Below are 288,358 nucleotides of genomic sequence, written 5' to 3'. Positions count from 1 at the left end.
TGGAGACCTGTCTCGGTTATTTGCATTGTTTATTACTGGTGACCTGGCTGAGATATTTGCATTGTTCATTACTGGAGACCGTGCTGGGTTATTTGCATTGTTCATTACTGGAGACCTCACTGGGTTATTTGCATTCTTCATGACTGGAGACCTGCCTGAGATATTTGCATTGTTCATTACTGGAGACCTAGCTAAGATACTTGCATTGTTCATTACTGGAGACCAGGCTGGGTTATTTGCATTTTTCATTACTGGAGACCTGGCTGGGATATTTGCATTGTTCATAACTGGAGAACTGGCTGAGATTCTTGCATTGTTCAGTACTGGAGACCTGGCTGAGAGATTTCCATTTTTCATTACTGGAGACCTAGCTAAGATACTTGCATTGTTCATTACTGGAGACCAGGCTGGGTTATTTGCATTGTTCATTACTGGAGACTTGGCTGGGTTATTTGCATTGTTCATTACTGGAGACCTGCCTTGGTTATTTGTATTGTTTATTACTGGAGACCTGTCTGAGATATTTGCATTGTTCTTTACTGGAGACCATGCTGGGTTATTTGCATTGTTTATTACTGGAGTCCTGGCTGAGATACTTGCATTGTTCATTACTGGAGACCTTGCTGGGTTATTTGCATTGTTTATTACTGGAGACCTGGCTGAGATATTTGCGTTGTTCATTACTGGAGACCTGGCTGGGTTATTTGCATTGTTCTTTACTGGAGACCTCACTGGGTTATTTGCAATGTTCATTACTGGAGACCTGGCTGGGTTATTTGCATTGCTCATTACTAGAGATCTGGCTGAGATACTTGCATTGCTCATTACAGGAGGCCTGGCTGGGTTATTTGCATTGTTCATTACTGGAGTCCTGGCTGAGATACTTGCATTGTTCATTACTAGAGACTTGGCTGGGTTATTTGCATTGTTCATTACTGGAGACCTGGCTGCCTTATTTGCATTGTTTATTACTGGAGACCTGGCTGGGTTATTTGTATTGTTCATTACTGGAGACCTGGCTGGGTTATTTGCATTGCTCATTACTGGAGACCTGGCTGGGTTATTAGCATTGTTCATTACTGGAGACCTGGCTGGGTTATTTGCATTGTTCATTACTGGAGACCTGGCTGAGATATTTGCATTTTTCATTACTGGAGACCTGGCTGAGATATTTGCATTGCACATTACTGGAGACCTGGCTGAGATATTTGCATTTTTCACTACTGGAGACCTGGCTGGTTTATTTGCAATGCTCATTACTGGAGACCTGGCTGAGATATTTGCATGGCTCATTACTGGAGACCTGGCTGAGATATTTGCATTGCTCATTACTGTACACCTGGCTGAGATATTTGCATTGCTCATTACTGGAGACCTGTCTGAGATATTTGCATTGCTTATTACTGGAGACCTGGCTGAGATACTTGCATTGTTCATTACTGGAGACCTGGTTGAGATACTTGCATTGTTCATTACTGGAGACTTGGCTGAGATATTTGCATTGCTCATTACTGTACACCTGGCTGAGATATTTGCATTGCTCATTACTGGAGACCTGGCTGAGATATTTGCATTGATTATTACAGGAGACCTGGCTGAGATATTTGCATTGTTTATTACTGGAGACCTGGCTGGGTTATTTGCATTGTTCATTACTGGAGACCTGGCTGGGTTATTTGCATTCTTCATTACTGGAGACCTGGCTGCCTTATTTGCATTGTTTATTACTGGAGACCTGGCTGGGTTATTTGTATTGTTCATTACTGGAGACCTGGCTGGGCTATTTGCTTTGCTCATTACTGGAGACCTGGCTGGGTTATTTGCATTCTTCATTACTGGAGACCTGGCTGCCTTATTTGCATTGTTTATTACTGGAGACCTGGCTGGGTTATTTGTATTGTTCATTACTGGAGACCTGGCTGGGCTATTTGCTTTGCTCATTACTGGAGACCTGGCTGGGTTATTTGCATTGTTCATTATTGGAGACCTGGCTGGGCTATTTTCATTGCTCATTACTGGAGACCTGGCTGAGAGACTTGCATTGTTCATTACTGGAGACCTGGCTAAGATATTTGTATTGTTCATTACTGGAGATCTGTCTGAGATATTTGCATTTTTCATTACTGGAGAACTGTCTGGGTTATTTGCATTGTTCATTACTGGAGACCTGGCAGAGATACTTGCATTGTTCAATACTGGAGACCTGGCTGGGTTATTTGCATTGTTCATTACTGGAGACCTGGCTGAGATATTTGCATTGTTCATTACTGGAGACCTGTCTGAGATATTTGCATTGTTCATCACTGGAGACCTGGCTGAGATACTTGCATTGTTCATTACTGGAGACCGTGCTGGGTTATTTGCATTGTTCATTACTGGAGACCTCATTGGGGTATTTGCATTGTTCATTACTGGAGACCTGCCTGAGATATTTGCATTGTTCATTACTGGAGACCTTGCTGGGTTATTTGCATTGTTCATTACTGTAGACCTGTCTGGGTTATTTCCATTGTTTATTACTGGAGACTTGGCTGAGATATTTGCATTGTTCCTTACTGGAGACCTGCCTGGGGTATTTGCATTGTTCATTACTGGAGACCTGTCTGGGTTATTTGCATTGTTTATTACTGGAGACCTGGCTGAGATATTTGCATTGTTCATTACTGGAGATCGTGCTGGGTTATTTGCATTGTTCATTACTGGAGACCTCACTGGGTTATTTGCATTGTTCATTACTGGAGACCTGCCTGAGATATTTGCATTGTTCATTACTGGAGACCTAGCTAAGATACTTGCATTGTTCATTACTGGAGACCAGGCTGGGTTATTTGCATTTTTCATTACTGGAGACCTGGCTGGGATATTTGCATTGTTCATAACTGGAGAACTGGCTGAGATTCTTGCATTGTTCAGTACTGGAGACCTGGCTGAGAGATTTCCATTTTTCATTACTGGAGACCTAGCTAAGATACTTGCATTGCTCATTACAGGAGACTTGGCTGGGTTATTTGCATTGTTCATTACTGGAGACCTGGCTGCCTTATTTGCATTGTTTATTACTGGAGACCTGGCTGGGTTATTTGTATTGTTCATTACTGGAGACCTGGCTGGGTTATTTGCATTGCTCATTACTGGAGACCTGGCTGGGTTATTAGCATTGTTCATTACTGCAGACCTGGCTGGGTTATTTGCATTGTTCATTACTGGAGACCTGGCTGAGATATTTGCATTTTTCATTACTGGAGACCTGGCTGAGATATTTGCATTGCACATTACTGGAGACGTGGCTGAGATATTTGCATTTTTCACTACTGGAGACCTGGCTGGTTTATTTGCAATGCTCATTACTGGAGACCTGGCTGAGATATTTGCATGGCTCATTACTGGAGAGCTGGCTGAGATACTTGCATTGTTCATTACTGGAGACCAGGCTGAGAGACTTGCATTGTTCATAACTGGAGACCTCGCTGAGATACTTGCATTGTTCATTATTGGAGACCTGGATGGGTTATTTGCATTGTTCATTACGGGAAACCTGGCTGGGTTACTTGCATTGTTCATTACTGGGGACCTGGCTGGGTTATTTGCATTGCTCATTACTAGAGATCTGGCTGAGATACTTGCATTGCTCATTACAGGAGGCCTGGCTGGGTTCTTTGCATTGTTCATTACTGGAGTCCTGGCTGAGATACTTGCATTGTTCATTACTAGAGTCTTGGCGGAGATATTTGCATTGCTCATTACCGGACACCTGGCTGAGATATTTGCAGTGCTCATTACTGGAGACCTGGCTGAGATATTTGTATTGTTTATTACAGGAGACCTGGCTGAGATATTTGCATTGTTCATTACGGGAGACCTGGCTGAGATACTTGCATTGTTCGTTACTGGAGACCTGGCTGGGTCATTTGCATTGTTCATTACTGGAGACCTGGCTGAGTTCTTAGCATTGTTCATTACTGGAGACCTGGCTGGGTTATTTGCATTGTTCATTCCTGGAGACCTGGCTGCCTTATTTGCATTGTTTATTACTGGAGACCTGGCTGAGATATTTGCATTGTTCATCACTGGAGACCTGGCTGAGATACTTGCATTGTTCATTACTTGAGACATTTCTGAGATACTTTTATTGCTCATTACTGGAGACCTGTCTGAGATATTTGCATTGTTCATCACTGGAGACCTGGCTGAGATACTTGTATTGTTCATTACTGGAGACCTGGCTGGGTTATTTGCATTGTTCATTACTGGAGACCTCACTGGGTTATTTGCATTGTTCATTACTGTAGACCTGCCTGAGATATTTGCATTGTTCATTACTGGAGACCTTGCTGGGTTATTTGCATTGTTCATTACTGGAGACCTGCCTTGGTTATTTGCATTGTTTATTACTGGAGACCTGGCTGAGATATTTGCATTGTTCCTTACTGGAGACCTGGCTGAGACACCTGCATTGCTCATTACTGGAGACCTGTCTGAGATATTTGCATTGTTCATCACTGGAGACCTGGCTGAGATACTTGTATTGTTCATTACTGGAGACCTGGCTGGGTTATTTGCATTGTTCATTACTGGAGACCTCACTGGGTTATTTGCATTGTTCATTACTGGAGACCTGCCTGAGATATTTGCATTGTTCTTTACTGGAGACCTCACTGGGTTACTTGCATTGTTCATTACTGGAGACCTGGCTGGGTTATTTGCATTGTTCATTACTAGAGACTTGGCTGAGATATTTGCATTGCTCATTACTGGAGACCTGTCTGAGATATTTGCATTGCTTATTACTGGAGACCTGGCTAAGATACTTGCATTGTTCATTACTGGAGACCTGGTTGAGATACTTGCATTGTTCATTACTGGAGACTTGGCTGAGATATTTGCATTGCTCATTACTGTACACCTGGCTGAGATATTTGCATTGCTCATTACTGGAGACCTGGCTGAGATATTTGCATTGATTATTACAGGAGACCTGGCTGAGATATTTGCATTGTTTATTACTGGAGACCTGGCTGGGTTATTTGCATTGTTCATTCCTGGAGACCTGGCTGGGCTATTAGCATTGTTCATTACTGGAGACCTGGCTGGGTTATTTGCATTCTTCATTACTGGAGACCTGGCTGCCTTATTTGCATTGTTTATTACTGGAGACCTGGCTGGGTTATTTGTATTGTTCATTACTGGAGACCTGGCTGGGCTATTTGCTTTGCTCATTACTGGAGACCTGGCTGGGTTATTTGCATTGTTCATTATTGGAGACCTGGCTGGGCTATTTTCATTGCTGATTACTGGAGACCTGGCTGAGAGACTTGCATTGTTCATTACTGGAGACCTGGCTAAGTTATTTGTATTGTTCATTACTGGAGATCTGGCTGAGATATTTGCATTTTTCATTACTGGAGAACTGTCTGGGTTATTTGCATTGCTCATTACTGGAGACCTGGCTGAGATACTTGCATTGTTCAATACTGGAGACCTGGCTGGGTTATTTGCATTGTTCATTACTGGAGACCTGGCTGAGATATTTGCATTGTTCATTACTGGAGACCTGTCTGAGATATTTGCATTGTTCATCACTGTAGACCTGGCTGAGATACTTGCATTGTTCATTACTGGAGACCGTGCTGTGTTATTTGCATTGTTCATTACTGGAGACCTCACTGGGTTATTTGCATTGTTCATTACTGGAGACCTGCCTGAGATATTTGCATTGTTCATTACTGGAGACCTTGCTGGGTTATTTGCATTGTTCATTACTGGAGACCTGTCTGGGTTATTTGCATTGTTTATTACTGGAGACTTGGCTGAGATATTTGCATTGTTCCTTACTGGAGACCTGCCTGGGGTATTTGCATAGTTCATTACTGGAGACCTGTCTGGGTTATTTGCATTGTTCATTACTGGAGACCTGGCTGAGATATTTGCATTGTTCATTACTGGAGACCTGGCTGGGTTATTTGCATTGTTCTTTACTGGAGACCTCACTGGGTTTCTTGCATTGTTCATTCCTGGAAACCTGGATGGGTTATTTGCATTCTTCATTACTGGAGACCTGGCTGAGATTCTTGCATTGTTCAGTACTGGAGACCTGGCTGAGAGATTTCCATTTTTCATTACTGGAGACCAGGCTGAGAGACTTGCATTGTTCATAACTGGAGACCTCGCTGAGATACTTGCATTGTTCATTATTGGAGACCTGGATGGGTTATTTGCATTGTTCATTACGGGAAACCTGGCTGGGTTACTTGCATTGTTCATTACTGGAGACCTGGCTGGGTTATTTGCATTGCTCATTACTAGAGATCTGGCTGAGATACTTGCATTGCTCATTACTAGAGTCTTGGCGGAGATATTTGCATTGCTCATTACCGGACACCTGGCTGAGATATTTGCATTGCTCATTACTGGAGACCTGGCTGAGATATTTGTATTGTTCATTACGGGAGACCTGGCTGAGATACTTGCATTGTTCGTTACTGGAGACCTGGCTGGGTCATTTGCATTGTTCATTACTGGAGACCTGGCTGAGTTCTTAGCATTGTTCATTACTGGAGACCTGGCTGGGTTATTTGCATTGTTCATTACTGGAGACCTGGCTGCCTTATTTGCATTGTTTATTACTGGAGACCTGGCTGAGATACTTGCATTGTTCATTACTGGAGACCTGGCTGAGATATTTGCATTGTTCATTACTGGAGACCTGGTTGAGATATTTGCATTGTTCATCACTGGAGACCTGGCTGAGATACTTGCATTGTTCATTACTTGAGACATTTCTGAGATACTTGCATTGCTCATTACTGGAGACCTGTCTGAGATATTTGCATAGTTCATCACTGGAGACCTGGCTGAGATACTTGTATTGTTCATTACTGGAGAGCTGGCTGGGTTATTTGCATTGTTCATTACTGGAGACCTCACTGGGTTATTTGCATTGTTCATTACTGGACACCTGCCTGAGATATTTGCATTGTTCATTACTGGAGACCTTGCTGGGTTATTTGCATTGTTCATTACTGGAGACCTGCCTTGGTTATTTGCATTGTTTATTACTGGAGACCTGGCTGAGATATTTGCATTGCTCTTTACTGGAGACCTCACTGGGTTACTTGCATTGTTCATTACTGGAGACCTGGCTGGGTTATTTGCATTGTTCATTACTGGAGACCAGGCTGGGTTATTTGCATTTTTCTTTACTAGAGACTTGGCTGAGATATTTGCATTGCTCATTACTGGAGACCTGTCTGAGATATTTGCATTGCTTATTACTGGAGACCTGGCTGAGATACTTGCATTGTTCATTACTGGAGACCTGGTTGAGATACTTGCATTGTTCATTACTGGAGACTTGGCTGAGATATTTGCATTGCTCATTACTGTACACCTGGCTGAGATATTTGCATTGCTCATTACTGGAGACCTGGCTGAGATATTTGCATTGATTATTACAGGAGACCTGGCTGAGATATTTGCATTGTTTATTACTGGCGACCTGGCTGGGTTATTTGCATTGTTCATTCCTGGAGACCTGGCTGGGTTATTAGCATTGTTCATTACTGGAGACCTGGCTGGGTTATTTGCATTCTTCATTACTGGAGACCTGGCTGCCTTATTTGCATTGTTTATTACTGGAGACCTGGCTGGGTTATTTGTATTGTTCATTACTGGAGACCTGGCTGGGCTATTTGCTTTGCTCATTACTGGAGACCTGGCTGGGTTATTTGCATTGTTCATTATTGGAGACCTGGCTGTGCTATTTTCATTGCTCATTACTGGAGACCTGGCTGAGAGACTTGCATTGTTCATTACTGGAGACCTGGCTAAGATATTTGTATTGTTCATTACTGGAGATCTGGCTGAGATATTTGCATTTTTCATTACTGGAGAACTGTCTGGGTTATTTGCATTGTTCATTACTGGAGACCTGGCTGAGATACTTGCATTGTTCAATACTGGAGACCTGGCTGGGTTATTTGCATTGTTCATTACTGGAGACCTGGCTGAGATATTTGCATTGTTCATCACTGGAGACCTGGCTGAGATACTTGCATTGTTCATTACTGGAGACCGTGCTGGGTTATTTGCATTGTTCATTACTGGAGACCTCACTGGGTTATTTGCATTGTTCATTACTGGAGACCTGCCTGAGATATTTGCATTGTTCATTACTGGTGACCTTGCTGGGTTATTTGCATTGTTCATTACTGGAGACCTGTCTGGGTTATTTGCATTGTTTATTACTGGAGACTTGGCTGAGATATTTGCATTGTTCCTGACTGGAGACCTGCCTGGGGTATTTGCATTGTTCATTACAGGAGACCTGTCTGGGTTATTTGCATTGTTTATTACTGGAGACCTGGCTGAGATATTTGCATTGTTCATTACTGGAGACCTGGCTGGGTTATTTGCATTGTTCATTACTGGAGACCTGGCTGAGATTCTTGCATTGTTCAGTACTGGAGACCTGGCTGAGAGATTTCCATTTTTCATTACTGGAGACCTAGCTACGATACTTGCATTGTTCATTACTGGAGACCAGGCTGGGTTATTTGCATTTTTCTTTACTGGAGACCTGGCTGGGATATTTGCATTGTTCATAACTGGAGAACTGGCTGAAATACTTGCATTGTTCATTACTAGAGACTTGGCTGAGATATTTGCATTGCTCATTACTGGAGACCTGGCTGAGATACTTGCATTGTTCATTACTGGAGACCAGGCTGGGTTATTTGCATTTTTCATTACTGGAGACCTGGCTGGGATATTTGCATTGTTCATAACTGGAGAACTGGCTGAGATACTTGCATTGTTCATTACTAGAGACTTGGCTGAGATATTTGCATTGTTCATTACTGGAGACCTGGCTGCCTTATTTGCATTGTTTATTACTGGAGACCTGGCTGGGTTATTTACATTGTTCATTACTGGAGACCTGGCTGGTTTATTTGCATTGCTCATTACTGGAGACCTGGCTGGGTTATTTGCATTGTTCATTACTGGAGACCTGGCTGAGATACTTGCATTGTTCATTACTGGAGACCTGGCTGAGATATTTGCATTGTTCATTACTGGAGACCTGGCTGAGATATTTGCATTGTTCATCACTGGAGACCTGGCTGAGATACTTGCATTGTTCATTACTTGAGACATTTCTGAGATACTTGCATTGCTCATTACTGGAGACCTGGCTGAGATATTTGCATTGTTCATTACTGGAGACCTGTCTGAGATATTTGCATTGTTCATCACTGGAGACATGGCTGAGATACTTGTATTGTTCATTACTGGAGACCTGGCTGGGTTATTTGCATTGTTCATTACTGGAGACCTCACTGGGTTATTTGCATTGTTCATTACTGGAGACCTGCCTGAGATATTTGCATTGTTCATTACTGGAGACCTTGCTGGGTTACATGCATTGTTCATTACTGGAGACCTGGCTGGGTTATTTGCATTGTTCATTACTGGAGACCAGGCTGGGTTATTTGCATTTTTCTTTACTAGAGACTTGGCTGAGATATTTGCATTGCTCATTACTGGAGACCTGTCTGAGATATTTGCATTGCTTATTACTGGAGACCTGGCTGAGATACTTGCATTGTTCATTACTGGAGACCTGGTTGAGATACTTGCATTGTTCATTACTGGAGACTTGGCTGAGATATTTGCATTGCTCATTACTGTACACCTGGCTGAGATATTTGCATTGCTCATTACTGGAGACCTGGCTGAGATATTTGCATTGCTCATTACTGTACACCTGGCTGAGATATTTGCATTGTTCATTACGGGAGACCAGGCTGAGATACTTGCATTGTTTATTACTGGAGAACTGTCTGGGTTATTTGCATTGTTCATTACTGGAGACCTGGCAGAGATACTTGCATTGTTCATTACTGGAGACCTGGCCGGGTTATTTGCATTGTTCATTACTGGAGACCTGGCTGAGATATTTGCATTGTTCATTACTGGAGACCTGTCTGAGATATTTGCATTGTTCATCACTGGAGACCTGGCTGAGATACTTGCATTGTTCATTACTGGAGACCGTGCTGGGTTATTTGCATTGTTCATTACTGGAGACCTCACTGGGTTATTTGCATTGTTCATTACTGGAGACCTGCCTGAGATATTTGCATTGTTCATTACTGGAGACCTTGCTGGTTTATTTGCATTGTTCATTACTGGAGACCTGTCTGGGTTATTTGCATTGTTTATTACTGGAGACCTGGCTGAGATATTTGCATTGTTCCTTACTGGAGACCTGCCTGGGGTATTTGCATTTTTCATTACTGGAGACCTGTCTGGGTTATTTGCATTGTTTATTACTGGAGACCTGGCTGAGATATTTGCATTGTTCATTACTGGAGACCTGGCTGGGTTATTTGCATTGTTCATTACTGGAGACCTGGCTGGGTTATTTGCATTGTTCTTTACTGGAGACCTCACTGGGTTACTTGCATTGTTCATTACTGGACACCTGGATGGGTTATTTGCATTGTTCATTACTGGAGACCTGGCTGAGATACTTGCATTGTTCATTACTGGAGACCTGGCTGAGATTCTTGCATTGTTCAGTACTGGAGACCTGGCTGAGAGATTTCCATTTTTCATTACTGGAGACCTAGCTAAGATACTTGCATTGTTCATTACTGGAGACCAGGCTGGGTTATTTGCATTTTTCATTACTGGAGACCTGGCTGGGATATTTGCATTGTTCATAACTGGAGAACTGGCTGAGATACTTGCATTGTTCATTACTAGAGACTTGGCTGAGATATTTGCATTGCTCATTACTGGAGACCTGGCTGAGATATTTCCATGGCTTATTACTGGAGACCTGGCTGAGATACTTGCATTGTTCATTACTGGAGACCTGGCTGAGATACTTGTATTGTTCATTAATAGAGACTTGGCTGAGATATTTGCATTGCTCATTACTGTACACCTGGCTGAGATATTTGCATTGTTCATTACTGGAGACCTGGCTGCCTTATTTGCATTGTTTATTACTGGAGACCTGGCTGGGTTATTTGTATTGTTCATTACTGGAGACCTGGCTGGGTTATTTGCATTGCTCATTACTGGAGACCTGGCTGGGTTATTTGCATTGTTCATTACTGGAGACCTGGCTGGGCTATTTTCATTGCTCATTACTGGAGACCTGGCTGAGAGACTTGCATTGTTCATTACTGGGGACCTGGCTGAGATATTTGTATTGTTCATTACTGGAGATCTGGCTGCGATATTTGCATTGTTCATTACTGGAGACCTGTCTGGGTTATTTGCATTGTTCATTACTGGAGACCTGGCTGAGATACTTGCATTGTTCATTACTGGAGACCTGACTGGGTTATTTGCATTGTTCATTACTGGAGACCTGGCTGAGATATTTGCATTGTTCATTACTGGAGACCTGTCTGAGATATTTGCATTGTTCATCACTGGAGACCTGGCTGAGATATTTGCATTGTTCATTACTGGAGACCGGGCTGGGTTATTTGCATTGTTCATTACTGGAGACCTCACTGGGTTATTTGCATTGATCATTACTGGAGACCTGCCTGAGATATTTGCATTGTTCATTACTGGAGACCTGGCTGGGTTATTTGCATTGTTCATTACTGGAGACCTGGCTGGGTTATTAGCATTGTTCATTACTGGAAACCTGGCTGAGATATTTGTATTGCTTATTACTAGAGACCTTGCTGGGTTATTTGCATTGTTCATTACTGGAGACCTGCCTTGGTTATTTGCATTGTTTATTACTGGAGACCTGGCTGAGATATTTGCATTGTTCTTTACTGGAGACCTCACTGGGTTACTTGCATTGTTCATTACTGGAGACCTGGCTGGGTTATTTGCATTGTTCATTACTGGAGACCAGGCTGGGTTATTTGCATTTTTCTTTACTGGAGACCTGGCTGAGATATTTGCATTGTTCATAACTGGAGACCTGGCTGAGATACTTGCATTCTTCATTACTAGAGACTTGGCTGAGATATTTGCATTGCTCATTACTGGAGACCTGGCTGAGATATTTGCATTGCTTATTACTGGAGACCTGGCTGAGATACTTGCATTGTTCATTACTGGAGACCTGGTTGAGATACTTGCATTGTTCATTACTGGAGACTTGGCTGAGATATTTGCATTGCTCATTACTGTACACCTGGCTGAGATATTTGCATTGTTCATTACTGGAGACCTGGCTGGGTTATTTGCATTGTTCTTTACTGGAGACCTCACTGGGTTACTTGCATTGTTCATTACTGGACACCTGGTTGGGTTATTTGCATTGTTCATTACTGGAGAGCTGGCTGAGATACTTGCATTGTTCATTACTGGAGACCTGGCTGGGTTATTTGCATTGTTCATTACTGGAGACCTGGCTGGGTTATTTGCATTGTTCATTACTGGAGACCTCACTGGGTTATTTGCATTGTTCATTACTGGAGACCTGGCTGAGATACTTGCATTATTGATTACTGGAGACCTGACTGGGTTATTTGCATTGTTCATTACTGGAGACCTGGCTGAGATATTTGCATTGTTCATTATTGGAGACCTGTCTGAGATATTTGCATTGTTCATCACTGGAGACCAGGCTGAGATATTTACATTGTTCATTACAGGAGACCGGACTGGGTTATTTGCATTGTTCATTACTGGAGACCTCACTGGGTTATTTGCATTGATCATTACTGGAGACCTGCCTGAGATATTTGTATTGTTCATTACTGGAGACCTGGCTGGGTTATTTGCATTGTTCATTACTGGAGACCTGTCTGGGTTATTTGCATTGTTTATTACTGGACACCTGGCTGAGATATTTGCATTGTTCCTTACTGGAGACCTGGCTGGGTTATTTGCATTGTTCATTACTGGAGACCTGGCTGGGTTATTAGCATTGTTCATTACTGGAAACCTGGCTGAGATATTTGTATTGCTTATTACTAGAGTCCTGGCTGAGATACTTGCATCGCTCATTACTGGAGACCTGGCTGAGATACTTGCATTGTTCATTACTGGAGACCTGGCTGAGATATTTGCATTGTTCATCACTGGAGACCTGGCTGAGATATTTGCATTGTTCATCACTGGAGACCTGGCTGAGATACTTGCATTGTTCATTACTTGAGACATTTCTGAGATACTTGCATTGCTCATTACTGGAGACCTGGCTGAGATATTTGCATTGTTCCTTACTGGAGACCTGGCTGGGTTATTTGCATTGTTCATTACTGGAGACCTGGCTGGGGTTTTAGCATTGTTCATTACTGGAAACCTGGCTGAGATATTTGTATTGCTTATTACTAGAGTCCTGGCTGAGATACTTGCATTGCTCATTACTGGAGACCTGGCTGAGATACTTGCATTGTTCATTACTGGAGACCAGGCTGGGTTATTTGCATTTTTCTTTACTGGAGACCTGGCTGAGATATTTGCATTGTTCATAACTGGAGACCTGGCTGAGATACTTGCATTCTTCATTACTAGAGACTTGGCTGAGATATTTGCATTGCTCATTACTGGAGACCTGGCTGAGATATTTGCATTGCTTATTACTGGAGACCTGGCTGAGATACTTGCATTGTTCATTACTGGAGACCTGGTTGAGATACTTGCATTGTTCATTACTGGAGACCTGTCTGGGTTATTTGCATTGTTTATTACTGGACACGTGGCTGAGATATTTGCATTGTTCCTTATTGGAGACCTGGCTGGGTTATTTGCATTGTTCATTACTGGAGACCTGGCTGGGTTATTAGCATTGTTCATTACTGGAAACCTGGCTGAGATATTTGTATTGCTTATTACTAGAGTCCTGGCTGAGATACTTGCATTGCTCATTACTGGAGACCTGGCTGAGATACTTGCATTGTTCATTACTGGAGACCTGGCTGAGATATTTGCATTGTTCATCACTGGAGACCTGGCTGAGATATTTGCATTGTTCATCACTGGAGACCTGGCTGAGATACTTGCATTGTTCATTACTTGAGACATTTCTGAGATACTTGCATTGCTCATTACTGGAGACCTGGCTGAGATATTTGCATTGTTCCTTACTGGAGACCTGGCTGGGTTATTTGCATTGTTCATTACTGGAGACCTGGCTGGGGTTTTAGCATTGTTCATTACTGGAAAACTGGCTGAGATATTTTTATTGCTTATTACTAGAGTCCTGGCTGAGATACTTGCATTGCTCATTACTGGAGACCTGGCTGAGATACTTGCATTGTTCATTACTGGAGACCTGGCTGAGATATTTGCATTGTTCATCACTGGAGACCTGGCTGAGATATTTGCATTGTTCATCACTGGAGACCTGGCTGAGATACTTGCATTGCTCATTACTGGAGACCTGGCTGAGATATTTGCATTGTTCCTTACTGGAGACCTGGCTGGGTTATTTGCATTGTTCATTACTGGAGACCTGGCTGGGGTTTTAGCATTGTTCATTACTGGAAAACTGGCTGAGATATTTGTATTGCTTATTACTAGAGTCCTGGCTGAGATACTTGCATTGCTCATTACTGGAGACCTGGCTGAGATACTTGCATTGTTCATTACTGGAGACTTGTCTGAGATATTTGCATTGTTCAACACTGGAGACCTGGCTGAGATACTTGTATTGTTCATTACTGGAGACCTGGCTGGGTTATTTGCATTGTTCATTACTGGAGACCTCACTGGGTTATTTGCATTGTTCATTACTGGAGACCTGCCTGAGATATTTGCATTGTTCATTACTGGAGACCTGGCTGGGGTTTTAGCATTGTTCATTACAGGAAAACTGGCTGAGATATTTGTATTGCTTATTACTAGAGTCCTGGCTGAGATACTTGCATTGCTCATTACTGGAGACCTGGCTGAGATACTTGCATTGTTCATTACTGGAGACTTGTCTGAGATATTTGCATTGTTCAACACTGGAGACCTGGCTGAGATACTTGTATTGTTCATTACTGGAGACCTGGCTGGGTTATTTGCATTGTTCATTACTGGAGACCTCACTGGGTTATTTGCATTGTTCATTACTGGAGACCTGCCTGAGATATTTGCATTGTTCTTTACTGGAGACCTCACTGGGTTACTTGCATTGTTCATTACAGGAGACCTGGCTGGGTTATTTGCATTGTTCATTACTGGAGACCAGGCTGGGTTATTTGCATTTTTCTTTACTGGAGACCTGGCTGAGATATTTGCATTGTTCATAACTGGAGACCTGGCTGAGATACTTGCATTCTTCATTACTAGAGACTTGGCTGAGATATTTGCATTGCTCATTACTGGAGACCTGGCTGGGGTTTTAGCATTGTTCATTACTGGAAAACTGGCTGAGATATTTGTATTGCTTATTACTAGAGTCCTGGCTGAGATACTTGCATTGCTCATTACTGGAGACCTGGCTGAGATACTTGCATTGTTCATTACTGGAGACTTGTCTGAGATATTTGCATTGTTCAACACTGGAGACCTGGCTGAGATACTTGTATTGTTCATTACTGGAGACCTGGCTGGGTTATTTGCATTGTTCATTACTGGAGACCTCACTGGGTTATTTGCATTGTTCATTACTGGAGACCTGCCTGAGATATTTGCATTGTTCATTACTGGAGACCTGGCTGGGGTTTTAGCATTGTTCATTACAGGAAAACTGGCTGAGATATTTGTATTGCTTATTACTAGAGTCCTGGCTGAGATACTTGCATTGCTCATTACTGGAGACCTGGCTGAGATACTTGCATTGTTCATTACTGGAGACTTGTCTGAGATATTTGCATTGTTCAACACTGGAGACCTGGCTGAGATACTTGTATTGTTCATTACTGGAGACCTGGCTGGGTTATTTGCATTGTTCATTACTGGAGACCTCACTGGGTTATTTGCATTGTTCATTACTGGAGACCTGCCTGAGATATTTGCATTGTTCTTTACTGGAGACCTCACTGGGTTACTTGCATTGTTCATTACAGGAGACCTGGCTGGGTTATTTGCATTGTTCATTACTGGAGACCAGGCTGGGTTATTTGCATTTTTCTTTACTGGAGACCTGGCTGAGATATTTGCATTGTTCATAACTGGAGACCTGGCTGAGATACTTGCATTCTTCATTACTAGAGACTTGGCTGAGATATTTGCATTGCTCATTACTGGAGACCTGGCTGAGATATTTGCATTGCTTATTACTGGAGACCTGGCTGAGATACTTGCATTGTTCATTACTGGAGACCTGGTTGAGATACTTGCATTGTTCATTACTGGAGACCTGTCTGGGTTATTTGCATTGTTTATTACTGGACACCTGGCTGAGATATTTGCATTGTTCCTTACTGGAGACCTGGCTGGGTTATTTGCATTGTTCATTACTGGAGACCTGGCTGGGTTATTAGCATTGTTCATTACTGGAAACCTGGCTGAGATATTTGTATTGCTTATTACTAGAGTCCTGGCTGAGATACTTGCATTGCTCATTACTGGAGACCTGGCTGAGATACTTGCATTGTTCATTACTGGAGACCTGGCTGAGATATTTGCATTGTTCATCACTGGAGACCTGGCTGAGATATTTGCATTGTTCATCACTGGAGACCTGGCTGAGATACTTGCATTGTTCATTACTTGAGACATTTCTGAGATACTTGCATTGCTCATTACTGGAGACCTGGCTGAGATATTTGCATTGTTCCTTACTGGAGACCTGCCTGAGATATTTGCATTGTTCTTTACTGGAGACCTCACTGGATTACTTGCATTGTTCATTACAGGAGACCTGGCTGGGTTATTTGCATTGTTCATTACTGGAGACCAGGCTGGGTTATTTGCATTTTTCTTTACTGGAGACCTGGCTGAGATATTTGCATTGTTCATAACTGGAGACCTGGCTGAGATACTTGCATTCTTCATTACTAGAGACTTGGCTGAGATATTTGCATTGCTCATTACTGGAGACCTGGCTGAGATATTTGCATTGCTTATTACTGGAGACCTGGCTGAGATACTTGCATTGTTCATTACTGGAGACCTGGTTGAGATACTTGCATTGTTCATTACTGGAGACTTGGCTGAGATATTTGCATTGCTCATTACTGTACACCTGGCTGAGATATTTGCATTGCTTATTACTGGAGACATGGCTGAGATATTTGCATTGTTTATTACAGGAGACCTGGCTGAGATATTTGCATTGTTCATTACGGGAGACCTGGCTGAGATACTTGCATTGTTTATTACTGGAGACCTGGCTGGGTTATTTGCATTGTTCATTACTGGAGACCTGGCTGGGTTATTAGCATTGTTCATTACTGGAGACCTGGCTGGGTTATTTGCATTCTTCATTACTGGAGACCTGGCTGCCTTATTTGCATTGTTTATTAATGGAGACCTGGCTGGGTTATTTGCATTGTTCATTACTGGAGACCTGTCTGGGTTATTTGCATTGTTTATTACTGGACACCTGGCTGAGATATTTGCATTGTTCCTTACTGGAGACCTGGCTGGGTTATTTGCATTGTTCATTACTGGAGACCTGGCTGGGTTATTAGCATTGTTCATTACTGGAAACCTGGCTGAGATATTTGTATTGCTTATTACTAGAGTCCTGGCTGAGATACTTGCATTGCTCATTACTGGAGACCTGGCTGAGATACTTGCATTGTTCATTACTGGAGACCTGGCTGAGATATTTGCATTGTTCATCACTGGAGACCTGGCTGAGATATTTGCATTGTTCATCACTGGAGACCTGGCTGAGATACTTGCATTGTTCATTACTTGAGACATTTCTGAGATACTTGCATTGCTCATTACTGGAGACCTGGCTGAGATATTTGCATTGTTCCTTACTGGAGACCTGGCTGGGTTATTTGCATTGTTCATTACTGGAGACCTGGCTGGGGTTTTAGCATTGTTCATTACTGGAAACCTGGCTGAGATATTTGTATTGCTTATTACTAGAGTCCTGGCTGAGATACTTGCATTGCTCATTACTGGAGACCTGGCTGAGATACTTGCATTGTTCATTACTGGAGACCTGGCTGAGATATTTGCATTGTTCATCACTGGAGACCTGGCTGAGATATTTGCATTGTTCATCACTGGAGACCTGGCTGAGATACTTGCATTGTTCATTACTTGAGACATTTCTGAGATACTTGCATTGTTCATTACTGGAGACTTGTCTGAGATATTTGCATTGTTCATCACTGGAGACCTGGCTGAGATACTTGTATTGTTCATTACTGGAGACCTGGCTGGGTTATTTGCATTGTTCATTACTGGAGACCTCACTGGGTTATTTGCATTGTTCATTACTGGAGACCTGCCTGAGATATTTGCATTGTTCTTTACTGGAGATCTCACTGGGTTACTTGCATTGTTCATTACAGGAGACCTGGCTGGGTTATTTGCATTGTTCATTACTGGAGACCAGGCTGGGTTATTTGCATTTTTCTTTACTGGAGACCTGGCTGAGATATTTGCATTGTTCATAACTGGAGACCTGGCTGAGATACTTGCATTCTTCATTACTAGAGACTTGGCTGAGATATTTGCATTGCTCATTACTGGAGACCTGGCTGAGATATTTGCATTGCTTATTACTGGAGACCTGGCTGAGATACTTGCATTGTTCATTACTGGAGACCTGGTTGAGATACTTGCATTGTTCATTACTGGAGACTTGGCTGAGATATTTGCATTGCTCATTACTGTACACCTGGCTGAGATATTTGCATTGTTCATTACTGGACACCTGGTTGGGTTATTTGCATTGTTCATTACTGGAGAGCTGGCTGAGATACTTGCATTGTTCATTACTGGAGACCTGTCTGGGTTATTTGCATTGTTTATTACTGGACACCTGGCTGAGATATTTGCATTGTTCCTTACTGGAGACCTGGCTGGGTTATTTGTATTGCTTATTACTAGAGTCCTGGCTGAGATACTTGCATTGCTCATTACTGGAGACCTGGCTGAGATATTTGCATTGTTCATCACTGGAGACCTGGCTGAGATACTTGCATTGTTCATTACTTGAGACATTTCTGAGATACTTGCATTGTTCATTACTGGAGACTTGTCTGAGATATTTGCATTGTTCATCACTGGAGACCTGGCTGAGATACTTGTATTGTTCATTACTGGAGACCTGGCTGGGTTATTTGCATTGTTCATTACTGGAGACCTCACTGGGTTATTTGCATTGTTCATTACTGGAGACCTGCCTGAGATATTTGCATTGTTCTTTACTGGAGATCTCACTGGGTTACTTGCATTGTTCATTACAGGAGACCTGGCTGGGTTATTTGCATTGTTCATTACTGGAGACCAGGCTGGGTTATTTGCATTTTTCTTTACTGGAGACCTGGCTGAGATATTTGCATTGTTCATAACTGGAGACCTGGCTGAGATACTTGCATTCTTCATTACTAGAGACTTGGCTGAGATATTTGCATTGCTCATTACTGGAGACCTGGCTGAGATATTTGCATTGCTTATTACTGGAGACCTGGCTGAGATACTTGCATTGTTCATTACTGGAGACCTGGTTGAGATACTTGCATTGTTCATTACTGGAGACTTGGCTGAGATATTTGCATTGCTCATTACTGTACACCTGGCTGAGATATTTGCATTGTTCATTACTGGACACCTGGTTGGGTTATTTGCATTGTTCATTACTGGAGAGCTGGCTGAGATACTTGCATTGTTCATTACTGGAGACCTGTCTGGGTTATTTGCATTGTTTATTACTGGACACCTGGCTGAGATATTTGCATTGTTCCTTACTGGAGACCTGGCTGGGTTATTTGCATTGTTCATTACTGGAGACCTGGCTGGGTTATTAGCATTGTTCATTACTGGAAACCTGGCTGAGATATTTGTATTGCTTATTACTAGAGTCCTGGCTGAGATACTTGCATTGCTCATTACTGGAGACCTGGCTGAGATACTTGCATTGTTCATTACTGGAGACCTGGCTGAGATATTTGCATTGTTCATCACTGGAGACCTGGCTGAGATATTTGCATTGTTCATCACTGGAGACCTGGCTGAGATACTTGCATTGTTCATTACTTGAGACATTTCTGAGATACTTGCATTGTTCATTACTGGAGACTTGTCTGAGATATTTGCATTGTTCATCACTGGAGACCTGGCTGAGATACTTGTATTGTTCATTACTGGAGACCTGGCTGGGTTATTTGCATTGTTCATTACTGGAGACCTCACTGGGTTATTTGCATTGTTCATTACTGGAGACCTGCCTGAGATATTTGCATTGTTCTTTACTGGAGATCTCACTGGGTTACTTGCATTGTTCATTACAGGAGACCTGGCTGGGTTATTTGCATTGTTCATTACTGGAGACCAGGCTGGGTTATTTGCATTTTTCTTTACTGGAGACCTGGCTGAGATATTTGCATTGTTCATAACTGGAGACCTGGCTGAGATACTTGCATTCTTCATTACTAGAGACTTGGCTGAGATATTTGCATTGCTCATTACTGGAGACCTGGCTGAGATATTTGCATTGCTTATTACTGGAGACCTGGCTGAGATACTTGCATTGTTCATTACTGGAGACCTGGTTGAGATACTTGCATTGTTCATTACTGGAGACTTGGCTGAGATATTTGCATTGCTCATTACTGTACACCTGGCTGAGATATTTGCATTGTTCATTACTGGACACCTGGTTGGGTTATTTGCATTGTTCATTACTGGAGAGCTGGCTGAGATACTTGCATTGTTCATTACTGGAGACCTGTCTGGGTTATTTGCATTGTTTATTACTGGACACCTGGCTGAGATATTTGCATTGTTCCTTACTGGAGACCTGGCTGGGTTATTTGCATTGTTCATTACTGGAGACCTGGCTGGGTTATTAGCATTGTTCATTACTGGAAACCTGGCTGAGATATTTGTATTGCTTATTACTAGAGTCCTGGCTGAGATACTTGCATTGCTCATTACTGGAGACCTGGCTGAGATACTTGCATTGTTCATTACTGGAGACCTGGCTGAGATATTTGCATTGTTCATCACTGGAGACCTGGCTGAGATATTTGCATTGTTCATCACTGGAGACCTGGCTGAGATACTTGCATTGTTCATTACTTGAGACATTTCTGAGATACTTGCATTGCTCATTACTGGAGACCTGGCTGAGATATTTGCATTGTTCCTTACTGGAGACCTGGCTGGGTTATTTGCATTGTTCATTACTGGAGACCTGGCTGGGGTTTTAGCATTGTTCATTACTGGAAACCTGGCTGAGATATTTGTATTGCTTATTACTAGAGTCCTGGCTGAGATACTTGCATTGCTCATTACTGGAGACCTGGCTGAGATACTTGCATTGTTCATTACTGGAGACCTGGCTGAGATATTTGCATTGTTCATCACTGGAGACCTGGCTGAGATACTTGCATTGTTCATTACTTGAGACATTTCTGAGATACTTGCATTGTTCATTACTGGAGACTTGTCTGAGATATTTGCATTGTTCATCACTGGAGACCTGGCTGAGATACTTGTATTGTTCATTACTGGAGACCTGGCTGGGTTATTTGCATTGTTCATTACTGGAGACCTGCCTGAGATATTTGCATTGTTCTTTACTGGAGACCTCACTGGGTTACTTGCATTGTTCATTACAGGAGACCTGGCTGGGTTATTTGCATTGTTCATTACTGGAGACCAGGCTGGGTTATTTGCATTTTTCTTTACTGGAGACCTGGCTGAGATATTTGCATTGTTCATAACTGGAGACCTGGCTGAGATACTTGCATTCTTCATTACTAGAGACTTGGCTGAGATATTTGCATTGCTCATTACTGGAGACCTGGCTGAGATATTTGCATTGCTTATTACTGGAGACCTGGCTGAGATACTTGCATTGTTCATTACTGGAGACCTGGTTGAGATACTTGCATTGTTCATTACTGGAGACTTGGCTGAGATATTTGCATTGCTCATTACTGTACACCTGGCTGAGATATTTGCATTGCTCATTACTGGAGACCTGGCTGAGATATTTGCATTGTTTATTACAGGAGACCTGGCTGAGATATTTGCATTGTTCATTACGGGAGACCTGGCTGAGATACTTGCATTGTTTATTACTGGAGACCTGGCTGGGTTATTTGCATTGTTCATTACTGGAGACCAGGCTGGGTTATTAGCATTGTTCATTACTGGAGACCTGGCTGGGTTATTTGCATTCTTCATTACTGGAGACCTGGCTGCCTTATTTGCATTGTTTATTAATGGAGACCTGGCTGGGTTATTTGCATTGTTCATTACTGGAGACCTGTCTGGGTTATTTGCATTGTTTATTACTGGACACCTGGCTGAGATATTTGCATTGTTCCTTACTGGAGACCTGGCTGGGTTATTTGCATTGTTCATTACTGGAGACCTGGCTGGGTTATTAGCATTGTTCATTACTGGAAACCTGGCTGAGATATTTGTATTGCTTATTACTAGAGTCCTGGCTGAGATACTTGCATTGCTCATTACTGGAGACCTGGCTGAGATACTTGCATTGTTCATTACTGGAGACCTGGCTGAGATATTTGCATTGTTCATCACTGGAGACCTGGCTGAGATATTTGCATTGTTCATCACTGGAGACCTGGCTGAGATACTTGCATTGTTCATTACTGGAGACCTGGCTGGGTTATGTGCATTGTTCATTACTGGAGACCTGGCTGGGGTTATAGCATTGTTCATTACTGGAAACCTGGCTGAGATATTTGTATTGCTTATTACTAGAGTCCTGGCTGATATATTTGCATTGTTCATTACTGGAGACCTGGCTGAGATACTTGAATTGTTCATTACTTGAGACATTTCTGAGATACTTGCATTGTTCATTACTGGAGACTTGTCTGAGATATTTGCATTGTTCATCACTGGAGACCTGGCTGAGATACTTGTATTGTTCATTACTGGAGACCTGGCTGGGTTATTTGCATTGTTCATTACTGGAGACCTCACTGGGTTATTTGCATTGTTCATTACTGGAGACCTGCCTGAGATATTTGCATTGTTTATTTCTGGAGACCTTGCTGGGTTATTTGCATTGTTCATTACTGGAGACCTGCCTTGGTTATTTGCATTGTTTATTACTGGAGACCTGGCTGAGATATTTGCATTGTTCTTTACTGGAGACCTCACTGGGTTACTTGCATTGTTCATTACAGGAGACCTGGCTGGGTTATTTGCATTGTTCATTACTGGAGACCAGGCTGGGTTATTTGCATTTTTCTTTACTGGAGACCTGGCTGAGATATTTGCATTGTTCATAACTGGAGACCTGGCTGAGATACTTGCATTCTTCATTACTAGAGACATTTCTGAGATACTTGCATTGCTCATTACTGGAGACCTGGCTGAGATACTTGCATTGTTCATTACTGGAGACCTGGCTGAGATATTTGCATTGTTCATCACTGGAGACCTGGCTGAGATATTTGCATTGTTCATCACTGGAGACCTGGCTGAGATACTTGCATTGTTCATTACTTGAGACATTTCTGAGATACTTGCATTGTTCATTACTGGAGACTTGTCTGAGATATTTGCATTGTTCATCACTGGAGACCTGGCTGAGATACTTGTATTGTTCATTACTGGAGACCTGGCTGGGTTATTTGCATTGTTCATTACTGGAGACCTCACTGGGTTATTTGCATTGTTCATTACTGGAGACCTGCCTGAGATATTTGCATTGTTCTTTACTGGAGATCTCACTGGGTTACTTGCATTGTTCATTACAGGAGACCTGGCTGGGTTATTTGCATTGTTCATTACTGGAGACCAGGCTGGGTTATTTGCATTTTTCTTTACTGGAGACCTGGCTGAGATATTTGCATTGTTCATAACTGGAGACCTGGCTGAGATACTTGCATTCTTCATTACTAGAGACTTGGCTGAGATATTTGCATTGCTCATTACTGGAGACCTGGCTGAGATATTTGCATTGCTTATTACTGGAGACCTGGCTGAGATACTTGCATTGTTCATTACTGGAGACCTGTCTGGGTTATTTGCATTGTTTATTACTGGACACCTGGCTGAGATATTTGCATTGTTCCTTACTGGAGACCTGGCTGGGTTATTTGCATTGTTCATTACTGGAGACCTGGCTGGGTTATTAGCATTGTTCATTACTGGAAACCTGGCTGAGATATTTGTATTGCTTATTACTAGAGTCCTGGCTGAGATACTTGCATTGCTCATTACTGGAGACCTGGCTGAGATATTTGCATTGTTCATCACTGGAGACCTGGCTGAGATACTTGCATTGTTCATTACTTGAGACATTTCTGAGATACTTGCATTGCTCATTACTGGAGACCTGGCTGAGATATTTGCATTGTTCCTTACTGGAGACCTGGCTGGGTTATTTGCATTGTTCATTACTGGAGACCTGGCTGGGGTTTTAGCATTGTTCATTACTGGAAACCTGGCTGAGATATTTGTATTGCTTATTACTAGAGTCCTGGCTGAGATACTTGCATTGCTCATTACTGGAGACCTGGCTGAGATACTTGCATTGTTCATTACTGGAGACCTGGCTGAGATATTTGCATTGTTCATCACTGGAGACCTGGCTGAGATATTTGCATTGTTCATCACTGGAGACCTGGCTGAGATACTTGCATTGTTCATTACTTGAGACATTTCTGAGATACTTGCATTGTTCATTACTGGAGACTTGTCTGAGATATTTGCATTGTTCATCACTGGAGACCTGGCTGAGATACTTGTATTGTTCATTACTGGAGACCTGGCTGGGTTATTTGCATTGTTCATTACTGGAGACCTCACGGGGTTATTTGCATTGTTCATTACTGGAGACCTGCCTGAGATATTTGCATTGTTCTTTACTGGAGACCTCACTGGGTTACTTGCATTGTTCATTACAGGAGACCTGGCTGGGTTATTTGCATTGTTCATTACTGGAGACCAGGCTGGGTTATTTGCATTTTTCTTTACTGGAGACCTGGCTGAGATATTTGCATTGTTCATAACTGGAGACCTGGCTGAGATACTTGCATTCTTCATTACTAGAGACTTGGCTGAGATATTTGCATTGCTCATTACTGGAGACCTGGCTGAGATATTTGCATTGCTTATTACTGGAGACCTGGCTGAGATACTTGCATTGTTCATTACTGGAGACCTGGTTGAGATACTTGCATTGTTCATTACTGGAGACTTGGCTGAGATATTTGCATTGCTCATTACTGTACACCTGGCTGAGATATTTGCATTGCTCATTACTGGAGACCTGGCTGAGATATTTGCATTGTTTATTACAGGAGACCTGGCTGAGATATTTGCATTGTTCATTACGGGAGACCTGGCTGAGATACTTGCATTGTTTATTACTGGAGACCTGGCTGCCTTATTTGCATTGTTTATTAATGGAGACCTGGCTGGGTTATTTGCATTGTTCATTACTGGAGACCTGTCTGGGTTATTTGCATTGTTTATTACTGGACACCTGGCTGAGATATTTGCATTGTTCCTTACTGGAGACCTGGCTGGGTTATTTGCATTGTTCATTACTGGAGACCTGGCTGGGTTATTAGCATTGTTCATTACTGGAAACCTGGCTGAGATATTTGTATTGCTTATTACTAGAGTCCTGGCTGAGATACTTGCATTGCTCATTACTGGAGACCTGGCTGAGATACTTGCATTGTTCATTACTGGAGACCTGGCTGAGATATTTGCATTGTTCATCACTGGAGACCTGGCTGAGATATTTGCATTGTTCATCACTGGAGACCTGGCTGAGATACTTGCATTGTTCATTACTGGAGACCTGGCTGAGATATTTGCATTGTTCCTTACTGGAGACCTGGCTGGGTTATGTGCATTGTTCATTACTGGAGAACTGGCTGGGGTTTTAGCATTGTTCATTACTGGAAACCTGGCTGAGATATTTGTATTGCTTATTACTAGAGTCCTGGCTGATATATTTGCATTGTTCATTACTGGAGACCTGGCTGAGATACTTGCATTGTTCATTACTTGAGACATTTCTGAGATACTTGCATTGTTCATTACTGGAGACTTGTCTGAGATATTTGCATTGTTCATCACTGGAGACCTGGCTGAGATACTTGTATTGTTCATTACTGGAGACCTGGCTGGGTTATTTGCATTGTTCATTACTGGAGACCTCACTGGGTTATTTGCATTCTTCATTACTGGAGACCTGGCTGCCTTATTTGCATTGTTTATTAATGGAGACCTGGCTGGGTTATTTGCATTGTTCATTACTGGAGACCTGGCTGGGTTATTAGCATTGTTCATTAATGGAGACCTGGCTGGGTTATTTGCATTCTTCATTACTGGAGACCTGGCTGCCTTATTTGCATTGTTTATTAATGGAGACCTGGCTGGGTTATTTGCATTGTTCATTACTGGAGACCTGTCTGGGTTATTTGCATTGTTTATTACTGGACACCTGGCTGAGATATTTGCATTGTTCCTTACTGGAGACCTGGCTGGGTTATTTGCATTGTTCATTACTGGAGTCCTGGCTGGGTTATTAGCATTGTTCATTACTGGAAACCTGGCTGAGATATTTGTATTGCTTATTACTAGAGTCCTGGCTGATATATTTGTATTGCTTATTACTAGAGACCTGGCTGAGATACTTGCATTGCTCATTACTGGAGACCTGGCTGAGATACTTGCATTGTTCATTACTGGAGACCTGGCTGAGATATTTGCATTGTTCATTCCTGGAGACCTGGCTGGGTTATTAGCATTGTTCATAACTGGAGACCTGGCTGAGATACTTGCATTCTTCATTACTAGAGACTTGGCTGATATATTTGCATTGCTCATTACTGGAGACCTGGCTGAGATATTTGCATTGCTCATCACTGGAGACCTGGCTGAGATATTTGCATTGTTCATCACTGGAGACCTGGCTGAGATACTTGCATTGTTCATTACTGGAGACCTGGCTGAGATATTTGCATTTTTCCTTACTGGAGACCTGGCTGGGTTATGTGCATTGTTCATTACTGGAGAACTGGCTGGGGTTTTAGCATTGTTCATTACTGGAAACCTGGCTGAGATATTTGTATTGCTTATTACTAGAGTCCTGGCTGATATATTTGCATTGTTCATTACTGGAGACCTGGCTGAGATACTTGCATTGTTCATTACTTGAGACATTTCTGAGATACTTGCATTGTTCATTACTGGAGACTTGTCTGAGATATTTGCATTATTCATCACTGGAGACCTGGCTGAGATACTTGTATTGTTCATTACTGGAGACCTGGCTGGGTTATTTGCATTGTTCATTACTGGAGACCTCACTGGGTTATTTGCATTGTTCATTACTGGAGACCTGCCTGAGATATTTGCATTGTTTATTTCTGGAGACCTTGCTGGGTTATTTGCATTGTTCATTACTGGAGACCTGCCTTGGTTATTTGCATTGTTTATTACTGGAGACCTGGCTGAGATATTTGCATTGTTCTTTACTGGAGACCTCACTGGATTACTTGCATTGTTCATTACAGGAGACCTGGCTGGGTTATTTGCATTGTTCATTACTGGAGACCAGGCTGGGTTATTTGCATTTTTCTTTACTGGAGACCTGGCTGAGATATTTGCATTGTTCATAACTGGAGACCTGGCTGAGATACTTGCATTCTTCATTACTAGAGACTTGGCTGAGATATTTGCATTGCTCATTACTGGAGACCTGGCTGAGATATTTGCATTGCTTATTACTGGAGACCTGGCTGAGATACTTGCATTGTTCATTACTGGAGACCTGGTTGAGATACTTGCATTGTTCATTACTGGAGACTTGGCTGAGATATTTGCATTGCTCATTACTGTACACCTGGCTGAGATATTTGCATTGCTCATTACTGGAGACCTGGCTGAGATATTTGCATTGTTTATTACAGGAGACCTGGCTGAGATATTTGCATTGTTCATTACGGGAGACATGGCTGACATACTTGCATTGTTTATTACTGGAGACCTGGCTGGGTTATTTGCATTGTTCATTACTGGAGACCTGGCTGGGTTATTAGCATTGTTCATTACTGGAGACCTGGCTGGGTTATTTGCATTCTTCATTACTGGAGACCTGGCTGCCTTATTTGCATTGTTTATTACTGGAGACCTGGCTGGGTTATTTGTATTGTTCATTACTGGAGACCTGGCTGGGCTATTTGCATTGCTGATTACTGGAGACCTGGCTGGGTTATTTGCATTGTTCATTATTGGAGACCTGGCTGGGCTATTTTCATTGCTCATTACTGGAGACCTGGCTGAGAGACTTGCATTGTTCATTACTGGAGACCTGGCTAAGATATTTGTATTGTTCATTACTGGAGATCTGGCTGAGATATTTGCATTTTTCATTACTGGAGAACTGTCTGAGATATTTGCATTGTTCATCACTGGAGACCTGGCTGAGATACTTGCATTGTTCATTACTGGAGACCGTGCTGGGTTATTTGCATTGTTCATTACTGGAGACCTCACTGGGTTATTTGCATTGTTCATAACTGGAGAACTGGCTGAGATACTTGCATTGTTCATTACTAGAGACTTGGCTGAGATATTTGCATTGCTCATTACTGTACACCTGGCTGAGATATTTGCATTGTTCATTACTGGAGACCTGGCTGCCTTATTTGCATTGTTTATTACTGGAGACCTGGCTGGGTTATTTGTATTGTTCATTACTGGAGACCTGGCTGGGTTATTTGCATTGCTCATTACTGGAGACCTGGCTGGGTTATTTGCATTGTTCATTACTGGAGACCTGGCTGGGCTATTTGCATTGTTCATTACTGGAGACCTGGCTGAGATACTTGCATTGTTCATTACTGGAGACCTGACTGGGTTATTTGCATTGTTCATTACTGGAGACCTGGCTGAGATATTTGCATTGTTCATTACTGGAGACCTGTCTGAGATATTTGCATTGTTCATCACTGGACACCTGGCTGAGATATTTGCATTGTTCCTTACTGGAGACCTGGCTGGGTTATTTGCATTGTTCATTACTGGAGACCTGGCTGGGTTATTAGCATTGTTCATTACTGGAAACCTGGCTGAGATATTTGTATTGCTTATTACTAGAGTCCTGGCTGAGATACTTGCATTGCTCATTACTGGAGACCTGGCTGAGATACTTGCATTGTTCATTACTGGAGACCTGGCTGAGATATTTGCATTGTTCATCACTGGAGACCTGGCTGAGATATTTGCATTGTTCATCACTGGAGACCTGGCTGAGATACTTGCATTGTTCATTACTTGAGACATTTCTGAGATACTTGCATTGCTCATTACTGGAGACCTGGCTGGGTTATTTGCATTGTTCATTACTGGAGACCTCAGTGGGTTATTTGCATTGATCATTACTGGAGACCTGCCTTGGTTATTTGCATTGTTTATTACTGGAGACCTGGCTGAGATATTTGCATTGTTCTTTACTGGAGACCTCACTGGGTTACTTGCATTGTTCATTACAGGAGACCTGGCTGGGTTATTTGCATTGTTCATTACTGGAGACCAGGCTGGGTTATTTGCATTTTTCTTTACTGGAGACCTGGCTGAGATACTTGCATTCTTCATTACTAGAGACTTGGCTGAGATATTTGCATTGCTCATTACTGGAGACCTGGCTGAGATATTTGCATTGCTTATTACTGGAGACCTGGCTGAGATACTTGCATTGTTCATTACTGGAGACCTGGTTGAGATACTTGCATTGTTCATTACTGGAGACTTGGCTGAGATATTTGCATTGCTCATTACTGTACACCTGGCTGAGATATTTGCATTGCTCATTACTGGAGACCTGGCAGAGATATTTGCATTGTTTATTACAGGAGACCTGGCTGAGATATTTGCATTGTTCATTACGGGAGACCTGGCTGAGATACTTGCATTGTTTATTACTGGAGACCTGGCTGGGTTATTTGCATTCTTCATTACTGGAGACCTGGCTGCCTTATTTGCATTGTTTATTACTGGAGACCTGGCTGGGTTATTTGTATTGTTCATTACTGGAGACCTTGCTGGGCTATTTGCATTGCTCATTACTGGAGACCTGGCTGGGTTATTGCATTGTTCATTACTGGAGACCTGGCTAAGTTATTTGTATTGTTCATTACTGGAGATCTGGCTGAGATATTTGCATTTTTCATTACTGGAGAACTGTCTGGGTTATTTGCATTGTTCATTACTGTAGACCTGGCTGAGATACTTGCATTGTTCATTACTGGAGACCTGGCTGGGTTATTTGCATTGTTCATTACTGGAGACCTGGCTGAGATATTTGCATTGTTCATTACTGGAGACCTGTCTGAGATATTTGCATTGTTCATCACTGGAGACCTGGCTGAGATACTTGCATTGTTCATTACTGGAGACCGTGCTGGGTTATTTGCATTGTTCATTACTGGAGACCTCACTGGGTTATTTGCATTGTTCATAACTGGAGAACTGGCTGAGATATTTGCATTGTTCATTACTGGAGACCTGTCTGAGATATTTGCATTGCTCATTACTGTACACCTGGCTGAGATATTTGCCTTGTTCATTACTGGAGACCTGGCTGCCTTATTTGCATTGTTTATTACTGGAGACCTGGCTGGGTTATTTGTATTGTTCATTACTGGAGACCTGGCTGGGTTATTTGCATTGCTCATTACTGGAGACCTGGCTGGTTCATTTGCATTGTTCATTACTGGAGACCTGGCTGGGCTATTTTCATTGCTCATTACTGGAGACCTGGCTGAGATACTTGCATTGTTCATTCCTGGAGACCTGGCTGATATATTTGCATTGTTCATCACTGGAGACCTGGCTGAGATATTTGCATTGTTCATCACTAGAGAACTGGCTGGGGTTTTAGCATTGTTCATTACTGGAAACCTGGCTGAGATATTTGTATTGCTTATTACTAGAGTCCTGGCTGATATATTTGCATTGTTCATTACTGGAGACCTGGCTGAGATACTTGCATTGTTCATTACTTGAGACATTTCTGAGATACTTGCATTGTTCATTACTGGAGACTTGTCTGAGATATTTGCATTATTCATCACTGGAGACCTGGCTGAGATACTTGTATTGTTCATTACTGGAGACCTGGCTGGGTTATTTGCATTGTTCATTACTGGAGACCTCACTGGGTTATTTGCATTGTTCATTACTGGAGACCTGCCTGAGATATTTGCATTGTTTATTTCTGGAGACCTTGCTGGGTTATTTGCATTGTTCATTACTGGAGACCTGCCTTGGTTATTTGCATTGTTTATTACTGGAGACCTGGCTGAGATATTTGCATTGTTCTTTACTGGAGACCTCACTGGATTACTTGCATTGTTCATTACAGGAGACCTGGCTGGGTTATTTGCATTGTTCATTACTGGAGACCAGGCTGGGTTATTTGCATTTTTCTTTACTGGAGACCTGGCTGAGATATTTGCATTGTTCATAACTGGAGACCTGGCTGAGATACTTGCATTCTTCATTACTAGAGACTTGGCTGAGATATTTGCATTGCTCATTACTGGAGACCTGGCTGAGATATTTGCATTGCTTATTACTGGAGACCTGGCTGAGATACTTGCATTGTTCATTACTGGAGACCTGGTTGAGATACTTGCATTGTTCATTACTGGAGACTTGGCTGAGATATTTGCATTGCTCATTACTGTACACCTGGCTGAGATATTTGCATTGCTCATTACTGGAGACCTGGCTGAGATATTTGCATTGTTTATTACAGGAGACCTGGCTGAGATATTTGCATTGTTCATTACGGGAGACATGGCTGACATACTTGCATTGTTTATTACTGGAGACCTGGCTGGGTTATTTGCATTGTTCATTACTGGAGACCTGGCTGGGTTATTAGCATTGTTCATTACTGGAGACCTGGCTGGGTTATTTGCATTCTTCATTACTGGAGACCTGGCTGCCTTATTTGCATTGTTTATTACTGGAGACCTGGCTGGGTTATTTGTATTGTTCATTACTGGAGACCTGGCTGGGCTATTTGCATTGCTGATTACTGGAGACCTGGCTGGGTTATTTGCATTGTTCATTATTGGAGACCTGGCTGGGCTATTTTCATTGCTCATTACTGGAGACCTGGCTGAGAGACTTGCATTGTTCATTACTGGAGACCTGGCTAAGATATTTGTATTGTTCATTACTGGAGATCTGGCTGAGATATTTGCATTTTTCATTACTGGAGAACTGTCTGAGATATTTGCATTGTTCATCACTGGAGACCTGGCTGAGATACTTGCATTGTTCATTACTGGAGACCGTGCTGGGTTATTTGCATTGTTCATTACTGGAGACCTCACTGGGTTATTTGCATTGTTCATAACTGGAGAACTGGCTGAGATACTTGCATTGTTCATTACTAGAGACTTGGCTGAGATATTTGCATTGCTCATTACTGTACACCTGGCTGAGATATTTGCATTGTTCATTACTGGAGACCTGGCTGCCTTATTTGCATTGTTTATTACTGGAGACCTGGCTGGGTTATTTGTATTGTTCATTACTGGAGACCTGGCTGGGTTATTTGCATTGCTCATTACTGGAGACCTGGCTGGGTTATTTGCATTGTTCATTACTGGAGACCTGGCTGGGCTATTTGCATTGTTCATTACTGGAGACCTGGCTGAGATACTTGCATTGTTCATTACTGGAGACCTGACTGGGTTATTTGCATTGTTCATTACTGGAGACCTGGCTGAGATATTTGCATTGTTCATTACTGGAGACCTGTCTGAGATATTTGCATTGTTCATCACTGGACACCTGGCTGAGATATTTGCATTGTTCCTTACTGGAGACCTGGCTGGGTTATTTGCATTGTTCATTACTGGAGACCTGGCTGGGTTATTAGCATTGTTCATTACTGGAAACCTGGCTGAGATATTTGTATTGCTTATTACTAGAGTCCTGGCTGAGATACTTGCATTGCTCATTACTGGAGACCTGGCTGAGATACTTGCATTGTTCATTACTGGAGACCTGGCTGAGATATTTGCATTGTTCATCACTGGAGACCTGGCTGAGATATTTGCATTGTTCATCACTGGAGACCTGGCTGAGATACTTGCATTGTTCATTACTTGAGACATTTCTGAGATACTTGCATTGCTCATTACTGGAGACCTGGCTGGGTTATTTGCATTGTTCATTACTGGAGACCTCAGTGGGTTATTTGCATTGTTCATTACTGTAGACCTGGCTGAGATACTTGCATTGTTCATTACTGGAGACCTGGCTGGGTTATTTGCATTGTTCATTACTGGAGACCTGGCTGAGATATTTGCATTGTTCATTACTGGAGACCTGTCTGAGATATTTGCATTGTTCATCACTGGAGACCTGGCTGAGATACTTGCATTGTTCATTACTGGAGACCGTGCTGGGTTATTTGCATTGTTCATTACTGGAGACCTCACTGGGTTATTTGCATTGTTCATAACTGGAGAACTGGCTGAGATATTTGCATTGTTCATTACTGGAGACCTGTCTGAGATATTTGCATTGCTCATTACTGTACACCTGGCTGAGATATTTGCCTTGTTCATTACTGGAGACCTGGCTGCCTTATTTGCATTGTTTATTACTGGAGACCTGGCTGGGTTATTTGTATTGTTCATTACTGGAGACCTGGCTGGGTTATTTGCATTGCTCATTACTGGAGACCTGGCTGGTTCATTTGCATTGTTCATTACTGGAGACCTGGCTGGGCTATTTTCATTGCTCATTACTGGAGACCTGGCTGAGATACTTGCATTGTTCATTACTGGAGACCTGGCTGATATATTTGCATTGTTCATCACTGGAGACCTGGCTGAGATATTTGCATTGTTCATCACTGGAGACCTGGCTGAGATACTTGCATTGTTCATTACTTGAGACATTTCTGAGATACTTGCATTGTTCATTACTGGAGACTTGTCTGAGATATTTGCATTGTTCATCACTGGAGACCTGGCTGAGATACTTGTATTGTTCATTACTGGAGACCTGGCTGGGTTATTTGCATTGTTCATTACTGGAGACCTCACTGGGTTATTTGCATTGTTCATTACTGGAGACCTGCCTGAGATATTTGCATTGTTTATTTCTGAAGACCTTGCTGGGTTATTTGCATTGTTCATTACTGGAGACCTGCCTTGGTTATTTGCATTGTTTATTACTGGAGACCTGGCTGAGAGACTTGCGTTGTTTATTACTGGAGACCTGGCTGAGATATTTGCATTGCTCATTACTGGAGACCTGGCTGAGATATTTGCATTGTTCATTACTGGAGACCTGGCTGGGTTATTTACATTGTTTATCACTGGAGAACTGGCTGAGATATTTGCATTGTTCATTACTAGAGACTTGGCTGAGATATTTGCATTGCTCATTACTGTACACCTGGCTGAGATATTTGCCTTGTTCATTACTGGAGACCTGGCTGCCTTATTTGTATTGTTTATTACTGGAGACCTGGCTTGGTTATTTGTATTGTTCATTACTGGAGACCTGGCTGGGTTATTTGCATTGCTCATTACTGGAGACCTGGCTGGTTTATTTGCATTGTTCATTACTGGAGACCTGGCTGGGCTATTTTCATTGCTCATTACTGGAGACCTGGCTGAGATACTTGCATTGTTCATTACTGGAGACCTGGCTGATATATTTGCATTGTTCATCACTGGAGACCTGGCTGAGATATTTGCATTGTTCATCACTGGAGACCTGGCTGAGATACTTGCATTGTTCATTACTTGAGACATTTCTGAGATACTTGCATTGTTCATTACTGGAGACTTGTCTGAGATATTTGCATTGTTCATCACTGGAGACCTGGCTGAGATACTTGTATTGTTCATTACTGGAGACCTGGCTGGGTTATTTGCATTGTTCATTACTGGAGACCTCACTGGGTTATTTGCATTGTTCATTACTGGAGACCTGCCTGAGATATTTGCATTGTTTATTTCTGGAGACCTTGCTGGGTTATTTGCATTGTTCATTACTGGAGACCTGCCTTGGTTATTTGCATTGTTTATTACTGGAGACCTGGCTGAGATATTTGCTTTGTTCTTTACTGGAGACCTCACTGGGTTACTTGCATTGTTCATTACAGGAGACCTGGCTGGGTTATTTGCATTGTTCATTACTGGAGACCAGGCTGGGTTATTTGCATTTTTTTTTACTGGAGACCTGGCTGAGATATTTGCATTGTTCATAACTGGAGACCTGGCTGAGATACTTGCATTCTTCATTACTAGAGACTTGGCTGATATATTTGCATTGCTCATTACTGGAGACCTGGCTGAGATATTTGCATTGCTTATTACTGGAGACCTGGCTGAGATACTTGCATTGTTCATTACTGGAGACCTGGTTGAGATACTTGCATTGTTCATTACTGGAGACTTGGCTGAGATATTTGCATTGCTCATTACTGTACACCTGGCTGAGATATTTGCATTGCTCATTACTGGAGACCTGGCTGAGATATTTGCATTGTTTATTACAGGAGACCTGGCTGAGATATTTGCATTGTTCATTACGGGAGACCTGGCTGAGATACTTGCATTGTTTATTACTGGAGACCTGGCTGGGTTATTTGCATTGTTCATTACTGGAGACCTGGCTGGGTTATTAGCATTGTTCATTACTGGAGACCTGGCTGGGTTATTTGCATTCTTCATTACTGGAGACCTGGCTGCCTTATTTGCATTGTTTATTACTGGAGACCTGGCTGGGTTATTTGTATTGTTCATTACTGGAGACCTGGCTGGGCTATTTGCATTGCTGATTACTGGAGACCTGGCTGGGTTATTTGCATTGTTCATTATTGGAGACCTGGCTGGGCTATTTTCATTGCTGATTACTGGAGACCTGGCTGAGAGACTTGCATTGTTCATTACTGGAGACCTGGCTAAGATATTTGTATTGTTCATTACTGGAGATCTGGCTGAGATATTTGCATTTTTCATTACTGGAGAACTGTCTGAGATATTTGCATTGTTCATCACTGGAGACCTGGCTGAGATACTTGCATTGTTCATTACTGGAGACCGTGCTGGGTTATTTGCATTGTTCATTACTGGAGACCTCACTGGGTTATTTGCATTGTTCATAACTGGAGAACTGGCTGAGATACTTGCATTGTTCATTACTAGAGACTTGGCTGAGATATTTGCATTGCTCATTACTGTACACCTGGCTGAGATATTTGCATTGTTCATTACTGGAGACCTGGCTGCCTTATTTGCATTGTTTATTACTGGAGACCTGGCTGGGTTATTTGTATTGTTCATTACTGGAGACCTGGCTGGGTTATTTGCATTGCTCATTACTGGAGACCTGGCTGGGTTATTTGCATTGTTCATTACTGGAGACCTGGCTGGGCTATTTTCATTGCTCATTACTGGAGACCTGGCTGAGAGACTTGCATTGTTCATTACTGGGGACCTGGCTGAGATATTTGTATTGTTCATTACTGGAGATCTGGCTGCGATATTTGCATTGTTCATTACTGGAGACCTGTCTGGGTTATTTGCATTGTTCATTACTGGAGACCTGACTGGGTTATTTGCATTGTTCATTACTGGAGACCTGGCTGAGATATTTGCATTGTTCATTACTGGAGACCTGTCTGAGATATTTGCATTGTTCATCACTGGACACCTGGCTGAGATATTTGCATTGTTCCTTACTGGAGACCTGGCTGGGTTATTTGCATTGTTCATTACTGGAGACCTGGCTGGGTTATTAGCATTGTTCATTACTGGAAACCTGGCTGAGATATTTGTATTGCTTATTACTAGAGTCCTGGCTGAGATACTTGCATTGCTCATTACTGGAGACCTGGCTGAGATACTTGCATTGTTCATTACTGGAGACCTGGCTGAGATATTTGCATTGTTCATCACTGGAGACCTGGCTGAGATATTTGCATTGTTCATCACTGGAGACCTGGCTGAGATACTTGCATTGTTCATTACTTGAGACATTTCTGAGATACTTGCATTGCTCATTACTGGAGACCTGGCTGGGTTATTTGCATTGTTCATTACTGGAGACCTCAGTGGGTTATTTGCATTGATCATTACTGGAGACCTGCCTTGGTTATTTGCATTGTTTATTACTGGAGACCTGGCTGAGATATTTGCATTGTTCTTTACTGGAGACCTCACTGGGTTACTTGCATTGTTCATTACAGGAGACCTGGCTGGGTTATTTGCATTGTTCATTACTGGAGACCAGGCTGGGTTATTTGCATTTTTCTTTACTGGAGACCTGGCTGAGGTATTTGCATTGTTCATAACTGGAGACCTGGCTGAGATACTTGCATTCTTCATTACTAGAGACTTGGCTGAGATATTTGCATTGTTCATTACTGGAGACTTGGCTGAGATATTTGCATTGCTCATTACTGTACACCTGGCTGAGATATTTGCATTGCTCATTACTGGAGACCTGGCTGAGATACTTGCATTGTTTATTACTGGAGACCTGGCTGGGTTATTTGCATTCTTCATTACTGGAGACCTGGCTGCCTTATTTGCATTGTTTATTACTGGAGACCTGGCTGGGTTATTTGCATTCTTCATTACTGGAGACCTGGCTGCCTTATTTGCATTGTTTATTACTGGAGACCTGGCTGGGTTATTTGTATTGTTCATTACTGGAGACCTTGCTGGGCTATTTGCATTGCTCATTACTGGAGACCTGGCTGGGTTATTTGCATTGTTCATTATTGGAGACCTGGCTGGGCTATTTTCATTGCTCATTACTGGAGACCTGGCTGAGAGACTTGCATTGTTCATTACTGGAGACCTGGCTAAGATATTTGTATTGTTCATTACTGGAGATCTGGCTGAGATATTTGCATTTTTCATTACTGGAGAACTGTCTGGGTTATTTGCATTGTTCATTACTGGAGACCTGGCTGAGATACTTGCATTGTTCATTACTGGAGACCTGGCTGGGTTATTTGCATTGTTCATTACTGGAGACCTGGCTGAGATATTTGCATTGTTCATTACTGGAGACCTGTCTGAGATATTTGCATTGTTCATCACTGGAGACCTGGCTGAGATACTTGCATTGTTCATTACTGGAGACCGTGCTGGGTTATTTGCATTGTTTATTACTGGAGACCTGGCTGGGTTATTTGTATTGTTCATTACTGGAGACCTGGCTGGGTTATTTGCATTGCTCATTACTGGAGACCTGGCTGGTTTATTTGCATTGTTCATTACTGGAGACCTGGCTGGGCTATTTTCATTGCTCATTACTGGAGACCTGGCTGAGAGACTTGCATTGTTCATTACTGGGGACCTGGCTGAGATATTTGTATTGTTCATTACTGGAGATCTGGCTGCGATATTTGCATTGTTCATTACTGGAGACCTGTCTGGGTTATTTGCATTGTTCATTACTGGAGACCTGGCTGAGATACTTGCATTGTTCATTACTGGAGACCTGACTGGGTTATTTGCATTGTTCATTACTGGAGACCTGGCTGAGATATTTGCATTGTTCATTACTGGAGACATGTCTGAGATATTTGCATTGTTCATCACTGGAGACCTGGCTGAGATATTTGCATTGTTCATTACTGGAGACCGGGCTGGGTTATTTGCATTGTTCATTACTGGAGACCTCACTGGGTTATTTGCATTGATCATTACTGGAGACCTGCCTGAGATATTTGCATTGTTCATTACTGGAGACCTGGCTGGGTTATTTGCATTGTTCATCACTGGAGACCTGGCTGAGATATTTGCATTGTTCATCACTGGAGACCTGGCTGAGATACTTGCATTGTTCATTACTTGAGACATTTCTGAGATACTTGCATTGCTCATTACTGGAGACCTGGCTGGGTTATTAGCATTGTTCATTACTGGAAACCTGGCTGAGATATTTGTATTGCTTATTACTAGAGTCCTGGCTGAGATACTTGCATTGCTCATTACTGGAGACCTGGCTGAGATACTTGCATTGTTCATTACTGGAGACCTGGCTGAGATATTTGCATTGTTCATCACTGGAGACCTGGCTGAGATATTTGCATTGTTCATCACTGGAGACCTGGCTGAGATACTTGCATTGTTCATTACTGGAGACCGTGCTGGGTTATTTGCATTGTTCATTACTGGAGACCTCACTGGGTTATTTGCATTGTTCATAACTGGAGAACTGGCTGAGATACTTGCATTGTTCATTACTAGAGACTTGGCTGAGATATTTGCATTGCTCATTACTGTACACCTGGCTGAGATATTTGCATTGTTCATTACTGGAGACCTGGCTGCCTTATTTGCATTGTTTATTACTGGAGACCTGGCTGGGTTATTTGTATTGTTCATTACTGGAGACCTGGCTGGGTTATTTGCATTGCTCATTACTGGAGACCTGGCTGGGTTATTTGCATTGTTCATTACTGGAGACCTGGCTGGGCTATTTTCATTGCTCATTACTGGAGACCTGGCTGAGAGACTTGCATTGTTCATTACTGGGGACCTGGCTGAGATATTTGTATTGTTCATTACTGGAGATCTGGCTGCGATATTTGCATTGTTCATTACTGGAGACCTGTCTGGGTTATTTGCATTGTTCATTACTGGAGACCTGACTGGGTTATTTGCATTGTTCATTACTGGAGACCTGGCTGAGATATTTGCATTGTTCATTACTGGAGACCTGTCTGAGATATTTGCATTGTTCATCACTGGACACCTGGCTGAGATATTTGCATTGTTCCTTACTGGAGACCTGGCTGGGTTATTTGCATTGTTCATTACTGGAGACCTGGCTGGGTTATTAGCATTGTTCATTACTGGAAACCTGGCTGAGATATTTGTATTGCTTATTACTAGAGTCCTGGCTGAGATACTTGCATTGCTCATTACTGGAGACCTGGCTGAGATACTTGCATTGTTCATTACTGGAGACCTGGCTGAGATATTTGCATTGTTCATCACTGGAGACCTGGCTGAGATATTTGCATTGTTCATCACTGGAGACCTGGCTGAGATACTTGCATTGTTCATTACTTGAGACATTTCTGAGATACTTGCATTGCTCATTACTGGAGACCTGGCTGGGTTATTTGCATTGTTCATTACTGGAGACCTCAGTGGGTTATTTGCATTGATCATTACTGGAGACCTGCCTTGGTTATTTGCATTGTTTATTACTGGAGACCTGGCTGAGATATTTGCATTGTTCTTTACTGGAGACCTCACTGGGTTACTTGCATTGTTCATTACAGGAGACCTGGCTGGGTTATTTGCATTGTTCATTACTGGAGACCAGGCTGGGTTATTTGCATTTTTCTTTACTGGAGACCTGGCTGAGATATTTGCATTGTTCATAACTGGAGACCTGGCTGAGATACTTGCATTCTTCATTACTAGAGACTTGGCTGAGATATTTGCATTGCTCATTACTGGAGACCTGGCTGAGATATTTGCATTGCTTATTACTGGAGACCTGGCTGAGATACTTGCATTGTTCATTACTGGAGACCTGACTGGGTTATTTGCATTGTTCATTACTGGAGACCTGGCTGAGATATTTGCATTGTTCATTACTGGAGACATGTCTGAGATATTTGCATTGTTCATCACTGGAGACCTGGCTGAGATATTTGCATTGTTCATTACTGGAGACCGGGCTGGGTTATTTGCATTGTTCATTACTGGAGACCTCACTGGGTTATTTGCATTGATCATTACTGGAGACCTGCCTGAGATATTTGCATTGTTCATTACTGGAGACCTGGCTGGGTTATTTGCATTGTTCATCACTGGAGACCTGGCTGAGATATTTGCATTGTTCATCACTGGAGACCTGGCTGAGATACTTGCATTGTTCATTACTTGAGACATTTCTGAGATACTTGCATTGCTCATTACTGGAGACCTGGCTGGGTTATTAGCATTGTTCATTACTGGAAACCTGGCTGAGATATTTGTATTGCTTATTACTAGAGTCCTGGCTGAGATACTTGCATTGCTCATTACTGGAGACCTGGCTGAGATACTTGCATTGTTCATTACTGGAGACCTGGCTGAGATATTTGCATTGTTCATCACTGGAGACCTGGCTGAGATATTTGCATTGTTCATCACTGGAGACCTGGCTGAGATACTTGCATTGTTCATTACTGGAGACCGTGCTGGGTTATTTGCATTGTTCATTACTGGAGACCTCACTGGGTTATTTGCATTGTTCATAACTGGAGAACTGGCTGAGATACTTGCATTGTTCATTACTAGAGACTTGGCTGAGATATTTGCATTGCTCATTACTGTACACCTGGCTGAGATATTTGCATTGTTCATTACTGGAGACCTGGCTGCCTTATTTGCATTGTTTATTACTGGAGACCTGGCTGGGTTATTTGTATTGTTCATTACTGGAGACCTGGCTGGGTTATTTGCATTGCTCATTACTGGAGACCTGGCTGGGTTATTTGCATTGTTCATTACTGGAGACCTGGCTGGGCTATTTTCATTGCTCATTACTGGAGACCTGGCTGAGAGACTTGCATTGTTCATTACTGGGGACCTGGCTGAGATATTTGTATTGTTCATTACTGGAGATCTGGCTGCGATATTTGCATTGTTCATTACTGGAGACCTGTCTGGGTTATTTGCATTGTTCATTACTGGAGACCTGACTGGGTTATTTGCATTGTTCATTACTGGAGACCTGGCTGAGATATTTGCATTGTTCATTACTGGAGACCTGTCTGAGATATTTGCATTGTTCATCACTGGACACCTGGCTGAGATATTTGCATTGTTCCTTACTGGAGACCTGGCTGGGTTATTTGCATTGTTCATTACTGGAGACCTGGCTGGGTTATTAGCATTGTTCATTACTGGAAACCTGGCTGAGATATTTGTATTGCTTATTACTAGAGTCCTGGCTGAGATACTTGCATTGCTCATTACTGGAGACCTGGCTGAGATACTTGCATTGTTCATTACTGGAGACCTGGCTGAGATATTTGCATTGTTCATCACTGGAGACCTGGCTGAGATATTTGCATTGTTCATCACTGGAGACCTGGCTGAGATACTTGCATTGTTCATTACTTGAGACATTTCTGAGATACTTGCATTGCTCATTACTGGAGACCTGGCTGGGTTATTTGCATTGTTCATTACTGGAGACCTCAGTGGGTTATTTGCATTGATCATTACTGGAGACCTGCCTTGGTTATTTGCATTGTTTATTACTGGAGACCTGGCTGAGATATTTGCATTGTTCTTTACTGGAGACCTCACTGGGTTACTTGCATTGTTCATTACAGGAGACCTGGCTGGGTTATTTGCATTGTTCATTACTGGAGACCAGGCTGGGTTATTTGCATTTTTCTTTACTGGAGACCTGGCTGAGATATTTGCATTGTTCATAACTGGAGACCTGGCTGAGATACTTGCATTCTTCATTACTAGAGACTTGGCTGAGATATTTGCATTGCTCATTACTGGAGACCTGGCTGAGATATTTGCATTGCTTATTACTGGAGACCTGGCTGAGATACTTGCATTGTTCATTACTGGAGACTTGGCTGAGATATTTGCATTGCTCATTACTGTACACCTGGCTGAGATATTTGCATTGCTCATTACTGGAGACCTGACTGAGATATTTGCATTGTTTATTACAGGAGACCTGGCTGAGATATTTGCATTGTTCATTACGGGAGACCTGGCTGAGATACTTGCATTGTTTATTACTGGAGACCTGGCTGGGTTATTTGCATTCTTCATTACTGGAGACCTGGCTGCCTTATTTGCATTGTTTATTACTGGAGACCTGGCTGGGTTATTTGTATTGTTCATTACTGGAGACCTTGCTGGGCTATTTGCATTGCTCATTACTGGAGACCTGGCTGGGTTATTTGCATTGTTCATTATTGGAGACCTGGCTGGGCTATTTTCATTGCTCATTACTGGAGACCTGGCTGAGAGACTTGCATTGTTCATTACTGGAGACCTGGCTAAGATATTTGTATTGTTCATTACTGGAGATCTGGCTGAGATATTTGCATTTTTCATTACTGGAGAACTGTCTGGGTTATTTGCATTGTTCATTACTGGAGACCTGGCTGAGATACTTGCATTGTTCATTACTGGAGACCTGACTGGGTTATTTGCATTGTTCATTACTGGAGACCTGGCTGAGATATTTGCATTGTTCATTACTGGAGACCTGTCTGAGATATTTGCATTGTTCATCACTGGAGACCTGGCTGAGATATTTGCATTGTTCATTACTGGAGACCGGGCTGGGTTATTTGCATTGTTCATTACTGGAGACCTCACTGGGTTATTTGCATTGATCATTACTGGAGACCTGCCTGAGATATTTGCATTGTTCATTACTGGAGACCTGGCTGGGTTATTTGCATTGTTCATCACTGGAGACCTGGCTGAGATATTTGCATTGTTCATCACTGGAGACCTGGCTGAGATACTTGCATTGTTCATTACTTGAGACATTTCTGAGATACTTGCATTGCTCATTACTGGAGACCTGGCTGGGTTATTAGCATTGTTCATTACTGGAAACCTGGCTGAGATATTTGTATTGCTTATTACTAGAGTCCTGGCTGAGATACTTGCATTGCTCATTACTGGAGACCTGGCTGAGATACTTGCATTGTTCATTACTGGAGACCTGGCTGAGATATTTGCATTGTTCATCACTGGAGACCTGGCTGAGATATTTGCATTGTTCATCACTGGAGACCTGGCTGAGATACTTGCATTGTTCATTACTTGAGACATTTCTGAGATACTTGCATTGCTCATTACTGGAGACCTGGCTGGGTTATTTGCATTGTTCATTACTGGAGACCTCACTGGGTTATTTGCATTGATCATTACTGGAGACCTGCCTGAGATATTTGCATTGTTCATTACTGGAGACCTGGCTGGGTTATTTGCATTGTTCATTTCTGGAGACCTGTCTGGGTTATTTGCATTGTTTATTACTGGACACCTGGCTGAGATATTTGCATTGTTCCTTACTGGAGACCTGGCTGGGTTATTTGCATTGTTCATTACTGGAGACCTGGCTGGGTTATTAGCATTGTTCATTACTGGAAACCTGGCTGAGATATTTGTATTGCTTATTACTAGAGTCCTGGCTGAGATACTTGCATTGCTCATTACTGGAGACCTGGCTGAGATACTTGCATTGTTCATTACTGGAGACCTGGCTGAGATATTTGCATTGTTCATCACTGGAGACCTGGCTGAGATACTTGCATTGCTCATTACTGGAGACCTGGCTGAGATACTTGTATTGTTCATTACTGGAGACCTGGCTGGGTTATTTGCATTGTTCATTACTGGAGACCTTGCTGGCTTATTTGCATTGTTCTTTACTGGAGACCTCACTTGGTTACTTGCATTGTTCATTACTGGAGACCTGGCTGGGTTATTTGCATTGTTCTTTACTGGAGACCTCACTGGGTTACTTGCATTGCACCTTACTGGAGACCTGACTGGGTCATTTGCATTGCTCATTACTGGAGACCTGGCTGGGTTATTTGCATTGTTCATTACTGGAGACCTGGCTGGGTTATTTGCATTGTTCATTACTGGAGACCTGGCTGAGATATTTGCATTGTTCGGTACTGGAGACCTGGCTGGGTTATTTGCATTGTTGCTTACTGGCAACCTGGCTGAGATATTTGCATTGCTCATTACTGGAGTCCTGGCTGAGATATTTGCATTGTTCATTACTGGAGACCTGGCTGAGATACTTGCATTGTTCATTACTGGAGACCTGGCTGAGATACTTGCATTGTTCATTACTGGAGACCTGGCTGAGATACTTGCATTGTTCATTACAGGTGAGGTGCCCATTCACTGGATGGTAGTGAATGTTGTGCCTTTAGGGTGGTGAATCAAAACAGTTATGACTTTAAACACGTTCTTTTCATCCTCCTTAGTTAGATTTACTCTACTGAGTAAGTTGAAATCACTAAATTCTAAATCAGCTGCATATTTGCACTTTGGTTCATTCTGGAAATTTCACCTCTGTTCATTAAAGACATGATCTTTAATGAACTTACAAACTCAGAAACCAGTTATATGCTTTGCCTATCTATTTTCATTAGCTGTGCCCACATTTTACATCAGTAACTGGCATGTGTGTTTACTAATATTTTTAATCTCTCCCTCTCCCAGTGTATAGTACCTCCCTGCTTCAAATTATCCACCAGTGTCCCTGTACCGAAACAGAACAAGGTATCATGCCTGAACAACTGGCGTCCTGTCGCACTCACCTTAATAATAAGCAGATGCTTTGAGAAGTCTGGTGAAGGATTACATCTGCAGCTTGCTACCACGCAAACTGGACCCCCTACAATTCGCCTGCCAACACAACTGATCGACAGATGATGCAACAACCACTGCACTACGTACCGCCCTTACACATCTGGAGAAGGATACTGATGCACCATCAATAACTCAGTCTGAGACGTAAGGCGAGATATCGGCTTTTATTGACTGGAAGAAGGAACCAGGAGTGAGTGACCATCATACAATGTCCAGGAGACTGAGGCCGAGCGTCAGGCCTCAGATCGCCTTTATACAGGGGCCTGTGGGAGGAGCCACAGGAGCAGTCAGCAGGGGGCGTGTCCAGACAGGCACATAGTTCACCACAATCACCCCCACTTTGTTTAAAAGAGTCCCCATGTGGCGAAGTTTCTTACCAGTCAAGTCTATCAGGTGGTCGAATCTGTCGCTGCGATCTACATAGCACCAGTTGTGATTGCACGGATGCCGGCGACATTGGTGATTGCACAGGAGATGGAGGTTGTGCTTGTTCCAGCCCACTAGGCGCCAGTGATCCCTCACGCATGTGCGAGGTGCCTGGTATAAATGCATATGAAACGCCCGGTATATAAGTGTTGTGAGGAGTCTGTATAGGGCCTGGTGAGCTATAAGTGCCGTGAGGAGTCTGTGTAGGACCTGGTGAGCACGGTGTCACCTCTGGTGCAGGGTTCATAGTTACCGGAGAGCCTTCAGGGTAGTGGTCTGCTGCACCTGCGGGTGCCAGGTTGCGGTCGGAGACCGTGTCCTCCCGCCCATCAGGTAAGACCACGTAAGCATACTGGGGGTTCGCATATAGAAGGTGAACCCTCTCGACCAGCGGGGAGTATTTATTGCTCCTCACATGTTTCTGGAGCAGTACTGGCCCCGGGGACATCAGCCAAACTGGTAGGGTGGTCCCAGTGACAGACTTCCTGGGAAAAGAGAATAGGCGTTCATGAGGGGTGGCATTGGTGGAAGTACATAACAGGGAGCAGATAGAGTGGAGTGCCTCAGGGAGGACCTCCTGCCATCGAGAGACCGGCAACCCTTTTGACTTAAGGGCTAAAAGTGTGGCCTTCCACACTGTGGCATTCTCCCTCTCCACCTGTCCATTTCCCCGGGGATTATTACTCGTGGTCCGACTAGTAGCAATGCCCCTAGCCAGCAGGTACTGGTGCAGCTCCTCACTCATAAAGGAGGACCCTCTATCACTGTGGATATAGCAGGGATACCCGAACAGAGTGAAGAGCTGGCGCAGGGCTTTTATGACAGACGTGGAAGTGGTGTCGGAGCAGGGAATGGCAAAGGGGAACCGCGAGTACTCGTCGATAATGTTGAGAAAGTAGGCATTGCGGTCGGTGGAGGGAAGGGGGCCCTTAAAGTCAACACTCAGTTGCTCGAAAGGGCGGGTGGCCTTGACAAGTTGTGCCGTGTCAGGACGGTAGAAGTGCAGTTTGCACTCAGCGCAGACTTGGCAGTCCCTGGTCATCGTCCTGATGTCCTCCAGGGAGTACGGCAGGTTCCAAGCTTTCACAAAATGGTAAAATCGGGTGACCCCCGGATGGCAAAGTTGTGCATGAAGGGCGTACAGCTGGTCGAGCTGTGTGCTAGCACATGTTCCCCGGGATAGGGCATCAGGGGGCTCATTGAGTCTGCCAGGCCGGTACAGGATATCATAGTTATAGGTGGAGAGTTCTATTCTCCACCGCAAAATCTTATCATTTTTGATTTTGCCCCGCTGTTGGTTGCTGAACAGGAATGCAACCGAGCGCTGGTCGGTCAGCAAGGTGAACCTTTTGCCGGCGAGATAGTGCCTCCAGTGCCTAACAGCCTCCACTATGGCCTGGGCTTCTTTCTCCACCGCGGAGTGCCGAATTTCAGAGCCTTGGAGGTTGCGAGAAAAGAATGCTACTGGCCTGCCTTCCTGATTGAGGGTAGCAGCAAGCGCGAAATCGGAGGCATCACACTCCACTTGGAAGGGAACAGTCTCGTCCACCGCATGCATCGTAGCTTTAGCAATGTCCTCTTTAATGCAGCTGAAGGCCGCGCGGGCCTCAGCAGAGAGGGGAAACGAGGTAGACTTGACCAGGGGGCGAGCCTTGTCTGCGTAATGGGGGACCCATTGGGCGTAATAGGAAAAAAAACCCAGGCACCGTCTGAGGGCCTTGAGAGTGGTGGGAAGAGGGAGTTCTAACAGGGGGCGCATACGGTCGGGATCAGGGCCAATAAAACCGTTTTCCACGACATACCCAAGGATACCACGGCGGGTGGTTCCGAACACACACTTGTCCCTGTTATAAGTAAGGTTCAGAGCTGCGGCCACTTGGAGAAATCGTTGGAGATTGGCGTTGTGATCCAGCCAGTCGTGACAACAGATGGTGATGTTATCCAGATAGGGAAATGTGGCCTGCAGTTGGTACTGGTCCACTATCCAGTCCCTTTCCCTCTGGAAGATAGAGACACCATTCGTGACACCGAAGGGGACGCGCAGGAGGTGATAGAGCCTGCCGCCTGCCTCGAAGGCGGTGTAGGGGCGGTCCTCTGGGCAGATGGGGAGCTGGTGGTAAGTAGATTTCAGATCTATTGTCGAGTACACCTTGTACTGAGCCATCTGGTTGACCATATCCGTGATGCGGGGTAGGGGGTACGCGTCAAGCTGCGTGAACCTATTGATGGTTTGACTATAGTCCACGACCATCCTATTTTTCTGCCCGGTCCGATCAACAACCACCTGGGCCCTCCAAGGGCTTGAGCTTGGCTCAATGTTTCCCTCCCTGAGCAGCCGCTGCACCTCCGACTGAATGAAGGCCCTGTCCCCCGTGCTGTACCTCCTGCTTTTAGTTGCCACAGGCTTACAGTCAGGGGTCAGGGTGGTGAACAGCGGTGGGGGAGGGACCTTGAGGGTGGAGAGACTGCAAGTGGTGTCGGTGGCGCAGCTGTCGGCATGGTGCTGGATGGGATGTGTGGGCCCATGTGTGTGTGTGGTCAGTAGTGATGAAGTCCCACAAAACTGAGGATTCCAGACAGTGAGCGGTGGGAGGGGCCCGTCATATACCATAGTCACACATTCGAGATGGCTCTGGAAGTCCAGCCCCAATAGCACAGGTGCGCACAGATTAGGCATGACCAGTAGCGCAAAGTTCCGATATTCTGTGCCTTGAACCACCAAGGTCGCTACACAACCCGCCCGGATGTCTGCGGACTGCGACCCAGAAGCCAAATTGATCCTCCGACTTACCGGCCATGTTGCGAGTCCGCAGTGTTGCACTGTGTCCGGGTGAATAAGACTCTCAGTGCTGCCCGTGTCAAACAGGCATCTAGTCCTGTGCCCCTCCACCAGGATGTCCATCATGGACCTTGCAAGCTGGTGTGGGGCGCTTTGATCGAGGGTTACAGTGGCCAGAGTTGAATCGCCGTCGGGGTACCCGGTCAGCATCGGAGGGTCGGGGGCGGGGCATGCCGACGCCGACAAAGATGGCCGCCCACATCCGGGCATGCAAGATGGCGGCCTCCACGTCTCACCCGCAGCACTGCATTCCACTCGTAGTTTAGACTTACAGACCTTGGCGAAATGGCCCCGCTTTCCGCAGCTAGAGCAGGTCGCTTCTCGCACTGGACAGCATTGTCAGGAGTGCTTTTTGAGTCCACAGAAATAACAAAGCACTGGCTTCTGACGGGCCGCAGCCATGGTCAGGTTCGGGGAGCTCGTGGAATCGCGACTGGCAGTGGCGTTGGCGAATTCGCTCCCGGGAGCCGCCGGTGGCGGGGTCTGAGGTGTCCACGGAACCGGCAGGGAATTGCGCGATTGGACAGCGTCAACATCGTGCAAAGCAGCTTCCAGAGCGTTGGCTGTCTCGATCGCCGAGCGTAAGGTCAGATCGGCGTTTTCCAGCAGCCGCTGGCGCATGTACACTGACCTCAGTCCCATCACAAAGGCGTCTCGCACCAGCAGCTCCGCATGCTGTTCTGCCATGAGCGTCTTGCAGTCACAAGTTCGGACGAGTGTCTGTAGTGCTCGGAGAAACTCAGCGCACGATTCGCCAGGCCGCTGTCGCCGGGTAGCTAAACGATGTCTTGCGTAGATGGTGTTCACCGGCCGCAGGTACTGTCTCTTGAGGGTGTCCAGTGCCCCATCGTAGGTCGGCAGGTCCCGGATAATGGAGTAAACTTTTGGGGTGACCCTCGAGAGGAGAATTATGGCGGGTTCAGTTGCACGAACCTCCTCCAAGTATGATTGGAAGCATGCAAGCCAGTGTTCAAAAGCAAGAGCTGCTTCAGGGTCTTGAGGGTCCAAATCCAACCTTTCCGGACATAAAATGGTTTCCATGTTTTAAAACTTTCAGTCAATAAAATTGATGCACCATCAATAACTCACTCTGAGACGGAAGGCAAGATGTCGGCTTTTATTGACTGGAAGAAGGAACCAGAAGTGAATGACCATCATACTACGTCCTGGAGACTGAGGCCGAGCATCAGGCCTCAGATCGCCTTTATACAGGGGCCTGTGGGAGGAGCCACAGGAGCAGTCAGCAGGGGCGTGTCCAGACAGGCACACGTAGTTCACCACAGATACTTATGTGAGAATGCTGTTCTTGGACTACAGTTCAGCATTCAACACCTCCAGGCTCGACAAGAAGCTCAGAGACCTCGGCCTTGACCCTGCCTTGTGCAGCTGGATCCTGGACTTCCTGCCAGATCGCCAGCAGGTTGTAAAAGTGGGCTCCCTCGCCTCCAACCTTCTGATTCTCAATACAGGAGTCCCTCAGGGCTGTGTACTGAGTCCCCTCCTTTACTCCCTGTATACCCATGACTGTGTCACTACCCACTGCTCCAATCACCTCAGACATTTGAGCAAGTTTGGTATGGGTCCCCAAATCCTAAGACCTTCTACAGGGGCACAACTGAGAGCATCCTGACTGGCTGCATCACTGGAACTGTACTTCCCTCAATCACAGGACTCTGCAGAGAGTGGTGCGGATGGCCCAGTGCATCTGTAGATGTGAACTTCCCACTATTCAGGACATTCACAAGGATAAGTGTGTAAAAAGGGCCCGAGCGATCATTGGAGACCCAAGTCATCCCAACCACAAGCTATTCCAGCTGTTACCATCCGGGAAGTGATACCACAGCATAAAAGCCAGGACCAGCAGGCTCCAGGGCAGCTTCTTCCACCAGGCCATCAGACTGATGAACTCACGCTGACTTGAGTGTGCTCTATATTACATTGACTATAGATTATAATAAATTACTGTGATTGCACATTTAGATGGAGATTTTTACTCCTCATGTATGTGAAGGATGTAAGAAATAAAGTCAATTCAATTCAAACTTGATCAGCTTGCACTGGGTTTGCATCAGTCAAAGGTTCGAAGGGTTCATGTACAACTCCGATGTTTGTCTTCTCCAGATAGTCAGGAAATACAGGAAGACCATGGGTGTCATTGAATAAAAGACATGAACACCCTCTCTGCATGAAAAGGAAAAAGAAAAAACTCAGAAGCTCCAAATCCCTTCCTTGCACAAAAAAATTAACAGATCGTCCACATGGTAAACGGCAGCTGGAACACCAACACCCCTAACCCCTCCCTCGCACAGAAATCAATAGATCACTCAGACAGAATGTCAAAAACCCTCAAACTCCCAACCCCCTCCCCAACAAAAAAGCGACAATACCATCAAACCTCTACCTCCTCTCCCACCAAAAAAGTGCCAACAGAGCCAACCCCCCAACCCCCTCTGCAACAAACAAAAACCAACACATTGCCCATCCGGAATCCCAACCCACCAATTGGCACCAAGAAAGAAAACACAGAAAACTGAAGGAAAGCTGTATAAACTACAGTCCAATAATCACATAAATCTTAGAATTTTGGAAACATCCTTCCGCTAGAACCAAGGAGACCGACCGCTTGAGCTCAGTCCTTCTGTGAAGAGCAACCACTATGTTGCCGACCTGCGGTCTCCGAATGCCGCCAAACCGGCCTCCAAGGTGAGTGACTGCTAACCTCCTCCGCACTCGTCTCAATGCTTTAGTCTTCCTCGATGCTTCAAAATGGAGTCAATCATGGTCCTGCATCCCGACGCTGGTCTTCTGCACAAGGCAGCCCCTGCTCGCAGTCCTCTCCGGGGACAGCAGAGTGCCAGATCACTCGACTGAACTCCAAACTACATGACACAGCCTCCAACAGTCTCTGAAACACAGTCAAGACAATAAGAACAAACAGGTGTAGAAAAAGTGAAATAATTGAAAAGATTGGCTATCTGGAAGCTGTTGCTTGAGGAATCGTTGTTTGTTGGCTATTCACCTCTACATGCTCTGAAAAAGGGTCATGGCACTAATCCATTTCCTGGCTAAACTGAAGATCTGAAGCACAACCGATTTTCATAACTCCCTCAAAGGATAAATGATGGCCATTTGAATTTTCAATACCACACAAACAATCTTTTGTTTTGGTCTGAGCTTCAATGCTGAAATTAACTGGGTAAAAGAATGAAAAATTAAAAAAAGCAGATGCTGTAAATTTATAACAAAAAATGAAATTTCTGGACTCATTCAGCAGTTCAGACAGCATTGATGGAAAGAGAAACAAAGCTAACTTTTCTCATGAAGGGCCTCTGACCTGAAGCTATTTCTCTTTCACAGAAGTTGCCTGAGCTTTTGCGTTTCCAGCATTTCTCCCTTTAAATGTTAATCTGTTTGTTGAGCATCTTTAAAATAGAACTAATTGGATACCTTTAACTTTTATTAAGACTTCAACTTCCTCTCTGTATTCAGATCATGCCATCTGGAGCTGGTTGAAACAGCCAGCAATGAAGAATCAAACCTTATAAATCTCAGAAATCATTTCCATAATAAATTAAATAGTGCTCAAACAAAACTGGTGTTGTATGTCAGTTTCTCAGGTGAGATACATAATTAATTGAATTGAATTGACTTTATTTCTTATATCCTTCACATACATGAGGAGTAAAAATCTTTACACTAAGTCTCCATCTAAATGTGCAATCACAGTAATCACAGTAGCCTGAAATCAACATGAGTTCATCAGTCTGATGGCCTGGTGGAAGCAGCTGTCCCGGAGCCAGTTGGTCCTGGCTTTTGTGCTGCAGGATTGCTTCCCGGATGGTAACAGCTGGAATAGATTGTGGTTGGGATAGCTTGGTTCCCCAGTGATACTATGGGCCCTTTTCACATGCCTGTGGGAAGTTCACAACTACAGATGTGCTGGGCTGTCCACACCACTCTCTGCAGTGTCCTGGGATTGAGGGAAGTACAGTTCCCATACCAGGCAGTGATGTAGCCAGTCAGGATGCTCTCAATTGTGCCCCTGTAGAAAGATCTCAGGATTTGGGTGTCCATACCAAGCTTCCTTAACCGTCTGAGGTGAAAGAGGCAATGTTGTGCCTTTTTCACCACACAGCTGGTGTGTACAGACCACGTGAGGTCCTCGGTGATGTGGATGTCGAGGAACTTGAAGCTGTTCACCCTCTCAACCCCAGATCCATTGATGTCAATAGGGGTTAGCCGGTCTCCATTCCTCCTGTAGTCCACAACCAGCTCCTTTGTTTTTGCGACGTTGAGGGAGAGGTTGTTTTCTTGACACCACTGTGTCAGAGAGATGAATTCTTCCGTCGGCCACTTCGTTATTGTTTCAGATAAGGCCAATCAATGTATTTTTATATTGAATATATTTATAATCCCAAACCCCTGACGTTTGCAACCACATTCCCAGAGTGCTTGGTGTGCTATAAGCTTCTAGAACCTACTGTGCAGATGGAATGTCAGACTGTGTGTGGATACAAGATCAGTGAAATAACACCAAAGTTGAGAGCAGCCACCAGCCATTTGGCACCTCATGCCTGTTCCAAAATGATCGTGGATGATCATCATTATGCACTTCCCAGTTCCTGATTTCTCTTGATCCCTTTAGATTTTAGAGCCATATTTAACACCTTCTTTAATATACACTCAGTGGCCACATTATTAAGTACATCCTGTACCTAATAAAGTGGCCACTGAGGGCACGTTCATAGCTTTCCGCTGTTGCTGTAGCCCATCCACTTCAAGATTGGACGTGATGTGTGTTCAAAGATTCTTTTCCGCACACCACTGTTGTAACACGTAGCTATTTGAGTTACTGTGGTTAATGCTTAATATCCTTGCTGCCAACTTGAACCCACTCTGGCCATTCTCATTAACAAGAACTGCCACAGAACTGCCACTCTCTGGGTGATTAGTTGTTTGTTTTTTTTGCACCATTCTCAGTATAGAGCTTGTTTATGCATGGAAGTCCCAGGGAATTAGCTGTTTCGGAGAGGCTCAAACCACCCCGTCTGACCCCAATAATCATTACTTACTTGCCCATTCTGATGTTTGGTCTGAACTCTTGACCACATCTGCATGCTTTTATGCATTGAGTTGATGTCATGTGATTGGCTGATTAGATATTTGCGTTAACAAGGAGATGTACAGCTGTACCTAATAAAGTGGCCACTGACTGTATTGGGCTTCAATTGCCTCCTGTGGGAGAAGATGTCACAGATTTACTTCTTTCTGGATAAAGAAACTTCCCCTCATCTCGCTCCAAAATGACACGCCAAATTCCTGTTTCTGGACTTCTCCAGCATCAGGAATATTCTTCCTGCATCTTGTCCCTCAGGATTTTATAAGTTTCAATGAGGTTTCCTCATAGTTTTCTAAACTACAGCAAAAATAAAGCCAAATGTTTCAACCTCTCTTCATATGTCAGTCTTGCCATCTCCAAAATTGAACTTCTGCTGCACTCCTCCCATAGCAAACACATCCTTCCTCAGATACAGAGAGGAAAACTGTACTGGGCATGGACTCCTCAGGCCCTGTACAATTGCAGTCAGACATCATTTCCTTGTACCCAGTTCCTTTCACTATGAAAGCCAACGCATCAATTCATGGTTTAATTGTCATTCAACCATGGTTGAATACAGCTAAATGAGACAGTGTTACTGTGGGGTCAAGGTGCAAAACACAGTGCCAACAGTCACACACAGCACAAAGCACACATAGCACATATAAGATAGCAAGGTATAGCCACGCAATAAAAGAGTCCAAACTTGAGCCATCCAATGTTACAGAAATCTACAGACAACCACAACAGAGCTTGACTTCTGCTAAGCGAGCACCAACTCCAGCCCAGATGCTACGCCATGCTGTGCCTGGTGGACCAGCCTCTCTCCTGTGGCTGTAAACAGACGATGCTGTGGCTTGAGGCCCAGACTTCACTATGACCAAGGCCACACAGTTCCCCACCATCCACCCCTACTCTCTGGCAATAAATCAGTGGATCGAACTTGCGGCATACCACATTCACAATTTCCAAAAGGGTCTTGCAATCACAAGAAAAGTGACCAAGATGGTCACTCGCTATTGGACTGTATACCTCCTTTGATTCGGGCAGCGCACAAGTTTTTCAACAGCGAGCAACTCACTGATGTGGTAGACCTGCAGTACTTTTAGTTCTTAATGTATAGCAGGGTCTTGTGATCATAAAAAATGTTTAAGTACGACAGTTGCACCTTTTGTTGATCCCATAGAAACCGCTGCGACCAAATGCGCCACCATCTTACAGGAAGATTATTAACCTTGTTACCTGCCTGCTGTACCTTGCTGCACAAAGGTTGATCAGTGCTTTTGCAGGTGACACAAAATTAGGTGTTGTTGATAGTGAGGATTATCACAGATTACAGGGAGATACTGATCAGTTAGGGAAGTGGATAAATGAATTTCAACAGGTAAGTGTGAGGTGATGCACCAGGGAGTGTTGTGGAACAGAGGGATTTCAGAATACATTGGAAGTAGTGTCACATGCAGACAGGGTGGTGTTAAAGGTGTTGAACACACTGGCCGTCAGCACTCACGTCGCTAAGTACAGGAGTTGTTGCAGTTGTATGAATTATTGGTGAGGCCATGCTTGGAGAATTGTGTAAAGTTCTAATCACCTGTTTTAGGAAAGACTGAAGAAAAGATTGATGAAGATGTTGCCAGGGCCAGAAGACCTGAGTTGTAGAGAGGTTGGCCAGGCTGGGTCTCCGTTCCTTGGAATGTATGAGTATGTGAGGCATTTAAAATTACATAAGGTGGATGCTAACAGTCTTCTTCAATTAAGGGAGACAAAAACTAGGGACCTTAGAATTAGTGTGAGAAAGGAAAGATTTAAAAGGGATCTGAGGACAACTCTTCCTTGCAGAGGGTGCTGAGTATATGGAATGAGCTGCCAGAAGAAGTGGTTCAAAGAAGCACTTGGAGAGGTACGTGGAGGGGCAGGGCTTAGAGGGTTACAGGCTGAATACAGGGTCAGCACAGATTGACGGGGCTGAAGGGCCTATATCCATGCTGTATTGTTGTGACCTGTATGCTTACTTTCATTGACTGAAGTGTCAAGGCACCCAAGTCCCCTTTCCTAAACTCTCACCATTCAGATTATTAACCTGACTTCCTGCACATTACACTGCATCTGCCATATATTTGCCCACTCCCTCAACTGTAAAAAAATAATAGAACAATACAGCACAGTACAGGCTCTTTAGCCCATGATGTTGTGCCAATCTTTTAACCCATTCCAAGATCAATTTAATCCTTCCTTTACTACATAGACCTCCATTTTATTTAATCATCCATGAGACTCTGAGTCTATTAAACATCTCTAATGTATCATCAGTCCTGGCAGGGCGTTCCTCTGACACCTTCCTCATATCATCTGGTGTTATGTCCCCTCATGTTCGCTATTTCTGCCCTGGGAAATTGTCTTGATCTATGCCTCAAAATCACGCTGGGTCATATCTGCTTTCTTCTCACAACTCACACTTCCATTTGGCTTTGTGTCATTTTAGTTTACATTTATTTCCTCATTAGGTCCAGTACTGCTTCTTCCCTTTTCCACCACACTCATTACATCCACAAAAATTCCAGAGGTACATCAAGCTTGATTGTCCTTTGTAAATCCGGAGTTAAATGGGTCTATTTTTGCAAGGGTAGACATCACAAGGAGTAAAACAAAACAAAAACTATTTTCATTTTTTTTTATTAGACTTCACTCCAAGCTTTTAATACCTGACAGAATTAAACTTCTGATGATGTTAATCACCAGTGATCTGCCTTACACCAACAAACTGAGCTGTTATACCGTATATTTTATCTATCCAGGTACTTCTCTATCGCTACTTGGGGATTTGAGGCTCTGAAATCTGTTCCAGTTGTACAGATAAGGAATAAACAGGAAGAAAAACATTGACTTGTATTTTACTGGTTAGGTACCTTACACTGGAGTGTGGGAATAGTTTTCATGATGAGATACTAACTCAGTGATAAGGTTTGATGTTGAATCCTTGCTTGAAGATCTGCAGCTGGTATTTGTACTTCTTTTACATGATAAGTATTTGATAAAGTGAACTGTTTCCACTTGGTAGAACTTTACTCATTCACAACAAAATTAGTCATGAAACAGGTTTCTAGAGATAAGCATCCGCATCACTTCATTGGTACCTACAGAAAATAAAAAAAATGTTACTTATCCTCATCAAGATAACAAGAACTTCCTGCATCTGAGTTTACAACAGAAATGGATAAACAGTATCCAGTTATCAATGACCTGTCATAAATCAAAGCCTAATTGCAATGGTACACTGCATCTGTGGAACTAAGAATCTATGGATAAGCATATCTGGAAGAAACATATAAATCCCAAAGAAGTTGCATTCAACGAGTGAGCTTCAACCCCAAGTATATAAATCTCGGGTTCGGCAAATGATACCTGGACATTTTGATGTCGAAGGAGTCGGACTCCTTAGGCAGGGTTCCAGTTGGTAGTCAGATATTGGAGCGGGGGTTGGCCAGATAGATAAAGTAACTCCACGGTCACGGCATTAAAATTTTTCATTTGTTTATAGAACGAGTATTTATTATCCACCACTAGTTGCATTTGGGAAAAGGCAGTGATTTGCATTCTTAATCCATTACAGTGCCGGCTCAGAATCAGAATTATTATCACTTACCTATGACAAGACATTTACTGTTTATAGGCAACAACACAGTACAAGGACATTCAGTCTACAAATTACAAAAATAAATAGTGCGAAAATAGGAATAACAAGGTAGTGGGGTCATTGTCATTGTCCGTTCAGAAATCTGATGGCGGAGGGGAAGAAGCTGAACCTAAAATGTTGAGTGTGGGACTTCAGTCGCCTGTACCTCCTCCTGATGATTGTAACGAGGTCAAGTCCCAGAGGGTGAGGGTCCTTAACGATGGATGCTGCTATCTTCAGTTGCCAGCTTTTGAAGATGCCCGAGATGGTAGGGAGGGTTGTGCAGGTGATGGAGCAGGCTGAGTCTCCAAGCCTCTGCAGCCAATACCAAGCAACTAGGCAGATTGCTCTCCACTGTAAGAGTCTTTGGTGACGTACCAAATCTCTTCAAACACCTTTGTGATTGCTTTGTCATGCAACCGTTGAACACTGAATATGTTAGTAATTTAAAAACAGCAGTAACAAAGTAACTGATATATTTTCAATTCAGGATGGTCTGTCTTCTTGGATATTATTCAGGTGTTCCTGTGCACCTTCTGATGAACAGAGAACCTAGAGAGCGGGACAGGCTTGCAAAGAAACTTTGGTAATTTCCTATAATACACAGAACCATATAGCACAGAGACAGATCATTTTAGCCCATCCTGTCCATGGCGACAGTGCACTTTTTGCACTAATCCCATTTGCTGCAATAGGTCCATGTCCCTTATCCAAGTACCTGTCCACACGACTTTGAAATATCATAGTTACATCTGCATCCACCACTTTCTTCAGTAGCTTGTTCCAAATAGCTACAACTGTCTGTGAAAAACTTAACTCTTCAGATCTTCCTTAAGTATTTCTTCCTTAAGCTCTAGATTTTCCTGCCGTGGAAAAACAATTCTAAATATCTCTGTTCTAACTACATGCCCTGTTCGCATTATAATTTTATGAACCTGACATCCCACCTCTATTACTCAGTGCCTCAGATGATGAAAGCAAGCGTACTAACTGCCTTTCGCACCACTCCATCTTTCAGGGAGCTATAGACTTGGGTCTCTCTGTACACCAGCACTCCTAAGGTCCCTACCATTTATTCTGTATGTCCCACCAGGATTTGATTTCCCAAAGAGCATTACCTCACATGTGTCTGAATTAAATTCTGCCAAACTTTCCCTCTGATCTATACCCAGCAGTGTCCTTAGTCAACCTTATCTTATACACTACCAATCTTTTTTGTCATTTGCAATCTGACTAATCAGACCACCTACATTCTTTTCTAATTCATATATATATTACAAACAGTGCTCAGTTCTGGTCACCTCACTACAGGAAGGATGTGGATACTATAGAGAGAGTGCAGAGGAGATTTACAAGGATGTCGCCTGGACTGGGGGACGTACCTTATGAGAATAGATTGAGTGAACTCGGCCTTTTCTCCTTGGAGCGACGGAGGATGAGAGGTGACCTGATCGAGGTGTATAAGATGACGAGGGGCATTGATCGTGTGGATAGTCAGAGGCTTTTTCCCAGGGCTGAAATGGCTAACACGAGAGGGTGCAGTTTTAAGGTGCTTGGAAATAGGTAGAGAGGGGATGTCAGGGGTAAGTTTTTCACACAGAGAGTGGTGAGTGCGTGGAATGGGCTGCTGGCGACGGTGGTGGAGGCGGGAACAACAGGGTCTTTTAAGAGCCTTGTGGCAGTCCGCACACACGGGACTCGAACTGCCACCGGGAACTGCAGGCAAATGCGCGGCCCGCTCGGGGCGGACCTTCCAGGGACAGTCTGATGTCATGTCCCAGGGACCCATGGGAGGGGAGATTTCAGCACATGAGTTTGAATCAGTAAAGTCATTCCGAGTTGAGCTCTCTCTGCCTCCATGTGTTCCTTTTGTAGCGCTTTGCGTGCCGCTACACTGGTGACCCCGACGTTCCAGATGGCATCTGGAACCAGTAACTGCAACCAGCCACGAATCCAAGCAATTCGCACAGCGCAGTCTCTCTGAAGCTTCTGACTTTCGGGGCCACGGAGCCCCATGTTTGGTTCGAGCAGGCTGAGGCCCAGTTCAATATCAAAGACATTACAGCCGACACCACATGGTACTACTATGTGGTCAGCACGCTCGACCAGGGGACGGCAGGCCGGATTGTCGACTTCCTACGCCAGCCACCAACGGAGGACAGGTACACTAAGCTTAAGGCACTCCTGATCCGTACCTTTGGACTCTCCCGCCGCGCGGCTCCTACACATGGACGGCCTGGGTGACCGCTCGCCATCCAAGCTCATGAACGATTCGCTGACGCTCATGGACAGCCATAAGCCGTGCCTTTTATTTGAACAGTTGTTCCTCAAGCAAATGCCAGAGGACATCCGCCTCCTCTTCGCGAGTGAGGATTTCAGCGACCTACACAACGGTCGGACACTGACACACTGTCTCACCCCTGCCTCCACTCAGTAGGCATATCGTCCACAGGAATAGACAACGCAGCACTGGCGGAAGCACAACGGTCGGACACCGAGATCCCGGCTTACTGCACCGCCGTTTCAGGGCTCCAGTTGGAGGAAGTCTCCATCGGCCCGGCAGCGGATCGACTCCTGTGTGACGTGTCTACCGGCAAACCCCGACCCGTGGTTCCTGCGGCATGGAGACGCTGGGTGTTCGACACGCTGCACGACCTGGCCCACCCGTCCATCCGGGCGTCCATCAAACTGATAGCGGACAGATTTGTCTGGCACGGTTTACGCAAACAGGTCGGACACTGGGCCAGGACCTGCGTACACTGCCAGACTGCCAAAGTCCAGCAGCACGTGAAGGCTCCCCTCCAGCAGTTCCAGCCAACACACAGGAGGCTCCAACACATCCATGTGGACATCGTGGCCAGTCTCCCGGGGTGCCTGGTGTATCTTTACCATGGTAGACAGGTTCACCAGATGGCCAGAAGCAGGCCGGAGTCCTGCGCCAGGACGCTCATTGCAAACTGGATCGCCAGGTTCGGCCTCCCAACGAACATCACCTCCGACAGAGGGGCGCAGTTCACGTCTGGTTTGTGGACAGCACTGGCACAGCTCCTGGGCACCCAGATGCTTTACACCACAGTGTACCATCCCCAGTCCAACGGTTTGGTAGAGCGATTCCACCGGCATCTCAAGTCGGCCCTGACGGCGCGCCTCAGGGGCCCCAACTGGACAGACGAGCTTCCCTGGGTCCTACTGGGCATCCGCACAGACCCCAAGGAGGACCTGGGCACCTCCTTGGCAGGATTGGTCTCTGGTGCCCCCCGACCGTCCCGGACGAGTTTGTACCAGAGGCCCAAGGTTCTGAAGAAACTCCAGCAGCAGTGCTAACGAGGCTGCGGGACAGGGTAGGGACCCTGGCACCGGTCCCGACCTCCAGGCATGGTCCCATGCCATCCTTCCCTCCTAAAGACCTCCGAGACTGTGACTATGTTTTTATTCGCAGGGGCATGCACAGGTCACCTCTACAGTGGCTGTACGAGTGACCCTTCAAGGTGATCCAGCACAACAGGTCCACATGTGTCGTGGAGGTGGGTGGCCGGGAAGAGACTTTTACAGTGGACCGCCTCAAACCGGGGCACTTAGACGTTGAGCAACCAGTGAGGGTACACACACTGCGCTGGCAAGGCCGGCCACCCAGACTGGGGGCTCTACTCCAGACCGCCCTGCTGGTCACAGGGACCCACGGGAGGGGGGATTTAAGCGCGCGAGTTTGAATCAGTAAAGTCATTCCAAGTTCAGCTCTCTCTGCCTCTGTGTGTTCCTTTCGTAGCGTTTTGCGCCCGACTACAGCCTCTTAGATAGGTACTTGGAGCTTAGAAAAATAGAGAGCTATGCGCTAGGGAAATTCTAGGCAGTTTCTAGGGCAGGTTTTATGGTAGGCACAATATTGTGGGCCGAAGGGCCTGTAATGTGCTGCAGATTTCTATGTTCTATGTTAAACAACAAAGGCCCCGGCACTGGCTATATCACTTCTTACAGATTTCCAGTCAGAAAGCTCCTATGCACCACTACTGCCCACGACCTCTTATCACCAACCCAACTATGCAACACACTCCTCAGATTTCTTGCATCTTAAACTTCAAGACTAGCCTATCATCTGGAATCTTGCCTTAATGAAGTTCAGGTAAACCACATCTGCCACCAACTCATCATCATCAATTTATTCAGTATCCCCTCAAAATACTCAATTAGATAAGTGGATCATGAAAATTTGTGAGCCATGGATAGCAGACAGGACATATCAGCTGGAAAGTTGGGTAGAATAGTAGCAAATGAAATTTAATCCAGAAAAGTGGGAGGTAATGCACTTTGGGAAGTCAAATTCTGGTGGAACAAGTGGAGTAAATGGGATGGACCTTTGGAAGATTGATGTAAAGAGCAGGTCAGCAGCTTATACAGTATCCTTGGAGAAGGAATCATCGGAACTGGGAAAGTGAGAAAAACATTATGGAAGAAGTCAGGAATGATTCTGTTATCTGACCTCAGCAAAGGATCAATGTTTTCCTACTGTTTGCTTGATTTTGTGAGGATCAGGTTACCAAACTTCTCGCCTGGCATATCAAGCATGTCAAAAAATGTACAGACAGAAAAGCAATAGGGAGCAGAAATCCTCATGAGAGACTATTTCCAAAATATCTAAACTGCTTTTCATCAGTGACCTTTACAGTAAAGCTGAAGTAAAGCTGTGGGAAAGTAGCATCCAATCATTGGGACCCACACCACTGAAGTCATGCTCTCTTCTCTCTGCTGCCATCAGGTAGAAGGTACAGGAGCCTCAGGACTCACACCAACAGTTTTAGGAACAGTTATTACCCCTCTACCATCAGGCTCTTGAACGAAAGGGAATAACTTCATTCAACTTTACTTGCCCAATCTTTGAAATATTCCCAGAAGGCATTTTCAGGGACTCTTCATCTCATGTTCTTGATATTTATTGCTCATTTATTAATATTATTGCTGTTTTTTGCACACTGGTTGAATGCCAAAATTGGTGTGGTCTTTCATTGATTCTATTATCACTGTTATTTATGAATTATTGAGTATTGCAAGAAAACGAATCTCAGGGTTGTATATGGTGACATATATGTACTTTGATAATACAGTTACTTTGAACTTTGAAGTATTAAGAAGCATTAAATATTAAGAAGCCGGTAACTGTTTTGTTAGGTATCATTTGGGGGAGCTTGTGGTACAGCCAGATACCACTGTACAAAGCAGTGAGGTTCAACACTACATCAGTGACTTACACTCATCATCCTTTCCAAACAGCACATCGAGATAACTCCACAAAATCAAAAGTAAACAAAAAATCAGCAATAATACTTACCTTCCAGGATCTGATGCACCCTTATATCGCGGACAAACTGCTGAACAGCGTAGTCCTTTAGGTATCCATAGCCACCGTGCATCTGCAGTGCCTGATTACAGATCTGTTTCAGACAATTGGTTTATTTAACAGGTTTTCTGAAGATGCACTTTTGTAAATGCTGTGGTGTCTAGTCTTCAACACAGAGGAATTATTCCGTTTAGATACTTAAACAAAAGTTGTAAATATGTAATATAGAACTTGAGCAGAAATGACATGAAAACTTAAAAAGCACTTTGTAAGGTATTAAACAGTTGACAATATTGATTGTCATAATTATACAACTGAGTTTAAATGGTGCGAGAGGGAGGATAATCAGGTGATAGAGAAGGGACGCGACGTGCTCAGTCCGAAGGTTTGAGATGTGTCTATTTTAACGCAAAGAGTATTGTGAACAAAGTGAATGAGCTTAGAGCATGGATCAGTACTTGGAGATATGATGTGGTGGCCATTACAGAGACTTGGATGGCTCAGGGGTAGGAATGGTTACGTCAAATGCTGGGTTTTAGAAATTTCAGAAAGGACAGGGAGGGAGGCAGAAGAGGTGGGGGTGTGGCACTGTTGATCAGACACAGCGTGACGGCTGCAGAAAAGGTGGACGTCATGGAGGGATTGTCTACGGAGTCTCTGGGTGGAGGTTAGGAACAGGAAGGGGTCAATAACTTTACTGGGTGTTTTTTATAGGCTGCCCAATAGTAACAGGGATATCGAGGAGCAGATAGGGAGACAGATTCTGGAAAGGTGTAATAATAATAGAGTTGTCGTGATGGGAGATTTTAATTTCCCAAATATCGATTGGATCTCCCTAGAGCAAGGGCTTTAGATGGGGTGGAGTTTATTAGGTGTGTTCAGGAAGGTTTTTTGACACAATATGTAGATAAGCCTACAAGAAGAGAGGCAGTACTTGATCTAGTATTGGGAAATGAACCTGGTCAGGTGTCAGATCTCTCAGTGGGAGAGCATTTTGGAAATAGTGATCATAATTCTATCTCCTTTACAATAGCATTGGAGAGAGATAGGAACAGACAAGTTAGAAAAGCATTTAATTGGAGTAGAGGGAATTAAGAGGCTCTCAGGCAGGAAATTGGAAGCTTAAATTGTGAACAGATGTTCTCAGGGAAAGGTACGGAAGAAATGAGGCAAATGTTCAGGGGATATTTGTGTGGAGTTCTGCGTAGGTACATTCCAATGAGACATAGAAGTTATGATAGGGTACCGGAACCGTGGTGTACAAAGGCTGTAATAAATCTAGGCAAGAAGGAAAGAAAAGCTGACAAAAGGTTCAGAGAGCTAGATAATGTTAGAGATCTAGAAGATTATAAAGCTAATGGGAAGGAGCTTAAGAGGGGAATTAGGAGAGCCAGAAGGGGCCATGAGAAGGCCTTGGCGGGACGGATTAAGGAAAACCCCAAGGCATTCTACAAGTATGTGAAGAGCAAGAAGAATGTGAAGAGCAATAAGAATGTGAGAGAATAGGACCTATCAAGTGTGACAGTGGGGAAGTGTGCATGGAACCGGAGGAAATAGCAGAGGTACTTAATGAATACTTTACTTCAGTATTCACTATGGAAAAAGATCTTGGTGATTGTAGTGATGACTTACAGCAGACTGAAAAGCTTGAGCATGTAGATATTAAGAAAGAGGATGTGCTGGAGCTTTTGGAAAGCATCAAGTTGGATAAGCCGCCGGGACTGGATAAGATGTACCCCAGGTGACTGTGGGAGGCGAGGGAGGAGATTGCTAAGCCTCTGGCGATGATCTTTGCATCATCAATAGGGGCAGGATTGGGTGGTTGCAAATGTTGTTCCCTTGTTCAAGAAAGGGAGTAGAGATAGCCCAGGATATTATAGACCATTACTTCAGTGGTTGGTAAGTTGATGGAGAAGATCCTGAGAAGCAGGATTTATGAACATTTGGAGAGGTATAATATGATTAGGAATAGTCAGCATGGCTTTGTCAAAGGCAGGTCATGCCTTATGAGCCTGATTGAATTTTTTGAGGATGTGACTAAACACATTGATGAAGATAGGGTAGTAGATGTAGTGTATATGGATTTCAGTAAGGCATTTGATAAGGTAACCCATGCAAAGCTCCTTTAGAAAGTAAGGAGGCATGGGATCCAAGGAGACCTTGCTTTGTGGATCCAGAATTGGCTTGTCTACAGAAGGCAAAGAGTGGTTATAGACGGGTCATATTCTACATGGAGGTCAGTGACCAATGATGTTCCGCACGGATCTGTTCTGGGACCCCTCCTCTTTATGATTTGTATAAATGATCTGGATGAAGAAGTAGAAGGCTGGGTTATTACGTTTTCTGATGACACAAAGGTTGGAGGTGTTGTGGATAGTCTGGAGGGTTGTCACAGGCTCCAGCGGGACATCGATAGGATGCAGAACTGGGCTGAGAACTGGCAGATGGACTTCAACCCAGTTAAGTGTGAAGTGGTTCATTTTGATAGGTCAAATTTGAAGACAGAATATAATATTAATGGTAAAATTCTTGGCAGGGTGGAGGATCTGAGATATCTTGGGGTTTGTGTCCATAGGACGCAGGTTGACAGTTAAGAAGGCGTATGGTGTGTTGCAGGGGTCACCAACCTTTTTTGCACCGCATACTGGTTTAACATTGATGATATTCTTGCGGACTGGCCGACCGGGGGCGGGGGTTAATCACGACGGGAAAATAAGTGATTATAACTATAATCACGATAAGTCACTTATAAGTGGCTAATACACTCAATTTTGTTTATAAAAGGGTTAATCTAACAAATTTAGTATTAAACACACAGCGCATATTTTCCTCGCATGAATATAGTGATGTCAATTATAACTCACTTATAAGTCAATAGCATCATAACACTTTAAGTAACGTTTGGATATTAAATACACAGTGCATATTTTCCTCGTATGAACATATAAAACCATTGCAACACACCGGTGAGAGGGCAAGGTAAGGTGCCGGAGGTCCCCGTACTGGGGCCGCGTCGGTTGCAGTCCGGAGAAAGTGACTGACCGAGCGAGGAGTGCGACAGGGCGCGCCCCCCCACCCCCATAGATAGGATAGGATCTATCGGCTGACAAAAGTTTGGCTCGAGGGATGACCTCAGTAGATCTCAGCGAGGTAGCTGCTCTGCTACTTATGAAACCCTGAGCCTGAATTAGGTTGTCTGCGAATATTTTAGTACCGTGTTCCCCACGGACATTCGGTGTGCTAAACAGATTCAGAGGCGGCGCGCATCTGTCCGCGCTCCAGGCCAGTACCAACGGCACTTCCTGCCGGCTGCAAGAGGTGGCCGGTTACCCGAAGCCAACCAGTGAACCTAAATTGCGTTTAGGCGACTGATGACCTCGCGTGGGTAATGCGTTCAGGTTCAACAGTGGTTGTGACAGGGAATGAGGAAAGGTGCAGCTGACTCATATCATTTCATATTGACAAATCATATTGTTTCCTCGCAGCCCGGTAGCACATGCTTTGCGGCCCGGTGGTTGGGGACCACTGGTGTGTTGGAATTCATCAACAATGGGATTGAGTTTAAGAGCCGTGAAGTAATGTTACAGCTATATAAGGCCTTGGTCAGACCTCACTTGGAGTACTGTGCTCAGTTCTGATCACCTCACTACAGGAAGGATGTGGAAGCCATAGAAAGGGTGCAGAGGAGATTTACAAGGATGTTGCCTGGATTGGGGAGCATGCCTTATGAGAACAGGTTGAGTGAACTCGGCCTTTTCTCCTTGGAATGACAGAGGATGAGAGGTGACCTGATAGAAGTGTATAAGCTGATGAGAGGCACTGATCCTGGTGGATAGTCAGAGGCTTTTTCCAGAGCTAAAATGGCTAACACGAGGGGGCATAGTTTTAAGGTGCTTGGAAGCAGGTACAGAGATAGGAGTAAATTTTTCACACAGAGAGTGGTGAGTGTGTGGACTGCACTGCCAGTGATGGTGGTGGAGGCAGATACATTAGGGTCCTTTAACAGCCTCTTAGATAGGTACATGGAGCTTAGAAAAATAGAGGGCTATGCACTAGGGAAGTTCTAGGCAATTTCTAGAATAGGTTACATAGTCAGTACAACACTGTGGGCCGAAAGGCCTGAAAAATGCTGTAGATTTCTATGTTCTATGTACTCTAAAATCATGCAAACTGATAGATGCTGCTTGACCTGCTGAGTTCCTCCAGCATTCTGTGTGTGTTGCAGTTGACAATATTATCAATTTGCATGATTTTAAGAGTGTGATCTCCAAATGACAGAATTCCCCAGCATTGTGCACATTTACAGGATCACAATAGTGAGTCTGGGCTCAGTTTCTCATCACTTCGCGTATCAGCATTTGACCACTACACTCAAAGAAACAATAATTAGGGCAACACCACTTGTGGAAAATGAACATTACCCTACCATGTGAAGTGACACACACAGACAAAATGCTGGACGAACTCAACAAGTCAGTCAGCATCCACAGAGAGGGATAAACAGTCGATGTTTTGGTTCGAGACTCTTCATCAGGCCTCAGCCTGAAATGTTGACTGTTTATTCCCTTCCATAGATGATTCTGTTTTCTCTCATTGGATTATCCACATACTGGTTTGCTAAATCCTTATGGATGCACCTAACAAACTCTGCCCCATCTAAACCTCTTGCACTAAAGCGGCCCCAGTCTATATTACAGAAGTTGTAGCCACCTACGACAATGACTCTGTTGATTTTACACCTTTCCCTAATCTGCCAACATATCTGTTCCTCAATGTTTTAGTGGCTATTGTAGGACATGTGGTATAATCCCATCAGAGTAATTACACCTTTCTTGAGTTCTACCCATTTAAACTCAGTGAGTTCTACCCATTTAAACTCAGTGGATTAACTACGATACTGTCCTTGATTAACAGTGCAATTCATCACCCTCTTTTATCTCCCTCTCTATCCTTCCCAAAATATTGAAATCCTGAAACATTAAGCACCCATTTCTGTCCCTCTCTCAACGAAGACTCTGTAATGGCTACATCATCATAGTTCCATGAGGTGATTTATGCTCTAAATTCATCACCCTTACCCCTAATATTCCTTCAACCTATCTATTTTATTGTGCTATTACTTGCCTCCTGCCTGTTCTTCCATTCAGATTTATTGGTATCTTCTCTCTGTAAGACCATAAGACATATATAGGGACAGAATGTCGCTATTCTGCCCATTGAATCTGCTCTACCATTGAATTATGGCTGGAATTTATTTCAAACCCATTCACCTGCCTTACCAATCAAGAAGTTTTCAATCTCTGCATTAAATACACCCAATGACTTGACCTCCACTGCCTTCTGTGACTGCAAATTCCACAGAATTAGTATGCTCTTCTTGAAGAAATTCTTCCTCAACTCAGTTTTAAAGGATGTCACTTTATTCTGAGGTTGTGCCCTCAGATCTTTGATTAAACTACTAATGGAGACATCCTCTCCACATCAGTATCTGAAAGGTTTTCATTCCTGGGATCATTCAAGTGAACATCCTCTGAACTCTCTCCAGGGCCAACACGTCTTTCCTTGGATAAGCGGCCCAGAACTGCTCACAATATCCCAAATGAGGTCTGACCAATACCTTATAAAGCCTCAGCAGTACATTCTTGTTTTTATGATCTAGCCCTCTCAAAATGAATATTAACATTGTATTTGCCTTCCTTATTACTGACCATTGGCATTGAAGGAATTAAAATATGAAGAAAACAACTAACTCGAATGAGTCAAGGACAGTGGGAGCAGACAAACCAAATATGTTTGTTCTTGCCATGTGTTTGAAAGAATGGAGACTGTCATTTTGTTAAGCTGCTTTGTAACTCCATTTTGTAAGCTGTCTTGTGAATTGGTTTTGCTCAGAAGTAGCAGTATTGAAGTATTTTAAAGTGGACACAATGGTGCTCCAGATAATCTGCTGAACTACAGATAATTTCCAAATAAAAAGCTATTTGTGAGGTGTTCCTTTGTAAGATAGAATGTGCAGGTTTATGAATAAGGGAGTCTGTGTCTCACCTGAGTAACCAGAGCCTAGTAAATAAGACCATATAGGAGCAGGAGTAGGCCATTCAACCCATCGAGTCTGCCCTGTCAATCAATCATGGGCTGATCCACTTCATTTGGTCATCTCCACTCCCCTGCTTTCACCCCATACCCTTTAATGCTCTGGCTAATCAAGAACCTATCTATCTCTCCCTTAAATACACCCAATGACTTGGCCTCCACAGCTGCTCATGGCAACAAATTCCACAGATTTACCACCCTCTGACTGAAGTAATTTCTCCACATCTCTGTTCTAAATGGATGTTCTTCAATCCTGAAGAGTCGTGCCCTCTTGTCCTAGACTCCCCTACCATGGGAAATAAATTTGCCATATCTAAGGCAACACAAGTGAATCTGCAGATGCTGGAAATAAATAAAAACACAAAATGCTGACAGAACTCAGCAGGCCAGACAGCATCTATGGGAGGAGGTAGTGACAACGTTTCGGGCCGAAACCCTTCATCAGGAGTGAAGTAACATGGGATGGTGGAGGGGGGATAAGAAGTGGGGGAAAGGATGAAGTAGAGAGCTGGGAAGTGATAGGCTGGAGGGAAATTGGCTGGGGGGGAAGGTGGAGAATTATGGGAAATAAAAGAGAAAGAAAGGTAGGGTTGGGGGGGAGATTATAGTGAGGGGGGAAAAAGAGAGAGAAAGAGAACCAGACTAAAATTATAGTTAGGGATGGGGTAAGGGGTGGGGCAGGGGTATCAACGGAGGTCTGTGAGTTGAATGTTCATGCCGGCAGGTAGGAGGCTACCTAGGTGGGAGATAAGGTATTGCTCCATTGACCTGCGTGTGGCCTCATCTTGAGGGTAGAGGAGGCCATGGACAGACATGTCAGAGTGGGAGTGGTCTGTGGAATTGAAGTGTGTGGCCACAGGGAGATCCCGCCACTGCTGGAGGACTGAGCGCCGGTGTTCGGTGAAACAGTCTCCCAGTCTGCGGCGGGTCTCCCCAGTGTATAAATGGCCACATCGGGAGCACCGGATACAGTATATCACCTCAGTTGACTCGCAGGTGAAGTGGTGCCTCACCTGAAAGGACTGTCTGGGGCCTGGGATGGTGGTGAGGGAAGAAGTGTGGAGGCAGGTGTGGCACTTCTTCCATTTCCGTTGCCATATCTAATCTGTTCAGGCCTTTTAACATTCGGAATGTTCTATGAGATCTCCCCTCATTCTCCTGATCTCCAGGGAATACAGCCCAAGAGCTGCCAGACATTCCTCATACTGTAACCCTTTCATTTCTGGAATCATTCTCATGAATCTTCCCTGAACCCTCTCCAATGTCAGTATATCCCTTCTAAAATAAGGAGCCCAAAACTGCACACAATACTCCAAGTGTGGTCTCATGAGTGCCTTTTAGAGCCTCAACATCACATCCCTGCTCTTATATTCTATACCTCTAGAAATAAATGCCAACATTGCATTTCCCTTCTTCACCACCGACTCAACCTGGAGGTTAACTTTAGGGTTTCTTGCACAAGGACTCCCAAGTCCCTTTGCGTCTCTGCATTTTGAATTCTCTCCCCATCTAAATAATAGTCTGCCCATTTATTTCTTCCACCAAAGTGCATGACCATACACTTTCCAATATTGTATTTCATTTGCCACTTCTTTACCCATTCTCCTAAACTATCTAAGTCTCTCTGCAGGCTCTCTGCTTCCCCAACACTACCTGCTCCTCCACCTATCTCTGTATCATCCGCAAATTTAGCCACAAATCCACTGATACCGCAGTCCAAATCACTGATGTACATTGTGAAGAGCAACGGTCCCAACACCGACCCCTGTGGAACTTCAGCCAGCCAGAATAGGATCCCTTTATTCCCACTCTCTGCTTTCTGCCGACCAGCCAATGCTCCACCCATGCTAGTAACTCCCCTGTAATTCCATGGGCTCTTATCTTGCTAAGCAGCCTCATGTGTGGCACCTTGTCAAAGGCCTTTTGAAAATCCAAGCACATCACATCTACTGCATCTCATTTGTCTACCCTGCTTGTAATTTCCTCAAAGAATTGCAGTCGGTTTGTCAGGCAGGATTTTCCTTTCAGGAAACCATGCTGGCTTTGGCTTATCTTGTCATGTGCCACCAAGTACTCCGTAATCTCATCCCTAACAATTGAATCCAACAACTTCCCAACCACTGATGTCAGGCTAACAGGTCTACAGTTTCCTTTCTGCTGCCTCCCACCCTTCTTAAATAGCAGAGTAATATTTGCAATTTTCCAGTCATCCGGCACAATCAATTCTTGAAAGATCAGTGTTAATGCCTCTGCAATCTCTCCAGCTACTTCCTTCAGAACCCGAGGGTGCATTCCATTGGTCCAGGAGATTTTTCCACTCTCAGACCATTAAGCTTCCTGAGCACCTTCTCAGTCATAATTTTCACTGCACAACCTTCACTTCCCTGACACTCCTGAATGTTCCGTATACTGCAGACGTCTTCCACTGTGAAGACTGATGCAAAATACGCATTCAGTTCCTCTGCCATCTCTGCATCTCTGATTACAATATCTCCAGCGTCATTTTGTATTGGTCTGATATCTACCCTCGACTCTCGTTTACCCTTTATATACTTAAAAAAGCTTTTATTTTTTAAAAACAATTACTTTTTTCAACTGATAGTTGGTGAGAAATAAGTAATAAGACTTTTTGGAACTGTTTTGCTCATGTGGTTTCCATCATTCAGGCTTGGAAATGCCAGAAATAGCCAGGAGTGAAAATGAAACAATTTCACTGCTTCAAAAAGTTAGGAATTACAAAACATTTGAAGGTATGGACAATCTTCTTGAATGTTACAATGAAAACAAAGATTTGGAGAATATAATTGTCAAAAGCATTGTATGATGACAGTCTGTTATCTGCACTAGGTGTCTGCACTGATTTTGTTCATTTATAGTCAAACAAAAGAACATGGCAGCATACACTGGATGTATTCCTCAGTCAATAAATATTAGGAACTAATACAGTATTAGTAGAGGTATTGGTAGTTTTCTCATTCATTCTGTATTTCATTTAAATACATAAATTGTGACTCAATTGAATGATAGTTTGTCTTTTTTACCCTTTTTAATAAACTATTTCCATGAAACTTCGGCTAATTGGGACAATCACTTAATTCGGACAAAATGTACCGGTCCTGATGTGTCCTAATTAACTGGTATCCACTGTTCTTGTATTTATAAGATGCCATAGAATTCCCTTTACCAGTGCCAGTGATACTTCATGGCTTTTCTTTGCTTTCCTAACTTTTTTTTTGAGTTCTTTCTAACACACTCCACAAGTTTTCTCTGTTTTAGTTGCCTTTCCATAATTACTTTGAAATTTACATAATTATGATCACTATCTCCAACCTCTCCCCACCAGCACTTGCCTGGTTTCTTTTCCAGTGGAGCCACTTCCGCAGTATGACTTACTACGTACAAGCTCTAAAACTATCCTGGATGTACTCTACAGATTCCACCTAATCTAAGACCCTCACATAAAAGTGATCCCAGTCAATTCTGGGGAAGTTAAGCATTCTCACTTCTTTAACACGATTGTTCTTATAGTTACTTATGATTTGTCTACATATTTGCTCCTGTATCTCCCGCTGACTGTTAGGGATCTGTAGTACACCCCAGCAAATTGACTGCCTCTTCCTTATTTCTAATTTTTACCCATGGCACCTCATTTGAAGTGCTTTCCAGGATATTCTCCTCAAGATTAGCAGTGATGGTCTTCAAATCAATACTGTGATGCCCTCTACTCTATTACCACCCCTCTTTATCATGCTTGAAACTTCTCAAATCTGATGTGCTGATTAATGCCGTAAGCTCGTCAGCTGGGCTTCTTGCATTAAAACAGATGTAGTTTAGCCTACTTGTCTTTCCATGTTATCCTGTCTATACTATTGACCAAACTTGCTTAGTTGTCTTCTACATATGACTCATCTCCTCATGCACTGACTACTTCAGAATTCTTCCTTCTGTCATATTAGTTTAAACCTTCGCCATCACCAGAGCAGCCCTCCTAGAACCTAGTCACATTGATCCAAGCTTCTGAAGCCCTTTCTCCAACATCAATGCTGTAGTGGAGCATTAATCTAACTTACCCTCCTACTTATCTACTCCCTTACACATGGCATGGGAAATAATCCACAGATTACAGCCTTGAAGGTCCTGCTCTTTGAACTACTACCTAATTCCATAAATTGTTGTTGCTAGACCTCATGCTTCTTCCTCTCTACGTTGTTAATGTTGACATGTACCATGACTTCTATGCCTTGCAGTTTCTTGGGACATCTCTGAGCCTGGCACCAGGAAGACAACATATTGTTTGGCAGTCTCGACTGCAGTCACAAACAGCTGTATGTAACCCTTATTATCCAGGCCACTCACTAAGCTTTCTGACTCCTTCCTCCACTGTTGTTCAACAGAATCAACCATGGCTGTAGATGCTTCCCCTGAGAGGCCATAATACCCAACAGTAATTTTGTTTGAAAGCAGCTGACCGCTGAGGGCTCTTGCACTATCTCCCTACACCTCCTGTTCTTCCTGGTGGTTATCCATCACCTTTCTGCCTGTGGTTGAAGTAAGACCTGCTCACAACATGCGTAATTCTGCTGTCAATAGCCACTGGTCTTAACTGCACTGCCCTGAACAATGTTCACTCAGAATCCCATTCAGGTTATCCATAACCAATTAGTCTCAGCAAATCTTTCCTGCCGATTTAACCACACCCAAATGTTCTCTATTTTGATCATTCCTAGAAGCAGCTTCACCACCAGGGTTTAACTGACTGGGTTATAGTTACACGAATAACGTTTGTGTGCCTCGAGTCCTGTTCCTGTGGGAGCACGTATGAAATACAAGACTTTGGCTTGGAGTTGAATGTGTGATTGTTTTACTGAATTTTTCATTACCTTTGATTCAAGGTGGTAGGATACTCAATACTTACTGTGAAACATTCATCGGTTGCAAAGAGTTTGGCCATTGCACAAAGAGCCACAGCGTCCTGGCGACCCTCCTCGAGTGCTGCAGCGGCGTTGCGTACCATCAAACGAGCTGCCACTAGTCCGGTGGCCATTTCAGCCAGTTTAAACTGCAGGTACTGAAACAAGGAAAACTAAGCAATAGTGCAAAGAATTCTAAGGCAGCTCAATTCCAATGGGACACTGCTTCCCAATGGTCCTTCTGTTACACTTACCTAATTGTCCTTGCAAATTTATTATTGAACTTACATCAATTCAAATCACTTCTGGTTATTTTATGATCAAAAAGTTCATAACCACTCCTGCTGAAGGAAATGGTTTTCATTGCTTACTGTTAAAACCTTCCAAGACAGAACATTTATTATGTATCCTTGTAACTTAATTTGCTCAAGGTAAAGAAGACAGAGGGTGGTGGTGAAGTGGTGTTATTCTGGCTGGAAGCCCATAACTAGTGGTGTTCCGCAAAGATTGGTGCTGGGGCCTCAGTTGTTTTTTAGATGCCTTGGATGAAAATGCAGATAAGTGTGCTAGAAAATTTGCAAGTGATACAAAGATTGGTGGCATTGTGGATAGTGTAGAGGAGTGAGAAAGGATACAGTGGGATATAAATCAGTTAGATATGGGTGGAGAAACGACAGATGGGAGTTTAATCCAGGCAAATGTGAGGTGTTGCACAAAGGGAGTTCAAATAGTAAACGGGAGGATCCTTAACAGCATAGATGTACAGAGATTTTTTGCAATTGAAGTCCATAGATCTCTAAAAGTAGATGGAATGGTACAGAACGTGTAAGATGTGCTTGCCCTTATTGGTCAGGCCATGGCATTCAAGTGTCAGGAAGTCAAGATACAGCTATATAAAAGTTTAGTTATGTCTTGGCCTATTGTGTGCATTTCTGGTCACCCATTACAGAAGCTTTTGGAAAGGGCACAAAAGAGGCTTTCCAGGATGCTAGTTAAGCTTGGATTGTTTTCTCTGAATACGTTCAAGAACATGCAGTTAAGGTAAGACAGAGAAAGTGTAGTTACACATAGAGTGGTAGGAGCCTGGAATGGTATGCCAGCGGTAGGGTACAAGAGGCCGTTAGATAGGTACATGAGTATACAGGGAAAGGAGGGATATGCATTATGTACAGGCAGAATTGATTTAGTTTAATTCAACATTATGTTCAGCACAGATATGACGGCTGAAGGACCTGCAAAGAACCTGTGGACTGAAGAACATAAGGAAAAGAACAGTGCTGATTATTGACTACAGGAGGAAGCCGGAAGTCATTATGGCAGTCCTCATTAGGGGTATGGAGGTGGACAGGGTCAGTAGCTTGAAATTTCTTGGGGTTAACGTATCAGAGGAACTGTCCTGGGGCCAGCATGTAAATGCCATCACAAAGACAGTACGTCTTGTTTCGTAGGAGTTTGAGTAGATTTGGCACGTCATCAAAAACGTTGACAAGCTTCTATGGTTGCATAATGGAATAGTCTACAGAAAGTGATCACGGTCTATCACAGGCAAAGCCCTCCCCAACATTAAGTGCACCTACATGGAGTGCTGCCACAAGAAAGCAGCAGCCATATTTAACAACCCCTACCATCCAGGTCATGTCCTCTTCTTGGAACAAGAGGTAGAGGAGCCTCAGTTCCCATACCACCTGGTTCAGGAACGGTTATTACCCTACAACCTTCAAGCTCTTGAACCCTCTTCCTTTTCAGTCCTGATGATATGTCTCGGCTTGAAACATCAACTGTTTATGCCCTTCCATCGAGGCTGCCTGACTTGCTAAATTCTTCCAGCAATTTTGTGTGTTCCTTCAGCCCAGAGTCCCCACCAACCACCCAGTGCACATTTTTACACTAATCTAAATTTTTACCTAGATCATTTTATTCTCTTAACATTCTGATCAACACCCGTCCCGGCTGTACGTTATCCTCACCTGCACATGGTGATAAGATACAATGGTCAGTTACCTCCTCAGCTGCATGTCTTTGGAATGTGCAATTAAACTGGAGCACCTAGAGGAAACCCACAATCATGGAGTGAACATGAAAACTCCACACAGACAACACTTGAAATCAGTTTACATCTGGGTCACTGGACTGTAAGGCAACAGCTCTACCAGCCGAAACATTGTACTGTTCCAATTTTATCACTGATAAAACAAGTGACATAATTATCTGCTATCCCAGATGATATCCTAGCAAATTTCCATTTCCTTTTATAATTTACTCTATGTAAGGATCTTATTTATAATTCTAAAAACAGCCTTCTCAACTTGCTTTGACATCTTCAAATATTTATGTAACTTCAGGTCACTTGTTCCTGTGAAAAATTGAAATATTTGGATTATATTGCTGTTCCTGATTCTCCTTACCAACTCTCTACTATCCTGGTGAATGAGTGAGGACATAACAGTAGAATATAACGTGAAGTCATCCAATTTCACAGATAAAGAGAAAAGCATATTTCATTTTCCTGGTGAGAGATTTTAAAAGTGTTGTGGTTCAGAGAGACCTGGATGTACTTGTACATAACTCAGATACAGATGGCAATTAAGAAGGCTCACAGTATGTTGGTCTCTGTGCTCCAATTATAGATGGCAACTGGAATAGTGTGTATAAGCCTGGTCTCCCTATCCAAGGTAAGTTTTATGCATTTGGAGGGAGCACAGTGAACTGATGTGGGGCTGGGGAGGAGGGTGGGTGGTCGTCAGATAGTCCTGTGCACAGAGTTTAAACAAATTCTTTACAGTTTTAAAGATTAAGAGGTGGATATCTTTGAAATATATAATTTTTTTTCCAGAAATTCTCACAGGAATTGACAGGGTTAAGTGTTTTATTTCATTAGAACAAGGGAATTCCACCAGTGGTAGAGTCAGAAACAAGGGTACACAAATACAAAATAAAGGGCCAGTATGTAAAACTGAGATGAGTAAGATATTTCTTTTTTCAGGAGGCACTGAAGCTCAGAATTCTCACTCCCAAGGGTTTTGGAGGAAAGATGATTTGATATATTTAAAGTGGAGATAGATACAGTAAATATTTGAAAGATGGAGGAATTGAGGTTTATGGGAAAGTGGCACAGAAGAACTGGTAGTGTAGTGGTTAGCACAACGCTTTACAGTACAGACGACCCAGGTTAATTTCCCACTGCTGTCTACAAGGAGTTTGTACATTCTCCCTGTGACTGCATGGGTTTCCTCCGGATGCTCCAGTTTCCTCTCACAGTCCAAAGACACACTGGTTGGTAGGTTAGTAGGTCATTGTAAATTGTCATGTGATTAGGCTAGGGTTTAATCAGGGGTTGCTTAGCAGCATGGCTCAAAGGGCAAGAAAGACCTATTCTGCACTGTGTCTCAATAAATATATAAATAATAATAAAAAACAAAGGTTTGAGGCCAGCATATGTCATCCATGATCATTTTGAATGGCAGGAAGGGACAGAAGTAGCTTACTCCTGCTACTGTTTTCATGTGTTCTTGTCAAGGCTCAAAATGAAGTGACCGCTTTTCAGGATTTAGATGACCTTCATAACCAGACGGTTGTAAGTCGTTGGAATTCTACTTAACATATTCAAGTTTAATATAGTCAAGTCAGAAATCAGTAGAATTTTGAATATAAAGTGAATTGTTGATATATGGACCTAGTCCTGCATAGTAGTACTAAGATTAAAGATGGGCTGTAAGAGGGTAAATGGCCGACCATTTTATATTTAAAAAAAATAGTCTCCCTTGGTACCCTTTCCTTTCCTATTTTCTTCTTATAGAAGGCAGGTGTATGGGGTTGAGTAGGATCCGGGATCAGCCATCATGGAATGGTGGAGCAGACTCAACGGTCCGAATGGCCTAATTCTGCTCCTCTGTCTTATGGTCTCACTTACTGGTTTATAATATTAAGTTATGTCTCCTTTCTCTATTATTATATATCAGAAGCAGCAGTAAACCTGCCGGCCAGCTCTGGGAAAACACCACAACACTTCCATCCATTGGGAAGAGCAACTGTCCACCAACATCTCTCTTCCTTCCACTTGAAGCCAACTACGTACCCAGGCTGCCAGCAGACCTTTGACTGCATCAGCTTTAACTTGTCTGTCAATTCTTTGATTCTTTTGATCTGAGGAGGGCTAAGGCACCAGTGACCCCTGTTTCCATCCAAGGGGTCAATGTGGACATGGTGGAGGATTACAAATGCCTGGGGATACGAATTGATAATAAACTGGACTGAGACTGTCTACAGGAAGGGTCAGAGCCGTCTCTACTTCCTGACGAGACTGAGGTCCTTTAACATCTGCCGGACGATGCTCAGGATGTTCTACGAGTCTGTGGTGGCCAGTGCTATCATGTTTGCTGTTGTGTGCTGGGGCAGCAGGCTGAGGGTAGCAGATACCAACAGAATCAACAAACTCATTCGTAAGGCCAGTGATGTTGTGGGGGGTGGAACTGGACTCTCTGAAAAGAGGGTGCTGTCCAAGGTCTCCCATCCACTCCATAATGTACTGGTTAGGCACAGGAGTACATTCAGCCAGAGACTCATTCCACCGAGATGTAACACTAAGCATCGTAGGAAGTCGTTCCTGCCTGTGGCCATCAAACTTTACAACTCCTCCCTCAGAGTGTCAGACACCCTGAGCCAATAGGCTGGTCCTGGACTCATTTCCACTTGGAATAATTTACTTATTATTATTTAATTATTTATTGTTTTATATTGCTATATTTCTTCACTATTCTTGGTTGGTGCGACTGTAACGAAACCCAGTTTCCCTCAGGATCAATAAAGTATGTCTGTCTGTCTGTCTTTAACAAGGGCCTGAATTACACTCCTGTGGTTCTAGTACACAATGTCAGTATATCACAATCATTAACTTTCTCTGTATTTTTTGACTGAGGCTGGTAGTGTTTATAGGTTTTTGGGGTGCCACGGTAGCGTAGCAGTTAGCATGATACTATTACAGCTTGGGGCGTTCTGGAGTTCAGAGTTCAACTTCGACACCGTCTGCAAAGAGTTTGCATGTTCCTCCCCTGATATGCATGTGCTTCTTCTGGTAGTCCAGTTTCCTCACAGTCTAAAGACATACCAATTAGTCGATTCATTGGTCAATTGTCAATTATCCTGTGATACGCTTCGGTTAAATAGGTGGGTTGCTGGTCAGTGTGACTCGTTGTGCTGGAAGGGCCTGGTCCATGCAGTATCTCTCAATTTAAAAAAAATAAACTTGAATTTTTCCAAACAGCAATTTATGGTGCTGGTGAATGGCGATCTTTTGTGTGCAGCTCCCTAGGGAATCATCAAATATTCCCATTTGGAACTACTATAGATGAAATCTGCAGGCACCGAGAATGCAGTAAATAACATTGTTTCAAGCTCACTAAAGTAACTAATGATCTTTGGACCTGAGACTCATGGGTCTCTAGACCACCCAGGGAGCAAGGGCAGAATTGGAAACTTGGCGAATATCTCCATTATGTCAGGAAATGCGGCTGCTGGGGTGAACTCTGGGTGAAATTGAAAAGCAAGCCCGAAGATCCCTCACACTCTAACCCAAAGGATGATATACTGACATTGTGCACTGAACGCTTTCTGAAAATCCAAGTACACAACATCCACTGATTCTCCTTTGTCAATCATGCTTGTTATTTCCTCAAAGAATTCCAACAGATTTGTCAGGCATGATTTTCCCTTAAGGAAACTATGCTGATTTCAGTCTATTTTATCATGTGCCTCCAAGTACCCTGAAACCAGATCTTTAACAATTGACTCTGACATCTTCCCAACCACTGAGGTCAGACTAACTGGCCGATAATTTCCCTTCTTCTGCCTCTCTCCCTTCTTGAAGAGTGCAGTCACATTTACAATTTTCCAGTCCTCCAAAATCATTCCACAATATAGCGAATCTGGAAAAATCATTACTAATGCCTCTACAATCTCTTCAGCTACCTCTCTCAGAACCCTGGAGTGTACACCAACTGGTCCAGGTGACTTATCTATATTGAGACATTCTCCCTAGTAATGGCAACTTCACTCACTTCTACCCCCGACACTCTGGAACTTCTGGCACACTGCTAGTGTCTTCCACAGTGAAAACTGATGCAAAATAGTTATTTTGTTTGTCCGCCATTACTACCTCTGTAATTCATATATAGTCCTTGGGATTCTCCTTCACCTGCTGCCTCCTTCCTCATGTCTTCTCTTCCCCCTCCTGATTTCCTTCTTCAGTATTCTCTTTCATTTCTATCAAATCAAGTTTAATTATCATTCAAACATACAAGGATATAGTTGAACGAACCAGTGTTCCTCTGGGGCGAAGGTGCAAAAGATACACAGCGCATTCAAAATAGTGAGCAAGAAAAAACATATATAGTCCAAAACCCTGAGAGACATGTCCCGCAAATTGATGGTACAGTCTCCTGGCAGTGTGCAACAAAAAGGCGCACACAATCCAGCACGTCATTCCGCCAATTGACTATTGGACAGGCCATCTCCAACCAAGCACAGATACCATGCTACATGGTTTCCGGCATCCCCTCACCTGGACTGTAGCAGCAGGCAAGCCTGCAGTGTGAGGCCTAGCCCTCACTACAACTGAGGCTACGCAGCTTCCACACTGCCTGCCTTTCCACCAACCAAGGGCAACAGCCCTGTGGCATTTCACATTATCAAGGTCCAACAGTGTCTTGCGATTGCAAGAGAATCGGCCAAGAAAAACACTCATGGTTTCACTGCACCCCACCTTTGCGCACCAACTCCAAGGCCTTTGAGTAGGGGTAACAACATGGTCAGCTCCTCTGAACCCAAACCGGTTCCTCCAACACATTCGTTGGCTCCTTTGACAGCCCGGTCGGCTAATCCAATCAATGAGCAGCTCACTGATGTGGTAGACCTGCTGTACCCGAAGTCCTTGGAGTCCAGTATAGTCTTGTGTATCATAAAAAACATATTTGACAAAGAAAAAAACATCTATGGTTGGCCTTTTGAGAGGCCGCTGAACCTGAATGCGCTGCCTAAACCTGTTATCCTTGCCTTTTATTCTAATAGAAGCATACACTCCGAGGCCACTTTATTATGTACTCCTGCTGTAGCCCATTCAGTTCAAGGTTTGACATGTTGTACATTCAGAGGTGCTCTTCTGCACACTACTGTTGTAATGATGAGGTTATTTGAGTTGCTGTCGCTTTCCTGCCAGCTTGAACCACTCTACCCATTCTCCTCTGAACTCTCTCATTAACAAAGCACTTTCGCCCACAGAACTGGATGCTTTTAGTGTTATGCACCACTCTCAGTAAACTCTCATTCACCCAGTCCTGACACACAAAGAAAACAAGGACACTTAGGTCAGAATGCTCTTTCTGGATTTCAGTTTGCCATTCAACACTATTGTCCCGCAGGCCTTGGTGAACAAACTCCTACTCCTCGGTCTAAATACACCACTGTGTAACTGGGCTACCTAACCAACAGACCTCAGATAGTCAGGATGGACAACCACTTCCATCCTCCCCAATCATTCTCAACATGGGTGACCCCAGGGCCGTGTGCTGAGCCCATTGTTGTACACTCTGTTCACACATGACTGCATGGCCACACACATTGTTAACTTCACCGATGGTACGACAGTGGTGGGAGATGAGACAGCCTACAGAGAGGAGGTGGAGAACTCGAGGTCTGCTATCAGGCAAATAATCTCTTCCTCAATGTCAACAAGACAATAGAAATGGCTATCGAGTTCAGGAGAACTTGCACCACTCACACTCCTCTTTACATTAGCGGCACAACAGTGGAAACTGAGTACATCTCACACAACCTCTCATAGTCCCAGAATACACAATCAGGGAAGCTCACCAATGCCTCTACTTTCTGAGGAGGCTGAAGAGAGCTGGACTCACATCATTCCACAGTTACACAGTAGAGAGCGCCCTAACAAGCTGCATCTCTGCATGGTACAGAAACTGCACTGCGGCAGACAGGAGGGCTCTACAAGGGGTCGTCAAAGCTGCCCAATTCATCAATGGCATCAGCCTACCTGCCACCAAGGACATACTGTATATACAGACAGGTGCCAGAAAAGGACCACTAACATCATGAAGAATCCCACACGCCCTGCTCATGGACTATTTGTCCCAGTCCATCAGGGAGAAGGCTACATAGCATCTATCCCTGTGACCAAATTTTTAAGTGGAAGTAAACGTGAAGCTATTCTAAGGATAATAAACTATGAAGTCCAGTTTAAAAGATGTTTATTGGTCTTGCTGACATCAATGAATCTTATTTCTCATATACTATACAAGATAAAACATGAAAATCTACAGCACATTACAGGTCCTTTGGCCCACAATGTTGTGCCAATCATGTAACCTACTCTAGAAACTGCCTAGAGTTACCCTACCATTAGCCCTCTATTTTTCTAAGCTCGATGTACCTAAGAGTCTCTTAAAAGACTCTATCGTTTCTGCCTCCACCACCGTCACTGGCAGTACATTCCACACACTCACCACTCTCTGTGTGAAAATCTTGCCCTTGACATCCCCCTTGTATCTACTTCCAAGCACCTTAAAACTATGCTCCCTCGTGTTTGCTATTTCAACCCTGGGAAAAAGCCTCTGGCTATCCACACAATCAATGCTTCTCATCATCTGTCAGGTCACCTCATTCTCCATCGCTCCAACAGCATGTAATAATGTCTCTTTTCACATGTTATTAAAGCCCTTTGCTTCTTTGGAGTTTGGGATTGTGAATCAACAATTTCTTCAATAAAAACAGTATGAGTAAGCCTGTTCTAAAATCTGCAGACAAATCATTGCAAACTCCACATTGTCAACAACGTCCACATCAGAAGCCAGAAAAGGAAATAATCGTGTACGATCGTGAAATATACTTAATATGCCAACGAGGTAGAGGGTGATAACCTTCTGTGCACAAGTAGCAAAAGATGTGCGTGTGCGTACACCTTACAGGGAACACTGGCACTGAGTCAAATTCACTACTTTTTGCAGGATTTTCTATTCTGACACTGGTATTTCCTTACTAGACTGTGATGCAGCCAGTCAATATATTTTGCACTACACATCTATAGAAGCTTGTCGAAGTTTTAGAAGTCATGCTGAGTCTCCAAAAACTTCTAAGGAAGTAGAGATGCTGCTCTGCTTTCTTTGCGATTGCACTTGTGTGCTGGGTCTAGGACAGGTCCTGTGAAATATTAACATTCAGGAGTTTAAATTTGCTGACCCTCTCCATCTCTGATCCTCTGATGAGGACCTCTGGGTTCCCTCTCATGAAGTCAATAGTCAGTTCCTTGGTCTTGCTGACATTGAGTGAGAGATTGTTATAATGGCACCACTCAGCCTGATTTTCAATCTCCCTCCTGTGTGCTGATTCATCATCACCTTTGATACAGCCCACAACAGTGGTGTCATCAGCAAACCTGAATATGGCATCAGACCTGTGCTTGGCCACACAATCGTAGGTGTAAAGTGAGAAGAGTAAGGGGCTAAGCACACAGCCCTGTGGTACACCAGTGCTGATGGAGATCGTGGAGGAGATGTTGCTGTGAATCTGAACTAGCTGGGGTCCAGAAGTGAGGAAACCCAGGATCCAATAGCAGAAGGAGGTATTGAGACCAAAGTCTTGGAGTTTACTGATTAGTTTCCAGGGGACGATGGGATTAAATGCTGAGCTGTGATCGATAAAGAACATCCTGATGTATGCATCTTTGATGTCCAGATTTTCCATAATTGAATGAAGAGCCAGTGAGATGGCACCTGCTGTGGACCTGTTGCTCCAGTAGGCAAATTGGAGTGGATCCAATATAATTTTTTTGTGTTATTTATTTAATTGGGTTCTGTTTATCTAGTTTTAAGACTTACATGAAGATCTGATCATATTTTAGGTCATATTTATGCAGAAATACAGAAAATTCTAAAGGGTTCACAAACTTTCTAGCACCACTGTATACCTGCATTTTGATAATTGCCCCTTTAATTTTGATATCCTTTTGAGTGAAAAAGAAATACAACTTCTGCATCACTGTATAGTATGCTCATTGTTTTGTATTTACTGTCTTGATTACCCAAACCAATTCTCCATTTGCACCTTCACCATCCAAAGCCAAAAGATCTCTGGAAAGTTGAATCCTCAATATCTTATACCAACACATGTCACTGGCAGTTGAGAAAAGTAATGGTACTCCACACTCACTTAATCTTCATACCTGACTGTTGGCAAGAGGCTCCCCAAACTGCTTGCGAACTTTGAGGTGATCTCGAGCTAGAACAATAGAAGCATACGCGGCACCTAATGAGCATGAAGCTGGAAAGATAAAAAAAAAGTTAGAAATGTTTAAGATGTGAATAAAAATGTCAAATAAGGATATACAAATAGAGTAACTGAACTTGTGAAGTAGACATTTTTATACAGTTTTACAAGACATACAAGGGTATATCTTGCAGGCCACTGAGCCCACAGGACTACTTAATTGAATTACAGTTGTTCTATGACCAGTTCCATCTGTCCACCTTAGTTCTACAGCTTGCAACATGTCCGCCTAACAAATATCTACAATCAGTTTTGAAGTTTTCAACTCATCTCCAGCCTTAACACCTTTGAGTATTCCAGAAACTATTACTGTCACACACTGTATGAGGACAACCATCCATGTCCCACATGGAGAACCCAATTTTACATTTTATTTTCTGTGTCTAGTGCACAATATTTGTGGAAGCTCTACTTTTTTTCCATTTGAAGAAATATGTCCAGCTTGCACATAGATTTCCTTCCAGAAAATCCTCCACTACATTTCACTTCCACTTACTTTGTCAATCACAGAGAGACAGAAGGCTGATTTCACAAGCTTAAGGTAGAATCAGTAAAAGTAGACTAGGAGAAGCTAGAGTACTGTGCAAAACTCTTGGGCACATATCTATAGGTAGGGTGCCAAAGACTTTTGCACAGTACTGTATTTGTCAACATGGAATGGAGAGTGAGTTTGTAAATCTGGCAGGAGCAAAGGATATTAGGAATGGGGAGGGTGGAGTGCCATGGGAGGGGTGAGAGACAGGTGGCAGAGAAGGAGTGCTGGGGATAGGGGATGGCACAGGTGCAGACACACCCAGCCCTGAGACACCAGCCAAGATTATTTGATTCCAAACAATTGGTTTATTGATCATTACAGAACATCTCTCTGGTGCTTCTCACTCCCTCCCCTCACCCTGCCCCCTTCCCACTCTCAGTCCATAATAGAGACCTATATCAGTACCAATTTTATCATCACTCACATATATCATAAAGCTTGTTTTTTGTGGCAGCAGTACAGTGCAATACATAAAATTACTACCATACTGTACCGTGCAAAGGTCTTAGACACCTTAGCTATATATATGCGCCAAAGACTTTTGCACATTACTGTACATGCACCTAAATCTACAAACAGACATATTTAAAAGTGAAATAGTGTTATTTCAGAACCAGTATGTTTCTTTATAAATTCACAGGAAGTTCACTGAGGGCAAGAGAGCAACCTGGAAAACCGTAGAGCCCATTAAGGGACCAAACAAGTAATCTCTACAGAGATCTAGTGGACATCAATACTTTTCACGTGAATTCACCAAATATTTTAGTGGGACCATTTGGGGAAGTGGACGGAATAAGTTAACATTAACAAGGAGGAGGCATCAGTCCAGTTCAGCAGCAATTTGAACAGCAAAGATGCAAACATTAGGGACTTCCGGTATGGCGCAGATACAGCCAGTAGCATAATCAGTAAGGGCTCCCAGATGGTCTAAATAAAAAACGGTTATTTAAATAGAAAAGTGGGCCTTGTAGCATGAAAGGGGAAAACAAGAGGAAAACCGCAACAAAACCCAAAGACAAGCGATAAGATACTGACTGACAGTAAGGACGCTGATGTTGGCACCAGCAACCAAGCTGAGCACGAGGAATAGGAGGCTGTTCATGCAAACATCATGGCCAAAATACAGACGCTTCATTCGGACATGAAGAAAGAACTGAGTGATACCTTGTGTTTTCTAAAGAAGGAACTGGTGGATTTCAGAGAAGAAATTAACCAGAAGTTGAATGCTATTGTTGGTAATTTAAAAGAAATAACGGGCAGAGTTGAGGATATGGAGCAAAGGGTGGAGGAATGGAAGACCGAGGCCGGGGAGGTTCTTTCCTGCACACTGGAACTTCAGGAGATTATTCAAGCTCTAACGGACCTAGAGGCGTGTTCAGGCAGGAATAACATATGTATCCATGGAATTTCTGAGGGGGCAGAAGGAGACAACATAGAGAAATTTCTGGAAAAATTTATTAAAACAGAGTTGTCCCTTCCCGATGTCGCCCTCAGCCTACAACGCGGCCATCAATCCTTTGGATCCAAACCACCACAAGGTTCCAACCCAAGGTCCGTGGTCATCTACTTTCTGGAGTATAAAATTAAAGAGTTGGTGCTTCGCTCTGCTTGGAAAAAAACGAGAGATTTAATCAAGACTACCCAACCAAAATAATTATGAAAAGAAAGGCTTACTCCACCATCAGAAAAACGCTTAAAGAAAAGGGGCCAGACACTTTATCCAGCCAAACTTAGAGTGTTTTTTGGCACTGGACAAGTCATCTACAGTAACACATCAGAGGCGATGGAAGGCCTGAAGAACAGGTGATTTTTCCCGGACTGTCCCAGGATCGTGGCCCCCTCAGAAGGCACAGCCACGGCTTGTGAGTTGGCTTTCCTGAGAGACAGCGGGTGCAAAACCTCGCCGGGACCGAGAAACACATCTGAAACACATCCAGGACAAGCTAAAGGAATTTTGACGCAACAAAGATACTGCATGAGATCTCTCAAAAGTATAGTGATAAAATATCCTTCAGCTAGGTCGGTAAAATTACATGTACCTTAACACCAAACTAAACAGTTGGCTCTCCTTATCCGTGAGGGATTGGTTCCGGGACCCCTTGCGGATACCAAAAAACGTGGATGCTCAAGTCCCTTATTCAACTTGTCTCAATGCTGTGGATCTTAGGACCCAGCAGAACCCCAGACCTTATTTAACCTGTCTCAGTGCGGTGGACATTAGGACACAGTGGTAGAGCTCTGAATCCGCAGTGTTTCTGTTCACGAAAATAATCGCGATCACGATTGAAAATAAAGTGGAAATAATAAAGCGATCGGAAAGAGGTGAAACACCATCAGTCATTGTAAAAGTTTTAGGCTACAGCCAGTCAACGATCGGAACAATTTTAAAGGATAAAGTGAGAAAGGCCGTGCCCCAATGAAAGCTACAATTATTACTAAGCAACGCAGTGGTTTAATTATTGAATTTTGGGGTTTTGATCCTCCACGTCAACCCGGCACAGATGGAGAGCGCGCTCAGAAGTGGTCTGTCACCGGATCGAACTCGGGAACTTCCTGAGCCCGGCGCTGAAACATACGCTCTTAAGTGTTTTATATGCATAGAAAGGTAAAATATATACTAGATATTAAGACAAACGTTTGACTGACGCTAAATAATACCGGATGTACCTGTTTCGACTTACATAGTAAGAGAACTTCTGGGTTTTTTTCGATCCCGATCCATGGTAACCTATGCACATCCTCCCGTATACTTTAAATCATCTCTAGATTACTGATAATACCTAATACAATGTAAATGCTATGTAAAATAGCTGTTATGTGGCATTGTTTAGGGAATAATGACAAGGAAAAAAAGTCTGTACATGCTCGAACAACAAGTGCTGGAAGAGCACTTCCAGGTTTTCTTGATTCGCAGTTGGTTGTATTTGCGCATGCAGAACTTGCGGATAAGGAGCGCCGACTGTAATTGACTTTGTATTAAGAACTTAAAAACAGAACATAAACGATTTTTCCTCTGTAAGCTCTTATTACTATAGCTGACCACAATGTTCATGCCATCAGGTTGGAGGCTACCCAAATGGTATATAAGGTGTTGCTCCTCCAACCTGAGTGTGGATTCATCTTGACAGTAGAGGAGGCCATGGATAGACATATCAGATTGGGAATGGGATGTGGAATTAAAATGTGTGGCCACTGGGAGATCCTGCTTTCTCTGGCGGACCGAGCGTAGGTGTTCAGCGAAATGATCTCCCAGTCTGTGTTGGGTCTCACCAATATATAAAAGGCCACACCGGGAGCACCGGACGCAGTATACCACACCAGCCGACTCACAGGTGAAGTGTTGCCTCACCTGGAAGGACTGTCTGGGGCCCTGAATGGTGGTGAGGGAGGGAGTGTAAGGGCAGGTGTAGCACTTGTTCCGTTTACAAGGATAAGTGCCAGGAGGGAGATCGGTGGGACCTCTTCCACCCCTTTCCACTGCTGAAAAGGTGTTTGACTTGGTACGATGGGAATATCTCTACTTGGTACTTAAACGGTTTGGCTTTAATAATCAGGTAGTTGGATGTCTGAAATCTTTATATTCTTCCCCTACAGCCAGAATTAAAATAAATGGGAATTTATCTGAAACTGTACTTCTTGAAAGGGATGTCGACAAGGGTGCTCCCATGCTTCTCGCTCTTTTTATTGAGCAATTGGCCCAGGCAATCAGAGAAGACAAGATTCCAGCAGGTGTACTGATCAGAGATGCAGAATAAGATTTGTTTCTATGTGGATGACATTCCCGTGACTCTTACCAATCCCAGTGCAGGTTTGCCTAAATTATTATCCCTGCTGAAAGAATTCGGTTCCTACTCTGGCTATACATTAAATTAACATAAAACCCAAACTTTAAATTTTAATTACAAACCACAAGAAAACGTTTACAGAATGAGTAAATTCAAACGGAAAGGTAATGTTATTAAATACCTAGGAGAGCAAATACCTGAAGACTTGTCTACTATCTACGAACATAATTATATTCCCATAACAGCTGATATTAAGGCAGACTTAAATAGATGGTCATTGCTGCCAATGAATATGTATAATCGAATGGAAACCATAAAAGTGAATGTATTACCTAGATTGCTCTTTCTTTTTCAATCATTGCCTGTTGAAGTACCTTTTAAGCAATTTAGTGAATGGAAAAGAATGATTTCAACATTTATTTGGGGAAAACAGAAACCAAGAATTAGATTTCAGACATTGCAGCTGCCTAAGGATAAAGGAGAATTTGCTCTGAGGACTGTTATAGAGCAGCACAGCTGTGCCATCTGGTCTGTTGGTGTGACCCTAATTGTGAGGCAAAGTGGAAGGATTTAGAACAAAGTCTAATAAATATCCCTTTCCAATCTTTACTGGGGGATAAAACACTCCTGAAGAAGCATTTAAATAAACTGACTAGGTGGACAACAGTCCCTCTAAACTTCTGGTATAAAGAAGTTAAAGACCCAAAATATGAATGAAATGTAAGAATACTATGTTGCGTGGCACATGACACAGAATTCCTTCCAGCACAATTGGATGGTAGATTTACACATTGGACAAATAAGGGAATCACCTCATACTGTACAATATCCTCCATTAAGGGTTCGGAGTCCTTTCAACAACTCACACAAACATATCACTTAGAGAAACAACACTTCTTTGATATCTTCAACTAAGACAATATTTTAATAATAATATTAAAACTATTGGAGAGAAAGGTTTAAGTCTGATTAATATATTCATTGGTGTATATAAAGGTAATATTAAAAAGAAACTGATAACCAGGATTTACTCGATTTTACAATCGAACAGGGGTCTCTCCACAATGTATGTAAAATCAAAATGGGAGAAAGAATCCAACATAAAATTGACAGAAGATGATTGGTTAAACACATGCAGAATACATTTGACTACTTCAAGCTCAGGTCTGTGGAGGGAATTTAGCTGGAAGAATATCTTAAGATTTTTCATAACACCAAAAATAAAGAGGTTACAAAGTAACAGACCTGAACAAGATCAATATTGGAGAATGTGTGATATGTTGGCTGATCACTTACATATTTTCTGGGAATATCCAAAGATTTTGTCTTATTGGTTAGATGCATTAACAGAGATAAGGTCAATAATCAGCCTAGAGATTAATTTTGACTTTAACATTATTTATTTGGGTAATGTATCAAATGGGCTCAAAAAGCATGAAAGATATTTGTTATAAATACTACTAGCATCCAGTAAGAAAGTGATTACTAGGGAATGGTTGAGCAAAGAGTCTCCTACTGTCTTGGAATGGATAGAAATAGTTCAAGAAATTTATGTTATGGAATGATTGACTTTCTCTCTGAGACATGCCACTAAAAAATTTGAAAGATGCTGGGAAAATGGACATTCTATTTGAGCCTGAAATGACTTCTTCACTGTACATTTATCTGGTTTGAAGAACTTTGTTTTATTTCTTCCTATGAGGGAACCTGCAGAATGGACTTTAAAGTTATGGATCTTAAGGTCCCCTGAGACTTTGAAGGACAATTATGGACATAAGAGTTTGGTTAACCTTGATACAGCAATGTAACCCATTTCTCTATTCATTTTTCCTATTATAAGGTATGAATATTACTTCACCTATGACGATCCTGTCTGTCTGTTTGTTTTTATCCTGTTTGTTCTGTTATTGGCAAAACAATAAAAATAAAGTAAAAAAAAAAGATGCATACATCAGGATGTTCTTTATCGACTACAGCTTGGCATTTAATACCAGCATCCCCTCAAAACTAATCATTAAGCTTCAAGACCCTTGCATCAATACATCCTTGTGTAATTGGATCCTTGATTTCCTCACTTGTAGACTCCAGTCTCTTTGGATTGGCAACAACATCTCCTCCACAATCTCCATCAGCACAGGTGCATCACAAGGCTGTGTGCTTAGCCCCCTGCTCTACTCGCTTTACACTTATGACTGTGTGGCTAAGCACAGCTTCCAACCATATTTAAGTTTGTTGAGGACACAACTGTCAAAGGTGATGATGATCAGGACATAGGAGGGAAATTGAAAATCTGGCTGAGTGGCGCCATAACAACAACCTCTCACTCAATGTCAGCAAGACCAAGGAGTTGATTATTGATCAGAAGAAGGAAACCAGAGATCGATGAGCCAGTCCTCATTGGGGGATCAAAGGTGGAGAGGGTCAACAGCTTGGTGTTATTTTGGAGGACCTGTCCTGGGCCCAGCGCGTAACTTCCTTTACGAAGAAAGCATGGTAGCACCTCTACTTCTTTAGAAGTTTGTGAAGATTTGTATGTTATCTAAAACTTTGACAATCTTCTATAGATTTGTGGTGGAGACTATATTAGCTGGCTGTATCACAGCCTGGTATGGAAACACCAAAGTGCTTATATGGAAAATCCTACAAAAAGTAGTGGATACAGTCCAGTCCAGCATGGGTAAAGCCCTCCCCACCACTGAGTACATCAACATAGAGCGCTGTCGCAGGAAAGCAGCATCCATCATCAGGGACTCCCACCATCCAGGTCATACTCTCTTTTTACTACTGCCATCAGGAAGAAGGTACAGGAGCCTGAGGACTCACACCACCAGGTTCATGAACAGTTATTACTCCTCAACCATCAGGCTCTTGAACCAGATGGGATATCTTCACTTAGTTTCACTTGCCCCATCACTGAACTGTTCCCATAAACTATGCACTCACTTTCAAGGACTCTTCATCACATGTTCTTGATATTTATTGCTTATTTATTATTATTGTTGTATTTTTATTTTCCTCATCTCAAGCTGATAAAACCTGCGGTATGGGCATGGCCAAGCACACTCATTTCTCAATCGCGAGGGAATTTCAGACTTTTCTTGTGATGTTTCATACCGTAGCTTTCTGAGGATTTATTCCAAAGTCTTTTAATTCGGCATATTTCTGGTGTTTTTGACTTATTGATTTCTGTGAGTTATGTGTGTTTGGAATGACTTTATTTGTTATTTGTTAAGTAAGTTGTTCTTGCTTGTTTATCCTGTAATATTATATCCCAACAGTTATTATTGATTGTCCTATCTGCAATAATGGATCAGTTATAATATAAAACTGGATCATGCTTGTATTTATAGTAAAGTATGGTATCTTTTATGAGTTTGTATTTTAAAGCAAGATTTTGGTGAATGAAGTTTGCCATCTGATTGTACCTGTGTATGTAATCAGATTGAGTTAAACTGAGGTAATGGTCTTGTGATGGTGGAGTGATGTCATTTTCCCGCCAGTAGAGGTCATGTGACAGGTTTTTTTTACAGGGTATAAAAGGAGGACCCCTCCCTGTGAGGTGGGGCAGTTCGTGGCTGGATTTGCCATTTTGACTTCATGCCAATGCGTGGTCCAATATTATGACGCAGTTTGGTTGAAAGATGGAGTTTTATTTAATGCCTAAAGTTTAAAAGGTCATTGCCGGCAGTTTCTTTATAATACTGCTAGTTGAGAATCAGTGGATCGAGGAAAGATCGAGGAAAGTCGATTTCGACGGTGAAACAGGTTCGACTTTGTTTGATCCTCATTTGGAAGGAATTCATTGACTGTCCCTGCCTTTAAGCAGTTTAATTTCCATCTTCGTAAATTCTCCGTGGGAAAAGTATAGTTCGACTGGGAACCGTAGCGACATGATGTGAAAGAGAATTTAAACAGTCTAAAAAGTCTCTACTTTAATGAACTGTAAGCATTTTGAACTTTTGCAATACTACTTTGAAGAACTGCTTTTGCACCATTGCTTTAAGAACTGTTTAAGCTTCATTGCTTTAAGAACTGTTTAAGCTGCCGCACAGCAGCTGACTTCCGGTTACGTTAGTTGTTTGTTTACTTTTGGGGATTTGTTTTTCAGTGTTTAATAAATGTTTTATTTGTTATAAAAACCCTTGCCTCACTTATATATTTATTGTTGCTGAATCCGTAACTATATATACATATGTATATATTTACACAGTATGTACTTTGATAATAGACTTCCACGCTGACCAAGGTGCCTTCATGTGAGAGTCCCGATGGCCTGCGCAGGAGGTTGAGGATTGACTTGATAGAGGTACATAAAGTCATGAGGGGAACATACACGGTGAATGGTCAAGTCTTTTTCCCAAGATAAGGGAGTTTGGAACAAGTCAGCACAGACTTAAGGTAAAAGGGGAAAGATTTAAAAGGGACCTGAGGGACAACATTTTAATGCTGTGGCTAGTTGGTACAGTATATGGAACAAGCTGCCAGAGGAATTGGTGGAGGGAAGTACAGATACATTTCAAAGACATTTAAATAGGTTTATGGATAGAAAAGGCCCAGATGGATATGTGCCAAACACAGGCAAATGGGACTAGCTCAGATAGCCATCTTGGTCAGTATGAACAAATCAAGTCAAGTAACTTTTTAATGTCATTTCAACCATAACTGCTGGTACAGTACACAGTAAAAACAAGACAATGTTTTTCAGGACCATGGTGCTACATGAAACAATACAAAAACTACACTGAACTACATGAAAACAGCACAGAAAAAAACTACACTAGACTACAGACCTACCCAGGACTGCATAAAGTGCACAAAACAGTGCGGGCATCACTGTTTGGGCCAAAGGCCCATACTGTGGGCCTTTCCATACTGGGACTCTATGCATGTGGCTCAGATGGCAGAACCTGATGGCATAAATTCTCCAATCTCTGGTAATTTGCAATCCCCCTGTCCCTTTTCTTTCTCCTGATCTATCCAGTTATTTCTATACTTACCTCAGCCCTCAACACCATCCTTGTTTCCCCTCCTTCATCCTCTCCACCTGCCCATCACCAAAACACTTTCCCACTGGGTCCCCTCACTTGCCATTCCCAACTGCCTCACTCACTTGAACCCATGCTCTACCTTCCTTTCCTATCGGATTCCATCAGTTTCAGCCCTTTGTCCACTCCACCTATCACCCCACAGTCCCCGTCGCTATTCCTCTCTTTCTTCTTCCATCAACATGCTCGCCTGGATCCACCCAGCACCTCCCATCTCTGTCACGATTCCCCCTCTGTCCTCCCTCTGTGTATCGTTATCCTCACCTAGATCCACCTATCACCTCCCAGTCCCCATGGCTATTCCCCCATGGCCTTCTGCCACCCTCTCCCCCAACCCCCACCTGGGTCTACCTATCACCCGCCAGCTGTTGTTCCACTTCCCCCCCACCCTTTTATACTGGTCATCACCCCTCTATCTTCCAGTCCAGATGAAGGGTCATCCATATTGACTCTGTCCAGTCCTATTACTATTTTCAAAGTGCTTGATTACGTTGCCACTTCCAAAATAGGAGAGCAACAAACTATCTTCTGGAAAAACTTGCTGATCAAGTGGCATCTGTAGGAGGAAAGGATTTGTTGGCATTTTAGGTCAAAACCTTGCAGGATTCAAGACTCTTGTGTCTCCTAGATAACAGAGTCCAGCATTCTATTTATTGATTGATTGAGATACAGCACAGAATAGGCCCTTCCAGCCCTAAAGCCGCACTATCCCGCAGCCCTGATTTAACTCTAACCTAATCGCGAGACAATTTACAATGACCAATTAACCTCCACGGATCACATCTGGGCTGTGGGAGGAAACTGAAGGATCTGGAGAAAACCCATGCATTCCGTGGAAAGGATGTACAGACTCCCTATAGATGATGCAGGAATTGAACCCCGAACTCTGACTAACCACTATGTAACCGTCATCCTCTATTTTACTCGGTTTACTGCTACTGACATCAGGTTCTGATCTGTATTGTGGAATGGTGATAGAAGGACATTCAACAACAACTTTCAAAACAGAACTAGATAAATACCTACTGTATATGGGGTATATTTATAGTGTTCTGTGGAAAAAGCAAAGAGGTGAACTTTTTGGATAGCTCATCAAAACAGCACACTCATGACTGTCTGAGCGACTGCACACTCTGTGGTGTGAGTCTACAGCCGTAAATTGCTGTAATTGCACCAAAAGAGATATCTGTAGGCATACCAGTGATATTTAGAAGAAATCTTTGAACTGGTCAAATGCCCCAAAGTTTCTTACCAATATTAATCCTTCCTCCATTTAGTCCATTCATTGCAATGGAAAACCCATCGCCTTCACGTCCAACCAAGTTAGTTACAGGTACAACACAATCGTCAAAGATCACTGCTCGAGTTGGCTGCGAGTTCCATCCGACCTTAGAAAAAAGGTCAGCAGTAAGTGAGGTTATGGTCAGCATTCAATTTTATATTTTAAAACCCCTAAGTCACTGTGGATCCCATACATCTTAAAATTCTGGATCAGCCAATCATGAGAGACCTTGTCAAATGCCTTACTAAAATCTATGTCAACAACATCCACAGTTTTGCCCTCATCAATCAACTTCATCACCTTGTCAAAAATCCATTCAATTTGGTAAGACACAACTTGCTTGCATAAAGCCATGCTTGACCATCCCTAATAAGGCCATGTTTTCCAAATGCTCAGAAATCCTATCCGCAAGAATCCTTTCGAATAGATTACCAATCAGATGTGAGGCTCACCTATCTATAGGTTCCAGGATTCTAATATCCCTATTTCTCTCCCTATTTGCTGGAGAGAACACAAAGACCATGGTCAATGCCCCAGCAATCTTATCTTTTGCCTCCTTCAATAACCTGAAAGAGATCCCATCAGGCTCTGGGGGCTTATGCACCTTAATGTTCTTTAAGAGACCAACACTACCTCTTTCTTTATATAAAAACGTCCTAACATATTAGCATGATCCACACTGATCCTCCACATCCTTCTCCCTGGTACAAAGTCCTCATTTAGGACTTCACTCACATCCTCCACCTCTAAGCATATGTTCCCTCTTTTGTTCTTGAGTGGTGCTACCCTCTTCATAGTTATCCTCCTGTTTTTGATGTATGTATAGAATGTTTTGTGATTCTCTTTAATCCTACTTTTCATGACCACCACCGGCTCTCCAAATTCCCTTCAAGTTCTTTTTAGCTTCGCTATAATTGTCAAAGGCTCTGTTGGATTTTAGCTTCCTAAACCTTCAGTTTTGTTCATGAATAAGTGCACCACCCCTCTCATCATCATTACTTTGCCATACTGTGGAAGCTGCGGTCAGGCAAGGTTAACATAAAATGTCCAGGCAAGGATAGATTGCAGACAGCCCAGGCAAGAAAGATCTTTGAAGAGCATAACTTCCCTTCTGCACAGCAGAAGACAGAAGCACTTTGGCATACTGATATAACATAAGGAAGTAATTGAAGGATACAAGGAACACAACTAAAGGATAATTACTTTAATGGCTTCAAAGTATCACCAATTGTCAGTTTGTAGTTTCTATTGATTTTTAACTGGTGAATGGTGATTGATCTTGCAAGTAAGGAATTCAAACACACAGTGTACCAAATAGTTAATATATGGCTTTGTTCAGACTTCAGAACAGTGTTGTGACGGGGGCCAGACAGTTCTCCTTCTGCACAAGTAAAATAAAGTATGATTGGAAAATGAGTGTGAATTTTCAGAAGCTATTTAATCGGCGATGACAATACTTGTTTTTCCAAATTACTGGAACATTCCTGTCCTCGGTGGAGATGGCCTTTAAACAATTAATAGGGATCAGTCATTGAGTATTAATTATTATGAATATTAATTTTTGATCAATAGTGGAACTCCCTCCCCTTCATTTAGCTCCCTCACTATCTTTTCTAAAATATCAAAACCCAGGGACATTAAACATCCATTCCTGTTCCTTTCTCAACCAAATCTCTGTAATGGCCACATCATAGCTCCATGTACAATTAATCTAGTAACTAAATGATAAACTAAATTAAACCCTTTGCCTACACAATCCATATCCCTCCGTTCTCTACACATTCACATGCCTACCTAAGAGCTTCTTAAATGCCTCTATTGTATTTGCCTCCACTACTACCCTTGGCAGTTTTACCCCTTAGCTGAGTTATAATGTAGAAGGATAAGCACTTTTCTTGTTTGTGATTTTTGCTACAAATTTGATGAAGACAGAGAGCCTTCCTGTTTAGTATGGGTACTTACCTTTTTTTCTTTCTTGCCAAAGCTGAGTCCAGGTGTGCCTTTCTCCACTAGCAAGCAAGAAATGCCCTTAGGACCTCTGTCTCCTGTCCTGCACATCAACACGTATAGATCCGCATCCCCTCCACCACTGATAAAAGCCTGAATAATGAAGACATTTTGTGAATCAATTATCAGTCAGTCTTGGAAGTGTGGTCTACCTCGAACACTGGATTAACTGATCAGATAAGAGCCCATTACTACCGCCACCACCTGTGGTCCTTAGCAAACACATCCCCATCCCCATTACCTTTGAGCCATTGAGAATGTAGTGATCTCCTTCTCGCCTTGCTGTAGTAATAAGTGAAGCTGCATCACTGCCACTTCCTGTGGGTAGAATCAGACATTGATAGTAATCGTTTTTATACAGTCCTCCACAGCTGTCCAGCCTTTAATTGTTGATTATATAGGACTATTCAGATATCTTAAAAGAAAATGACGATGGGAGGAAATAAATTGGTACTGGTGGCTCCCCTAGCACTCACAGAAAGGACTAGATCAATTTCCAGGTACATGTGTGAGTGAATATTCCAGTTCGTCATTGTACTTTGTCAGTAGCAGTTCCCAAATGTTCCAGCTCTAATTAAAAATTATTTTCTCTACCATGGCAAATAGCCTTAATATATAATATCCAATGATTTCAAACACTTCAAATTGATTATCCAGATTTCCAAACCTAAGATAGTGCAGTTCTCCTCTTAAGAAAAAGTAAAGGATTTTCACAGTGAACAGTAGGGCTCTGGGAAGTGTTGTAGAACAGAAGCACCCACAATACAAGTACATGGTTCACTGAAAGTGGCATTGTAGATAGACAGTGTGGTGAAGAAGGTTTTTAGCACACTGGCCTTCACCAGTGAAGGTACTGAGTATAGCGTTAGGGAATTATGTTGCAGTTGTACAAGACATTGGTGAGGCTGCATTTGTAACACTATGTTTAGTTTTGATCTCTCTGAGTTATGGACAGAGGCTGAGCAAGTTGGGATTTTCACTGGAGCATAGGAGAATGAGAGGTGATCTTATAGAGGTGTATAAAATTATGTGGGGCATAGATAGAGGTGCAGTCTTTTTCCAGTGTTGTGATGTGAATCAATAACCAAGGGGCATAAGTTTAACGTGAGAGGGGAGAGATTTAATAGGGACCCAAGGTTCGTGCTGGATCTCAGGAGAAGGAATTTGTACAATGCCTACAAACTGGCTTTGTATAAATTCTAATGGGAGAGAGAAAAGACATGTAAAAAGGGCAAAGCTACTACAGTTATGGAGGACCTCAATATAGGTAGATCAGAAAAATTAAGTTGGTGATGGATCCCAAGAGGGGGAATTTATAGAATGCCTATAAGATGCCTTTTTAGAGCAGCTTGTGATTGAGCCCACTAGGGAAAAAGCAATCTGGATTGTGCATTGTGCAATGAACCAGATTTGATTAGCCAGCTTAAGATACAGGAACCCTTAGGAGACAGTGACCATAATATGATATAATCCACCCTGCAGTTTGAGAGAGAGAAGCTAAAATCTGCTGTATCAGTATTACAGTGAGAAAAAGGAACTACAGAGACTCTAGAGAGGAACTGGCCAAAGCTGATTAGAAGGGAATAATAGCAGGGATGATGACAGAACAGTAATGGCTGGAATTCTAGGGAGCAAATCGGAAAGTGCAGGATAGATACAAGAAGAAGTCATGTTCTAAAGACAGGATGAGGCAACTGTGGCTGATCAGGAAAATCAAAAACAGCATAAAAACAAAAGAGAGGGCATACAATTCAGTAAAAATTAATGTGAAGTTAGAGAATTGGGAAGCTTTTACAAGCCAACAGAAGGCAACTAAAAAACCAATAAGGAGAGAAAAGATTAAATATAAAGGTAAGTAAGCCAATAATATACAAGAAGATATTAGAAGGCTTTTTATATATTTGAGTACAAAGAATAAAACAGAGGAGAGTGTGGATATTAGACCGCTGGAAAACGCTGTTGAAGAGTTAGTAATGGTGAACAAACTCATTAAGCACTTTGTGTCAGTCTTCACTGTGGAAGACACTAGCAGAATACCAGAATTTCAAGAATGTCAAAAGGCAGAAGTGAATGTAGTTGCCATTACCAAGGAGAGGTGCTGGGGAAGCAGAAAGATCTGAAGGTCAATAAGTCACCTTGACCATATGAACTACACCCCAGGGTTCTGAAAGAGGTAGCTGAAGAGATTGTGGAAGCTTTAGTAATGAACTTACAAGAATCATTAGATTCTGGAAAGGTTCCAGAGGGTTGGAAAATTGCAAATGTCACTCCAGTCTTTAAGAAGGGAGGTAGACCAAAGAAAGGAAATTATCAGTCAGTTAGCCTGATTTCAATGGCTGGGAAGATGTTGATGATATTAAGACTATAAGACATAGGAGCAGAATTAGGCCATCTGGCTCATTGATTCTGCTCCACCATTCAATCATTGCTGATCCTTTTATTTTACTCTTCCTCAACCCCAGTTCCCGGCCTTCTCCTCGTAACCTTTGATGCTATGTCCAATCAAAAACTTTAAATACACCCAACGACCTGGTTTCTACAGCTGCATGTGGCAACAAATTCCACAAATTCACCACCATTTGGCTAAAGAAATTTCTTCACATCTCTGTTTTGAAAGGACGCCCCTCTACCCCGTGGCTGTGCCTTCTTGTCCTAGGCTCTCCCACCATGGGAAACATCCTTTACACATTCACTCTGTCTAGGCCTTTCAACATTCAAAAGGTTTCAATGAGATCCCCCCTCATCCTTCTGAATTCCAGCGAGTACAGACCAAGAGCCATTAAACGTTCCTCATATGATAACCCTTTCATTCCTGGAATCATCCTTGTGAACCTCTTCTGGACCCTCTCCAATGCCAGCACATCTTTTCTTAGATGAGGGGCCCAAAACTGTTCACAACACTCAAGGTGAGACCTCACCAGTGTCTTACAAAGCCTCAGCATCACATCCTTGCTCTTGTATTCTAGACCTCTTGAAATGAATGCTAACGTTGCATTTGCCTTCCTCAGCACTGACTCAACCTGCAAGTTAACCTTCAGGGTGTACTGCATCTCAGATTCCTGGATTCTCGCCCTGTTTAGAAAATAGTCCACTCATTTATTTCTACAACCAAAGTGCATGACCATGCATTTTTGAACATTGTATTTTATTTGCCACTTTCTTGCCCATTCTCCTAATCTGCCTAAGTCCTTCTGCAGCCCACCTGTTTTCTCAACACTACCTGCTCCTCCACCAATCTTCGTATCATCTGCAAACTTGGCAACAAAGCCATCCATTCCATCATCTAAATCATTGATATACAGCATAAAAAGAAGTGGTCCAAACATCAACTCCTGCAGAACACCACCAGTCACTGGCAGCCAATCAGAAAAGGATCCTTTTATTCCCACGTGCTGCCTCCTACCAATCAGCCAATGCTCTAACCATGTTAGTAACTTTCCTGTAATATCATGGGCTCTTAACTTGGTAAGCAGCCTTATGTGTGGCACCTTGTCAAAGGCCTTCTGAAAGTCCAAATAAACAACATCCACTACATCCCCTTTATCTATCCTACTTGTAATCTCCTCAAAGAATTCCAACAGGTTCATCAGGCAGGATTTTCCCTGAAGGAAGCCATTCTGACTTTGTACTATCTTGTCCTGTGTCACCAAGTACTCCATCACCTCGTCCTTAACAATTGACTCCAACATCTTCCCAGCCACTGAGGTCAGGCTAACTGGTCTATAATTTCCTTTCTGCTGCCTTCCTCCTTTCTTAAAGAGTGGAGTAACATCTGCAATTTTCCAGTCCTCTGGCACCATGCCAGACTCTAATGATGTTTGAAAGATCATTTCTAATGCCACCATAATTTCTAATGCTACCTCATTCAGAACACTAGGGTGCAGTTCATCTGGTCCGGGTGACTTGTGTACCCTTAGGTCTTTCAGCTTTTTGAGCCCCTTCTCCCTTGTAATAGTAACTGCACCCACTTCTCTTCCTTCACACACTACAACATCTGGCACACTGCTAGTGTCTTCCATAGTAAAGGCTGATGCAAAATACTCATTTAGTTCATCTGCCATCTCTTTCTCCCGTTATTATTTCTTCGGCCTCATTTTCTAGCGATCCTATATCCACTCTCATTTCTTTTATTTTTAACATACTTGAAAAAAAATTTACTATCCACTTTGATATTATTTGCTAGCTTGCTTTCATATTTCATCTTTTCCCTTCTAATGATTTTTTAGTTGCTCTCTGTAGGTTTTTAAAAAGTTACCAGTCCTCTGTCATTTCTGCTTTGTTGTATGCCCTTTCTTTTGCTTTTACAATTGCTTTGACTTCCCTTATCAGCCATGGTTGTACTATTTTACCATTTGAGTTTCTCTTCAGTTTTGGAATACACATGGCCTGCACCTTCCTCATTTTTTCCCAGAAATGCACGCCATTGCTACTCTGCTAACATATTTGCCATCATCTCCTTCCAATTTACTTTGGCTAACTCCTCTCTCATACCACTGTAATTTCCCTTACTCCACTGAAATACTGCTGCATCAGACTTTATTTTCCCCCCATCAAATTCCCTATTAAGGATGAAGTCCTGAAGTACTTGGAGGCACATGATAAAATAGGCCAAAGTCAGCATGCTTTCCTTAAGGGAAAATATTGCCTGACAAATCTGTTGGAATTCTTTGAAGAAATTACAAGCAGGACAGACAAAGGAGAAATGGTGGATGTTGTATATTTGGATTTTCAGAAGGCCATTGACAAGGTACCGCATATGAAGTTGCTTAACAAGAGTCCATGGTATTACTGGAAATATCCTAGCATGGATTGAGTATTGGCTATCTGGCAGGAGGTGAAGTGTGGGAATAAAGGGAGCCAGTGATTAGTTGTGTTTCATAGGGTCTGTGTTTTGCCCGATTCTTTTTACATTTAATGTCAATGATATGGATGACGGAATCAAAGGCTTTGTGGTTAAGTGGTGAGGAATCAGACAGGCTACAGATGGACTTGGACAGATTAAGAGAATGGGCAAAGAAATGGCAGGTGGAATGTAGCGTAAGTAAGTGTATGGTCCTGAACTTCAGTAAAAGGAATAAGGGTTTAGATTATTTTCTAAACAGGGAGAAAATTTAGAAATCAGAGGTGAAAGAGGACTTGTGATTTCTCGTGCAGGATTCTGTAAAGGTTAACTTGCAGGTTGAGTTGGTGGCAAGGAAGACAAATGCAATACAGTATCAGCATTCATTTTGAGAGGACTAGAACATACAAACAAGAGTGTAATGCTGAGGCTTGGCCAGCATTTGGAACATTGTGAGCAATTTTGGGCCCCTTTTCTAAGAAAGGTTATGCTGGCATTGGGGAAGTCCACAGGAGGCTGTGGAGGCCAGGTCACTGGGTACACTTAAAGAGAAATTTGATAGGTCCTCGATTGGTAAGGGCGTCAAAGGTTATGGGGAGAAGGCAGGAAAATGGGGTTGAAAAATAAATAAGCCATGATTGGGCTGTAAGGCCTAATTCTGCTCCTATGTTGTATGGTTCTTACGTATATATAATGAGCTGCTAGAGGAAGTGGTTGAGAGAGGTACATTAACAACTTTCAAAAAGAGCTTGGACAGGTGTAGAGTGATATGGACAAAACGTGGGCAAATGAACGGCACAGTAGCACAGTGTAACCCTTTACAGCACCAGCAATAAGGGTTCAAATCCTGCTGCTGTTTCTACATTCTCCCCGTGACCATGTAGGTTTCCTTCAGTTGCTCTGGTTTCCAAAGACACACAGGTTAGCGTTAGTAAGCTGTGGACATGTTGTGTTGGCACCAGAAGTGTGGCAACACTTGAGGGCTGTCACCCAGCACAATTCTCGGACTGTGTTGATCATTGATGCAAACAATGCATTTCACTATGTGTTTTGATGTACATGTGAAAGAAAAAGTGAATCTAATCTAATATTAGATGGCAACCTTGGTTGGTATGGACCATGATGAGCCAAAAGGCCTGTTTCTGTGCTTTCTGTTGGTATGAGACCACTGACTATTTGTTTATTGCAGTCATACCAGAAGTCAGAGAAGATAGGGTGTTATCATCAGGCTCAACCGAGATACAAGACCGTAAGATATAGGAGTGGAATTAGGCTATTTGGCCCATCGAGTCTGCTCTGCCATTTCAAACTGGTCGATCCATTTTCCCTCTGAGCCCCAATCTGCTACCTTCTCTCTATATCCCTTCATGCCCTGACCAAGCAAGAATCTATCAACCTCTGCTTTAAACACACCCAATGACTTGGCCTCCACAGCTGCTTGTGGCAATGAATTCCACAGAGTCACCACTCTCTGGCTAAAGAAATTCCTCCTCATCTCCTTCTAAAAGGACGCTCCTCTATTCTTATTTAATAGGTTTCAATGAGGTCACCCCTCATTCTTCAGAATTCTAGTGACTGCAAGCCCAGAGCCATCAAAAGCTCTTCATATGACAAGTCATTCAACCCTGGAATCATTTTTGTGAACCTTCTTTGAACCCTCTCCAGTTTCTGCACATTGTTTCAAAGATAAGGGGCCCAAAACTGCTCACAATACTCCAAGTGAGGCCTCACCAGTGCTTTATAACGTCTCAACTTTACATCCTTGCTTTTATATTCTAATCTTCTTGAAATGAATGCTAACATTGCATTTGCCTTCCTCACCACAGACTCAACCTGCAAATTAACCTTTAGGGAATCCTGCACAAGAACTCACAATTTTTTATACTTTCTCTCCATTTAGAAAATATTCAACCCTTTCATTTCTCTTACCAAAGTGCATGACCATACACTTCCTGACACTGTATTCCATCTGCCACTTCTTTGTCCATTCTCCTAATCTGTCTTAGTCCTTCTGTAGCCTTCCTAATTCCTCAAAACTACCTGATCCTCCACCTATCTTCATATTTGTTGCAAACTTTGCAACAAAGCCATCAATTCCATCATCAAAATAAATGACGTATAATGTAAAAAGAATCAGTCTAAACACAGACCCTTGTGTCACCATCGCTAGTCACCGGCAGCCAGCCAGAAAAAGACTCCCATTTATTCCCACTCTTTGCCTCCTGCCAATCAGCCACTGCTTTATCCATGCTAGGATCTTTACTGCAATACCATGGGCTTGTAGCTTGTTAAGCAGCCTTATATGTGGCACCTTACCAAAGGCCTTCTGAAAATCCAAGTACACAACATCAAACAATTCTCCTTTGTCTTTCCTGCCTATTATTTCTTCAAAGAATTCCAACAGATTTGTCAGCAAGATGTTCCCTTGAGGAAACCATGCTGACTACGGCCTATTTTATCAAGTGCCTCCAAGTACCCTGAGAACTTATCCTTAATAATTGACTCCAACAACTTCTCAAGCACTGGCGTCAGACTAACTGGCCTATAGTTTCCTTTCGTCTGCCTCTCTCCCTTCCTGAAGAGTGGAGTGACATCTGTAATTTTCCAGTCTTCCAGAACCATTCCAGAATCTAGTGATTCTTGAAAGATCATTACTAATGCTTCCACAATCTCTTCAGCCACCTCTTTCAGAACCCTGGTGTGCACACCATCTGGTCCAGATGACTTATCGACCTTCAGACCTTTTAGTTTCTCATTACAACCTCTCCAGCATCGTTTTCCAGTGGTCCGATATCCACTCTCACCTCTCTTCTACACTTTATGTATCTGGAGAAACTTTGGTATCCTCTTTAATATTTTTATCTAGCTTACTTTTGTATTCCATCTTTACCTTTTTAGTGAGTTCTTAGTTTCTTTCTGCCTCATTATCTTTGCTTGCATTAAGAAATGAGTTGAAAAAATTGCTGCTTCTTTTACATAAGACCATAATATACAGGGGCAGAATTAACCCACTTGGCCCATCGAGTCTGCTCTGCCATTTCATCATGGCTGATCCAATTTTCCTCTCAGCCCCAAACTCCTGCCTTCTCCCCATATCCCTTCATGCCCTGACCAATCAAGAATCTATCAATCTCTGCCTTAAATATACATAAAGCCTTGGCTTTCACAGCTGCCTGTGGCAAAGAATTCCACCGATTCACCACTCTCTGGCTAAAAAATTCCTCCTCGTCTCCGTTCTTAAAGGCCGCCCCTGTATTCTGAGGCTGTCCTCCGGTCTGAGATTCTCCCACCATAGGAAACATGCTGTCCACATCCACTCTATCAAGACCATTCACCATTCAATGGGTTTCAATTAGGTCACCCCTCATTTTTCTGAATTCTAATGAATACAGGCCCATAGCCATCAAGTGCTCTTCATATAACAACCCATTCTATCCTGGAATCATTTTTGTGAATCTCCTTTGAACTCTCTTCAGTTTCCCAAAATTGCTCACAATACCCAAGTGAGGCCTCATCATTGCTTTATAAAGCCTCAACATTACATCCTAGCTTTAATATTCTAGCCCTCTTAAAACGAATGCTAACACTGCATTGGCCTTTCTCACCACCAACTCAACCTGCAAGTTAACCTTTAGGGAACCATCCACAAGGACTTCCTAGTAGACCCTTTACACGTCAGATTTTTGAATTTTCTTTCCATTTAGAAAATACTGTACCCCAGTGAAACCTTTCACCATACCTGTCATTGACAGTGCCAAGATTTGCAGGGAAGAAGTGTAAATGGGAATGCAGAAAATAAATTTTTAGTGACATATTTCACTTCTTGGTTTTGTATAGTTGAAACATGTTGTCAACCAGCTGCACATAGTTTGGTGCTCTAGTTGCCAAGAAAATTTTCAACAATATCCTTGAATGCCTTCCATGTGATTTTCTCCGGTCCCATAAGAAGTTCTTTGAACAGCTTGTCATTGATTGCCTGTTTGATTTGTGGAACAACAAAAATGCCTTCCTTAATCTTGGCAGCAGTTATTCCAGGAAACATCTGTCTCAAATATTGAAGCCCTTCACCTTCCTTGTTCATCATTTTCACAAACCTTTTCATAAGCCCCAGTTTTATATGAAGAAGAGGCAAAAGTACCTTAGATGTGTCTACAAGTGGCTTATATGCCAGTTTTCTGCCCCAGGATCAACTGCTTATGGAGTGGCCAATCCTTTTTAATGTAATGTGATTCTTTAGCACGGCTGTCCCATTTGTAAATGAAACAACAGTACTTGAATATCCGAGCTGAATTCCAGTTGTAGTTGTACTGTATGTGTTTCAACAAGAGTTCCAAATTTTGGTAGTTGTTTTCATGTGTACTTCACAGCTTTCAGGTTTAACACTGAAGAATTAACAAAAAGATGCCATTGTTGTGGATCAGGCTGGCAACCCAAATCAATCAAAAGCCCATTAATATCAGTGCAGAAACACAGATTATCAACCTGACCAATTTTCTCGGCGGCTGCAAAAGATGGAAATTTTTGTGTCTGGTCACAGCACTGTCCTTGCAGCCTTGAACCCAGTAATTCTGCATTTGCCTTTGACAAACCCAAGTCTCTGACCAGGTCTCTTAACTCAGACTGAGTTATCAGACGAGGCTCACTCAACATAACTAGTTCAAAATCTGTATCAGTATCAGTGTTGTTTTCCATTCCTGGCTCGTGCATCATGGCACCTTCGCCTGCCTCCTCTAGACCCCATGTCTCCGGTGCATCGGTACTGGAAGACTATCGTCATGTGACACAGGTCTCATGGGGTATTCAATGGATTTCTTGTTTTAGCAGAGAAACCAGACACACTGGTCAGACAGCAGTAGCAGTCTATCACATGATCCTTTTGCTCTCACCATATCATTGCTTTCCGAGTAGCTCTGAGCCAAACTGTAAGATTGACAGCGCATGTGAGGAGCCCAGGCTTTGTCTTGGTCATCAATTTTACACCCAAAGTAGAGCTCCTGGGCTTCCTTAATAAGAGGATTCATGTTCCATCTTTGAGATTTAAGCGCATACTCAGCAAAAGTATAGCAAAAGGCATTGTGGCAATTGCAACATTGGCAAGAAAATTTTGCTATCACAGATACTCCTGAAAATACGATGACTTTATTGTAATGAGTACACACAATTTGCTATGCATGCAGAGAATGCACATCGAGGTGACTGCAAACCAATATACGTGTAGATGCAATGCATAGAATGTGTGAGTGATGCTTTTAAAGCCTTTTGAAAACCTGTCCTGACATGCAGCATCCACCCTGCCCAGGCACTCCTGGGCAAATTACAAAACTTTTCAGTTTACATTGTGGGTGATTTCAAAAACATGGTGTGCGATAGGGAAATTTCATGGTGATTTTCATGATCAGCAGCCCAAAATCAACAAGATACACCCAAAAGTATTCAGGAAGCAAAATCTTTGTTATCTACTGAAAACTTCAAAACCTAGGCCTCTGTACCTCCTTCTGCAGCCTGATCCTGGACTTCCTCAGTGGAAAACCACAGTCAGTGCAGATCAGAAAGAACATCTCCTCCTCACTAACAATCAAAACCAGTCCACCTCAAGGATGCATGCTTAGCCCACTGCTCTACTCTCTACACAACTATGTGGCTAGGCACAGTACAAATGGCATCTATAAATTCACTGATGTCACAACTGTTGTCGGCAAAATCTTGGATGGTGATGAAGGGGTATACAGGAGATAGATCTGCTGATTGAATGGTGTCATAACAACAATATTGCACTCAACATCAGTAAGGCCAAGGAATTGATGGTGAACTTCAGGAAGGAAAAGTCAAGAGAACGCAGACCAGTCCCTATCAAAAGGTCAGCAGTGGAAAAGGTGAGCAAGTTCAAGTTCCTGGGTGTCTGAAGATCTAACTTGTTCATGCAATTACGAAGTTTGAGGAGATTTGGTTTGCCACCAAAGACACTAGCAAATTTATACAGATGTACTGTGGAGAACGTTCTAATTGGTTGCATCATCATCTGGTATGCAGGGGCCACTTTACAGGATCAAAAACAGCTGCAGAGGGTTGTAAACTCAGCCTGCTCCATCATGGATGCTAGCTAGACTTTCCATTAGTGAGAACATATTGAAAACGTGATGCCTTAATAAAGTGGCATTAATCATTAAAGGAGGCGCACCATACCCTCTTCTCATTGCTACCATCAGAGAGGAGTACAGGAGCCTGAAAACACACACACAACATTTTTGGAACAACTTCTTTCCCTCCGTCATCAGAGTTCTGAAAGGACAATAAGACATTGAACAATAACCACCTCCCTATTTTTACTTTCTTTTTGTACTATTCATTTAATTATATATATAATTGAACACACATATATATATATATACCTTTCCCACTTATCACTTCCCAGCTTCTTACTTCATCCCCCCCTCCCCGCACACCTGGCTTCACCCATCATCTTCTAGCTTGTCCTGCTACCCCTCCCCCTACCTTCTTATTCTGACATCTTCTCCCTTCATTTACAGTCTTGGCCCAAAATGTTGCCTGGTTATTCATTTCCATGGATGGTGCCTGGCCTGCTGAGTTCCACCAGTATTTTGTTTGCTGCTCTGGATTTCTAGCATCTGCAGGATCTTGTGTTTATGACTTGTATGCACTCAAATTTTGTAAGTTTGAGGATGGCTGATGAGGCCAAGGAGGAACTAGGTACCAAAGGAAGTAAGTGATGGCCAGCTGAATGGGCAGGAAGGTTGCTGGTCTAGGGTGGAAGGGTGGCTTGTAACAAGATGGCGCCATCAAGTCACAACTGTGTGCAGCTCGATGGGAATCATCAACTATTCCCATTCAGGACTACTACATCTAAAATCCACAGTCACAGCCATGGGTACTTCAGTAAGGAGCTTTGTTTTACGATGATTGTAATATCTATTGATATGGAAAATCAACGAACCTCGGGCGGCAAACCCGTGTCATGAGTGTGCAGTTTCCCTTTAAGAAAATGGAAGTGGGGATACCACACAGGGCTACAAGTTTGATTGAAATGCTGAGACTTTAGACTTCAATTCCTGATTATCCTACTGGTGATTGTACAACTTTTGGAAAATAAAATTGAAGACCTCAGAGCAAGGTTGCTGTACCAGAGAGATATCAGGGACTGCTGTGTACTTTGCTTCACGGAAACGTGGCTCATACCTGTGATTTTGGACGCAGTGCTACAGCCTGATGTTTTCACCATTCTCTGCAAAGACAGGACAGCTCAGTCTATATATTGGATGGTGGGGGTCTTTGATGATGGATGCTGCTTTCTGCCACAGTAAGTTTCTTACTTGTAGAAATGCTCAATGGTGGGGCTGGGATTTAACTATAATGGACTGGGCTGTATCCATGGCATTTTGTAGGTTTTTCTGTTCAAGGGCGTTGGTGGTTCCATAACAGGCCGTAAAGCAACCGGTCAGTAAACTCTCCATTGTGCGGCTATAGAATTTTTGTCAAAGTTTTAGATGACATGGCAAATCTTTGCAAACTTCTAAGGAAGCAGAGCTGCAGCCATGCCTTTTTTTTAAATGGCACTTACGTAATGGACACAGGACAGATTCCCTGAAATTAAATTGCTGAGTAATTCAATCTTCCTCTTATATGTTGATTTGTCAGCGCCTTTGATTTGGCCTACAATAGTGATGCCATCAGCAAACTTAAATGTGGCTTTGGAGCTGTACTTAGGCTAACAGTCATAAGTATAAAGCAAGTAGAGCAGGGGCTAAGCACACAGCCTTGTGCTGATGGTGATTGTGAAGGAAATTTTGTTGCCAAATATACTTGTACACTTTTGCTTAGCTTTAGATTCTTAGTCTGTTAGATTCTATATGTTTCTTTTTATGGAACAAGGAGCTGTTACATTTCCTCTCAATTTTTATAAATCACCACTTGTCTTTTGGTTTCCAGTTCTGAAAACTAAAACTCATGTAAACATGCATCTTTCCCTAATTCCAATTACTTTATTTCCAAAGTTTAAAGTTTGCTGCCTCGTTTGTTGAGTGCTGTTCAGGCATCTTTGCAATTTATCACCAATGGGCGCCAACTGCAAATGAAACTCTTGCAAGTATTTTTCATGTAAAAGAAGCACAAATACCAGCTGCAGATCTTCAAGCAAGGATTCAACATCAAACCTTATCACTGAGTTAGTATCTCATCATGAAAACTATTCCCACACTCCAGTGTAAGGTATCTAACCAGTAAAATACAAGTCAATTTTTTTGTTCCTGTTTATTCCTTATCTGTACAACTAGAACAGATTTCAGAGCCTCAAATCCCCAAGTAGCGATAGAGAAGTACCTGGATAGATAAAATATACGGTATAACAGCTCAGTTTGTTGGTGTAAGGCAGATCACTGGTGATTAACATCATCAGAAGTTTAATTCTGTCAGGTATTAAAAGCTTGGAGTGAAGTCTAATAAAAAAAATGAAAATAGTTTTTGTTTTGTTTTACTCCTTGTGATGTCTACCCTTGCAAAAATAGACCCATTTAACTCCGGATTTACAAAGGACAATCAAGCTTGATGAACCTCTGGAATTTTTGTGGATGTAATGAGTGTGGTGGAAAAGGGAAGAAGCAGTACTGGACCTAATGAGGAAATAAATGTAAACTAAAATGACACAAAGCCAAATGGAAGTGTGAGTTGTGAGAAGAAAGCAGATATGACCCAGCGTGATTTTGAGGCATAGATCAACTGGACACCCAGAGAAATTTTCCCGGGTGGAAGGGGGCATAACGTTAATGTGCTGGAAGGAAAGGTGGTGGGTGGGTGGAATGTATTGCCTGTGGTGGTGGCACAAATACATTAAGGACATTTAAGAGACTCTTAGATAAGCACAGGGATGAAAGAAAAAAATGGAGGTTATGTGGAAGAGAAGGGTTAAATTGATCTTGGAGTAGGTTAAAGGATTGGCACAGTATTAATTTGCGAAGGGCCTGTGCTGTGCTATACTGTTCTACATTTTATGGCAAACACCATGGTAGCATAGCAGTTACCGCAACATTGTTACAACTCAGGACATTCGAGAGTCCAGAGTTCCATTCTGGTACCATTCTGTAAAGAATATCTGTATGTCCTCCCCGTGGAATGCATGCATTTTCCCTGGGTGCTCCTGGTTCTTCCCAGAGTCCAAAGACCTACCGGGTCAGTTAATTGAACATCGTAGCCTGTCCCGTTCGGTTAGGGTCATTTGGGGTTGTGGGGTGATGTAACTCGAAGGGCCAGAGGGTTGTACTGTATCGCTAAATAAAATAAATTTTAAAATAAATAAAGAACAAAAATAAAGCAAACAATTACAGTCGGTTTGTACTGAATGCGGAGACAGAGGTAAATCTCTGCTCTGCCATTCTTCAGTATTGTTAAAAGGAAATTTGCTCCCTGAGAACCGTGTGACATATTTTTGACTTGAATCAGACCTGGCTCAGTGAGACAGTAGGAAGCAAAGCTCTCCATTCTGCACAATGGGGGACAGTGCTTGTGACGCTGCTCCTCATTCCCAAACTTGTCAATCATCCATCCACACATGCTGTAAAAGGGAAAGGAGAAAAAACTTTTAATGTAAACTGGCACAATTTCACCAGCTCAAATGGAGTCTCAATAGATAGCACACCATCCCACACCCAAACCACAAAGTAGGCATTCCTTACATATTACATACAACACAGGAACAGGTCACTTGTCCAACCATGTTGTGCCAAAGTAATTAAACTAGTACTTAAATGCTTAACTAATCTTTTCTGCCTCCATGCGGTCCATATCCCCTACTCTCTGCACAATCATGTGCTTAAAAATCTCCATCATATCTATCTCCACTAAAACCCCTGGCAGCATAATTCAGACACCCACCACTCTGTGTAAAATAACTTACCCTGCACATCTTCTTTGAACTTACCCCTCTCACCTTAAATACATGCCCTTTAGTATTACACACAAAATGCTAGAGGAACTCAGCAGGCCAGGCAGCATGTATGAAAAAAGACCCTTCCTCTTTAGAATCAGACATTTTTCTGGGGAAAAGGCTGCAACTTTAAATTTGTCTCTCATAATCTTATAAACTACTATCAGGTCTCCCCTCAGCCTCCAGTACTACAAAGGAAACAAAACGTTTGTTCAGCCTCCCTACTTATCATGTGCCCTCTGATCTAGACAGCGTCCGGGTAACCTCTTCTGCACCCCCTCCAAAGCCTCCACATCCTTCCTATAGGTTCATGAGAATGGCCCTGGGAATGAAAAGGTCAACATATGAGGAGTGTTTGATGGCTCTGGTCCTGTACTTGCTGGAGTTCAGAAGAATGAGGGAAGGATCTTATTGAAATCTATTGAATATTGAAAGGCCGTGGAGAGGATGCTTCTGATTGTGGGGGAGTCTAGGGAAAGGGGTCACAGCCTCAGAATACAAGGACATCCCTTCAGAACTGAGATGAGGAGAAACTTCTTCAGCCAGAGGTGGTCAATCTGCAGAATTCATTGCTATAGATGGCTGTGGAGGCCAAGTCATTGGTAATATTTAAGCAAAGGTTGATAGGTTCTTGAAAAGGAAAATCGTCACAGGTTAAGGGAAGAAGACAGAAGAATGGGGTGAGCGGGATAATAAATATGATGGAATGGCAGAGCAGACTCCATGAATCAAATGGGCTAATTCTGTTCCTATATCTTATAAAGGGCAACCAGAATTGAATGCAATACTCCAGATATGCCCTAACCAGACTTTTATAAAGCTATAATGTAACATCCTAACTCTTGAAATCGGTGCCTTGACCAATAAAGTCAAGCACGCCATAGACTTACTTTACTATCCATCAAGCTGTTTAGATATTTTCAGGGAGCAATGGACTTGGGCACCAAAATCCCACTGTACATCAACCCTGTTACTTTATTACTTTATTGTCGCCAAACAATTGATACTAGAACGTACAATCATCACAGCGATATTTGATTCTGCGCTTCGCGCTCCCTGGAGTACAAATCTATAGCAAATATAATAAAAATTTAAATTATAAATCACTAATAGAAAATAGAAAAGGGAAAGTAAGGTAGTGCAAGTCAGGTCCGGATATTTGGAAGGAACGACCCAGATCCGGGTCAGGATCTGTTCAGCAGTCTTATCACAGTTGGAAAGAAGCTGTTCCCAAATCTGGCCGTACGAATCTTCAAGCTCCTGAACCTTCTCCCGGAGGGAAGAGGGATAAAAAGTGTGTTGGCTGGGTGGGTCTTGTCCTTGATTATCCTGGCAGCTCTGCTCCGACAGCGTGCGATGTAAAGTGAGTCCAAGGATGGAAGATTGGTTTGTGTGATGTGCTGGGCTGTGTTCACGATCTTCTGCAGCTTCTTCCAGTCTTGGACAGGACAACTTCCATACCAGGTTGTGATGCACCCTAGAAGAATGCTTTCTACAGTGCATCTATAAAAATTAGTGAGGGTTTTAGGGGACAGGCCAAATTTCTTCAGCTTTCTCAGGAAGTAAAGGTGCTGGTGGGCCTTCTTGGCAGTGGACTCTGCTTGGTTAGACCAAGTCAGGTCATTTGGGATATTCACCCCGAGGAACTTAAAGCTTTTGACCTGTTCCACCTGTGCACCATCGATGTAGATGGGGTCGTGCAGTCTGCTACTCCTTCTGAAGTCAACAACCAATTCCTTCGTTTTGCTGACGTTGAGGGATAGGTTATTGTCCTCGCACCATGCCACCAGGTTCTTAATTTCCTCTCTGTACTCAAACTCATCATTACCCAAGATACAGCCTACAATTGTGGTGTCATCTGCAAACTTATATATTGAGTTCGATGGAAACTTGGCTACACAATCATGGGTGTACAGTGAGTACAGCAGGGGGCTGAGTACACAGCCTTGTGGGGCACCAGTGCTCAGAGTGATTGTAGAGGAGAGCTTGTCCCCTATTTTTACAGCCTGGGTCCTGTCTGTGAGGAAGTTGAAGATCCAGCTGCAGATCTGAGTGCTAAGACCCACGTTTCGGAGCTTGTTAAGGGACATGCCCCACCCACCTACATTGCCCCTCACCTGTTCTCACCCTTCAGCTTCCAGCTTGTACTCCTTCTACCACCACCCCCCCCCCCCCCATGAGCTTCTAACTCTGGCTTCTTCCCCAGTCCTGAACCATTGGCTCTTTTTTCTCCTATCCACAGATACTGCCTGACCTGCAGAGTTCCTCTAGAACTTTTTGTGTGTTATTGAATCGGAAAGAGTGGAGGAAAGTTTTACAAAAACGTTGCCTAAGCTTAAGGGACTGAGTTATAGGGACAGCTTTTCAGGCTCGGACTGAGGAGTGATCTTATACAGGTGTATAAAATTGTGAGGGGCATGGGTAGGGTGAACGCACTCAAATCTTTTACACAGAAGGTGGTATGTACGTGGAATAAGCTGCCAGAGGAAGTGGATAAAGGATGTATAATAATAACTTTTAAAAACAGATAGATTGGAAAGGTTTAGAAGGTTATGGGTCAAACTCTAGAAAATGAGATTTGCTTGGTTCAGTACCTTGGTTGGCACGGACCAATAAGCCAAAGGGCTGCACGACTCCATGAAAGGAGCCATTTCTCTGTAACATGAGATATAGCAATCAAAGTTTGTAAATCTCTGATCTAACTCAATACAGTGCCTATGGGCTGCTCTGCCCAGAAATTCTCTGATTCAACCCTAGCCTAATCACGGGACAATTTCCAATGACCAATTAACCTACCAACCAGTATATACTTGGACTGTGGGAGGAAGCCCACATGGAGAACGTACTAACTCATTACAGGCAGCGGCAGGAATTGAACCTGGGCCGCCTGTACTGTAGGGTATTGTGCTTTCCCCCTCTCATCTTACTGCTATGTCCTCATGTTTAACACTTCTATCCTAGAAGGAAGATTCTGGCTGCCTGCCCTATCAACATCTTTTATACTGCTATATCACCTGTAAACTACTATCAGATTTCCCTGCACGATAAAGCTGTTACCCAGCTGTTTCCCAGGTCACATACGCAGCCTAGTGTGCTCAATATTTCCATCACTTTGTTCAATTACTTTTTTAATCGTGGAATTGAATTTAGGAGCCGAGAGATAATGTTGCAGCTATATTGGACCCTGTTCAGACCCCACTTGGAGTACTGTGCTCAGTTCTGGTCACTTCACTACAGGAAGGATGTGGAAACCATAGAAAGGGTGCAGAGGAGATTTACAAGGATGTGGCCTGGATTGGGGAGCATGCCTTAAGAAAATAGGTTGAGTGAACTCGGCCTTTTCTCCTCGGAGTGACGGAGGATGAGAGGTGACCTAATAGAGGTGTATAAGACGATGAGAGGCATTGATCATGTGGATAGTCAGAAGGTTTTTCCCAGGGCTGAAATGGCTAGCACGTGAGGGCAGAGTTTTAAGGTGTTGGGGAGTAGGTACAGAGGAGATGTCAGGGGTAAGTTTTTTACTCAGAGAGTGGTGAGTGCATGGAATGAGCTGCCGGCAACAGTGGTGAGGTGAATATGATAGGGTCTTTTAAGAGGCTTTTAGATAGTTACATGGAGCTTAGTAAGATAGAGGGCTATAGGGAACCCTAGTAACTTCTAAGATAGGGACATGTTTGGCACAACTTTGTGGGCCAAAGGGCCTGTATTGTGCTGTAGGTTTTCTATGTTTCTATTTGAGCAATACAATCTAAGTCAATGTACCCTGCTTACATATACAGTATAGCTGATAATGTTTGATAAAGTTTTGGTATATAAACTCCATTGATGTAACACACAAACTAAATCCGTGTTCATGTAATATTCCATAAGTACAAATGCATATACTGTACTGATGCAAAGCTAAATTGTATGCTCTAATGTTACAGCACTAGTGATTATATCCCACAGAAAAAGAGCTTGTCCTTGTACAGTTAATGGCAAGACCCTTAACCCTCTGAAAGTGACAAATAAGTAGACAGGGTGATAAAAAGGCATATGGCATGCTGGATCTTACCGCTACAGGCATAGAGAATAAAAGTCAGGAAGTCATGTTGCACTTGAATAAAACTTTGGTTAGGCTGCATTTGTGTGCAGTTCTGATCGCCCCAATACAGGGAGGGTTCAGAAGAGGCCTACATATGTATTAGCTCTAAGGAGAGGTTGAACAAACTTGGATTATTTCCTCTGGAACATCAGAGGCGCAGGAGACACTTGATATAAATTCGTAAGTTTACGACAGGCATGGGTAGGGTAGGCAGCCAGAATCTTTTTCACAGGGTAGAAATGTTAAATAGTAGAGGGTATAGCTTTAAGCTGAAGGTGGGAAGTTTAAGGGGCATATGCAGAGCAAGATTTTCCCCCCCCACACCAGTACATTAAAATAAGATGCACTTCAGGCTGTCAGTACCGAGTTCGGTTAAACTAATCCCTTCTGCTGCTGATCATCCATATCACTCCATTCCTTGCATATTCATGTGCTTATCTAAAAACCTCGAGCAGCATTATCAAATCTGCTTCTACTATAACTGGTCAGCCACAGAGTTTTTTCAGCCCATTTTTTCATCTGGTCCAGATTCCACTGCCAGCATGATGGTCTTCCTTGCTGTCCGCTACACCCTCAATCTTGATGTCATCTGCAAATTTGCTGATCCAGTTAACCACATTGCTGACAAACAACAATGAACACAGCACTGATCTCTGTGGTTCTCCACTAGTCACAAGGTTCCAGCCAGAGAGACAAACATCTACTACCACTCTCAGACTTCTCCCACAAAGCCAACGTCTAATCCAATTTACTACCTCATCCTGAATACTGAGCGATTGAACCTCCTTGACCAGTCTCCCATGCTGGACCTTCTCAAATGCCTTACCTTGTCCATGTGCACAACATCCACTGCCTTACCTTCTTCAACTTTCCTGGTAACTTCCTCTAAAAACTTTAGGGTAAGATTGGTTAGGCATGACCTATCACACATGAAGTCATGCTGACTACCCCTAATCAGTCCATGTCTGTCCAAATACTCATATATCTGGTCCCTTAGAATACCTTCCAATAACTTTCCCACTACTGATGTCAGAAGTCAGACTATAATTTCCTGGTTTATTTCTAGAGCTTTCCTTAAACAGAACAACAGAGGCTATCTGCCAATCTTCTGGTAGCTCACCTGTCCCTAAGGATGATTTAAATATCTCTGCTACTGCCCCAGCAATTTCTGCATCCCTCCTATAGGGTCCGAGGGAGCACCTCGTCAGGCCCTGGGGATTTATCCCACCCTTATTTGCCTCAGGGTAGAAAACATCTCCTCCTTTGTAATCTGTATAGTCCATGAAGTTGGTGCAGCTTTGCCTCACTTCTATAGACGTCCTATAGATGTCCACGTCCTGAGTAAATACAGAAGCAAAAAATTCATTTAAGATCTGCCCCATCTGTTTTGGCTCCACCCATGGATTACCATTCTGATCTCCCAGAGGACCAGTTTTGTCCCTTGCAATCCTAATGCTCTTAACATATCTGTAGAAGCCTTTAGGATTCTCCTTCACCTTGTCTACTAAGGCAACCTCATGCCTTCTTTTAGCCTTCTCGATTTCTTTCTTAAGTGTTCCTTTGCATTTCTTGTACTCCATAAGCACCTCATTTGTTCCCACTTGGCTGTACCTGCTTAACCAGGGCCTCTTGAAAACCAAGGGTTTCTATACCGGTTATCTTTACCTTGACAGGAACATACGGGGCTTATACACTCAAAATTTCACTTCTGAAGGCCTCCTACTTACCAAGTACATCTTTACCAGACAACACTTTACCAAACACACACTTGTTTACCAGACAACAGCCTGTCCCAAATCCACACTTGCCAGCTCCTTTCTGATACCATCAAAATTGGCCTTTCTCCAAGGTAGAATCTCAACCTGTGGACTAGACCTATCTTTTTCCATATTTACTCTGAAACTAATGGCAAGATACAAAGTGTTCCCCTATACAACCTCTGTCATCTGCCCTGTCTCATTCTCTTATAGGAGATCAAGTATCACACTCTCTTGTTGGGAATTCTATGTACCGATTAAGGAAACTTCGCTGAACACATTTGACAAACTCTATTCCATCTAGTCTTTTTGTAGTATGGAAGTCCCAGTCAATATGTGGAAAGTTAAAATCACCTACTATCACAACCTTGCAACAATATATGAAAAAAATTTAATACAAGCTACCTGATATGCAAGAGCAATTTCACTGATACATTGTAAATATTACACAAATACAGTGTTTGTATTCATACTACACCAATGCAATACAAAAAAGTTGCCTAAGGGACTGAGTTATAGGGAGAGCTATATATGATGTAATATGATGTAAAATGATGTAAAGTCAAGAGATTACACAGATGGTGGAAACCCAGAACCCTGAAACAGCAACTGTTTATTATCCTCCATGAACCCTATTGGGTTCATTCAGCACTTTGTATGTTATTCTAATGTTGTAATTCCTTTGTATAAACTCCACTGATACAACAGTAGGCCTCCGTTAGTCCTAGATAGATCATGGATTTGTGCCTTGGAAAGTTTCCAGGGCGCAGGCCTGGGGAGGGTTGTATGGGAGACCGGCAGTTGCTGAAGTCTCCCCTCTCCACGATGTTGTCCAAGGGAAGAGCAAGGGCCGATACAGCTCGGCACCAGTATCATCGCAGATCAATGTGTGGTTAAGTGCCTTGCTCAAGGACGCACACATAGCCTCAGCCAAGGCTCGAACTAGCGACCTTCAGACGAACGCCTTAACCACTTGGCCACACTGATACAACAGTATATAACTACTGATAGTGTGCTTGGGTATGTGTCCTAATACTGTGCTTATGTATAAATTCTATTGTAGATTTTATCCAATAATTGTTTTAGAAAATTAATACACTCACTTCCCTGCAATTGTTCAGTTCTAAGAGTCCGAGATTCAGGTGTGTAGCCTTCCACTTTGAACAGATTGTCAGCCATGTAACCTTGGCCAGCAATTAAAATCAGATACTTAACTACAAACAGAGAAAATATTTTTACACTGCAGTAAGTATGCCAGCAGGCAGGGCCTAGATGCTGGTGTAACTGCAAAGTTAAGATTAGAATGCTGTACAACATTCAGCCGGGCCATGCTGATCACATGACTCAAAGTATTGTCAGCACCCAAGACAGTAATGAGAAAGCTCTAGAAGCTGCATGATTGGCTAATTCATGGTGCATGCAGTTAGGAGGCTGTGTCGGCACTCACTCCCCACAGAGGCAGCAGTTGCTCTCTACAGAAGGACAGATTTCGACCTGTTGCTCTCCTCGATGCTGATAGAGGATGTTTTCAAAATTCTGAAATTTATGTGATTATTGGTGTGGACTGTAGTTTTTATTGGTCTCTGTCAGTCCTCTGTGCTTTCTTTCTTGTTGCTGAATGGCGAGTTAGGGGTTTGATGTCCTTGTGGGCGATGTGTTAGTTTTTGTGTGAGGGAGGGGTTGGAGATTTGGGGTCTGATGTTCTTGTTGGTGTTTTTCTTTGGGAGATCTGTTAGTTCTCTGTGCGCGAGGGGGGTGGGGGGTTATTGTTGCTGCTTTTTTCCTTGTGGGCGATATGTTAAGTTTTTTAGTGAGGGAGAGGGTTGGCGGTTTTGGGGTTTAGAGTTTGATGTTCGAGCTACTGTTTTCTGGGTAAGTGATCTGTTAGCATTTGTGCAAGGGAGCGGTTGGGGGGGGGGGGTTGGAGGGTTTGCATGTTTTTCTTTCTTTTTCATGCCGGGGGGGGGGGAAATGATGTCTTTTCTTTCAATGAATTCCATGGTTTTTCTGTATTTCATGACTATCTGGAGAAGATGAATCTCAGAGTTGTACTCTGCATACACACTTTGATAATAAAATGAACCTTTGATATAAATTACAAATCACTGTGCCAGTACTAAACCAAAGCATCTTAATTTGTCTCATTTTTCACAATTATGAGGCAAAACTCTGCACCAGAGCCAGACTTAAGTTCATTCAGGTGGGCATCTGGAAGAGATGCTCACCTGGTCAACTCCTACCAAAGAAATGGACCTTGTTTTGGAGAATGTAGTCCATCAAGTTTAGGGAGTGTCAGTGGGTAAACATTTTGGAGATATTAACCATAATGTCAAAGGTGAATATAGAAACAGATAGAGATGGACCAGGAATAAAGCTCTTAAGAAGGTGGAAGACAAGTTTCATTAAAGTTAGCAGACCCTGCCAATAACAGATTGGCAGAAACTACTTGCTGTGGAAAACATTCAAAAGCAAAACAGCAAGAGCACAAGACTAAGGTGATCCAGTATTGCCAAGGGTAGCAAGCTAAGGAAAATGAATGTCAATGACATTTTGGAGAAGGAAGTCAGAGGATCATTACAGGAGTGATCGGAGTTAAGAGAATCGGGACTGCGCAGGCGTGTGACGTTGGACAATGAAGTGGGGAAGAATTAAAAAGGATGCAGCCTTATACAGCGGGCAGCGGAGTGAGCCGGGAGCAGAGTGAAGGCTTAAGGGCTTGGGCTCAACGGGCTTAGGCAGAAGCAGGCGAGGCCAGGTAGGTTTAGGTTTCAGTTTTTTCCTGTTATTTGAGGAAAGGGTTAGTATGAGTGTGAGGGCAGCTTGTTGTTCTCGGTGTCGGATGTGGGAGATCCTGGAGTCTCCTAGCCTCCCGGACGTTCGTATCTGCGCCAGGTGCGCCGAGCTGCAACTCCTAAAGGACTGTGTTAGGGAACTGGAGCTGCAGCTCGATGACCTTCGTCTGGTCAGGGAGAGTGAGGAGCTGATAGAGAGGAGTTACAGGCAGGTGGTCACACCAGGGCCACGGGAGGCAGACAGGTGGGTCACAGTTGGGAGGATGAAAGGGAAGAGTCAGGTAATAGAGAGTACCCCAGTGGCTGTACCCCTTGACAATAAATACTCCTATTTGAGTATTGTTGGGGAGGACAGCCTACCTGGGGGAAGCAACAGTGGCCGTGCCTCCGGCACAGAGTCAGGCCCTATGGCTCAGAAGGGTAGGGAAAGGAAGAGGAAGGCAGTAGTAATAGGGGACTCGATAGTTAGAGGGTCAGATAGGTGATTCTGTGGATGCAATCAGGAGACCCGGATGGTAGTTTGCCTCCCTGGTGCCAGGGTCTGGGATGTTTCTGATCGCATCCAAGATAAGTGGGAGGGTGAGGAGCCGGAGGTCGTGGTACACATAGGTACCAATGACATAAGTAGGAAAAGGGAAGAGGTCCTGAAAGGAGAATATAGGGAGTTAGGAAGGCAGTTGAGAAGAAGAACCACAAAGGTAGTAATCTCAGGATTACTGCCTGTACCACGCGACAGTGAGAATAGGAATGGAATGAGGTGGAGGATAAATGTGTGGCTGAGGGATTGGATCAGGGGGCAGGGATTCAAGTTTCTGGATCATTGGGACCTCTTTTGGGGCAGGTGTGACTTGTACAAAAAGGATGGGTTGCACTTGAATCCTAGGGGAACCAATATCCTGGTGGGAAGGTTTAATAGAGTGGTTAGGGAGAGTTTAAACTAATTTGGCAGGGGGATGGGAACCAGAATGATGGAGCAGAGGAGAGGGAAAACAGAAATGGACCTAAGGTAGTGAGCAATAAGGATGTCAGGAAGATGTCAGGTGATGGAGCAAATTTGCAGCCATTGGGATGAGTTGCAGTGCAATCAATGCAAAAAATAACAAATACTGGACTTAAGGTGTTATACTTAAATGCACGCAGCATAAGGAATAAGGTGGATGATCTTGTTGTACAGTTACACATTGGCAGGTATGATATTGTGGCCATCACTGAGACGTGGCTAAAGGATGCACGTCTCTGAGAGCTGAACATCCACGATACACGGTGTATCGGAAGGATAGGCAGGTAGGCAGAGGGGGTGGAGTGGCTTTATTGGTAAGAAATTATATTAAATCATCAGAAAGAGTTGACAGAGGATCGGAAGGTACAGAATCTTTATGGGTTGAGCTAAGAAATTGCAGGGGTAAAAGGACCCTGATGGCAGTTATCTACAGGCCTCCAAACAGCTGCAGTGATGTGGACTACAAATTACAACAGGAAATAGAAAAGGCTTGCCAGAAGGGCAGTGTTATGATAATTGTAGGGGATTTTAATATGCGAGTGGATTGGGAAAATCAGGTCAGCACTGGATCTCAAGAGAGAGAATTTGTAGAATGTCTACAAGATGGCTTTTTAGAACAGTTTGTTGTTGAGCCCACTGGGGGATCGGCTGTACTGGGTTGGGTGTTGTGTAATGAACCAGAGGTGGTTAGGGAGATGGAAGTGAAGGTACCCTTAGGAGGCAGTGATCACAACATGATTGAGTTCACTGTGAAATTTGAGAAAGAGAAGCCGAAATCCGATGTGTCGGTATTTCAGTGGAGTAAAGGAAATTATAGTGGCATGAGAGAGGAACTGGCCAAGGTTGACTGGAAAGGGATACTAGCGGGGAGGACAGCAGTAGCAGTGGCTAGAGTTTATGCAAGAAGTGAGGAAGGTGCAAGACAGATATATTCCAAAGAAGAAGAAATTTTCGAATGGAAAAATGATGCTACCGTGGCTGACAAGAGAAGTCAAAGCCAAAGTAAAAGCAAAGTAGAGGGCATACAAGGAAGCAAAAATTAGAGGGAAGACAGAGGATTGGGAAGTTTTTAAAAGCTTACAAGAGGAAACTAAGGTCATTAAGAGGGAAAAGATGAACTATGAAAGGAAGCTAGCAAATAATATCAAAGAGGATACTAAAAGCTTTTTCAAGTATATAAAGAGTAAAGGACAGGTGAGAGTAGATAGAAAATGATGCTGGATAAATTGTAATGGGAGATACGGAGATGGCGGAGGAACTGAACGAGTATTTTGCATCAGTCTTCACTGAAGAAGACATCAGCAATATGCCAGACATTCAAGGGTGTCAGGGAAGAGAAATATGCACAGTCGCAATTACGACGGAGAAAGTACTCAGGAAGCTGAATAGTCTAAGGGTAGATACATCTCCTGGACCAGATGGAATGCACCCTCGTGTTCTGAAGGAAGTAGCAGTGGAGATTGTGGAGGCATTAGCAATGATCTTTCAAAAGTCGATAGATTCTGGCCTGGTTCCGGAGGACTGGAAGATTGCAAATGTCACTCTGCTATTTAAGAAGGGGGCAAGGAAGCAAAAAGGAAATTATAGACCAGTTAGCTTGACATTGGTGGTTGGGAAGTTGTTGGGAGTTGATCGTCAAGGATGAGGTTACGGAGTACTTGGAGGCATACGACAAGATAGGCAGAACTCAGCATAGTTTCCTTAAAGGAAAATCCTACTTGACAAACCTAGTGCAATTTTTTGAGGAAATTACAAGTAGGCTAGACAAGGGAGATGCAGTGGATGTTGTGTATTTGGATTTTCAGAAGGCCTTTGAAAAGGCGCCACACATGAGGCTGCTAAACAAGATAAGAGCTCATGGAATTACGGGAAAGTTACATACGTTGGTTGATTGGCAGAAAACAAAGAGTGGGAATAAAGGGATCCCATTCTGGTTGGCTGCTGGATACCAGTGGTGTTCCACAAGGGTCTGTGTTGGGGCCACTTCTTTTTACGTTGTATATCAACGATTTGGATTATGGAATAGATGGCTTTGTGGCTAAGTTTGCTGATGATACAAAGATAAGTGGAGGGGACGGTAGTGCTGAGGAAACAGAGAGTCTGCAGAGAGACTTGGATAGATTGGGGGAATGGGCAAAGAAGTGGCAAATGAATTACAATGTCCGTAAGTGTACGGTCATGCACTTTGGTAGAAGAAATAAACGGGCAGACTATTTTTTAAATAGGAAGAAAATTCAAAGTTCTGAGATGCAACAGGACTTGGGAGTCCTCGTGCAGGATACCCCTAAGGTTAACCTCCAGGTTGAGTCGGTGGTGAAGAAGGTGAAGGCAATGTTGGCATTCATTTCTAGAGGAGTAGAGTATAGGAGCAGGGATGTGATGTTGAGGCTGTATAAGGCACTGGTAAGACCTCACTTGGAATACTGTGTGCAGTTTTGGGTTCCTTATTTAAGAAAGGATGTGCTGACATTGGAGAGGGTTCAGAGAAGATTCCCTGGAATGATTCTGGGAATGAGAGGGTTAACATATGAGGAACGTTTGACCGCTCTTGGACTGTACTCCTTGGAGTTTAGAAGAATGAGGGGGGACCTCATAGAAACATTTCAAATGTTGAAAGACATGGATAGAGTGGATGTGACAAAGTTGTTTCCTATGGTGGGGGAGTCTAGAATGAGAGGACATGACTTGAGGATGGCAGGGCACCCATTCAGAACAAGGATGCGAAAAAATTTTTTTAGCCAGAGGTTGGTGAATCTATGGAATTTGTTGCCACGGGTGGCAGTGGAGGTCAAGTCATTGGGTGTATTTAAGGCAGAGATTGATCGGTATCTGAGTAGTCAGGTCATCAAAGGTTATGGTGAGAAGGCGAGGGAATGGGACTAAATTGGATCAGCTCATGATGAAATGGCGGAGCAGACTCAATGGGCTGAATGGCCGACTTCTGCTTCTTTGTCTTATGGTCTTATGGACATTGAGGGTTCGATAAAGGGAAACAAGGGGAAAAAAATGGAAGCACATGGCGGATACAGGTAATTAAAGACAGGGCAATGATTCACAGGTATAAAAAGTGTAAGATGCTTGAAAAGGCAACTGGAAAGGCAATGAATCGTCACAAAATAGCAGTAGCAGACAGGATTAGAGTAAATCTGAAGGCATTTTGTAAGTATACTGGCTTGGATCATTGAGTTGGCAATCATAATGTTTGCATTTATTTCCAACCAACAGATTTTTATAACAGTCCTTGTAAATGAAATGAAAGCTAGCTTAAACATTATTATTCCATGAAGAATATAATTATTGGAATTGGTTCATTATTGTCACATATACACAATGAAAAGCTTATCTTGAATACTGTTCGTACAGATCAGATCATTACATTTTGCAGAATAAAATGTGACAGTTACAGAGAAAATGCAGTGCAGGTAAATAAGGTCCAAGATCACGACGAGATACATTATGAGGTCAAGAGTCCATCTTACTACGGAAGCATTTAATAATCTTATAATGTGAGATAGAAACGGTACTTGACCTTGATGGTATGTGATTTAAGGCTGCCAAATGTAAGAGGGTAGAGGAGAGTATTTCCGACATAATCTTCGATGATGTTGGCTACTTTACTGAGGCAGCAAGAACTAACAGACTCCATGTAGGTAGGCCTGGTTTCTGTGATCTTCTAGGTTGTGTTCACAACTCTGCTGGCATCTGCAGAGCAGTTGCCATACCAAGCTTTGGTGCATTAATAAAAATTAGTAAGGGTCGACAGGGACATGCCAAGTTTCTTTAGCCTCCTGAGGAAGTAGAGGCATTAGTGAGCTTTCTGGGCTGTGGCATCAAATTGGTTGAGCCAGGACAGGCTCAACCTGTCCTGTTCACTCCTAGGAATTTGAAGCTTTTTTTTAAAAAAATTTTATTGAGTTTTCAATGATTACAGAGGAGAGAAAAAAAAATATCAACCCTTCCCCCCTCCCCCCAACATATCCCTATAGAAAGAAAGAAAAGAAAGAAAAAAAAAAGAAAAAAAATAAAGAAAGAATGCCTGGATATCGGAAGATCCCCACATGCTCCATGGAGTTCATAATAGCTTTAATATGTATATTTATTTCTTTCCCCAAATAACCAGTAATTTTATCTTCAGAGCACCTATATATTTAGTCCTATCTTTTGTAAATAAGGGTGCCAAATTTTCAGAAATGTTTCATATTTATTTAAATTGTAAGTAATTTTTTTTCAAGTGGAATACAGCTAAAGATTTCGTTCTTCCAACAATGTATACTTAAGTATGAATCCGATTTCCAAGTAACTGCAATAGCCTTTTTGGCTACTGTCAATGCAATTTTTATGAATTCTTTCTGATATTTATTCAATTTGGGTTTCGGTTTTATCCCTTCAATTCGCCTAGTAAAAATAATATTGGGAAGTTGTGTTCCAATAATTTGTTCCAGTAAAACTTTTTCCAAAGGGTTGAATTTTAAAACAAGACCAAGTAGAATGTAAAAAAGTAGCAATTTCTTGATTACATCGGAAGCATTGATCAGATAAATTTGGGTTTATCCCTCAATACTGTTGATATAATCAGGAGCATGTGCACCACCCACACAGGTTAAAGTTATGTAGTCTAACTGAAGTTAGCAATAAAAACATACAAGGTGAAATATATATATATATTAACATTTAATATAGTTCTCTTTAAGGGTATATACCATGCACAATGTATAAATGTACTTATTTTCAATGTTGAAGTGCTTCAGAATACACTTTTCTTTCTTTCGAATCCAATGTAAAAACATTCAAGTTATTTTTATCTCCACCTCTGGTACAACCAACATGTAGTTAACCATGGAAAAAGCAATGTGTTTACAACTTCCAAAGATTGTCCTTGCACATTGTTAATATGTGCAGCAAAACAAAACAGGAAACTGAAGTCACTTAAATTGAAAAGGAAAATCACATGAGATCATTGGTATCTAAGAGATGAAGGTACCTTCCCTCTGGCATTACCAGTAATTATGAAGTAATTATTGAACTGATAATCTTGTTGCATCATATTGATGGACCCAATTTCTTGAGTAGCATGATTAGAGCTTCTTTTAGTTCCAGACCATGTGATGGCAGCCCAGGTGATTGGAGTGAGTTTAAAAATTCAACAGGAAGACTGTCATAATGTTTCAAAGGTACATTTAATGTCAGAGAAATGTATACAATATACATCTTGAAATTCTTTTTCTTCGCAACCATCCACAAAAACGGAAAAGTGCCCCCAAAGAATGTATGACAGTTAGATGTTAGAACACCAAAGTCCCCCCCTGCTCCCCTCCTTCCCACGCGTAAGTGGCAGCAAGCAACAATCCCTCCCCCTCCCCACCTGCAAAAACAAAAGCATCGGCACCCGCCACCAAGCACTCAAGCGTGAGCAAAGCAACGGCAAAGACAGAGACTTGCGGTTACCCCAAAGACTACTCGTTCACCCGGTAATTCAACATACCACAGGCTCTCCCTCTCCCTAATGTCGATTTATTCATATTGTACCAGTTGTACCAGCTTTGAAAGGTCTTTATTCACAGCCTGCACAAAGTCATTCTTTAGTGATAAAACTGCTTTCATGGTAATTCAAAGGGTGTTGCATGACATTAGCTAGCAGCAGATGATGAACTGATGTAACAATTGGGCCCAAGTTTTTCATTGAAATCAAACCCGTTGAGTCTTTGTGTTTTATTATCCCCATTTCCAAAATTTGAGGAAACTTAAAGCAAACTCCCTTGCCGGTGGTGTAGTGGCATCCATACTCATCTTCGAGGTGAGTGGTCCTGGGTTTGAACCTGGCCGGCTCCTCGTACGCTTTCCATCCATGCTGGGTGAGTGCCGAGCTAGTAGCTCGGCCTTGTAAAAAAAAGTCAAATGCTAAAGAAATAGCGAGATTGGTGCCCAAAACTTTCTTGGAGATAAACTGCGTGCCAACAGTACTGTACATCACTTTTCAAGTGGAGTCATTTAACATTTCCCCCATGATGCTTTAATACAAGGTTTCAATTCATTTGTTTCGGAAACTCATGGAATTTCTGGTAACATTGGAAGCTGTCTCCAGCTCCAGCTGTCCTAAAGCAATACCTACCATTATTGCTTTCAAGATCTTACAACATTCAATCCAATGCTTCAGTGGCTCCTTTTTGAGCTACTTTACATTCACCCAAGAGAGTAAATGCACATTTCTCCACATCTTTAAAAACATAGAACAGTATATCAGATAACATCGCCTGCAGTGGCATGCAAAAGTTTGGGCACCCCGGTTAAAATTTCTGTTACTGTGAATAGAAGATGAACTGATCTCCAAAAGTCATAAAGTTAAAGATGAAACATTCTTCTCAACATTTCAGGGATCTCTATACCTGCTACGTCGAGGCATCAATACAGCACAGAAACTTGACTCTTCAGATTTCTAAGTCCCTACTGGCGATCAAACACCTATTTACAATAATCCCTTTAATCCAAATTTTTAAAATTCTTCCTAGACTTTCCACTCACTCGACTTATCGAGGCCAATTATCATACCAATCCACAAATCTTTAGGATGTAAGAGGAAGTTCACATCGTCACAGAGAGAATGTGCAAACTCCACACAGACAGAACCCGAGTTCAGGATTGAACCTAGGTCTCTGGCACAGTTTGTATAGCCACTGTACCTACTTGCTTTTTATTTGCATTTTTAAAATCCAGTCTTCAATAGCCATTAAAATCCTGAGCTCCTGTGACCTGGTATAACCTTTCACCCTTATGGGAGCAATGGTGCCCTGAATTATCACTGTTACACTTTTAAATGACTTGTGCTTGTGAGGTACAGACTTACCTCCAAGAAACCACTCCCAGTAGACCTTTGTCAGGACCGGTCTTAAAACATTGATATTGGCCTTTCCATAAATCAGCACCTTAATTTCTAGAATATCCATGCCACTTTCCATAACTATCTTGAAATTTAAGAGTTATGATCATTATTGCAGTACTGCCCCCTCACTGAGACTACGCACTGTATGTTTAAAAACCTCTCCTAGATACACTTTAAAATTTTCACCCTCTTTGACTCTCTCAGATGAAAGAGAGCCAGGAAGATGAAATACCCTACTTCTAAAATACTTATTATTCTTACACCTCCCTGATTGGTCTACATAATTCTCTATGAACTGCTGATTCTTGGGTCTGTTGTATACCCCTAGCAAAGTGATTGCCCCTTTTTTAGCTTCTAAGCTCCATCTACTGTTGCAAGAAATAGCTTGTGAACCCTTTGCAGTTGTCTGTTCTCTCCACCATGCTTCACAGTTGGGATGAGGTTTTGGTGTTGGTGTGCAGTGCCCTTTTCCCTCCAAACATAGCAGTGTGCATTTCTGCCAAAAAGTTCAACTTTTGTCTCATCTGTCCACAGAACATTGTCCCAGAAGCATTGTGGATCATCCAGGTGGTCTTTTGCAAACTTCAGACGTGCAGCAATGTTTTTTTGGAGAGCAGCGGTTTCCTCTGTGGTGTCCTTCCATGAACACCATTCTTGTTCAGTGTTTTTCTTATACTGAATACTTGAACAGTGATTTTAGCAAGTTCTAGAGATTTCTGCGGGTCTTTTGCTGTTACCCTTGGATTCTTTTTCACCTCCATCAGCATTGCACATTGTGCTCTCGGTGTGATCTTTGCAGGATGCCCTCTCTTAGGAAGAGTAGCAACAGTACTGAATTTCCTCCAGTTGTAAACAATTTCTCTTACTGTGGACTGATAAATACTCAGGTCCTTAGATATGCTTTTGTAACCTTTTCCAGCTTCATGCATCTCTACAATTCTTCTTCTAAAGGTCCTCTGAAAGTTGTTTTGATCGAGGCATGGTGCACATAAACAGATCTTTCTTGAGAAGAACAGGCTCTGGCAGTAACATGATTTTGTGTGTCTTTTTTTTAAAATATATAGCACAGGACACCTCTACAACCCACACTTCTGATCTCATCTCATTGATTGGAACACCTGACTCCAAATAGTTTTTGTAGAAAGCATTACCCCAGAGGTTCACATACTTTTTTGAATGTAGACTGTGATTGTTCAAATTATGAGAAGTAGTACAATTGTTTGTGTGTTATTAGCTTAGGTAGATTGTGTTTGTCTATTATTGTGACTTAGATGAAGATCAGACCACATTTTATGAGTAACTAATGCAGAAAAAGAGGTAACTGCAAAGGGTTCACAAACTTTTTCTTGCAACTGTACATGGTGTCACTGCAGAGCCTTCTAGGACATTCATAGCAGATCTTGCAACATCCCCTTCCATTTGTCATGTCTCTCTGTTGCACTGAAGACACTGCAGGCTGGAGTGTTGAGTTGCCTGTCTGGCCCTTCTTTTAACCACGTCTTACGCCCTTACTACAAACCTTAAACTCTGCTAAAAAACCCATCCTCGTGACCATTCCCAGACTTGCAGCCTCCCTCCCTCCCACTACACGTCATCCTTTCCATACAGACCTCTTAAGCTCAGCATGCTGCCAAAATCTTTATGTTGCCCTCCACCCAAATAACTGCAGCAAGTCCACTCCAATTTCCCCACATTTTATTCCCTACCTCTTCCCAACACCTGCGTGCTCCAACCTGTAAACACACCAAAGCCCTATTCTTTTTGTCTCTCTCCAAGTCACTTATTTTCAAGATCACCTTGGCAACCCATCTTGAGCCTTCTTCATGAAGCTGCTGCACTCGTAATAAGAGGTTGTTAAGAATCTGTTGCTGCTTACGTATCTTGTTGTCTAGATATCAATCCCACATCGACTTACTTATGAATACTCATGTAAGCGGTGGTACTTGCGCAGCCTGTTGACAATGCTTCAAATATGATGGAAGTGTCCACTCGTGACAGTCCTGATCCCCCGACATCTGGACGAACATAAATCCCACCAAACCCAAGTTCTGCAGCCTTTCTCATCGTCTCCACAGGAAAGATTTCCTATCAAATATTAAAATGCAAGTATAAGAATAATCATTCCACAAAAATATCAGATAAGTGACAAAGTATAGCTTGAATTGCTATTTTTTTCCTATATCTGATGTAGCGTGTGAAACCTATTAGAACAATTTACAGGCTTAGTTGCAGAGAGAATATATGGTGACTAATAGACAGTGTTATCAAAGGAACAGGCACTTTAACCACAAGGGCACAAAGCACATTGATACCAAAGGCATTGTTCAAAGGGAATAGTAAATTAGAATTAATTAACAAATATAGATCATTTTAAGGCCATAATTGCAATGGATTCCTGAAATGAATGATGAAAATGGTTATAGTCCCATCATACCTAAGTAAGCCTTGAGCTTGCTTAGTACACAAAGAATTAAACAAGTCAGGCACATTGGATGGCATGGTAGCTGACACAAATTTTTACAGTACCAGTGACTTGGGTTCAATTCCTGATGCTACCTGTAAGGAGTTTGAACGTTCTCCCCATGACCTATTGACAAAACTTCATGCTCACTAATACTTGCAGCATCCTGTAAACCTCTTCCACATCCTCGCCAAAGCCTCAAAGTCTTTTCGATCATGGGATGACCAGAATGGAATGCAATAATACTAGAGTTTTATAAAGCCTTACAGAACATCCTGCCTCAAATGCAATTCCTTGAGTAATAAAGGCACATATGCCATACATGCTTCTTTACTACCCTATCAACCTGCGTAGCCACTTTCAGGGAGCTATGAATATAGATCAAGATCCTTCTGCTCAACACCACAGTTAAGGGTCTTGTTATTAACAGCGTACCACACCCTTACATTTGATGTCCAAAAGTGCAACATCTCACATTCAGGTGGATAAACTCCATCTGTAATTTCTCCATCCTTATCGGCAACTACGTTCATTGATAAGCAGGGATAAGAAAGTAAAGGACTGTGAATCTAACATCAGTGGTAGGGAAACTGTAAGAAACTATTTCTTGAGACAAGGATAATCAGCATAGCTTTAATACAGGGTGATCCTGTCTGGACAACATAACCCGCTGTATCCTTTGCCAGTTTTCTACGTAAAGCACAACACTGCCAATCTTTGAATTATCTGCAAATTTATGTACCCATGTACATACATTTTTGTCCAGATCATTTCTATACATCACAAACAGCAGAGGTCCCAGCACAGATCCCTGTGGAACACCACTAATCACAGGTCTCCAACTAGAGAAAGTCCCTTCAACCACTGCACTTTGACTTCCATGGGCAACTCAATTCTGAATTCAAACAGACAATTCATAATGGATGGATGTCATGCATTTTAATCTTCAGGATGAGCCTCTCCTGAAGGACTTTGTCAAACACCTTACTAAAATCCATGTAGGCAACATCCACAGATTTATCATCATCAATTACCTCTGTCACTTCTTCAAAAATCGTAATCAAGTCAGTAAGATATGACTTTCCACAAACAAAGTCAGGCTGCTTATCCCTAATTAGGCCATAGTTTTCTAATTGCTTATAAAACCAATCCATAAAAATTCTTTCCAGTAACTTTCCAACATGAGACCCACTGGTTTATAGTTTCCAGGATTATTCCTGTTTCCCTTCTAAATAATGGAAGATTAGCTACTTGCCATTCTCTGAGACCTCACCGGTGCCTAGAAAGGCCATTAAGATCTTAGACATGACCCAAGCAATCTCATCTCTTGCCTCCCACAATAACCTGTAGTATATCCCATCAGGCCCTGGGGACTTAACTACCCTAATGTTCAACATACCCCTTTCTTTATTTCGAAATGCCTGCACATCAGATGTAGACTTGCCTTAAAACAGTTTTTCCCCCAATAAGCTCTTCCTAGTTCTTGCCTACTACTCTTGCAATTTGGCCTGGTCTAATTTAATAGTCACCCATAAGATCCATACTTATCCTCATCTATAGCTATCTTAAAACTTAAGGAGTTGTGATCACTGTTCCCTAACTGCTCATCTACTGAAAGGTCAGTCATCTGGCTAGGCTCATTACCCAACACCAGGTCCAGTAAGCCTCACCACTCCTTTTTCTTGGACCTTCTACATATTAATTTAAGAAACTCTCCTGGACGCACCTAACAGATTCTGCTCCTCTAAACCTTTTGCAGTAAGGAAGTGCCTGTCTACATTAGGGAAGCTTAAGTTGCCCATGACAATCACTGTAATCTGCCTGCATATTTGTTCTTCAACATCCTTGTGGATGCTGCAGGATCTGGACTAGAATTCCATCAGAGTGCTTGCACCTTTCTTATTCTTGAGTTCTTACTTATACTTCCTCCTCGATCTTTTCTAAAACATCAAACCCCTGGAACATTAAGTATCTAGTCCAACTCAGTTTGTTTTAAATATTCCTATTGTATCCAATTGTTTTTTCCACCCTTCAATTATAGACCAAGCTTATTCGGCTTGGAAGACTAAAGGATTACTACGATTTCCTGATTTATTTTTGGATAATTGTTTTATGTCTTTTGAGCAATTATCTAATAAATATAATTTGCCTAGATTTCATTTTTTTAAAGATATTTACAGATTAGGAATTTTTTAAATACTGTACTTCCTACTTTTCCAAATTTTGTGTCTTCAGGCATTTTGGAGAATTTGTTTAAACTAAACCCTTTTCAGAAAGGGCTTATATCAAAACTTTATAATATAATCATGAAGATACGTTCAGAGCCCCTTTATAAGACAAAAAATGATTGGGAAAGAGAGCTTAACCTTATTATTCCTATTGAGAATTGGGATAAAATTCTTTAATTAGTTAATACATCATCTATATGTGCCAAACATTCACTAATACAGTTTAAGGTTGTGCACAGGGCTCATATGTCCAAGGATAAATTGGCTCATTTTTATTCCTATATAAATCCTATTTGTGATAGATGTCAATCTGAAATAGCGTCTTTAACTCATATGTTTTGGTCATGTCCACTTTTGAAAAAATATTGGAAAGATATTTTTGATATTATCTCTGTGGTATTGAACATTGATTTACAACCCCATCCTATTACTGCAATTTTTGGTTTACCAATGATGGACTCACTTCATTTATCTTCTTCCGCTTGTCGAATGATTGCATTTCTTACACTAATGGCTAGAAGATCTATTTTGAATTGGAAGGAAATTAATCCTCCTATTGTATTTCATTGGTTTTCTCAAACTATGTTATGTTTGAATTTAGAAAAAATTAGAAGTGGTGTATTTGACACTTCTACTAAATTTGAAAAGATATGGAGACCATTTATTCAATATTTTCATATGATGTAAAATGACCCTGTTCCAAGCCTATTTGATTTTCCAGTTTTGATTTCATATACGTTGAGAGGATCGGAGTTGACGACACTGATGATTTTGTATTTTTGTGAGATATTATAAACAGCCCTTATTTTTTTCTCTTTTAATTTTTTCTTTGTTTTTTTTCCTCTATTAGTTATTAAATTTTTAGATTAGTTTTTTTTTGCATAATTTAATTTTTTTTCCTTTTTCTTTTTTTTAATTCTATATTATGATATACCTAAGTTTGCCTTGTTTATTTGTATATTGTATCATTTATGATGTGGGAATACTCATTTATACTGTAATCATTGTTTTTGTATTCTTTTATAGTTAGTTGAAATATGTACGTTTGTAATCCCATTATCTATGTACCAATTTTATTTTGTTGTTATTAATAATGATAATAAAAAGATGGAAAAAGAAAGAAATATCTAGTCCTGTTCCTCTCTCAACTAGGTTTCTATTATGGCCACAACATCATAGTTCCATGTACTGATCCATACTCTAACTTCATCAGCCTTACCTCTAAATACTCCCAGATTTAAAATGCACACTTTAACCCACCCGTCCCATTGTGTCTACTGCTTTGTTCCTGCCTGTTCTTGCTGGTCATAACATCTACCTTCCTCAATCCCTCCACTTTCTCATGCATATAGGAGGGAGATTGAAAATATGGTTGAATGGCGCCACAACCACCTATCACTGAACATCAGCAAAACCAAACAGTTGATTATTGATTACTGATTACAAGAGAAAGAAACCAGAGGTTCATGAGCCAGTCCTCATTAGGGGAACAGAGGTGGAGAGGGTTAGCAACTTCAAATTCCTTGGTGTTACCGTATCAGAGGCCCTATCTTAGAACCATCATGAAGTATCCTGCACAACATGCAGGAGGAACTCAGCAGGTCGGGCAGCATCCGTGAAAACAAGCAGTCAGCGTTTCGGGCTGAGATCCTCCGTCAGGACTGAAGAGGGAGGGGGCATGGGCCCTATAAAGAAGGTGGGGGGAGGGTGGGAAGATGCCAGGTGTAAAACCAATCAGAGGAAAGATCAAGGGGTGGGGGAGGGGAAGCAGGGAGGGGATAGGCAGGAACGGTGAAGAAGGAATGTAAGGGGAAAGCACTATGGGTAGTAGGAGGCAGAACCATGAGGAAGGTGATAGGCAGCTGGAGGAGGAGGCAGAGGGAAACTGGGATGGGGGAAGGGAGGGAGAGGGAATTACCAGAAGTTAGAGAATTCAATGTTCACCCATCCCAGTTTCACTGTATGTTCGTTTTTCATAAATTCATAGAGCATTACAACACAGTACAAGCCCTTCGGTCTATGATACTGTGCTGATCTTTTACGCTATTCTAAGATCAATCTAACCCTTCCTTCCTACATCACTCTGCACTTTCCTATCATCCATGTACTTATCTAAGAGTTTCTTATATACCCTAATGTATCTGCTTCTACTATCACACCTGGCAGGGTGTTATTTGCACTCACCACTGTGGGAAAAAACTTACTGTTGACATTCCCCCTTATACTTTCCTCCAATCACCTTAAAATTATGCTTCCTCATATTAGCCATGAAGAATTGCGAGTTTTATTTCTTTACTTTGATGCCTACATGGAAATGTACCTCTATGTAGTATATGGTGATATACACTCAATAGCCACTTCATAAGGCGGCCATTTGATTGGTTGATTAGATATTTGTATGAACAAGCATGTGTATGCAATAACATGACCACTGAGTGTATACATACTCTGATAATAAATTTACTTCTGACTTTCTAATTTGGTGCCCTGGCTGCCATCCCCCTGCCAAACTAGCTTATACCCTCCCACGTAGCACCAGTGAACTTCCGAGCTAGGATATTGGTTCCCCTCTAGTTAAGGTGCTCTTGTACAAGTCAGCCCTGACCCAGAAGAGGTTTCAACAAAGTGAAACCCTGCTCCTGCACCAGCTCATCAGTCACACATTCATCTGTTCTATCTTTCTATTCCTGCCCTGGCTAGTACACCGCACTGAAAGCAATTCAGAGATACACTATATTAAGATTATGCTTTTCAGTCTCTTTCCTAACTCCCTATATTCACTGCACAAGAATCCTTTCCCCCTTCTAGCCATGTCATTGGTGTCAATGTGCACCACAAATTCTGGCTGCTCAGCCTCCCCTTGAAAATGTTTTGCAGCCACTCGGAAAAGTCCTCAACTCTGGCATTGAGGAAACAGCACAGCACCACAGTCTCTTTCACAACCACCAAATCTTTACCTTATAACTATTGCTCTGTCTGATCTTACTGAGCCCCGGAGCTGGCTGCTGAAGGTACTGGCCAAAGGGGAACTCTGCACTGACTGCTTACTGTCTTCACTTCTCCTGGTGGTCTTCCATGACCTGAAACCTGTACCTTAGGTGTGATCACCTCAGTAAAAGTATCAATGAGATTTTCAGCCACACAGATGGTCCTGAGTACATCCAACTCCAGTTCCTTGACCCAGTATGTCAGGAGCCTCAGCTGGTTGTACATCCTGCAGGTATAGTCATCAGAGAGACTGAGAGGTTTCCTGACTTCGCTCATCTTGCAGGAAGAGCATTCTACTACCAAGAATAACAACTTCTGTGTTACTGCCTTCAGAGACCCTAGGACTTGAACAAAAAGCTTCCTTAGTACTCCAGCATAGTTAGATCAAGGCAGTGGAAGGTTCTAGAATCTTTTTTTGTTTTGCTTCCCCTCCTGCCCCCTCCCCTCCCCAAACCCCTTTAAACTATTCCTGGAATAGTTTAAGTGGAATTGGAATTTCCATAAGCACTTGCTTTATTACTTCAGCAGAAGACCAACTTCCAATATAGGATCAGAATATTCTGACAATGCTCCCTAGTTTTCATTGCCCAAATAATTGACGCAAGACCCCCAAAGCAAGCGTTCTTTATCGAGTGTGACACAGCAGAGTTCTTCAATGCTAATTTGGTTTAAAAGTTTTCCTAGGTTGGTGGGGGGTGCGCGATCTTCACCTTCTCTGTGGCTTCCACATGTTCACAACATGGAGACTCTAGACGCTGCCCTTCTGAGTAGCTCCTACACCATTTCAAGCAGTCACAATCCCGGAGTTCTCAGAAGAGCTAACTGCCTCATGAGAGGATCTTACTGTGCTGCAGCTTAATGCAGAGTGCTAATTTGGTCCCGAAAGAGTACTAGGTTTGCAGAATGATGTCTTTTACTCATTTATTTTTCTACATCCTGGCACCAATGGCAAAACCTGCATTACCACCCATCCTAACTGCCCTCGAGTGGGAGAAGATACAGCAGTAATTGGGGAAAAATTATCATTGAAAGGGAAATGGATTATTGCAATTAGGTCTGATCCTGTTAAAGAGGCAAGAAATCCCCATAGCTAAGGAAAAATCAAAAGTGAATAAAATCTATGGGTTTTTATAAAGTATGGACAAGGACACTGCTGTTAGGACAGCAACTTAAGATGCAGAATAAATGTGGTAGGAAATAGAAGAAATGTTAAAGGAATGATGCAGCAAAAGAAAGTCTGGTGAGAATTGTCAGGGGCAAGACAGGAAACAATGTGCAAGTACATAGAAAGCCGTAAACTACAATATCAATGCAGCAAATTATGAAGAGGGGGACAGTGAGGTGCAAGGAGATATTCCTTTCAGGAGTAGAGTGATGTAATGGATGCTGTCCGAGTACTGTGAGAGCAGTATGAAGAAACATGCAAGCAGAGATTGAAAAACTATGTCAGGGTGAAAAAAGCCAAAGAAAGAACAGAAGGTGATAGTGCAGAGCAGGGTACAACATGTTAGGTAAGAAACAGTTTATGATAATACCTCAAAATCCTTGAGGTTCAGGTTGTTAGCCCACTTCTTGAATCACTCTTGCCTTCCTGATGAAGGCACTGGCAGAATTTAGATCCAAAGAGCAAAGGGGAGCAGCAGTATGGAAACCTGCCTGCTGCCCTTGTCCTTCCAGTGCTAGATGTTCTATAGTAACCGGGACTAGTTACTGCAGTGGTGTAAGCTGAAGCTACTGTACACCCAGTGGTAGGGTTGTGAGGAGGTAACAACCCAAGCAGACTGCTTTGCCCATCATCGCAACACAACTTGACCAAACGTCACATTAGGAGCAACGTACAAAACGTTGGAGGAACTCTCAAGCTGGAATGTCAACTGTCCATTTCTCTCATTAGACGCTGCTTCAGCCGCTAAGTTCCTCCAGATTTTTGTGTGTTGCTCCCCCACTACCTTTTGTGTTTCTAATGTAGTATCAGGAGACCAGGCAAAAGTACGGTCAATCAGAGGCAATAGAAGTCAAGAGAAAAAAACAATTCCTCCATCATACAATGTTGTGCTAAACCAATTAAGCTCATGATGCTTCATAAAACTAATTCTTTCTGCCTGCACATAACCCACATCCCTATCTTTGCATATTCATACATCTATCTAATAGCACCTTAAACACCTATTGTATCTGCCTCCACCAGCACCCATTCTAGACACCCACCACTCCATGTAAAAGAACTTGTTTTGCACACTTCATTTGAACTTTCCCCTCTCAGTTTAAATGCATGCCATCTAGTACTTTGAATCTGGGATAACTACTCAAGCTGTCTACTGAATCTATATTTCCATAATCTTATAAACTTCTATCAGGTCACTCCTCAGGCCTTCATCGCCCCACAGAAAAGAACTACAGTTTGCCTACCTGAGGTACCTTATCGAATGCCTTACTAAAACTCGTGTAGATAACACGGCTTTACCTTCATTGACCCCCTTTGTCACATCTTCTATCCTGAAGAATCCATTCCAAAAGCTTCCCTGGCACTGACATGAGACACATCTAATTTCCTCAATTACTCCTATTTTGCTTCCTGAACGAAGTAATATTAGTTACTCACCAGTCCTCTGGGGCTTTGGCTAGGGTGGACACAAAGATGTTGGGCAATGCACAAAGTGCTGGAGGAACTCAACAGGGCAGGCAGCAATATGGAGGGGAATAAACAGTCGACATTTCGAGCTTCTTATTTCTTTCCACCTTCCCCCTCACCTGGTTTCACTTATCACCTGCCTGCTTGTATTCTTCTGGATGGACTTTCCCAAAGTTGTAAAAAAAAACACCACAAAAAACAAATCAGTTTACCTTCTGATCCCACTCTATCATGTGTGGCACCATTTCACTCGAAGCAAATCCAAAGGCAACCTTCTGAAACTCCTTCTGTTCATCTGAGAGGCCCACAGAGGCTGCCAAAGAAAAAAAGTACATAAAGCAACAGTCTTCGATACACAGTCCTACAGCACAGGAGAATATGCAGCTCATCACTCAGTTTTGAACATTTCTCTCATTCTTTCTTGCTCCAAGGACTCTCATGGCCTTATTCTGCCTTAAATAAGAAAGACAAATCAATTTTGTTTGAGTGAAATGTCCCAAGGTACATGCTGGGAGGAGAACTAGGCATATCGAACAGCGAGCACTCAACTGAGTAAAGTTACAACAGAAGACCAGGTTTGTGCTATCCAAGATAAATCCTACAATCAACAAATCAAATTGGAGTTCCACAGTCTTACAACATCTAGCTACAAATTGTTTTGCATCACTAAACAACTCCAAGAATATCCTTACTCTTAACAATGGTGAAGACCAGCATGGTGATGTTCAATCATTTTAACTAGAAGTGGCAAACAGTTGAAACAGTGGTTTCATGGATATTATTTAAGTGAATCAATTAGTCTGAAGTGCCCATCAGTGCCCAGTCTGACCAACCTGACTGTCGATCAGACCAGAGAGCTGGTGAATACTGTTTCTAGGTCAGAAAAAGAGGTGGCAGTGCCTCCCACTGCCAGTGCTGGTGACCCGCGGATGTACACAACAGCATTGTCAAGGGGTTGGCAATGCAATATGTTAGTGGACACAGGCATTGGTATCGATAACTGACCTACCCTTGCCAACAACTTGGATAGGCTATTTATATTACAGGAGCAGGAGGAAAAACAGTAAAAGCAGAAAGAAGTGAGTCGTAGATATCTGAAATTGGCGGGGTGCAGCTTCCAGTGTATTTCTGGGTACGTCCAAATAATGTCCTTGGAATAGACATCCTAAGGGAAGCAGGGGCCATTATAGATTCAGGAAAGGGAGAAATAATATGGACAAGTCAGGGGCAGTGAACACGGACAACTAATAGAATACACAACCTGGCTAGCATAGTTGCTGCTGCCCCAATCATCAGAGACTAGAGCCAGGATGGTGTCAGGGGGTTTCTTTGTCAGCAGTTCCCAGCAGTGTGGGCTAGAACGCAAGCAAGACTGTGGGTGAGTAAAGATGAACCCAGTTAAAATAGATGGTGAACACAAAGTATACTGCCGATGCTGAGGTCAAATCAACATGTACAAACAAGCTGGATGAACTCAGCAGGTCGGGCAGCATCCATTGAAATGAGCAGTCAACGTTTCGGGCTGAGACCCTTCGTCAGGACAGAAGTTGACTGCTCCTTTCAACGGATGCTGCCTGACCTGCTGAGTTCATCCAGCTTGCTTGTACGTGTCAAAATAGATGGTGACCTGCATAAACCTAATAAGCAGCATTCTATAAAAACTGACGCACTGTCCAGGGTATAGTGAAGGAACTAAAACACCAGGGATACTCAGAGAGACTGCGGCAACTACGAGCTCACCTATATGGCCAGGAAAGAAGCCCAATAGGTCATACTGGTTAACAAACAACCCTTAATAAGACCATGCCAAGATTGCATCCCATTGTGACAAGCCCTATAACAATTCTGAATGGCCTGTCTCCAGAACATAAAGTTTTTTCAGTTTTTTTGGATTTTGGGGGCTCCCTTTAGTACCTGAATCACCTCCATCTTAGGTGGGCAGCAATATACATGGGCCAGTCTCCCCCAGAGATTCCACAATAGTTCAGTCATTTTTCATAAAATCATGGGGTAGACTTTGGAAAAGTTCAATTTAACACCCAACCAGTCGACACGCTTATAATATGCAGATAATCTACTAATCTCTTTGGAAGATGTAGCAGGTCATTTTGCGTTCGATGTCGCTAACTCTGAGCCTCCGACGCAGAACACCTGGGCAGGTGCGGGCACGACCCATAGGGAGTAATGGGTTGAAAGGGTCAGGGTCCTCAGGGCGGGCCACATGGATCCCAGAGAAGTAGGAAAACAAGACAAACCAGGCAGAACAGGTAAAGAGCCAGTTGCAGAGCAAACAAACCAGGTACAGAGCAGGTTAAATCAGCTTCAGAGCAGGCAAGGAGCAAAACAACCACCCCAACTAGGCTCAGTCCCCGAGCACCTTATAAACACCTGCCCCCAATAGGTGACAGGTGTACCTCCTTAAGCCAAGATGATACAATGGCTCTGTGTGACAGGAGGGCTGGCTGCAAGGCCCGGAGTCCAGAGTACGCGAATCAGAGCAAGACCCGGAAAGCGGGCTTCGGACCGGGCCCTAACACCCTTATCTAAGAAAGGATGTCCTGATATTGGAAAAGGTTCAAAGGAGGTTCACAAAAATGATTTTGGGATTGAAAGACTTATCATATGAGGAACATTTTATGGCTCTTGACCTCTACTCACTGGAATGACAGGGGCTTCGTTAAAACCTTCAAATGTTGAAAGGCCTAGATAGAGTGGAGGTGGAGAGGATGAGGGAGTCAAAGACCAGAGGGCGCAACCTCAGAATGGAGATGAGCAAGAATTTCTTTAGTCAGAGGCTGGTGAATCTGTGGAATTCATTGCCACAAGTGGTGAATCTGTAGAATTTGTTGTCGTGAGGAAGGTAGGGCAAGTCATATAATTGAACCAATCAAATGAATTGAGTCGTGTTGTGTTACAAAGTTCAAAGTAAATTTTTATAGATGCACCGTAGAAAGCATTCTTCTGTGGTGCGTCACAACCTGGTATGGAAGTGGTCCTGTCCAAGACTGGAAGAAGCTGCAGAAGATCGTGAACACAGCCCAGCACATCAGACAAACCAATCTTCCGTCCTTGGACTCACTTTACACCGCACGCTGTCGGAGCAGTGCTGCCAGGATAATCAACGACACGACCCACCCAGCCAACACACTTTTTATCCCTCTTCCCTCCGGAAGAAGGTTCAAGAGCATGAAGATTCGTACGGCCAGATTTGGGAACAGCTTCTTTCCAACGGTGATAAGACTGCTGAACGGATCCTGACCCGGATCTGGGCCGTACCTTCCAAATATCTGGACCTATCTCTTGGTTTTATTATGATTTATAATTTAAATTTTTATTATATTTACTATTGATTTGTACTCCAGAGAGCGCGAAGCACAGAATCAAATATCGCTGTGATGATAGCATGCTGTAGTTTGTTTGGTGACAATAAAGTAATAATAATAATAATTTAACTTTGTTACGTGTTCAGGCAACAATAAATATATGAGTTTGGCAAGGGTTTCTTATAACAAACAACACGTTTATTAAACACAGAAAACAAACCCCCAAAAGTAAACAAACACTACCGTAACCGGAAACAGCTGCTGAGCGGCTGTTCAAACAGTTCTTTAAAGTGATATTCCAAAAACAGTTCTTCAAAGTGGTATTGCCAAAAGTTCGATATGCTCACAGTCCATAAAAAAAAAAGGAGAGACTTTATAGGACGATTTAGGTTCTCTTTCACGTCGCTTGCTTCGATCCCCGACGTCGAACTTCTCACGAAGAATTCACAAAACAGAACGGCTTAAAGGCACTGACCTTTCCTTCTCCACTACCTTCAATCCTTTCTAGTTAAACCTAGGGATTAACACGAAGATAGTCAACGAAATCCTTCCAAATAAGGATCAAACAAAGGTCACCCCCGTTTCACCGTAGAAAGCAATTCTCCTCGATCTTTAACTTCCAACTTCCAATCTTCACTCTCCACTGTCTCGAACTAACAGGATCGTGAAGAACCTGCTGGCAATGACGTCTTAAACTTTAGGCATTAAATAAAAACTTCATCCTTCAACTAAACTGCGTCATCACTTAAAACACACAGTGGCATGAAGTCAACCTGGCAAATCCAGCCACGAACTGCCCCTCCTCACAGGGTGGGGTCTACCTTTTATAACCTGTAAAAAAAACCCGTCACATGATCTCTACTGGCGCGAAAATGACGTCATTCCACCATCACAAGACCATCACCTCAAGACCAGTATAGCTTCAATCCCAGTCACATGACAAGGGCACCACTGTCATGTGTCACGAGTACGTAACAACTTAATTATTGTTTATTGCAATGTACTGCTGCCGCATAGCAACAAATTTCATGCCATGTGCTGGTGATATTAAACCTGCTTCTGATTCTGATTCTGTTTCTATGGTTATCAAGTTTGTTTGACATGTGAAATATCCCAATTTAAATCTTGGCAGAAACACTGTTGATTTATCTTTTTGGGTAATGTAGAAGTTAATGTAAGACTATTATATTGCAGATGGCACAGACTCACTTCCACTGCAGTCTGTAATGCCAAGAGTTTGTACATTCTCCCCATGATTGCATGGGTTTCAGATTCCTCCCACATTCCAAAAGCACGCGGGTTAGCAAGTTAATTGGCCACATGGGTGTAATTGGGTTTTGCAGGCTCATTGGGTCGGAAGGGCCTGTTACCGTGTTGTATCTCTAAAAAAAACGGCAGTGAAGAGAAAAAGTCACACAAATCCAGAGTAGGACAAAAAAAGTCCATAGTATTCTGTTGCTCCCTGCATACACAATATTCAATGCTGACACCATCTATTTATTGATTAGTTTGAAACAATTTTATTGAAATATTAATTTACTTGATGAAAAGGCACTTTCTATTTCAAGGGCTCAATGTCAACTTATCTTGGCAAAAAAGTGCATGCTGGTGGGTACCCCAGTGTTTGAGATAATAGTAGTAGTAGTGATCACTTGGGTCAAATATGATGTTCTCCTAAGGAGTAGTTCATTGGTGAGATCTCAAGAGGCTGATTGGGGAATCACATATTCTGGTGTAATGTGGGCAAGAGCAACTGGTGGCTGTCATTCGTAGTTGTCCTTTCACAGCTGCCACTTGTTCTCTGCAACACTGCCAAAGTTACTCTCATGTAGTGCAGCTCCCTCTTGAACAGATTTCCTCCAGATGAGACACTGTCAGAGAAAGGGGCATTTCTGGAAGGTGCCTGGCTTGAGGTATTATGAGCAGAACATCTCCCCCAGACTCTCTGCTCTTCTGTTTACCATTCAGTAGTAGGTGATCTTACTATTTTCAAGCCATGATGTCTGTTTCTTACTCCTCTCCATGATGAGGGTTTGCTAGTCTGTAAATGTCACACAAAAGCCAGGCTAGTAAGTGAGAGCTTAACCACATGCTCTTGCGGTCAGTGGTATTACTCAGTATCAACATCTCAGACTAGAAACTCAAACAAACTAGTCACAGAAGTGTTAATATGTGATTCAGTCAGCAATTTGTAAAGAATCCACACTGTGAATTTGTGCTCCTGCCATCAGGAAGGAAGTACAGAAGCACACCACCAGGCTCAGGAACTGTTATTACCCCTCAAGCATAAGGCTGTTGAACTAGAGGGGATAACTTCACTCACCCCAATACTGAACTGATTCCACGATCTATGAACTCACTCTTAGGGACTCTGGAACTCAACCAATCAATATTTATTGCTTATTTATTTAGTGATTTTATTTGTTTTGTATTTGCAGTTTGTTGTCTTTTGCATATTGGTTAACCATTTTTGTCTATTTTTTTTGATTCTATGGTGTTTCTTCATATCTACTGTGAATGCCCACAAAAAAGTGAATCTCAGAGTGGTATATGGTGATATAAATGTACCTTGATAATAACCATATATAGTCATATAACAATTATAGCATGGAAACAGGCTTTTTGTCCCTTCTAGTCCGTGCCGACGCTTACACTCACCTAGTCCCAGTGGCCCACACTCAGCCCATAACCCTCCATTCCTGTCCTGTCCATATACCTATCCAATTTTACTTTAAATGACAATACCGAACCTGCCTATACCACTTCTACTGGAAGCTCATTCCACACAGCTACCACTCTCTGAGTAAAGAAATTCCCCCTCGTGCTACCCTTAAACTTTTGCCCCCCTAACTCTGCTTGGTTAGACCAAGTCAGGTGATTTGTGATATTGACCCCAAGGAACTTAAAGTTTTTGACCTGATCCACCTGCACACCACTGATGTAGATGTGTGGTCTGCTACTCCTTCTGAAGTCAACACCCAATTCCTTCATCTTGCTGACGTTGAGGGATAGGTTATTGTCTTTGCACCATGCCACCAGGTTCTTAATTTCCTCTCTGTACTCAAACTCATCATTACCCAAGATACGTCCTACAATTATGGTGTTATCAGCAAACTTATATATTGAGTTTGATGGAAACTTGGCTACACAATCATGGGTGTACAGTGAGTACAGCAGGGGGCTGAGTACACAGCCTTGTGGGGCACCAGTGCTCAGACTGACTGTAGAGGAGAGCTTGTCCCCTATTTTTACAGCCTGGGTCCTGTCTGTGAGGAAGTTGAAAATCCAGCTGCAGATCTGAGTGCTGAGACCCAGGTTCTGGAGCTTAGGAATCAGTTTATTTGGAATGATGGTATTAAAGGCAGAGCTGTAGTCAATGAAAAGGAGCCTTACATATGCGTCTTTATTCTCCAGGTGTTCCAAGGAGGAACGTAGTGCTAGAGAGATGGCATCTGCCGTTGACCTGTTGCTCCGGTAGGCGAATTGCAAAGCGTTGAGGTTGACCGGTAGGTTACGGTTGATGTGTGCCATAACCAATCACTCAAAGCACTTCATAGCAATTGATGTTAGAGCCACAGGTCAATAGTCATTCAGGCATGCCACCTTACTCTTCTTCGGCACCGGGATTATCGTTGCCTTCTTAAAACACGAGGGGATCTTAGCCTGAAGCAAAGAGCAGTTGAAGATGTCAGCAAACACTCCAGCTAGCTCGCTTGCACAGGCCCAGAGAACCCGTCCTGGGACACCATCTGGGCCCATCACCTTCCTTGGATTTATCTTCAGGAACGTCCTCCTTGGTGACGATGTATCTCAATGCCACCAGGTCCGGTTCATCCGGAGCGGGTGGGACGCTCCTCTTCTGTTTGAATCTTGATTAGAATACCTTAAGTTCGTCAGGAAGAGAAGTGCTACAGTTATTGATATTCCCAGCCTTCTCTTTGCGCCCAGTGATCTCATTTAGACCCTACCATAGTCTACTGTCATCCCTCTGGTTAGCCTGGGCTTCCAACTTGGCTTGATATTGCCTCTTGGCGCCCTTAATGGCTTTCCGGAGTTCACACCTGGATTCCGTGTAGCGACTGATATCCCTGGACCTAAAAGCCACAGCTCTAGCCTTCAAAAGGGACTGGACATCATAATTTATCCAAGGTTTCCAGTTAGGGAATACCTGGATTGTGTTGTGAGACACACAGTCCTCTGTGCATTTCCAGATAAAGTCCATGATAGCTGAGGAATACTCACTGAGGTTAGCTGCCGAGTCCTTGAATACTAACCAGTCCACCGATTCAAAGCAGTCACAGAGGATCTCATCCGTTTCCTCTGTTCAACGCAACACTACTTTTGACACACTTTTTAAATTAAATCAGTAGTGCAAATAAATACTGAGGTAGTGTTCATGGGTTCACTGTCCATTCAGAAATCAGGTGGCAGAGGGGAAGAGCTGTTCCTGAATCGTTGAGTGTGTGCCTTCAGGCTCCTGTACCTCCTCCTTGATGGTAGCAAAGAGAAGAGGGCATGTCCTGGGTGATGGGGGTCCTGAATGATGGACGCCACATTTTTGAGACACTGCTCCTGGATGCTGGGAAGACTTGTGCCCATGATGGTGCTGACTGTGTTTACAACTCTCTGCAGCTTACTTTGATCCTGTGTAGTGCCCCCCCCCCCATACTAGACTGTGATGCAGCCAATTAGAATGCTTAGCACAGTACATCTGTAGAAATTTGAGAGTGTCTTTGGTGACATACTAAATCTCCATAAACTCTTAATGATGAATGCTGGCTTCATTGTAACTGCATCCATATGTTGGGCCCAGGATAGATCCTCAGAGATGCTAACACTCAGGAACTCTTTCCACTTCTGATCCCGCAATGGGGATTGGTGTGAGTTCCCTTGCCATACTCCTTCTGAAGTCCAAAATCATTTCTTTGGTCTTAGTGATTTTGACTGCAATGTTGTTGCTGTGACACCACTCAACCAGCTGATCTAGCTCACTCCTGTACGCCTTCTTGTCACCACCTGAAATTCTGCCAACAATAGTTGTGTTCTCAGCAAATTTAGAAATAGCACTTAGAAATGGAAGAAGTTATAGTAGAGGCTTTGGGTGCTAATTTACCAAAATTTGCTGAAATCTGGGCAAGTCCTGGCAAATTGGAAGATGGCAAAGGTCACGCCACTGTTCAAAGAAGGATGTAGGCAAAAGGCAGGTAACTATAGACCAGTTACTACATCTGTAGTTGGGAAAATACTTGAAGCAATCATTAAAGAAGTGGCTCCATTGGGCAGACACAGCATGGATTCAGCAAAGGCAGGTCCTGTTTGACAAACTCACTGGAGCTCTTTGAGGATATAATGAGGACAGTGGATAGAGAGGAACAGATGGACATTATTTACTTGGATTTCCAGAAGACATTCGATAAGGTGGCACATAAAAGACTTATCCATAAAATAAGGATGCACAGAGTTGGGGGTGACAGAAAGCAGAGAGTTGGGATACATGGGTGTTTATGCTGAGAACTGCATTGATGACGTTGACTGGAATGTCTTTCATGACGAGGATATCTCCGGGTTCCATTGGAGTATAAAAATATTATGGAGTATAAAACTTGTATTATTTGCTGTGTAACCAAAACTATGTAGTCAGTTTGCTATGCATGTACCCAAGATGAAATGCTAGGAATGTAGAAGACAATGGTGTGTTAATATATGTTAATGAGAGATAGCTAAGAGATGTAGTCAGCTTTGAAGTTTGCTATTTGCTATGCATGTATCCAATTGAATGTAGAAGACAATGGTGTGGTAATGAGAGGTAGCTAAGAGATGTTTTGCTTTGAACTTGTTTGCTGTGTAACCAAAACTATGCAGTCAGCCTTGATGTAGATTATGTAGTTTGAACTTGCTATTTGCTATGCATGTACCCAATTTAGTAGGAGAATGAAATCTTAAGAATGTAGAAGACAATGGTGTGTTGGTGAGAGACCGCTTGGAGATGTGGATTGGAACATGATTAAGTCAATGGGACGTACGTGTGAAACTGGACCAGGATTTTGCTATAAAAAATGCCGTGTCCGAGGATCGGTGGGCAATCAGCGACTAGCTCAATGACTGTCTCAGCTTTGATTTGCAAATTAAAGTTTAACCCTTCTTGAAGAATCTTCTGCGTCTCCTGGTCATTTGTGAGGCACGAAAACCACGACAGTTCACGGATGGAGTCATGTGCTTCATACAGAAGTGTATCGACGATGTTGACCCCCAAAAGTTGGTCAGGTACTTCCCGAACCAGAAACCCTGGATCAATAATTCCGTGCAAGCAGCACTTACTGCGCGACATAGAGCTTACATTGCCAGCAATCAGCAGGAGCTCAAGAAAAGCAGCTATGATCTGCACAAAGCTATCAAGGCTGTGAAACAACAATGTGGGGACAAGACTGAGTCAATATTCACAATGAATAGCAGGCATGATTTGTGGCGAGGGCTGCATGCCATCGTAGACTTCAAAGCCAAATGTTGTGGTGCCGCCAACATCGCGGCCTCTCTCAATCGCTTTTACGCTCAATTCAATGTCGCTAACTCTGAGCCTCCAAGGAAATCAAAGCCCTGACAGCTGTGTGTGAAATGATGGAAGGTGAGAAAGTAGACATCTATACTGATTCGGCATATGCCCATGGAGTATGCCATTTGTTTGGGGCAGTGTGGAAGCAGAGAGGTTTTAAAAAACTAATGGAGATCCCATACAACATTGTCAGCAAATTCTAGACTTAATAAAAGCCATAATTAAACCCAAAGCATTGGCTATAGTAAAATGCCAGGCACATAAAAAGGGAAATGATGTAATAACAAAGGGAAATCAAGCTGCGGACGAGGCAGCCAGAAAAGCGTCTGGGTGTACGTCAGCTGTCATTGCCCCCCAGGTAAGCCTAACTCCAGAACTGGAGGTAAAGGACCTAATTGAAATACAAGGTAAGGCAACTTTGGCAGAACAAACAATGTGGAGAAAAAGGGGGGGCAAGCAGAACCCGGAAGGCTTGTGGAGCACAGAAGACGGTTTGTTGGTAGTGCCCACCCCTCTACTGATGATTCTGATTTCAGAAGCGCATGGGATTAACCATTGTGCAAGGGGGGGGGAAGTAATAAAGAAAATAAAGAAGGATGGTTTTTGGTCACCTTATTTACAGGCTTCAGTGAACTTTGTCTTGTCACAGTGCGAGGTATGCGCACAGAATAATGTTCAGAAGGGAATTACAACCCCAATAGGTCACATTCCTGTACCTGAAGGACCATTTAAACATCTAGTGATCGATTACGTAGACATGATAAAGACAGTGAGAGGGAAAAGATACATGCTGGCAGTAACTGATCGATTTAGCAGATGGGTGGAGGCGGTACCTTCAAGAGATCAAGGGGCAAGGACAGTGGTAAAATTTCTGACAAATGAAGTGATCCCAAGGTTTGGAATACCTACAGAAGTTAGCTCAGACAATGGTTCAGCTTTTATCCAGAAAATGGTCAGATTGGTACTACAAGCGCTGAGGATACAGCAAAGATTTGGATGTGTATACCACCCTCTGTCGCAGGGCATGGTAGAGAGAATTAATGGAACCCTGAAAGCCAAACTAAACAAAATTTTTGCAGACACTAAGCTTAATTGGGTCGATGCTTTACCATTAGCATTGATGAGTTACTGCATGCAAACTAATCGAATGACATGCCTGACACCGCATGAGATGCTCACTGGGAGGCCCATGCCAGTGCCCCAGTGTAAAGGGCCGTATAAGGGACCTAGTTTGGAACAATTGGAAATAGAATTGAAACAATACATGCAGCAACTAACTATGATACACAGGTCTATTTATGCCCAGGAAAAACAGAAAGAGCCGGAGACCATACAAGGGGAAGGACCGATCAAACCAGGAGACCAGGTTTACGTGTGAATTTTTTGGAGAAAGTGGAACGAGCCAAGAAGGGAAGGACCCTTTACGGTGACCAAGGCATCACCCACCGCAGTTCAGGTAGAAGGACACTTCACCTGGTACCATCTGAACCATTGCACGAGGGCAGTCCTGCAAGGGCAATCAGGTGAGGTGTCCGAGGTAAGTGATGCGGAAGAGCAGTTAGCAGGAGACAGACGGGGGAAGAAGAAGCTGACACTGCACCGCAGGAGTTTGATCAATTAGTAAGGGAAATTTTTGATTCTGAGGACGGGCCTGAAGACCCTCAGGATGTGGTGGTGGATAGTAGGGCTTCTTCAGATAATGGGGATGAGCTGGGAATGAGAGTCGTGTCCCTGGGGACAGAGCACCCACATACTCCAGTGCAGACTTGGGAACCATTAGTGTGGCAGATAGGGAATGGGACTGGTAACCTACAGAAAAGAAGTAAGAGGAGCACGACACTTACCTCCTCACCATGGTTAAAGACATGTACTAATCAGTGGTATCAATGGCAGGAATGATGAAGAGACAGAATTGTTACCTGTGCTCAAGGGAAAGCCCCACTCAGCATGTAGTTCCCATGCCTTATAACTCCTCCACTTGCACGCGGTGGTGAAGGGAGCACAGGGAACAATGCGAACGATGGTGTTCAGGTCCGGTTAGGGCTTGTCACAGGAGGATTTGTGTTAACACAGATCCTTGTTATCGAAACTGTTTGAACAATGCACCCATGTACCCATATTGGTGTATGCTATATCAGGCGTCCTCGCAGTTTGACCAAAACAAGCTTGTCTATCACTGTACTTATAGCAGACCCTGGGCTATAAATAAAAGAAGCCAGACACCTACACTGCAACAGCTTATAAGGCAGGACCATCTGAATTATGAATGTTTCATGCGGGTGGGCACTCACCCGGTTGGCCACTTCCGAGGCAACTGCACTCAAACTTGGGATATAACCCCAGTTAAAAGACACTTGACGGGTTCCCCTCCTCTTGAGGGTGCAATGGACTCTCAGCCTATCCCATTAGCAGACACTTGGTGGCTGTGTGGACAGGAAGGAGGTCGGAGATCTACGCTCCCCCTCAGGTGGGAAGGAACATGTACGCGTGTCATGCTGCTTCAGGAAGTTATAATGTCCCCTGAAGTACAGTCCAACGCTAACTTCCCTGAGCAGCGGACTCTGCTACGGCAGAAGAGAAAATATGACCCGGACCCGACAATCCGGATTGACAGTATAGGGCAGCCGAAAGGTATACCTAACAAATTCAAGGCACGAAATGAGATTGCTGCAGGCTGGGAAGCTATCATACCTGTGATAGGGTAAGCAAAAATGTTGAATGGATAAACTATATATACTACAATCAACAGAGATTCATCAACTACACCGATGATGCACTGGAGGCCTTAGGGCAACAGCTGGATGCAACTAGCAGGATGGCGTGGCAAAACAGACAGGTACTGGATTGGCATTTGGCAGAAAAAGGGTGTGTGTGTATGTAATGTTTGGAGAACAATGCTGCACTTTCATACCAAACAATACTAGCCCAGAAGGGTCTTTCACCAGAGCAATGAATAAATTAAAGCATCTGCGGGCAGAGGTCAAACAGAATGCAGGATTTGAACATCAGTTTTTTGATTGGTTAGAAAGTAGACTCAGAGGATGGGGAGCATGGCTGACTAAAATAGCAATAACTGTCAGTATTGTATTGTTGAGCTGTGCGCTTGTGCTGTGCTGTTTTCTTCCTTGTCTCAAATCTCTTGTAGTGCGTGCTGCAACCAAACAATTTCCGATGCTCGTGGCAATTACTGAAGCAAGCTTAGTGGAGAAAGAAACACCGAAAATGTATCGTTACAGCCTACAACACCTACAGGATGAACAAGAGCAAAACGACAGTGTGGGAGTAGATTGTAAGGGCTTCTGAGTCTTTTTCCCGTCTCAGGTACAAAGGGACAGGTTTTTGGCTCAGCGGCCCAGGGTAACAGGGAGAGAATACTTTGAGGTCTTGGCACAGAAAATTATAGTTTAACCCGAGATTTGGGAATAAGTGCTTGAGTTTATTGGGGCTTTTGTGCACGGACTCTTAGTCTTCTTTCTCTGTGTGAAAGGGGGGATAAAAGTTGTATTATTTGCTGTGTAACCAAAACTATGTAGTCAGTTTGCTGTGCATGTATCCAAGATGAAATCTTAGGAATGTAGAAGACAATGGTGTGTTAATGAGAGGTAGCTAAGAGATGTAGATTAGAACTGTACGTGTAGTACGTTTGAAACTGGACCAGGAGATTGCTATAAAAAAATGCTGTGTCCATAGATCGGTGGGCAATCAGCGACTAGCTCAATGACTGTCTCAGCTTTGATTTGCAAATTAAAGTTTAACCCTTCTTGAAGTCTCTTATGCATCTCCTAATCGTTTGTGGGGCACGAGAAACCACGACACTCCGCCATTTCATCATGGCTGATTCATTTCCCTCTCAGCCTCAGTCTTCTGCCTTCTTCCCATAACCTTTGACACCCTGATTAATCAAGAGCCTATCATCCATTGCCTTAAATACATCTAATGACCTGGATTGTGGAGGCATTAGTAATGATCTTTTAAGAACCAGATTCTGGCATGGTTCTGAGGCACTGAAAAATTGCAAATGTCATTCCACTCTTCAAGAAGGGAGCGAGGCAAAAGAAAGGAAATTATAGGCCAGTTAGCCTGACCTCAGTGGTTGGCAAGATGTTGGAGTTGATTGTTAAGGATGTGGTTTTGCGGTACTTGGAGGCACATGATTAAAAAAAAAGCCAAATAAGCCAAATTACAAGCTGCTCTACAAAGCCATCTTGTAAGTAATCTACAGATTCTCTCTCTTGGGATACAGCACCAACCTGATTTTCCCAATCTCCCTGCATATTGGAATCTCCCATGGCTATTGCAACATTGCCTTTTTGGCATGGTTTTTCTTTGTCCCATTATAATTTGTTGACCATATCCTTACTACTGTTTGGGAGGGGGTTCTGTAAACAACTCCCATCAGGGTCTTTTTACACTTGCAGTTCCACAATGATTCAACATCTCTCACCCTATGTCACCCCCTTTGATTTTATTTTTTACCAGCAGTCACCCCATCCCCTGCCTACCTGCCTGTCCTTTTGATACGCTATACATCCTTGGACATTAAGCTTCCAGCTAAAATCTTCTTTCAGCTACAGTCCAGTAATGCTCATAACATCATACCTGCCAATCTGTAACTGTGCTACAAATACATCTATCTCATTCTGTATACAGCCCACATTCAAATGTAACACCTTCAGTCTTGTATTTGCTCTTTTCGACTTTGTCTACCTTTTACATTGCATACTATTAATTTACTCATCCTGTTGATTGCGATTTTGCCCTATCATCAGCCTTTCTTTGCTAGGAGTCTCACTACACACTGCCTCTGTTTGTAAACCAACTACCTCACCTTCCGCACTACCATTTTCGTTCCCATCCCCCTGCCCAATTAGATTAAATCCTCCAAAACAACTCTAGTCAACCTGTCCACAAAGATATTGTTCCTCTCAAGGTTAGGAGTAACCTGTCTCTTTTGGACAGGTCGTACAGTACCTTCCCCAGAAGAGATCCCAATGATCTATCTACCTGAACCCCTGCCCCCTGCACCAGTTCCTCAGCCACACATTCACCTGCCAAATCATCCTATTCTTACCCTCACTGGTGTGTGGCACAGGCAGCAACCCATTGATTACTACCCTGCAGCAAGTTCTCAGCTTTCTATCTAGCTCCCTAAAATCTCTCTTCAGGAACTCCTCACCTTGTCTACCGATGTCATTGGTGCCAATATGTATCAAGACTTCTGGCTGCTCAATCTCGCCCACCTGATCCAAGATATCCCTGACTCTGGCACCTGGTTGGCAAGATGGTTTCCCCATCTTCTCCTGACAGTCACCAGATACCCGTCTACCCGTCTCCTGCAATCTAGGGCTGACTACCTCCCTGTTATTGATGTTCCTGTTCGCACCAGGCAGCATTTTTGTCGTTTCTGCAGCATTTGTTAGGTTTTTTTTTTATATATAAACGAGGCCAAGTTGCTGCTTGACACTCAACTCAGCACGGATGGGAAACATGCAAGGAGCTGGCCGGATTTGAAGTCAGGACCATTTGCTTCGAAGTCCAATGCTGATGCCATTATACCTAACTATCTCTCCATAGCTAGGTGTGTCTGGTGCTGATTTGGTTATCTGGGAGGCTGGAGGTCTCCCACAATTGCAGTATCTCACCCACAGAAAAAAAAACACTGCCCCTGGAGTCATTCTCACTGCATTAACTGTACCCTAACAGACAAGGAATGAAAAACTAGAGCTAGAGTTTTATCAGATTAAACTCCATCTCCACCTTCAATCATCTTTGCCATCCAATTCAAACTTAACTTGCCCCCACAAAGTCATACTAACTGTCCATAATTAGACCATGTTTTCCTAAATGCTCAAAAATCTCATCCATAAGAACCTTCTCCAGTAGCTTCATTACCAGTCTATAGTTTCCAAGATTATCCCTATTGCCCTTCTGGAAGAAAGAAACAACATTAGCTACTTGTCAGTTCTCCAGGACTTTGCCTGTGGCTAGAGGTGACACAAAAATCTTGGTTAAGGTCTGAGCAATCTTGTTTCTTACCTCTCTCAATAATTGAGAAGATATCCATCAGGCCCTGGGACTTGGCTTAATTAATGTTCCTTAAGAGACCTAAAATAACCTTTATTTTGACATGGCTACTTGATTCATTGCATCTGTTCTAATTCAAAAAAAGTACTCAGTTCTTTGCTTTGCAGGTCACAGTTCAAGTACACATTCAAGAAATGTTTAAATGTGATGACAGTCTCCGCCTCTCCCATAATTTCAGTTCAGCACAAGTCGAACCCCTACCTCTCTGAGTGAAAATGTTTCTCGTCATTTCACCTAACCCTTCAACCAAGTCATAGTCACAGGTTAAGCAGGGAAAGAGTTTATTCAATGGAGTGTAGGAAAATGAATTTTATAGAGTGAATAAAATTATGAGCATTGTGTAACGTATTCAGGCAACAATAAATATATGAGTTAGGCAAGGGATTTTATAACAAACAACACATTTATTAAACACTGAAAACAAACCCCCCAAAAGTAAACAAACACTAACGTAACCGGAAACAGCTGCTGTGCGGCAGCTCAAACAGTTCTTAAAGCGATATTGTAAAAACAGTTCTTTAAAGTGGTATTGCCAAAAGTTCGATATGCTCACAGTCCATTTAAAAAGAAGAGACTTTATAAGACGATTTAAATTCTCTTTCACGTCACTTGGCTTCGATCCCTGACGTCGAACTTCCTACGGAGAATTTACGAAACGAAACGGCTTAAAGGCACTGACCTTTCCTTCCTCACACTGTGCTCAATCTTCTGCTATCCCGCAGAGATTAACATGAGAACAGTCAACGAATTCCTTCAAAATAAGGATTAAACACGGTCGAACCCGTCTCACCGTCGTAAATCGATTCTCCTCGATCTTTAACTCCCGAACTCTGATCTTCACTCTCCACTGATTCTTAGCAGTATTGTAAAGAAACTGCTGGCAATGACCTTTTAAACTTTAGGCATTAGATAAAACTTCATCTTTCAACTAAACTGCGTCATCACATTAAATCATGCAGTGGCATGAAGTCAACTTGGCAAATCCAGCCACGAACTGCCCCCCTCACAGGGTGGGGTCTTCCTTTTATAACCTGTAAAAAAAACCTGTCACATGATCTCTACTGGCTGGAAAATGACATCACTCCACCATCACAAGACCATTAACTCAAGTCCAGTATAGCTTCAACCCCAGTCACGTGACAAGGGTACCACTGTCATGTCACGAGTACGTAACAATTGGGAAAGTAAGAACTAGAGAGCATATGTTTAAGGTGAAAGGAGAGAGACTTAATCAAAACTTATTTTCATCCAGAGGGTGGTTGGTATGGAATGAGCTGCTAGAAGGAGTGATTGAGCCATGTACATTAAAAGGATTTAAGAGGCACTTGGACATATACATGGATAGAAAACATTCAGAGGGGACATGGACCAAATGCAGGTAATAAGACTAGAGTAGGTTGGCATCTCAGTCAGCATGGGCCAAAGGACCAATTTCCATGTTGAAAGACTAAAACTCTAAATCCAGGCTCCTAGTTTTTTTTTATTCTCCTCCTAATGGAGATGTACCTTTCCTATATAAACTATTAAATGATCAGATTAAGACCAACCCTCCCTCTCTTCCAGAGGAAACAACTGCACCTTATTCAATTTTTTCATACTTACAATTCTCGAGTTCTGCAAGTACCTTTGTAAATCATACTTCTAATTAAATCCTACAACACAATACCCTTAATACTCCTTCGGCAGCTATAATGCAGTGCGGGGAGTGGAATGCAGCAGTCAAAGCTATGCACAGTTGTGCAGAATTTCCAGGATGACTATCCTGTTCTTACAGTGGCATGCAAAAGTTTGGGCACCCCTGGTCAAAATGTCTGTTACTGTGAATAGTTAAGTGAGTAGAAGATGAACTGATCTCCAAAAGTCATAAAGTTAAAGATGAAACATTCTTTTCAACATAACCATATAACCATCACAGCATGGAAAAAGGCCCTCCTAGTCCGTGCCGAATTCTTAATCTCACCTAGTCTCACCTACCCGCACTGAGCCCATAACCCTCCACTCCTTTCCTGTCCATATACCTATCCAATTTTACCTTAAATGACACAACTGAACTGGCCTCTACTACTTCTACAGGAAGCTCATTCCACACAGCTATCACTCTCTGAGTAAAGAAATACCCCCTCTTGTTTCCCTTAAACTTCTGCCCCCTAACTCTCAAATCATGTCCTCTCGTTTGAATCTCCCTTACTCTCAATGGAAACAGCCTATTCACGTCAACTCTATCTATCCCTCTCAAAATTTTAATTACCTCGATCAAATCCCCCCTCAACCTTCTACGCTCCAATGAATAGAGACCTAACTTGTTCAACCTTTCTCTGTAACTTAAGTGCTGAAACCCAGGTAACATCCTAGTAAATCATCTCTGCACTCTCTCTAATTTATTGATATCTTTCCTATAATTCGGTGACCAGAACTGCACACAATATTCCAAATTTGGCCTTACCAATGCCTTGTACAATTTTAACATTACATCCTAACTTCTGTACTCAATGCTTTGATTTATAAAGGCCAGCGTTCCAAAAGCCTTCTTCACCACCCTATCTACATGAGACTCCACCTTCAGGGAACTATGCACTGTTATTCCTAGATCTCTCTGTTCCTCTGCATTCCTCAATGCCCTACCATTTACCCTGTATGTTCTATTTGGATTATTCCTGCCAAAATGTAGAAGCTCACACTTCTCAGCATTAAACTCCATCTGCCAACATTCAGCCCATTCTTCTAACCGGCATAAATCTCCCTGCAAGCTTTGAAAACCCACCTCATTATCCACAACACCTCCTACCTTAGTATCATCGGCATACTTACTAATCCAATTTACCACCCCATCATCCAGATCATTTATGTATATTACAAACAACATTGGGCCCAGTACAGATCCCTGAGGCACCCCGCTAGTCACCGGCCTCCATCCCGATAAACAATTATCCACCACTACTCTCTGGCATCTCCCATCTAGCCACTGTTGAATCCATTTTATTACTCCAGCATTAATACCTAACGACTGAACCTTCTTAACTAACCTTCCATGTGGAACTTTGTCAAAGGCTTTGCTGAAGTCCATATAGACTACATCCACTGCCTTATCCTCGTCAACATTCCTCGTAACTTCTTCAAAAAATTCAATAAGGTTTGTCAAACATGACCTTCCACACACAAATCCATGCTGGCTACTCCTAATCAGATCCTGTCTATCCAGATAATTATTAATACTATCTCTAAGAATACTTTCCATTAATTTACCCACCACTGATGTCAAACTGACAGGTCTATAATTGCTAGGCTTACTTCTAGAACCCTTTTTAAACAATGGAACCACATGAGCAATACGCCAATCCTCCGGCACAATCCCTGTTTCTAACGACATCTTAAAGATCTCCGTCAGAGCTCCTGCTATTTCTACACAAACTTCCCTCAAGGTCCTGGGGAATATCCTGTCAGGACCCGGAGATTTATCCACTTTTAAATTTCTTAAAAGCACCTCTTTAATTGTCATAGGTTCCATAACTTCTTTACTTGTTTCCCACACCTTACACAATTCAATATCCTTCTCCTTAGTGAATACCGAAGAGATCGTTCAAATCTCTCCCATCTCCATCGGCTCCACACGTAGCTGACCACTCTGATTCTCTAAGGGGCCAATTTTATCCCTCACTATCCTCTTGCTTTTAATATAACTGTAGAAACCTTTCGGATTTACTTTCACCTTATTTGCCAAACCAACCTCGTATCTTCTTTTAGCTTTTCTAATCTCTTTCTTAAGATTCCTTTTACATTCTTTATATTCCTCGAGCAATTCCTTTACTCCATGCTGCCTATATCTATTGTAATCATCCCTCTTATTCCGAACCAAATTTCTAATATCCCTTGAAAACCATGGTGCTTTCAAACCTTTAACCTTTCCTTTCAACCTAACAGGAACATAAAGATTCTGTACCCTCATAATTTCACCCTTAAATGACCTCCATTTCTCTATTACATCCTTCCCATAAAACAACTTGACCCAATCCACTCTCTCTAAATCCCTTCGCATCTCCTCAAAGTTAGCCTTTCTCCAATCAAAAATCTCAATTCTAGGTCCTGTCCTGTCCTTCTCCATAATTATATTGAAGCTAATGCTATTGTTATCACTGGACCCGAAATGCTCCCCAACACATACATCTGTCAGCTGACCTATCGCATTCCGTAACAGGAGATCCAACACTGCCCCATCCCTAGTCAGTACTTCTATGTATTGTTGCAAAAAACTATCCTGCACACATTTCACAAACTCTAAACCATCCAGCCCTTTTACAGAATGAGCTTCCCAGTCTACGTGTGGAAAATTAAAATCTCCCACAATCACCACCTTGTGTTTACTACAAATATCTGCTATCTCCTTACACATTTGCTCTTCCAACTCACGCTCCCCATTAGGTGGCCTATAATACACTCCTATCAGTGTTACTACACTTTCCCATTCCTCAATTCCACCCAAATAGCCTCCCTAGAGGAGCTCTCTAATCTATCCTTCCAAAGCACCGCCATAAGATTTTCTCGGACAAGCAATGCAACACCTCCTCCTCTGGCCCCTCCTACTCTATCACACCTGAAGCAACTAAATCCAGGAATATTTAGTTGCTAATCACACCCTTTCTGCAACCATGTTTCACTAATAGCTACAACATTATAATTCCAGGTATCAATCCACGCTTTAAGCTCATCCACCTTTCTTACAATGCTCCTAGCATTAAAATAGATACATTTAAGATACTCTCCACCTCCTCCTCTCTTTTCATCCCTAACAATGCATTCAAATTTATTATCCTTTTCTTTCTTCTCCCCTACATCTTCGGGCTGAGCGCAAACCTTCTCCATCACCTGCCTTTCCTCCCTCACACACTCATTTTGGGCAAAATTAGTGTATTATTTTTGTTTTGTACAATTTTAGAGTGGAAAAAAAAGGAAAGGAGCACCATATAAAAGTCTGGGCACCCCAAGAGATTTGAGCTCTCAGATAACTTTTACCAAGGTCTCAGACCTTAATTAGCTTGTTAGGGCTTGTTCACAGTCATCGTTAGGAAAGGCCAGGTGATGCAAACTTCAAAGCTTTATAAATACCCTGACTCCTCAAACCTTGTCCCAACAATCAGCAGCCATGGGCTCTTCTAAGCAGCTGCCTAGCACTCTGAAAATTAAAATAAATGATGTCCACAAAGCAGGAAAAGCCAATAAGAAGATAGCAAAGCGTTTTCAGGTAGCCATTTCCTCAGTTCGTAACATAATTAAGAAATGGCAGTTAACAGAAACGGTGGAAGTCAAGTTGAGATCTGGAAGACCAAGAAAACTTTCCGAGAGAACTACTTGTAGGATTGCTAGAAAGGCAAATCAAAACCCCCGTTTGACTGCAAAAGACCTTCAGGAAGATTAAGCAGACTCTTTAGCAGTGACCTGCACAAATATGACCCACATGGGAGAGTCATCAGAAGAAAACCTCTCCTGCGTCCTCACCACAAAATTCAGTGTCAGAAGTTTGCAAAGGAACATCTAAGCAAGCCTGATGCATTTTGGAAACAAGTCCTGTGGACTGATGAAGTTAAAATAGAACTTTTTGGCCGCAATGAGCAAAGGTATGTTTGGAGAAAAAAGGGTGCAGAATTTAATGAAAAGAACACCTCTCCAACTGTTAAGCATGGGAGTGGATTGATCATGCTTTGGGCTTGTGTTGCAGCCAGTGGCACAGGGAACATTTATTTCACTGGTAGAGGGAAGAATGAATTCAATTAAATACCAGCAAATTCTGGAAGCAGACATCACACCATCTGTAAAAAAGCTGAAGATGAAAAGAGGATGGCTTCTGCAACAGGATAATGATCCTAAACACAGCTCAAAATCCACAAAGGACTACCTCAAGAGGCTCAAGCTGAAGGTTTTGCCATGGCCCTCACAGTCCCCCGACCTAAACGTCATCGAAAATCTGTGAATAGACCTCAAAAGAGCAGTGCATGCAAAACAGCCCAAAATCTTACCGAACTGGAAGCCTTTTGCAAGGAAGAATGGGTAAAAAATCCCCCAAACAAGAATTGAATGACTTCTAGCTGGCTACGGAAAGCATTTACAAGCTGTGATACTTGCCAAAGGGGGTGTTACTAAGTAATGACCATGCAGGGTGCCCAAACTTTTGCTTTGGGCCCTTTACTTTTTTGTTATTTTGAAACTGTAAAAGATGGAAATAAAAAAGTAATCTTGCTTAAAATATTAAAGAAATGTGTCATATGCCTTTTGGAAATCAGGTCATCTTTTACTTGCTTAGCTATTCACAGTAACAGAAATTTTGACTGGGGTGCCCAAACTTTTGCATGCCACTGTATATTCTATCAGTTGGCTAATAAAGGGATACAACCTGTATTATTTTAAAATCACCTTATTGATCCGCTCTGCTTACTTTACAGATCTATGAATATTGATTGCATATCTGCCACTCCCTTGGGTCAGTTAGCCTTTTATATTTTAGACCAGGCTGGCATATAGGATCATGCAAGAAACTTTGTTAAAAATCATACTGATTACATTGACCTACAAAGGGTATGACCAATGTCATCAGATGTGACCTATCCAATTTCCCTCAGGATCAATAAAGTATGTCTGTCTGTCTTCCATAAGGATGAAAGGCAAGGCCAAAACATCCTGTGGTAGGATGAAAAGGCTGAGAGAACTGAAGACACCATCCCCACAAGCACACAATGCAGCGTTCATGCACGCATACTGAAAATGAAATTAAGGGAGAGTGGGCATGAAATAGTACTTGCAATGCAAGATCGAGGGCAATTCAAAAGATTACAAATGTACTTAAGTCAAGAATGGCAACAAGATAGGGAGGGTAGGGCTGATTAGAAACCAAAGTAATAACCGGTGATGGAGCTGGGGGTGCAAATTCTTCAATGAGTACTTCTAAGCTGTATTAACCAAGGAGAAAGCTGTGGTTGATGGAGAGTTTGGGGAGACATTCCAAATGATGTGAACATTAAAAATCAGGAACTATTGGATGTTTTGCAGCAAATAAAGGGGGATAAACCCCATGGGATTGTTGAGATGTACCCAAGGCTGCAATGGGAGGCAAGGGAGGAGATTGTTGGGGCCCTGGCAGACATTTTTGCATCCTCACTATGCACAGCTGACTAGAGGATAGCAATAGTTCCTTTATTCAGCAACAGTAGCAGTTATAAACCAGGTTTATCAATGAGCTTGATATCAGAGATAGGGAAATTATTTGAAGAAAAATTCTAATGGGAAGAATTTATCTATAAATGGAAAGGTAGTGCATCCACTGGGGACTATTGTTTGGAAAATGCATGGAAGGGGTGGAATTCTACAACAAATTACCGTTGAAAAGAAGGTATTTGGTGTTTTAGGAAGCTTGAAGGGAATAAATCCCCAAGGACCTGATATGTATAACAAGGTGTTATGGGAGATAACTGAATGATATATTGCATTATATTCAAGAAGGGCAGCAGGAATACGCCTCTACTGAAAGCAAATGGGACTAGCTCAGTTAAGTATATTCGTTGGCATGGACAAGTTGGGCTGAAGGGCCTATTTCTAGGCTGTACAACTATGACTCTAAGCCAGGTAAAACAAGCAGAAGTGTCTAATGCTTGTAGGGAAGTCATTGGAATTCGGAGGGGCAAGATTGATCTCCAAACAAGATGTCGAAAAAAAGCTGGATGAACTCAGCAGGTCGGGCAGCATCCGTTGACTGCTCATTTCAATGGAGGCTGCCCGACCTGCTGAGTTCATCCAGCTTTTTTGTATGTCTTGGTTTGACCACAGCATCTGCAGTGTACTTTGTGTTTATTAGTCCCCAAACAGGTAGTCAAGGAAGAAATCAAAATCACAAGCAGCAAATGCTGGAAATCTGAACTGTTTCCAAGAGATAGCAAAGCACATTGAATAGCATAATACAGTTCATTGTTGTCTACGTAGAATTCAGCAAGGACTTCAACCAGAACCCATGTGGGAAATAGGCCAAAAATGTAAAAGCCCATTGAGAGGCTACAGAAGGACTTAGATTAAAAGAATGGGCAAAGAAGTAGTAGATGGAATAGTGTTAGGAAATATATGGTGTTGCAATTTGATAGAAGAAATAAAAGGGTAGCCTATTTTCTAAATAGAGAGAAAATTCAAAAAAACAGGATCTCCCAGTGGTCACCCATTTTAATTCCACATCCCATTCCAATATGTCCATCCATGGCCTCCTCCACTATCCTGAAGAGACTACACAGGTTGGAGGAACAACACCTTACATGTTGTTTGGTCAGCCTCCAACCTGATGGCATGAACATTGATTTCTCAAACTTCCGATAATGCCTCCAACCCCCACTCCCTTCACCATTTTCTATCTCCTTTTTCTCTCTCACCTATCTCCTTTGCCTACCCATCGCTTCCCTATGGAGCTCCCCCACCCCCTTTCTTTCTTCCATGGCTTTCAGCCTTTTTCACCAATCAACTCTGCAGCTCGTTACTTCATCCCTCCCCCTTCCGGTTTCACCTATCACCTTGTGCTTCTCTCTCCCCTCACCCCACCTTTTAAATCTACTCCTCAGCTTTTTCACTGGTCCTGCTGAAGGCTTTCGGCCCAAAACGTTGACTGTACTCTTTTCCTAGAAGCCACCTGGCCTGCTGAGTTCCTCCAGCAGTTTGTGTGTGTTGCTCGGATTTCCAGCATCTGCAGAGAAAAATCAAAATCGCAGAGACTTGGAAGTCCTTGTGCAGGATTCCCTAAAAGTCTTATGGACTGCTATATTAAAAATTATAAACATAGAGGCAACACTTTCCCCTTAAACAGAGGTCTAGTAAGGAGTACGATTAAACAATCGAAGAGGTTGGTTGAAATCTAGGACATACTCTCGTACTTTCCAGATGGGTAATTGAAGGCATAGGATGCTACAGAGTGATTGCTGGTAATTATTTCAGTCAGAGTCATAGAGCACGGAAAAATGCCTTCCGCCCAACGCTGACAGTGTGTATTCTTGCTCGCTGCAATTGCTGCGTTTCGCCCATATCTATCCATGCAGCTGTTGGTCTTACAGATGTGGCGGGCTGAATGGCCTGTTTCCAGGTTGTATGACTAACTACACAAAGTGCTGAGCCAAAAAAGACTCGTTGGGTGGCTCACGGTGCCCGACTACAGGAGCCTTGAGCCAGCAACTCTCGCTAGGCCGACCCCCACCACAGCACGACCGAGTCTACAGAAGTCACGGCAAGGGCACGTTCGTTCTCTCGCAGCGCGGACTGGAAACAGCACAGCACAGCCCAGCCCGGCCCCGGCCCTAACCCTAACCCCACACCGGGTAAAGGCACTCACGATCGATGCAGCTGTGGACGGCCCTGCGGGCAACCGTGAACCGGTAGACAATTCTTCTCAGCAAACAGCCGGCACCTCCAACCATCCTTAAAGACCTTCTGCTTCCGGATGAACAGTCAGAGGAGTGATCTCCACTACTGCTTCCGCTGCTCGTGTTCCTCCTCCGTATCCCACAGCACTTTGAAACAGCTTCTTCCAGCCCTCTCCCCATCCCATCTTACCCATTCAATCACTTTCCCCTCCCCACTCTCCCTGTAGCGCTAATGTGACTCGGACACCGCAGTATTAAACACACACATTTATTCACCAGACTTCCATTTTACAAACCCCCGCGTTCTGACGTCATACGCACTCTGACCTACGAATACTCACATAATACATTACACCCCCTTCCCTCCACCTGGACCTCTGTCCCCCCCAATAACCACTGCACCCGCTCCCCTCCCTTGGCTCTCCTGACTTCCTATCGTTCCCCTCCCCTCCCCTCTCTGTGTGACAAGCTTACCCCTGACATCCCCCTTGTACTTACTTAGAAGCTCCTTGAAATTATTCCCCTTTGTGTCAGCCATTTCAGCCCTGGGAAAAAGCCTCTGGCTATCCACATGATGTGTTGCAGTGGGTTCCAGCAGCTGCAGAATCTCTTGCGTTTTAAATTTCTCCTGCTCTTGGTTCTTTCTGATCAGCATGTCCCCTCACCTGAGTCTGTGATGCTTGGTTCTGCATTTTCCAACCATTGGGAGCATTCTCCTTGCACTCTGAATGTTAGAATTAAATAAATAAATAGATAGATAAATAAATGTTTCTCTGAGATCTCTTATTCTTTTATATGTACTTCATAAAACACAGGGCTAAGTTAACAAATCTTCCATATAATACAGAATGTGGAAGCACTCAGCAAGTCATCACATCTGTGGAAAGAGAGAGACACAGTTAAAAATTAACTTAGAAAGATTTTGCAGTCTTTTTTTTGTTATATATTCAGTGTCTTGTATACATTGTACTCAGTGTGTTATCTGTATCTACCTGCTTGCAAGTCACATGACATTAAACTCAATCTAACTTGCTACCCTTGACTCCTCGTTCAGTTCTGTATTTCCCTCAACATTATGAGTTTCCAGGGGGCGGAGCAATGCGTTGAGTGACGGGTTGTATGAGTGGGTCCAGGCGCTGGATACTGGTCTATGTAGGCCGGGCGGGTGTTAAGGTCTCCGTACACTTGACGGAGGCGGCGGTGTTCTGGTGGCGATGTCGGATTTTCGATTCGTTGTGATTGCACTGTGGCTCCACGTCGGCTACTGTACAGGTAGGGATTGCGCTCGGGGCTGGTTTCTGGATGAGGCGGCGAGATTCGCTCGGGAGCGGGACCCACTTTTAGCAACTCGCTGTCCCGATGTGGGAGAGTGTTACATTGTCCACTGACAAATCAAAACTGAGGAATATTCTTTAAATGATGACAAATCGCCGAGCTCCGAGATACAGAGAGATCTGTGTGTCCCAATGATCCTTGAAGCCTAGTGTACATATATTGCAACTGATCGGGAAAGTATTTGGTTTTGCGAAATTGAAAACAGTGGAAGTTATGGTTCATTTGGTGAGACTGTAGATGGACTACTATGTACTATGATTTATTAATGAGGTATTAATACTGCATTAAAATTAGTGCAGATAAGATTTATTATACGAATAGCACAATAAAATACACTGCAGAAGCTGGAATCGAGCAACTCAACTGGTTGGGCAATAGATATGGAGGGAAGTAGACTAAACTTTGAGGGTCGAGATCTCGGCTGATAATGTTTTACTAGACAAATAGTTGCAATTTATGAGTTAAAACCACAAAATGCTGGCAGAACTCAGCAGGCCAGACAGCATCTATAGGAGGAGGTAGTGTCGCCGTTTCGGTCGAAACCCTCCATCAGGATTTATAAGTTTTATGAGTTGTCTTGCATATGGAAAAGTTGAAAATGCTGATGGAATTTTGAAATGAGAGAGGCAACTTGACTGAACTGTTAAAAAATCTGATAGGTATTAACAGAGTGGATGATCTTCCCTCCAATGGAAGAATCTAGATCTAAGGTCCACTTTCTTGGTCCCCTCTGTTCTAAAACACTCTCCTCAGAGCCCTACTGTGAAAGCCCTATTTTCATTTGTCCTCTCAAAATGCAACACCTCACACTTATCTGAATTAAACCTCGTTTGCCATTCTTTGACCCAGTTACTCAGCTGACCAAAACACCTCTGTAAATCCTGGTAACCCACCTTCGCTGTCAATGCCTCTACCTATTTTAGTGCCATGTGCAAACATGCCTTATACATTCTAATACAGCATATATTTATTCAAATGAGAACCAGCCTTTAGATCCTAATGTTAATTGCAAGAAAACATCGGTTTGAAGTTACAAGGATAGTTTTGCACCCTGGTTCCCATACCCTGAACTCTACCTGTCAGACCTCTTCCATTGCAATAAATGCAATATTGCTCTAACAGGCTTCCAGGAAAAGGTAGTCTCTTTATCCATACACTCCCTTCACAGTGGGATTGGTACCGGATTGGAATAAATTCTAACCAGATCCTTGTATGAATTTTCAGGCTAGCTGCTCCTAACATCTCTTTTATATCTTATTTATATTTTGCTAGGTTTATTGGTATCTTCAAACCAATGACGATTAAGGTCCTGGATTCTAGGGTGAACTATTAAGGAGGGGTTGTCGTGGTTTCTTGAAATGACCAGGAGACGCAGACAATTCTTCGAGAAGTTTAAACCTTTATTTGCAAACAAAGGCTGAGGCAATCAATGAACATGTCACCGAAAGCCCACCGAGCTCCGGTGTACAGCATTCTTTATAGTAATTACTTATCTCAGTTACATTTCGGTTTCATCAGCATACCCAATCAATTTATAATTGCATATCATCTATATATTAACTAATTAATCGCTGTTGCCTAGCTCTCGGTGAGTCACCATTATTTTTCACCCATTCGCATTGGGACCTTATTCGTGGCCAAGATTATGTTTTCCAGACAACCTCCCTCACATTACATTCCTGCTCGCAGCATCCTATCCGCCACCGTTATCTCGTACTAAACAAAGGCTGAGTGTAATACATGGGATACATCTCAGCTAATAGTGCTGCTAACCAAACCGGTGTTTTGTAAGTGCCATAATATGCAGCTAAAAGAGTACAAAGTATCTAGTGAAAACAACACATAGCAAAATGTGTCTAGTAAAATAAAACATACTAATATTCAGTACCTCGAAGTGATTACATAGTATAGTAAATAGCTAATACATAGTGATTATATTTCAGGTATATATAGTGGTTATGTCAGATATATTTCTCAATAGGGTTTCTTTTTTAATGATGTCGATGTCTTTTTTAGGGTCAGAATTTCGATTTGGATCTTACTATGCCAGTCACATGGTGTTACAGCAGCAGCCCTCTCGAGCTGTTCTCTGGGGATATGGTGTCGTGGGAGCAACAGTTAATGTGAATGTTTGGGCAGGTGATGGTAATTATAGTCAGCAGACTACTGCAGTGAATGAAGGTAAGAAATTCCCTTTTGTCATGTGAAATGTTCGTGAAACTGTTGATCAGTAAAAGGAGTGGTGGGAAGGATTAATGTTTAAAGGGGAAAAGAGCCACAAAGTAAATTAAATAATTGGAAAGAGAATTGAAAAGAGAAATAAGAGGCACAAAACAAATGTAGTTGAGAATAGAGAAATTTTACAGGAAACCCAAAAGTTTTCCTGAAATAGTGAAAAAAAAGGGTCCTACCTGTTATGCAGAGAGCAGACTGAATTAACAGTACTGTAGCACCAACTTAAGTGAACATAGCAATAATATCACAGTATAAAGGGATATTCATTCATGGTGGGGAACTTGCTGGGGGAGCAGGGTAACATCCTAACGTCTTTGATATATCCACAAGCCGACAGTTCTTAAGACCGACCAACAGTCCTTGGGCACACAGGAAATCTGCACCAAACAGAGGTCTAGCCACTTTAGCCAGGATGAAGTCCCATGTGTAATGTCGCTAATGAAGCACAGTGTCACCCATCGTGCCCCATAAGTCTGGATCCTGCTGCCATCGGTGGCTTCTGGTGAGGTTTCACCGCTCCTTGTCTTCTCATCAATCGGCGACGCTGGCAGCACACTCACTTGAGCACTGATGTCACCCAGGAAGTGTCACCCTGAAAGGGTGTCCGTAAAGAACAGTAGACGACACTACCAGCTGGAACCCATGGTGTTCACAGTCCTCTGACACCCTGATGCACAGACACTGTTGAAGCTGCAAGGCGGTCAGCACTTCCTAGTGTTCGTACCAAAGCGAGCTCAGCAAAAACACAGGCCTGGCGTTGTCTGTTTCACAGCGGCAGGTGTCCTTATGTTGGGGACCTTGCTGACCGGGCTTATTGAGGTAGGGAAAGGAGGAGGAATGATACACCACTGCCGAGCTGAGTGTAGACTATCAGCCATTTTACCAAGTTCCCTATAGTCCTTCACGGGTGCACTAACGATGGCAATGCGAACTTGATTGGGCATTTTCTGCATGAAGAGTTGTTTAAAAATAAACCAAGATGGTGATTTCCCCGGAGAGACAGCATGTGGTCCATTTGCTCCGAAGGCTTACCATTGCCGAGACCGGGCAAGGAGAGCAACTGTTTGGCGTGTTCAGACTCCGATAATCCAAAAGTCTGTAAAAGGTGAGTTTTCGCTGACCGTGTTTATGCGGGTGGTCAGGTAGACTCACCAGCCATGGAGTTGCCGAGCAACACTGCAACATGGTAGAATCTGATGTTGTCGCCGAAGATTTCTCGCAGAGCGAACTGCGTCTCAGCTCATACAAACCAAGCAACAGCATTTTGCTCCCAAAACCACAGCAGTTTCAAAGCGACTGCGTTGGCCGACATGTTCAATAACTCTGGAATCGTCCTAGAGCATCGGGATCACCAATGTAGGTTTTCACAAATAGAAATGGCAGAGGCGTTCTAGGTTTCAGAAAAACCCTAGCAACTCACTTACTGAACAAAAAACTGCACTTAAAGCATGCTGAAAATCCTTTACATAATTACGTCATCACGCCAGACCAGCCTCTTAAAGTGAAACCCCAGCTCAATGTCAGTGAATTATGTTCATTTCCACCAATTACGTTACCCTACAATAAAGGAAAAGGGAAGGAGAGTGCAGGAGATGTTACGGAAGGCTCCAGAGTAAAGAAATAGACTGGTTTAAAAAGAGATAAGCATTTCACTTCGGGTAAAATATAGACAAAATTGACAAAGTCATGAATACAGGACTGTATTTAACACCTGTATATACAGGTGTTAAAGTGCATGCAGTATATGACGTAAGATAGAGGATGTTGTAGTGAAGTTAGAAGTTGGTTGATATGACATTGTGGTCCTCACTGAGTTGTGGCTGAAAGATCACAGTTAGGAACTTAACATCCAATGATACACATTATATCGGAGAGACAGGCAGGTGGGTGGCTCTGTCAGTTAAAAAGAAATTAAATCTTTAGAAAGAAGTGACATAGGTTCTGATGATGCAGGATCCTAGTGGGTAGTGTTAAGAAGCTGCAAGGGTAAAGGCTTTCATGCTATTCTCAACAGCTGTGACTGTTATCACTTCCAACAAAGTGAAACCAAGCGACATAGGTGATAACAAGGCTTTCCTCCTAGATGAGGTCAATGCCTTTTATGCTCACTTTGACCATCAAAACATGGAGGCACATCACAAACTCCCACAGCCCCCAATGACCCTGTGATTTCAGTCTCTGGGGTCGACATGAGAGCACCCTTCAGGAGGGTGAACCACATGGAAACTATCTGCCTCAAGTGGGGTACCTGGTCAAGTACTACAGACCTGTACTGATCAACTAGCTGGAGTGTTCACTGATATCTTTAACCTCTTGCTTTGGCAATCTGAGGTACCCACCTGCTTCAAGGAGGCTTCAATAAACTGATGCCTAAAAAGAACATGGTTCAATTGACTATCGTCCAGAAGTGATTTGAGAGGCTGGTGATGAAACATGTCAGCTCCTCCCTGAGAAGCGACTTAGATCCATTCCAATTTGCCTTGGAAGTTGGAATGGATCTAAGTCTATTTGCAGGTCTTTGGCAGATATCATTCCATTGACTGTAGTTTGGCATTCAATCATATCATCCCTTCAAACTAATCAATGAGCTTGAAGTCCTTGGCATCAAAACCTCCTTGTGCAAATGGATCCTCAATTTCCTTACTTTCCTCACCCAGTCGGTTCAGATTGGCAACACCATCTCCTCCACAATCTCCATCAGCACAAGTGCACCACAAGGCTGTGTGCTCAGCCTCCTGCTCTGCTTGCTTTACACTCATGACTGTGGCTAAGCACAGCTCCAATGCCATATTTAAGATTGTTGATGACACACTGTCATTGGCCAAATCAAAGGTGGTGATGAATCAGCATATAGGAGGGAGATTGAAAATCTGGCTGAGTGGAGCCATAACAACAACCTCTCACTCAATGTCAGCAAGACCAAGGAGTTGATTATTGATTTCAGGAAGAGGAAACTAGAGGTCCATGAGCCAGTCCTCATCAGGGTGGAGAGGGTCAGCAACTTTAAATATTTTGCTGTTGCCATTCCAGGATCCATCACATAAGTGACATTACAAAGAAAGCACAGCAGTGTCACTACTTTCCTAGACATTTGCAAAGATACAGCATGACATCTAAAACTTTGATAGGATTCTATAGATGAGTGGTGGAGAGTATATTGACTGGCTGTATCACAGCCTGGTTTGGAAACATCAATGTCCTTGAACAGAAAAGCCAACGAAAAGTAGTTGTGGATGTGACCCAGTCCATCACAGGTTAAGTCCACACCCCCTCCCCTCCACCATTCAATACAGCTACAAGGTGCACTGTCACAGGAAAGCAGCATCCATCATCAAGGACCTCTACCATCCAGGCCATGCTCCCTTCCCGCTCCTGCCATCAGGAAGAAGGTACAGGAGCCTCAGGACTCACACCACCAGATTCAGGAACAGTTATTACCCCTCAATCATCAGGCCTTTGACTCGGAGGGAATAACTTCACTCAGCTCATCACTGAAATGTTCCTACTGAACTCACTTTCAAGGATTTTTTTGCATCTGTATTAACTGTATTTACATCTCTTGAGTTCCGGTCAAGATGGCACCTGCAGACAACACTCCTTCAATTGACATCTCTGGATAGATCATGAAACCATACGTTTCCCTTCTTTTATGTCTTTACATTTGCTTTTCATCCTGAACATGATTCTGGAGCTGCTGGAGCCTGTGATTTGCAGTTTAGAGATTGTTTGGATGTTTCTGCACACTGCAGTCTCCAAGAGGATTCCAGGAAGCAGAGGTAGCGGCGCGAACCTCATGAAAGGAAGGCTGCAGAATGGGCGCGAACTGATGTTTCACTCAGTTTTTGCCGATTAAAGCTTTCATTGGTCACCGATTAAAGCAATGAGGGAGATTGAAACATCGAGGTGAATGCGGGAGGTGAGCGCCGGCTGCTTGCCTTTTGATCACTGGGGGATCACTCTGCTACAGAGAGGGGAGACTGCCTTTTGATCACTGGGGGATCACTCTGCTACTGAGAGGGGAGACTGCCTTTTTATCAATGGTGGGATCACTCTGCTATTGGAGAGGGGAGACTGCCTTTTGATCACCGGGGGATCACTCTGCTACGGAGAGGGGAGACTGCCTTTTGATCACTGGGGGATCACTCTGCTATGGAGAGGGGAGACTGCCTTTTTATCAATGGTGGGATCACTCTGCTATTGGAGAGGGGAGACTGCCTTTTTATCACTGGGGGATCACTCTGCTACGGAGAGGGGAGACTGCCTTTTTATCAATGGTGGGATCACTCTGCTATTGGAGAGGGGAGACTGCCTTTTTATCAATGGTGGGATCACTCTGCTACGGACAGGGGAGACTGGTTTTTGATCACTGGTGGGATCACTCTGCTATGGAGAGGGGAGACTGCCTTGTGATCACTGGGGGATCACTCTGCTACGGAGAGGGGAGACTGCCTTTTGATCAATGGTGGGATCACTCTGCTACGGACAGGGGAGACTGCCTTTTGATCACTGGTGGGATCACTCTGCTATGGAGAGGGGAGACTGCCTTGTGATCACTGGGGGATCACTCTGCTACGGAGAGGGGAGAATGCCTTTTTATCAATGGTGGGATCACTCTGCTATGGACAGGGGAGACTGCCTTTTGATCACTGGTGGGATCACGCTGCTACGGAGAGGGGAGACTGCCTTTTGATCACTGGGGGATCACTCTGCTACGGAGAGGGGAGAATGCCTTTTGATCACCGGGGGATCACTCTGCTACGGAGAGGGGAGACTGCCTTTTTATCAATGGTGGGATCACTCTGCTACGGACAGGGGAGACTGCCTTTTGATCACTGGTGGGATCACGCTGCTACGGAGAGGGGAGACTGCCTTTTGATCACTGGGGGATCACTCTGCTACTGAGAGGGGAGACTGCCTTTTTATCAATGGTGGGATCACTCTGCTATTGGAGAGGGGAGACTGCCTTTTGATCACCGGGGGATCACTCTGCTACGGAGAGGGGAGACTGCCTTTTGATCACTGGGGGATCACTCTGCTATGGAGAGGGGAGACTGCCTTTTTATCAATGGTGGGATCACTCTGCTATTGGAGAGGGGAGACTGCCTTTTTATCACTGGGGGATCACTCTGCTACGGAGAGGGGAGACTGCCTTTTTATCAATGGTGGGATCACTCTGCTATTGGAGAGGGGAGACTGCCTTTTTATCAATGGTGGGATCACTCTGCTACGGACAGGGGAGACTGGTTTTTGATCACTGGTGGGATCACTCTGCTATGGAGAGGGGAGACTGCCTTGTGATCACTGGGGGATCACTCTGCTACGGAGAGGGGAGACTGCCTTTTGATCAATGGTGGGATCACTCTGCTACGGACAGGGGAGACTGCCTTTTGATCACTGGTGGGATCACGCTGCTACGGAGAGGGGAGACTGCCTTTTGATCACTGGGGGATCACTCTGCTACGGAGAGGGGAGAATGCCTTTTGATCACCGGGGGATCACTCTGCTACGGAGAGGGGAGACTGCCTTTTTATCAATGGTGGGATCACTCTGCTACGGACAGGGGAGACTGCCTTTTGATCACTGGTGGGATCACGCTGCTACGGAGAGGGGAGACTGCCTTTTGATCACTGGGGGATCACTCTGCTACAGAGAGGGGAGACTGCCTTTTGATCACCGGGGGATCACTCTGCTACGGAGAGGGGAGACTGCCTTTTGATCACTGGGGGATCACTCTGCTACGGAGAGGGGAGACTGCCTTTTTATCAATGGTGGGATCACTCTGCTATTGGAGAGGGGAGACTGCCTTTTGATCACCGGGGGATCACTCTGCTACGGAGAGGGGAGACTGCCTTTTGATCACTGGGGGATCACTCTGCTACGGAGAGGGGAGACTGCCTTTTTATCAATGGTGGGATCACTCTGCTATTGGAGAGGGGAGACTGCCTTTTTATCAATGGTGGGATCACTCTGCTACGGACAGGGGAGACTGGTTTTTGATCACTGGTGGGATCACTCTGCTATGGAGAGGGGAGACTGCCTTGTGATCACTGGGGGATCACTCTGCTACGGAGAGGGGAGACTGCCTTTTGATCAATGGTGGGATCACTCTGCTACGGACAGGGGAGACTGCCTTTTGATCACTGGTGGGATCACTCTGCTATGGAGAGGGGAGACTGCCTTGTGATCACTGGGGGATCACTCTGCTACGGAGAGGGGAGAATGCCTTTTTATCAATGGTGGGATCACTCTGCTACGGACAGGGGAGACTGCCTTTTGATCACTGGTGGGATCACGCTGCTACGGAGAGGGGAGACTGCCTTTTGATCACTGGGGGATCACTCTGCTACGGAGAGGGGAGAATGCCTTTTGATCACCGGGGGATCACTCTGCTACGGAGAGGGGAGACTGCCTTTTTATCAATGGTGGGATCACTCTGCTACGGACAGGGGAGACTGCCTTTTGATCACTGGTGGGATCACGCTGCTACGGAGAGGGGAGACTGCCTTTTGATCACTGGGGGATCACTCTGCTACGGAGAGGGGAGACTGCCTTTTGATCACCGGGGGATCACTCTGCTACGGAGAGGGGAGACTGCCTTTTTATCAATGGTGGGATCACTCTGCTACGGACAGGGGAGACTGCCTTTTGATCACTGGTGGGATCACGCTGCTACGGAGAGGGGAGACTGCCTTTTGATCACTGGGGGATCACTCTGCCACGGAGAGGGGAGACTGCCTGTTGATCACTGATGGGATCAATCTGCTATGGAGAGGGGAGACTGCCTTGTGATCACTGGGGGATCACTCTGCTACAGAGAGGGGAGACTGCCTTTTGATCACCGGGGGATCACTCTGCTACGAAGAGGGGAGACTGCCTTTTGATCCCTGGTGGGATCACTCTGCTACAGAGAGGGGAGACTGCCTTTTGATCACTGGGGGATCACTCTGCTACGGACAGGGGAGACTGCCTTTTGATCACTGGGGATCACTCTGCTATTGGAGAGGGGAGACTGCCTTTTGATCACTGGTGGGATCACGCTGCTACGGAGAGGGGAGACTGCCTTTTGATCACTGGGGGATCACTCTGCCACGGAGAGGGGAGACTGCCTGTTGATCACTGATGGGATCAATCTGCTATGGAGAGGGGAGACTGCCTGTTGATCACTGGGGATCACTCTTCTACGGAGAGGGGAGACTGCCTGTTGATCACTGATGGGATCAATCTGCTATGGAGAGGGGAGACTGCCTTTTGAGCACTGATGGGGTTGCTCGCTGCTAGAAAGTGAAAGGACTGCTTCTGTGCCTGGAGAATGGCACCCAGGTTTTCTGCATTCTAGATATGGACTTGGACTAGAGACTTCTTTCAATCCTATAGTTTTGTATATTCTATGTTTTTCACCTGATCTTTCTCATTTTTTTGTGTGCAGGGGTGGGGGATTTGGGGGTTGATCTGCCTGTTGCGTTTTTGTTTGTTTTTTTGTGAGGGGAGGAGGGATTTGGGGCTTGATGATCTTGATTTCGTGGCTATCTGGAGAAGAAGAATTTCAGAGTTGTAAACTTTGATAATAAATGAACTTTTAAACCTTTGAACCTTTCAGATAAACACAGAGTCTATAGAAGTGTGACAAAGTGAGGTCATGGACCCTATATTGATTACAGAGTCATAGAAAAGTACAACATAGAAACAGGCCCTTGTCAAACCAGGTTCGTTACACAACACTGAATCCAGAATTGCCTTTTCCCTTGTGGGTTGACACAAGCTGCTCTAAAAAGCTATCACATAGACATTCTACAAATTCCTCCTTCTGGGATCCAGCACTAATGTGATTTCCCCAATTGAAATTGAAATCCCCCATGACCATTGTAACATTGCCCTTCTTACATTCCTTTTCTCTCCCGTTGTAATTTGTACCCCACGTTCTTGCTACTGTTTGAGGCCTGTATGTAACTCCCATTATGGTCTTTTCATAGTTCAAAATAAATTTATTATCAAAGTACACCCCCGAAATTCATTTTCTTGCGGGCAATCACAGTACATACAAGAAACACAATAAAATCGATGGGACACTGCACCCAGCAGTGTGGACCACAATCAACATGCAAAAAAACCAAAATGTGCAAATACAAAAAAGGGGAAAAAAGTAATAATCAATAAATGAGCAATAAATATTGAGAACATGAGATGAAGAGTCAGCGTCAAAGAAAACTACAGCACAGAAGCATGCCCTTTGGCCCATTTAGTCTATGCCGAAACATTTAAACTGCTGAGTCACATCGACCTGCACCCAGACCATAGCCATCCATACTGCTCTCATCCATGAACCCATCCAGACTTCTCTGAAACGTTGAAATCGAAAGTGCGCCCACCACTTGCACTGGCAGCTCGTATCACACTCTCACCACCCCCTGAGTGAAAAAGTTTACCCTCGTGTTCCCCTTAAACATTTCATCTTTCATTCTTAACCCATGATGTCTAGTTTTAATCTCACCCAACCTCAGTGGAAAAAGTCTGCTTACGTTTACCCTATTTATTCTCTCATGATTTTGTATGTATCTATCAAATCTCCCCTCAATTTTCTACATTCGAGTGAATACAGTCCTAACCTATCTAATCTTTCTCTATAACTCAGGTCCTCCAGACCCAGCAACACCCTTGTAAATTTTCGCTGCACTCTCTCAACCATTTTTACATTGTCCAAACACAATACTCCAAATTAGACCTCTCCAATGTCTTATACAACTTCAGCATAGCATCCCATCTCCTGTACTCAATACGTTGATTTCTGAAGGCCAATGTGCTAAAAGCTTTCTTTACAACCCTATCTCCCTGTGATGCCACTTTTGGTGCTCCACTAGTCCAGATCTCCAGTCAGAGAGGCAACCATCTACTACCACTCTCTGGTTTCTTCGACACAGCCAATGTCTAATCCAATTTACTACCTCATCCTGAATGCCAAGCGACTGAACCTTCTTGACCAGCCTCACATGCGGGACCTTGTCAAATACCTTGCTGAAGTCCATATACACAACATCCACTGCCTTGCCTCCAGCTTTCCTGGTAATTTCCTCGAAAAACTATAAATTGTTTAGACTCAACATACCATGCACAAAGTCATGCTGCCTATCCCTAATCAATCCCTGTCTATCCAAATACTCATCTATCCGGTCCCTTCCAATACCTTCCAATAACATTCCCACTACTGATGTCAGGCTTACTGGCCTATAATTTCCTGATTTATTTCTTAAACAGCAGAACAACATTAGCTATCCTCCAATCCTCTGGTACCCCACCTATCACCAAGATGATATAAATATTTCTGCTAGGGCCCCTACAATTTCTTCACTTGCCTCTCACAGGATCAGAGGGCACACCTCGTTAGGCCCTGGGGATTTACTTGCCTTACTTCGCCTCAAGACAGCAAAAAGACAAAGTGAAAAGCAGTGGGTAGATTTTTTCCCTCATGGGTTTATTTATTGTTTTTCCTTCTTTATATTTGCTCAGTTAGAACAGTGAGAATGTCAGGCTAGATAGTGGAATGCTTAACACAGAGCACCCCTTTGGCCATTGCCCTCAAAAACAAGTCTACCACTTTGGATACTGTTGTGGGGGATGACTTCCCAGGGGAATGCCACAGAGACTGGGTTACTGGCACTGAACATAGGTCTGTGGTGCAGAAGGGAAAGGGGGAGAAGAGGGGAGCGGTAGTGATAGGGGACTCTATAGTGAGGGGAACAGACGGGAGATTCTGTGGACGTGAATGGGACACCCAGATAGTATGTTGCCTCCCAGGTGCCAGGGTCAGGGACATCTCAGATCACATCCAGAACAGTTTAGAGAAGGAGGGAAAGCAGCCAGAAGTCTTGGTACATATTGGTATCAATGACATAAGAAAAAACAAAGAGGTCCTGAAAAGAGAATTTAGAGAACTAGGTAGAAAGCAGTTAAATGCATGGTTGAGAAGCTGGTGCAGTCATCAAGGCATCAGGTTCTTGGATCATTGGGATATCTTTTGGGAGAGGTATGACCTGTTCAAAAGTGACGGGTTGCACCTGAACCCGAGGGGAACCAATATTCTCACAGGCAGGTTTGTTAGAGGTGTTGGAGGGGGTGTAAACTAATTTGACAGGGGTGTGGGAACCAGAGTGAAGAGACTCAGGATAGGATAGATGGTAAAAACCAAAAATAGTGTGCATTCAGACTGTCAGGAAGGTCAGGCAGATGATAGGACAAAATTGCAGCCAGCAGGGTGAGTATCCGCGCATTAGGGATGCAAAATCATAAAGGGTAGCAAATACAGTACTCAAAGTGTTATATCTTAATGCACAGAGTATAAGAAATAAGGTGGATTATTTTGTTGCATTATTAAAGATTGTCTTGTATGGTATGGCCATCAGTGAATCGTGGCTGAAGGATGGTTGTAGTTGGGAGCTGAATGTCCAAAGTTACATATTTTATCAGAGGGATAGGAAGGTAGGCAGAGGCGGTGGTGTGGCTCTGCTGGTAAAGAATGGCATCTAATCAGTAGAAAGATGTGACATAGGTTTGGAAGATGTTGAATCCTTGTGGGTTGAGTTAAGAAACTGCAAGGGTAAAAGGACCCTGATGACAGTAATATACAGTTCTCCCAACAGTAGCTGGGATGTGGACCACAGATTACAACAGAAAATAGAAAAGGCGTGTCAAAAGGGCACATCATATGATAGTCATGGGAGATTTCAACAGGCAGGTCAAAAGGGAAAATCAGGTTGGTTATTGAATATGTAAACTAGTATAACTGTGGCTGTCAGGGGAAGTCAAAGCTATTGTAAAAGCAAAAGAGAGGGCATACAACAACACAAAAATTAGTGGGAAAATAGGGAAGCTTTTAAAAGCCTACAGAAAGCAACTAGAAGAATCATTAGAAGGGAAAAGATGAAATATAAAAGCAAACTAGGAAACAGTATGTGTGGATAATAAAAGCTTTTTCAAGTATGTAAAGAATAAAAGAGAGATGAGAGTGGATATAGGATCGCTAGAAAATGAGGCCGAAGAAATAATAACGGGGGACAAAGAGATGGCAGATGAACTAAATGAGTATTTTGCATCAGCCTTTACTATGGAAGACACTAGCAGTGTGCCAGATGTTGTAGTGTGTGAGGGAAGAGAAGTGGGTGCAGTTACTATTACAAGGGAGAAGGGGCTCAAAAAGCTGAAAGACCTAAGGGTACACAAGTCACCCGGACCAGATGAACTGCACCCTAGTGTTCTGAATGAGGTAGCGTTAGAAATTATGGTGGCATTAGAAATGATCTTTCAAACATCATTAGAGTCTGGCATGGTGCCAGAGGACTGGAAAATTTCAAATGTCACTCCACTTTTTAAGAAAGGAGGAAGGCATCAGAAAGGAAATTATAGACCAGTTAGCCTGACCTCAGTGATTGGGAAGATGTTAGAGTCAATTGTTAAGGAGGAGGTGATGGAGTACTTGGTGACACAGGACAATTAGGACAAAGTCAGAATGGCTTCCTTCAGGGAAAATTTTGCCTGACGTATTTGTTGGAATTCCTTGAGGAGATTACAAGTAGGATAGATAAAGGGGATGTAGTGGATGTTGTTTATTTGGACTTTCAGAAGGCCCTTTGACAAGGTGCCACACATGAGGCTGCTTACGAATTTAAGAGCCCATGATATTACAGGAAAGTTACTAACATGGTTAGAGCATTGGCTGATTGGTAGGAGGCAGCGAGTAGGAATAAAAGGATCCTCTTCTTGTTGGCTGCCAGTGACTGGTGGTGTTCTGCAGGAGTTGATGTTTGGACCACTTCTTTTTATGCTGTATATCAATGATTTAGATGATGGAATAGATGGCTTTGTTGCCAAGTTTGCAGATGATACGAAGATTGGTGGAGGGGCAGGTAGTGTTGAGAAAACAGGTGGGCTGCAAAAGGACAGATTAGAAGAACGGGCATGAAAGTGGCCAATGAAATACAATGTTGGAAAATGCATGGTCATGCACTTTGGTAGTAGAAATAAATGTGCAGACTATTTTCTAAATGGGGGAAAATCCAAAAATCTGCAAAGGGACTTAGGAGTCCTTGTTCAGAACACCCTAAGCATTAACTTGCAGGTAGAGTCAGTGGTGAGGAAGGCAAATGCAATGTTAGCATTCATTTCAAGAGGTCTAGAATACAAGAGTAGGGATGTGATGCTGAGGCTTTATAAGGCACTGGTGAGGCCTCACCTTGATTATTGTAAATAGTTCTGGACTCATCTTAGAAAAGATGTGCTGGCATTGGAGAGGGTCCAGAGGAGGTTCACAAGGATGATTCTGGGAATTAAAGGGTTATCTTACGAGGAACATTTGATGGCTCTGGGTCTGTACTCGTTGGAATTTAGAAGGATGGGGGGGGGGGGGTCTCATTGAAACCTTTTGAACGTTGAAAGGCCTAGACAGAGTAGATGTGGAAAGGATGTTTCCCATTGTGGGGGAGTCTAGGACAAGAGGGCACAGCCTTAAGATAGAAGGGTGTCCATTTAAAATAGCGATATGGAAAAATTTCTTTAGTCTGATGGAGGTGAATTTGTGAGATTGATTACCACAGGCAGCTGTGAAGGCCAGGTTGTTGGGTATATTTAAGGCCAAGCTTGATAGGTTCTTGATTGAACATGACATTAAAGGTTACAGGAAGAAGGTCGGGGAGTGGGGAGGGAAAAAAAAGGATCAGCTATGATTAAATGGCAGCACAGACGCGATGGACCAAATGGCCTAATTCTACTATGTTATATGATCTTATGATCTTATAGAGAGGTAGTTACACCCAAGGTGCAGGACACAGGAGACTGGGTGACAGTCATGACAGGGAAGGGGGTTAAGGAGCCAGTGCAGAGAACCCCTGTGGCCATCCCACTCAAAAGCAGGTATACCACTTTGGATACTATTAGGGGGATGGGGGGGGGTGACTTAACAGAGGAAAGTCAGAGCAGTCAGATTTCTGGCATTGAGTCTGGCTCTGTGACTCAGAAGGGAAGTGGGGAGAAGTGGACACTGTGGTGATAAGGGATTCATTAGGGGAACAGAAAGGAGGTTCTGTGGATTGCAAATGTCACTTCACTATTCAATAAAAGACGGAGGCAGAAGAAAGGAAATTACAGGCCATTTAGCTGGACCTTAGTGGACTGGAAGGTGTTGGAGTCGATTGTTAAGGATGTGGTGTCTGGGTATTTGGAGGCACATGATAAAATAGATGAAATTCAGCATGGTTTCCTTTAGGGAAAATCTTGCCTAACAAATCTGTTGGGAGTTTTTTGAGAAAATAACAAGCAGGATAGACAAAGGAGAATCGGTGAATGTTGCGTATTTGGAATTTCAAAAACCCTTCAACTAGCTGCTGCACAGGAGGCTACTAAACAAAATAAGAGCCCAGTGTATCACAAGGAAGGTACTAGCACGGATAAAGCATTGGCTGATTGGCAGGAGACAAAGAATGTAAATAAAGGGAGCCTTTTTGGATTGGCTGCCAGTGACTAGTGGTGTTCCACAGGAGTCTCTGTTGGGACCGATTCTTTTTATGTTGCATGACATCGATTTGGCTAATGACATTGATGGCTTTGTTGCAAAGTTTGTGGATAATATTGTTATGAAGGATGAATAACTCTGATGGGCAGAAGGGTGCAGAGTGGCCCACGCCCCCCCTCTTTTTGGAGAATCGCAAATCGCTACTATTTCGATGCTGCTAACAAGAGAGACAAAAGGAAATCTGCCAGGACAGTTGTTATTGATAACAGCTCATGAAAGAGAATGAGAGAGAGACACAGCTAAGATGGAACGTCTCCTACTGACAAAAGAGGAGATTTACTGCTATTGTCTTGTGGAGAAGGATTGTTTACTTGGGACTGTTCTATTCATTGAAATCCCTCAGGGGACAGCCAGAGTGGGTTGGTTTGATGGGTTAAGTCATTCAAACCTGATTGACACCTGAGACCCTGTGAGTGGGGATAAAATTGAGGTCTGGGGTGTTACCCCTCAGACGCACCAGGAGAAACGCTAGTGAGCAGCAGAAACCCACGAGACAGTGTGGGACATTGGAGACCGAACAAAGGGTCAGTCAATTTTAACTCACAGTGTTTATAGCGAGACTGGTGGGGGCTTGTGTGTGTGTCCACCCTTGCCTGGGTGACGAGTCCACCAGGAAGAATGGTCTAGCTAAAGGACGGAGGGGTCATACGTGAATGGCCACAACGACAACACATCGACGGATCAAAATCGTAAAGGAAGGTTGGCAAAGACCATAGCTGTTACTGTTTGTTCACTCTCTTTCTCTTGTCTCGCTCTCTGTCTCCAACAATTGCAACACATCGACCGACAACTACCGCAGCCTGCATGAACTGAACTGAACTTTATATTTCCATCTGACAATTCATTATCCCCTAGACAATGATAGAGTTTATTTTATTATTGATTATTATTATACCTGCACTTTTAGGTTTAGTATTGCTAATGTATATTATCTGTATATTTGCATTGATATTGTTTTGTATATTTTTACAAATAAATACTGTTGAAAATAGCATCACCAGACTCCAACAGACACTTCTATCTTTGCTGGTAAGACACCCAGTTATGGGGTACGTAACAAATTGGGGGCCTCATCTCGAGATTTGAAACCAAATTGAGGGGCCAGTGAATCGGGCTATAAGTCCAAACTTGGATCTGGTTGTGTGGGTAACCAGACGGGAAACCAGCAAAGATGGACGTAGGCGAATTTACACAAAACCCGACTTTGAAGGCGCTAGAGGATGCCACAAAGACGGACTTGGTAAATATTGCGAAAGGATTAAATCTCACAGAGGTGAAGTCGTCAATGAAAAAGTGGGAGATGTAGAGGGCCATACCTCAGTATTGATAAGGATGTGTTTCCGGCTGAGGTATTGGAACTTATCCCTGAAAAGGTACCAGCTATTGGGACGGCTCAGGTAGAGTTGGAAAAATTGAGGCTGGATGCAGAACAGAAGAAAAGGGAGTATGAGCTCCAGCTAAAGGAGTTAGAGGCGAAAAGGGAGAAGGAAAGAGCTGAAAAACAGAGGGAGTATAAGGAGAAGGAGAAACAGAGGCAGCATGAGCTGGAAATGGAGAAGTTAAAGCAAGAGAGAAGAGTCCCAGGGGCAGACCGAGAGGTTTAATGTTAGTAGGGAGTTTAGGTTAGTACCTCCGTTCGAGGAGACGGATGTTGATAGTTATTTCTTGCTTTTTGAAAAGGTGACAGTGAATCAGAAGTGGCCCAGAGATCAGTGGGTGGCGTTGTTACAAAGTGTGTTAAAAGGGAAAGCACAACGGGCATATGCGGCATTGTCCATGGACGTGTCTGCGGATTATGAGGAAATAAAGTGGGCCATCCTTCGGACCTATGAGTTAATCCCTGAAGCATATGGACAAAAGTTCAGAGATTTAAAGAAAGTGTGGAATCAGACGTATGCAGAGTTTGCCTATGAGAAGGGTGTGCTCTTGGATCGTTGGTGTGCAGCAGAAAAGGTGGAGGAGGATTTCCGGCATTTCAGAGAGTTAATTCTGATTGAGGAATTTAAAGATTGTGTTTCGGATGATATCCGGATGTATTTGAATGAGAAGCCGAATAAGTCTATATCAGAATTTGCCAGGTTCGCAGATGAATATGCCCTAACCCACAAGACAAAGTTTTCCTCGAATAAGAGTTACCAGAAAGACCGTAGCGACGGTAGAGAAAGCCTGCCGGTAGAGAAAGGCAGGCTGGCAGGAGGGTTCCTGGCCTGACCTGTTTTAATTGTGGAAAGGTTGGTCATATTGCATCTAAGTGCTTTGCTCCGAGGAAGGAGACAGGAAAAGGGAAAGCAGTAGTCCCTACAGGGTGTATTGAGTCGATCAGCAAATCGACGAGAAAGGCCAAGGTAGATAAAATACGAGAGGGGCGTGAGAAATTTATTTCAGAAGGGACCGTGTCTGTGAAAGAGGGAGAAACCCCAGCTCCAGTGAGGATCTGGAGAGATACTGGGGCTGATCAGTCATTGATTCTAAGTAAGGTACTAGATTTTGGTCCTGAGACTGGAGAGGTAGTTTTGAGAGGCATAGGAAAAGGGACAGAAGCTGTACTTTTGCATGGGATCAGTATAAATTGTGATCTGGTATCTGGACCAGTTGAAATAGGGGTGCGGTCAGAATTACCGAGAGACGGTGTGGACGTCCTTCTTGGTAATGATTTAGCAGGGGGTAAGGTGTGTTCAGCCGTGAAGCTGACGAGTAAGCCTGTAAGTGTTGAGGACCCGTCCCTAGATTCCAAGATCTATCCCGTATGCGCGATCACTCGCGGCATGTCGAGAAAGGCAGCTGAGAAAGAGACCAGTTTAAATGAGTCCAGTGTCGATTTGGCTGAGACGTAGACGTTGGCTGGTCGGAGTGATGTCAAGGCGTGTTCCAGATGGAGTCGGAGTCAGAGAAGGAGTCAGGGTGTGTGAAATGTAGAAAAGTTGGAGCAGAGGAGTTTTGGAGCCTGCCCACCTAAACAAAGAGCGATGTTGGATTGATCTAAGTGCCAGGCCGACTTGGAAAGGCTGGGTAAGACCTGAATGTGACAGTGGGGTCCAGGTCTAAAGTGTGTCGACATGGCGGGGCCCAGGTCCCAGTTCAGAAGACAATTTAAATGCCAGGCCAGATGGACTGAAAAGGCAGGGTGTTGGGACTGGAGGTGAGGGTCGGGCCATTTCTGCTCCGTGACGTTTTCTCCGCTGTCCTCGTGCTGAGGCTGTGAGACTGCTCCGGCTGCTTTGGGCTTTGTGTCTGTGAGCTTCGTGACAATTTGTCCTGCTTGTGTATGAACTGACGATGAAACTATGGACCTGCTTACTTGCTGGTCGAAAGCCGCTTCCGCTGTGTTAGTCATTGATTGCCCTGTTAAAAATTTGTGGCCACTCTTTCCCTATGGTGGGAACTAATATCGATTCCCTTAGATTACCTACTCGCAAAGAAAGATAGCTCTTGGTCAAACATGCTGCAGCTACGTTCCTGACGAGTCAGGGAACATCACTTACCTGGCTGGTCACATCTGAAAGTCAGTGTATAAGATTAAGAGGGGGACCAACTCATTGGCTATGACACTCTGGGGGTAGGCTGGTGTCCTTTTGGGGAGCAGGGAAGCTGGTGGACTATTGTAGTAACTAGGTTGTGATTATTGGGTTTATAGTACCGGGTATTGTACTTTTGTGTTTGATATGTGATTTAGTGGGGTGTTTGCGAGGGTCATACCAGTCTGAGGTTCGAATTGTCTCGATGTTGTGACTTTTGAGGGGTGGCATGTCATGTGGAAGGTGGGGTTGGCTTATTTGCCAGTTGAAAGCTGCTACTGCCATGTCGGTCATTGATTGGCCCGTTTAAAAGCTGTGGCTGCTCTTTCCCATTGGTTGCCTTGTGCGCCACAGCACTGGCGTCTGGTTTCAGGTACCTCAGAGGTATAAGATTGGCACATGCAGGAGACTCGGTCTTTTTTCCTTGTCCCCAGGCCATGCTTCACAGAACCATTGGAAAGTTTGCTGCAGACACGCACACTTAGTTAAGTGTCTGTTGAATATTCAGCTTTGTAATCTCTGTAACTCATGGATTTAGAGGATTGGTCAAATCTTTTACTGTTTGTAAATAAGTTATTAACATGCTTATTCGTAACTAGTGTTCATAATCTGTCTCACTCACGAAAGCTGTGAACCTGCTTCCATGCGACATGTACATTCTTTGAACTTTGAATGTGATGTTAAAAGGACTAGAAAATAAAAGCAAGAATCTAGTGCTGAGGCCCTGTAAGACACTGGTGAGGCCTCACTTGAAGTATCGTGAGCAGTTTTGGGAAAAGATGTGCTAACATTGGAAAAGGTTCAGAGGAGTTTCATGAGAAAGATTCTACAATGAAAGAGTTATCATATGAACAGCGATGGAAGACTGGCCTGTACTCACTGGAATATAGAAGAATGGGGGGAGGGCAATCTCATTGAAACCCATCGAATGTTGAAAGGCTTTATAGAGTGGAAAACAAGAGTATGTTTCCTTTGGTTAGGGAGCCTAGGACCAAAGGCACAGCCTCAAAACAGCAGGACATCCCTTTGGAACAGAGATAAGGATGAATTTCTTTAGCCAGAGGGTGGTGAATCTGTGGAATTCAGTGCCACAGGTGGCTGTGGAGGCCAGTTCACTGGGTGCATTTAATGCAGAGGTTGATAGGTTCATGATTTATTAGAGCGTGAAAGGTTGCAGAGAGAAGGCAGGAGGATGGATCAGCTATGATGAAATAGTGGAGCAGACTTGATAAGCCAAATGGCCCAATTCTGCTCCTTTTTTTATGGCCTTTGTAGTCATCGCCTTAATGAAGTGCTTCAAAAGGTTGGTTATGGCTGGAATTAACTTCTGTCTGATAAAGGAGCTGGACCCACTGCAATTTACCTTCTGCCACAACAGGTCTATGGTGTATGCAATCTCACTGGCTCTCTACTCAGCTTTGTAGACAACAGTAAAGCATGTCAGATTGCTGTTTATCGATTACAGTTTGGTGTTCAACACCATCAGCCCGTCCGTGCTAATCAACAAGCTTGAAACCCTGGGCCTCCATACCTCCCTCCTCGACTTCCTTATTGGGAGACTACAGTTGGTGTGGATTAGTAATAACTTCTCCTCCTCGCTGACTCTCAACACAGACACACCTCAAAGATATGTGCTTGGCCTACTGCTGTACTCTCTATACATTCATGACTGTGTGGCAAAGCACAGCTCAAATGCCATCTATAAATTTGGAGTTGACACTATTGTTAGTAAAATCTCAGATGGTGATGAGGAGGCCTACAGGAGCGAGATAGATTGGCTGGTTGGCAGGGTGATTAGTTTTTAAGTTCCTGGGTGTCAACATCTTGGAGGATCTATCCTGGATCCAACACAACGATGCAATCATGAAGAAGGCACACTAGTGGCTCTACTTTGTTAGGACTTTGTGAAGATTTTGTACGCCACCAAAGATTCCTGTAAATTTCTGTAGATGTAAGGTGGAGGGCATTGCACCTCGGCCTGGGACAGTGGCTCCAATGCACAAGATCGAAAGAGGCTGCAGAGGGTCGTGGACATCACGGGCAACTCTCCCCATCAGTGAGGACATCTTTAACAGGCGGAGCTTCAAGAAAGTGGCTTCCATCATTAAAGCCCTGCAGCACCTGAGACATGACCTCTTTTCATTACTATCGTCAGGGTACAGGAGCCTTAAGACCCATACTCAATGATTCAGCAAAAGCTTCTTTCCCTCCGCCATCAGTTTTCTGACCAGTCCATAAACCCATAAACTCATTACTCTTTTTGTTTGCTCCACTTATTTTGTAATTTTATGTCTTTGCACTGCACTGCTGCTGTAAAACAACAAACTTCATGTCATAAAACAGCGATAATATACCTGATTCTGACTGAGAGATTGGATGGGCTGGGTTTATTCTCACTGAAATGTAGGAGAACCAAGAGTTGACCTTGTAGAGGTTTATAATATTATGAGGGGCATAGATAGGACAGATAATTAGTCCTTTTCTTAAGGATGGGGGGTGTCTGATGCCAGAGGGCACAGGTGGGAGAGGGTTATGTTTTTCAGAAGGTAGTGGTTATTTTGCTGCAAGAGGAGGAGGAGATTATTTATGTAAACTATTTGGAAGTACATGAAAAGGGCAAGGCTAGTAAATTTGCAGATGTTATTAAAAGTAGGTGGTATGGTAGACAGTGAAGAAGGTTATTAAAAATTACAGGGGAATCTTGATCATCTGGGTATGTGGGCTGAGAATTGGCAAGTGGGTTTCAATTCGAAGGTGTGAAGTGTTGCAGTTAGTGAAGTCGGTCTATGGTAGGATTTATACGGTGAATGAACGGGTCCTGGGGGGTGTTGTAGAATAGAGGGACAATAGAGATTGTTCACTGAAAGTAGTGTCAGAAGTACGCAGGGTGGTGAAAAGGCATTTAGCGTGCTGGCCCTCAGTCAGGACATTGAGTAGAAGCTTTGGCATGTTATGTCGCAGTTGTACAAGATGTTGGTGAGGCAGACTCGGAGTACTGTGTGCAGTTTTAGTCGCCCACTTAAATGAAAGACATCACTCAACTGAAAAGAGTGCAGAGATTTATGAGGATACTGCCAGGATTCAAGAGCCTGAGTTATAGGAAGATGTTGGACAGTCTAGGACTTTATTCCTTGGAACATAGGAGGTTGAGGGTGACTTTACGAAGGTATATAAAGTCATGAAGGATATGGATAGGGTGAATGTACATAGTATTTATCCCAGGGACGAGGAACCAAAAATTTGAGAGTGTAAGTTTCAGATGTAAGATTCAAAAGGGACAGCTTCTTCGTATATGGGACAATCTGCCAGAGAAAATAAGAACATAGGGTGAATGCATGCAGTCTGTTTCCCCTCACGTTGGATGAGATTAAAACTGGAGGTCATAGGTTTAGGGTGAAAGGTGAAATATTCTATGGAAATTTGAGGTGATTTTGTTTTCACTCCATGGTGTGAGTGTGAACTGAGCTGCTCGCTGAAATGGTAGATGCGGGATCAATTGTAACATTTAAGAGGTTTGTATCAGCATATGGATGAGAGGTCCAGGTGGGCAGATCAGGTTTGCATGGACTGAAGGGACTGTTTATGTGCTGTATTGCTGTATGACTACGTTTAAAAGACATTTGGATGAGTACATGAATAAAAGCAGTTCAGAGGGCAAATGGGACTCATTGGGTGGGCATCGTGGTTAGCATTGATGAGTTGGGCCAAAGAGCTTGTTTTCTTGTTGTCTGACTCTGTGACTTACTTAGAAGGTAGTAACCATGGTATTGTACTTGTGTTGGGCTCTGAATGAGGGGAGGAGGGTTTGTGGTGCCTATTATGCCATGAATGCACAGCTCCCACTACACTCTCGTGGGCTTTTCAGTAATATTTCTGCTTTTATTTTCAGTTGTATCTCCTGGTGGTGGTAATGTTGGTGTCTGGAAAGTTCTGCTCCATCCTTTTCGTTCAGGTGGTCCGTTTTCAATTACTGCAGAGCAGAAGATTGCTGAGGCTGTGGACAAGATTATTTTAGAAGATGTGTTTTTTGGAGATGTCTGGCTGTGTAGCGGGCAAAGCAATATGGAGATGACAGTGTTACAGGTAATGTTCCTTCTGTTTTATGAGTTCTGTGACAACCAATTTAAACTTGGTTTAAAACTAAAACTTGGTAGAGGATGGGAACCAAAACACCCTGTCAGAAAAAGGGAGGGATTGAGAGGAAGGTAGATGTCATGACCAGTAAATCTGTATTGAAGAACAAGCAGGAGCAAGGTCACAGACACAATAGAAAGGTTGAAGTTTGTTTATTTTAATGCTGGGATTATTAAGGGTAAGGGGAGATGAATTTAGAACATGATATTGTGGCCTTTATAGAGACTTGGTTGGGAGAGGGACAGGACTGGATACTTAATGTTCTGGACTTTCAATGTTTTAGAAAAGATAGAAAGGGAGATAAAGGGGGGGGGGGTAGGGAATTGTACTATTAATCAGGGGCAATGTCACAGCTGCACTCAGCGGGCCACAATGGAAGGCTCATCTACACAGTCTATATGGGTAGAACTCAAAAATAGAAAAGGTTCAATCACTCTAATGGGATTATACCACGGAACTACAAAAGCCAGTGTAATATTGTGGACAAATAGGCAGGCAGATTAGGGATGGGTGTAAAAACCACAGGGTTGTTGTCAATGGGTGACTTCAACTTCCCCAAAATAGGCTGGGACCTCCTTAGTGCAAGAGGTTTGATGGGGTAAAATCAAAGAAAGGATGTTCTGGCATTAGGAGGTTCAGAGAATAATCATGGGAATGACAAGTTTAACATATGATGAACTTTTGATGACTGGGTCTATACTCACTAAAGTTCAGAAGAATGGGAGCAGGGAATTATTGAAACCTTTCGAATATTGAAGTGCCCAGATAGTGGATGTGCAGAGGATGTTTCTAATAGTGGAAGAGTCTAGGATCAGAGAGCATGGCCTCACAATAGAAGAATGTCCTGTTAGAACAGAGATGAGGAGGAATTTCTGTAGCCAGAGGTTGGTGAATCTGAGGAATTAATTTCCACAGATGACTGGAGATGATAATATCAAGTATGTTCTTGATTGGTAACGGCATCAAAGAATATAGGGAGAAGGCAGGAGAATGGAGTGGAGGAAAATTAAATCCGCCGTAATCAAATGGCAGAGCAGACTTGATAGGTTAAATGACCAAATTCTACTCCAATGTCTTATGTTCTTAGGGAATTTGTTAGGTGTATTCAAGAGAATTTCTTAAATGAGTGTGTAGGTAGTCCAATAAGAGGAGAGGATCATACGGGACCTGGTGTTGGGAAGAGATCCTGACTAGGTGACTGACCTTTCTTTGGGAGAACATTTCATAGAACACTACAGCACAGAAACAGATCCTTCGGCCCATCTAGTCTATGCCGAACCATTAATCCGCCTAGTCCCATCAATCTGCACTTGGACCGTAGTCCTCCTACCCCTCCCATTCATGTACCTATCCAAATTTCTCTTAAATATTTAAATTGAACCTGTATCCATCACTTGCTCTAGCAGCTCGTTCCACACTCTCACCACCCTCTGAGTGAGAAGTTCCCCCTCATGTTCCCCTTAAACATTTCACCTTTCACCCTTAGCTCATGACCTTCAGTTGTAGCTCACGTCAACCTCAGTGGAAAAAGCCTGTTTGCATTTACCCTTTCTATACCACTCATAGTTTTGTATACCTCTATCAAATCTCCCCCAAATCTTCTACGTTCCAAAGAATAAAGTCATGACCTGTCAATCTTTCCTTATAACCCGGGTCCTCCAGTCCCTTGTAAATTTTCTCAGTATTTTTTCAACCTTATTTACATCTTTCCTGTAAGTAGGTGACCAAAACTCCACACAATATTCCAAATCAGGCCTCACCAATGTCTTGTACAATTTCAACATAACATCACATCTCCTGTACTCAGTAAATTGATTTATGAAGGTGAATGTGCCTAAAGGTTTCTTTACAACCCTACCTGCCTGTGATGCTACTTTCAAGAACTTATGGATCTTTACTTCCAGGTTCCTTTGTCTGACCGTAGTGAGTATCCTACCACTCACCATGTAAGACCTACTCTGGCAAGCTTCTTCGCTGTCCACTAAACTCCCAATCTCAGTGTTATCTGCAAATTTGCTGATCCAGTTAACCACATTATCATCCAGATCAGTGATATTAAATGCATACAACAATGGACCCAGCACTGATCCCTGCAGCACACCACTAGTCACAGGCCTCCATTCAGACATCTACTAATACTGTCTGTCCGCGAAGCCAATGTCTAATCTGATTTACTGCCTCATCCTGAATGCCAAGTAACGAAACCTTCTTCACCAATCTTCCATGTGGGACATTGTCAAAGGCCTTACTAAAGTTTATATCCACTGCCTTGTCTTCATCAATTTTCCTGGTAACTTCCTAGAAAAACTAGTGTAAAGAGGGTTTCTTCTTTTTGTTAACTAGCAGGAATGCTAATTTACTGATAACGAGAATGGTATTCCTTTGTAAACCAAATGGGGATTAATGTTCTTTCTTCTGAGTCTGTAAGCTTATGTTGACGGGCTTTTGGGGAGATCGGCACGAGGGGGTCGAGAGAGAGGACGCAATGCTCTAAGCTGGGCGAGGATCGGATCCCAAAGGGGGGGTCCGAGGCCGGGAGATTCTCCGAGGAGGGGGGGGATGAAGCTAGATGTGCTTGGTTGACCACTCGGAGGGTCCTGAGCTGTTTGGAGAGTCCGAGGAGTTCGGAGGGTCCTGAGCTGCGAGTCGAGGAGTTCGGAGGGGATCGAATGGTGGCCAGAAGACTTCAGAAATTGAGCTCCAACGGCTGTGCACGAAGTGGTTTGGACTTTGATAAGTTTGGCGCCTTTTCTTTAATTTTCTCTTCATATATACTGTATCGTTATTAATCACTTAGTTATAGTAACCTTTATAAATTGTACTCATTTAATCGCATATGGTGTACTGTCTGTTTTTGGGCGAGGCGGGGACATCACACAGCATCCACACCAGCTGATTACCCAGTTTGACGGGGCCGCAGGCTGCTCCCCCTGGACGAGAATGAGCTGAGCGAGCCTGAGGTGACCCAGGGGGTTACACTAAGATTGGTTAGGTATGACCTACCATGCACAAAGCCATGTTGACTATTCCTAATCAGTCCCTGTTTATCCAAATACTAACATATCTGGTCCCTTAGAATACCTTCTAATAACTTTCCCTCTACTGATGTCAAAGTCACCAGCCTGTGATTTCCTGACTTCTTAGCTTTAAAAAATTTTTTTTTTTATCTACAATGAAAAAAACAGTAAAAAAGAAGTTTGCACAGTGGAAAACAAACATATCGAATGTGCAGTTCACAACAGTTAAAGAAAAGCACCCATGGTAGAATCATATATAGTTACCACCCCACCCTCCCATTCCCCAACTCCAAGCCAACCTTACAATAGAGAGAAAAGTTAGAGTGTATTCATAAAAAGGTATATTGCCTGCTACCTGGGCTATTATACCATATGTTTACACATCAGATACCGTAAATCTTAACCGAAAGCAGCTGCAAGGGATTTATATGCTTAAGAGAAAAAAAGGGATGGACCTTTAATCTAAGCGGGAATTATGAAAACATTCAAGAAAAGGTCCCCTCACCCTTTGGAACTTTATGTCCTAATTAAGAAGTGAATAATGAATCTTTTCAAGGTCTGAACAGGACATAATGTCTCTGAGCCACTGAGCATGAGTGGGCCACTCATTCTTAGTTTTTCTTAAACAACAGAACAACATTAGTTATCCTCCAGTCCTCTAGCACCCCACCCGTGGCTGAGAATGTTGTAAGCTAGAGCTCTTGCAATGTCTGCACAGGGTCCCCTCGAGGGTACATCTTGTTCAGCCCTGTGGATTTGTCCACCCTAATTTGCCTCAAGACAGCAGACCCTGTAATCTGTATAGGGTCCATGACCTTGCTGCTGCTTTGCCTCACTTCTGTGGACTCTGTGTCCATATCCCAAGTAAATACAGATGCAAAAAATCAGTTTAAAATCTCTCCCATCTCTTCTGACTCCACACATAGATAACCTCTCTGATTTTGCAGAGGACCAATTTTGTCCCTTACTGTACTTTGGCACTTAACACATCTATAGAAGCCCTTAGGATGCTCCTTTACCTTGTCTGCTAGAGCAAACTCGTGCCTTCTTTTATCCCTCCTGATTTCCTCAAGTCTTCTCTTGCAATTCTTGTACTCCTCAAGTACCTCATTTGTTCCTGCTGGCCTATACCTGCTAGGAATCTCCTTTTTCTTAACTAGGGCCTCAATATCTGTGAAAAGCCTAGGTTCCCTAGGTTGTTATCCTTGCCTTTTATTCTGACAGGAATGTACAAACTTTGTACTCTGTAATTTTCACCTATCCTTTTCCATATTACCTTGAAACTAATGGCATTATGATCACTAGATGCATAGTATTCTCCAACACAAACTTCTGTCACCTGTTCTGTCTCATTCCCTAAAAGGAGATCAAGTATCACATACTGTCTTGTTGAGACTTCTACGTTCTGATTAAGGAAACTTTCCTGAACACATTTGACAAACTCTTTCCTTTTACAGTATGGAAGTCCCAGTCAGTCTGTGGAAGGTTAAAATCACGACTATCGAAGGATGAGGCAACTGTGGCTCACAAGAGAATTCAAATACAGCATAAAAGCAAATGAGAGGGACATAGATCAGTTGGAGTGTTGGGCAGAGCAAAGGTAGATGGAATTTAATTCGGAGAAATATGAGGTAATGCACCATCAGCAGTAAAATTTTGGTAGGATGCAGTAAATGGAGGTATCTTAGGAGCACTGATGTAGTACTTGGATAGAGAGGGACTGGTTAAGGATTTTCTGTATGGCTTTATGCATGATAGGTCATGCCTAACAAATCTTGGAGTTTTTCGAGGATGTTACCAAGAATGTTGATGAAGGCAAGGATATAGATGTTGTCTACATTGACTGCAGCAAGGCATGGTCCTGCATGGGAGGTTGGTCAGGGAGGTTCAGTTGCTTGGCACTCAAGATCAGGTAGCAAATTGGATTAGACACTGGCCTGTTTGTCATCAATATCAATGATCTGGATGATGATATGGTTAACTGGATTAGCAAATTTGTGGATGACACCAAGATTGGGGGTGTAGTGAACAGTGAGGAGGACTTAAAAAGTAGGCTTAAAAATAAGAGATGGAATTTAACACAGACAAGTGTGAGAGTGTTGCGCTATGGATGGACAAACGCCTGCAAGACTTACACAGTGAGTAGTAGGGTACTGAGGAGTGTGGTAGAATAGAGGGATCTGGAAATACAGATCCATGATTCCTTGAAAATGGTGTCACAGGTAGATAGGGCCATAAAGAAGGCTTTCGGCACTTTGGCCTTCATAAATCAATGCCCTGAGTACAGGAGATGTTATGTTGAAATTGCATAAGATGTTGGTGAAGCCTAATTTGGAGTATTGTGTGCAGTTTTGGTCACCTACCTACAGGAAAGATGTAAATAAGGTTGAAAAAGTGTAGAGAAAATTTACAAGGATGTTGCCAGGACTTGGGGACATTAGTTGTAGAGAAAGGTTGACTAGGTTAGGACTTTATTCCCGAGAACATAAAAGATTGAGGGGAGATTTGATAGAGGTATACAAAATTTTGAGGGGTAAAGACAGGGTCAATGCAAGCAGGCTTTTTTCCACTGAGGTTGGGTGAGACTAGAACTAGAGGTCATGGGTTAAGGGTGAAAGATGAAATGTTTAAGGGGAACATGAGGGGGGAATCTTCACTCAGCAGGTGGTGAAAACGTGGAACGAGCTGCCAGCACATGGTGGATGCAGATTCGATTTCAACATTTAAGAGAAATTTGGATAGGTATGTGTTTGGGAGGGGTATGGAGGGCTATGCTCCAGCTCCAGGTTGATGGGACTAGGCAGAATAATAGTTGGACATGAACTAGATGGGCTGAAGGGCCTGTTTCTGCGCTGTTGTGTCCTATGACACAACCTTATGTTTCTTGCAAGAGTCTGCAATCTCCCTACAAATTTGCTGCTTTAAATCCTGCGGGTGGTCTATAATATAATCCTATTAATGTGGTCATACCTTTCTTATTACTCAGTCCTACCCATAAAGCACTTGCTATCTTTACTGAGCACCCCAGTACTTGTGTTTTTGTGTGTACTTAGGTCTCCTGGCTTTGATTCCACTTCAAAGAAATGGCTTTTTGGCAGCAACTCTTCCATGAAGACAAGACTTCTCTGGATTGTAGAGGGGTGTATTTGGGTTTCAGTGGTTTCCGAGATTTCAGATCTGAATTCCTTCCGACTTAGAAGAGATGTCCATTTGGTATATCTCTTGTCTGCTGCACTCAGTTTCTATGGCTGATCACTACATTTCAAGTCCTAAATAAACCTTGCCCATTTCTTTGTGCTTCTTCAGAAGAGCTTGGACAGCACATCTTGGAACTCTTGTCTGCCATAACATTTCTGCTTGAGAGAGACTTCCTTGATGTAGGCAAACCACCTTGTGTCTTGTTGCAATGTTCACTCTTGCTGTGGTATAATAATCGATGATTTGAATGTTAAACTCACATTTGTCAAACCCTTTCCTTTTAGTTTGATTGTCCTTCACTCATTGATTCCTTCCACACCCATTTCTATTCTAGTTAATCAGTTTAGTTCATTCAACTCATTATGTCATTGATCATGAGCATCTGTTTGTTATCTTTGTTTAATCATGCACTGGATGAGATACTTTACTTGATTGTCACCAAACAATTGATACTAGAGCGTACAATCATCACAGCGGTATTTGATTCTGCGCTTTGCACTCTCTGAAGTACAAATCGAAGTAAATATAATAAAAATTTAAATTATAAATCATAATTAGAAAATAGAAAAGGGAAAGTAAGGTAGTGCAAGTCAGGTCTGGATATTTGGAAGGAACGACCCAGATCCGGATTAGGATCCATTCAGCAGTCTTGTTACAGTTTGAAAGAAGCTGTTCCCAAATCTGGCCGTACGAATCTTCAAGCTCCTGAACCTTCTCCCGGAGGGAAGAGGGACAAAAAGTCTGTTGTCTGGGTGGGTCGTGTCGTGGATTATCCTGGCAGCACTGCTTCGACAGCGTGCGGTGTAAAGTGAGTCCAAGGATGGAAGATTGGTTTGTGTGATGTGCTGGGCTGTGTTCACGATCTTCTGCAGCTTCTTTCGGTCTTGGACAGGACAACTTCCAGACCAGATTGTGATGCACCCTGGAAGAATGCTTTCTACAGTGCATCTATAAAAATTAGTGAGGGTTTTAGGGGACAGGCCAAATCTCTTCAGCTTTCTCAGGAAGTAAAGACACTGGTGGGCCTTCTTGGCAGTGGACTCTGCTTGGTTAGACCAAGTCAGGTCATTTGTGATATTCACCCCGAGGAACTTAAAGCTTTTGACCTGTTCCACCTGTGCACCATCGATGTAGATGGGGTCGTGCAGTCTGCTACTCCTTCTGAAGTCAACAAACAATTCCTTCGTCTTGCTGACGTTGAGGGATAGGTTATTGTCTTTGCACCATGCCACCAGGTTCTTAATTTCCTCTCTGTACTCAGACTCATCATTACCCAAGATACGTCCTACAATTGTGGTGTCATCTGCAAACTTATATATTGAGTTTGATGGAAACTTGGCTACCCAATCATGGGTGTACAGTGAGTACAGCAGGGGGCTGAGTACACAGCCTTGTGGGGCACCAGTGCTCAGAGTGATTGTAGAGGAGAGCTTGTCCCCTATTTTTACAGCCTGGGTCCTGTCTGTGAGGAAGTTGAAGATCCAGCTGCAGATCTGAATGCTAAGACCCAGGTTCTGGAGCTTAGGAATCAGTTTATTTGGAATGATGGTATTAAAGACAGAGCTGTAGTCAATGAAAAGGAGCCTTACATATGCGACTTTATTCTCCAGGTGTTCCAAGGAGGAATGTAGTGCCAGAGAGATGGCATCTGCCATTGACCTGTTGCCCCGGTAGGCGAATTGCAAAGCGTTGAGGTTGACCGGCAGGTTACGGTTGATGTGTGCCATAACCAATCACTCAAACCACTTCATAGCAATTGATGTTAGAGCCACAGGTCAATAGTCATTCAGGCATGCCACCTTACTCTTCTTCGGCACCGGGATTATCGTTGCCTTCTTAAAACACGAGGGGTTCTTAGACTGAAGCAGGGAGCAGTTGAAGATGCCAGCAAATACTCCAGCTAGCTCGCTTGCACAGGCCCGGAGAACCCGTCCTGGGACGCCATCTGGGCCCATCACCTTCCTTGGATTTATCTTCAGGAACGTCCTCCTTGGTGACGATGTATCTCGATGCCACCAGGTCCGGTTCATCCGGAGGGGGTGGGACTCTCCTCTTCTGTTCGAATCTTGCGTAGAATACGTTGAGTTCGTCAGGAAGAGAAGCGCTACAGTTATTGATATTCCCAGCCTTTTCTTTGCGCCCAGTGATCTCATTTAGACGCTGCCATAGCCTACTGGCATCCCTCTGGTTAGCCTGGGCTTCCAACTTGGCTAAGTATTGCCTCTTGGCACCCTTAATGGCTTTCCGGAGTTCACGCCTGGATTCCGTGTAGCGACTGGTATCCCCGGACCTAAAATCCACAGCTCTAGCCTTCAAAAGTGGCTGGACCTCATAATTCATCCAAGGTTCCGGTTAGGGAATACTTGGATCATCTTGCGAGACACACAGTCCTCTGTGCATTTCCAGATAAAGTCCATAACAGCTGAGGCTTACTCATCGAGGTTAGCTGCCGAGTCCTCGAATACTGACCAGTCCACCGATTCAAAGCAGTCACAGAGGACCTCATCCATTTCCTCTGTCCAACGCGACACCACTTTTGACACCATGACCTCCCGCTTCAGTTTCTGTTTGTAAGCCGGGAGGAGGAGTACAGCCTGATGGTCCGATTTTCCAAAGTGAGGTCGTGGGACGGAACGGTAGGCATCCTTGACTGCTGTGTAGCAGTGGTCAAGTATACTCAGGCCTCTAGTGGAGCAGGAGACATGTCGGTATAACTTTGACAGGGCTTTTCTGAGGTTGGCCTGGTTAAAGTCCCCGGCTGTAATGAGCAAAGCCTCCGGATACCTGGTCTCAAGTTCACTGATGTTGGCACACAGTGTATTCACAGCACACTCCACGTCTGCCTGGGGGGGAATGTAGACTGCTGTCAGTATGACCGAGGTGAATTCCAGTGGCAGATAGTAGGGACGACACTTCACCGACAGATGTTCCAGGTCCGGACTGCAGGAGCTTGTCAGTGCTTCTGTGTCCGAGCACCACGCAGTGTTGATCAGTAGGCAGACTCCACCTCCCTTCGTCTTGCCCGAAGATGCCGTGCGGTCCATCCGATGGTTCGAAAATCCCTCTGGTCAGATGGCGTAGTCGGGGGTGGCAGGGGAGAGCCAGGTCTCTGTGAAACAGAATACACAGCAGTTCTGCATCTCCCTGCAGTAGGTGAGTCTCCCTTTAAGATCATCCACCTTGTTCTCTATGGCTTGCACATTAGCTAGTAGAACGGTGGGCAGAGGGACCCTAAAGCCCCTCTGCTTCAATCTGACCAGCAGCACAGCTCTTTTCCCACGCTTCCTCGGTAAATAGCACATCTTTCCAGGTTTCCATCGATGCAATGTGTTGTTTGCAGCTCTTTGAGGTTGGTGGACAAGTCCCGCGGGGATCAGTCGGCGGGTCGCATGATCGGGCGCTCCAGGTCGGGCCAAGTGATGGGGGGAGGCTCCGCTGCCACTTCTAACTGCCGGGGGCCCAGGCTGTCGATCGGGTCGGGCCCTGAAGTCGACTCTTAATCCTGGAGGGCCGGGCTGCCGGCTGAAGCAAGTCCGTGAACTGAGTCACGATTGCGGAGGCCTCCACTCCAGCAGAGCTCCGGGCTTGATTTCCGAGGTCAGTGGGCGGAGGCCTCACTTCCGGCAGCTGTGGATGGCCACCAATGGGGCTCTACAGTGGTTGCTCCGGGGAAGTGTCTGGGGTATCTTGAGGTCTCCGACGTCACTTCTGTGTGGTCGTCTGCTTCAGAGAAGTGGTGGTCGGAATGGGCCATGTCTCCAGGCGCTCCGACATGGTAGCAAGCCGCGGATCTCTGGGAACATGGTGGACCTCGGACCAGGCCTCGCTGATCGGGTCCAGGTATGGTCTGGAATTGAAGTGTGTCACTAATGCAGAAGGCAAAATATAAACATCTGAAACAAAATGTAAATAAAAATAAAAATCTTGGGTGCCTAAGACTTTTGCACAGTACCGTATAAGATTATCATAGAAAGACAGACAGCTGGTATCTTTTTCCCAGAGTCAAAATGCCTAATACCAGAGGACATGCATCTAAGCTGGGATGGGGTGGAGGTGTAAATTTAAAGCACTTCCATGTTTCTCTCCACAGTAAATACAAATGAAAAATATTAGGACCTTGCCCACCTTTTGTTGCTCCACACTTAGATGATTACAGACTGCTGGTAAATGGGATGAGTATTGACTGGTACTTGACTGGACACAAAGGGCTGAAAGATTTATTTATGTGCTGCATAACTCTAATCTTAAGAATTTACCAGTAATTGTGTTGGCAGGAATGGAGGTGGCCATTTTGTGAGACTGACCTTGCTGCTGCCATTTTGTGAACTGTTTGGTGAATTGGTTCTTGCTCTGGGATAACTTAATCAGAGCAGTTGAATGTGGACACAATGAGTTTCTGCTAATGATCTGTTAAATTTGAGACCATTCTCAGATAAGAAGCTGCAAAAGGAACAGCCTGTGATCTGGTCTGCTGGCCCCAGTGTCTGGGTGACCTAGAAAGACCTACTCAGTGCTGTATTACTAAATAAATAAATAACTTCCCCATCACTGGTATCAGACTGAACAGCTTGTAGTTCACTGGCTTCTCCTTGCTACCTTTAAACAATGAAGCAACGTTAGCCATCTTTCAGTCTCGGGAACTAACAATGAAACAAATCTCAGCCTTCTAGCCTCCCACACGGTCCAAGGTGCACTTGATCAGGTACTGGGGATTTATCCACTTCATGTACTGTAAGGCTACAAATACCTCCTTCCCAGTAGTAAGAATTTGCTCTGAAACATCTCTATTTTTTCCTTACCTCTTGAGTGATCAAAATTTTCTCCTTAGTAAACACCAAAGAGAAATATTTGTTAAAAATCCCACCCATCTCCTGTAGGTCGCATCATAACCTGCTGGTCTCTAAGGGGACTTACTCTATATCCCTAGCCATCCTTTTTACTCATAACATGGTTATAGAACATCTAGGGATCTTCCTCAACCTTGCCTGCCAGATCCACACCGTTACCTTTTGCCTTCCTGATTTACCCTCTTGTGTACTTGTGATCTTTTTATAGTCATTAAGGGATTTACTCATCCCCAACTTCCTAAACCCAACCGTAATTCTTCCTTTCTCTCGACCAAAGTCTCAACATTTCTCGTCAGCCAGTTCCCTGAATTTCACAGGTTTAGCCTTCATCCTAACAGGAACATACAACCCTTAAACTCCTGGTATCACACTTGTAAGAGTCTCCCATTTGCCATTTAGAGTTCAGAAACAAGTTCTTCAGCCCAACTCATCCGTGCCAAACATAACATCTGCCCTGCAAGTCCCAGTTGCCCACATTCGGCCCATGCTCACCCAAGCTCCTCCCCTTCATGCACTCTTAAATGTGTAATCCTATCTGCCTCAACCACTTCCTCAGGCAGCTCGTTCTGTGTAACAAAGTTACCCCTCAAGTCTCTTTTAATTCTGTTCTCTTTTCATGTATTTGTGCTCTCTAGTTTTGGACTTCCCACCTTCGGAAAAGACTATCACTGTCCACTTTACCGTACCACTCATGATTTTCTAAACTTCTAGGAGGTCACCCCTCATTCTGCTACGCTCCCAGCATGCTAAACACCTCTTCACCACCCTGTCTATTTGCATGGCCACTTGTAATCCTAAGTTTCTCTGATCTACAGCACTCATCACTGTCCTGCCATTCATTATACAATTCCCACCCTCGTTTGACTGTCCAAAATGCAATTCCCTACACTTCTTTAAGTTGAGAACCATTTGCCATTCCTCAGCCCATCTCTCTTTGCAATTTATGGTAACCTGCTTCACTATCAACAGGAAAGAGCCCGCTAATTTACAGTCATCAGCAAACTTGCTAATTGATCCATGTACATTCACATTCAAATCACTTATAAGATAAGATGGCGCTACTGAAGATGTGCGACAGCTTACTGGTAAATCATAAAGCAAGAGAAGCGACGAAAAGCATTAGTTTTAACATCTTTCATGAAGCAAATTGTGGTGAACTGTCGCTGCAGACAGTGAGGAAGCAAGCGGAGGCGAGGCTGGTTTGGGGATGAGGCACAGTGTGTTCGAGCCACCAGGGAAGCAGTCAGGGTATTGCGACCGGAAATGCCGTGAGCAACTTTGGGAGGAGTCAATATGGAAAAGTTTCAATGCCCGTCCACCTAACCCAGGTGTGAGGTTGGATCACTTAAAGTGCTGAGCCGATTTGGTGAGCTTGAGAATGACTTCAGGCATATCGGGGCGCTGGGATCCAGGTCCTAGAACATAGCATTACTTGGTGATTGGACAATTTAACCGCTGGCACAAATAGACTGGAAGCCTGAGTGTCGGGTATGAAGGCGAGGGCCAGGTGATTTCACTCACTCCCCGCAAATGTTTATTCCTTTCTTTGCGGCTCTGATGCTGTGAACTGAGCTGGCTGCTATGCATTCCTGCCCTGCTGGTGTGAAAACTGGGGACTGAGGCTTGGCTTGGGCCTACTCTGGCTGCTCTGGGAGCGGTTCTGGGATTTAGTCTGCTTCAGAATGCTGTTGTTTGCACAATGTTTTTCTTTTCTCTCTTTCTCTGTGCAGTGGCTTTTGTTTATTTCTATAATTGGGTTATTTGAGTTTCTTGCTTTGTAGCTGCCTGTAAGCAGACAAATCTCAAGGTGTATAATTTATACATTCTTTGATAATATTAGTAGGCAGCTGTCAATCCCAGGGGAACATGGGCTTGTGCCTCTGGTGGACTGTGTCCTCTCCAGGGTGCAAGCCTGGGTGGGAAGATTTGAAGAACCGGCTGTTGCCCATGCAGTGGGGTCCCTCTCTCCACATTACTGATGTTGTCCAAGGGAAGGGCAAGTGTTGATACAGCCTGGTACCAGTGTCGTCACAGAGGCTGCCAGAGTGAAGTTGTAAACAACATCAAACTGCCTTAGGGACCCCAGCTCTGGGTTTCTTCCTCGGGGTTTACTCCTAGAGCCTTTCCCATGGATGAGTATGGCCGCAAGGCAGCGGAGGTTTTAACTCGGAGTTTCCCTTCTCCCAGGCAGGCTGCTGAGCAAGGCTGACGAGCCCCACCTGCCCAAAGCAACTGGTTTTGAGGGGCCAGTGGTCCGCCTTTGCCTCTTCTCTTGTCAGTTAAAAGAGTTCCACCGGGCCTAGTAGCTAAGCCACATGTGAAGGCCGAGAGTTGGACTTGGTTGGCAGAGGCTGCTAGAGTTGCACGCCATTTGGAGCACTTTATAGGTAGTGGGAGCTTATACCCACTACCACCCCTGGCTATGACAACATTAAGAATAAGAAATGTACTTTGAATCTTTGAATAACAGAGGCTCCAGCAGTGACCCCTACATAATGTAGCATTAACACATCCCCTGTCCTGTATTTTTGATTACTTACTTTGTTTGATGTTAATAAAATTTATTAAATTAAAATTTTGTTAAATTTAGTTTAAAATTTAACCAGCAATCACAACCATTTATACTTGCCTATACATTTACCTGCACATTTCTCTTGGTGCAGTTTCTAAACTAGTCACAGATTGTTCCAGTCTTTGCACTCGTGGCCACTCGATCTCCGCTCTTTAGAGCTCTTGCTCTTGGTGCCTCACTCTGCTCTCCTCAGTACCTTGTTGGTCTAAAGCAGGGTTCCCAACCTAGGGTCCATGGGCCCCTTGCCTAATAGTATTGGTTCATGGCATTAAAAAAAAGTTGGGAAACGCAGGACATTGCAGAACTGGTAGGATAGACTGTTGTAGAATAAGATAGATGCTTTCATTGAGGTCATAGATGCACTTGATGAAGTCTTTAAGGAGAGATTGAGTGGACTGGATATCTACTTTCCAGTGTTTGGAAGGGTGGGGATATTTTATTGAAACTTAGCAACTTCCTTCAGGATGACAGACTAGATGCAGGGAGAATATTTTACATGGCTAAGTACTCTAGGACCAAGTGTTGGAGCCTTAGAATAAGTGACTGGTCTTTTAATTTAAAAATACTTTCATGCAGAATTCTTAGTCATTGAGTTTGTTCAAAACAGCTGTCTGCATATGAAAGGAAATGAGGGACATGGAAATAGTACTGAGGCAGAAGCTCAGTCATGATCGATGAATACTGAAAGAACTGGATGCCCTGCTGTTCTGATCTACTGCTGATTCGATTCACTAATGTCCTTTTGCGAAAGAAATTGATTACTCATACTTGAGCTATTGACTCCAGTGCTCCTCAGCTGGTTAAGTGTTACGCATAATGTGATGGCGTACGCCACAGAAATGCTTCACCGCCACCTCCTCAAGAATACGTAGGGAATATTTAGGTTCTGCTGTGAATAATTGAATTAATGTGGACTTTACTCAAACACTTAAAATCTGTTCTGAGCTATGCTGAAAAATGGGTCATTGCAACACTTTTTCTTTCAGATTATTAATGCATCTGAAGAACTGTCTCTTGCTTCCCATTATCCATATATTCGTCTATTCCAAGCAGGATGGAAAATGTCAGATCACGAACTAGATGATCTAGCTGGCATCGCAGTGCAGTGGTCAGCTCCCACAGCAGGTAAGAGCAGCTTTCCCAGGACAGGAAGTTACCTGTATATCTACTTATCTCTAACTGCCTTACTGCATGAAAGTTACTTCGTAAAATACTTCTGCTTCATTAAAATATTTAATTTCTAGAGGAAATAGAACTTGACGCCCCAGGTTGTAATAGTGCTGTACTAACCGCTATGGTAGCATAATTCAGTCGCGCTGTCCTCTGTAAAGAGTTTGTATGTCCTCCCCGTGGAATGTGTGGATTTCCTCTGGGGGCTTCGGTTTCCTCCCACGGTCAAAAAAGAGGTCATGGTTAATTGGTCATGATAAATTGTCCTGAGATTAGACTAGGGTTAACTCAGTGTGTTGCTGGCAGCGTGACTCAAGGGCCAGAAGGGCCTGTTCCTCGTTGTATCGCCAAATTTAAAAATAAATAAATAACATGGGGCATCTTGTTGTTAAAGAGTGGGGAAGGACTCCAAGCAGGAAACCAAGTAGTAGAAAGGGACAGAGAACATTGGTGAGATGCTTTTCAGCACCTAAACAGTCATGATAATGTGGGACATAGTTATGAAAGTAGGGGTTCGAGTATTATGGGTGAACAATAGTCTCATTAATAATTGTAGAACACAGACGATCCTTGAAAGTGGAGTCACCAAAAGATAGGGTGGTGAAGAAGGCTTTAGTCTGGTGCTGTTTCCTTCACCCGTCATGATACAAGCATTCAACCTGAAGTGTCAACATGTAGCGGTGTGCTACACGCAGCGCTAAAATTACGACACGGAGTCGGTAACTGCAGTCGAAGGAAAAAACTTTATTCGAAAACTTCAGCCTCACTTTTAAGCCTCTGTCAACCGGCCCCCCATGGCGCAGAGGCTCCAAAGCTCTGTGCTCGCAAACCCCCGTAGGCTATCTAATTGTGAGTCGGTTCGGATACGCTAGGAAATGGGTCGCCACAAACAGTTACTTTCCTTCCACAGGTACTGTTTGATCCACTGAATTCCTCCAGCAGATTATTTCTTCCTCCAGATTCCAACATCTGTAATCTCTACAGTCTTTTTAAAATCTCTTGCAATAGTTTCTTAAAATTCCCCATTCCTGTGGTCTATCACTAGCTTTAAGCACCCTGTATGCTTTTTAATTTTTATATTTTTTCTTGAGCACAACTTTTCTTTCTAATCCCTCTTCATCAGAGTTCAGAAATAGCTGCTTAAGTACCTGTGACTGCTCATCCACTGATCTTTCCTTGAGTGTATTTTCCATCTTTTCTTTGGCGTTGTGTTGCTGAAGAAGATAGTTGCGATGGTTGACTAACATTTTCTTTACTTATTGAATCCCAGAAATTCTTGGCCGCGGCAACTTCACTTCATTCTCAGCTGTCTGCTGGTTGTTTGGCCGATACCTCTATGACAAGCTACGTTACCCTATTGGGTTGGTAGAGTCATGTTGGGGAGGCACACCTATCGAGGTTTGGTCTTCCAAAAGAGCCCTCAGCAAATGTAACCTTCCTGTCAAGTAAGTTTACAGTTTACCATTTTAATTTGCTCTTAGTTTGATATTTTTGTTGGAGAGTTACATGGTCTGAAACTTACTTTCACTTTAAGTAGAATGCTGTAAAGTACTGCATAACCTCTTGTATCCACTTACACATTTTACTGGGGCCGATGTCCCCTCACTGTCTGGTGTCTCCACAAGAATAAGAGAAACTGAAGTGGACATAGACAATTTGCTCCCTCAAGTCTACTTCAGTCTGAAGAAATTTCTCCTCATTTTAGGTTGCATTGGGGCATTGACAGGATACAGAGCTGGGCAGAGAAGTGACAGAGAGAGTTCAATCTGGAAAAGTGTGAAAGATCGAACTTGGAAGCGAAGTACAAGGTTAATGGCAGGAATCTTAGCAGTGTGGAAGAACAAAGGAATCATGGGGTCCCTCAAAGTTTCCAAATCGATTGATAGGGTAGTTAAGAAGGTGTATGGTGTCGGACTTCATTAGTCGAGGGATTGAGTTCAAGAGTAGTGAGGTAATGTTGCAGCTCTATAAAACTCTTGATGGACCACATGGATGTGGAAGTGTAGAGAGGGTGCAGAGAAGATTTATGAGGGCACTGCCTGGATTAGAGAAAAGCTTATGACAAAAATTTTACTGAGTGCCCCGCTCAGACTCTGCTAGGGACTGGCAGCACATGCCCCTAGTGTTGACAGACTGCCTAAACCCTACAGTCTCTTCAGATTAATGGAAGCTGCCATCACTCCCTCATTGTTTGGCTACAGAGCTGTCTTGAGCTCTTCTTTTCTATAATCATAATTGCAATAACATTTGCCACAGAGAAATCTCTAAGCTGGGAGGAGCTGTGCAGTTGCACAAGAAAAAGGGAGATTGCTTCACACCCAACAAGTGGTGATGAGGGAGACGGTATGATCTGAAGACAACAGTGTGAGCAACACATCTCAGCAATGTGTAGCCACAGCAGTCCCCACAGACAGCCTTCCCTCACCAAACCACAGGACCAAACGGACTGGTGGCTTTGCATCATGCTTCCAGTGCAATAACACATCTTTATGGTATGTTAATGATCAGGTTACAACTCTCATCCTCATGCCGCAGTATGTAGGATTCAAAATGGGTTTGATGTAGGTTGAGAGAATGTTTCTCTTCATCAGGATTTGATCCAAACGGATACCGGAGAGTGGCAATCATTTGCATGCAGCTCTGAAGGGAATTAATAAATATCCTCATTTAGGACTACTACAGTTGAAGTCTACAGTCACGGCCATTAGGTACAGTAAGCAACATTGTTTTAAGATGTTTAAAAAATTCTATTGACCCTCAAAATTGGCAGACTTGGGTCATGAGTGTAGTTTCCTTTTAAGAAAAAAGAAACCTGGAAAAGCAAGATCAAAACAGAGGGCCCTGAGGCCCCCATTCCCTACCATCCTGCTGGCTCGTACTGTCTCGGGAAAATAAAATTGAAGAGCAAGATTGCAGTACCAGATGTACAGAGAATGCTGTATAATTTGCTTCACAAAGACATGGCTTACCCCAGCACTCCACACACAGTGCAGCATCCTGAGGGTGTCACCTTCAATCACATGGACAAACAGCGGAAACAAGTTAAAGATAGCGGGGGCAGAGTTTGCTTCGTGATTAACTCATTGTGGTGCACAGACGTGGTGGTTCTGTCTCAGTCCTGCTCTCCCAACCCGGAACAGATGGCCGTCAAGTGTCACCCATTTTATCGGCCGAGGGAGTTTTCCACCATCATCCTGGTTGCAGTATACATTCCACCCCTGGCCAACAACAGGCTGGCACTGAAGGAGCTGAGCATCAAGATCAACATTCATGAGACAGCGCATCCTGATGCCTTTCCAATCTGAAGGTGAATCCCTGAATATTGACCAGATCTGAGTGAATATGCCACATGTGTCCCCGACTTTGCGAAAACCTGTTGGAGCAGGGTGTGCCTTCAAGAATATATCAGACATACCCAAACCAGAAGCCATGGATGAATCAGGTGATACAGTTTGCTGAGGGCTATATCTGTGGCTTTCAAGACCGGTGATCCAGAACTTTACAAGAAGCCCAGGTGTGACCCACGGAATGCTGTCTTAAGAGTGAAGAAGCAATTGCAGGTGAAGTTAAAGACATCAGCTTTGGCAGGGTTTGCAGGCAGACTATTACTTCCTACAAGGTGAAGCCTAACGTCATAAATAGCTGTGATGCTTCAATCCCAGATAAGCTCAGCGCCTTTTATGCATCTTTGAGAGCGAAAATAGAACTGAGCAAATTCCTGCATCATCCGGCTGTGATCTCTGTCTCAGAGGTGGATGTCAGAACATCTTTCAAGAGGGTGAATCCTTGCAAGGCATCAAGCTGCAACGGTGGTGTTGTGATGGAAAATAACTGGTTCTTTGAGTCTCAACAGTAGAGGCCTGGACACACACAGTTTTAATAATAAGGAATGTATTTACAAGGGGAAGTCGGGTCAACACAAGCAACTACAATACACAGGAAGCGGAGTGGGGACAGGGTATGGTTACACAAACAAAGAACAAGGGAAAAGCACTACAACAGCTATCCCCTTTGACCTTGGATAGCTGCGGCTCCCTTACCAGGACAAACGATAGACCTTCCCAAACATAAATCAATGCACTTACCTCCAATGAGGTGGTCTGTAAGAGAGACCGAGCCAGGGACAAGTCTCACCTTTTATAGCATGGGGCTGGGCGAGATAATCCAATTAAGGTGACCAATAATTTAGGTGTGCATTGATCAGTTGGGAGGGTCCAAATGTTGATTGGCATGTGGTGTGTCCTCCGACCAGCCAGGTGGCAGTGCGTCTGTCACGTGGCCGGTATCTCTGGATACACTCCACCCCTCGGAAGACGCACCACATAGCCAACACACATAAGAGGGTGGAACAATATCACATACCAGAAATAACCGATTTTGAGCAGCTAAGTAAATGCAGAGACACTCTAATCAGCTGGATCACCTCCCGGGACAGCCGGGCCGTACCATAACTGGGAAAGGCTATCACCCGGAACCTCTCTGCCTCTGTAATTGCCCTCTTGTCCCGGTGGCCACTGTACGCCAGATGCTCCCCAAGGTCATTCAGGGGGTGGATGAAGGGCACCACATATGCTGGAAAGCAGCAGCCGTACCAGCTCGTGGGGAGCCACGGGTAGGCGCAGTGGCCGCAGATCCAGTGGGTCCCGTTTAGAGTCCAGGGAGCTCCCAGCTTAGCGGCATCGTCGGCAGTGGTCACTGGGGCACCCGGGTACCAGTTTCGCTGACAGTTGCTGTGACCAACGGAAAAGTTAGAAGTGTGCGCATTGCGGAGTCTGCACCAGCATTCGTTAGGTATACTCACTGGCTGTGGAATAACTCTGAGGGTGGGGACTCGGGTGGAGGTCAGATTGTAGGAAGGGAAATACCAGTTCCTGAAGCACCCACCCCATTGGGGGTCAAGGGAAGAGATGTGTAGTGGGGAGGAGAGTGGTGGGGGACTGCCAGCAGGGCCCCCCCAAACAGATATACCAAAACCAGCAGGGGCAAACAGTCTGTGTAAACAGTTCATCTCGATGTCATCCAGCGGGATCAGCGCGAGTGGCAGCGCATCATCAGCGTGTGCTGGGGCCCGCAAACATCTGTTGGTGTTGCTGGCAAACTCGTAAGCGACCCTGAGGAAGGTGTTGGCAACTGTCACGGAGCCGAGCATCGCAGCGACCAGGAGGGATGACTGGAGTCGCACCATTGTCCTGTAGAGGGTGGGGGGAGGGGGGAGGTATAGGAGGAAACTCATTCCGGTCTGGTTAAATGCCGGGTATGTATACACGACAAATCAGATTTGCCCGGAATGGCAACCCAGCGGGTGTCCCCTGGACCGCACGCGACAATTTCTCCCTTTCTGGGGAGGCTATGCGGCTCTCTGATCCATACTCTGCCTGAGTTCTCGGTCTCGGGGGGTTTGGTGGTTTCCCAGTCGGGAGATGGGGACTGTGCCAGGTGGCGGGCCAGTGGGGATCCCCCTTGGCTAGTGGGCCGTGTGTTTAACTGGTCGACGGCCTGCTGGACACTTAGCCACCCCTGCAGCGTGCGAGAGGGTGTCAGAGTGCGGATTTTTTCCTTGAGCAGGCCGTTCATTCTTTCAATTAAGCCCAATGCCTGGGGGTGGTGGGGTATATGGAACAGCCACGAGATCCCCACCTCAGCCGCCCAGGTCTGGGCTTTGGTCCCAGCAAAGTGTGAGCCCTGATCGGATTGTATCTCCCATGGGACCCCATAGAGAGAGGAGAGGTGCTGTAATCCTCTGATGGTGCCATTCACAGGGGATAATGTTCTGAAATAAGGGGAATAAGCCAGTGCAGGCTCCCAGGATAAGATCCCCGGGTGGGCTGATGAAAGGGAGGGATTTGAGAGTCTGGCCAGCGTGCTGGCAGACCACGGGAAACCAGTGACTGGTCTGAGCAGTTAGAGCCCCGTGGAGAGAAGCTGGGCCATCATGTGGTCTCCCTCCTGAAGGAATCAGGATTCCCCAAAGCCAAGGGGAGTCCAAGGGGTGCCTTCTGGTTGTTTGCGTCCCTGCTGAGATGCCAGGTTGGAATCACTGATCACCTGCAGTACCTGTGTGGTCAGAAGGACAGGGAAATTGAAGACCCCAGTCAGCATTGTTGCACGCTGAAGGAAGCAGCGCAGGTTGCCCAGGTCCGAGCCAATTACCTTGAAGTTCGGGGAACTGAACTTGCCTGTCGCCTCATAAAACCTCAGCAGGCCAGGGCAGCCCGTCGGTCTGGCTGGCAGCCGGACCCGTTAAAGATTCGAGCCTCAGTCCAGTGCGGCGACAAGCTGGACGCATGGCTGGGGGATGGGGACATCTGGCTGGATAGTGACGATGAGGGGGTGCCCGAGGAACCAAGGTCCCACAACCACCCTTCCCCCTTCTCACCCGAGCTCCAACATGCCCGACCCGTCACCACGCGGTCCCAGGTTCACTGCAGGAGGAAGGGATCGAGGGGGAGACAGCCAGACCGTCCCCTAGTCACTCCGAGACCACGGAGACCCGGGACTTCTCCCCCGAGGAGCTGACCCAGTTGGCGGATCGGTACCGCCAACGACCAAGCAAGCACCAGGCGAGCACCTGGCTGCTCCGGCTGTGGGACGAAGGGGGGCCCAACCTCAGCCTCTCCTATCAGGAGGCAAACGCCCTGGGAAGCCTCTCTGACCAGCAGAGCATAAACAATGCGCTGCGGGAGCCACAAGCAGAAATCCGCAACGGCACAACCCTGTGGGATTGGGTAGTGACCATGGTACGAGCTCACTATCCCACACTTCTGGAGTGGGATCTGCACGGGCGCCCGCAATGGGGTACGGTCAGTGAGGGCACCCGGGTTATCAGGGAATGGGCACTGGTCAACGGCATCTATCAAGGTGGCTGTGACCATAACTTCCTTGAAAACACACGAGTGACCAGTGCCCTAGCGGGATACTTGGTCACTACTGCGCGCCCCGATCTGAAGTCGGTAATCCTGCCTCTCATGGCACCAGCCAGTGGTAGGACCGTACAGGATGTCATCACCCTCCTGGAGGGATTAGAATATATGCAGAGGGGGGCACCTACACAGGTCCGGAAGACCGAGACGAGGGCCCTAGACACTATCCCTCTCAGATATACACGCAGGCAGCTGTACACGGACCAGATAGATGGCATCCCCACCCCTAACCTATATGCCCTGTGGAAGGAGCACTGCAGGGGGAAGACTACTTACAAAAAGACCACCCACACCGAGCCACCCTCCACGCCTCCCCTGCCCGAAACTGTCTCAAAGGCCCTCAAAGCAGAACTTAGAGAGCTCGTCAGGCAGGAAATGTCCCACCTCCACCAGCAAAGTGCCTCACCCCCGGCGTGGCAGCCCTCTTCCCCCCTCCCATAGCATGAAGGCCAGGGCCCCCAGCGCATTTGCTCTCTCGCCCTGTCCCGCCCGGGGGACCTGAGGCCACATATACCCGTCACAGTACATTGGGGAAAGGGAAACACACAGAGGTGGATGGTGCTTGTCGACACAGGAGCCCAGCACACGATAATCCCAGGCAATCCTGCCTTATGGAGGGGTACGGACATGCAGATAGAGGGTTTGGGGGGGGGGGCTCCCTTTTACCCGCCAGGGAGGTCACACTTTGCCTAGCCATAGGCAGCCAATCCCCCAGACGTGTACAAGTCCTTATTGCCTCCTCCCCAGAATGTATCCTTGGGATCAATGTTTTAAAAGGACAATCACTTGAAACAAACAGGGGCAAGTTCACCTTCGGCATCGCGCGAGCCACTATTGTCGTCGGGGTGGCTAAGTGGGAGCCAATTGTTATTTCCCCCCCTCCAAGATCATCTGTAACAGTCAGTACAGAGTGCCGGGGGGGTGCCAAGAAATTGCAGACTCCATTCAAGCCCTGTTATGGGAGGGAATTATTAGAACCGCTGCCTTGCCTTTCAATAGCCCCATTTGGCCCGTCCGTAAGAGGAACGGTTCCTGGCGGATGACTGTTGATTATAAGCAATTGAGCAAGGCTGCAATCCCCCTCGCCACCGCTGTACCTGACATTGTCACCCTTATTGAAGACATCGCAGGCCATTCCCATAAACCCTGCTTGCAACGCCAAATGTTGTGATGGAAAATAACTGGTTCTTTGAGTCTCAACAGTAGAGGCCTGGACACACACAGTTTTAATAATAAGGAATTTATTTACAAGGGGAAGTCGGGTGAACACAAGCAACTACAAAACACAGTAAGCGGTGTGGGGACAGGGTACAGTTACACAAACAAAGAACAAGGGAAAAGCACTACAACAGCTATCCCCTTTGACCTTGGATAGCTGCGGCTCCCTTACCAGGACAAACGATAGACCTTCCCAAACATAAATCAATGCACTTACCTTCAATGTGGTGGTCTCTGAGAGAGAGCGAGCCTGGGGCAAGTCTCACCTTTTATAGCATGGGGCTGGGTGAGATAATCCAATTAAGGTGACCAATAATTTAGGTGTCCATTGATTAGTTGGGAGGGACCAAATGTTGATTGGCATGTGGTGTGTCCTCCGACCAGCCAGGTGGCAGTGCGTCTGTCATGTGGCCGGTATCTCTGGATACCTGTACCTGGTAGGGCACTGAAAACCACTGCCAACCATCTGGCGAGAGTGTTCAAGAACATCTTCAATCTCTTGCTGCTGCAGTTCGAGGTTCCCAAGTGCTTCAAAAGGGCGACACTCACACCAATGCTTAAGAAGAGCAAGGTGAGCTGCCTCAACTACTATTGCTCAATAGCACTCACATCTGCTGAGATAAACTGCTTTGGGAGGTTGGTCATAGCTAGAATGAATTCCTGCCTAAGCAAAGATCTGGGCCTACTGCAAGTCGCCTACCGCTGATGCAATCTTAATGGCTCTGCACTCACCCGTGTATCACCTGGACAATAGCAATACCTACGTCAGGCTGCTGTTTGTTGATGACAGCTCAGTGTTCAACACTATCATTCCCTCAGTATTAGTCAACAAATTTCAAAACCTGGGCCTCTGTACCTCCCTCTGCAACTGGATCTTTGACTTCCTCATTGGGAGATGGTAGTCAGTGCAGATCAGAAATAATATCCCCTCCTCGCTGACAATCAACATTGGTACACATCAGGGATGTGTGACTAGCCCACTGCACGACTCTCTCTCCACTCATGACTGTGTGGCTAGGCACAGCTCAAATGCCATCTATAAATTGGTTGATGTCACAACTGCTGTTGGCAGAATCTCAGATGGTGATGAGGAAGCATACAGGAATGAGATAGATCAGCTGGTTGAGTGGTGTTGCAAACAGTAATCTTACACTCAATATCAGTAACACCAAGGGAGTGATGTGGACTTCAGGAAGGGGAAGTTGGGAAAACACATACCAGTCCTCATTGATGAGTCAGCAGTGGGAAAAGGGTGAAGATCTATCTCGGGTCCAGCATATTGATGTAGTTATGAAGAAGGCACACCAGCGGCTATATTTCATTAGGAGTTTGAGGAGATTTGGTATGTCACCAAAGACACTCGCAAATTTCTACAGAAATTGGAGAGCATTCTGACTGGTTGCATCACTATCTGATAACGAGGCACCAATTACACGATTAATAAAAGCTGCAGAAGGTTGTAAAATCAGTCAACTCCATCATTGAGGACATCTTTAAAAGGTGGAGCCTCAAGAAGGCAGCATCCAACATTAAGGGCCCTCAGCACCCGGGACATACCCTCTTCTCATTACTACAGTCAGGGAGGAGGTACACGAGCCTGAAGATGCACATTCAACATTTTAGGAATAGCTTCTTCATCTCTGACATCAAATTTCTCAATGGACCACGAACACTACCTCACTATGTTGCTCTTGAAATACCTGTTTACTTTTAAAAATATATTTTATCTTGTAACTTTTTTATGTATAGCACTGTACCACTGCTGCAAAACAACAAATTTCACAACATGTATCAGTGACCTGATTCTGATTCTAGTAGTGTCATTTTTGGAAAATAAAGGGTCCCCCATTTAAGGAGTTGAGGAGGAATTTCATTCTTCATCAGGGGAATGTTTGGAATTCCCTACTCTGGAGAGCTGAGGAATCAGTCTCACTGAAGGCATTTGGGTAGTGATTGCTGATTGTTTAAGCTATAATGGAATTGAGAACTCTGGGACTGAGAGCAGAAGTGGGTGGTGGAGTAGGCTTGAAAGGTGCTCCAACCTATTCCTGCCCTTGTCTTTGTGCAAAACTATCCAATCCAACATCCTTCCTGTAATGTGATTAAAACAGTACAGTGCGCTAGCTATGCATTTTATATGTTTCTGGCATGACCTTCTTGTAATCTCTGCTTTAGATGATAAAAATACTTTATTAACCATGACTGTTCACGGACAGTATGACCCGGCTGATGACAAACATTGAAAAACTGATGAACTCTGTTGCATTTATAAAGCACCTAGTTAAATGTGTAAAGTATGTCTGTATCAGTGTTATCTTGTATTTCCATACAATGTTACGTTAGGCTGTTACACATCTATTGTCACAGAAGTACTTGCATAAATAGGTAAACCACCTTCATACAAACAAGGACAGAAAACAGGGCAAAGTGAGTATACTTATTTATTCAGTAAGTTATGGGTCAAAGTATTTGGTGAGTACATTTCTAACTCTTCTGGCTTCAGTCTCGTTGCCATCTGTTCTGAAATTGTTAGGTTGTGTCGGGGGGTTGTGTTAGGGAAAACAATGAAATGCCGTGCTGCTGCCACCATCTGTCATGTCATAACAGCGTTTTTAGAAATTTCTGGTTACCCCGTCTACACTACTCTGCCCATTCGGCGTTTTCAAACTTACACACTCTGGATGGTGTTTTAGAAAAGCTTTGTTTTCAGGGAAGGAAAACGCCATTTCGGTGTGGGCGGAGGGTCAAAATGAAGAGAAAAAGCTTCGGTTCCGGATTTATCCGGTCTAGTGTGGACGTAGCCTTAGAAGAGGCCTCCTGACCCATTATTACATGACATTTTTATATGCTCATGATCAAAGGTAACAACAGGACAATCCAATAGTTTTTCCTCTCTTTCTCTGTGCATTAGGTCTTTTAAAAAAAATTTTTTTGGGATTCTTGCTTTGTGGCTACCTGTAATTTATCCATACTTTGATAATAAATTTACCTTGAATCCTTTGACATCTCAGGTCAATGGGGTGTTTCTTGGTTTGCAATTGACTCCAGTCTGCAGCTCTAGGAAGACCATTGTTCTGCATTGTATTTCAAACTCAGTCTACATTTCACATTCAAATCTGAAGACTGGTTGCTGTTGAAATTAATATTTGCTGCATTCCATAACTCCAGAATATACTCTAACACTCAGTTTTTTTTTTCTTTATGAACTCTATTTTTTATTACTTATGTTACGTATTCAGGCAACAATGAATATATGAGTTAGGCAAGGGTTTATATAACAAACAACACGTTTATTAAACACTGAAAGCCCCCAAAAGTAAACAAACACTAACGTAACCGGAAACAGCTGCTGTGCAGCAGCTCAAACAGTTTTTAAAGCAATGTTGCAAAAACAGTTCTTTAAAGTAGTATTGCCAAAAGTTCGAAATGCTCACAGTTCATTTAAAAGGAGAGACTTTATAAGACGGTTTAAATTCTCTTTCACGTCATTTTGCTTCGATCCCCGACGTTGAACCTCCCACGAAGAATTTATGAAACGAAACGGCTTAAAGGCACTGACCTTTCCTTTATCTCACTGTCCTCAATCTTCTACTATCCCATAGAGATTAACACGAGAACAGTCAACGAATTCCTTTCCGAATAAGGATTAAATAAGGTCGAACCCGTTTCACCGTCGTAAATCGATTCTCCTCGATCTTTAACTCCCAAACTCCGATCTTCACTCTCCACTGATTTCTGAACTAGCAGTATTGTAGAGAAACTGCTGGCAATGACCTTTTAAACTTTAGGCATTAGATAAAACTTCATCTTTCAACTAAACTGCGTCATCACATTAAATCACGTAGTGGCATGAAGTCAACTTGGCAAATCCAGCCACGAACTGCCCCTCCTCACAGGGTGGGGTCTTCCTTTTATAACCTGTAAAAAAAAACCTGTCACATGATCTCTACTGGCGGGAAAATGACGTCACTCCACCATCACAAGACCATCACCTCAAGTCCAGTATAGCTTCAACCCCAGTCACATGACAAGGGTACCACTGTCATGTGTCACGAGTACGTAACACTTAAAACTGAAATAATTTGCAATCATATTACAGTATTGCCGCATTCTTCTTGAGATAGTTGATTGCTCTCGAGGTCAGCATTTATTTCCCAAAGGAGAAGTAACTCAGAATCAGGTGTTAGTCAGCTACTTTGTTGAACATCTGCGGTTCAGGTCGAGCCAGGTTGATGATTTATCTTTTACTTTTCAGCGTTAGCTTTGTCAATGAAGCCAGAGGACCTCATGAACCCAGTGTCCTGTGGAATGCAATGATACATCCATTGAAGAGGATGGCTATCAAAGGAGCCATTTGGTATCAAGGTAAGGTATCTTGGTAAGATATCAAGGTAAGAGAAATTACAGTTGGATGTCCAAAGCAACACATACAAAATGCTGGAGGAACTCAGCAATTCAGGCAGCATGTATGGAAAAAAAATAAACTGTTGATGTTTTGGGCCAAGGTGGTTTGCAGCAATAATACTGCAGATATTAGAATTCAGGAAAACAGGATAGAAAATGTTGAAAACACTCAGCAGGTCAGGGTATCACCTGAGAAGAGAGAGAAACTTTTATCAATGTTACAGGATGGTGATCTGTCATCAGGTTACTTGGGTCTCTTGCTTTCTAATGATCTGAAGCATTAAATTAATTTCATTTTTCAGAGATGCTGCCTGACCTGCTGAGTACAGTTTTCTTTTACGTTTTCATTGCATGTTTTTATGATCTCCAGCTGCATGATTTAAAGGGATGCTCATTTCTTTTTCACTTACTACTTCTGCATTTGTTTGACTACTGTGGAGGCAGATTCAGTATTTTTAGACTTGTTCTCAATCATCGCTTAGATTCCACTGAGCCCAGTGACATTTCAGAATGGAAACTTTGCAACAAGCACTTGGTGTGCAACTGCTTTTGATTTTGCTGGAAGGTAAAACAGGATCACAAGCTAATTTTGGAGGCATTAGGTGGGATCTTGCAAAGTTGATTGGGTGAGAACATTTACTGGTAAAGTGATGATTAGCAAGTAGGAGGTTTTTAATAGTGTGATATCAAGTGTCCAGGGCAATATGTTTCTGCTAGGTTGAATGGGCAAGTTTAGGAAATCCTGGTTGACAAGAGAAATTTTCCTAGTCAGGAGAAAGGAGACATAGGCAATAGGAGCAAGCAAATTCCTCAATGACTATAAATGTTGGAGTACACTTGAGAGAAATCGATAGAGCAAAAAGGTACGAGATTGATTTGGCAGGCAGAATTAAGGAAATTCACAGAAATTTTGTAGGTGTATTAACGGCAAAATGGCTAGGCACAGCTCAAATACCATCTATAATTTGCTGATGATACAACCACTGTTGGTAGAATCTCAGGTAGTGACAAGAGGGCATACAGGAGTGAGATATGCCAACTAGTGGAGTGGTGCCGCAGCAACAACCTGGCACTCAACATCAGTAAGACAAAAGAGCTGATTGTGGACTTCAGGAAGGGTAAGATGAAGGAACACATACCAATCTTCATAGAGGGATCAGAAGTGGAGAGAGTGAGCAGCTTCAAGTTCCTGGGTGTCAAGATCTCTGAAGGTCTAACCTGGTCCCAACATATCGATGTAGTTATAAAGAAGGCAAGATAGCTGCTATACTTCATTAGGAGTTTGAAGAGATTTGGCATGTCAACAAATACAGTCAAAAACTTCTATAGATGTACCGTGGAGAACATTCGGACAGGCTGCTAGAGGGTTGTAAATCTAGTCAGCTCCATCCTGGGCACTAGCCTACAAAGAACTCAGGACATCTTCAGGGAGAGGTGTCTCAGAAAGGCAGCGTCCATTATTAAAGACCTCCAGCACCCAGGGCATGCCCTTTTCTCACTGTTACCATCAGGGAGGAGGTACAGAAGCCTGAAGGCACACACTCTGCGATTCAGGAACAGCTCCTTCCCCTCCGCCATCAGGGAGGAGTTACAGGAGCCTGAAGGCACACACTCAACGATTCAGGAACAGCTTCTTCCCCTCCGCCATCAGGGAGGAGGTACAGGAGCCTGAAGGCACACACTCAGCGATTCAGGAACAGGTTCTTCCCCTCAGCCATCAGGGAGGAGGTACAGGAGCCTGAAGACACACACTCAGCGATTCAGGAACAGCTTCTTCCCCTCTGCCATCTGATTCCTAAATGGACATTGAACCCTTGGACACTACCTCACTTTTTTTTTGAATATACAGTATTTCTGTTTTTTTGCACATCTTTAATCAATATATGTATACTCTAATTGATTTACTTATTTTTTAAATGTTATTTATTTATTTTCTCTCTTCTGGATTATGTATATTGCATTGTTCTGCTGCTAAGTTAACAAATTTCACGTCACATGCTGGTGATAATAAACCTGATTCTGATTTGGGAAAAAATAAGTCCCCTTAAGGATCAGAATGGCTGTCTGTGTGTGGAGCCACAGGAAATGGGTGAGATTTTTAATGAATATTTTTCATAATTTTTTGTTGTGGAGAAGAGGGAAGCTAACGGAAAAAAGGGGAAATAAATGAACACCAATTACCAGGGACACGTATTTCAGGCCATAAAGTGCATTGAGATGGATATATCCCCATGGCCTGACAAAGTGCATCCTTAGACCTTGTGGGAAGCTAGGGAAAAATTTGCAGGGGTCCTTGCAGAGGTATTTGCTTCAATACCTCTGCAAGGTTTGGTAGCCACATGAAGTTCTGGAAGACTGGAGGGTTGTGACATTTTTTAACAAAGCCAACAAGGACAGTGGGGAACTATAGGCCAGTGAGTCTGTAATCAGTGCTGGCTAAGTTACTAGAGGGGATTGTGAGGCACAAGACCTATCAACATTTGGATTGACAAGGTTAGTTAGGGATAGTCAGCACGGCTTTGAAGAGGAACTAAGAGGACGGATGAGAGTAGGAGACAGAACATTGTCTATATGCACTTTAGCAAAACCCTTGACAAGGCCCTGCATGGCAGGCTGGACTGGAGGTTTAGATCGCATGGGATCAAAGGAAAGACTGGATTTATAATCGGCTCAATGGTAGGGAGCAGAGAGTGATCATCGAGGGTTGTTTCTCAGACTTGAAACATGTGTCGAATGGTGTGCCACAGGGGTCAAATGCTGGGGCCTTTGTTGTTCGTTATTTATATAAATGATTTGGATTTACACGTACAGGAGATGTTCAGTAAGTTGGCAATTTACACTAAAGTAGCTGGTATTATAGACGGTGAAGAAGGTTATCAAATATTACAGGCGGATCTTGTTCAGCTGGTGTATAGGCCGAGTTTGTGTGAAGATCTAGGTGTTTGAATTAAAGGAAGCATTATGAATGCATTGTAACTATCGAATTGTCCTGTTGTTATCTTTGATCTTTAGCATATAAAATTGTCATATTTGAGTCAGGAGGCCTCTTCTATGTCCAGCAGCTTCAGTGTCTCTCTGGTGACTTCAATCATAGTCACAACACTGAGCATAGCTAACGTCTTACTGTTGCTCTAATATATACACTTAGTGGCTACTTAATTAAGTAGACCTGGTTCAGTAAGTTTGTAGGTGACACTAAAATACATTCAGTGGCCACTTTATTAGGTATATCCTATGTTTGTGGTCTTCTGCCGCTGTAGCCTGTCCACTTCAAGGTTCAATGTGTTGCACCTTCAGAGATGCTCTTCTGCACACCACTGTTGTAACGTGTGGTTATTGAGTTGCTGTTGCCTTTCTGTCAGCATTGAATGAACCAGTTTGGCTGTTCTCCTCTGACCTCCCTCATTAACAAGGTGGAGTCACAGGTAGACAGGTTAGAGAAGAACACTGGCCTTCCTAAGTCAGGGCATTGAGTATAATAATGGGTCACATTGAGTCGTAAGGTTGTTGGTGAGACCGCACTTGGAGTATTGTGGTCGGTTTCAGTCACTCTGCACATAATTTCCCTTGTTTGCTCCAATTTCCTCTACGTGGCAAAAGTGTGCTGGTAGGTTAATAATATGCTGTATATATCTTAACAGGGGAGTAGGTGAGCATGATTTGACTACTCAGTTAGAAGGAACATATTCCCTGCATCTAACCTGACAAATCTTTTGTACATTTTGATGAGAATGTACTGGTTCTACATTTAACCTCTTAATCACATTCTTTAGTTTTCCTAACTTTTCCCATTGATTCTGCGTGTATCTAAAATATTAACTATTGAGGTTGTAGTGTTTCTCCCAGTTAATGCAACTGTTTACCAGTCCCCCTTCTGTCACTAGAGAGCTTTATTGCTCTCTAAACCTTGTTGCCTCAGCTTTTTTACTATTAACAGCCTTAGCTACTGACTTGTACATTCTCCAGGCACCGTCCTCGAATGTTTGTAAATTTGAGATGGCCTTGTGGTGTACATTATCTTACAACTGTTTGAATGATAGCTTGTACCATTCAACTCTGCAATGAGTTTTTGGGCAGAATTATCTCTGAAGTTGTGGTATTCTTCAGTGGAGGTACAGTGATTTAGTCTGTGGATCTCCTGTTATAGTGGCTGAGCACCTACACAGCCTGATAGAATTCAGTTACAACTTGCCCCTCTCTTTCTATAGACATTCATATCTGTGAGTGGGTACAGTCTTTTTCTAAGGGTAGGAGTATCTAAAACTAGAGGGTAAAAGTGAGAGAGCAAATATTTAAAGCGGGAAGGTTTTTCACATGTATAAGCTGCCAGAAAGTGGTAGAGGCTGTGTTACTCTTCAGACTCACATGAACCAATCTTCAATCCTCTTTTTCCTCTCCCCATCCTTTCTTAAATAATGGGATCATATTTGCTGCCCTCCAATGTACAACAGTCCCAAAACCTGTGGCACTTAGGAAGAAGACTGGAGCATCTAGTAATTCAAAACCACCTCGTTCAAAGTTACACAGTGGCTGATGGTGACCACCTGTACTTAGTCAGGCACCTTATTCATTGGGTCTGAGTGACACACACAAGTCAGTATTTATTTGCCTGCAAATAATTGTCCTTGAGAAGGTGGTATTGAGCAGCCAGTTTGAAATATGTGTGGGATGGTGCTGAGAGAAAGCGTGCTTGTGTTTTATGCATGGGCTTACTGTGGCCATGATTGGTTTTGTGGGGGACTGGTTTTGAAAGTAGTTTGTAAGCACTTCTCAGGAGCAGTTCAGAGCTGAGGCTGAGGTGATAGAATCAGAATAGGGTTTATTACTTTATTTTATTTTTTTTAATTTAGAGATACAATGTGGAGTAGGCCCTTCTGGCCCTTTGAACTACACTGCCCCAACAACCCCCCGATTCAACACTAGCCGAATTTACAATGACCAATTAATTTACCAAATGGCATGTCTTTAGACTGTGGGAGGAAACTGGAGCACCCGAAGAAAACCCACACATTCCACGGGGAGGACGTACAGACTCCTTACAGAGGATGCTGGAATTGAACTCTGACTTCGGGCGTCCCTCGCTGTAATGGCGTCATACTAACCTCTACACTACCGTGGCGCCCCTATCACTGACAAATGTCATGAAATTTGTTGTTTGGTGGCAGCAGCACAGTGCAAGACATGAAAATTACTATAAGTCACAAAAAGAAATAAATAGTGCAAAAGACAGCGATTGTGCTGGTGTTCATGGGTTCAGTGTCCATTCAGAAATCTGATGGTGGAGGGGAAGAAACTATTCATAAAATATTGAGTGTCTTCAAGCTCCTATACCAGTTTGATGGATACATTTCAAAACAATTCTAACATTATAACTTAGAGCTCTTTGAAATTGTTGAAATATTAATCAAAACAAGTTATTTGAATAAAGGAACATATTATAATCGACCCCATGGTAACAACCATTGCTGACAATTTTTTTGAAAGTTCGAGTAATTTTTAGTCACACACAGGTACTAACCAAGGTTTAAAGCAGGATATGCCAGCTATTCCTTTCAAAAATCTGGGCTGGTGGTTTGGGTGGTGAATAAGCTGTTCTTATTCTCAGAAGCGGTTCAGGTATGATGCTGTGGGTGGGAAGGAGAGCATTGCTTTTAGACATTATGTGGGTTGGGCACTATCTTCAGGAGAGGATATTTGGAAAGATGCTGAGACACTGTTTATGAAAGGCAAAGGGCCATGGCTTACATTTGCTCAGCCAGGCCAGTAGAGATTTTTCCTTGTTTAAATCCATTGGGAAATGGGAGCCTGTAATTTAAAAAAAAATGGATGTGCTGTAAATACTCAGCAGCATTTGTGGAGACAGAAACATTTCAAACAGGTGATCTTCCACAGAAATGGCACAAAGAGAAGCATTTGTTCCTCCATCACTGAACCCACTTCCACATCATCTGGGAATGTTCACCTTTCCTGACGTTTAGTTCCTTGGTGATGATCAGCTGTTGATGTATTAAATTAAGTACTTCAGTGAATTTTTTTTTGAATTCCACATCCGTAATTGCACCAAAAAAATACAAAGAATGTTGAAAGTGTGAGCTTGGTTGAATGGTAAAACCAAAATATACTTTACCCTGCTGAAGGGCCTCGGCCCAAAATGTTGAGTGTGCTCTTTTCTATAGATGCTGCCTGGCCTGCTGAGTTCCTCCAGCATCTTGTGTGTGTGTTGCTTGGATTTCCAAAATCTGCAGATTCTCTCTTGTTTGTGATTTGACATACTTTACCCATTACTGTGTTCCCTGGCTGAGCTCAGCTTCCTGTGGTCCTCTTGTAGGAGAAGCGAACGCAGCTTTGCATAACGCTGAATATAACTGCACCTTTCCTGCTATGATTGAGGATTGGAGGAAAACCTTTTATCAAGGGTCTGAAGGTTCTACAAAAATCGATTTTTCTTTTGGGTTCGTCCAGGTAACTTAAGATATTAATCTTGATTTACGCAATTCCGATTTTCAAATTTCGAGAGCTTAATATTACTGGCTGCATCTTCATCAGGTACATCTTTTTGGCTTGTAATGAATCATTGGATGTTGAGAGCATGGAAGGAGACCATTGTGTTCCTGTTGGCCCTCCTCCAACAACATAATTGCCTTCCAACAATGCAGGTCGTCATCACAGACACCCACCTACACAGTCCAATGTTGTAGGTCTGACCCTCTCAACACAGCAATCTGTCACTACTGCACCCCTATATAACACCTTCCCAGGACTGTCTCTTCCACTGGTATGCCTGTTGGATGTCACTGGACCAGTATCCAGTGCCTGGACTATCAATCTGGAGATCTGAGTTTAATTGTGGTTTAACAATTAATTAAGTAAATCAGGAATTAAAAGGCGAGAGTTGGTGGAGGTTACCAGTTGTTGCAGAAACCAGAATGGTGACTATCCAAGCTGATTAAGATCAGGATCTTGCTGCAGTTCTTGATACCCTCTTCGCTGTTTATGACACCACCTATTTCAATGTCATCTGCAAACTTACTATCTACTCCTTATATATTCTCATCCAAGTTGTTACCATCAGTTGTTACCGTGGGCCACACCACTAGTCACAGACTTCCAGTCTGAGAAAATCCTTTCACCATCCTACCATCCTGTTAATTTTGTATCTGGTTTACTTACTCGCCTTGGATATCATGTGCTCTAACCTTCCAGACCAGCCCTCATCAGAAGCCTCACTGAAATCCACATATACTCTGTTTGTCCTCCTCCCCTCATCGACCCTCTTCGTTGATTCATCAAGAAACTCAAAAAAGTCATAAGTCGAGATCTCCTATGCACATAGCCACGCTGGCTGTCCCAGTCGAACTCTGTCTTATTAGGTGTAAGTGTATTTTATCCTTCAGAATGCTCTCCAGCAACTTGGCTTCCACTAACAAAGTTGCTGGAAAGCACTCAGAGATAAAACAGACTTCGGCAAACAGGTTCGTGGCCTTCTGCTGGTGTAGCCCATCCACTTCAGGGTTCGACATGTGTGTTCAGAGATGCTCTTTTGCATACCACTGTTGCAATGCAGGGTCATTTAAGTTACTGTTGCCTTCCTATCAGTTTGAGCCAGCCTGACTATTGTCTTCTGACCTCTCTCATTAATAAGGTGTTTTTGCCCACAGAACTGCCACTTAGTGGATTTTTTTTGTTTGTTTTTCACACCATTCTCTATAAACTTTAGAGACTGTTGAGTGTGAGAATATTAGGAGATCAGCAGTTTCTGAGATACTCAAACAACTCCAACAATCAGAGTCAAAGTCACTTAGATCAAATTTCTTCCCCATTCTGATTGGTCTTAACAACAACTAAACCACTTGACCACGTCTGCATGCTTTTATGCATTGAGTTGCTGTCACATGATTGGCTGATTAGATATTTGCATTAATTAGCAGGTGTACCCAATAAAGTGGCCACTGAGTGTATAATTACCAGGTCTATCCTTATAGTCCTTCTTAAATATAGGCACAACATTTGCTCTCCTCCAGTCTTCTGGTACCTTGCTGAAGGATAGTAATGTTGTAAATATCACAGTGAGAATCCACAGTTTTTTCTCCAGTTTCCCATCATGTTCTTGGGTATACCCTGTCCTGACCTGAAGATTTTCCATCATCATACATCTAAACACATGCAACACCCCTTTTACTATAACATGGAATGATCTCAAAATGGCTTCATTAACTTTGGTGACTTCCAGCAGCTCTGCATATAGATTCCAGCTTGGTCTTTGACAGTATATTCCTTTTTTTGTAATATACTTAAAAAATAAAACTCTCTTGGGATTCTCCATAATTTTCTCTGGCAAGGCCATGTCATGCCCCCTGTTGGCCCTCCTAATCTCCTTTGTGAGTCTGCACGGGTATCCAGTGATTCACTTAAACCCAGCTGCCTGTATCTAACTTGAACCTCCTTTATCTTGACCAGATTTACAATATCTCTTGACATCCAGAGTTCCCAACATCTACAGCTTTGTCTTTTACTTTAATAGGAATGTGTGGTCTTTGAACTCATGTTATCCCACTTGGGGGAAAAAGAACTCCCACTTTCCTAAGCTCCTTTAGTCTGCAAATAGCCTAATCAACTTTCGCAAGCTCCTGACTGACGTCACCAAAATTTGCCTTGCCCCTATTCAGGAATCTTGCCCACAAATCTCCCTGACTCCAGTCTTTAACATTGATTTACTTTCTTTCTAGCTTTCTACCTATCACCACAAATTCCCAGATGATTCCTTCCCTTGGATTCGCTGGCATCAAACGGCTGATTTTGGTTTTGCTCCAAACCCTAAAATGAAAAGGACATTCATGGCAGTTGCAATGGACCTGGGTGATGAGAAATCTCCTTATGGCAGGTAAGTGACAAAGTTTAAAATGTATTTCAGGATGCCGCTGAATAACTTCTGTCGGTAACAGCTGAATGGGTTGCCAGATGTGAACAGTCCATCCCAGGATGTATTTTCACAGGAGATGGAATATCACAGCCAGGTGGGGATTATGGGCAAAAGGAATGACAACATCAATGAGGTGCAACCTTCAGCAGAGTTATAATTGTAGCAAAGGGGCCATTTTCAGAAGGCATTTGATAAGGTCCCACATAGGAGATTGGTGGGTAAAATCAAAGCTCAGGGCATTGGGGAGAAGACATTGACATGGATAGAAAACTGGTTGGCAGATAGAAAGCAAAGGGTAGCGGTGAATGGGTGTTTCTCGGAATGGCAGGTGGTGACTAGTGGGGTGCCACAGGGCTCGGTATTGGGACCACAGCTGTTTATGATTTACATCAACAACTTAGATGAAGGCATTGAGAATAACATTAGCAGGTTTGCTGATGATACTAAGCTGGGTGGCAGTGTGACATGTGATGAGGATGTTAGGAGAATTCAGGGTGGCTTGGATAGGCTGGGTGAGTGGGCAGATACTTGGCAGATGACGTTTAATGTGAATAAGTGTGAGGTTATCTACTTTGGGAGTAAGAACAGGAAGGCAGATTATTATCCGAACGGTGTAGAGTTAGGTAAGGGAGAAATACAAAGAGATCTAGGAGTCCTTGTTCATCAGTCACTGAAGGTGAATGAGCAAGTGCAGCAGGCATTGAAGAAGGCTAATGGAATGTTGGCCTTTATTACAAAGGGAATTGAGTACAAGAGCAAGGAAATCCTCTTGCATTTGTACAGGGCCCTGGTGAGACCACACCTGGAGTATTGTGTACAGTTTTGGTCTCCAGGGTTAAGGAAGGACATCCTGGCTGTACAGGAAGTGCAGCGTAGATTCACAAGGTTAATTTCTGGGATGTTGGGACTGACTTCCGCAGAGAGGTTAGAGAGACTGGGCTTGTACACGCTGTAATTAAGGAGATTGAGAGGGGATCTGATTGAAACATATAAGATTATTAAGGGATTGGACAAGATAGAGGCAGGAAATATGTTCCAGATGCTGGGAGAGTCCAGTACCAGAGGGCATGGTTTGAGAATAAGGGGTAGGTCATTTAGGACAGAGTTAAGGAAAAACTTCTTCTCCCAGAGAGTTGTGGGGGTCTGGAATGCACTGCCTCGGAAGGCAGTGGAGGCCAATTCTCTGGATGCTTTCAAGAAGGAGCTAGATAGGTATCTTATGGATATGGGAATCAAGGGATATGGGGACAAGGCAGGAACTGGGTATTGGTAGTAGATGATCAGCCATGATCTCAAAATGGCGGTGCAGGCTCGCAGGGCCGAATGGTCTACTTCTGCACCTATTGTCTATGTGAAGAATTATTAGCAGATGAAAGACCGGGCTTCATTTGTTATAATTATTATTGGAATTCACCACAAACTTGAACTTACCTTTGATGGAAATGTACTTGGGTAAACGTAGTAGGAAATTTGTGAATGGCAAGATCCCACAAAAATGATGGTTAGGTGGGAATATTAGGTGGAACCCTGAGAGAACCCACATTCATTTATTTGGTATGGAATCTTCAGCTTACCTGGGCTCTCAGGTTAACTTTGGGAGATGGTCTAGGATCCACAAAATTCAAACTCTAAAGAATCAGATTTGTATCAAGTGACAGCAAACACTTACTTTTATATTTTTCAGCATTCATCCGCGGTATAAACAAGAAGTAGCCTACAGATTATACCTTGGTGCTCTTGCCATAGCTTACGAAGAGACTGAAGTTGTTTTCCAAGGTCCTTTTCCAAAGCACTTCCAGCAAAAGAACACAGAATTGAGTATCACCTATTCACAGGAACTTGCTGTACTGGAACTCAGTAAAGATATATTTGAGGTATGGTACGGATACAGTCAGCTTCTGACAACTGGTTGAACAGCCACGCCTGATTACGGATGAGCAATAATATAAGTAAAAGAGACAAACTCAAGCTTCAGAGATGTGCTAATGCAGTACACACTTGAGCATAATAGGATTGAGCATGGTCATTGTGGATTTATTGAAGAAAAGTTATATTTAACACATCTCCTGGAATTGGTTCTGGTGAATCTAAGGCTAGGGGTATCAAGAATAAGAGAAGGTAGGTTTTAGGTAAGGGGTAGTGGATTTAAAGAAGATCTGAGGAGTAAGTTTTTTTTCTTACACAGAGTGTTTAATATCTGTAAAGTGCTGCCAGACGAGGTGGAGGAATCAGATATAGTTACTAAATTAATAAATTGGTTAATTATTGTCACTCGTAACCAGGTACAGTGGAAAACCTTTTGGTTAGCATACCATCATTACAACAATGCATTGAGGTAGTACAAGGCAAAACGATAATAGAATGCAGAATAAAATGTTACAGTTATAGCAATAGCAGTACAGGTAGACAATAATGGAGTACATTATGCGGTCAAGAGTTCAATAGTCTCAGTAGTGGTATAGAAACTGTCCTTGGGCCTGGTGGTACGTGCTTTAGGCATTTATATCGTCAGCTTAATGGGAGGTGGAGAAGAGAGTTTGTCTGGGGTGGGTGGGGTCTTTGAATGTGTTGGCTGCTTTTTCAGGCAACGAGAAGTGCAGACAGAGTCCGCAGAGGGGAAGCTGGTTCTTATGATTTGTCCGCAACACTCTGCATTTTCTTGTGGTCTCTATGCTTAAGAGGCAATTAGATAAGCTCTTAAATAAGCAAGGCATAGAAGGATATGGACCTAATGCAGGCAAATGGGATTAGTGTAGCAAAAAGGCTAAAGGGCCTGTTTTTCTGCTGTACCATGCCATATTTAGATATAGAGAATTCCAATAAACAGGTATGTGTTGGCAGATTTATTAACACATGTTTATTCAAAACTTTCTCTGAGTAAGAACCAATTATCGCTTGCTTCCTTTGTACCGTCAAAGCCTTTGAGTTATTAATTCAGTCAGATAAATAAATGCTGATCGGTGCTGTATGGAAGAAAAAAATTGTTCTCTCTCTGAAATCAATCCCTTGCATAGCCCCATGCTAGGAATTGAGCAGTCTCTCTACTACTCTTTTAATACTGTAATCGTTGCTCCTCCAAAATCATTGTGTACTGTAATGATTGTTGGACATACTCAACACTTTCCAATTACTTGCCCCTGAGAAATGCAATGAGGAGGAAGATGGTGCCATACCACTGTGATGTGTGGTACCCATAATCATTTTCTGTGTCTGTCACACTGATTGGCAGGTTTCTGTCAGGAGCAGGAAGCAATAAACTGGGCAGAGCTTTTCTTGGCAATTCAGGGCCAAATTAGTTTGTAGTTGTGGAATAAAATTGTCTGTGATCATTTTTACATGAACAAGTGTGTTGAGATTGGTGAGCTGTTGGTGGACTGAACCAGTATCAATGATTGGATGTTTTTATTCCCCATAGGTTCGATGCTGTTTAAAGTGGTATAATTCAAACTGTACGTGGGTTTCGGCCCCTATGGTTAACAGTTCTGTCAACGTAGTCATTTTGTCACTGGAAGAGTGCCAGCAGAAAGTGAGTGGAGTTCGTTACGCATGGAATGAATGGCCCTGTAAACTGAAGAAATGTCCTCTCTACAGCAGAACTTCTAAGTTGCCTGCCCCAACATTCATGACACCCAAAAATGATCATTAATATTAAAAAAAAACATTGTTTTTGTTGAATTAACAAAGTGAGCAGGTCAAGTTATAAAATGCATATTGAGCCTTCTATCAGCCCTTCAAAAATTGATTGTTCTTGTGACTCTTTCTTATATAAGATTAATTTTGATTCAGCTGTCTTTTAACTGACAGTGATACTGATTTTTGAAAAGTACAAAATCTGAGAGATCTTTGTAGGTGTATTATATTTAGGTATGGCCATATCACTCATGCTTAAGATTAATATATTTTCTAATGCATCTTTCCCAGGTGTTTCTGGGTAATATATTCTACATTTTGCTCTAGTAATGATTGTCTTAAGTTCCTGCATTCTTGGTAGATTGGAAGAAAGGTGTGTAATGCCCAAGGATTGGGAACCTGCAAAGTATGATTTAAAAATTAATACAAAGTTCTTGAAACATTGCAGGGTAAATATGGAGCATTCATTTTTCCTGGAATCAGTCTTATTGCTTTGCTTTCTAACACTAGGAGTGCCATATTGCTGCTCCTTTACTACTCCCTCCCTTGTTATTCAAGTGGATGTACAAAGATATTAAAGCCCAAGAAACAGAAGCTTCCTCATTTGCTCTGCTATTCACTAAAATTACAATTTGATGCCAGTTTCTTGCACTAACATAATGTTTCTTAAATCTGTTGATATCTAAAAATCTTACTAATCTGTATAAACTGTATTTCGTAGTGTAGTCTCTATAACCATCTTGGGTGGAGTTCCAAAGAGTCTTCTTTTCTTCTGGGTAAAGATGTTTCTTCTTGTCTTGTTCCTGAATGGATGTCCCCATATTTTGAGTTTGTGACACCTGATTCTATTGCTCCGCCTTGAGGGGAAATAATTTCTGCTGCATATGTCCTGTTACATTCCCCAAGACTGATACGGTGGCACAGCACCCAAGTCTAATCCTGACCTTGAATGCTTTTTGTATGGAGTTCCCCCTTTCTCCTAGTTCACCCAGTGGATTTTCTCCAGTTGGAGTGTTTCCAGCATTTTGTGTTTTATTTCAGTTTTCTAACATATTTTCATGAACTGTTAATTATTTGTTACAATAGGTTAATGAAAAGAGTTGGAATGTGTGAGAGTCCTTAATTTGCTGAGTACAAGGAAGTAAAGCAAGGAGGCCTGGGACTAGCTATTTCCCATTTCGTGCCAAATCAGCGAAATGGCTCATAAGCAAATCAATGCAAAATCAAATTATTATTACTTGCCAGCTTAATGGCTGACTAGATTCCCATATAGTGTTGCCTTTTTACTGAACATAACCATGTGGCTCAGTCATCGGGTGGAGGAGAGCATATTATATGTCACTGGCACCCACTCTGTGAGATGTGATATTGAAGCATGAGAGCCAATAATGTTTTTGCTTGGCCGCTGATAATTTTGTGAAGATTTGATACAGTCCATCCATCCAATTTAAATTGGAGGCAGTAAAAAAAGGATGAGCGTTTACACTCTCAGTAGTTTAGATTTGCACTATAAATACAACTGAAGTACAGAACATACAAAATAGAATGCATTCACCTAAATGAAGTCAAAGCTGAGAAGAGTGCAAAACAGTGGAATCTTTAGAAGTTGATGAGAAAGGGGTGAAATGACCAAATGTGCAAGCTACTTGCATTGAAATGTAACTGTTGCTCAGCCAATGAGGATGCAGTGATGTACATTGTGTTTACTAGTTGTTCACGTGTAGCAACAGCAGCTGGTTGGGAAGGGACTCCTGTTGCAGTATTCGAACCTCCGTTGTCTGAAGAAAGGTCAGTGTAGGTAACTGGTCTGGCAGAGCAGTGAAAGGAACTGTGGTTGATGGTCCTGCAACAGAGAAACACTCCCCAGTGGAAGAGTCGGACAAGGCATTTAACCTTGGATCTGCACCATAAGAATTTGCTCATTATCACTTCACTTCCTATCCTGCTGCAGCTCTGATGAAATGGAGTTCATTGTTGTCAGTTTGCACTATTCTTTTAATCAGTCAGAATCGGGTTTACTATCACCAGCATGTATTGGGAAATTTGTTAACTTTACAGCAGCAGTGCATGATAATAGAGAAAATAACTGTGAATTAGAGAAAATATATATATACCAATAAAATAGTTAAGTTAAATAAGTAGTGTAAAAATGGAAACAAAGAAGTAATGAGGTAGTGTTCAAGGGTTCAATGTCCATTTAGGAATCAGATAGCAGAGGGGAAGAAGCTGTTCCTTAATCACTGAGTGTCTGTTTTCAGGCTTCTGTACCTACTCCCTGATGGTAACAGTAAGAACAGGGCATGACCTGGGTGGTGGGGTCCTTAATGATGGACACTGCCTTTTTGAAGCATCCTTCCTTGATGTCCTGGATACTACAGAGTCAGTGCTCATGATGGAGCACTCATTTTTGTTCACTGAATAACAAATAATACTGTAATAACTGAGTTTCTTCTCCTTGAAGCCCTCACTTATTGTGCAACTGTTAATAAATAACAATGTCAATAACATCTCCTTGTTTGGAATGGTATCATGTCCCATTTTCGAGGTGATTCCATGAGCTCTCAAATATACTGAGTTTTTCACTTTGCAGGAGTTGGGACTTGGAGCGAAAGTGGGAGACTTTGAGGTAAGTTAGCAACTTACTAAGTTGCTAGTAGAGTTAATAAACCCTTGTTAGTTAATTGTTATTTAGCTAATTAGCTAATTAACAGCAGCTAATTAAAAGTAGGTAGGCTCAAGAAGAGCATTCATCTTGGAGTGGCTAATGTGAAGGTGAGGCTTCGGTGGACAGGCATGGGTGTGGAGCAGGTCCAAACACAGAAAGTTTTATTTTTCTGTTCAGCTTTAGTGTTTCTCTCTATGTCAGCAGGTTGACAGCTAGGGTGGTGGAATGCTCCTGCAATGTGTGGGTGGTTGAAGTTTGTTTCTCAGAATGAAGGCCTTTGGTGTGCTGCCAGGTTTGGTGTTGGGAGCCTTGTGTTTATTATTTATATAAATGATGCAATTGCAAAAGGCTTGATCAATAGGTTTGCGGATGACATTGTTGACTATGTAGAAGGTTGATCAGTTTGGGAAGTGGTAAAAAGATTTCAATATAGGTAAGTGAGGTGATGCATTGACAGTCATAGAGCAATACAGTACAGATACCTGCCCTTCAGCCAAAGCAATCCTTGATGACAATTTTTCCCATCCAAATTAGACCCAAATTCCTGCTTTCTTCCCATATCTCTGTAGGCCCCTCCACGTACCTGTCCAAGTGCTTCTTAAATGATACTATTGTATCTGTTTCAGCCACTTCCTCCATTATTGTTTTACCTTGTTCTACCTCAATGCATTGTGTAATTTGATTTATATGAACAGTATGCAAGACAAGCTTTTCACTGATCTCAGAATTTGTGACAAAATCAAAGAAACAATGCCAACTGTTGTGAATGGTAGGCCAGTGGAAGGCAGGATGGTAATGGAACAGAGGGTCCTGGGAGAACAAGTACATTGCTCATTTAAAGTGAAGCCATAGGTAGACAGGATGGTGAAAAAGCACTTAGCATGTGTAGGCTCATCGGTCTAGGGCTATGATTCAAGCTTGGGGTGCGAGAGATCCCGGGTTCAAATCCCTGGTTTTAGTGTTTAGCTAATCTAGGAAGATGCATGAGGTCCACAGCAAATTGGCTGTTTGGATTCAGAACTGGCTTGCATGTAGAAGACAGAGGGTAATGGTTGAAGGGTTGGTGGTCTGTAATTGGAGTTCTGCAGGAATCTCTGCTGTGTGTGATGTATATGTATGACCTGGATGAAAATTTAGATGGGTGTGTTAGTATTTGGAGATGATACCAAGATTGGTGAAGTTATGGATAGTGTAGAAGACTGCCAAAGAATACAGCGTGATAAAGATCAGTTGCAGAAATGGGCAGAGAAATGGCAGATAGAGTTTAACCCAGATAAGTGTGATGTGTTGCACTGCAGTAGGGCAAATGCAAGGAGATGGTAAACTGTCAAGGGCAAGACCCTTAACTGTGTTGCTCAGCAGAGAGATCTTGGGATCCAAGTTCTTAGCTTCTTGAAAGTGGCCACACAGGTTGATAAGGGGGTTGACTTGTAGAATGTTTTTATTAGTCGATGCATTGAGTTCAAAAATTGGGAGGTTATGTTGCAATTTTATAAAATCCTTGTTAGGGCACATCTGGACAGTTTGGGTTGCCTCACAATATGAAGGCTGTTGAGGCTTTGGAGAGGGTGCAGAAGAGTTTCACCAGGATGCTGCCTGGTTTAGAGGGCATGTGCTATCACAAGAGGCTGGATAAACGGGTTGTTTTCTCTGAAGTGTTGAGGCGGGAGGTGGGGGAGATCTGATAGAGGTTTACAAAATTATGAGAGGCATAGAGAGAGGGGACAGAGAGTATCTATTTCCAAGGGTTGAGATGCCTAATACCAGAGGACATGTATTGAAGGTGAGAGGGGGTGGGTTCAAGGGGGATATGAGAAGTAAGTTTTTTACTCAGTCGTGGATACCAGGAATGCATTACCTGGATTGGTGGTAGAAGCAAAAACCTTAGGTGTTTGGGTGGCTTTGATTTGCTTTTTAGCTGGTTTGGCACATCATTGTGGGTTGAAGGGCCTGTTCCTCTGCTGTACTAGTCTATGTTGTGTGCATATTGGCATTCAGTCAGTTATAGAAGTTGGGACAATGCAAGTAGTTGGTAACTACTACATACCTACTACACTACTACATATTCCCTCATGGCTGATGAGGGAAGTAAAGGACAGTATAAAAATAAAAGAGAAGAAGTATAACATAGCAAAGATGAGCGGGAAGCCGGAGGACTGGGAAGCTTTTAAAGAGCAACAGAAGATAACAAAAAAGGCAATACACCAAGAAAAAATGAGGTACGAAGGTAAACTAGCCAAGAATATAAAGGAGGATTGTAAAAGCTTCTTTAGGTATGTGAAAAGCAAAAAAATAGTTAAGATCAAAATTGGGCCATTGAAGACAGAAATGGGTGAATTTATTATGGGGAACAAGGAAATGGCAGATGAGTTGAATGGGTACTTTGGATCTGTCTTCACTAGGGAAGACACAAACAATCTCCCAGATGTAATAGTGACCAAAGGAACTAGGGTAACGGATGAACTAAAGGAAATTTATATTAGGCAAGAAACGGTGTTGGATAGACTGTTGAGTCCCCGGGACCTGATGGTCTGCATCCCAGGGTACTTACGGAGGTAGCTCTAGAAAACGTGGGATACATTGGTAATCATTTTCCAATGTTCTATAGATTCAGGATCAGTTCAGTTCCTGTGGATTGGAGGGTGGCTAATGTCCCACTTTTCAAGAAAGGAGGGAGAGAGAAAACAGGGAATTATAGACCGGTTAGCCTGACGTCAGTGGTGTGAAAGATGCTGGAGTCAATTATAAATGAGGAAATTACGACACATTTGGATAGCAGTAGAAGGATCAGTCCGAGTCAGCATGGATTTATGAAGGAAAAATCATGCTTGACTAATCTTCTGGAGTTTTTTTGAGGATGTAACTATGAAAATGGACAAGGAAGAGCCAGTGGATGTAGTGTACCTGGACTTCCAGAAAGCTTTTGATAAAGTCCCACATAGGAGATTAGTGGGCAAAATTAGGGCACATGGTATTGGGGGCAGAATACTGACATGGATTGAAAATTGGCTGGCTGACAGGAAACAAAGAGTAGCGATTAACGGATCCCTTTCGGAATGGCAGGCTGTGACCAGTGGGGATTGGACACGCTGGAGGCAGCCATGAGGAATATATAAATGACTGCAATGTGAAAATGGATATGTTTGCAGATGGCACAAAGATTGACAGCATTGTGGATAAATGTAGAAGATTGTCCAAGGATACAGTAGGATATAGACAGGCAAATGGCAGACAGTTTAAGCTGAACAAGTGATGTTTTGCATTTTGGCAGGGCCCTTAACAGCATAAATGTATAGGATTTTGAGCTTCAAAACCATAGCATGCTGAAAGCAGCTACACAACTTGATAAGTGGTAAAGAAGGTACAGCATCCTTGCCTTTCCTGGCCAAGGTATTGAGTTCAAGATTCAGGCAACTACTTTGAGACTTAAATTCTGGTTAGGCTGCATCTGGACTATTGCGTTCAGTTTTGGTTGTCCTATTATAGGACAAGTGTATACAAGAGGGGTTTACTATGATGCTGCATGGATTAGGAAGCAATTGGGCAAACTTGGGTTTTGTTTTCTCTGGAGCGGTGAAAACTGAAAAAGTTATGAGAGGCATAGAAGATGTTTGATTTCCATATCCCTGGGCTAGATCTACATGCAGAGTTCTGTCCCTGTATCCCTGGGTCAGACCTGAAGGCAGGCACTTAAGATAAGTGGGGAAAAAGTTCAAAGGAGATACATAAGCACCAGTCTTTGACACAGTACGGTGATCGCCTGGAATACGCTGCCTGTGGTTGTGAAGGCAGAGGTTTTTTTTAAGATCTTAGATAGGCACATGAATATGCATAGAATGGAGGGATATGGGCCACATGCAAGAAGGAGGATTCAATTTAATTTGATGTCATTAGCTAAATATGTTTGGCATAACATCACGGCCCAAGTGCCTGTTCCTGTGCTGCTCTGTTCCCTCTTCTCTGAGGATCATCACCTCTTTGTGTTATAGAGGCTTATGAGCTTCTGAGATGCCAAGAGTGAGGCTGTCTGGAGCTCAGCTCCTTGTAAGGTCAAGGGGTAGGTTTCAGACAAAGAGCAAGCCAGCCAGGAGTAGTGGAGCTGGCGAAAGGTAATTACACATCACAATGTGGAGGAACGCTGCAGCAATGAAGGGTCCCCAGTCACCTTGCATGCCATGCCACTGAACCCTGACTCTGAGCTGTCAAGGACTGTGTGGTGACTGTCCATGCATCAGTCTCCCCACATTAAATAGACATGCACAGGCATTCTCTGTTAAGGGAATAACCCCTTGGGAGAGCATCATACTTGACTCCAGTGATTACATTATTATTATTATTACCACCAGTACTGTTCTATGTTTATGGGTGGAGCTAAGTGATGATCACCTTGTTGGGATTGTACTACAGGGCCCAAATAGTTAGCCAGAATTAGAGGGAAAAATGTGCAAGGAGATTGTAAAATTTGCAAGAATAATAGGATTATTATTACAGGGGTTTTTCTATACTTTCATAACATAGACTGGGATTGCTATAGAGCTAACGGCTTGAATGGGGCGGAATTTAAATGTTCAGGGAAGTTTCCTCATACAATACTCTGACAAGGCAAGGGTAACACTCGACCTACTCTTGGGAACTGGGGCAGGACAAGTGACTGAGGTGTCAGTGGGGAAACTTTGAGATAGTCTGCATTACAGCAGAGGAGGTGCTGGACATCTTAAAAGGTTCAAAAGTTCATTTATTATCAAAATATGTGTCCATGTGCAACTCAGATTCATCTTCTCCAGATTACCATGAAACAAAGAACTTGAAAGTTGTTCAGAGGGAGACAGCAAACCACCCCTCCCCCTCTGCTGCACAAAAATAAAGGTATTCTGCTCTTCAACCCTCCTCCTCCCCCACAAAACAGAATAACATTGACCCCCAAACCCCCCCGCACAAACTTCAAGAACATCAAGCCCCAAGCAACTCCTCCCTGCACAAAAAACTGAAGCAAGAGCATCACTCCCCTCTCACAACAAAACAGAAAAGGAACAGGCAAAAAAACACAATATAAAAACCGTTATTCTGGAAAAAGTCTACTACATTTCATCTATAGAATAGTCAATCCATAAATGCAGAAACATCCTCTGACATTCATCGAAAGAGCGAGCCACCACACATAGCAGCGGCCTTCCCGCCTCCCACAGCAAGCCACACAGCGATAGGCTGTTCACAGACAAGGCTGGCAGTCAGTGCTGAACTCTCGCTTGCCTTCCACATTCGCTTCAATGTCTCCATCTTCCTAAATGCTTTAATCAGCGAAATGAAATCTAACATTGGCTCTCAGTTTCTTTCCATTGCAGCTGTCCGAGTACATGTTGGTGAGTGGATAAGGCATCGGTCTAGTGACCTGAAGGTCACTGGTTCAAGCCTCAGCTGAGGCAGCGTGTTGTGTCCTTGAGCAAGGCACTTAACAACACATCGCTCTGTGACAACACCAGTGCCAAGCTGCTTGGGTCCTATTGCTCTTCCCTTGGACAAACCGGTGGCGTGGAGAGGGGAAGGCTTGCAGCTTGGGCAACTGCCAGTCTCCCATACAACCCTGCCCAGGCCTGAGCCCTGGAAACCTTCCAAGGTGCAAATCCACGGTCTCACGAGACTAACGGATGCCTATTATATATTATATCCGAGTACATACTTGCTTCCCAGAACCTTCTCGGACAGCAAAGTGCTGGATCACTCGATCTCCAAACTGTAAATCGCAGTCCCAGAAATATGTTCATGATGAAAAACAGACATAAAAGTAGTAAAATAGACAATTTTGTGGGCTACACGATCTGCAGATGCTGGAAATAAATAAAAACACAAAATGCTGGCAGAACTCAGCAGGCCAGACAGCAGAGGTCAACTGAGGTAGTGTTGTACACTGGTGCCAACTAGGTCAAAAATATATGGAAATTCATAAATCTTTATGGTATATCCAAGAACATTGGGAGATTGGAGGAGAAATTGTGGGAGTTTTGGCTGATTGTGGGGTGAAGTGCCAAAGGACTAAAGGGTAGTGCATGTTTTGCCTTTATTTAAGAAGAGGTGTTTTTAAAAAAAAACACCTGGGAACTAAAGACCAGTTCAAACGAAAGAAAATCTGCAGATGCTGGAAATCTAAGCAACACATAAAATGCTGGAGGAACTCAGCAGGCCAGGCAGTGTCTAAGGAAAAGAGTACAGTCGGGAGGGGTGCAGTAAAGAGCTGGGAAGTTGATTGGTGAAAGAGATAAAGGGCTGGAGAAAGGAGAATCTAACAGGAGAGGACAGGATATCCTAAAGGTTAACCACCAGGTTGTATCGGCAGTAAGGAAAGCGAATGCTATGTTGGCATTCATTTCAAGAGGAATAGTGTATGAGTAAGGAGGTGTTGACGAGGCTCTATGGGGCACTGGTGAGACCTCATTTGGAATACTGTGCAGTTTTGGGCCCCCCATCTTAGAAAGGATGTGCTGATGTTGGAGAGAGTTCAGAGAAGATTCATGAGGATGATTCCTGGAATGCAAGGGCTAACACATGAGGAGCATTTGTCAGCTCTTGGGCTGTATTCATTGGAGTATAGAAGAATGAGAGGGGATCTCATAGAAACATTTCGAATGTTGAAAGGGTTGGACAGAGTAGATGTGGAAAGGCTGTTTCCCTTGGTGGGTGAGTCCAGGACAGGAGGCCACAGTCTTAGAATTAGAGGGCACCCATTTAAAACAGAGATGAGGAGAAATTTTTTTAGGCAGAGGGTCGTGGATTCATGGAATTCGTTGCCACATACAGCTGTGGAGGCCCAATCATTGAGGGTGTTTGAGGAGGAGATTGATAGGTATCTAATTAGTCAGGGTATCAAGGGATATAGGAAAAAAGACTGAAATTGGAACTAGACGGGAGAATAGTTTAGCTCATGGTGGAGTGGTGGAGCAGACTCAATGGGCTGAATGGCCTACTTCTGCTCCTTTGTCTTGTGACCTTGTGACAGAAGGCCATGGAAGAAAGAAAAAGGGGAGGAGCGTCAAAGGGAGATAAGGTGATAAAGGGAAATGGTGAGGGGGGCGGTGTATTACTGGAAGTTTGGGAAATCAATGTTCATGCAATCAGGTTGGAGGTGACCCAGATGGAATATAAGGGGTCTCGGCCCAAAATGTCGACTGTACTTTTTTTTTCATAGACGCTGCCTGGCCTGCCGAGTTCCTCCAGCATTTTATGTGTGTTGCTTGGATTTCCAACATCTGTGTTGAATTGCCTTTATTTCTTATATCCTTCACATACATGAGGAGTAAAAAATCTTTATGTTACTTTTCCTTCTAAATGTGCAATGTGCAACCACAGTAATTTATTATAATCTATAGTCAATGTAATATAAAGTACTTTCAAGTCAGCGTGAGTTCATCAGTCTGATGGCCTGGTGGAAGAAGCTGTCCTGGAGCCTGCTGGTCTTGGCTTTTATGCTGTGGTATCACTTCCCGGATGGTAACAGCTGGAATAGCTTGTGGTTGGGATGACTTGGGTCTCCAATGATCGCTCGGGCCCTTTTTACACACTTATCCTTGTGAATGTCCTGAATAGTGGGAAGTTCACATCTACAGATGCACTGGGCCATCCGCACCACTCTCTGCAGAGTCCTGTGATTGAGGGAGGTACAGTTCCCATACCACGCAGTGATACATCTGCAGATTTTCTCTTGTTTGTGATCGGGATAGAAGGTGTTGCTCCTCCAACTTGTGTGGCCTCATCATGACAATGGAGGAGGCCATGGATAGACATAACAGAATGGGAAGTGGAATTAAAGTGGGTGGCCACTGGGAGATCCTGCTTCTTCTAGTAGACTTGGTGAAGCGGTCTCCCTATCTACGTTGGGTCTCACTGATATACAAGAGGCCACACCAGGAGCACTGGATCACTGGATACAGTAGATGGCCCAAATAGACATGCAGGTGCAGTGTTGCCTCAACTGGAAGGACTGTTTGGAGAGCATTCTGATAGGCTGCATCACTGTCTGGTATGGCGGGGGGGGGGGGGGGGGGGCTACTGCACAGGACCAAAAGAAGCTGCAGAGGATTGTAAATCTAGTCAGCTCTATTTTGGGTACTAACCTAAAAAGTACCCAGGGAGCAGTGTCTCAGAAAGGCAGCGCCCATTATTAAGAACCTCCAGCACCCAGGGCTTGCCCTTTTCTCACTGTTACCATCAGGTAGGAGGTACAGAAACCTGAAGGCACACACTCAGCAATTCAGGAACAGCTTCTTCCCTCTGCCATCAGGGAGGAGGTACAGGAGCCTGAAGGCACACACTCAGCGATTCAGGAACAGCTTCTTCCCCTCTGCCATCAGGGAGGAGGTACAGGAGCCTGAAGACACACACTCAGCGATTCAGGAACAGCTTCTTCCCCTCCGCCATCAGGGAGGAGGTACAGGAGCCTGAAGACACACACTCAGCGATTCAGGAACAGCTTCTTCCCCTCTACCATCTGATTCTTGAATGGATATTGAATCCTTGGACACTTCCTCACCTTTTTTAATATACAGTATTTCTGTTTTTTGCATTTTTAAAAAATCTATTGAATATGTATACTGTAATTGATTTACTTATTGTCATTATTATTTGTTCTCTGTATTATGTATTGCATTGAACTGCTGCTACTAAGTTAACAAATTTCAAATCACATGCTGGTGATAATAAATCTGATTCTGATTCTGAATGGTAGTGAGGGAGGAGGTCTAGGGGCATGTGTAGCACTTGTTTCGCTTGCAAGGTTAAGTGCCAGGAGGGAGATCAGCTGGGGGGGGGGGGGGAACAAATGGACAAGTGCATCACATAGGGAGCAACCGCCGCGGAAAGCAGAAAGTTGGGGAGGGGGTTGGTGGAAGGGAAAGATGTGCTTGGTGGCGGGATCCTGCTGAAACTAAAGACCAGTGAACCTACCATCCATGGTAGGTAAGTTATTGCAGGGGATTTTGAGGGATAAGATATACGTGCACCTGAAATGATGGGTTGATTAGTAATAGTACAGTTTTGTGCATGGAAGATCAGGTCTTGCAAATTTGACTTGAGTGTTTTGAAGAAGTAACCAAGGTTGATGACAGCAGGGAGGTAGATGTGCTGTATATGGACTTCAGTCAGGGCTTTGAAGTTCCTGCGATGTAAAGTTAGGATGTATGGACTGCAGTTAATTGGATATATCATTGGCTCAATATTAGGAAGCAGTGGGTGGTGGTGGAAGGTTATTTCTTGGACTGGAGGAATTAGTCATTGGTGTTTAGCCCATTGTTATTTGTCATTTATTTTAACTACTTGGATGAGAATGTACAAGACATGGTTAGTAAGTTTGGAAATGAAACTAAAATAGGTCATATTGTGGATAATGAACAAAATGATCAAAAATTACAGGGGATCTTAATGAACTCAGTAAGTGGGCTGAGGAATGGCAAAAGAAGTTTAGTTTGGATGAGTATGAGGTGTTGCATTTTGGGAAGACAAATCAGGATAGGCCATTCCCAATGAGCAGTGGGGCCTTAGATTGTTGTAAAAACAGAGAGAACTAGGCACACTAGTATACATTTCCCTGAAATTTGAATCATGGGAACACAGGGTGATGAAAGTAGCTTTTGGTACACTGGCCTTCTTTAGTCTGGACACTGAGTATAAAAGTTGAGGTTGTAGTTGTACAAGACAATAGTGAGGCTGCACTTGGTGTAATGTGTTCAGCTTTTGGTCACCCTGCTACAGGAAAGACGCCATTAATCTGGAAAGAGTGCAGAGAGATTTACAAGTGTCTCCAAGGAACTGAGCTGTAAAGAGAAGTTTTATTTGTTGGAGCATAGGAGATTGAGAGGTGATCTTGTAGAGGTATATAAAAATCATGAGGGGTATAGATTGTGAATGGAGTCATTTACCCAGGGTTAAGGAATCAAGAGGGCATAATAAGAAACTGAATGGCAACATTTTTCATTCAGAGGGTGGCTTTTATATGGAATGTGCTGCAACAAGAAGTGGTTGAGCCATGTACATTAACAATATTTAAAAGGCACCTTGACAATGAATAAAGGCATGTGGGTCAACGTGGGCAAATGAGAATAGATTAGGTTGGCATTTTGGTGAGGGTGGACTGGTTGGGCTGAATTACTCTATGGCTCTAAATGGAGCCTTTCTTGTCTTCAGTTCTGATGAAGTGCCCTAACTTAAAATATCAACTGTTCATTTCTCTCCATAATGCTGCCTGACCTGCTGTGTTCCTCCTGCATTTTCATTTGTTTTTGTGTATTGCTCCACTCTGCCATCTGTCGTTCTTATCTCTCCAAACCATTTTTAAAAAATGTTTTTAATTCCATGGTGCCAGATATTCTGCAAATACTCAACACTTCTCTGCTATCAGGCTGCATCCCAAAAGCCCTGAAAACTGCAGCTATTAAGCCTCTTTTTGAAAAAGAACAACCTGGATGCCTCAGTAATTAATAACTACAGGCCTATATCAAACTTACCATGTTTAAGTAAAATCATTGGAAAGGTTGTTTATCGACAACTCAATAGTTTTTGGCTCTAAGCAACTGTATGGATGTTGACAACACCATAGCACTGAGACTGATCTGGTCAAGGTTTTAAATGACATCCGTTTAAACCATGATGGTAAAACTTCAGTTTTTTATAATTCCTTATATCAATCAGAATTTGCTGAGGATTCTTCTATAATAAATAAATTTTTAAGGAAATTGAATATTCCAAAATTAACAGTAGAGGATAATGTATTTTTAGATACACCTATCACGGAAACTGAAATAAAAAAGGCTATTTTTTCCAATGAGTAAAGCTTCTGGTCCAGATGGTTATTCTGCAGAATTTTTTAAACCTTTTTACTCTATACTTTCTCCTTGGCTTTGTAAAATTTTTAAAGATGCATTAATTACAGGCAAATTGCCACAATCTTTTTATGAAGCTTCTATTTCGTTAATTCTTAAAAAAGATAAAGACCCTATTGAGTGTACATCCTATCGGCCTATATCCTTGCTGAACACAGATTTTAAGATTTTTAGTAAAATTTTGGCTACTAGATTAGAAAATATATTACCTCGAATCATTTCTGAAGATTAGACTGGATTTATTAAAAATCGCTATTCATCTTTTAACATTAGAAAATTAATAAATATTATTTACACTTCCTCACCCAAAATACCAGAATGTGTCATTTCTCTAGATGCTGAAAAAGCATTTGATAGAGTTGAATGGCCATATTTATTTAATACAATGCAGCATTTTAATTTTAGTTCAAAATTTATATCATGGATTAAATTAATATACCATAAACCCTTGGCTTCGGTTTTTACCTACCAATAATCAAAGATCTCCTTTTTTTCAGTTATTCCGTGGTACAAGGCAAGGTTGTCCTTTAAGTCCTTTACTATTTGACGTTGCTCTAGAACCTTTGGCTATAGCTATTCGTGAATCACCTAATATTTTTGGTATTACTCGTGGGGAGGAGACGTATAAGTTATCATTATATGCTGATGATTTGTTACTATACATATCTGACCCTGAAAGATCTATTCCTGCTATTTTGTCTTTGCTTGCTCAATTTAGTAACTTTTCTGGTTATAAATTGAATTTTAACAAGAGTGAACTATTTCTATTAAATATGCAAGTTCCAATTTATAAACGTTTACCATTTAAGGTTATTACAGATTTATTTTACTTATTTAGGTATTAAAATTACTAAAAAGCACAAAGATTTATTTAAAGTTAACTTTTTACCTTTAATTGACCAGATTAAGCAACTTGCTACCAGGTGGTCTCCACTATCTTTGTCATTGGTTGGTAGAATTAATGCTATTAAGATGATGGTATTACCCAAATTCTTATATTTATTTCAAGCATTACCAATTTTTATTCCTAAATCTTTTTTTGATATTATTGACTCCAAAATATCTTCTTATCTTTGGCAGAATAAAAATCCTAGACTAGGTAAAAAATATTTACAGAAGCCTAAGAAGGAAGGTGGTTTGGCTTTGCCAAATTTGAGATTTTATTACTGGGCAGTTAATATACGATATTTAATATTTTGGACACAAGAATTGACTACAGCTGCCTGCCCACAATGGGTAAATTTGGAATGTAAATCTGTACAAGACTTTTCGTTGTTTTCAATCTTAGGATCTTCACTTCCTTTTTCTTTATCTAAATTGAATAAACAATTAACTAATCCTATTGTCAAATACACATTGCGAATCTGGTTTCAATTTTGTAAATTTTTTGGTTTGAATAAGTTTATTCTATCATGCCCTATAGTATCTAATTATTTTTTTTTCGGCCTTCCTTTATGGATCAAACTTTTTTTTATGGAAAACAAAAGGCATAACATGTTTTCATGATTTGTTTTTAGATGATAATGTTATGTCCTTTGAACAGTTATCTAATAAATATAATTTACCTAAAACTCATTTTTTTAGATATTTGCAAGTTAGAAAGTTTTTGTATAATGAGTTACAGTCTTTTCCGAAACTAGGTCCATTGGACATTACGGAAAGAATTTTGGCTCTGAGTCCTTCTCAAAAGGGTTTAGTAGCTGTCATTTATAATATGATTATGAATATACAGCCAGATGTATCAGAAAAAATTAAGAAGGAATGGGAAGAAGAACTTCATTGTCTTATATCCACTGAGCAATGGGAGAAAATGTTACTATTAGTTAATTTGTCCTCTATTTGTGCTAAACATGCCCTAATACAATTTAAGGTTGTACATAGAGCTCATATGTCTAAGGATAAACTTGCTCGATTTTATTCTTAAGTTAATTCAACCTGTGACAGATGTCATTTTGATGTTGCTTCATTAACCCATATGTTTTGGTCTTGCCCTTGTTTACAAAATTACTGGAAAGATATTTTCAGTATTATTTCAAGAGTTTTGAACATTAATATCCAACCGCATCCTTTTACTGCAATATTTGGTTTACCAATGGTGGATAATAGTTGTCTATCCTCTTCATCCCGATGAATGATTGCATTTGTTACACTAATGGCTAGAAGATCTATTCTATTGAATTGGAAAGAAATTAATCCTCCAACTATATTTCAGTGGTTTTCTCAAACCATTTCTTGTTTGAGCTTAGAAAAAATTAGAAGTGTTGTTTTTGACCCTTCAGTTAAATTTGAAGAAACTTGGAGACCATTTATTCAACATTTTCATATGAGTTGAATTGTCTTTTCCTAAACCTTACTTATATTATCCTTAATTGTTTGGATGGAGGTTCGGAGTTATTGGCACTACTGTATATGTACTTAACATTATTCAATGGCCCATGTTGGTTAGTGTTTTTTTTTTGTTTTTTTTCTCTTTTCTCTGGGGTCTTTTTCTTTTTATTTCTTTGTTCATCAATGTTATGAGTTTGGGAGGCTATATATTTTATTATTATATGAATGTCTATTTAAACTATTAATTATGTACTCTCAAATACTTTGTATTCATGTTTCATTTATGTTTGTTTAAAATTAATAAAAAGATTTAAAAAGAAAGAAAACTTCAGTTTTGGTTTTCTGGATCTCAGTGCTGCTTTTGACACAGTTGACCAAGGCACATTACTGGACAGACTGGAAAACTGGGTGGGACTTTCCAGTCCCAGAGTGAATTAAATCGTATCTACAAGACGGGGACTATTTTGTGTCGATTGGTAGCTGCATATCTGACCAAACCAAAACGACATGTGAAGTGCCTCAAGGGTTCATACTAGGGCCTCTTGTGTTTAACATATACAGGCTCCCTCTAGCTCAAATCATGGTAAGCAACAAAATATCTTACCTTAATTATGCAGTGACACTCAGATTTATATAACATCATCAAGTGACTGTGGTCCCATATAATCACTAAAAAACTGTATTGAACAAATCACGTGATTGGGTGAGCCAGAATTTCCTGCAGTTAAACAGAGAGAAAACTGAAGTAATTGTTTTTGATGCTCACTTCAAATCCCTGTTGTTACAGACCACAAACCTTGGTGTTGAGATGGACTCCAGCTTAAATTTTAACTGGCACATTAAGACAATTACACATAAAAAATATTTAAGGTATTCCATAGATTGAACGCTAATATTTTTGCACAGGAAACCCATATTAGGAGGGAGGATAATCAACGTTTTTTTAGGTTCTGGAAGGGTCAACAATTTCATTCGAATTGTACTGCTAAAATTAGGGGTGTGTCTATTTTTATAGACCCCTCAATTTTGTTTACACATCATGAAATTATTTCTGATCCACAGGGCAGATTTTTGTTGATAACTGGTTCACTTTTCAATCGGAAAGTGGTTCTAGTTAATATTTATGCTCCAAATTTTGACTGCCCTGAATTTTTTAAACGTTTATTTACTTCCCTTCCTAATCTGAATGAATATATGTTGATAATGGGTGGAGATTTTAATTGTTGTTTGAATCCTTTGATGGATAGATCTAAACCTATTCGAATTCTTCCGAATAGATCAGCTTTACTTATTAATTCTTTTATGGTTGATTCGGGAATTACAGAAATATGGCGGTTTTTGAACCCTAAAGATAAAGAATTTTCATTTTTTTCACATGTATATCATAGTTATTCTAGAATTGATTACTTTCTTATTGATCATCGGTTATTAACGGATGTTATTGATTGTAAATATGATTCTATTACTATTTCGGATCATGCACCTTTGAAGTTATCTATTAAGATTCCGGACTTGTCCAATAATGTTAGATCTTGGAGACTTAATGCTACTCTGCTTCAAGACCCAGAATTTGTCACGTAAATAAAACAGCAAATTGATTTGTTTTTCTCAACAAACTATACTGAAGAAATTGACAGAGGAATACTTTGGGACTCTTTCAAGGCTTTTATCCGTGGACAAATTATTTCGTATTCCGCTGGTAAAAGGAAACAAAGATATTTAGATATTGCTTTATTAGTGGATAAAATTAAGGAAATTGATAAGATTTATTCCGTGACTCCTACCATAGAACTTTATAAGAAGAGAGTTGAGCTTCAAATGGAACATAGCTTATTATTATCTTCTTCAATTGAAAATCAATTAATTAGGACCAGAGCTCAATTCTATATTCACAGTGATCAAACTGGTAAACTGTTAGCTAATCAATTAAAAGCTATTTCGACCAAGCGACAAATTATTAAAATTCGTAAACAAGACGGTAATTTAACTACTGATCATAAAGAAATCAATAATCCTTTTCAAGATTTTTATAAATCTTTATATCAATCAGAATTTGATGGTGACCTGTCCATGATGGATAATTTTTTTAACAATTTGAATATTCCTAAACTGATTGGTGAAGATCGTAGCTTGTTTGATGCTCCTATCTCTATGGCCGAAATAGGTGAGGCTGTCTCATCAATGAATTCAGGGAAAGCTCCTGGCCCTGATGGTTATATTGTAGAATTTTTCAAAACTTTTTCTTCTTTGCTTTCCCCTTGGTTATGTGAAATCTTTAACGATGCATTTGCTAAGAAGAGATTACCTCAATCTTTTTATGAAGCTACTATCTCTCTAATTCTTAAAAAAGATAAAGATCCTACTTTATGTACATCTTATCGCCCTATATCATTATTAAATGTAGATTCTAAGATTCTTACAAAAATTTTAGCCACTAGATTAGAAAAGATACTACCACAGATTATTTCAGAAGATCAAACTGGTTTCATTAAGAATTGGTATTCTTTTTTTAATGTTAGAAAATTGATTAATATAATTCATACTTCATCACCCACAGTCCCAGAATGTGTTATCTCATTAGATGCTGAAAAAGCCTTTGATAGAGTTGAATGGACATATTTATTTAATGCATTGAGAAATTTTAATTTTAGTCCTAATTTTATATCATGGATTAAACTAATATACTATAAACCTGTTGCTTCTGTTCTTACAAATAATTATAGATCCTCCTTTTTTCAATTATCTCGTGGTACGAGACAAGGTTGTCCTTTAAGTCCTTTATTATTTAATATTGCATTAGAACCTTTAGCCATTGCTATTCGTGAATCTCCTAATATTTTTGGTATTACCCGTAATGAGAAATCATATAAATTATCACTTTATGCTGATAATTTGCTGTTATATATTTCTGATCTTGATAGATCTATTCCCACTATTTTATCCTTGTTGGCTCAATTTGGTAGTTTTTCTGGTTATAAATTAAACTTAGATAAGAGTGAATTATTCCCTTTAAATGCGCAAACTTTATTGAATGACAGGATTCCATTTAAAGTTGTTACTGATAATTTTATCTATTTAGGTATAAAAATTACCAAGAAATATAAAGATTTATTTAGATTGAATTTTTTACCTATGCTTCTTCAAATACAACATCTTACTACAAGATGGTCTCCCTTATTCCTATCATTAGTTGGTCGGATTAATGCTATTAAAATGATGATTTTACCGAAATTTTTATATTTATTTCAAGCCTTACCAATTTTTATTCCTAAATCCTTTTTTGACAACATTGATTCAAAAATTTCCTCATTTGTGTGGCAAAATAAAAACCCCAGGTTAAGTAAAAGGCAATTACAAAAATCTAAAAAAGATGGTGGTTTAGCTTTGCCTAACTTTAGATTTTATTATTGGGCGAATAATATTCGTAACCTAACATATTGGAAATTAGATTTGGACTCATTATTGTGTCCGCAGTGGGTAAATTTGGAATGCAATGAGGTAAAGGGATATTCTTTATTCTCTGTTCTTGGTTCTTCTCTTCCTGCTGATTTAGTTAAATTCAATAAACAGATATCTAATCCTGTTATTAAATACACTTTACGAATTTGGTTTCAATTTCGGAAATTTTTTACTCTGAAAAACTTTGTGCTTGATAGCCCTATTTTATTTAATTTTTTCTTTAAACCTTCCTTGACAGATCAAGCCTTTAGCATATGGAAAAGGAAAGGTATAAAATGTTTTCGTGACCTTTTTTTTGAAGGTACTTTGATGTCTTTTGACCAACTTTCCAATAAATTTAAATTACCTAAATCTAATTTCTTCAGATATTTACAAATCAGAAATTTTTTACATAAAGTTTTACCATCTTTTCCCAACTCAACTTCAACAGATTTCTCAGATTTGATTTTTACCTTAAATCCTTGTCAGAAGGGATTAGTTGCTTTTATTTACAACATGATTATGAAGATACAACCAGAGATGTCTGATAGAATTAAACAACAATGGGAAAAAGAACTTCGATACAATATACCAACAGATAAATGGGAAAAAATTTTACAAATGGTTAATTCTTCTTCTATATGTGCTAAACATGCTTTAATACAATTTAAAATTGTACATAGAGCTTATATGTCTAAAGATAAACTTGCTCGATGTGACAGATGTCATTCAGAAGTGGCTTCACTGACCCACATGTTTTGGTCATGTCCCACTTTACATAACTATTGGAAGGACATATTCATTACCATTTCCTCAATTTGGAATATCTATTTACAACCTAACTTTATTACTGCAATCTTTGGTATACCAAATGAGGATGGTAATCAGTTTTCTCCTTCAATCAGACGAATGATTGCTTTTGTAACATTAATGGCCAGAAGGTCTATATTACAAAATTGGAAAGAAGTAAACCCTCCTACCACGTCTCAGTGGCTTTTTCAAACTATTTCTTATCTGAGTTTGGAAAAAATTAGAAGCACTATCTTTGACTCGTCAATTAAATTTGAAGAAACTTGGGGACCGTTCATTCGACATTTTCATATGAATTAATTTGGCCTTTCCCAGACCTTCTCTTTGTTTATTCTTGTTCAGGTATGGAGTTCCGGAGTTCTTTGACACTATCATATACTTATAAACTGTTATTATTGCCCATGTTAGTTTAGTTTAGTGTTTGTTTCATATATATATATATTCTTTCACACATCTCTAATTTTTTTTCCTTTTTCTTTTGATGATTATTTTTGTTTTTTTTCATATATAATTATATAGACTCGATTGATTAATGTACTTTTTTGTTGTTGATGTTTAATAGGATATTATTATCCTATTATCAATGTAATCTTAAGTCTATTGTATTCATAACCTATTCATTATGTTATGTTTTTTTATATTTATATGAAACTCAATAAAAAGATTGAAAAAGAAAAGAAAGACAATTACAAAGTCAGCCGACTACCATCTTAAAAATATAGCGAAAGTTAAAGGGCTTATGTATCAGCAACATCTAGAAAAATTCTGTCTATACTTTTAATTTTAGTAGGCTTGACTACTGTAATGGTGTTTTCACCGATCCCTGTAAAAAATCCCTCAGACAGCTGCAGCTCATTCAAAACGCTGCTGCTAGAGTCCTCACTAAGACCAAGAAAGTAGAACACATCACTCCATTTCTCAGATCACTACACTGGCTTCCTGTCCATCAGAGGATTGACTTTAAAATAATACTACTGGTTTATAAAGTACTGAATAGTCTAGCGGCAAAATACATCTCTGATCTCTCGCTGCATTATGAACCTTCCTGAGCTCTCCGGTCATCTGGGGCAGATCTGCTTACTGTCCCCAGGGTCAAAACTTAACATGGTGAAGCAGCTTTTAGCTCCTATGCTCCATGTATCTGGAATAACCTTCCAGAGGATATGAAGTCTGCCCCAACTTTAAGCTTTTAAATCAAGTCTTTATTCTTTTTGCTGTAGCTTTTCATTTGAATCTCCTGCACTGTAACTACTATTTCTTTATTTTTGTTATTGTTATTCTATTTATACTGTCTGAAATTTGATGTTTGATTCTTGTATCTTGTTTTTTATAAAACAATTTGAACTGACTTGTGTTTGAAAAGTGCTAGACAAATAAACTTGCTCTGCCTGAAGTGTTTCCTGCCTCCTCAAAGTTCACTGTTCACTGCATCTCCAAGGGAATAAACAGTCAATATTTCAGGCCAACTTGTCATCAGGACTGGAAAGGGGGGGGGGGGGAATTGAACAGAAGCCAGAATAGGAAGGTGGGGAAGGGGAATGAGTACAAGTTGCCAGGTGATAGGGGAGACGTGAGGGTGAAGGTGGTTGGTGGGGAGGGTGAATGAATTGAGGAGCTGGGAGGGGATAGGTGGGAGAGGACAGTGGGCCATAGAAGAAAGGGAAGGTGGAGGGCAACCCTATAGGGGAGATGGGCTGGTGAGGAGAAGAGATGAAATGGTAACCAGAATGGGGAATGGAGAAAGAGAGGAGTAAAAGGGAAGATAAATGACCAGGTTCTCACTTAACCCCCTTCACCTGATCTCACCTACCACCTGCTACCTTCTACTTCCTTCCTTTCCAGATCTGATGAAGGGTGTCAGCCTGAAACATTGACTGTTTATTCCTCTCCATAGATTCTGCCTGACTTGTTCAGTTCCTCCAGCATTTTGTGTGTTGCTTAAGATTTCCAACATCTGCAGAATCTTTTGTGACTGTTCTGTAATATGCCTTCAATAAACTCATACTTGAATTTCTGAAATCAATCTACAAGTTCACGTGAATGCTAGTTCTATCCCAAATTATTTTGAAATCTTGCCCCATTACTGAACTGGTCTGTAATTGCATTAAAACTCGCAGAATCCATTGAATGTTGGGAAATCGGGTGGTTCGGCAGCAGACTGACCGGGACTCCTGTCTCCATACTCTCTTTAAGTTTGACAAAGCAAGTCAAGACTCCCCATGCAACAGAGACGCGCCAAACGTCACAACATCACCAATTCTACAGTTGTAAACCTAAATTTGCACCGTCTTACCTTAGAGCGCCTCACTCCCTGAATGGCTCCATCACCGGGAATTGAGGACATCGCACAAAATGTTTTAGGAACTCAGCCAGTCAGGCAGCATCTATGGAGAGTAATAAACAATTGACCTTCCAGGACGAAGACCTAATGAAAAGTCTCGCCTGGAACATCAACTGTTTATTCCCCTCCTTAGATTCTGCCTCGTTTGCCGATTTTCTTAGGCATTTTGCTCTGGATCTGCAGAATCTCTCGTGTTTATGAATTCAAGTCATCACTCGGGCGGCACCGAGCACGATATAATGGCTGCTGTATTACCCAGAAGGCCACGCGTTACAGTAGGTAAACCACTGACTTTGAAGGATCTTAATGCGCAGGCGCACGGGTCAGGGCCGCCACCGTGAATCGGGAGTTAAGTGAAGTACTGTTGAGGGTGAGGGATCTGAGGGTCAAGTGGGAGGCGGGTGGTCGCTGGAGGAGAAGGTGGGAGCAGGTCTGTTTCCGCGGGACATGGCCAGGAGCCCGGATCCAGTCGGTAATTATGGGCCGGAGTCCCGAGCCCTTGGTTACCTGAGTAACCGCGCGTCCTCTGTGAAGACAGAACGGAATGGGAGCGAGCGGGGGGCAGAAGAGGGGAGGAGGAAGGTTTGGATGTGGGGAAGGGGCTGAATTGTGTTGCTGCGGGTGGAGTTGCCCATATCAGGGTTGGTGAAGGGACGTCTCTCTCCTTGTCCCTCCCCCCCCCCCCCCCCCCCACCGCTCTTGCCATTCACTCTGCTCTTGCCCCTCTCTGCATCAGTTGGAGGGTGAGGGAGCTCAGAGTGCCAGATGGGAGTAGAGGAGGACTTTCGCTGGGGTGCAGGGAATTAATTGATAGCCGGATAAGTTTTCCTGGCATTTTCCTCGGCTGAGACGGCCGATTTCTCACAACCCCAGAATTGGGGATTAGGCGGGGGCATCTTCCAGGATAAAGGGAATTCTGGATCAAGTAGGGAACTGTTCCTGGGCTCAAGAGAAAGGAAACGGAGATAATGCACAGAATTGTTCCCAGGATCAAACGAGTTGTGGGAGGAGAGGGGGATAACCCTGGAATTGAGGCGTTTGCAAGAATCTAGGGATTAGTGCACATAATTTTATGTTTTTTATTTTATGTATTTTATGTTTTTATTTTACTTCTCTCTAAAGTTAGCTGTAGAGCAATGCTGGTTTCCATCTTGGGGTAGACATGAGAGAATATTTGTCTTGTGTTTCAAAGATTCCTTTTTATTTCTGCAGGTAGATCTTGAGTGCAGAGCAGGAACTGGAGATGTTGATGCCCAGCAGCCTTATACCATCACGATTTCTGACCCTCGTGGCTCATTTTGTCATCGTAGTTAATATCTTCTGGTCCAGGGTAAGTACAGAGGAAAGATAATGGAAAAACATGAGGGACAGTTCTTGGCCCAGATCAGTTTCAACCTTCACTAAAGCTCAATATTTGGTGGGGCACATCTCAAAACAGAGGGGGTAGAGCAGAAATCTGAACTTGTATAGAGCTGTTATAGAGAGGAGTTAAGCATATTAGGACTATTTTCACTGGAGTATAGGGGATGAAAGGTGGTCTTATAGAGGTGTATAAAATCGTGAGGGGCATGGGATGAATGCACAGCCTTTCCAGAGCCGGGAATTCAAGAACTTGAGGGAATAAGTTTAAGGTGAGAGGGGAAAGATTTAATAGGAATCTTGGGGGTAAATTATTCCACCAAGAGGGTGATGATTATATGGAATGAACTGCTCATGGAAGTGGTTGAGACAGGTACATTAAATTATTTGGAAGGTTCTTGGGTAAGTACATGAATAGAAAGGTTTCAAAGTTCAAATTAAATTTATTATCGATGTATGTGTATGTCACCATATACAATCCTGAGATTCATTTTCTTGTGGACATTCTCAATAAATCCAATAACCATATCAATAATCAATGAAATAACCATAATCAATGAAATACCATACCAAATAGGACAGACAAACAACCAATGTACAAAAGACAACAAACTGTGCAAATACACAAGAGAAAATAATAAATAAATAAATAAATAAATTAGCAATAAACATTGAGAACATGAGATGAAGAGACCTTGAAAGTGAGTCCAGTTCAGTGATTGGGCAAGTGACGTTATCCCCTCTGGTTTAAGAGCCTGATGTTGAGGGGAAATAACTGTTCCTGAACTTGGTGGTCTGGGTCCTTGGGCTCCTGTACCGCCTTCCTGATGGCAGCAGTGAGAAAAGAGCATGGCCTGGGTGGTGGGAGCCCTTAATGATGGATGCTGCTTTCCTGCAACAGTTCTCCCTGTAGATGTGCTCAATGGTTGGAAGGGCTTTATCCGTGATGGATTGGGCTGCATTCACTTTCAGTTCAAGTGCATCAGTGTTTTCTTACCAGGCTGTGATGCAACCAGTCAATATACTCTCCACCACACATCTATAGGATTCCAATTGCAAACAAGAAAATCTGCAGTTGCTGGAAATCCAAGTAACACGCGCAAAATGTTGGAGGAACTCAGCAGGCCAAGCAGCATCAATAGGGGAAAAAAAAGGACAGTTGACATTTTAAGCCGAAACCCTTCAGCAGAACTGAGGGTTTCAGCCCAAAGCATCGACTATTTTATGGATGCTGCCTGGCCTGCTGCTTCCTCCAGCATTTTCTGTGTTGCTTGGATTAACAGCATCTGCAGACTTTCTCTTGTTTGTGATTTATAGAAGTTTGTCAGTTTTAGGTGTCATGCCGAATCTTTGCAAACTTCTAAGGAAGTAGAGGTGCTGCCGTGCTTGCTTCATAAAAACACTTGTAATGGCCCAGGACAGGTCCTCTGAAATGATAACACCAAGAAATGTAGTTTTTGACCCTCTCCACCTCTGATCCCCTGGTGAGGTCTGACTCATGAACCTGTGGTTTCCTCCTACGGAGATCAATAATCAGCTCCCTGGTCTTGTTGACGTTGAGTAGTTGTTCAATGGCATTATTCAGCCAGATATTCAGTCTTTCTCCTATATGCTGATTTGTCACCACCTTTGATTCAGCCAATGATAGTGGTGGTGTCAACAAACTTAAATATGGCATTGGAGTTGTGTTTAGCCTCACAGTCATAAGTGTAAAATGAGTAGAGCAGGGGGCTAAGCACACGACCTTGTGGTGCACCTGTGCTGATGGTAATTGTGGACTTGTTGCTGCCAAACCAAACTTACTGATGTCTGCAAAGTGAGGTAGAGCAAACCAGCAAAGATAGAGAGGTCGGTTGAAGTCTGATGGTACTATTTTTAACAGTATTTATTAGTAAAAATACACAAAAATAATATCAATGCAAATATACAGATAATATACGTCGTCAATACTAAATCTAAAAGTGAGGGTATAATAATAATAAGAAATAGCTCTATCATTGTCTAGGGGATAATGTATTGTCCGATGGAAATATAAAGTTCACTCAGTTCATGCAGGCTGCGGCTTTTGGGGACTGCTGGGTTGCAATGGTTGGAGAGGGAGAGAGAGATTTGGAGAAAAACTTGCCGATTTTCCTTTTATGATTTTGATCTGTCGGAGTCTCGTTGGTGTGGCCGTTCACTTGTGGCCTCTCCTTTAGCTAAGCCATTCTTCCGTGATGAGCCTGCCACCCTGGCAAGGGAGGACACACACAAGCCCTCACCGGTGTTCGCTATAAAACGCTGTCACTGGATTTCCAGCGTTTCTCCTGGTGCGTCGAAATGGGTTGTTCCCCAGACCCTCTTTTATCCTTACTCACGGGGTCTCAGATGTCAATCAGGTTGGGATGATGCAATCCCTCAACCAGCCCACTCTGGTCGACCCCTGAGGGGCCTCAATGAATAGTACAGTACTCAGTACACAATTCCGTCTCCAAGAGACAATAGCCGTTATCAATGGTTTTGTTTCGCTGAGGGCAGGACACATTCCAAACCTTGTGGATTCTCTCTCATTTCCTGGGTCCCAGACCCAAATTAATAGCGATCTTGCAATTCTCAAAAAGGAGGGGGCGACTTTGTACCCTTCGGCCCTTCAGAGTTGCGGCACATTCGTAGCAGAGGAAATCAAGGATCCAATTATATAAGGAGGTTTTGATGCCAAAGTCTTGAAGCCTATTGATTAGTTTTGAGGGTATGATAGTATTGAAAGCCAAGCTGCAGTCGATAAAGAGCATCCTGATGTATGCATCTTTACTGTCCAGATGATCCAGGATGAGTGAAGAGCCATTGAAATGGGATTTGCTGTGGACCTGTTGGGCCAGAGTGCAAATTGGAGCAGATCCATCTCACTTCTCAGGCAGGAGCTGATTTGTTTCATCATCAGCCTCACAAAGCACTTAATCACAGAGGATGAAAGTGCTACTGGATGATGGTCATTGAGGCAGGTGTCCACATTCTTCTTGGGCATCAATGTAATTGAAGCCTGCTTGAAGCAGGTGGGTACTTCAGACTGCCAAACCGAGAGGTTAAAGCACAGGCCCAGCCTGTCAGATTAGCACAGGTCGTTAGTACTCAGCCAGGTACCCTATCTGGACTGGATGCATTCCGTGGGTACACAAGATCATCGGGGGCTGTGGGAGTTTTGTGAAGGTTCCTTCATTTTTCGGTGGTCAAAGTAAGCATGGAAGGCATTGAGCTTGTCTGCACTTCGCACGTGAGGGCTTTCTGGAGATCATACCTGAACCTCTTGTATCTTGTACCTGGTCACTGGATCTGAATGATACTGATCTGGCCCTCAGCAGATTATGGATCTCATCGTTCATTCAGGGATATTGGTTGGGGAAGATTCTGAATTATTTTGTGGGGATACACTTGTCAATGACTGTATTTATTCAGATCCTCTGAGTCCTTGAACACGGCCCAGTCCACTGTCTTGAACCATTCCTATTGCTGCTCCTCTGGCCTCCTGCAACCACCTCTTCCTAATCTATGGAGGTTTGCTGTTTAGCCTCTGGTAGGAAAATAACAGCTAAGTGATCAGATGTAGGTTGGAGAATGACAGTTAAGTGATCAGATTTCCAGAATTGCGGTCTGAGTGTGGAACTGTAGGTATTTCTTATCATAAGTATAGCAGTGGTTGATTGTGCTGTAGCTGATATGCTCATGATAATTGGGCAGAGATTTCTTCAAACAAGCCTGATTGAAGTCCCTGGTTATGCTTGAAATGTGTTGGGTGGGCTGTTTCTTGTTTGGTGATGGCAGCATTCAATATCTCGAGTGCCTTATTGACATTGGCTTTTGGCAGTATGCATACTGCAGTCAGGGTCATGCAGGAGAACTCTTAGTGAGAAAACTTAGTGAGAACTCTTAGTGAGAAAAATGATCAGCACCTAATCATTAGCTGTTCCAGGTTGTGGGAATAAGAGTGTGACAAAACTGCCACACCCGATTACTACGAAACACAGACCCCTATCTTTTGCCTTCTCAGAATCAGCAGTCTGTTCCATCCTGTGTTTCGAAAAACCTTTGGGTCTTAACAACGTATCTGGCACGTCCAAAGTGAGCCATATCTCCATGAAACACAGAACACAGCAATTCCTCATTTCCCTCCAATAAAGCAGTCTTGCTTTTAGGTCCTCGTTCTCCGGCAACTGTACATTTGCTAGTAAGATGTTGGGTAGAGGAACTTTATTGCTTGGAGTTTCAGTCTGGCTTGGAGTTCTCCCCTCACCCCTCTCTTTCAGTCATGGTGATGTACCTTCGGCTGCTAAAGGTTGCTGTACCTACATGTTTGAGAGTTAGGTCCACCGAGTCCTTCAGAGGATCTTTTAATCACTAGCGCATTTAGATGGTTCAAAGGGAAATTGCAGACTGCAGATTGCAGTAAGAGTAATTCAGAAGAGGTATATTTAGAAGCTTTGTAAGCAGCCCGTGCTTACCGTGGTTCATCTTGGTATAAGGTTTTGAGGGATATGGGCCACACGCTGTCAAATAGAATTGGGTTAGTTTGAAATCTTGCTCAGCATGGACCAATTGGGCTGAAGAGCCTGTTTTCATGTTGCATAACTATGACCCTGTTATCGTGGATGACCATCCTAAAGTAACCTACTAAATTTTATTCAGATCAAAATGGAGCGAGATCCAAACATTTCCATTAGTGAAGGACGAATGCTGAAAGGGATGTAGAAAAGTTGAAGGACGTTGCACAGGTGGAAAGAGATGAGGTCATGATGTTATGTTTTTAGGCAAAGAATTTCAGATTTAATATCATGGTACTTCTCAGACTGGGATGACAAGAGCAAGATTTGATGTAAGGTGTTACATCATAAGCTCTGTTATGGAGATTATGCTGGAGGCTGTGAAGCTAGACGGAGCATGTGATGAGAGTAAATTAATGGAACAAAGCAATAGATGAAAATTTCGGTAGTGAATGCACTGAGATAGACAAAAGGCACAGAACAGCACCAGGATGTCACAAAGTCATCCTGAATATGACCAATAGCATTATGCAAATAATGGCTGTGGATCTTGTGGATAATGCCGTGACTATACTTAAAATGTACTTCAATAACTGGGGCATACTGAGTTTGTGGCATGCTCTATCGGGTGCCTGGTTTTGAAGGACTGAGTGATAGTGAGAGGTTGGATAGGCTAGGTCTTTCCTCCTTTGGGGGAGTCGGAGAGTAATCTCAGAGAGGTGTATAAAAGAGCCAGGTGGCATGGTAGTGTAGCAGATAACTCAGTGCTTTACAGTACCAGCAATAACTGATCGGGGTTCAATTCCACAGCTGTCTGTAAAGAGTTTGTACCTTCTCCCCGTGACTGTCTGGGTTTCCTTTCATTCCAGATTCCAATCACATCCTATGTAAAAGCAAGACTTACCTCCTTTCATTCTTAGTTTTGTTCCCTTTGTTTTAACTCATAACCTCTATTGTCCCTTCCAAAAAATGCATCAGCTTCCCATTATCCACTCTGTAGACACACATTATTTTTCATATTTCCATCAAATTTCTTCTTCAAAGTAAGTAGTCCCAGCCTTTTTTTTTAAATGTGTTTTTGTATTTTGGTTCCCCCATTTCAGGAACCATTATTTTAAATCTTTCTTGGGGCCCTCCATGTACCATCACATCCTTCCTATAATGCAGGCAACCTGTCAGCTTTTGGTTCCGATCGACTTGGGTCAGATCCACTCTCACCCTTTAGCTTTTCTCTGGTTAATTATTTGTACTTAGTGTGACTCCTTCTCTTCTGTAGCTGACATAAAACTAGTGATCACTGTGTCCTTAGTGTTTTACCTAAAACTTGGTGCACTTGACCTACCTCATTCCCCAGTATCTGATCAAGCAAAACCTATTTTCTTATTTGACCAGTAATAGATTTTTTAAGAAAATTATCCAGGACAGATTTTCCATATTTCCTTAGAGCAGAGAAGGAAGCTATTCAGCCCCTCAAGTCTATGCTAGCTCATAGCAGTCTCATCCCCCCCCCCCCAATTTCCCCTGTAACCTTTTCTCCGTACATTCCTATCAATTGCCTTCAGATCCTCCAGTTTCTTGCCTCTAGCCAAACAGATTTTCTTTGGGATTTTTTTTTGTTTTTGTCTGTGTCTTCCATCTTCTATCTCCAGCACATCTTAGTTCTGCTACTTCTCCTTTCCTTGACATTTCGTATCCAAGAATACTTAATGCCCAGACCTTTCAGCATCATCATATGATACTCCCTGATGCCTGTCCCTGCTTGTGAATAGCAGCATTATTCAATAAACTCTGCTCATTCATACATAGTGAACCAGATATGATTGTTGCTTCATTTTCATTTTAAGGCTATAGGAGCAGAATTAGGCCAATTGACTCATTGAAGTCCCTGTCGATATATAATCGCCTACTATCACAACCTTGGGTTTCTTGCAAGTTTGTAAGGTCTCTGCAGCTTTGCTCCTCTCAATCCTGTGGACTGTTCGATGGTCTATAATATCCTATTAATGTGGTCCTACCTATCTATTCCTCAGTAGCATAGAGCTGCCAGTCCTACCCCTCTTGCAACCAAGTCTCACTAGTAGCTGCAACATAATAATTCCTCATGCTGATCCATGTCCTAAGCTCATCTGCCTTTGCTTTGAAATATATGCAGCTTAAAAGGTTATTCCCACCATTTGCATGCTTTTGATTCCTGACATTGTAGGTAGGCTTAACAACATCTTTCTCCACAACCATTCCACTATCTGTTCTAGCACTCTGCTTTTTGTCCCCCTGCAACTTGAGCTTAAACCTCCTTCCATCCTCCCCCAACTGTGTCCATAGTTCATTAACAAACCTTCCTGCTAGGATATTAGTCCCCCTCCAGTTCAGGTGCAAGCTGTACTCTCTGTCCAGGTCCCACCTTCCATGAAAGAGAGCCCATCTCCTTAGCCACATGGCACAGGTAGACATCATGGTGTCACAAGCCTGGATGTCCTGTCCTTTACCTTGGAACCTAACTCCTTGAACTCACTTTGACCCCTCCTACTCCTGTCATTGTTACTTATTTGAACCAGGACCTCTGGCTGCTGACCTTCCCAGTTAAGAATTCTGTGGACTTGATCTGAGATGCTCATGACCCTGGCACCTGTGAGGGAACATATGATCCAGGAATCTTGTTCTCATCCACAGAACCTCCTTTCTGTTCCCCTAAGTAAGGAGGCACTTTTCACCACAGCACACCTCTTCTCCCTTCTGAGCTAAAGACTAGCTCTCTGCTAGGTCATCCACCCCCAGTGGTATATCTGTTGTTGAGGGGATGGCCACAGGGATACTCTGCAACGGCTGCCTATCCCCTTTCCGCCTCCTGACAGTCACCAAGTTAAGTGTGTCCTGCACCTTGGGTGAAACTTCCTTCCTGTATATACCCTTCAGCCTCGTGAATGATCCGGAGTTTATCCAGTTCTAGCTCCAGCTCCTTAACACGGTCTGTTAGAAGCAGCAGCTGGATGCACTTCTTGCAGGTGTAGTGGTCAGGGACAATGGAGGTCTCCGTGCCTTCCCACATCTCACAAGTGGAGCATTCCACTATCCTGCCTGCATCCCCACTGCTGTAAATTGGCAATAAGAAACAATAAATAATCAAAAAAATCTGCCTATGGTCTACACCTTTCCTCACTAAAGGCCTTAACTGCCCACTCTTACACTGTCCCACTCACACAATGGCCACTGTGCTTAAACCTAACTTTTTATTGGACCTTGCCAAGTGCCTAATTATGTGCAATCCAATGTCACTTTAGGAACTGTGTCGCATAAAATGTGCCAACTGCCCCTACTCGATTCTTTCATTCATTCATTCATTCATGACTGTTTTTCTTCTCAACTCTCACCTTCTCCCTGTAAGCATTAACTCCGTTACAAGTCAAGAATCTATCAATCTCTGCCTTAAGTACACCCAGTGACTTGGTCTAGACAGCTCTGCAGCTAAAAAGATTGCTTCTCATCTCCGTTTTAAAGGGATTTCCCTTTATTTTGAGTCTGTGCCCTCTGATCCTGAACTCTTCTAATGGAAGCATCTTCTCCCTGTCCATTTTTTCCATACCTTCTAGATTTTGTTAAGTTTCAATAAAATTCCTCCTCATCCTTCTAATCTCCACTGTGTATAGCCCCAGAGATCAAAGGCTTCTCCTGTATTCAGCTTTTCATTCCCAGGATTGCTTTTGTTGATGACCCTGCATTCCCCCCACCCACCTAAAAAAAAATATTTTCTTGCACTTACTTAATCAACTACTTTTCGTTTGCCTTTAATTGTGTTTTTTTTTTTCTTTACTCTGACTGTGTTTGCTGGTGCGGGCTTGTGTTTTATACTCTGCCCACTACTTGGAATCATCATTAATACCTTTGCTGCTCATTGAGAGTGATTTGGGAAATAATTGACTGGACTGAGTCTCTCTACTTTTCATGGGCAGGACCTAATTGGACAGTTTTCCATATTATCACATTGTCCATGCTGACCATTGTCTCATTTGTCCCCACTAGGACCAAATCCTTCTAAGCCTTGCCTATTTAAATGGCTTTTAAACAGGGTGATTCAACCTGAACTTGCATGTAAAATTCTACTTTGCTTTTATGAGTTTACATATGTTGTCCCTTTATTTGTTTTTTTTTTTACTAAGTTGTCCCTTCATTTGCCTGCTAATGTATATTCTTGGATGCCTGTTTTTTTTGTTAATAGGAAGATAATGTGCTGGCTTGCCTTCCCTCAAGTTACACCTTTCAGCAGTATCAAAGGCGCGACACAGAGTAAGTACATGTGCTAAGGAAAGTATCTGTTATTATAATAATAAACTTCTGAAGGGTCTCAACAGGTCTGGCAGCATCTGTGGAGGGAAATGTTTCAGGTTGAGACCCTTCATCTGGAAGATGTCCAGTTTATGGAGTTGAGGGGAAAGGGTGGAGTATATATTATCAGTGTTATTAATTAGATTGCTAACATGCTGGGCACTTTGATCCCATTCAGAACTGAGTTATCAGTTACAATGTGCCTCTACAACAGGGTTCCCAACCTTTTGTATGCCATGAACCCCTACCTGGATCATATGTTACCTCTCAGGTCTGTGGACCCCAGTTTTGGAACCCCTGCTCTGCAGTAAGTAAGTGTGTTTGCCACCCATTGTAGCATATTGTTCAACAAAACAGCACAAGCAACAACAAAACAGCAGCAACGAAGTAAAACAACAAAATAAGTCCATTGCCTCCCTGCCTTCTACTTGCACACTCAGACAGACCACCTCCAGAGTCCTTGGTCGCAGACTCTCAGACTTGCTGACATTGGACCTCCAACCTCGTTCGGGGGTTCCCACCGGGGGTCCATAAACCCTTTTCTTAATGGTATTGGTCTATGGTATTTAAAAAAAGGTTGAATGTGGACCATTGCCAGGACTTGCGGACATCGTAACTCCAACTTCCGGACACGCCAACCCAGGAGCTTCGACCATCAGGTCTCGACCTCTAGTGTCATCAGCTTTGGTCTTAAATATCCAGTATCAACCCCAGGACATGCCAATCATGGGACTTTGAACTCTAGATGCGCACAGACCTTGCTGACAATAGAGTCGCAGGGCCTTTCTCCATGCTGTACCTCTCTGACTCTATAACACTTCCTTAGTTCTTTCTTTTTTGCCTTTCCAAGCTCAGCTACAATGAAACATCATTGAGTTTGTGTAATAAGACCATAAGACAAAGGAACAAAAGCCAGCCATTCGGCCCATCAAGTCTGCTCTGCCATTTCACTATGAGCTGATCCAATCTCCCCTTTAGTCCCATTCCCTCGCCTTCTCACCATAACCTTTGATGACCTGACTACTCAGATACCTATCAATCTCTGCCTTAAATACACCCAATGACTTGGCCTCCACTGCCGCCCGTGGCAACAAATTCCATAGATTCACCACCCTCTGGCTAAATTTTTTTTTTTCGCATCTCTGTTCTGAATGGGTGCCCTGCCATTCTCAAGTCATGTCCTCTCGTACTAGACTCCCCCACCATGGGAAACAACTTTGCCACATCCACTCTGTCCATGCCTTTCAACATTTGAAATGTTTCTATGAGGTCTCCCCTCATTCTTCTAAACTCCAAGGAGTACAGTCCAAGAGCGGTCAAACATTCCGCATATGTTAACCCTCTCATTCCCAGAATCATTCTAGTGAATCTTCTCTGAACCCTCTCCAATGTCAGCACATCCTTTCTTAAATAAGGAGCCCAAAACTGCATACAGAATCCCAAGTAAGGTCTTACCAGTGCCTTATAGAGCCTCAACATCACATCCCTGCTCCTATACTCTATTCCTCTAGAAATAAATGCCAACATTGCATTCGCCTTCTTCACTACTGACTCAACCTGGAGGTTAACCTTAAGGGTATCCTGCACGAGGACTCCCAAGTCCCGTTGCATCTCAGAACTTTGAATTCTCTCCCTATTTAAATAACAGTCTGCCCGTTTATTTCTTCTACAAAAGTGCTTGACCGTATGCTTTCCGACATTGTAATTCATTTGCCACTTCTTTGTCCATTCCCCCAATCTATCCAAGTCTCTCTGCAGACTCTCTGTTTCCTCAGCACTACCGCCCCCCCCTCCACCTATCTTTGTATCATCAGCAAACTTAGCCACAAAGCCATCTATTCCATAATCCAAATCGTTGATATACAACGTAAAAAGAAGCGGCCCCAACACAGACCCTTGTGGAACACCACTGGTATCCGGCAGCCAACCAGAATGGGATCCATTTATTCCCACTCTCTGTTTCCTGCCAATCAACCAACGCTCTATCTACGTTTTGTAACTTTCCAGTAATTCCATGGGCTCTTATCTTGTTTAGCAGCCTCATGTGCGGCACCTTGCCAAAGGCCTTCTGAAAATCCAAATATACAACATCCACTGCATCTCTCTTGTCTAGCCTACTTGTAATTTCCTCAAAGAATTGCACTAGGTTTGTCAGGCAGGATTTTCCTTTAAGGAAACCATGCTGAGTTCTGCCTATCTTGTCATATGCCTCCAGGTACTCCGTAACCTCATCATTGACAATGGACTCCAACAACTTCCCAACCACCAATGTCAAGCTAACTGGTCTATAATTTCCTTTTTGCTTCCTTGCCCCCTTCTTAAATAGCAGAGTGACATTTGCAATCTTCCAGTCCTCCGGAACCAGGCCAGAATCTATCGACTTTTGAAAGATCATTGCTAATGCCTCCACAATCTCCACTGCTACTTCCTTCAGAACACGTCCAGGAGATGTATCTACCCTTAGACTATTCAGCTTCCTGAGTACTTTCTCCGTCGTAATTGCGACTGTGCATATTTCTCTTCCCTGACACCCTTGAATGTCTGGTATATTGCTGATGTCTTCTTCAGTGAAGACTGATGCAAAATACTCGTTCAGTTCCTCCGCCATCTCCGTATCTCCCATTACAATTTATCCAGCATCATTTTCTATCAGTCCTATATCTACTCTCACCTGTCCTTTACTCTTTATATACTTGAAAAAGCTTTTAGTATCCTCTTTGATATTATTTGCTAGCTTCCTTTCATAGTTCATCTTTTCCCTCTTAATGACCTTAGTTTCCTCTTGTAAGCTTTTAAAAACTTCCCAATCCTCTGTCTTCCCTCTAATTTTTGCTTCCTTGTATGCCCTCTACTTTGCTTTTACTTTGGCTTTGACTTCTCTTGTCAGCCACGGTAGCATCATTTTTCCATTCGAAAATTTCTTCTTCTTTGGAATATATCTGTCTTGCACCATCCTCACTTCTTGCATAAACTCCAGCCACTGCTACTGCTGTCCTCCCCGCTAGTATCCCTTTCCAGTCAACCTTGGCCAGTTCCTCTCTCATGCCACTATAATTTCCTTTACTCCACTGAAATACCGACACATCGGATTTTGGCTTCTCTTTCTCAAATTTCACGGTGAACTCAATCATGTTGTGATCACTGCCTCCTAAGGGTTCCTTCACTTCCATCTCCCTAACCACCTCTGGTTCATTACACAACACCCAACCCAGTACAGCCGATCCCCCAGTGGGCTCGACAACAAACTGTTCTAAAAAGCCATCTTGTAGACATTCTACAAATTCTCTCTCTTGAGATCCAGTGCTGACCTGATTTTCCCAATCCACTCGCATATTAAAATCCCCTATAATTATCATAACACTGCCCTTCTGGCAAGCCTTTTCTATTTCCTGTTGTAATTTGTAGTCCACATCACTGCAGCTTTTAGGAGGCCTGTAGATAACTGCCATCAGGGTCCTTTTACCCCTGCGATTTCTTAGCTCAACCCATAAAGATTCTGCACCTTCCGATCCTCTGTCAACTCTTTCTGATGATTTAATATAATTTCTTACCAATAAAGCCACGCCACCCCCTCTGCCTACCTGCCTATCCTTCCGATACACCGTGTATACTTGGACGTTCAGCTCCCAGAGACATGCATCCTTTAGCCACGTCTCAGTGATGGCCACAATATCATACCTGCCAATCTGTGACTGTACGACAAGATCATCCACCTTATTCCTTATGCTGCGTGCATTTAAGTATAACACCTTAAGTCCAGTATTTGGTACTTTTTGCTTTGATTGCACTGCAACTCATCCCAATGGCTGCAAATTTGCTCCATCACCTGACATCTTCCTGACATCCTTATTGCTCACTACCTTAGGTCCATTTCTGTTTTCCCTCTCCTCTGCTCCATCATTCTGGTTCCCATCCCCCTGCCAAATTAGTTTAAACCTTTCCCTAAAAGCTCTATTAAACCTTCCCACCAGGATATTGGTCCCTCTAGGATTCAAGTGTTACCCGTTCTTTTTGTACAAGTCACACCTGCCCCAAAAGAGGTCCCAATGATCCAGAAACTTGAATCTCTGCCCCCTGCTCCAATCCCTCAGCTACGCATTTATCCTCCACCTCATTCTATTCCTACTCTCACTGTCGCATGGCACAGGCAGTAATCCTGAGATTACTACCTTTGCGGTCCTTCTTCTCAACTGCCTTCCTAACTCCCTATATTCTCCTTTCAGGACCTCTTCCCTTTTTCTACCTATGTCATTGGTACCTATGTGTACCACGACCTTTGGCTCCTCACCCTCCCACTTCAGGATATCTTGGATGCGGTCAGAAACATCCCAGACCCTGGCACCAGGGAGGCAAACTACCATCCGGGTCTCCTGATTGCGTCCACAGAATCGCCAGTCTGACCCTCTAACTATCGAGTCCCCTATTACTACTGCCTTCCTCTTCCTTTCCCTACCCTTCTGAGCTACAGGGCCTGACTCTGTGCCGGAGGCACAGCCACTGTTGCTTCCCCCAGGTAGGCTGTCCTCCCAACAGTACTGGGGTACTCTCTAGTACCTGACTCTTCCCCTTCCCCCTGCTAACTGTGACCCACCTGTCTGCCTCCCGTGGCCCTGGTGTGACCACCTGCCTGTAACTCCTCTCTATCAGCTCCTCACTCTCCCTGACCAGACGAAGGTCATCGAGCTGCAGCTCCAGTTCCCTAACACAGTCCTTTAGGAGCTGCAGCTCAGCGCACCTGGCGCAGATATGGATGTCTGGGAGGCTAGGAGACTCCAGGACCTCCCACATCCGACACCGAGAACAACAAGCTGCCCTCACACTCATACTAACCCTTTCCTCAAATAACAGGAAAAACTGAAACCTAAACCTACCTTGCCTCGCCTGCTTCTGCCTAAGCCCGTTGAGCCAACGCCCTTAAGCCTACACTCTGCTCCCGCTGCTGCCTGCAAAATGATGCTGCCGCTAATAGCACAGGTTCTCAAACAGAATTTATCCAAACCAAGTGATGTTCATTCAGTATTTTGGAAGATAAAACAATTATTGCATCAACACTCCTTGAGTTCCTAATGAGCCTAATAATCTTTGCCATTCATTTTCCCTAAAATTAGTACATGTGGTGCAGTAGGAGAAAGCATTAAGTCTCCATGTCTGCTTCACAATTCAATAAGTCCATTTTTGTTACATCCTAATAGTCTTTGATTCTTCATATTCTCTTTTCTGCTAACTTTCATAAGCTCCAGCAAATAAAGGCAGAACTCATTTAACCTTTTCCTGTAACTCAAGTCCCTCGCCATAGGGAAGCTGAATATTTGGGTAAATTGCCTGGGAAGATGGGTAAAATAGAAAAGGAATTGGAATAGCACTGACAGTAGAAGTTGTGATTGGGACAAGAATGAGAAATAATCTTGGTACAGGGCTTGGGAAGAGAAAGCAGTCTGGGTGGAAATAAGAAACAGTGAAGAGAAGAAATGATTGGAGGAATGATCTGTGGCTCCGTGAAGAGTCGCTGCTCTGTTGATCATGAATTGTAACAGAAGTAAAGCAACAATTGTATTGAACTGAAATTGGCAAAAGGTGGCTTCCTGAAATACCTGAATGAGAGATAACTTGATAGAGATGTACAAAATAAAAAGAGGCATCGATAGAGTGCACAGCCAGAGATTTTTTCCCCCATGTGGAAATATGAGGGTGTATAACTTTAAGGTATTTGGAGGAAAGTATGGGTGGATTATCGGATAGTTTTTGTTTTTGCATAGTGGTGGGTATATGCCAGGGGTGGTGTAGAGGTAGATGCATTAGGGATATAGTGGATGCTGATTAATTGGGACACATTAGGCCCAGTACATTTTGGCCCAATTAAGTGGCTGTCTCAATTAGCTGAAGTTTCATGGAAATAGTTTTTTAAAAAAGTATTAAAGAAAGACAAACTACTGTTTACCTGAATAACATTTTATGTACGTTTGTATTTAAATGAAATAAAGAACAAATTAGAACACTGCCAATACCTCTAGTACTATAAAACTGTGTATTAGTGTTTCTGTAAGAATCTCTTGACTGCCTCTATTGTGTTTGTCTCTATAACCACCCCAGGCTGGATATTCCAGGCACCCAGCACTCACTGTGTATAAGTAAATTTGCCTCACATGTCTTTGAACTTGCCCCCCACCCCCCATCCTTAAATGGATGTCCTCTTGTATTAGACATTTCAGCTTTGGGAAAAGCTAGAACAAAACATTACAGCACAATACAGACCATTTGGTCCACAATTTTGTGCTGACCTTTTAACCAACTCTTGCACTCATTCTAGTTCATAAGTCCTATCCCTAAGAATCCTGTATTGGTCAACTCCCCAGTAATCTTGTCTTTTGCCTCTCTTCATTTCCTGGGGTATATCCCATCAGACTCTGGGGTCTTATCCAACTTACCTACTCTCTCTACACCCGTGACTATGTGACTAGGCACAGCTCACATGCCGTCTATCAATTGGCTGATGATACAACCATTGTTGGCAGAATCTCAGATGATGAGATATACCAGCTAGTTGAGGGGTGTCGCAGCAACAACCTTGCACTCAATGTCATTAAGACCAAGGAACTGATTCTGGACTTCAGAAAGAAAGACAAGGGATCAGAATGAGTGAGCAGTTTCAAGTTCCTGGGTTTTAGTGTCTTTGAAGATCTAACCTGGACCCAACATACTGATGCAGCTACAATGAAGGCACGACAGCGCCTATATTTCATTAGGAATTTGAGGAGATTTGGTATGTCACCAAAGACACTCGCAAATTTCTACAGATGTACTGTAGAGAGCATTCTGACTGGCTGTGTCACTGTCTAGTATTGGTGTTGGGAGACGGGGGGTGGGCAGGGTTACTGCACAGTATCAAAGTAAGTTGCAGAGAGTTGTAAAATTAATCAGCTCCATCTTGGCGCTAGCGTCTGTAGTATTCAGAAAGGTGGCGCCCATTATTAAAGACCCAGGACATGCCCTCTTTTTTAATTTATTTATATATATATTAGTTTTTTTTCTATTATATTTTGCATTCTGCTGCTGCCGCAAAGTTAACAAATGTCATGACAAGTGCTGGTGATATTAAACCTGATTCTGATTGATGTTCTTTAAGAGTCCCAACACTGCCTCCTTCTTTATCTCAAAATGCCCTAGCAAATTAGGAAGTTCCACTCTTATCTAGCTATCATGCACATTTTTCTTCTTGGTAAATACTGATGTAAAGTACTCATTTAGTTCTCCACCCATATCCTTCATCTCCAAGTACATGTTCTCTCCTGTATCCTTGAGTGGTCATAACATAGTTACCCTCTTGCTCTTGATGTATGTACAGAATGTCTTGGGATTCTCTTTAATCCTACTTGCCAAGGACTTTATGGCACAGAGGTTTTGACTATTAGGTGACATGGATAGAAAATTAATATTAAACTAATGGGAGCTGTCATTTAACAAAATAGCAGTGTCAAGGTAACTCATCACTAATAATAAAATAAATGCCTAAAATAACTGGGCCCAGAACAATAGACAATAGGTGCGGGAGTAGGCCATTTGGCCCTTCTAGCCAGCACCGCCATTCACTGTGATCATGGCTGATCATACACAATCAGTACCCCGTTCCTGCCCTCTCCCCATAACCCTTGACCCCACTGTCTATAAGAGCTCTATCTAACTCTCTCTTGAAAGCATCTAGAGACTTGGCCTCCACTGCCTTCTGGGGCAGAGCATTCCACATATCCACCACTCTCTGGGTGAAAAAGTTTTTCCGCATCTCTGTTCTAAATGGCCTCCCCCTTATTCTTAAACTGTGGCCTCTAGTTCTGGACTCACCCATCAGCGGGAACATGCTTCCTGCCTCCAGCGTGTCCAATCCCTTAATAATCTTATATGTTTCAATCAGATCCCCTCTCATCCTTCTAAATTCCAGTGTATACAAGACCAGTTGTTCCAATCTTTCAACACATGACAGTCCCGCCACTCAGGGAATTAACCTTGTGAATCTACGCTGCACTCCCTCAGTAGTAAGAATGTCCTTCCTCAAATTTGGAGACCGAAACTGCACACAATACTCCAGGTGGGGTCTCACCAGGGCCCTGTACAGCTGCAGAAGGACCTCTTTACTCCTATACTAATTCCTCTTGTTATAAAGGCCAGCATGCCATTAGCTTTCTTCACTGCCTGCTGTACCTGCATGCTTGCTTTCATTGACTGATGTACAAGAACACCTGGATCTCTTTGTACTTCCCCTTTTCCTAACTTGACTCCATTTAGATAGTAATCTGCCTTCCTGTTCTTGCCACCAAAGTGGATATCCTTACGTTTATCCACATTAAACTGCATCTGCCATACATTTGCCCACTCACCCAACCTGTCCAAGTCACCCTGCATTCTCATAACATCCTCCTGACATTTCACACTGCCACCCAGCTTTGTGTCATTGGCAAATTTGCTAATGTTACTTTTAATCCCTTCATCTGAATCATTAATGTATATTGTAAAGAGGTGTGATCGAACCTTGCGGTACCCCATTGGTCACAGCCTGCCATTCCGAAAGGGACCCGTTTATCGCTACTCTTGTTTCCTGTCAGCCAGGCAATTTTCAATCCATGTCAGTACTCTACCCCCAATACCATGTGCATGGTACAAGCACAAGCACATTCTTTTTATTTTGTGCACAAGAACAGCCCTGTCACCCACACTGTTGTGAAGCCTTGTCAGAAAACTGCTATTTTTATACAGAATTGGCTTATCAGTTACATATATTAACCATTTGTTAATTTGTACATGTTTGAATTCTTTACTTGCAAGATCCCCCCTCCTCCACTGTATAAAGGGAAGGTATGTTTTAGGAAGACCTTTCTGGAAAAGCCCCATTACAGAGGCCTCACTCTTTTGCCTTGAGTACACACTATCTCGTCTCTAGTAAGCTATCTAGCAGTCTCACTTCAAAGTTCTTGCTTGACTACAAATGCCTCAGGTTATCCTCTGACTTCCAAATTCCCTCCTCTTTGTCCTGTTTAGGACAACATAAATCTTACTTAATTTCAGTAGCACAGAGACACTGAAGCTCTGTGACAGTCTCATCAGGGGCGATTGGCAGTTGTATGATGATGAAGGCAACTGCTCTGTGGGCTAACATTCTACAATGTAATCTCAGGCAAGAGACTAAAAGGAATATGATACTAGCAAGAATATGGCTCCCATTGCTCACTGTATAATGGAGTTGTCCCAGCCCCTGAGTAAAGAGCCAATTAAAGAGTCCCCAAGGTGAGGACGGAGTCTTGTGCAGTTCTTTCTCAATCACCCTAACCTTATCACCTTCTACTCTCATGAGCACAGTTAAATTGGTGATATTCTCAGATGTATGTGCAACACTCCTGGCTAACAAAAGCACAAGTGCCTCCCTTTTTGGCCAACAAGAAGTCCAATGCTAATCTAATTTTGAAAGACCATAGTGTGGATTGCCCTTATTTCGGTGTTGATGGCCTGACTCATGTCATGTAGCGCTAAGGCTGTCTCAGTAGTCAGTTTCTCTAGCCTTGAGGCCATATTGATGCTCTCATGAGTGAGTCTGGTAGACCCCCAGAACAGGGATACTATTATCCAGCAACGCTCAGTTTATGTAATGCTCCTTTGGTGACCCTGTATTTTGTGTGTGTGTGTGTGTGTGTGTGTGTGTGTGTGTGTGTGTGTGTGTGTGTGTGTGTGTGTGTGTGTGTGTGTGTGTGTGTGTGTCTGTGTGTGTGTGTGTGTGTGTGTGTGTGTGTGTGTGTGTGTGTGTGTGTGTGTGTGTGTGTGTGTGTGTGTGTGTGTGTGTGTGTGTATATATATATATATAGATACATACACGCTCCCATCTATCCCTTGCTGGTTTTAGTTACACTTTTCATCCCTATCCTAATGAAGCAGCTTCAGCGCAGGGGGTGATGTACTCCATTTTAAGGAGGTTGACACCAGCCTTCAACGTTGCACTGCATTTCTCTGCTCCTTTCAGAGTTTTAGTTTGGTTCTCAAAATAAAACACAATCAAACTCACTTTGATTCACAGGTATAGGCTGCATTGACAATCGAACTTCCAAATGTACAAGCCCTCCAGAGCACATCCTACGGGTAGTACATGATGCATGTTCATAATAAGGTGAAGAAAAGTGTTCAGAGTATTAGTGTCATGGGAAACTGTATTTCTGCATTTAGGCAGAAAGTAGATTTCCAGATCACCCAAAACATATAATACATATTGGTTTTCTTAAGGTGGCAAATAGCAAAGATCAAGAGTTCAGTCCATCAGTCCTTATCATCAATGTTCTTCTGGCTACCTGTTCTCTGGTCAGGTGGCACCGCTGGCTTAATGTTCAAGGCATGTATCTACGTTGGTTTCCTTGGACCTTCAAAGCAGTGTATGTGGTCAGTAATTCTTGGAGTGGACCCTCCTGGTGAGGCTCCAGGCAGTTCTTTTATTGGTATTCTCTCAACAGTACCCATTCTCCTGGCTGGAAGGTATGGTACTCTGCAGTTGTAATGACTTCTTGCGCTTCTGATACATCCAAGGCTTTCATTAGTTCCTGTATCACCTTGCGTGTGAAGTGTGGGCCATTATCACTCAAGATCTTTTTGGGGATCCCAAACCATAATCAGGGAGTCCAAGGGCTGGTGCAGACATGAGCTGTAAAAGACCTGTTGGTTTCAGTTGACCACTTAAATTGTTCTGCATCTGACAATGAAGCGAGGCCCTGAAGGGGAGGTGGGGGTGGTGTGCGACTAAGTTCAACATAGTTAAGAATCCACTTTTGGCAATACCTGGTCACACCCAGGAAGAGGACAAGATCCTTCTTGAGGACTGGTTTAGGCACACTGACAATGGCCCTCACCCTTTTGTCAGAAAGTTGGCGATAGGCCCCACTCAGGATATGGCCCAAATAATGCATTTGGGTTGATGAAGCTGCAATTTTTCTCTTGACACCTTGTGGCCCTTGTCAGCAAGGGCGCACAAAAGGCTGAAAGAGTCCTGTTTAGAGGCTTTGCAATCTATTGCTTTGCAATAAAAGCAGGCCATCTACATATGGCAGGTGTAGTTTTCCCATCTGAATTCACAATGCTGCAAAGTCCTGGAGTGTTTGAGAAAAGACCGTTGGATCTCTCAGTATATCCCTGTAGGAGGCAGGTCCAGTTATGCTGTTTGCCTTGGTTTCTGAGGGTGATCCAGAATATTTTTGAAATCCATCACATACACGTTCCATGTATTCATCAACATTTTTGTCTATTCTCTGCATGAAGCTGTGTATCTTATGCCAATCTACATGCGAGGGAAATATTTCCTCAATGCTTCCAGTAAGTTAGTGCTCTGTGCATTCAGATCAACATCTTGGGCCTGTCTTGCCCATTCAATATGCCCTCTAGCTTGTTTCCACTTAAACACCCCCAAACAGGCATCCACTACTGTATATACAGTACTGTGCAAAAGTCTTAGGCGCATATATATAGCTCGGAAGCCCAAGATTTTTGCACAGTACTGTATATTGTTTAAAATAGGAAGGTGGTTTGGAAACAAAAATAAGAGTATTTAGCATTGTATTAGCTCAGTAGTATTAAATGTTATTTGGCAATTGGAAAGGTCTAAGGCACCCTTGCTACATTTACTGTATGTGTGCTTAAGACAATTGCACAGTACTGTATATTATCAATATTTGGAGTATGCCATTTACTGAGGTATTCATCTTATGAATAAATCTTTCTATATCCTCCTTAGGATCTGGAGTCGACTCTACTATAGCCCATAATTCAGAGCTAGATCAAGGTTTAAACTTAACCGGGGTCCGCCTCGTTCTGGAAATGCCTACATAGAATACAGGCTCACACTAGAGTCATGAGATCTAGTACATTCTGCCACTGGACCTTTATATAGTGAACCAGTACCACCTCCTGTATCCCACTGTTGTTCTCTATCTTTCAAAGTGGTAGTCAAAATGTCAGACATTGGCTGGTGCTGCTGGTGCCAACGGTCCCAGATAATCGGGAAGCAGCACTTTGTGTGGGCTCTGTGGTAATAGTAATTTGGGATGCATAGGTTTATGCTCATCTAATTTGTCTTCAGATTCTGGTACTGTTTATTTAAGTTGTTTGTTTTCCCCCTTTAAAGCAGACACAATTATCTTTGCCTATTCTTTTTGTATCTTTTCTGTCTCTAGCTTTTATTCATTCTTTTTTTTAAAACCGGTTTCATCTAACTGTTTCTGTGTATTGCCTTTCCATTGAACAAATGCAGACCACCCTACATTCTTCCCACCTTGTCCTTTCTCTAGTAACACCTCCCAAGTATTCCAAGCAGTCTATATTAAACCTACTGTTAGAAGGAGTCCCTTTTGAACTCAAAGTCCATTCCACGCACTTCCCAATGCACTTGATGCTTTCTGGTCCATAATTTACAAACATATACCATGCAGAGTCCCCTTTAAGGGGATCTGGAACAGTCTTCAATATCAGAGTTCCAATCTCAGTCATTATTTGCCACTTGCGCACAAAGGCATGCGCAGACACACACGTGTGCGCATACCCTCATACACACAGAATTCCTCCTGTTTTTAAAACATGCTCACCAAATCGTCCTGTGCTTCGTGTGGGCTCCAACCCAGACTACGGTAACCACATACTTTTTCAGTGCTGCAGCTTTCCTATGTCAGCAACTAAGGTGGTGTGCCTTGACTACTGTGCACAGGAGGAAGTTGGATTCCAGCAGCAGACTCAGTCCCTTGCTCAAATGTGAGCAGTCTAGAATTTAGGACTAATCGGCAGTTGGGGCTAAATTCTTTACTACCATACAACAAAGTGAAGGGTTAGCTACCTTGGCGGAACCTCCAAGTAACTGTCGTCGTCGATAATAAAATAACTAAAAAACTGGGCCCAGAGCAAGCACACTCTTATGACTCAAAGCATTACTTTTATTTTACTTGTGCAAAAGAACAGTGTGGTCCCTGTCATCCATACCGTTCTTAAGTCTGAACAGAAAAATGCTCTTTTTTTTTACACAGAATTGGCTTATCAGTTCCTGATGTTGATTATTGTAAGTTGCATATATTTGAATTCTTTGTTCACAAGATCGAACACCGTTCACAATGGAGGTGTTCAAGGTCAATCGAAACTTCAAGCAGACAGTCGATATTTTGAAATTAATAAAGCCAATAGAGCAGTGGTTCCCAACCTTTTTATGGCCATGCTCCACCTAATCACCTCTAAAATCCTGATGCCCCCTGTGGTGATATATAATTCTTATTATTCAAAAAATGAACTCCTATTCACCTGGAGGAAGCCTAAAAGACCATTAACTTGGTTTAAACAAGCTTCCAAAGAACATGGCATTCATGAAAGAGAAAAATAAAAGAACCAAAGGACTGTTAAAGTTCTGAGGAAGAAATTACTAAGAAATTGTAAAAAAAAAGAACATTAAGTGATATTAAAATAATAATAATAATTAATAAATAAAACAATGCTGATTCGTTTCTACAGCATACAAAGACAGATACACCGTTTAAAAGAGATGACGCAATGTACACACCTTCACACCACCAAGAACCGAAAGCTACTGCAAAAAGCAGCATTGGCGCGACCTCGTACGAGTTTCTTACGCGTTTGGACTTGTTCATTCGTTCCTTCCTACATCAGTCAATACATTAATTTAATTATGAAAGCCATTTGATGGTTGTAATGATGGTGATACACTATATATACAGTACATACGCAATTACACGTACATAAACACAAGTATTTTTATGTATGCATACTATAAATACACATATGTATTAACTCGCACATACACTCATACTCACACAGACTTACTAGAAAAAATTCACTGTTAATAACTCATTCTCGAATTGCCACCTTTAAAATCAAATTACCCCCCTGTGGGGCATACGCCCCACATTGGGAACCACTGCAATAGAGCATTAGTTGTTGGGCATGTTCCACATCCTTCTGTTGTCTTGTCTGTTTCCGCACCCCCCACTCCCTATTGTATAAAGGGAAGATATGTTTTAGGAAGACCTTTCTGGAAAAGTCTCACGATAGAGGCCTCGCTTGTTTGCCTTGAGTACACACTATCTCATCTCTAGTAAGCAGAGGTGTCTCTGGCAGTCTACTTCAAAGTTCTCGCTTGACTACAAATGCTCTGGGCTATCTTGCCTTACTGTGACTTCCACAGCAGTGCTGCCTTGCTCTTGTTTTCTAGTGTTTCCACATTATTTGTTTGGTTCCAGTCTTTCCTGTGCATCTGCGCACCAGAAACCGATAGTTTCTTTTGAATGTCTGTTGATCATTCTCCTTTGTTTACTTCCAGATTAATAATTGCATTGTCGGTGACTTTGGGAATGTTTCTAATCGAGCTGCTAGGCTTCTTCTCTGGCGTCTCCATGTTCAACAGCACCCAGAGCCTCATTTGTATCCTTCGGACAATAATACAGCATGCAGTGTTGATGAAATATTTTGCTGTTAAGAACCAAATTGTTGCCAAATGTTTTAGGCGAAAAGACTGAGTAAAACATAACTATATTCAAAGGTGTTTAACTACCCACAGGGGTCAGAAAATTGATGGGGTAGATGTTGTGAACCTGTTCCTCCAGATGGGGCAGCCTTGAGCTAGACAAATGGTCTCAGGATAATGAGTGTGTCACTGTAAGGCTTAAATAATTAAAAATCATGTGCCTTAACAGTCGTTAATCCTTGGAATTCTCTCACCCAGCATGATCTGAATGCAGAGGCGTGAGATTCGTTTCAAGGATGAGATCGTTTTTTGGACGAAAGGCTAATGGTAGCTTCAGGAATTGAGCAGGAAAGCTGGCTGAAGGCCGAAGATTGGCTTAGCCAGAATCTGGTTGGATGAAGGAGCAGGTTGTTGTTTCCTTTGGCATTCGTTTGTCTGTAACCATGAGCTATCTTATCACTTGCTAGTGTTTGCTGGCTGTAGAATATGATAAAATTCTGCCATAGACAGTACAGCACAGAAACAAGCTTATTGGCACATCCAGTCCATGCTAGACTGTTATTTTGCCAAGTTCTATTAACCTGCACCTGTATCATGGTCTTAGGAACATGGCTTTAGTTGAGGGGCCTTCTTGAATAGCCAGCGTCCCTCTTTACTGTAGTAATGAATCCTATTTATTGAAATGCTAACTCCTTCTTGCCATCCCTTTCCCACACCTAATGTATGGAAGATTCTCTACCCAAGCATAATGACTTGCCAGTTCTACCCTTTTAACTGTTTCTCTGTGATCAGGGCAATATCATATTCACATGTGCTAATAAACAAACTAAATTCATCTATTTGACACCAAACCCTTTTAGTTTAGTCATGCATTTTGCCCCCAAGGCTTATTGCACCCATGTCTGCTCTAATTATGGGATTGACTTAGTTTTCCTTTTATGTTGAGTTTAGCTGTCCCCTAACAGCAAAGCTACTATGTTCCATTCCCTTGCCAAATTAGTCTGGACTTTCCAACACTACCAGCCAATACAGAGTACAAGAAGGTATATATTATAAGTCAAAAGAAAAAAATAAAATAGTACCAAATACATTGTATTAAAAATACAGTTACAATCACAAAACCCTGTATTCATAAAATTAAATTAAATTGTAATATTGAAATATAATTTTTGTTATACAGAAAAAAATCTAAATCCACTACCAAAGTCAGAGCTGTTAGGGAAAGCAAGAAAAAAGGGGAGAAAACCCTTATCATATAATAAAACATATTATTGGCCACCATCTGTACTTTTACAACAAATAAGAGGTTTTGAAAATACTCAAAAATGGTCCCCACAATGTATAAAAGTTGTGGCTAGATTCAAAACCTGAGCATTGCATCTTCTCTAAATTTAAGCATGACATAACATCCCTTAACCATTGAGCATGAGTAGGTGGAACAGCATCCTTCCATTTAAGCAAGAACGCTCCCTAGCTATAAGAGAAGTAAAAGCCAAAATATGCAAATCAGGTGTCTCCAAAATAAAGTCTTTTCCTCCAATAATACCAAATAATGTAGTCAAAGGGTTAGGCTTGAAATTTACCTTGAAAAGTGCCGAGGAAGTTTGGAATACTTCCTTCCAGTATCTTTCAAGGCTCGGACATGTCCAAAACATGTGAATTCATGAAGCTTCTCCATTATTACATCTATCACAGAAAGGAGATAAACGAATAAAAACGAGATAGCTTGTCTTTAGACGTGTGAGCCCTATGAACCACTTTAAATTGTAAAAGGGAATGACAGGCACATGACGAAGTGTTAACCCAATTTAAAAATTTCATTCCAAGTTTCCTCAGAAATTGAAGTCTGTAGATCTTGTTCCCAAAGACTTTTAATTTTGTCTATAGGAAAGTTTCTCATTCCTAGCAACATACCATAAATATTGGATATTGAACCATTTTAAAAAGGTTTCAAATTTTAAAATTATATCTAATAAGTCCTTATTGGAACTTATGGGAAATGTTGAGAACACAGAAAGTCTCTAATTTGTAAATAATGAAAAAAATGAGTTTTGGGTAAACTATATTTAGCTGACATTTGCTCAAACGAAAGAAGATTTCCTTCAACAAATCCTGGAAACATTTAATACCTAATCTATCCCATTCTTTGAAAACTGAATTGGTCATCGGTTTAAAAAAATAGTTAAAACAAATGGGACTAGACAAAGAAAATCTCAATAGACCAAAGAATTTCTTAAATTGTACCCAGATCCTCAAAGTATGTTTAACTACCAAGTTTTCAGTTAGTTTACTAAAAGATAAAAGTAGTGAGGATCGGAGAAGAGAGATAATAGAAAATTAATTAACAGAGCTAGCTTCTAAAGAAACCCATATCATACAGTTGTCACGGTTAATATAATATGTCCAAAACATAAGATTTCATATATTGACTGCCCAATAATAAAAACTAAACTTTGGTAAAGCTAAACCTCCACTCCTCTTAGATTTTTGAAGATTAACTTTATTTAGTCGAGAATGTTTGTTTTTCCATATATAAGAAGATATAATAGAATCGAGAGAATCAAAAAAAGATTTAGGAATAAAAACAGGTAATGCCTGAAAAAGGTATATAAAACTGTCCCATTATCCAAAAGTCAAAAGACACCTGTCACAGTCTCCTTTCAACAACACATTCAACTGAGCTATCCTTGTGTTGTTCCCCTCCAAGCTAAGGATGCCTGACATTAAGTACAAAAGAAGGTATGAGAGAGCAGTGACTTGGATTTGGCGGCTGCTACAGGACTGTAGGTATATTCTGCTGTGTGGGGAAATTGATTCACGGCAATGGCTGTCTCAGAGCGAAAGCTTCTAATGTCAGGAGGCATGATTTTCAAGTGAGGGGTGAGTTCAGAGATGTGGAGGGCAAATTTTTTTTACATAGAGAGTGGTGGATGTCTGGAATGTGCTGCATGGCAAGATAGTGAAAGCATGTACAATAGAGGTGTTTAAAAGGCTCTTAGGTAGGCACTTGAATGTTTGGAGAATGGAGGGATATGGACATTCGCAGGCACAACCAATTAGTTTTGTAAGTATTTAATTGCTAGTTTAATTAGTTTAGCACAACATGGTAGGCTGAAGGGCCAGCTTTTGTGCTGTACTGTTCTGTGTTCTATGTAATATGTGAGTGGTTGAATTAAATGCTCTGGTTTAACCACACGTTGCCCATGTTTTTGTCATCCACATTTCCAACTTGCGAACTGAGTATGAATGATTCTCAGGAACAGGAGGACCCTGTTGTAATTGGAAGTAATCCACAGATTGTGGCCACGGAGGTGCTGCTAGTTAATCTGTAACCTAGCTCCCAAAATTCATAATGCAGGACCCAATCCTCCTTTTTACCTTTGTGATTAGTACCAATGTGACCTTCCTCTGTTAGAATGCTTTGCAACTGCCTGTGACATCATCACCCTAGCACCAGGAAGGCAACACATTGTCCTGGATTCAACTTTGCAGCCACAAAATCTGTCATTCCCTCACTATTGAGTCTCCCATCACTCACCCTTGGACCTCTGCTCCTCTCCCCTTGTTCAGCTGAGTTTCCTGTGGTGTTGGAGACTTGCTAGACTCATTTTGCAGTACAGTACAGGAGGCCACTATGCCCAGCATTGCTTTGCTTGCATTTTTGGTAAACTGTTCAAATGGATCAATTCCCCAGCATTTGTAATTTCTTAATTTTTGGGAAATGATTGATGTTATTCTTTATGATTATCAAGTTTTCTCCAACTGATGAAAGGTTGATGTTTAAGGTACAGATAACGTGCTACAAGGATGCTTTTCTAGCAGCAGTTATTGGGTGGGAGTTGGGATGATGAGAGGGGCTGGGGACCACCATAGGGAGAGGTGGTCACCAGACTGGCAGATTTAAATATCTATCAATGTATGCATATCTAGGACCTTTGGAGACTGGATTTTACAAGGGAAGTGGGATTATGTCTTGAGGTAGAACTATTTCCCAGAAAGAAAGTATATTCAGAGTAACAGACACAAAGTGCTAAGTTAATAAATTTCACGTCACATGCCAGTGATAATAAACCTGGTTCTGAGGAACTCAGCAGGTCAGGCAGCATCTATGGAGGGGAATAAGGAGATAATATTTCAGGCCAAGACCCTTCATCAGGACCCATCATCTTCATCAGGAATCAGAAAAAAAGTGTAATTTTTAAAGCACTTTTTGAGCAGAAAATTGGGAGAATATTTGAAAGAGAAACAAAAAAATGGGATGATGGGAGAGACTAAGGAATTGGTTTAATTGAATATTTGTACTAAAGTGCCAGTGCATTGATAATGAGTAAAATGGCTGCCTCCTGTGCTGTACGTGTGTGTTGCAACTTAGCCATTCTACATCTGCATATGTGCTTGGATTTTGTGTCTGTTCCTATAGTAGAAGAACTGGATTTTTTTTTTTGCCACTTTCCTATAAATGTTACCTCAGCTATTGGAGCCCATGGCAGTGCCTCAGCTGCTCTTCTCTTCTTTTTATTTGAACAATGGCCATGCAATACTTACTGGTGGATATTCAGTTTCTGCAGGTAGGTCATAGAGTCATAGAAAACTACATCACAGAAATGGGTCCTGTGACATGTCAAGTCTGTGCCAAACCATTTAAACTGCTTAGTCCCATCGACCTGCTGCTGGACCATAACCCTCCCATCCATGAACCTATCCAAACTTCTCTTAAACATTGAAATTGAGCTCGCAAGCACCACTTGAGTTGGCAGCTCGTTCCACACTCTTTTCCCCCCCTGAGTGAAGAAGTTTCCCCTCATGTTACCCTTAACCAATGACCTCTAGTTTAGTCTCACCCAACTTAAGTAGAAAAAAACTTGACTGTAACAGTGGAAAAACAGATTGTTAAAACAGTTAAAATGCAAAGGGATGATTTACTAAGATTGCGCATCATTAAATACAGGGGGGATGCTAACCATTAACAAGGAGTGTGCGTATATGAATACTAGTGTGTTCAAGCATGTGCGCATGCATGCATTTAAGTCTTTGCTAACTGTCTCACTGGTTCTGTGTTGCAATTCTTCCTTGACTTGTGCTGCAGCTGTTACAGCTCATTGCAGTGGGTCCATTTGTCTGTCGTTTTTTGTCTTTGAGAGATGGGAGTGCTGGACCTACTGGTACATCTTTGGATTCTGCAGGTATTTCTGCCCTTCAGAAATAGTTTAGAAAGGTACAGCACAGAAACAGGCCCTTCAGGCTGTCTAGTCTGTGCTGAACCATTTAAACTGCCTAGTCCCATCGACCTGCACTTGGAGCATAGCTCTCCATACCCCTCCCATCCATGTACCTATCCAAACTTCCCTTAAACATTGAAATCAAGCTCGCAAGCACCACTTGCACTGGCAGTTTGTTCCACACTCTCTCAACCCTCTGAAGAGGTTTCTCCTCATATTCCCCTTAAACATTTCACCTTTGACCCTTAACCAGTGTAGTCTCACCCAACCTCAGTAGAAAGCCCTGCTTGCCCTATCTATACCCCTCATAATTTTGTAATCAAATCTCCCCCAAATCTTCTACGTTCCAAGGAATAAAGTCCTAACCTATTCGATCTTTCCTTATAATTCAGATCCTCCAGACCCAGCAATATCTTTGTAAATTTTCTCTGTACTCTTTCAACCTTGTTTACATCTTTCCTGTAGGCAGGTGACTAAAACTGCATGCAGTAATCCAAATTAGGCCTCACCAATGTCTTGTACAACTTCAACATAACATCCCATCTCCTGTATGCAGTACTTTGATTTATGAAGGCTAATGTGCCAAAAGCTTTCTTTACGAATCTATCTACCTGTGATGCCACTTTCAAAGAATTATGGGCCTATATTCCCAGATCATTTTGTTCTACTGCACGCATTGGTACCCTACCGTTCACTGTGTAAGTTTTACCCTGGCTGATCCTAGTGAAGTGCAACACCTCGCACTTGTCTGTATTAAATTCCGTCTGGCATTTTTCAGCCCACTTTTTTCAGCTGAGATAGATCCCTCTGCAAGTCGTGACAGCCTTCTTCACTGTCCACTACAGCCCCAGTCTTGGTGTCATCTGTAAATTTGCTGATCCAGTTTATAGATCGTTGATATAAATGACAAACAACAATGGACCCACTAATCACAGACCTCCAGTCAGCGAGGCAACTATCTACTGCCCACTCTCTGGCTTCTCTCACAAAGCCAATGTTTAATCGAATTTACTACCTCATCTGGAATGCCAAGCAATTGAAACTTCTTGACCAACCTCCCATGTGGGACATTGTCAAAGACCTTGCTGAAGTCCTGAACATCTACTGCCTTGCCTTCAACTTTCCTGGTAACATCCTCGAAAAACCATGCTGACTCTACCTAGTCAGGCCCTGTCTATCCAAATACTCATCTTAGAATACCTTCCAATAACTTTCCTACAACTTATGTCAGGCTTACCAGCCTATAATTTCCTGATGTATTCTTAGAGCCTTTCTTAAACAGCAGAGCAACATTAGTCATCCTCCAATCCTCCGGTTCTTCAAACTGTCGCTAAGGGTTATTTAAATATCTCTTACTTGGGCCCTTGCACTTCCCTCCTACAGGGTCCATAACCTCACTGCTGCTTTGTCTCACTTCTATAAACTCCGTGTCTATTTCATGAGTAAATACAGATGCAAAAAAATGGATTTAAGATCTCCCCTATCCTTTTTGGTTCCACGCATAAGTTACCATTCTGATCCAATAATCCAAAAGTCTGATAGCCTCCCTTCTATACCAACCCCCTAGCCATGTGTTAAACTGTATGGTCTTCCTTTCTCTGGCCTCACTAGCATGTGGCATGGGTACCAATCTGGAGATCACAACCTTAAACTTCCCCATACCTTATTTTTTATCTATTTTTGCTAATCAATCCTGACTGCTGATTGGCTACTGTTCAAAATGCCAAACTGCCATGATTCGATGCCTTAAGTACTCAATTGGCGAGCCTGAGTGAGTTATGTCTTCTCACATTCAGGATTGTGAAAATGGATTATTTAAGTAGTGGACAGAACTCTGAAAGAAAAATGAATGTTATAGAGGTGGGTGTAAATGCATTGTTTAAAAAATGTCTGGATAGGTTTATGGATAGGAGGTTGAGAAGGATGTGGGCCAAATGCAGGCAGATTGGACTTGTTTGGGGAGGCACCTTGGTCATCAGGGATGAGTTGGACCTTTGTATCTGAATAAAATATGGGTTATGACAACACCTATTAGAACTGGTGTGAAGGTTCAAGAAAGAGTGCAGATAAGATTAAATGGAGTGGTTTCAGGGTTAAAGGAATTCTATTCAACATTGAATTCTCCAGTTTCAAGTAACCTGCACTGCTCCTCGTGTCTCCTGATCTACCCAGGTCCTTGTTTGAAAACCCAACCCCTCTCACTGTTTCAATCTGTTCAACAACCCCACCCTCCTCTCCAAATCTGGTTCTCTTTAAAACACTTCTCAGATTCTACTCCCTGTGACGTCATCATGAATCGCCCCTCCCTTATCCAGTTCCATCCATCAGCATATCATACAGCACAGCAACAGATCCTTCTGCCCACAATATTCTGCCAAACTAATTAAACTAATAATTAAATGCTTGACTGAACTAATACTTTTTTGCTTACACAATGTTCATCTCTTTCCATTCTCTGCACATTCACATGCCTGAGTCTCCTAAAGCCCATTATTTGTTTTTGCCTCTACCACCATGCATGGCAGTGCATTCCAGGCGCCCATCACTGTCTGTGTGGGGGGAAAAAACTTAAGCCAGGCATCTCCTTGGAACTTGCCTCATCTCACTTAAACATATGCCTTCTGATTTATAGATTTTACCTCTGAGAAAAAGATACCAGTTCTCCACTCTATCTTTGCCTCACATAATCTTATAGACTTATATTAGGTTTCCCCTTAGCCTCAACTGCTTCAGAGAAAACAACCCAAATTTAGACAATAGACAATAGGTGCAGAAGTAGACAATTTGGCCCCAAGAGCCTGCACCGCCTTTCTGAGATCATGGCTGATCAATTACTATCAATACCCGGTTCCTGTCTTGTCCCCATATCCCTTGATTCCCCTATCCATTAGATACCTATCTAGCTCCTTCTTGAAAGCATCCAGAGAATTGGCTTCCACTACCTTCCGAGGCAGTGCATCCCAGACCCCCACAACTCTCTGGGAGAAGAAGTTTTTCCTTAACTCTGTCCTAAATGACCTACCCCTTATTCTCAAACCATGCCCTCTGGTACTGGACTCTCCCAGCATCTGGAACATATCTCCTGCCTCTATCTTGTCCAATCCCTTAATAATCTTATATGTTGCAATCCGATCCCCTCTCAATCTCCTTAATTCCAGCGTGTACAAGCCCAGTCTCTCTAACCTCTCTGTGTAAGATAGTCCAGACATCCCAGGAATTAACCTTGTGAATCTACGCTGCACTTCCTCGACAGCCAGGATGTCCTTCCTTAACCCTGGAGACCAAAACTGTACACAATTTGTCCAACCTCTCCTCACGGTACTTTCTCTCTAATCCTGGAAGCATCCTAGTGAACCTCTTCTGCATCCTCTCCACAGCGTTCTCATCCTTCCTATAATGGGGTGACCAGAATTGATGTAGCTTAACCAGAGTTATGTAATGCTGTACTTTAATGTCCTGACTCTTGAACTCCGTGACTTGACCAATAAAGGCAAACATGTCATATGCCTTTATCAGCCATGTACAGCCGCTTTCAGTCAAGTATAGATTTGGACATCAAGATCCCTCTTTACATTGATCCTGTTAGGGATTCTGTCATTGGCTTTATATTTGATCTCCTAAATTTAACATCTCACACGTGGCCTGATTAAACTCCATCTGCTATTTGTCTGCCCATATCTGCAACTGATCTGTATCGAGCTGTATCATTTGGCAACCTACTATGCTATCCACAGTGTCACTTTTGTGACACTTGCTAACCCACCAGTTTGCATTGTCATCCAGCTTATTCATATGCCATATATCACAAACAGAGATTCCATTATGGATTCTTCCTTCAACTAGTGCAAGACCATCGGCCACTACCTTTTGTCTTCAATGGGCAAGCCAATTCTCCATCCAAATGGCCAGGTTACTGTGGATCCTGTGCACCTTAATCAGCTGAATGAGTCTCCATGAATGACCTTGTGTAACACCTTACTACAACTTCAAAGCTCTACTTTCCTCAATCACCTTTGTCACTTCCTCAAAGGACTCACGATCTGCCCCATATAAAGCCATGCTGACTGTCCCAAATTAGGCTGTGCTTTTCCAAATGTCAATAAATTCTATCCCTACAACTTCCCTACCATTGACGTGAGACTCATCTGTCTCTAGTTTTCATGATTCTTCCCATTTCTGTTTTTGAATGCTGGAGTACCATTGACTATTCACCGGTCTTCTGGGATCTCACCAGTGGCAAGAGAGGACACAAAGATCTTTAAGAGGCCCAACACTATCTTTATCTTACACTCCACACTGATCTCATAATGCTCCACATTCATCTCCCTGGTTAATGTTGACACATTTAGGACATCACCTACACCTTCCACATGTTCTCTCCATTATCCTTGAAATGGTCCTACCCTCTCCCTAGTTTTTCTTTTGTTCCTGATGCCTTGTAATAGAATGCTTTGTAATTCTCCTTCATCCTAGTTGTCAAGAACTTTCCATGGTCCCTCCTGGCTCTCCATATTCTCTTTTAACTTCTGTATAACCCTCAAGGGTTCTGTTTGATCATAGCTTCCTAAACCTTACATACATTTCCTTTTACTTCTTGACTAATCACACTACCCCTTCCACAGAAGAGGGGCACTCTCCTATTTGGTATCTACAATTGCTTGGCAGCCATTGCCTCCCACTATACTGTCTTCTCTCTATACTCTCAGTCCTGATGCAGGATCTTGACCTAAATCATTGACCATCCCCTTGCCTCCACAGATGCTGCCTGAACCACTGAGTACTTCCAGCAACTAGTTTTTCGCTCCATATCCCAGGATCTGTAGACCCATACATCTGTTTAATTCTGTACTGCTCTATAATTCAAAAATTGATATCAGTGAATATAGTAGAAACCAAACACTTACTGTGTACCTTGTAATAACTTCCAACTAGGTGCACTTTATAGGGGATTCTTCCAGCAACTGTCACATAACCCACGGTGTTATTATTGTACCATTTATTCTGCTAACTTTTTACCCATGTCCATTTTCAGCTGTGGAAGCTTCTTATTCTGATATTACATGGTCTGTCTGCTTATTTTTCAGTGTGTTCCCAGCATGTGTTGAAATTGTCCTCATGATTGCAGTATTTGGGCTGAAGAAGAAACCATTTTGATTACCCTGTACATCCTCCCTAAACAAACTGGAGTTTGGCCCTGGAATGGCAGTAGAAGATCACTTAAAATGCAGTGTGCATTTGACAATGGGTATTAACAACATTTATAGAACTTCAACATTTGACCAAATTATGTTACATGGATTTCTCTTTCTCTATTATGGACCTTATAGTCTCTGTGACAAAACATGTCGTCCTCTATTATAGACTGTGTGTATCAATGTCTCCATGATAAAGTATGTGTTACTCTTTTTTACTTTTCCAGAATGTACAGCTTGTATGTGGAATTTTCCTGTCTTTTTCCCCATTACAGAACTGTTACAAGTATCTCACCCCTTGTAATAATGATCAGTAAGGCATAGAGAATCTGTATTTACCAACAAGTAACTTATTATTGCAACTAAAATGCACATGGGTTCATACTCTATCTGCCTGTGTGCACCCTACTAGAACCCCTGACAATCCATGAACAGTCAATGAAGAGGAAAGTATATTACCCAGGAAAGGAGTCTACTCTGACCAGGTGTTCCTCGTGGTCCTGATCTCCACGTGTCCGTGGGGTCCTCCTTATCCGCGATGGTTGGTCTCTGGCCACTGAAGAGTTATTACCCCTGTGTATTTGGAGCTCCTGAGTTTTATACTGTTTCTCATCAATTGAACCATTGGATCTCCATCCCATTGGCTCAAGGTCACCTGACTTACCTGGGTCACCTTCTTACTGGTCATTGTACAGGGCTACAGCCGACATTGTTCCATGGCTCTGCCCACCCCAGCCTTGTGTATTTGTGTCTTTACACTCTGACTGGTCCAAGCCAGTTAAATGAGGCAACCCAGACAGAGTCTAACAAGATCACTGATTGCAGGTCTGGCATTTTACATAACAAGTAGAGCAGTAGATGTAGTGTATATGGATTTCAGCAAGGCATTTGATAAGGTACCCCATGCAAGGCTCATTGAGAAAGTAAGGAAGCATGGGATCCAAGGGGGCCTTACTTTGTGGATCCAGAACTGGCTTGCCCACAGAAGGCAAAAAGTGGTTGTCAATGGGTCATATTCTGCATGGAGGTTGGTGTCCAGTGGTGTGCCTCAGGGATCTGTTCTGGGACCTCTTTTCATGATTTTTATAAATAACCTGGATGAGGAAGTGGAGTGATGGGTTAGTAAGTTTGCTGATGACACAAAGGTTGGAGCTGGAGGGCTGTCAGAGGTTACAGCGGGACATTGATAGGATGCAGAACTGGGCTAAGAAGTGACAGATGGAGTTCAACCCAGATAAGTGTGAGGTGGTTCATTTTAGTAGGTCAAATATGAGGGAGAATATAGTATTAATGGTAAGACTTTTGGCAGTGTGGAGGATTAGAGGGATCTTGGGGTCCATGTCCATAGGACACTTAAAGGTGCTGCGCAGGTTGATTGTGTGGTTAAGGATGAATACGGTGTATTGGCCTTCATCAATTGTGGGACTGAGTTTAAGAGTCGAGAGATAATGTTGCAGCTATATAGGACCCTGGTTAGACCCCACTTGGAGTACTGTGCTCAGTTCTGGTCACCTCACTACAGGAAGGATGTGGAAACTATAGAAAGGGTGCAGAGGAGATTTACAAGAACATTGCCTGGATTGAGGAACATGCCTTATGGGAATAGATTGAGTGAACTCGGCCTTTTCTCCTTGGAGAGAAGGAGGATGAGAGGTGACCTGATAGAGGTGTATAAGATGATGAGAGGCATTGGTCGTGTGGATAGTCAGAGGCTTTTTCCTAGGGCTGAAATGGTTTCCACAAGAGGACACAGGTTTAAGGTGCTGGAGAGAAGGTACAGAGGAGATGTCAGGGGTAAGTTTTTTTACTCAGAGTGGTGAGTGTGTGGAATGAGCTGCCGGCAATGGTGGAGGAGGCAGATATGATAGGGTCTTTTAAGAGGCTTTTAGATAGGTACATGGAGCTTAGTAAAATAGAGGGCTAGTAATTTCTAAGGTAGGGACGTGTGTGGCACAACTTTGTGGGCCGAAGGGCCTGTATTTTTCTATGTTTCTATGAGCCCACTTCTCTTGATCTCACTGCTTCCAAGTTGATTGCAGTGACATCTAATAAACTTAGATCCCACAAAGCGCTTATTTGTTACAATGCGGTGGTTCAATTCTTTGTTGAAATTTTTAAAAACAGCAAAAATTCATTCTAAACAACACTTAAAGGTTCTTGAGCAGCTGCCATTACAGTAAACGTTCAGTCAGCCAATGAGAGAGTTTTACGTATGCTCTGAGCCACTCATAGCCAATTACATATTATGCTTTGCCTTCCCCGTGCATGTAAATGTTCTTGCTCCCTCGCTAATTTATTCCATTTGTTTTCATCCATAATGTCCGGAAAACTGCCTGCAACTTCCAGTGAGGGTAGTACATCTAAGATGTCTAGGAAAAGCATGATGTAAAACTGCAAGTGATACGGCATTTAGAAGCTGGTGAGCGTC

The 288,358-nt window shown here is 42.9% G+C and overlaps 3 protein-coding genes across 10 annotated transcripts; 2 read left to right on the top strand and 1 right to left on the bottom strand.

The window, feature by feature from the left end:
* Nucleotides 1-56,472: 56,472 nt before the first annotated feature.
* Nucleotides 56,473-164,421, bottom strand: acad8 (acyl-CoA dehydrogenase family, member 8). Of its 3 annotated transcripts, none has more exons than XM_059957135.1 (11): nucleotides 164,232-164,421; nucleotides 138,615-138,715; nucleotides 130,009-130,178; nucleotides 111,102-111,211; nucleotides 97,051-97,127; nucleotides 96,765-96,902; nucleotides 94,773-94,908; nucleotides 84,052-84,149; nucleotides 73,829-73,981; nucleotides 62,812-62,914; nucleotides 56,473-56,949 (listed from the first exon to the last, which is right to left on the bottom strand). In XM_059957135.1, exons 1-11 carry the CDS (start codon nucleotides 164,386-164,388, stop codon nucleotides 56,897-56,899), a joined length of 1,296 nt encoding a protein of 431 aa, XP_059813118.1. In that variant the 5' UTR covers nucleotides 164,389-164,421; the 3' UTR covers nucleotides 56,473-56,896. The 3 variants fall into 3 exon arrangements, with proteins under 3 accessions (XP_059813118.1, XP_059813117.1, XP_059813116.1); XM_059957134.1 differs by lacking the exon at nucleotides 164,232-164,421 and adding an exon at nucleotides 163,703-163,959 and having other exon boundaries at nucleotides 62,812-62,902; XM_059957133.1 differs by lacking the exon at nucleotides 164,232-164,421 and adding an exon at nucleotides 163,703-163,945.
* Nucleotides 164,422-164,795: 374 nt separating this feature from the next.
* On the top strand, nucleotides 164,796-230,906 carry siae (sialic acid acetylesterase). 2 transcript variants are annotated; one of them, XM_059957132.1, is made up of 10 exons: nucleotides 164,796-165,005; nucleotides 167,085-167,249; nucleotides 188,350-188,456; nucleotides 203,128-203,266; nucleotides 204,582-204,756; nucleotides 215,705-215,814; nucleotides 222,182-222,315; nucleotides 224,580-224,734; nucleotides 226,458-226,647; nucleotides 228,189-230,906. In XM_059957132.1, exons 1-10 carry the CDS (start codon nucleotides 164,948-164,950, stop codon nucleotides 228,417-228,419), a joined length of 1,464 nt encoding a protein of 487 aa, XP_059813115.1. In that variant the 5' UTR covers nucleotides 164,796-164,947; the 3' UTR covers nucleotides 228,420-230,906. The 2 variants fall into 2 exon arrangements, with proteins under 2 accessions (XP_059813115.1, XP_059813113.1); XM_059957130.1 differs by having other exon boundaries at nucleotides 164,804-165,005; nucleotides 188,263-188,456.
* Nucleotides 230,907-251,150: 20,244 nt separating this feature from the next.
* Nucleotides 251,151-288,001, top strand: LOC132385211 (transmembrane protein 107-like). Of its 5 annotated transcripts, none has more exons than XM_059957127.1 (6): nucleotides 251,151-251,199; nucleotides 252,063-252,180; nucleotides 260,937-261,004; nucleotides 275,376-275,476; nucleotides 280,606-280,702; nucleotides 285,823-288,001. In XM_059957127.1, the coding sequence occupies exons 2-6, from the start codon at nucleotides 252,094-252,096 to the stop codon at nucleotides 285,890-285,892; spliced, it is 423 nt and encodes a 140-aa protein (XP_059813110.1). In that variant the 5' UTR covers nucleotides 251,151-251,199; nucleotides 252,063-252,093; the 3' UTR covers nucleotides 285,893-288,001. The 5 variants fall into 5 exon arrangements, with proteins under 5 accessions (XP_059813110.1, XP_059813111.1, XP_059813108.1 ...); XM_059957128.1 differs by having other exon boundaries at nucleotides 251,163-251,220; XM_059957125.1 differs by having other exon boundaries at nucleotides 251,187-251,322.
* Nucleotides 288,002-288,358: the final 357 nt, after the last annotated feature.

The sequence above is a fragment of the Hypanus sabinus genome, chromosome X2 (genome assembly GCF_030144855.1).
Source record: "Hypanus sabinus isolate sHypSab1 chromosome X2, sHypSab1.hap1, whole genome shotgun sequence".
In the NCBI taxonomy this organism is placed as follows: domain Eukaryota; kingdom Metazoa; phylum Chordata; class Chondrichthyes; order Myliobatiformes; family Dasyatidae; genus Hypanus; species Hypanus sabinus.
The sequence above is the reverse complement of the archived record's forward strand: the minus strand, read 5'-3'. Positions and strand labels throughout refer to the sequence as shown.

Excerpts from the sequence above, each read along its gene's own strand:
- acad8 (XM_059957133.1), bottom strand. The coding sequence starts at position 163,913 with ATGGGGAGAGGGCTGGAAGAAGCTGTTTCAAAGTGCTGTGGGATACGG. Across the intron at positions 130,179-138,614 it reads TGATAGAGTGGGATCAGAAG|GAAATCTTTCCTGTGGAGAC; the intron begins GTAAACTGATTT and ends AATATTTGATAG. Across the intron at positions 62,915-73,828 it reads CAACCGATGAATGTTTCACA|ATCTGTAATCAGGCACTGCA; the intron begins GTAAGTATTGAG and ends TGTCTGAAACAG.
- siae (XM_059957130.1), top strand. The coding sequence starts at position 164,948 with ATGTCGGATTTTCGATTCGTTGTGATTGCACTGTGGCTCCACGTCGGC. Across the intron at positions 167,250-188,262 it reads GACTACTGCAGTGAATGAAG|TTGTATCTCCTGGTGGTGGT; the intron begins GTAAGAAATTCC and ends TTTTATTTTCAG. Across the intron at positions 204,757-215,704 it reads AAATGTAACCTTCCTGTCAA|CGTTAGCTTTGTCAATGAAG; the intron begins GTAAGTTTACAG and ends TTTACTTTTCAG.
- LOC132385211 (XM_059957127.1), top strand. The coding sequence starts at position 252,094 with ATGTTGATGCCCAGCAGCCTTATACCATCACGATTTCTGACCCTCGTG. Across the intron at positions 252,181-260,936 it reads TTAATATCTTCTGGTCCAGG|GAAGATAATGTGCTGGCTTG; the intron begins GTAAGTACAGAG and ends TTTTGTTAATAG. Across the intron at positions 261,005-275,375 it reads TATCAAAGGCGCGACACAGA|ATTAATAATTGCATTGTCGG; the intron begins GTAAGTACATGT and ends GTTTACTTCCAG.